The sequence below is a fragment of the Bactrocera oleae genome, chromosome 4 (genome assembly GCF_042242935.1).
Source record: "Bactrocera oleae isolate idBacOlea1 chromosome 4, idBacOlea1, whole genome shotgun sequence".
Classification (NCBI taxonomy): domain Eukaryota; kingdom Metazoa; phylum Arthropoda; class Insecta; order Diptera; family Tephritidae; genus Bactrocera; species Bactrocera oleae.
Window position 1 is genome coordinate 5,329,962 of NC_091538.1, and position 288,358 is coordinate 5,618,319.

General features: G+C 32.0%; 5 protein-coding genes, 3 long non-coding RNA genes and 6 other non-coding genes across 28 annotated transcripts; 4 read left to right on the forward strand and 10 right to left on the reverse strand.

The window, feature by feature from the left end:
- Positions 1-26,381: 26,381 nt before the first annotated feature.
- LOC118683154 (uncharacterized) lies at positions 26,382-26,757 on the reverse strand. Its single transcript, XR_011395935.1, has 2 exons — positions 26,636-26,757; positions 26,382-26,580 (listed from the first exon to the last, which is right to left on the reverse strand). It is a non-coding gene; the product is annotated as an uncharacterized lncRNA (long non-coding RNA).
- tapas lies at positions 26,523-37,683 on the forward strand. Its single transcript, XM_036374648.2, has 10 exons — positions 26,523-26,975; positions 28,509-29,822; positions 29,887-30,391; positions 31,224-31,960; positions 32,027-32,401; positions 32,477-32,592; positions 32,652-32,928; positions 32,986-33,134; positions 33,248-33,399; positions 35,495-37,683. The coding sequence occupies exons 1-10, from the start codon at positions 26,523-26,525 to the stop codon at positions 35,734-35,736; spliced, it is 4,320 nt and encodes a 1,439-aa protein (XP_036230541.2). The 3' UTR covers positions 35,737-37,683.
- Positions 37,684-38,506: 823 nt separating this feature from the next.
- Positions 38,507-59,055, forward strand: Shc (SHC-adaptor protein). 2 transcript variants are annotated; one of them, XM_036374652.2, is made up of 7 exons: positions 38,507-39,108; positions 52,252-52,488; positions 53,433-53,503; positions 54,871-55,102; positions 55,239-55,390; positions 55,533-55,906; positions 55,973-59,055. In XM_036374652.2, the coding sequence occupies exons 2-7, from the start codon at positions 52,387-52,389 to the stop codon at positions 56,422-56,424; spliced, it is 1,383 nt and encodes a 460-aa protein (XP_036230545.2). In that variant the 5' UTR covers positions 38,507-39,108; positions 52,252-52,386; the 3' UTR covers positions 56,425-59,055. The 2 variants fall into 2 exon arrangements, with proteins under 2 accessions (XP_036230545.2, XP_014102075.2); XM_014246600.3 differs by having other exon boundaries at positions 38,513-39,108; positions 55,530-55,906.
- A 4,781-nt stretch (positions 59,056-63,836) lies between these two features.
- LOC106626734 (uncharacterized) lies at positions 63,837-65,209 on the reverse strand. Its single transcript, XM_014246546.3, has 2 exons — positions 64,641-65,209; positions 63,837-64,569 (listed from the first exon to the last, which is right to left on the reverse strand). Exons 1-2 carry the CDS (start codon positions 65,170-65,172, stop codon positions 63,887-63,889), a joined length of 1,215 nt encoding a protein of 404 aa, XP_014102021.2. The 5' UTR covers positions 65,173-65,209; the 3' UTR covers positions 63,837-63,886.
- A 2,133-nt stretch (positions 65,210-67,342) lies between these two features.
- On the forward strand, positions 67,343-161,366 carry ATP8A (ATPase phospholipid transporting 8A1). Of its 11 annotated transcripts, none has more exons than XM_014246713.3 (15): positions 67,343-67,447; positions 68,028-68,168; positions 131,035-131,155; positions 131,857-132,040; positions 132,121-132,281; positions 132,647-132,844; positions 132,927-133,204; positions 133,777-133,889; positions 133,976-134,197; positions 134,267-135,028; positions 135,097-135,294; positions 135,383-135,988; positions 136,116-136,369; positions 136,440-136,538; positions 141,451-142,775. In XM_014246713.3, the coding sequence occupies exons 2-15, from the start codon at positions 68,048-68,050 to the stop codon at positions 141,731-141,733; spliced, it is 3,600 nt and encodes a 1,199-aa protein (XP_014102188.2). In that variant the 5' UTR covers positions 67,343-67,447; positions 68,028-68,047; the 3' UTR covers positions 141,734-142,775. The 11 variants fall into 11 exon arrangements, with proteins under 11 accessions (XP_014102188.2, XP_069964904.1, XP_036230550.2 ...); XM_036374657.2 differs by lacking the exons at positions 67,343-67,447; positions 68,028-68,168; positions 141,451-142,775 and adding exons at positions 85,724-86,648; positions 150,823-150,854; positions 157,138-161,366; XM_036374654.2 differs by lacking the exons at positions 67,343-67,447; positions 68,028-68,168; positions 141,451-142,775 and adding exons at positions 85,724-86,648; positions 153,905-153,987; positions 157,138-161,366.
- TRNAI-AAU (transfer RNA isoleucine (anticodon AAU)) lies at positions 70,118-70,191 on the reverse strand. Its single transcript has one exon. It is a non-coding gene; the product is annotated as a tRNA-Ile (tRNA).
- On the reverse strand, positions 70,569-70,641 carry TRNAK-CUU (transfer RNA lysine (anticodon CUU)). Its single transcript has one exon. It is a non-coding gene; the product is annotated as a tRNA-Lys (tRNA).
- Positions 71,381-71,453, reverse strand: TRNAK-CUU (transfer RNA lysine (anticodon CUU)). Its single transcript has one exon. It is a non-coding gene; the product is annotated as a tRNA-Lys (tRNA).
- Positions 71,701-71,774, reverse strand: TRNAN-GUU (transfer RNA asparagine (anticodon GUU)). The gene has a single exon. It is a non-coding gene; the product is annotated as a tRNA-Asn (tRNA).
- On the reverse strand, positions 72,833-72,906 carry TRNAI-AAU (transfer RNA isoleucine (anticodon AAU)). Its single transcript has one exon. It is a non-coding gene; the product is annotated as a tRNA-Ile (tRNA).
- On the reverse strand, positions 141,219-144,526 carry LOC118683155 (uncharacterized). Its single transcript, XR_011396128.1, has 2 exons — positions 144,315-144,526; positions 141,219-141,848 (listed from the first exon to the last, which is right to left on the reverse strand). It is a non-coding gene; the product is annotated as an uncharacterized lncRNA (long non-coding RNA).
- An 11,848-nt stretch (positions 161,367-173,214) lies between the features above and the next one.
- On the forward strand, positions 173,215-265,259 carry gol (goliath). 3 transcript variants are annotated; one of them, XM_014246775.3, is made up of 10 exons: positions 173,215-173,544; positions 175,930-176,255; positions 210,438-210,489; positions 246,268-247,195; positions 248,168-248,300; positions 257,599-257,716; positions 258,795-258,946; positions 259,044-259,140; positions 264,096-264,476; positions 264,538-265,259. In XM_014246775.3, the coding sequence occupies exons 4-10, from the start codon at positions 246,649-246,651 to the stop codon at positions 265,015-265,017; spliced, it is 1,908 nt and encodes a 635-aa protein (XP_014102250.2). In that variant the 5' UTR covers positions 173,215-173,544; positions 175,930-176,255; positions 210,438-210,489; positions 246,268-246,648; the 3' UTR covers positions 265,018-265,259. The 3 variants fall into 3 exon arrangements, with proteins under 3 accessions (XP_014102250.2, XP_069963733.1, XP_036230619.2); XM_070107632.1 differs by having other exon boundaries at positions 176,077-176,255; XM_036374726.2 differs by lacking the exon at positions 175,930-176,255.
- On the reverse strand, positions 194,798-195,777 carry LOC118683159 (uncharacterized). Of its 2 annotated transcripts, XR_004979031.2 has the most exons (3): positions 195,606-195,749; positions 195,143-195,530; positions 194,798-195,042 (listed from the first exon to the last, which is right to left on the reverse strand). It is a non-coding gene; the product is annotated as an uncharacterized lncRNA (long non-coding RNA). The 2 variants fall into 2 exon arrangements; XR_011395809.1 differs by having other exon boundaries at positions 195,143-195,777.
- Positions 230,977-231,048, reverse strand: TRNAD-GUC (transfer RNA aspartic acid (anticodon GUC)). The gene has a single exon. It is a non-coding gene; the product is annotated as a tRNA-Asp (tRNA).
- Positions 265,260-288,358: the final 23,099 nt, after the last annotated feature.

Genomic DNA, 288,358 nt, shown 5'->3' on the forward strand with positions numbered 1-288,358 from the left:
TATTTTTGGCTATTGTTCACTTTTTCAATAGCGCTTTTACGGTTTATTACCTGTTTTCACTATTTACTTTCTGTTTTTATCTTTAGAATTCGTTAGGAATGTTTGTGTTGACAAGTAGTTTCTTTTTCGAGATTGTATGTACTTTCGCGCTGTTTGGCGAATTTTTGATAGTTGTGAAATACTAACTTTTTGTTTATGTTTGTTACCAAGTATCTCGAAATTCGTTGTTGATTTTTATCTAGTTAATACATGAATATTTGAAATTATTGTTGTTGTTGGTAATTGGTTTTCTTATTAATATTATTTTTTTTTTTTGCAAAACTCAAAGAGTTTAAGGTTGAAAAATATTTTATTTCATTAAATTAAATTGCAAATTTTCGTTACTTTTTACACGTCGACAAATTGTCCGTCCAACGTCACTGCCGCGCACTGTAAAAAAAAATTAAAAATCACGTTATTCAAAAATATGAAAAAATTTGCACAGTTTTTAATAAGAAAACAAGAAAAAACGTTAACTTCGGCTGCACCGAAGCTATAATACCCTTCACAAATGCAAAGCTTATATGACAGCAATATGCTATAGTGATCACATCTGAACAATTTCTTTGCAGATTTCATAATTGCCTGAGATAATGATCCGTTCCAAATTTCGTGAAGATATCTCGTCAAATGAAAAAGTTTTCCATGCAAGCACTTGATTACGATCGTTCAGTTTGTTTGACAGCTATATGCTATAAAGGTGCGATATTGGCGGTTCCGACAAAATTTCAGATCGATAACTCAAAAACTGAGAGATTAGTTCGTGTATATACAGACAGACGGACAAAAAGACGGACCTGGCTATATCGACTCAGCTCGTCATGCTGATCATTTACATATATATTTTATAGGCTCTCCGATAATTGTTTCTGGGTGTTACAAACCTCATGACTTTGTAGAAAAACGTTTTTAATCATAATTTTATATTTCACAAATTATTTATGATGAAAGCATCGAATATATTGACGTACACCAGTTTTTACGCCTTATCAAAATAAATAAAAATCATAAATTTGTTACTGCTTATCCAAATAAATAAAAATCACCTAATTGACAAAAAATCAAAAGCTCAAGCCCCCACAGTAAATTTTAAACAAATTATATCTATAATGTTTGTTTAAATTAAGTGCGCAAATCACTATCTGTAAGGGCTCATTTCCGTTCGCACTTGCAGACAAACAAACAACTATCGCATAGCCGACAAAAATTAGAAGTGCAATAAGAGACATATCAACAAGGGCGGCTCTATGTAACTGTGAATTTATGTTAAGAAATATTTGAGTATTTCTTTTTAACTAGAAATTATTTTATTCTTTAGCAAGAAATCTATTATTAGCCTCACCTCAAAGAGTTTTATCTGGTTTCAAGTATATAGGAGCTTTTATAAAAAACCAAAAGTGCTCTTCGAAAAACTCAAAGTTACGAACTTAACGAGTTACTCTCGTGCCTTTATTTGTATGCAGATATTTATATATCATCCATTTTGTATTTGAAAATAAAGGGTGGACCAAACGTTCGTTCACATTTGAAACGGTAGCTGTTTTGAACAGGTGTTTATGATTCGTTCGTGCAAAAGTGTTAAGAAGTGTACTAGCAGCCAATGACAATTCACTGCCAAGGTCTTAAAAAAGTATTATCAGTATGTGAAACAGCTAAAAAGCTTTAACAGTTTAGATTAAACTGCAAGTGACTTTTTTTTGTGGGGATTTGATAAGTGTAAAGTTTTCAACAGTAAAGCAGTGCTTTTTAAAAAAATTTTGATATTTTTCTCGTGGAAATGCAAACTTTTTTTCGAAGCACTTATTCAGCTATTGAAAAAAAAACCTTTTCGCTTTAAGCCACATAATTTTTTTAATAAACAGTTTTCGTCTAATTTTTCTCAACGTTTGACACGTAAAAACCACTTAAGATCCACCCTATATATAGCACATATAAAGCTATTTTTGTATTTTCATAGGCCTACACTTTTGTTTATGCGAAAGTATCATTTATAAACAAATCGTGTTGTTGCAAAAATTCTTAACCACATTCTAGTTTAATTTTCATTTTTATGGGCGTTGTGGTGTTGTGGTGTTCTTAGTATGAATGGCGCAGCTTTTCAGTTGTAGCTTTCGTTGCCCTAGGCATTTTGACAACGCCAGCTGAATGTCATAGAAAAATCTTGAATTTTGATTTGGTATTCGCTTTTATTATTTTGCTCTTTCGTAATAATGTAGCACATAAAGGTAAACAAGTGTTGGCCATTTATGCTGAATGTACGTACATGTGTAATTAAAACTAAAATTCTTAAATTTGAACAGAGCAATTTTCAAGAAAGAGGAGGCTAGTGAGCTCTCTCTATACATATGTAGTATGTACAAAAAGGACTATAATGAAGAGTTTGACAAATATTATCCACATTTATACTCCTCTAATTTTTCGAAGAACTTTTTTATACTCTGAAAAGGGTTTAATAAGTTTGCCACCCAGAAGCAAACGTCGTACACCCTAAAAGTATATACTTGTATATAAATGAACAGCGGGACTAGTCTATTTAGCCAAGTCGGTCTGTCTTTCTATTTTAATATACGTTTGTATATATATATATGTATATATATATATATTTGAGATATCGGTCTGAAATTTTGTACACATTCTTTTCTCTCCAAGAAGCTGCTCAAATCAGATCGCCACCATACAAACTGAACGAACTGAATCAAGTGCTTGCATGGAAAACTTTTTCATTTGACGCAAATACTGAAATGTTTCGCAACTTAATTATTTATGTAATTATATATGTGGCATATAAAACAAATTGACGCATACATAACAAATTTCGCTTGCTATATTAAACTTAGAGCTCAATAATATGGAAAATATTGCGCACTCAACTATAATAACCATAACAATAATTTTAACGACTTTAGTAAAATTATTTGTACATTTATCAAGTTCTATGCATGCCTGTAAGCCAAGGACTATATGTCTAATGCATGCGACATTTGTGACAACGACCAACGACAAGTGCTTTAACATTGACATTAGCAATGTCATTCGCTTACAGCCAACAGTAAGCCTCCCACCACCTACTTTCAATTAACAACTGTTGTGGCCATTCACGCCCACGGCCGTAAAACAATTTGATTCCAATGAAATGTGTTTAAGGGTTTGGGTTACTAAACCAAAGTGCAGAGCCAAGCTGTAAGTAATTTAAGTAATTTCTATAATGAGTGCAACTAAGCGTACATACTTGGTACTTAGTAAGTGCATAGATTTTCTACAGCAACAACTTGAAAATTCTACACCGCAAACTTATAAAATGTCAATATTAAATAAACTTTACTGCCAGCATGAATATAATATAATGTAATCACATGTGCATATTATCACATTAAGTGTATTGCCTGTTATCATCATATTGACAGTCTGGACAGCAGTTTTTGGTGTTTTTGTAATGCAAAATTTTCCACTCAAATTAATTTAATTAACTGAAATTTTAATAGGTAAAACGCTTTTGACACACTGTCAGATAGTATGATATATTTAAGCATATAAATACATACATACAGACATATGTTCGATAAATATAATGCATACTGTAGATGCCTGCATTTTTATACTAAATGTGTGTATAACGTATGCCACTATTCTAACTATTATAACTGCTATGTAAATATATAGATATACCTTATCTCAGCTGGAAGTTAAGATTTTTTTTTGGAGTGTAACAGAGATAAAATTTAACGGTATTTTAAATTATAGAAAATGCACGAGTATGCATTTAGTGTACATTCATTTTTAGGTTATACAAACTATAAAATAATAATAGTTAAAATAATACTTGTAACTATTTAATGGGCATAACTTAAGTACGTAATTAGCAAATTTCGAAGGCAGTCATAATTCGACAGACATTATAAAATATTTGAGTGCTTACTTGAGACTTACTACAAAGTCATTGTTATGCATTATAATTGAACGCCTGAGAGAAATAATGCTACTAACAGACTGGCTGAAAAGTTCACGTCAACTTAGATGTCATCGATCTTGATCTCTTTGTGGATTTGACATCCTATTGCACGATAAAACTAGCCAGAACAGGCACCACCCTACAATTAGACGCCGGAAAAGAGAGAATTTATATGCTTCTGGAATATGGGTCGCACAGCCCGACTATTAAAATTTAAAACTCTACCTACCTACATATATGTAATCGAGTTAAACAGTTTATAACGAACTTTCAACTTTTCGATAAAATTTTTGTGGTACAATCGCTTTTTGTTTTTCAAAATAGGTCTAAATTCGGCAATTTGCTTTCAGTGATGATACTCTTAAGCTCTAGGTACAGGAAAAAGTGAGAATACGGGGGCTACGTAAATTATTTATATATAATTAGACCCTAGGTGCAGACTCTTTAGCACATTTACTCTTATTTTTTTTAAAAAACTACTGCTGGAGATAGAAAACTAAATCAAATAAAACTTTTCTATATTGGTAATATCAAATGTAAAAGTACTTCGCTCCAGCATCCAATGCTTCCTCGCATTATTCTATATGAGGAAAACATTAGCTCACATTTTTGTAATGAAACTTGAATGATACAGTTATCAAGAAAATAAAAATATATACCATACATATATTCATGTATATTTCTATGGAAAATTCCAAAGTTATAAGGTCTCCTCTAAATAAAAGTTTTATAAACAAATCTAAGTAAATTAAAAATATATATAATAAATAAATACAACGCAGTTAAGCGACTGATAAGAGATTTACAGTCGCTATATATATTTTAGTTTCGGTAACCTTAAAGCTAACTTATGCTTATCTAGAAATAGGGCGCTGTAATATACATTTCACTAGAATTTGCGCATTGAATTCCACGTGTTTTATGTAAATAAAAGGCTGTTTAAAAGGCTATTAAAAAGTTATCATATCCCTGTGAAAATAACTTAGACGAATTTAACATAAATATGAAATAGATAAAAGCGATAGCAAAATAAGAAATAACAAATATTTCATGGTTACTATTTTTTTGCGCATTTGACTTTCATCTTTTCATAATAACGAGCATACCTACAAATAAAATACAAATATATATGCGCATATGACACATTAACACTTAATAACAAAACAAATACCATAAATAATTATGGTGAAGGGTGAGGGTTACTCAGTTATTATGAATATTCAGTAGCTAAAAGTATCACACATACATAGTATATACTCGTATATCTATGGTAAACATACACCATATAATCATTGCTGTATCCTTGGTGACTTCCAGATAAATTATTGCGTTTATTGCGCACATTTTTTCGCACCAAAAACTAGTTTTATCACCAAAATATTTGACTTCTGCATATTTTTCAAACGTTTTATGTTTGTTTATAAACAAATAAAATAAGATAGTATAATGATTATGCTAATGGCTATACAAAACAATTAATATAAATACTAAATCCGCAGATATAATTAATTTGCGAACGGAAGTTAAGAGCTTAAAGTGCGTTGCGTTTTTCGCCCACACACGTTAGCTATTTCCAGATATTTCGCCAATATTTATGCCTGTTTCCATAATTGGCGATTATGTATTTGCATTGTATTGTAAATATATTTTTTATTTATGTGTGCGTAATGATGTTGCATCTTTTATTTTCAAAACAAAAGTTTGGTATTACACGCTATTAATATAGATTTTTTAGACCTTGTGCTAATACCATATTGTATTTTTGTATATTATTGTACAAATTAATTTTGAATTGTAGATATTATAATATATTAAATTTTTACTTAAGAAATATTTTGTTTCAAATATAGGCATATACAAGCCTACATACAGAGCGGCTATTAGAATTCTCTCAATGCTAGTGTAATTATTCGTTGTCACACAATTTTAGTCATTCTACAGCGCTACTGAAACGGTTGCAGAGATCTTCGACTTCCTTCCTTATTTGTGAACGCAAAGTATAGAAGTTCGCTTGGGAATTTAATAGTTTGTATTAACAAATATTTATAATATTAAAATTCTATTAACGCAAAATCATATGACAGTATATTGTACAAGGATTTTAATTTGATCCGGCAGTTTCTAAAACAGCTATATACAATAGTCGTCAGATGTCGGCGGTTCGGTATACACGTATACTTTATAGGGTCTTTGACTCTATTTTTGGCTGTTACAAACTTCAAGGCAAACTCAACAGGCTGTAATAAGAAATTATATGGCAACGTGATTAGATTAATTATTTTTCAATTGCTATTGTAGTCAAAAGTCAACCCTCAATGGACTTGAGGTCAAATTCCAATGAAATAGAAAAAACACGCAAATTATTAGGAAAAAATTCAGTAACACGAAACACAATAAGAGTTGCCAGCTGCCATTTTATATGACCATAAGCAGACAATATGCCAAGAGTGTTAAACGCTATTGAACAATGAATATTGGAATTCGGCACCTCTTGGGAGTCATTTGAGGCCAAATATCGCATGCACAATTGTACACTACACATAAATATAAACAAGTACATGTGCATATGTAGTAGTGGCAACCAATAGCGTGGGTGATGCTCGTTAGGGCACTCCAATTTGGCGCAAGCAGTGCCACTGACGTCCTTGCGATATAAATAGGAGTGAGTAGGTGGATAGGAGGCCACCAACTTATGTACGCCACGGGCAGAGGTAGATCTTGAGTAGGTGTTTACACATGCGTGAAAACGTGCCACAAAAGCAAAACATGGTTTCTTAGCTTTTTTTTTTGGTTGGTGTTTTTTTTATTTACATATATGTATGTATATGTACATAGACTATATGTTGAAATTTAACGATTTTGGTTAAAAATAACATGAATGGGATTGAGTGACAATACTGCCATAGCCATTAATATATATATTTGGTTTAATATAAGCTGTGTAGGTTGGTGGATTGAAAAATAAATGGACTTAAAGCTGCATACGTCAATGGCCAAATTTTAGAGACAATAACTTAAAGTGAAAATATAAGAGCGCAAGATAAATCTGATCGAGTTTGAGCCAAACTGGAAAATAATATTATTCAGCTTTTTTTCTCGACTTTCTTTAACATGTGGTGAGGTTATTAATTACATAACTTTTAAATACTTAAAGATAACATAAATTATTGGAAAAGGAACTAGATTAGGTCGAAACATGAAAGAAATTTTGTGCGTCGTTGTAGTCTTAGGTTAAGGTTACTACGCTCTAGCAGCTCTGAACCGCTTCTGGATCGACTCAATCAATATTTATTGATATTTTTGGTACGAAGAGACGCGCAGCTTTGGATACGATGTTGGCTCGATGTTTATCAAAAAATGTAGCATATCGTCGTCATTCGACTTTTATGCTCTAGAATAAGCTTGCAATGTCTTTTGGCAGTGCCGTAAACCTCCCGGGACCGATATGAAATCCCAATGACTAACTTGTTACATCATAGCTGCTTGTTGAAATTGAGCCAATTTATACCTAGGTACATATGTATATCAAAGCTCTCACATTTCTCCGAGTACGTGAAGCCCTAGTCGCAGTCTGAATTGAGTAAAATCATGTGACTATGAACAGCATACAGTAGTGACTGAGTACCATTACACTATAAAAAGTACAACAAAAGTCAAATTGCTTTTTGTTAGCAAACTCAACTCCGTTATAGTGGAATTAAATTGAAGCCGCATCTGGGAATCCTTGATGGTACAGTAGTGTGCAGCCATAACGCCAGAAAAAAAAGTGGATCATTGCCAAACAATAACTCACACACAAATACAATAACGGGTACAAGCAAGTCAAATAAAGGATACAATTTTACAAGTATAACGGCATAAATTCCTATAAATACCTACATATGTATATATATACATACAACACCTGCGCCGCGTGCCACGAATTGACGTCAGCAACTCAAATTAAGGCATAACGTTTAGCCATGGTTCCACCTTTAACACTGACTCACCTTAAAGAGAAGGAAATGAATTTCTTATAAAAACGGCATTCTTTGTAAATAACAATAGAAGCCTGCTATTGACAGCGCTAGAGCGAAAAAAAGTATTTGCTAACGAGGTTGGTTGGCATGGGTGAGTGACTTCTTCCAGCATTGTAAAATATTTTCTTGAAAAATTCATTTATAACATACATTTTCATATACATATTATATGAGTTTATTTTATTTACACTTGTGCTGAACTTCTTAACAAAATAAAAGTCTTTTATTTATGCCAAATGTTTTTTAAACATAAATCGAAATAAAAAAATCGAAAAATACACGCAAAATCAATGAACCTGAAATATGGCTAACGTTTCGAGGCAGGTGCCCGCAATAGTCAATCGCATTATTATAATGGAAATTTATTGCTTACATAAATGCCAAATGTATAGGTCTGAGCGCACTTCAAGTTCTCAATATCCGTCGACCACCTACAATCCACTTAAAAAGCACCTACAAACATAGCCACACACAAACATTTTACCCCACACACACGAGAAAAATCGTTATAAATATTGTTCGTGCTGCCTCTTCTTCTTTCACAATTTCGCTTGGCTATCACGTGGCAGCAATCGTAAATATTTTTGTAAACAAATAATACATCAGTTGTTGTTATTGCTACGGCAAGTGTTGCTGGTATTTTGTGGCTGCTATTTGGAATTCTTTCTTTCAGCAAAATTTACTATAAATCCTCTCACTGGAAAGCATGCGTAATATGCATTTTTTTCGCTTTACTGCTAGAGCAGGCGCATGCGCCTAATAGTATGCTACCAATGGAATTGTCGCTCTAAATATTATGATGAACACAATAACGCCCCTAATTTATTATAAAGCAATAAGTTTTGTGAAAAATTAGCTATTACAGTTATAGAACTTATAAAAATTAAGTAGTTTTTAAACTCAATTACTTATGGTATGCTGATCGGAAAAGTAATTGCATTGCATTACTGGCCACCCACTCATATTCTAACACAGTTGCCTTGGTAACGCGCTCATAGTTTTATATAAACAAAGTTTGGCAGAGAATGCCTGAATATTTACTCCGCAAAGTGATGGCTAATAATTTTGGGAAGCGTAGCAAAATACCAGGCTCTATATTATTTATAGACCAGCGCTGAAACTTTGCAAATGGTAAAAAGTGAAAAAATAATAGTAAAAGGAAATCCATTCCAAAAGGAAGAGCATATAACAAAAATTAAGGGAAAAGTAATTTACGGTGGATCTGAGGTCTGGAAGTGAAAGGGAGGGAAATGATTGAGTTTTTAAGGATAAACACGGTTTTCTTCGATTTCCGGAAAAATTAAAAGTTCTATGCAAAAAAGTTAAATGGCAAAGTTGTGTGTAATAAAAAGAGCTACAACTTTTGCGTAAATCCATTTTTTTACATAACCTCAAAATGTATGTGAAAATTTGAAATAACCAAGTTTTTGGATTTTATATTTTCACTTTTACAAACAATTTTATTTCATGAAATTTGGAGTTTTTAATCGTAGGAGGTTCAGAGAACTGTTCGCTTTCAGCAAGGTTCATCTTTCAATAATTGTAGGAGCTCTGGCTAAACAATGCATGCTCTGAATTTATGCAGTAAGATTGAATATCTTACCGTTTGCTAGCTGAAGAAAATGAGATAGAATCATCTCAACACTTCTTCCTTAAATGCCATGCTTTTAATATACTATTACTGAGGAATTATGCTCTAGTACAGCTTGACATTGATGCTCTTGAGTTCACACTTTGCTAATATGACACTTTTTTTTGAAACCACCAGTGTTGCGCGTGTACCATAACCCCAAATACACAATAAGTGGCTGCTTTGTTATATTGATATGCGAGTGTGGGTTTGTTATAATGGTTGTCTGACAAAACAAATGGTGTCTGCCAAAAAATCGATAAATCTCAAACAAAGAAACAAAGGGTCACACACGCGCAAGTATATAATTCGCATAAAATGGCTCAACCATTGCCTGCAAGCGTGTCATATACATAAAATATTGTTATTACTAATATAATAATTAAAAAAATTTTATTTTACATTTTTTTCTTTCTATTGCGATTTAGAACTTTTACAAACCTGCTACACTGGTGTCCTTCCTCTGCGGCTTTACTGCGTTCTTAGTTTAAAGTGCTATATGTTTTTTATTTGTTTAAACCTTTTTACTCCAATTATATGAACCGTTATAATAAAATAAAATCAGTATAAACATTTTATCGCACATATTTGGTATGAGGTGCATGGCAAAAGTTTCACCGTTACGTTGTTTGAGCATACAACTTTTGTTTATTTTTTTCAACCTTTTTAATTTCACTGCGCAAATTTCGTTTTTCGTTTTCACATTTAGTGGTTGTGATGCTTTTTATAACGTTTGCGTTTCAACATTTAAAATAAATTTATGCAATAACTTTTTATGATTTTTAATACATTTGGTTTAGCTGTTACGAAATAATTTAGTAAATTGCACAGAAAAGGTAAATAAGTATGCGAGTTGTATCCAAAAAAAATGTCACACTCGAGTCAAGAGTTGAAACTTTCCACTGACAACCGAAATACAAGTTGAACAAAAGTTTCCACAAAACTTAAAAACACCAAAAAGTTTTTAAATATTCACTGTCCTTCACAGTCTGCATGCACTTGGATTTCTGTTTTGGAAGTTAAATATTTTCCTTTCGATTTTGCGTTTTCACTGTGACATCGACTTTTCAAACGGTAAATTTGTAATGACACGACAAGACAGTGCCCCACTTGGTTTTATATATATATTTCTATTTGAGAATGTCTGTAACACGTCCGCCAGAGAGTGGCGTCCGGTGGTTGAAGGGAACTGCTGCTCGGTGTTGCGCTCCTATGTTTGGTGCTTTTTCCAGGTCGACCGTTCAATTCGGCGCTTGAAATGAAATTGTGAAATTATTTGCCATGGCAAAAGCCAAGTTGAAAATTTTTCTATGACAGGATAATGCACGAAAGTATTTTCTTCCAGTGCCTGTGTAGCCATATGTCTGTAATGATTGTGAAAAAATTATATAAATACAAATTGTTGTGGGTACGTGTAAGCTGACAACCTATTTTATTCATCAGCTTGTCATTAGAGCCTAATTAGTTGATTTATCTTGTTTTCGTAAGCGTTATGACACAGTTTAGTAATAATAATTATAATATACAAATCAATTTATAATATTTTTATACATATTACCCAAATATTAAGGGTCACACCTAGTGTAACAGCCTAAAAAATATTCTGTTAATTAAAAAAAAAACCGTGACTTCCGATCAGATCGTTGTATGGAGAACTATACACAGAACAGTTAGAAAAAATTTGATCGGATCATTTGTCTCCGCGTAATTACTTAAGCAAATTTGAAAAATTTGGTTTTAAAAAAACACGTTTAAAGATAAACTGATGGAACTAATAGAACTGAGCGACTACACATTTGTAGACTGTAACTCCAAAAATATGTGAGGTATCGATTTAAAATATTGGTTATTTTTAAAAGTATAACCTAGGGAAAAAAATTAATTTTCAATAAATTTCACACTAGGTGTGCCCTTAATATTAATACTTTTTATATACATATGAGCAAAATATTAAACTAAATTTTTTTTTTAAATTTCTATTAATTTAGTGGGTTTTAATTTGCAAGATGTCTATAATTAAAAAATTTATTAATTAATAAATATTAATAATTCCAAAAAATGTTCAAAACAACTTGAGAAAATCATTAAAATCATTTACTGTTTAACCGTTATTTTTTCAGCACTATATGATTTTTTAGTCTGGCAAGTCTTGCGCTTTCGCACATTTCCTCCTCCCTTCCAACACAATTTTCCAACAGTCTGCTTTTCCTGCACTTAAGCAACAATAAAGTACTTCATGACACATGTCATTTCTGGTATTTTCCAGTTGCAACAACAAAATGCACTTAATCGTTAAGAAACTTTGCAAGCACACGCTGTTTTACTTACATACACACATAAATACATACATGCATAAGCAATGAAAGTGTTAATATTAAAGCTTAATTACCACGTGGCGTGTTAGTAATGGGCCACTTCCCAATGGTCTTACCTTCATTACATTCACAAACACATACTCACACACATTCAAATACACATGTGTACTTTAGATACTGTGTAGGACATGTGCATAGAAGACATGTGGCAATTTTAAAATAGCTGGCCTATTTCCTTTATTGCGGTTACTAACTTAAGTGTGTTATTACTTTTGAGTATTTATAAACATATGTTCAAATGCACATTGATACCAAGAAACAAACAAAAGAATTGGGTTAACGGAAGGTATTAGCAAAGTATTAATTGTATTTAAAATTTTAAAACAGTTAACCGTTACAAGGCCTACATTTTGTGCTTTTTAAGTTAGTTGTACAATTTCCTTGCTATTTCATTCGTCTACCATACTAACGACTGAAATTCTCAGCAAGTTAATAAAATAACATTTTAAAGAACTACTAGTATTCTCCTAAATTCTATTTTACAACTCTTCTTTGTGCTCATGTTACACAGTTTTTTGTGAACAAGTATCGAGATCTCGTTACCACTCAGTATCCATAAAAATATCGAAAAGTTTTTCATGCCTGAAATACTCATATCAACTGTGACACGGACTGGCCAATTTAAACTTACAACCTTTATATGTTCGTGTGACGTTTGAGCTCCATATTTCAGTTAGTGTTCGTTTGGCAGCTGTTTGTTTTCGACGCGATTTTCACCATGTGAAAAAATTTAACAACAAATTTGCTAGAAATTTTGTTTTTCCCTTTGGAATCACGGCAGCGGAATCGTTCAAACAGAAAGGTTTTTGGGGAGTCTCCTTTACCACGAACACGAGTATCTAAGTGGAACAAAGCATTCAGTGAAGGTCGTGAAGTCATCGAAAGTTGCCTCATCCGGGGCGTTATTCACCTCGATTAAAGGGAGGATAGGGTTTTACAATTTTTTTTCCGATTTTTTAATTTTTATTTTGATTGAAGACATAACATCTCAAGAATGTTGTGTCTAAATTGCAAGTCAATCGGAGCAAAATTGACGAAGCTATGACTATTTTTATACTTGTTTTATGAACGTTTTACACCAGATTACAAAACTTTAAAGCGTTATCTGTACAACTCATGTTTTCAAAGTTGGTGCCCCTCATAACTTCCAAACTACTGCACCGATCGTTTTGAAATTTTCAACGCTATTTCTGTACATAATTTACAAGATACCAGCTGAAAAAATTTTATCTAACGAATGAACCGTGACTTTTTGATTTCGGATGATCCATTATGAGGGACACCGCATTCCAACTATTTTTCTGAGACTCTCCAGAATAAATGCCGACATTGTTGTATTTTTTAATATTTCTCCATAAAATTTTTACACAATATTCCTTAAATGTCATGCTATAATGTACCATGCGCTTTAAAAAATATATTTCAATTGTTTCATAAAAGTTTTTTTTTTCAAAAATGTGCCTTTTTTTACATGAATTAACTTTATTCCCTCCTTAATGACGATGATATCGAAAAAGTTAAAGAAACAGTGCTTGAAAATCAACGTATTGGCATCAGAGAGATCTTCTGCTATGATCTCTGCATCTCTTACGAATCGACTCAACAAACAAAACTTACAAGCAAAGAGATATATCGATAACTGTTTCTACCGCTTTTAATAAAAATCACTGCTTCAATATTTTTAATACTAACGGATATAAAGCTATATATTACGCAATATAGTTACAGATATTATAATATATTTTTATTGTAAATGCAAAATACAAAGATAAGGTATGAGTATCGAAAATAAATACGTTAGATCGCGCTACACCTAAAATATATAACAAATAACTATATAAAATATAAAACATAAATATTATTATAATATTAAAAACCCATGCCCTGCAACACGCTCAAGAGCGGCGGTAAAGCTCGATGTTTCTTCTCTTTATCGCTGCGACACTTCTTCTTGTTATCGTTGCGTTTACTATTATTTGAGCTATCATTAATATCGGTATCGGTATCGCTGCCGGCATCATTATTGTTATCGCCTTGCACTGCTTTCATGTCATCACCGGAGAGACTGGCTTTGTCGTTGCTTTTATCGTTTGTTAACGTGACTTTATTCAACGCAATTGGAGTGTCATTATTGATGTTGTTGTTGCTATTTTTGTTAGCAATTTTAGTTTCTTTCATATTGGCGCTACGGATAGGCGTGATCGATGCTGCTGCCGCCGGTGCCATATCATCCTCATGCATAACCTCTTCGGGCGTGGAAATGATTTTTATAATGTGCTGGACGCTGTTATTTGGATTGTCAGCACTTTCATTGGCTTCACGTTGCGTTGCACGAAGCATTGCTTCATCGAGCAGTCGCTTACATTCCTCGATTTGATTTTTCCAAGCGTGCACAGCATATTGCGCCTGTTCAATGAATTCATTTGGTGGCAAATCTGATATGTCGGCTTTGAGCGGCATTGCGAATTCGTTGACAAGTATGCGTGGCTTAGTGGGCGCACCTTTTGAATTCGGCTTTGTATTTGTATTCGTATTGACATTTTGAATGCCGCTGCCACCTTCATTGCCGTTATTACCGTTTTCATTGTGTTGTTCATTTAGAAAAGCAGGATTGTTAGAGTTATCACTTCCTTTTTGAATATTACTCGGCGGCCCCGCTACTCCGTAGATACGCTTGAAAGCGCCAATTCCATCGTTGTAGCTGCTGTTAGGCTCATCTTCTTCAGCAAAACCGTAACGCCCTTTACAATTGCCTCTACTAGGCGGTCTTTTCGGACATATTGGCTTCGGACGTTCATCTTGGCAAGCGCCTAGAAAATCTCCCTCCAGCTCATTAATCTCCTTAACAATGGACACCGCATGTTCCCGCATGCGCTTTATCAAACACGTCACATGCTCAATCGTATCCTTGGTGTCCTTTACGGCCGCATCTAAACACGCTTGCTGCTCTGGCGTTTGCGCATGACAAGTGTAGGAAGCTTTTTGTTCCTGTTCGTGACACTGTGAGTTATCGTTATCGCAAGCGTCGCGTTTCCGATTCAGAGACTCATTCTCCATCAAAAAAGGCGGTTCTCGTTTCATTTCACTAACTTCTTTATTTTCCAGCTCATCCTGTTCGCTGTCGTCGTCGATCTGATAACTATCAATTGGATGCTTATCTGAGTCAAGTTGTGATTTTCCATTTAAGCGTTGTTGTAAAAGCGCTTTATCGACATCAAAATTTATTGCATTAGCCAACGTATCATAATAATTGACATCTTGATAAAAAGTGTCTTCATTTGGGTCGTTTGTAGCCGCGGACCATTGCAACAATACGATGAGTAGCAAGAAGTATAGCAACGGCTGACGTCTGCTTATCGTCATTTTAAAGAAATATTTTTTACATACTCCTAAATAAATTATTTGAAAACAAAAAAAAGCTAAAAATGTTGTAAATGTCAAAAGATATTTAAAAAAGAATTCGGCAATAAGAATATAAGAAAATACATATGTACGTATTGTTACAGAGTGGCCTGAATTAATTATGTATATCTTTATTATTAGTTTTTTTTATCTCTTAGAGGGTGTATTTGGTTTGCACGAAGTTTGTAGCATCTATGAAAAAATGATCAGCCTGATGAAACGGTTTAGACTACTTCTACTACATTTTTTGAGTTATCGATCTGAATTTTTGCATACGTTTTTTTTTTCTCACCAAGAAGTTGTTAATTTTTTAGAACCACCGATATCTGTTTACTATGGAACATAGCTGCCATACAAACTGACCGAGCGAAATCAAGTTCTTGTATGAAAAAGTATTTTTTATTTAACAAGATATCTTCACGAAATTTGTCATAAATACGTTTGTCTTGTTGACTGGGTATATAATCAACGTTGCTTCCACTGAACATACACCCTGTGACACTTTATTGGTGTGAGAAGTTTCGCTACTTCCGCAATAATGCAATTCGTCAGTGGTGGTGTATACTTCCGCATAAGCAGAAGTAGCTGATTTTGCTGCCTGTAATAACTAATAGTTTAGCGACTAAAGAACGCTGCATACACACAAAGCAAAGTGCAGCTGAAAATTGCATGTAGAAGTGAATTTATTCCAATATTCAAGTGCTTAATCTACGCTAAATAAGCTGCATTGTTTAATAGTGCAAATACAAAAACATTGCCTACTTTTTGGAGCAACTAAAAAATTTTCTGAACTTGAATCGCTTTTAGAGCAAATGTGTACTCATTCTTACACATATTTATAAGCTGTGATTTGTACAGCTAGTGCACGCAGTCATGTACACGGCAACAGGCGCCTCGCTGGCGGTATGTATTTATTTCTTTTTATCGTTTGTGTTCGGCAACTGAATGCCATTCGCACAGAAACAGTGTTGCATGTGAAAGAATTTGTAAATTATTTTTCACAATTAATTTGTCGATTATTTTCAATGCAGTTAAGCTTACTTTAAGCGGTTTCGCTATGAAATTTGTATAAAAATCTGTTGTTATACAATTCATTTGTACGCAGGAAACCGTTCAGAAAATACACGAACTAAATTTACAACCCTGAAATTTTTATATATTCTTTCTGCACCGTTGGCATTTGATCAGGTGGCAGACGTTGACTTCGCTGTCGCTAGCAGGCAATCCAATTGGAACATACCGTAGATATTTCTGTTGACGCTTTCAATTGTTTGCGTTTTGCCTTTGCTTCGTTCGCTTGAATTCGCTCGTCAGTACGCGCGCGTATGTTATTATCGCATTTACTTATATATTAACTCGCAATTGAACGCCACAAAAAAGGCTGAGATATACTAGAAATACGTGGTTTTAATTGTTTACTGTGGGTGAAGTTACTGTAAAAGGTCACAATCGGAAGTTCAACTTTTGTGCCCCTCCCCATAAACGCGAACGCGTGTATGCATGTGCGAAAAATCAGGTTACGGGACTTTCTCGGCTTCCACTAAATTTGCGTTCGAATTGTTGTTGCTTTATACGATTTATTGACGTTTCTGCTCATGCGATCGCTCAAAGTGTATTTACATATATATATTTTTTGAATCGTGGAGAAAGTGATAATATACAAAAGTGCAAAATCGAAAACATAAAGAAAAATCTTCTATATATCCGCTTAAACCATCCAGTAAGTTAGTGTAAAAATGTAACAGGTATTCCAATTTAATTTTCCCATGCAATTTTAAATTTTGCAAATTATAACAATTTCTTTGAAAAATTGTGTCAAAAAAGCGCGCACATTAAGTAAGAAGTGAACGATTTGTCTGATTTCTTTACGTTTACGGTAAATAAATTGTTAAGTATTTGTGAACATCTAATAAGAAGCAACAATTGGTTGCGTGTTTAATTGTGAAAATGCACAAAAGGCAATGGAATGCAAATTTTAGTATACTTATGTGCAATAAGTTTGTAAATACATGAATTGTTATATTATTAATATAATTATATCACTGATAAGGAACCTGAAGGCTAAGGTATTTAAGTTCAGTGGTTGTTTAATGCTGTTTAGGATAAATTCCTATATTGGCACTACTATTTATTATTCAGTGTTTTAGCATTAAAAATCGTTTATAGATAGTATGATAATAGTGTGTGGTGTCTGCAAAAAAAATGCCATTAATAAAAACACATAATTATTAGCAAAGCTATTAAGCGTCAGTCTTGTGGGTAATGTTTACCCAGCTGCCATCACATTTCATCTCGCTTGCAACGTCATCACCAGTAGGTTGTATGCCCACGGATTTCACTACATTTCAAAGCAGCAATATTCATCAACACTCTAAGGCTGACGTCTTAAATCTGTAAATTGCATGATCAACGGTTTTAAGTGGTCTCTTTGTTTTCAGCGGCTGTACCATGTTATTTTGATTGCTTTGTTTTTCAGAGATCACTGAACGCTTCATTGCCTGTGTTTCCATTGTTAATAACGTAGACAATCAGTGCGCTGACTATACCTATTGTTGGTAGCCTAATGATTTGCGCAATGTAAATACATAAACGCCTTTCTCTTTTGCTTGAAATTTCCCTTTAAGCAATAATAAAAAATCTTTAAATATAGCAGTGTTAGCAAAATGTATAGATGTAGATATAAACGTGCATTACTTTAATTATTTTTGGTAAGACTTGATTATTGCCGCACGTGGAAAGCAGCAGAGTTTGAAATCATTATAAAGTCGCGCAAATTCGTAAACCGGTATAACAGTGCTAATGATGTGCCAGACAACGAAGAAGTGCCAAAGCATCACCAACTACTTGTTGCTTCACCGCTTCCAACTTTGGTTATTTTCAGGTTGTTTGCGCTTGTTTGGCTTTGTTGTGTAATTTTTAATTACATTTTCACGGTTTTGTAGATACATGTGTCAAATTCAGTAAGGGCCATTATTTCTTCGGTTTTTAATATTTAGTAGTTAAAGCTGAAATTAATTTAGTGTCGAAAGTTTTCAAACATAAATTTATTTACCGTTTATTTTTGAAGTTTTTTTTCTAAATCAAATAAATGCTTAGTGCCGTTTCAGACAGGGATTCAAAAGAGTCTGATGTTTTTCAAATTTTCTTTTGGTGTCGCTCTGGGCATTCACACGGTCAAAAAGAGTCCAGCAACTCGAGTCTAGTTTTTCTGCATTCCTTTTCACAAAATTTTCGTAAATATTTGTGCGGTTCGACTGCGCAACACCGCGCAACACTGCATGCTGCGTATTTCATTTGTATGTTGAGATGATGGTCACACATTTTGCTTGCAATGAATTACCATGAATATGGTAAAACAATATGCATAATACAAGTACCTACCCGCTAAATAGTTTCAAAGAAATACTAAAGACGGGAATTCCCTAATCCACAAGAATGTATTGAATATCCGCTACTAATATTTTCAAGGCCAAATTTATAATAGCAATTTCCTAATCTTTAAGTATTAAAAACTCATAATTTCTTTACTCCGTCTTAAAAATTCATAATTTCTTTACTCCATAATCTATATCTTAATTTTCTCCTTATTTACAATTTGTCATAATATTTCTATTATTCTATGCATACGTATTTGCATATTACATACAAAAATAGATAACAGAACTCAAATTTGCGATCGAATTCATTTGAAACCGAGCGCTCTTGCAACCATTCAAAGAATTTGAAAGTGAAAAGGAATGCTGAAAAGGGTAGCAGCGAGCTGTTACGAACAAGAACACAAAGCGTGCCACCCGAACACGAGTGGCACGGTCCCTTCGTCTTTCCTCGTCGTCCCCTCGCCCACAATAAACTGGTATGAGACTCTTTTGCGTCCCAATGTGAAACGGCACTTACACATTTATAATACATACATACAGATATCCACTTTCATCTCTTCCATTAACTATAACAACAATATAAACACAGCCGATTGCATGCGCTGTTTACTGCCTGTCAAAGTAAAATTCACTTTTTTTTCCACAGTTTCTAAAATTTGTTTATTTTCATTTTTGCTTTACTACAATTACCGTTACTGCCGCGCGACTGCATTTTTTTTATAACTCGTTGCTTCGTGTTGCACGTAAACATACCCCTGCTGCTTTACTGCACTTGAGGCAATAATTTTTTTAACGGCAACGCAAGGCTTCATGTTGCATGTAAACAAATGCTACGTTGCATATTAATGGGTGAATAATTTATTTTGTGAATCATATTCTGTATTTTTGGTTTTTATGAATCCCATACATACCATATTTTGATTTTATGGCTTTTTGTGGCGTGCATGTAATTTTTGTAGTTGTCTCATTAGTAAAAACTGAAAGTTCTTTAGGGTGTGGTAATAAAGCGCAGAAATTGAGCATTACAAAAGCTGTATCTAATTTTTTTTTAAAAATAACTAAAATATAGTATTTAGATTTACTACTTTTCTAGTTTCTTTTACGCATATTTCTCATTTGAGACGTTTATTTGACTGATCTGTTTCGTATTTTGATTACATGTGACCTCACTTCATTGATCTCTTTTTCAACTTTGTCTGAGATTTGTGTATACCATATTTTGATCTCATTGGAATTGATGTCGATTGAGTAGACATGATTTGATCATACAACATTTGATTTGATTTCATCACAAAATGATATCACTTCATAATCTGAATGTTAATTATTTTTGGTAGCACAGAATTTACTTATTAACCTAAGCAGTATTTATGATTTGAAAGCCGTAAACATTAGAAATTATAGATAATAATTAAAAAATTAGTTTAGTTATGATTCGGTTTTTAAATTCGCATAAGCATAAATATAATATACACAAAAAATTTCTGCTGACTTGTAAATGATTTCCATCTACGCATCACGCTTTTGATCGATTACAATTGGTTACGCTTCTGTTATTTATTTTATAAGAAAAATCAATTATAGCGCAATATTCAATTTGTTGATACTAGCAGCAACACTTGGTGCTATATATATGTATGTATGTGCATAAGAATATTATACTGAAAGCATTGCTCTCATTTGCTCACTGGCAAATGAAATCCACTTATGATTTTTATTTGCCACTGGAACAAATGCGATCATTGTTGATTATTTTTGCGCCAGTTTGTTTTGTTTTCCATTTCCCGTTTTTTAAATTTCATTATTTTACACCACTAATTACAGCTTTCGATAGTAATTGTACTCTGGATTTTTCATTCTTATTACGATCGCCGTTAAACGTGAACAAGCCAGTAAGCGACGACTGTGTAAACATAATTCGTTTTGCTGTTGTTGTTTGACCCAGAAACTCTGGAATTTCATAGTCCGTGCGAGTTCATCGCATTCAGTTGATTGACTGATTTTCAACGATTGACTCACTGCCGACGAGCATAAACGACAAATTGACTCATAACACGAGTACGTGGTGTATATTACTTCAAATATTTTATTAACTTATAATCTAGACTACATACTTTTCTAATCTATATAATGTATGTATGCCTATAAGTACATATCTTAACTTTCCCGCCAATGCCAATGAGTTATGCCAAAAAATTCTTCTATCATATCTTATATTTTTATTTTATCTTTTTTTTTGCATTTTCCGAGAAGTTTAACCATGGTAATGTATATTTTTTAATACCATCAGAACATAGAGATTTCAACAAACTTAAAGTCTACTCAGGTTTTAAAAAAATCTGAAAAATTTACGTGTGAATTTTTGACAGAAAATAAGGGTGTTTTTCGAATTTTAGTCGGTTTTATGGTTTCCTCCTCAATATTTTATATATAATATGTTTGGAACATAATAAGAAAGATTTACAGCAAATTTCTTGAAAAAAAAGTGTTTGTTTGTACAAGATAAAAATAAAAAATCCAAAATATAAAAAAAAATTTTCAGGTTATGTAAAACGATCTTTTCATTACATACAACTTTGCCATATAACTTTTTTCTATAGGACTGGCAGTTTTGTCGGAAATTGTGATTAAGCATTTTTAACCCTTAAAAATTCCTCTTCCCCGACCTCAAAACGCCCGTAAATAATTTTTTCTTTAATTTTTGTTACTTTCTCTTTCGTTTCCAATGAGTTTTAACCTACTATTATTTTTTTTGTTTCCAAAATTATCTACCCTGGTCTAACATGAGCGGATAGGTTGTCGATCACATTTGATTGATCGCAAACGAGAGCTAGGAAATGAAATGAGAATACAAATTAGTGACCCCCATTTGGAGCACGCGCTTGCCATAGATTCATATAAACACATACAGAAATACACACACACATATGAAAAAAGATAAATGCTTGAAATATAAATATTGTAAACAAAACGAAAAATACGAAAGGCAAAGGCAATTTCGAAACGCAAATTGCATTCAGCTGCGGTGTGTCTTTGTTGCCGTCATATTTATACGTGGAAATATTTCTTTGCATTTTCTCTTTGGTTGCTTATGGCTTTAGTGTGAATATTGTGCAATGCCCTCAGTACCATATACTTTGTATGGATTTTTTTTTTGTTGGTAAAATTTATATTAGGTTATGCTTTGCTAGTAGTTAATTGGATTTTATCTGCTAAGGCTTAAAACAGTCAATAATTTTGAGAAAACCTTCGACAATAAATTGCAAAAAAAACAAAAATGAATGAAAATTTGTGAGCTAAACTAACAATCAATTTAATCAAGTAAATGTTAGAATATGACTTTTTGTCAAGACAACAGAAACTTAATAACCGATTAATATCAGAAAATATTAGACTAACAAATTTTCCGCAATTCGCAGCACCTTTTGGGAAAGTAAACAAATGATTTAACATGAAAACTGTTTGTAAACATTAGAAATATACATATGTATGTTTATTTGCACCACATACTTTTTGAATGATACAATAAAGCACATAACTGCTAAAAAAATTTATCTCTTGACCTTGATCAATAAGGCGTTGCAAAAAATATATATGTACGTATGTATATGTAAAGCAAAGAAAACAAAAAACAACAAACATGTGAAAATTCAAAATGGGCATTAATTAAAGCATGAGTTCATGCGCTGAATGAATAGAAGAGAAAGGCGACCTCAAAACTAAATAAAACACTTTGAAGTATGCAAGAAGAGAATGTTTTTAAAAAATATATATTTAATACAGTTGTATATCGAAATGCACTTATGTACACTGAAGATCAAATTTGAACCGGACTGTATTTTGATTGATAGAACCTTTTCTTTTTAAGTGCGTTTGAAGTTTGATCTCCTTATGTCAATTGTGCGTGTTTGGCAGCTGTTTGTTTACGACGAAGAGTTGCTTGACAACGTAGCTGAGGATTTTACATTAATCAAAAGCATCTTTACTGGTGACAAAGCATTTGAATATGACGTCGAAACTGTCCAAAATTCTAGTTAGGTTAGGTTTAATGGCTGATCCAAAGATCGCACTTGAAGTACTTTGTGTTGCCACTAAAATAGAACTCCTGTAATTCGAACTTAGAAGTCAGCAATGTGCCTTTTGGCTAATAAAAACCATCACCAGATCGGTTGGACATTTTAAAGTGTGAGCTACCAAGTGTTTAAGCCTTAATCTCGCGTACGCGGGACAATCAAGACGGAAGTGCTGAGATGATTCCACCTCGTCTACTTCCATCAGCTTCTGCAGTTCCGACTAAAATAATCGAAGTATTTTGACTTTCTTATATTTAAATGTTTAGAAAATCTTCGCACACATGTCTTCGAAATTTCGATGACCTTTCGCTAGCAGAGAATTGTTTATAAGCTTCGATAACATTCACTTTGTAAGAGTGTGTTATCTAAAACTTGTTATCTACCAGCGGCGATGATGTGCATATATTAGCTTCATCCGCTTTGCCATTTATTTCCTCTCAACTGCATACATTTTATTTGCATATATTTTCTTCTGTACGCCTTATTTACGTTTGCTACACTTCATTTTGCCTTATTTACATATAAATGTATATATTTATGTGTATAAGAGTATATATTGCGTACTTTTGGTTTGCACGATCATGCTGCCACGATCATTGTGCCAATTTTTCGCTCTTCTATTTTTCAAATTTTCCTCCCATCTGTCTTTGTATTGTCATTCGGCCGCTTATTTCTTGCTACCGTTTGCGAATTTCGTAGGTTTTTATGTGTGCACCGACATCTGTACATAAGTATGTATGTACGCTTTTGCAAATTATTTGCAATCTCCTACATTCCATTTGCATTGGCGCATATTTATCAACCATATAAAGCGATAGCAGCGACAGCAAAAAAAAATAATAATTATAAATAAATGGAAAAAAAGCAGTTTGTACTACCTTCATTTAATCGGGCACGTAACGCCTTCATGCGACCATCTTGACGATTGTGCAAAGAATAAAACGTGAGCGGGTGGAGGGGGGGCGCGCGCAAGGTGTTGTGAATATTCACGCGTTCGACACGATTTGCGTAAGCGCGACAAGTGCGCTTCATGGCTCTATAACACATCAGCTAATAATTTGATATTTACACCGTGCATAATTCCAAGCAACACTTGCTTTGTCGTCGCTGGTTTTGGTCTCATTAACGTCACCTTAGCCACGTCATTCATTAGCGGTTTATTTAATAAACAGTAATATGTATACAAAAAATAGGCATTAACTCACTTTGCATTGTAAGTATGACATGACTAAGCGCTGCACCTAAAAAAGGGCCAAGTCCATTGCGCATACTACAAGTACGTACTCGTGCATACGCCTTGTTTCCGCAGCGTCAATCATTGGGCGGTGCCACTTCTGCAGTTGTCTAGCTGCAACTTTTGTTGTTTTTGCTTATTACATAAGCAATTTAATTATGATTTTTGTTTCTGTATGCTCTTTTCTCACGCTCTGTGAGCGCAAATTGCCCTTCCCTAGATTGTCATACTCTCCGTTCTGCCACTTACTCATCCAAACATGCTTACATTGCGAAAGGACAGCTCTTGGCCGTATAAAATTGCGCCAATTCCGGTAACGTAAAACCGGCTGTCGTGAGAATTGCTCGTATTTCATCCGTATTGCTCCTGAACAGCCGTTGTTATGAAAAATGAAATGAAATCTAATTTAGTTATAATATTTGTTTTTATTTTCTCCATCCCTTTTCTTCGCATATTTGTAACCATTAAGTGGTATTACTCGTTTTGCGAATATGGCTATTTCTAATCGTCAAGGCTGTTGAAAAGTGACGTATGCTCGTACAATTATGCACATTTGTGACTATAAATATAATCTATATTCTAAACAAACATACATACTTATCGCTGTGTAAACCGTTTTATAGTCAATATCGCTTATCTTCAGCTTATTCCGCGCTCTAAATTGTATTTTTATTTATATTGTACTTACACAAACAAATTCATATATAACTGTTCTTTGATAATATGCTATTTAAAATCTTTAATCACTTTCAATGTGAACGGTTTACAATCTACGAGTATAATGCATTTCCGGTTTTTAGTCGGACATTGTTAAGCAGATAACATTCATACCGGCTTTGTACATATGTATACATGAATGTATGTATGTATGTAATTTTGTATTTAGATTTATTTCGAATTTTAAATAAATCTTAACGGTGGTTTTTTAACAAAAGTTTTTGAGTTACATTCATTTAAAAGGTAGCCGCCCTAGGTGTGCCACTTAAAATTATCTCAAATCAAAAAACCAAAAAAAAAATTATTATTACTATATATTATCAATTTATTACTATATATATATATCGTGACAAATAAATCTAAAAAGATCGTGTGAAAATTTCTAGTCAAACGGTCAAACCATTTCGGAGATAGTTTTCTAACCGACTCTGAAAACAGCGTTTCAAGAAAAGCGCGTTCAAAGTTTTGGGTGCCGATTATACGATGTATTTTGAAAAATAATAATAATTCTAATTTTTGGAATACATTCTCAAATATGTACATAAATTCTAAATATTGTAGTATATGCAAATAAAAAAATAGATTTTTTGATATTCACAAATGTGTATAACCCCTTAATCAACAAAATAGGTCTATTAGTCTAAGCTTCAACTTAATTTAATTTTCGAATATTTAAATAATACACCGTTATGATTTTTAGTTTAATGATCCGAGTTTGGAGTCATAATTCTACCATTTTTCTTCTATATTCTACCATACTTATAATGAATACAGCATGTACTCTGTTTTTCTAGAATAGTCCCAACACCTCTTTCTCCCTACCTTTCCACAAACATCTTGGAAATAATTACGTTTGCATGTGTATTTATTGATTTTTGATTTGAAAGGTTAAGAAGAGCAGATCGATACCGACGCGTGGAAACAAACAAACCGTTACTAATTACATCGATTATTTGAGTGATACATTTTTTTCCTTAAATTTATGGCAGCAAGCATTAAAATGAACTAAATTGTAAATATTTCGGTTGTTTAAAAGAGTGAAATCGTTAGATGGCGCGCTAGTCGCTATGGTTGCGTCCATGGATTCGAACCTCAGTCGAATAGAAACGCAAAATAAAATCGTTTTCTAACAGTGGTTACCTAGTTAGACTTAATTTCGAAATAGGTGATATATATGAAAACATATGTACATATGTACATTAGGGTGGAGCGAAAAAATTTTGTTTTTCGAGTTAAAATTTTTTTGGACAAAAAAAGTTTTGTTGGTTTAAACTCTTCACATTTATATAAAAATTACCGAATTTGACGGTTTTTGACTCAAAATTTATTTTAACGCTTAAGAAAAGCATGTTGTCGCTTAAGACTTTTTTTTTAAACTCCAATAATGACCACAAAAAATTTTTTCAAGTTGATAACTTTTAATTGAGCAGAAAGAGGACTCTCTACGGCTTCTAGACCACTTATCAAAAAAATTTTACGAAATAAAAATTTTTTTCGCTCCACCCTAATGTTTATATCTCATATAATCAGCCCATTCCCGCAAATAAACCACAAATAAAACCACAATTAATATTAATTGAAATCAGACTTGGACGCATTTATTGCAAAAACATATTTTTTTTTTTTTTTTTATTAATTTCAGCATTTCTCGGCAGCATCCACCAGCGATTTTGAACTTATTGTGATTGAAAAACAAGAAACTCCAATATGTCCGCAGCAGTCGCGTCGGCACCGACAACAGCAACAACAACGACAGCAACCAAACCTGTAAACAAGGCAACATCGTCAAAAACCAATAATAACAATAACAACAATAATACAACTAAAACAGCAACAAAAGTTGCAAGTTCCAGCAGCGATACGACGAGCAAAACAAACAAAAACGTTGCCGCAAACAAAAGCAAAACTACAACCAGCAGCAACAGCGGCAACAATGATGACAACAATAACAATGGCAAGCAACAACGCCTAAAATACGTAGCGAATGTAGTGCGCGCTTTAGTGACATCACGCAAACCGCCGTGCAAATTACGCGAGGTACTCAACGAGTATCCAGAAATCGAGGGTGAACCATTGAATTTTCGCAAACTTGGCTATACATCAGCCAAAGATCTGTTGAAGGCGACAGGCGAATTTAGTTTTATGCAATATGGCGAAGAGGTGAGTGCGAGAATACATAACATACCTAGAAGTGTGAATACTCTATACATGAGCATTGCGAAAAGTATTTACAATTGCCGCAATCAACAAAATGTTTCAATATTTACTATTTAAATATGTATACTCTGAACAGGGCATAACAAGTTTGCTACACCCAGCAGGAAACGTCAGAGACCCTATAAAATTTATATATAAATGATCAGCATGACAAGCTGAGTCGATTTAGACAAATCCATATATAGCCGAACTAGTACTTTAGTTTCTGAGATATTGATCTTAAATTTTGCTCACGCGCTTTGCTCACCAAGGAGCTGCTCATTTGTCGGAACCGCCGCTATCGCACCACTACGGCATATAGCTGCCATACAAACTGAACAATCGGTTTCAAGTGCTTGCATGGAAAACTTTCTCGTTTGGCTAAATAGCTTCACAAAATTTAGCGTGTATTATTGTCTTAAGGCAATTATACAATCTCCGAATAAATTGTTTACAACGGACCATTATAACATATAGCTGCCATACAAGTTGACCGATCCAACTCAAGTTATTGTATGGATAACTGTTTTATTTGTCAAGATAACTACACAAAATTTGGCATAGATCATTGCAAAAGCCAGCGCTACAATCTCCGAACAAATTGTTCAGATCGGATCACTATAGCATTTAGCTACCGAAACTGACCGATCCAAATCAAGCAAAATACATTTTTATATTCTTTTATGCTTTAAGAAATGCACCTGTGAAGGGTGTTATATGCGGTATAGCAGAATTTAAGATTTTTAATTTTTTTTTGCTGTTCAAGGTTTAACTGCGTATATGTTTTATCACCCTGTTTTATGTGCATTGTGCTCATTTAAGTTGCCGAAATTTAGGACTCATTTGTCTCATTCACTTTTTTTATTTTGCTTGTCTGAATTTGCCCTCACACTTTGTGGCAGTGTATGCCGATGTTGCAGCCAGTATGTCTGCGTCGGTTTCTTCGAAAGTTTTCTAAAAATATACAGTTCTAGTGCAACGAACTTTAACCCCGAAAAATACAGCAAACTAGTGCGGTTTTTGTTTGCATAAATTTTAAATTTGAAGGGCTCACAAATCTAAAGAGAAACTATCATAAAATAGACAATTTTCACAGTACATCTGCAAATCTATTTGCTGTTTTTTCTATAAACAAAAGTGTTAAAAAGTGAGGCTAGAATAAAAAATAACACATGTAAGTCCAACCAGCTGTGTGTGCACCTATACATGCGTACATACATGTTTGTAAAGTTCAAAATCGTTGTAAATTATTCATTGAATCGAATCAAGAGCGCATTATTACTTAACTTGTAGTGAATGTAGCACTCTTTGTATACCAATATCTACGCTGGTGCTGCTCTCGATCACTTTCGATGATCACGTTTGTTTAGCGCTCTGAGTATCGCGGTGAATTTCCACTAAAATAGTTTTACCTCACCCTTATATGTTCACATATTCTAATTGCACATGCTTATTTGTATCTGACGTTCTCACTTATGCTCTCCCTCATTGCCGCAGACATACATAGATGCCGTACCTAGCCAGAAGTCGGCGCACATCTCGTCTATGGTGAGACAGCAAAAGTCAAGCAAAACGACACGCATCATAGCGGCACCACAAGTGAGACAACCGAAACGTTCCGATCAGAGTTGGAACAAGAGTAGCTATTCGTCAAACGTCTTCCAGCGTTTGCCGGCGACGGGTCAGCAGCAGCAACAACAGCAGCGTTGGCGTAGTAATGTGAACAGCACTGCAGCAGGGGCTGGTGATCGCAACAACAACAATAGCCAACAGCAAAACAATAACAATCGCAACAGCAGTGCGAGTGGGCAGCAGCAACAACAACAACAACAGAAAGATAAATCACAACAACAAAAACCAACACAGCCACAAGCGAAGACACAGACGCAACAGCAAAAGGCAACGAAGCCACAACAACAACAAGCGTCGAAAACTCAGCAGCAACCGCCTTTGCAGCGCCAAAAGTCGCTCGGCGCAACGACGACTAAGACCGCAGGCGGTGGCGAGAAGAAAGATCTACGCGAAATGTTAAACGCAAAGGCAGCACAACAGCAGCAATCCAATGGAGGTGCGGCCGCCAACAATGGCAACAAGGCGGCTGGCGAGACTGATTTACGCGAACGTTTGAATGCCAAGCGTCAACAACAGCAACAGCAACAACAAAAGCAGCAGCCAGCCGCTGAACAGCAAAAATCATCGCCGCGTCCCATTTTAGGGCAAAACAACAACTCGGCAATCGCAATTGCTTCGACATTGATATTGGCGCAGCGTGAGCAAAAAATGCAGGAGCAGCATCAGCAGCAGCGCGCTCAGCTGTTGGCCGCGCAACATTTACGTCAGCAGCAGCAGCAGCAACAACAACAACAGCTGATACAACAAAATCTGCTGCAGCAACAACAATTGCAGAAGCAGGCACAGCAACAGCAACAGCTGCAAGCGCAACCACAGCAACAGCAATCGCAGACGCGTCAATTGATGGCTGCTGGCGTTGCCAAACCAGGTGTTGGCATAGGTTCGGTGCAGGATCGCTTACGTATACGTATTAGCAATAATAATAATAATCAAAACGGTAACGGTTTTGGCGCGTCCACAAATGGCAGCAATACACCCGAAACGTCACCGGCGCTATCCTCCACAGGTTCTGACAAACTGCTAACGGCGACGAACTCATTTGTTGCCTCGGCAGCTATGCAGCAGCTGCAGCTGCAACAACAACCACAATTCCATAAACAGCGCTACATCGTCAAACAGCAGCAGCAGCAGCAGCTGCTGCAACAACAACAGCAACAGTTTGGCGAGGCTAATGGTCAGGTAAGTGTCAGAGCACGCTTAAATACAATAAAAACTTACTCATGTACGCTCACTCTCCTTGCAGCACGTCATACCGCCGCGCGTTTTCCAATTCAACCCCAAACTCGATCCAATCACATCGCTAACGCAATATTGTGTGGTGCGTCGTTATGCGCCGCCGGCTTTCAGCGCTATACGCTCGAAATTTACACGTCTCTATCAGTGCCGTGTCAATGTGAATGGCACCATCTTCTCCACATACCCCAATGAATATTTACACGAGCATGTTGCTCAAATCTCATGCGCTCAAAAGGCTATTGAACAATTGAAGCTGCAAGAGTCGCGACGTCCTCTACCCTTGTTTTCGGATGGCGATACCGATCTAATTGACAAACTATACAATGAATTGCAACAACATCCACATGGTATATTCGCCAAAAACATACCGGAGATATTCGAGGAAGCGTACAAACAGTCATTGCCGGAGCACTGGTGGACGTTGGTGCAAACGTCACCGAAATTCACCACCGAATCGGCGACCAATAATGCTGTGATTGTCTTTGCCAACGAAGAGGCGGATAAAGAGAAGCGTAAGAAATTAAGTAGAAACTGTTAAAATGCATGAAAAATTTGAGTTTGTGAAGTCGCGCATACAGCGGTCATTGTTAAAATTGTTATTTCGCGATTTGCCACGAAGTTTGTAACACCCAGAACGAAGCGTCGGAGACACTATAAAGTATACGATATATAATATATATAACGTATATCCGTTCCCACAACAGTCGGATCCAAGTAATCGGAGCGGATCCGGTTTTTTATCCGGCTAAGAACTGTCAACTCGGCAGCATTTCTCGAAATTACTGCTGGAATGTTTTCAGCCGCTACAACAACAACAACCCCATAAAGTATATATATCTATATACATGATCAGCGTGCCGATCTGTCTGTCTGAATATACGCTAACTAGTCCCTCAGCTTTTGAGATATTGATTTTAAATTTTGCACACGTTACTTGCTCCTCAAGAAGCTGCTCACATATTGAAACCGCTGCTATTGGACCAATGTAAGATATAGCTGCCATGCAAACTGATCGATCGAAATCAAATGCTTGTATGGAAAACTTTTTTTTTTGCCAAGATATCTTCACGAAATTTGTCAGTTGTTATTGTCCAAGGCAACGCTACAAGCTGTAAAAATATTGCTTAGATCAGATCACTATAGCATATACCTGTTATAAAAATTGACCGATCAAAATCAAGATATAGGTTTTCTTATACACTTATATGCTACAAGAAATGCAGCTGTGAAGGGTATTATAGCTTCGATGCCGCCGTAGCTAATGTTTTTTCTTTTTTTTTTTCGTACATATTTTCTTACCACTTAACTTAATTAACCACTTATTTACATATTTGTGTTATGTAGCTGGCAGCACCGGTACAATCATACAAATGGATGGCATTGCTCTACCGTGGAAGCAAAAATATTGGCAATTGTACATCACATATTGCGCCTCAACAATTGATGTGTGGGCACGCCTCTTCGGCAAGGAGTATAGCGAACGCTTTGATAGCGTTATGAGCGAAATCGATGTGCATATGTCAACGCAAAAGACACGTCCATTATCGCTGGCATGCAAAAATATCTATTTAGTGTGCATCAATGACTGCTGGCATCGTGTGCGCGTCGAAGAGCTGGACAAACCGAATGCAACGGCGCGTTGTTTCTTCATCGACTATGGAGATAGTGATTGGGTGGCTGTGAGTGAATTATATATATGTGAGGCACAATTCTTGCGTTTGCCAGCGCAAGCGGTGCCTTTGTCGCTGTTCGGTTTGGAAGATTTCGCTGGCAATCCGAATGCGCGGCGGCACTTGGATGCGATGTTGTCCAGCAAATCGGTGGTGAGTGAGATTTTGACAAAGGAGAGTGACTTCTACAACACGGAATCGAGCGCTTGTGGTAAAATACAAGTTGTATTGTATGATACCTCAACCGAGGAGGATGTGAATCTGAATCCATTGCTGTTGAGCAAGATTTGCGATGATACACCGCCGCCAGAAATCAAACACAAAGGCGCCACCAATGTGCTGGTCTCACATATAAGCGATGAGGGTGATCTATATTTGCAGATACTCAACACTGACTTTAAATATGTGCAGGTGTGTATTGAGGCAAATATTGAACTGCTATTGAATCAATATTCTTACATATTTAATTTGTTTTAGAAATTAATTCAACAACTCATCGAATCGAAATTCAAACGCGATCAACACAAGATCACTGCTAACGATCTGAAACGTTCTAATCTCTTCTTAATATGTGACGACACCAATGACGGCGAGACGCAGTGGTATCGTGGCGCACTCGCCGACATGCCGAACTATCGTGTCGAGGATGAAGAATTTGATATATTATATGTGGATTATGGCATAACACGTCGCACGCACATTTCGAACATTTTCCGTTTGGAATCGCTAAGTACAGCGTTGAGCAAATTCCCAAGGCAAGCGATACGCGCGCGTCTGCACAACATACCGCCAATCAACAAGAGCATTGTTGGGCGCATGCGCGCATTGCTGCCATCCAATTGTGCGGCTTTTGTGAGTAAACTTCTATTTACGCATTTTTTTTCTAAATTTCGTCGAACAAATTAAGTTGATTTTTAAATTTTATAGGTGAAAATGAATAAACCCGGCAAATTGCCATATGTCACCATCTATCGTCGTCATGAGAGTTCTGATATGCTGTGCAATATAAACGAGGATATACGCATGGAAGCCGAATTGGAATCGTGCGTGTGCTAAAATATATTGCAAAGTTTAGTTAATTTGTATTTGTCATACATTTCAGTTCTACGGCTTCGAATGGCGAGGACGATGATGTGTCCATTAATGGCAAACACTTTGGTCTGGCTAAAAATGGCAGTGCTGGTAGCTTGAATTCGCCAACGACACAACAAACCTTTGTAGAAATGACGCGTGGTCTAACCCTCACTTCTTCAGTGCCAAATTCACCACAAAAAGTAGCTGAGCTACCAAAACTACAAAATTACAATGCTATACCTAGTGATCCAAATGATTATCTGGAAGTGCGTGTCACTATGTCGGCGAATCCTTCCAATTTTACGGTACGTTCGATGGCTAAACATTAATAAAATAAATAATAATTTTTCAACTTGCCTTAGATCCAACCCTACAAAGACTATCCACGCCTTCGTGATCTCATGAAGGAACTGCAGGAGTACTGTGAAAATAATGATGAATTCATACCGGCTGATATGGTGGAAATAGGACAGGCCTATGCGGCCAAAAATCCGGATGGTTTCTATCATCGGTAAGTTGCTATATTTTAGTTAGAGCGGCACTATTAGAAAAACATATTGGATATTTTTGAAAAAATTTACAGTTTAATATGTAATTTATCTAATACATATTTTTCTTCTGCAGTGTTGTTGTAGTAAACACCTACAATGGTGATATGATACACGTTTGTTTCTGTGATTTCGGTGATATAGCAATTTTGCGCAGCGACCAATTGAAAATATTACCGGCGAAGTATCGTCAATTACCGAAAATGTCGATACAAGCTAAGTTGCATGGTGAGTAAGACTTTTTTTTAAATTGTTTTTATGATTATTGTTTTTTTAAAAATAATTTTAGTTTTAAATAATTTTTTTGATTGATAATTTGATTTAATAACTTTTTCAAATACTTTTTTTAAATTTTATTTAACATGTTCTTTTTTTAATTAAAAAAAAAAATTTTACATTACAATCAAATTTTTTTTAATATATTTTTTTCTATTAATTTTTGTTTTATATGTATGTATGTTTTATTTTTTTTTTTTTAATAATTTTTGTTTAATACTTCTTTTATATATAATTTTTATACTCTCGCAACCTGTTGCTACAGAGTATAATAGTTTTGTTCACCTAACGGTTGTTTGTATCACCTAAAACTAATCGAGTTAGATATAGGGTTATATATATATAAATGATCAGGATAAAGAGACGAGTTGAAATCCGGGTGACTGTCTGTCCGTCCGTCCGTCTGTCCGTCCGTCCGTCTGTCCGTCCGTCCGTCCGTGCAAGCTCTAACTTGAGTAAAAATTGAGATATCTTTATGAAACTTGGTAGACATGTTTCATGGTACCGTGAGACGGTTGGTATTGCAGATGGGCGTAATCGGATCACTGCCACGCCCACAAAACGCCATTAATCAAAAACAAATAACTTGCCATAACTAAGCTCCGCAATAAGATACAAGACTGTTATTTGGTACACAGGATCACATTAGGGAGGGGCATCTGCAGTTAAAATTATTTTTTAAAAAGTGGGCGTGGTCCCGCCTCTAATAGGTTTAATGTGCATATCTCCTAAACCGCTAATGCTATAATAAATTCAAAATTCACTGGAAGCAAATGTTTTTAGCACTTCTATTGACGGTGTGAAAATAGTTGAAATCGGGTGGCAACTCCGCCCACTCCCCATATAACGGTACTGTTAAAAACTACTAAAAGCGCGATAAATCAAGCACTAAACACGCCAGAGACATTAAATTTTATCTATGAGATGGTATAAGATGACTTTATAGGAACCGCGTTCAAAATTAGACAGTGGGCGTGGCACAGCCCACTTTTAGGTGAAAAGCCATATCTTGAGATCTGCTTAACCGATTTCAACCAAATTCGGTGCGTAACGTTCTTTTCATGTTTCTATGTCATAGTGCGAAAATGGGCGAAATTGGACTACAACCACGCCTATTTCCCATATAACACCTTTTTCAATTCCATCTGATTCTTTCACTTTCCACTATGCAAATCAGGTAACAATAATTATATCGGGGTAAAACTGTGCGTGAATAATGCAATTAAAGTATGCCACCTTGCGGCCAAAAATTGTCTAAGTCGAACCAAAACTGTTCAAACCCCTAAGTACTAAATATGTGGACCCCAGTGCCTATAGTTGACCTTCTACCATAAATATCAGTCAATCCACAAAGAAATCTAAAACGAGTATACCATTTGACTTTGCGAGAGTATAAAATGTTCGGTTACATCCGAACTTAGCCCTTCCTTACTTGTTTTATAATATTTTCATTTTTTTAAAATAATGTTTTAAATATAATTATTTTTTTAAATGTATTATTTAATTTTTTTAAATATATATATTTTGTTTAATAAATAAACAAATTTATTATTTTATTTTTTTAGATATATTTTTTTTAATATATTTATTTTTAATATTTATATTTTAGTATTTTATTAACAGGTTCTTGTGTTAATTTTAAAACAATTTTTTTTGATAAATTTTTTTTATTCATTTCATTTTCAATATTTTATTATTTTTTTTCTATAATTTTTTTTAAATATGTGAATATACATATATGTAGTTTTTTTTTTTTAATAATTTTTGTTCAATACTTAATTTCTTTATAATTTTTTTTTTAATTTCTTGTTTTAATTTAAAAAAAAAATTTTGTTTGAATTGAAACTAAATTTTGTTCGAATTTTTTATTTTAATTTATTTAAAAAAAAATTTTATTAATTTTTTAATATTTAATTTATTTAAAAAAAAATTTTATTAATTTTTTAATATTTTTTTTAATATATATATATTTTTTTTTTTTATATATTTATTTATTAATATTTGTATTTTAGTATTTATATTTTAATATTTATTTTTATTATCCTAGGCATAACGGCCACGCATGGCGACTGGAGTCTGGAAGATTGTCTACGCTTCCGTCAGCTAACAGTCGGCCAAAAGTTCGTAGCATCCATAAAACGTATTACATATGATAAGTTGGGTTCACCTGACACACCAATACTCGACTTGGAATTGATTGATGTGACTACAGATGAAGACGTCTATATACATGAAATTTTGTTGCAGGAGCAACGTGCTGTTGCAATCGACAAACCTGAGTCTAACTAAAAATGTCACGCAACTCAACACAAGAGAAAAACGAAAAAGAGAGTTCATATTTCTTAAATATAACGTAGTTTTTAGCGTAGGTTAGTGCAGAGTTTCTTTTCTTTTGAAGGCAAGCGTTGAAGCAATTCATTTAGGCTTTTTGGACTAACTTCAATGGTGGTTAGTGACAAAAATATTTTATGGCGTCGCTAATAATTGAAACTATAATCATATACATGATGCTCTTCGTTTCATTGGGTTTTATTTTTTGACTTGATCACTTAAACTCACTTAAAAAACATCAAATTCACGTTTATACTCATTAGAGCGCGAAAATCACATTCCGTGCATTTTTTTCACTCACTATTTTCACATCGCGTTGATATATACATAAAGCTAAGCGTTTTAGTCGTTTGCACTTCTCAAGCATTGAATGAAAGTTACTAACAAAATTATAATTTTCTATTTTATAAATTGAATTGATATTATTACTAAACGAAAGGTTAATTCTTCGGCATATATGCGTGATTTTTGTAAGCATATGAAGATATCACTTGGTAAAAATACTTATTATATAACATTATTATTTTATTTTTTATTTTAAATGTTTAAAACGAAATGTAGTTATATAAGTTATTTATGCTATTTTGTGTAATATTCGTATTACTAAAAGTTGAAAAATGAAATGATTAAAATGTGTAAAAAACGAGTAATTTTTAAAAAAGTTTTTAACATTTTAGAAATGAAAGCGTAGTTGGTGCAAAAAAATTATTGTTTAATACCAACTAACCCTACTATTGCCAAAATAATACTATGAAATTGCGATTTAGTAAATACTGTTATTTGATTTTTTATTGTTTCATGCAGACGAAACAGAAAATGTATGACAAAAGATACGATTTAGCTATAAACGGAGATAAAGAAATCGTTAACGAATAATAAGCATAACTTGATGTTTGAAAAAAATACGAAAAGCAAATAAAATGAAATGGAATTAACTTAAATTATTCCTAAATATGTAAAAAACATGAAAGAACTTTATTGAAAAAGAATTATCCAAATAATGATACCATATATTAATTAGACTGTTAATTTCTCGTTGACGGCAGCGAAGTTGAACAAAATGGTTTTGTTATTTTTATAACACTTTTAAATTTAAACTTTTTAATTTGTAATAATATCTTTTATTGTAATATTTTTTTATTTAATTTTTAAAAATGTTTGAAATTATAAAATTATAATTTTATTTATTTCATATTTTACAAGTTTTTATAATATTTTTTTTGGCTTTTTCTTTTTTTTTTGTTTTCTTTTAATTAAATTTTTTTTATATTTATTTTTAAATTTTTTTAAAGTTTTTTTTTAGTTTTAATTTTTAATTTTAATTTTATATATTCTTTTGTTATTTTTATTTTTAATTTTTTTACCTTTTTTTAATTCTTATAATTTTTTAAATTTTTTTTGATAACCTTACTGCAGTGAAATGAAAGTTATGTTAAAAAATAAGGTGTATTCCCTCCAAAAGGTTGTATTGAAGTTATGCACGCCTTCAAGCGATGCCTGCTGACAAAGCTAGCCAAAAACAATTATTAATTTCAATCAAATCTTATGAAAATCGTTTAAACTAGTTGACTTAATTTTTAATTTTCAGCCATTAATTTAATTTTATATGATTTATTATTAAATGTAAACTTTTTGTTCTGCTTCGCTCGCTTAATTCAAAACAAATATTTACATATGCGAAATATCCACATATTTGCTTAGTGTATAAGCTACGAAAACAATATACTTACATACTTACAACAAGCAAATTATTAACAGAAAAACTATAGATATATAACCAGATTAACATACATACATACATACATACATGTGTATGTGCGTATAAATATCTATGTATTCCGAAAGACACTCATACATACATATTCTATATATATGCAATAAATTGGATCAATGTGTAAAATGCAATTGCAGAGATGAAAGTTATCTTATTACTATTTTTTTCAAGTTAAAAAATCATATTTTAGGTAAGTGGAGACTTATTATTTTGGAGTTTTGCAAAAAAAGTTTACTTGTTGAGCAGAAAACATGTGAAATATTATTGGAGACATATTTTAGGACTTAGACAAGGAGTTATGAAGATAAAAACGTTTGCTCGCCTAAAAATATGCAACAGATATTTGATTCCAACGCTTGTAGCACTTATTAATTTTGTATAACAGCTTTCACGCGTAAGGAACTGTTGATTATGTAAGCAAATTTTTTTTAAAGCTAATAGAGAAAGCCATAAAAGATACATTTGACGTATAATTTAGTAATTATTGAGAATTCAACAATTATTTGTGGCGAATTCTGATCTGTATAATTTGTTAAAATGCTCAGGATATAGTAAACTGCTTTAGCCAGCATTGCATTACCCACAGCAACGAGTTTGCATACGCTAATAAATCATTAAATGGTGAGCGAACGAGTAGCATTAGTGAAATGCTAAGCAATACGAGTATTCGCTGTTGCTGTGCAAGCGGTGATAATTGCAAGTGTTCGTATATCAAATATAAACTAAAAATGCTTTCTTTATGCATAAAAATGTAACGTGTTTGCGTATCCGAATATATAGTAGCCAACAAAAACTTAAAATATCAATTGAATTTACAACTCAACGTATTTTGATATATGCTCAATATTTTACGTTTCAAATTTACTCGCTAAATTTAATAAACGAACTACTTAATGTACTCGTTGAAATGCCAGCGCTGACAGATGTTAAACGAGCAACCTGCCATTTGCCGTCTGTTTTTGACTTTTCCTGTCAGTTGATTAAAGTAACGCGATAATAACACACCACTAAATTCTAGTAGTGCATTGCTTGTGTGAACATTTTTTTTGTTGTAAAGCAATTTGAATTGAGCCATAATATTTAAACGCCATAAGACTAATAAAAAAATTGCTAATTGGTTAAAATATTCGCTTACTAAATCAAAGTTGTACCAGCGTTTACTAATAACAAATCAAACTAATTTCTCAAACGCGCAACACTTCTTGCTATTAGCCAGTACATATAGGAAGCAGGTATCGACACACACATTCGCTTGTTATGGCGTCCACTGGCAAATAATCGAAGCGAATTATTAAATAAAATGTGATATTAATGTGCAAGAAATTGGCAAAAAAAGAAAGGAATGAGTTGAGTGCTTGTGAAAATATTGTAAAAATTAAAAAATATATATGAAAAATTATTGTGACTTGTGTGTTGAGTTAATAGTTTTTCGCTTTGCTTTGTACAAGTGAAGGAATTTGGCGTCGGTGCCGATTATGCGGATCGTTGTGGTAAAGCAGGCATACAAGACAACAGATATAATATTTGGTAAACACCAACGCTGACCAATTGCAAGTGTAAGTAATTTATGGAATGTATTTAATAGTTATGCAAATGAAATTACAATTATTTGTTAGAATGTGGTGGCGTTAGAGTTAAATATACAAACAAGCATTAGAAAGTTTAATTTAATTATTATAAACTTACATATTGTATATTTATTCATATATATGTATGTTTATGTTATGCGTTATATATAATGGCAACAGTTGCTGCTATATTCGTGAATTTTAAACAAAACTACAGTTTTTACTAAATTTTAAAGTCATTTACTAAGCTATACAATTGTTTACCTTGGTTTTGCGCTGATTGTTGATAAAAATTACACTCATATTTTATTTGTTGTGTGTTAGGTGTATTTACTTACGTTCCTACAGCAGCAGCAAAAGCATCTCGCCCAGCAGCCGTAAACAATATTACTTTTGCTCAGTTTATTTATTGTTGCTCAGCTTGTTGGCTCTCTGTGCGTTATTGCACTGTATGTACAAATATGCATATGTTAATATGTCAAAAACTTGTATATATGTACATAAATACATACATACCTACATAATAAAATGAGTATAAATTATTTGCATCTTCATATGTATGCACATATTTATATATATTTGTATTTTGTAATTTTTCCGTTCTTTTCCTTTTGGTATTGTGCGCTATTATTTTTATTTTATGTGCTTAGAGCCAAGCTCAGTGCAAGTTCTTAAATATTTAACTAGAATAAAAATACACAAATTATAAATATTATTAGATTACAAAAAGTAATCTATAGTGGAACTTGAATTAATCAAATTATAAAATCAAAGCATAAACAGCTTGTCGAGCTCAGCCATGTCCGCCTGTCGGTACATCTGTACATACGCGAACTAGTACCGCACTTGTTGAGATATCGTTCTGTAATTACATGGGCTTCCTCAAACAAAAAACGACATATTTTCAATATTTTTTTTTTATAAAAAAAATGTAGTATTTTATTCAAACTTTTTATTATTCCAAAGATACATATTTTACAACGATTTTGTGAAATTTTCAAAGGCAAATATTCAAAACCCCGCCATTACGACGTCAGTTCCGGCAGATCCTCGGGAAAAAGGTGTCTCCGCGTTGACAGCAGAACTTCTCACAGCATCTTATGAGATAAAAAAATACGGGCTTTTATTAAGACCATAAATTGGGTATTGGACAAAAGAAAAAAAAGTGAAAATAGTCTGTCAAAAATCGTTTTTACAAAATAATGCAAATTTTGGTGAAAATTTCTCTATTTTTTTTTTATATTGTAATTGAAAAAACTTCTTTGTTCAAGGCTTTGTAAATTATATCTCGAAGACCTGTGTAAAATTTTATTAAAATCGTTTAAGTAGTTTAGTTCGCGAGAAATCTTAACAATCAACTTTGAAAACACAGTTTCGAGAAAAACGCTTTTAAAGTTTTAAGTGACTATATATTTAGCAGACCTCGAGCACTCAATTTTCTAAGCTATGTCTCCAAAACGATTACTCTGATCAACTTGAGCATTTAGGACAATATTCTAGAGATGTTATAAAATGAAATAAGGCAATAAAAAAGTCGACCCATGTAACGCTGCAAGTTTAAAAATCATTCACGGTTTCTAAAACATATGTATATGTATGTATTTATATAGAGAAGGCACTTGCGGATAACTGCATTAAATACTCACGTGAACTTGAAATGTGCGTAAAAAAATACTTAGAGTAAGTGTATTATATCATTATATGTATGTTATATTATTACACTGGCGAAATCAACTTTCTCACTCGCTCTCACTATCTCTCTCTACGATTGAAAATTTTTTCAAATTCTGTGTAAGAAAATTATTCGCACTGCTGAGAGTGCTGGTATTTATCAAAAAAACGCCGGAACAATTGACTTAATATAGATTCAATAAATTCTTCAAAATAATTTCTTTACAAAAAACAACAATTAAAGTTAATATTTATGAGATGCCTTGCAGATTCGCTCTACGTAAAATATACAATTTATTTTGCACTGTTCTTTTATAACTTTTAACATGCTGACTTTGAGCCACAACATTTTATCACGATTTATTTATTTACATACCCATACATATGTATGTATGTATGTACTAAGATATATGTATATCTGCATACCTTGGACATATAATATAAAGTGATTTTCTACCGCTACTACAAGTATTTTTGTTGCTATGCGTTGATTAACATGCAAGTTGAATATATTTATAATTGTACACACATAGGTATGTATATATTAATGTATGTGTATAGGTAGATTTATGTATGTAAACATACACTACATGAAAGTATGTAAAATCTTCAACTTTTGTTTTATAATATTTTATTTATATTTTTTTTTTCGTGGATGCGCGCTTATAATAATAACCGACTACAACGCTCGAACGGATATTGCCATTGCGCCAAAGGTAACCGCCAAATATACACATTTACATATGTATGTACTATGCTTGTTTGTATGCATGTATGTGCTTCTATGTAAATTAATGTTTTTAAGCAATATGTCAACGAACGCATTGGTTTGGCGATTGACCGGCTTTTTGTGTCCAAAGACACAACTTCGGCTTTTGCTTACTACATATGTACATACTTTCTAAGAATTCGGTTCGTTTTCCTTTGGTGTGCGAAAAGCTTTTTTGTCTTTATGTTGTGTGTCTTCAACTTAATTTGCATTAACAAATAGCTTTGCCTTTTATTTTGCAAATTTTTGTGCGATTGCACATTTCCGACGATTTCTATGAATCGAATTTTGGGAGTAGGCGTTTAAAAAAGTAAGAGTTATATAAGTTCTTATATTGAGTAACCAAATAAAAAGCAATAATATACAACAAATTGTCAAAATTTTGGTATATGATTTAAGTACATACATGTATCATCGTTATTTAAAGTTTCGACTACGAAGATATAGCTAAAAACAAAATATTCCGTCGAGTCTTGAATAAGTTGTTTAGAATAATCTAACTGCCACTCATATATTTGATACATTCCAACTTTTTTTATTTACACATACATACATATATATTTATTGATCATATATACTTATGTATGCATGTATCTAAAGCATATTTAATTTCTATGTTTTATTATTAATTTCCCGCCAAAAGAATTCTTAATGAATCGTTAATTAAATTAACTCAACAAAAAATGGCTAGAAAATTGCCATTAATTGCTTTCAAATGCATTCGGAGATGCCAATGCTTTCAATGATCGTTCTCGAGCGTCTATAATAGGCGTTAAAATTTAATTGAAAGTAATGGCATCTAAATTAAATTGAATATTATAGCAATACAATGAATAGGAAGGCTTTTCGTTTGCTTTTTTCAACTCAATTAGTATGAATAAAGAGAATTATGTAATCGAAACCTGTAAGAAAAAGTTGTAGCTAACCTTGAAAAATTATTATTAGCCTTCTTAAGCAGTTTCGTATAATTAGCTGATTGGTAGGATGTGGACTAAACTTTTGCATTTTTGAAATCCAACAAATCTTGCTAAAGAGGAGTTATTTTAAAAAGAATAGGTTATTTTAAAAAGTTTTACCTATCGATAAAAATCGATATTTTTTAAATCTTGCACTATGTGTGTTTTTTTCTCTCAGTTAAAAACAAAAAACCTCTGAGTTGCATTTAATATAATAGAAAGTCTTGTAATTTCGTAATTTCAGAGTCAATCATCAAATTGAACAAGAAAGAATTTGAACTCAACATTTTCTGCATAAAGTTGTAATATTTTAAAATAAAATATGTAAATAAACCTCAAAGTCTTTCTTTTGATAAAACGAAAATATCTCGTTATACGTACATAAAAAAGCTCAAAACATATTTTATAATAAAAAAAATTTAATTTTGTAGAAAACAAAAACACTTTAAGTGTCTCAGGGTCTCTTGGAACATAAAATATTCCCTTTCGCTGCCCAATTAGTCCGCTCCAAACGTCAAATGCCAAATGTCACACACTCATTGAAGCAATTGCTGCTGCGCGTGAGCTACTGATTGATTGTTGGTGTGTGTACGCTTTCAATATACAAAGATTTATATGTATGTATGTATTTATGTATATATTTATGCGCAAGTGATGGGCGGATGTGGTTCAGGGACGCTACGGTAACGCAAATCGATGACGATAATCAAACGACTGTTTACCGTTGCCAATCTAAAAAAGCTTTTCCGCTACGCTATAGTTTCGCTAATAAGTTTTTTTTTTTTGTATATAAGATATCGTGTTGTTTTGGTGCAATATTTTAAACGTTTCGCACTTGCGTTGTGAAAGCTAGCAATATTTGAGTTTTTTTATTGCTTCAGGTAACTAGAAAAAAAGTTATTTAATCAATGTTATTTATAAATTAAGTTACATTATTTTAAAAAAATTTAATTTTTTTTTAAATTTTAAAAAATTTTTTTTTAATTATTTAAATAGTTTTTTTAGTTTTTTAAATTTGGTTTTAATTTTTTTTTTATTTCTTTAAAAAATGTTTATTCTATATCCTCAGACCTCTCACACCTCATACAAATTGCGCACTACTAACCTCACACCCTATAAAAAACTAATTAATGCAACTACTTCACGCTTGCTTATCCTCAATACAAAGTATTTTTCAGCATTGCAGCTGTCAATTTTGTTTTGTGTCATATTATTCCGTAATTCGTGCCAATATTCAACTGGCATATATTTTCGCGACAAATTGACACTGATAAGCTCGGCGCGTTCAATATGGTTGTTTTCAATATGCGAGACAGCTATTCACTATGTCTTACCTATATACATATGTATGTATATACTTGTACTTCTATTATATAAATAAGTAGTATATGTATATGTGGGTAAGCAAGTCTGCATATTTAAGCTCGTGACTCAGTTCGCAGGAAGCACATATGGTAGATATGTATATATAAAATCGTAAATTTTGATCACTTCCTTCCGTTGTTGAGGCTTCAATGAAGAGATGTATCTAAAGAATATTTGCAACATAGTATTTTTCTATTTTATGATCAATAATACTAGGTGGCTATCAAAAGTCATAAAAGATAATTTAATGATCATATTTGAATGTGACGCAGGCAGCAGCGGAAGCCAGCAATGCATTTTTGAAGTAATTTGCATATGTGTGCGTGTATCAAGAAGTACTTGTATATGTAAATACAAAGTCGCTGACAGCAAATAATCGCATATTTATTGATAATTTAAATTCTCTGTGTTTCTTTCAATACTATTAACACCACATATTTATTATCAATACCTTTTATTGTATGCTAGAAATGTGGCGCTTACTCTAAACAGATGTGCCTTCATATTAAGAGGTGTGTAATTTTCAACTCAGACAGAATATAAACTAGAGAATAAACTATTTTGGCAGTCAAATTGCTTCTGTTTGTTATATAAGCTTATAAATTGATCTTATCGCCATTTTTTGTATTTTTATACCCTGAACAGGGTTATATATGATAACTTCGGTGTGGCGAAGTCAACGTTTTTTCTTGTTTTATTATAATTTTTACTAAACTCACTAAGTTTTATTATTAAAGTTAATTATACTTGTATAATGAAATTTGTAAACCGTATTTGCAAATTGTTCCTATCGCGTACAACAACATGCGCACTCGTTTGCGATAATTTGTTATTGCAATTGTGTTTTGCTCATTTTTTTTTACTCCTTTTTCACATCGCTGTTAGCTTGGGTTATTAGTTTTCTATTATTTATTTAGTGTCATTAAACTGACAAGACCTCCAGTCAAAACAGCACCAATACAAATGAACTTGCATACTTACATGTACCGTTATACATATATAGTGTATTTGCCATGTACTGAACTGTAAAATGTATGCTCTCCATTTGAAGTAGTAGTCTCTGGGAGCTTTTGAAGCAGAAAAAACAAGCCAGCCTTAATGGGGTTTGATTTTTGAAGTGTAGCCGCTTTTAGTTTTTAAACGCGAATTAAACCGCGTAGCATTGTTCCAAGGTAATCGAGGGAAAATTATTCTTCATTCTTCAATCGGCTATGCCGTGGATCAGTATTGTTTATCGGGTATAACTTACGGAACAATTAAACAACTTCGCCTCCGTTCGTTTCGATATGTCAAAAGAAACAAAATTATTAAAACTAAACTTGTATTTCTTCTTTACGAGAGTTCGGTCTGTGCTAGTCAACAAGCAATAATTGCGCGGCGGCCTCGGAGAACCGGGCGAATTGGCGAAAAGAAGCGCTATTTCAACTGTTGTTGTTCTTCAAATCCTACGGCAACCCACCGAGATGTCTTAAACCACAAGAAACCAGTGAAGGCTCTGTTTAAGCATTTTTGCCATATATAGAAAAAATCTGTGCAACACGGTCCTCAGTTAAATTTAAGAGTATGGTAATAAAGGTAAATTTTTCACGGCATGGTGTATTCAAAGTTAAAAACATATCCTTATTCTTTCTCATAAATCTTGTATCCAACGATGACTATATTACCTAACTTATATATGTAAGTCCATTTTGCTATACAGAACCTATTGTAGAGAGAGAAAGTGACATGACAGCCTTCTTTCCGATTGCGACCTTCATCTTCTCAACATTAATTGGCTCTGTGGCAATAGAATTGGAACTCCTACGGACAACTGCCAGTTGAGCAGAAGCAAGCACACACAAATGTGTTGTAATTTGTGCTTCTACTTGTAGCTGCAATGTTCTTGGTATTGGCGTGATAAAGCGTTTGTTTGTTGCTGTTATGTCAGCACTGATACTCGTATATTATATATCGCATGACTCATACCCCTGACATATCATACTGCATAGCGTATGTTGCTGGCAGTGAAGCGCCGCAGAAGTTCACATCATGAAGACGATATGCTGCGCGTATGTATGCATTATGAGAATGTGTGCATGAGCATAAGATTGTCTTTGGGCGATGACCGCTGCCTGTTGGTTGTGAAAGAAAGGTTGAGAAAATCTCCCTGACACGCCGGCTATTTATGATATTAATAAATATCTGTCGGTTACAAGCAGTGCCTTGTGGTGAACTAAATGCCCTCATAATTTAGCAATGATATGTTATGTTTAGGCGAAATTACGTGGGCGTTAAAATGAGTGAGTGAATGCTTGGGTTATGAAATAATACTCGCAAAAAAGTTATTGATTTGCTCTTTCCAAGTAATTTTTGTTGCTCACATGGCATTTATAGCTCACCTTTTGTTATTATATTGCGCTAAATTCATTTGTTGCCGCATAAATAATTTTTTATAACATCGCAGTCAAGCGAAAATTAATTGTAAAGCAATTATTGGCCAATTCAATTGTTTTTTGTGCTCAATTTTACAATGGAAGTTGCAATGGAAAGTAATTATAAGTTTGCGACTGCTACACTTCCTGAGCATCTCTTTATAATATATAATTTGCGATAGTATGATATATGTACATATATAATATTATTATTATTATACTGATAGTTTTTTTCTTAGTCTTTGTATGTTCTTTCAGTCAGTCAGCTATCTGTATTTTTATCTATTAAAACTACATTTTTATCGAAAGAAATATTTTCACTCATTGCTCACATCTCCACCGACAAGAGGAAGAAAAAATATGACCTCTTAAATTTCATAACAAACTACAACCCAAAGGTTATCAGCGAGGTGCTTAATGCTCTAGTATTTCAATTCGTTTGCTTCCGGTTTTAATATTTACAAAAAATCTAATTACTTGAGTCCATTTTCTGGCTTCACAAAGTACTGATAATAATCAGTCCAACTGCGATCCTGTTATGTGATCAGCCATATAACTAAACCTTATCTAACCTTACATTGTGCGTTGGACTTGACAGCATTATGACAATGTAGTTAAGCTACGAATGAATCGCCTTAAAAATTATCATATGCGGGTTTTGCATCAATTTTAATCATTGCAACAGATTTTGCATGTCGTATAAGTATATATGTACATATGTACATACATATGTATATACTAAATGTGAGCGAATTTTTAGCGCGTTCCTTGTAATGAATTTTGCAGAAACGTGATGAGCGAATCGTGCATTGACTCACAAAAGACCGGCAAGCCGATATTTTTAAAAATTTTGCAGTTGGACTGCTATGCAAAGTACTCGGGTGAATAATGACTTTTTTATTTGCTTAATATGATTAAGCTCGGCGTTCAATGTTGGAAAAGGTATACATATATACATACATATGTATATATTATAGAAAGTGCTGAGGGAAGCCCTTACCAATTCGTCATTACAATTCTGATTAATTAGTGACACAATAGTGCGAATTAAATTATTCCTTATGAGCTTAGTGCTGAGACACCTGCTTGAAAAATATATTTTTAGATTGAATTTTCAGTATGCAAGTATTTCCGGTCAAGGTTACCATTTCGGACAACAAGAAATGAGTTAAGAAAAAATAAATTACTTATATATACATATATACTATATACTATATACATATGGCTACTATATGATATATGGTATACGGCGTTTTACCTTAAATAATAAAAAAATAGTAAATTAAATGAGTAGGATGAGTAGATCATGAAAAAATCATTTTAAGCTCGATAACATATAATTTACACTCTGATTGTGTATACTAAGTTTGCCACGAAGTTTGTAACACCCAGAAGCAAATGTCAGAGTGCCTATTAATTATATGTAAATATATACTTGTATGTACATAGGTATTAATGATCAGCCTGACGAGTTGAGTCGATTCAGCAATGTCCGTCTGTATAGACGCGAACTAGTCCCTCATTCTTTGAACATCTCCATGAAATTTGGCTAAGATTAATACTCAAAGCAACGCTATAATCTCTAAATATATTATTTGGATCGCATCAATATCAAAATTAAGTTACAGCCCTCTTTATATCCTTATATGCTATAAGAACTGAATGAACTTAGCTTCGGTTGCTTTAAATATTTAATATTATTTTTTTTTTAACTCCAACAAAAATATCTTTTGTCGAGAAAAAACGTGCGTAAATCCAAATAAGCGTTCCTGACATTGTTTTCCAACTGTTCGGCGCACTTATCAAAATGACCTCGTACTTTGCTACATACGAACAACACACCATTTAATTGAGGGCGATTACGCAGAGCTTCACACACAAAAAACGATGCATCATTCTATCGGCACTTTGTTGTTGCAATGACATAAAAGTTGCTATAAAAAATAAAACTAATAAAATCAAGCACACATATGCCTACATACAAATATTCATGTATGTATGTACATAAGTAGGTACAATATATACACAAATATTGTATATAGTTGTATATGAGTCGCTGAGTGATGACACTGTACTGTGCCCCCACCCAAAAATATACAAAATTCTTATTGTTGTTGTTTTTTAATCATATGTACTATTGTATATGAGTGTTGCTCAATGAATGACCACGCCGGCGGCACAGATGATAACAAAAACAATACTGTTGACTTCAATTAAAGTTGAAAATGTGAAAATGAGGGTATATGTGTGTTTGTATGTGTGTATGAGTGTAAGTATCATACATTGCCACTTTTAGTTTTTGTTTTAAATTATTATTTTGTGGTTATATATGTAAACTGTTAATTGAGTAAAACCCGTTACTTTATAGTCGATAGTTAAAGTTGCATGGAATTCCCACCGGAGTAAAATCTAAAAAAAGGCGTTTCTATATTTTAGTAGGAAAGAATATCTGATGGAAAAAGTTCGGTCTTTTAAAGGTTTGATAGAGTTATGAGATTTTTTTTTTCATACTGCAATATCCTAAGGGATTTGAGATTTTTTATAAATGTTTTTCACTCTTCATCCTTACACAACTTCATATCCTTATATACGTAGAAACTTATAAGGTGGCACATTCTTTATTTTGTGATGTTCATACATATGTACATACATTTATACATACTCACATATACATTAAGATAAGTAAAAAAAAAAATTTATATCAAATTAATGGGTTAAAATGAACCTATCGACAAAAAAAATAATTCTTTGTTTTCGGAGCATTAACCACATTTTCACTTTAAAGCTTTCAATACTTTAAATATACGAATATTCGAATTAAAAAAAAATTTCCCATAGTTACACTTTTTTGAAAATTTCATCCTAAACGGTTCAAAATATTTTGAAAAAAATATTTTTTTTACGTGTTATTTATATATGTGGGAAATTTTTTTCTCGTCTGTTTTCGTAGTACTTATTAACCATCTTTTTCATTTTTCAAATCTATATATGACAAAAAAAACCTTTCTTCTCGTAGCTTTAACAATTTTTTAACTTCAAAGCTTTTAAAGCTTTGAAATATACGAATTTTTGATTCGAAAAAAAAAATTTCCCAGAGGTACATTTATTTGAAAAATTTATTTCTTACAAAATTTCGTGATTTTTTCCTAAACGGTTCAAAATTTTAAGAAAAACAAATTTTATTTACGTGTTATTTATGTGGGAAATTTTTTACTAGTCTGTTTTCGCAGTATTAACCTTTTTATTTTTAACTTTTAAGCTTTTAAATATACGAATTTTTGAATTGAAAAAATATCCCTGAGGTACATTTTTTAGGAAATTTTATGTTCCACAACTATACGGGATTTTTATTATCGTACACGCTTCAAAATTTGATGAAAAATGTTTATACTAGTTATCTACGTGAGTTTTATAAATACGATACGTTAGTTTTTTTGGCACACCCTAAAACCCATACATATTCAATTCTTTTCATGTTCAAGAATGATATTTCGTTACTACTACCAACAAACTAACAAATATATACATAAAGTCTTCAAAGCCGGCATTTCCGAGCTGCCTTTACATGGGTAAATATATAGGTATATACATTTACTTATATATTATATAAGTATGCGTATATATCCGTACATATTTATATATATTCACACAACTCGCAGCATTTCAACAGCACTGACTCAAAGATGAGTAATTGCCGAAGGCACTGTGCAAAATTAAAAATTTAAATCCTCAACCTTAATCGGGTGCTGTAATTAACGCGAAAGTTCTGCATTTTTGACTTTTGCTTTTAAACGCTGTTTTTGCATTGTTTATGCGCGCTGTCGAGAGTTGAGGGCGACTACTCTGTGAGGCCTAGTCAGCGCATTTAGCTATTGTACGGCTGGAGTCTTTGTTGTCTACATTGTTTTCATAATGTTCGGTGTTTGCTTTTCCGGCCTACAAATGTAGCTACCGCTGCACCAACTTCGACCATTGTTGACCGCTTTTGTAATGTCAAATACTATATACTTTATACAAACATATTTATATGACAGTATGGTAGTAGGAGTATTTGTTTGCTGTCGTCGTTTATTTATATTTAATTACTTAATTATACAGTAATTAATGTGAAAATGGTAAGTCAACTCTGTTTGTTATTTAGCTTTCTAATCCTTTACCTTTGGCTTGGATTTATTTACATTTGTTCACGCATACACGTGACGCACATAAACCACCCGATTGTCTGTTCATTTGTTTGCCAATGTCGGTTAGAGTTTCCAACTGACGGTCGGTTGACCAACCATAACCACCATTATAGTAATCAGTTGCCCTCACCCGTTCGCTGACAGCGCTCACTTTACAGTACACTTGTCGACGCTCTTTAAACCCATCAAAACACACCCATTCACTGAAATATACCAACTGTGCAAATAATTATAAAATAAATTATTATTCCGCGCGGATATTATTTTCCGAGTATTATGCAGAATTAACTATCATTGTTGCTATTTGAATTTTGCATTAGTAATTTGTATAATGAAAATTGTAGAAAATTGCTTTGGAAAATATTCTAATGCGTATTTAAAGCGGAAAATTGTTGTCAATAAATATATGGTACTATAAACTTATTATATTGTATATGTATATAAGGGAGATTTGAATATGTACATATACGACATTTAACATCTCTAACTCAATTTTGTACTAATTTCCACTCATAAATAAATTAAATAGAAAAAACTATCTGCGCAACAAAAGAAAAAAAAAAACAAGAAAAGACTTTAACTTCGGCAGCACCGCAGCTATACTACCCTTCGTAGGTGCATTTTTGTGGCATAAAAAGGCGTTTAACTTGGTTTTGATCGGTCAGTTTGAACACCAGCTATATGCTATAGTAGTTCGATTCGAAAAATATAATCGGATATTACCTTGAATAAAAATCTGTGCCAAATTTCGGAAATATATCTTGTCAACTAAAAAAGTTTTCCATACAAGAACTTTATTTGGAGCGTCCAGTTTGTATAGCAACTACATATATGCTATAGTAGTATGATATCGGCGATTATGACAACTCAGCAGCTTATTGGTGAGAGAAGAACGTGTTCAAACTTTCAGACCGATATCTCAAAATTTGAGGAACGAGTTCGCGTTCAAGTAAAGGTGCTTCAAAGTTGTATGAAGAGTGCTTATTTTCTAATTGTAACAAATTTTAAACAAGTGCTTAAGTTGAAAGAGAGATAAGGTTAATTTCATGGACGTGTATCGCCTGTCCAGAGACTTTAATCAAAACCATGTTACAAATAAACGTTCTATAAATAGAAGCATTTGGTTTCTCCTAATAGCAAACTGAGTAGCAGTGAATATATCCATTATCGAAAATAACAGCTTCTTTTCTTATACGAGACTTCTGCACGGAAGTTTATATATTTACCAGAGCGGTAACAAACTTTGGAGCCATCCCAAGACATGCTGTGTGATAAGAACTTCGTCTACTATGTAATCCAGAATCAGGTTTGAAAGACTAGGGTGCTTTTGCGATCCTGACTCGTCAGTAAATTTTTATATGGTAACATAGTATTGTCAAATTTCCCAAGAGTAATCCTCTTGGCCTTTAAACCTCTGTATATGTTATATGTCAGACGCTGATGAACCACATCAGTTAATTTTTCTGTAATATGTTCAAATTGAACAGAGTTCGAGTTGGAAATAATTCATGATGAACCAAACCGCGAATATCGAAAAAAAAGCAAAATCCGGAAGCTTTCTGGTCTTAATGTAGGTATATATCTAAATTGCTTCGCGAGTCGAATTCTGCTTCCAACACACTTTCAGCTTGCATCGTTATGCCAAAAAGAGTTCTTTAAAGCGCTTTTCGCCTTATCGTTGCCATAAAAGCAATTATGTATCAATATATAACCATTTCTTTAATTAATTAATTAGATGTTAATTGGCAACTTTTTCACATCTTTTTTCTTTGCAGATTGTATAGTCTATGCGAATACAATAACGTAAAGCGAATGCACATAGTAAATGTATGTAAATTGCTGCCGTAAAATCAACTGAATATTATAAATTCACGAAGGAGTCGACATTTATCACAGTAAAGTACGCCGAAATGCCACGAAATGGCTGTGAGGCCAATGGAGGCGTTGCAAACGATGGTTGCGCTTATCCCGATGAGCTGATCATGGAGCAGGGCGTCTCCTTTAATGTGCGGGTGAGTATTAAATTACACGTTGAACCATTGTACATTTGGGCTGTTGAAACTGCGCGACGCTGCCTCTTCCTGTCGCCATTGTGCTGAGCGCATAAACACAACAGTCAGCGTCATCCTGTCGACAAGCAACCTTTGGTAGAAGAACATGAATTGCAACGCATTGCGGCATTTGCTTTATGCATTTCCTGCTTCCTTTGCGACGCTGCGAGTGCTTTTGTGCGAGCGTTTTGAATTGTTTACTCAGAGTTCAATGCACGTTATTTGCCATCCATATGCTGAGGCTGCTGATGTTGCCGCTGCAGCGCTTGTTTGTATTTTCCGACCACAGCCATACTTTTTATATTTTCAAGAGTTACTTCCTTCTTTCACAGTACCACATTTGCTGCCTTACTTCCGCTGCTTCCGTTGGCTTCTTAACGCACACGCCTACTGTTTTACAGCTATACTGAACCACGCAGCTATGCTTCGTTTTGTTTTTGTTTTTTTTTGCTATTGGCATCCACCAGCGCGAATGCCAATGTCATCGTCGTACATTTCCTACGTGCGCCGCTGCCCTTTCGTCCACATATTCATTCAGCTTTGCGCTGAAGTGCTTACCCAACTACCTTCAATGCTGGCAGTGGTATTTTTTTTCTCTTTTTATTTAATTTCATTTTATGCGCGTAGTAAAATTTCTTTTGTTTTTCTTGCGTTGCATATTGACGCGTACTTGTTGCCCACCTGCTTCTCAAGCTCCAATTCATTCCCGCAGACATACTTGTACATATGTTCTACAGCGTGTGATTGCGTTCGCTGCACCACCTCACTGCCTTGCCACCTGGTTTTATCTTCTTTTGCTGTTTGTCTGACGCTATATTTGTAGTCGGCGTTCTAACCGCAATCCACTTGCAGAAGCACTCACTTTTTCACTATTTTCATTTTCGTTTTTTTTTCTTTCTTTTCAGTACACCGGCTGTGTGGAGGTGAAAACTTCAATGAAATTGTTGAACTTCGAAACGAGAACCAAAGTTGCGCGGTAAGTACACACTTACTTCTATTGGGTTGTATATGTAAATAGTTGTGCATCGGGCAGCCATATAAATTTGTGGTTACCGAAGAGTTTGTGTGTTTGCTTTAAGGTATAAGAGGGATTTAGTGGGCAAGGATTTGTATTTTATGGTCGCTGCACTTGACGAACTAAGCTAGTGTGGCGCTGGTGCATGATTCGCGGCAGCGTGGTAATGTAAAACGATATAGCAAGACGCATATTTCCGACGAAAACGGATATTACATAAAAGAAAAGGGAAATTGAGTCGGATAAGCAGCTTTTCCGACTACATTGAACTTGCTATGAGCTTGTGTAGCGAATCGGTCATTTATATCAAAGCATAGTTGTTAAAAACCAAAAGTGGAGTGAAATATATGAAAAAGTTTGTTGAATAAATATTTCGCTCAGCTCAAGTAGTAAGCTTCTAAGTAAATTCTTCTGCATTTTATTCACAAAATAATTACATAGTAAGGCAACTCCGTTTTATCGGTTTTGGCTAGTTTCGGAATTCATTTCCACAATGAGCGCTTACTTACCATCAAAAAAGAGCTGCTCAGCAAAACACAATCTCTCTACTTTTAAAAAATGGCATGTAAAACCTTCACTGATGCCTGCTGTTTGTTCATTGTATAATCCTATATATATATAATTGATAGAATGAGTTTGGCTAGTATATATATCGTCACTTGTCGTCGAAGTAGTCAACGATTTATAAAGCTGCAAATTCAGGCTTAAATCTAACTGTAATAAGAACGCTTTTTCAGATAACGCTCATGCGTATTTTTAACAACCCCTTCTCAACTGGAATGACATTCATATAACGCAGACGCATACTGAAAAATGAGGAAAAACTCAGACAAACTGATACCTATAGATAGTCTACAAATGGTAGGCCAAAGTTGTTTCTGTAATAGTTTAAATTCACCCTAAAGGTATACTACGATTTCTATCGGCATACTTGAATTTCGAAATTGAGCCGTTGAGTGATTATTTCTACCTGAGTTTCGTTGGCAACCATATTTGACCATCTTTTACATAAATCGTTAACTTAGGTTGCACCGAAGCTGTAATACGTTTCATAAATACAAAAGACTCCCTACAAGAAATTGATTTTGATTGCCAGTTTGTATGGCAGCTATATGTTATAGTGATCCGATATCAGCATATCTGAGAAAATAAACCCATAAACTGTGTTCGTAAGAGCCTACAAATTCTTTACAATATCTTCAGCAATAAAATTTAAGGAATCGCTTGAATTTTATAGTACATTTTCAAATTATTTTTAATGAAGCTTAAATATGTTAAACAAAAGGAACTCAAATAAATGTTTTCTATCTCCTTTACAAAAAACACAGTGAATGCATCAATCGTGTTTGTGAAGCGGCTGGCCTCAAATCGGCCGGCAAGCGGCGTGTAGACAAGAAGATACTGCACTATATCTCCGATCGGCCGCACATGCAGAATGCCGGCACAAACGTCATCATCAACGTGTCGAGTCGTGCGCTGGATTTGGTAAACGCTGAGACGGGCCAACGCATAGCCAGTCACAATATGCCACACATATCTTTTGCATCCGGCGGCGATTCGGTAAGCAATCGTTTACATAGCATACTTATTTGCACTTAATTTGAATGCTTGCAACGAGCACATACTGTAGTGGCCTGTGTGCAGACGCTGATTATTACTTTTGTTGTTAGATACTATATTTATTTGCTATTCACAGGACACTTTGGACTTTCTGGCGTACATCGCCAAGAATGAGGACGAGTGGCGTGCCTGCTACGTGCTCGAGTGCATCGGCGGACAGAGTGAAGACTTAATATTGACAATCGGCAAAGCGTTCATGTTGCGCTTTAATGCAATCAAACACTTGAAGTGAGTAGCAAGTACAGTTTAGCATAGCATAATAGTTTTATAAAAAAAATTTTTTTTTTTAAATTTCAAAAAAATTTTAAAAAAATTTAAAAAAATTTAAAAAAAAATTAAAAAAAAATATTATTAAAATAATTGACAGAAGCCAAGCTGTTTTGAACCTCAACACACCTGCGGAGAATAGCAAAGACTACTACAATGACTTGCCCGACAAATTACCGCCGGACTTGTTGAGCGAGAACGATCTGCCACCGGAATTGCAAAAGCAATTGCTGCTGCAGCATCAACAGCAACAACTACAACAGCAACAGCAGCAAACACAATTACCTCAACACAAAGTGGGACAGCTGAACTTGAAGAAACCACGCGATCGTCTTAGCAGTAATCTCATAGATCTAAATAGTCCACCGCCAGATCAGACTACCACCAAAATGAATCTCAGCAATTTCGACCCAATGGCCGATACAGAGGGCGCTTGTGCGCTACCACAAGCACCCGTGCGTGATGTGTTCGATATGCGTGAGTAAACCTTTGTAATAACTATACACCAATATATATTTATATACCGAAATTTCCTGCACATAGAACCTTTTTCGCTCTCCGCCGAAGTGCAGCGTTCACAACTTAACACCGAACTGTGGTTCCATGCGGGCATTAGTCGACAAATTGCCGAGGGTATGCTCAAAAATGACGGTGATTTTTTGGTACGCGAATCTCAGGGTAAACATGGTCAATACGTGCTTACCGGTTTGGAGGTGAAAACACCCAAACATTTGTTGCTAATCGATCCCGAGGGTGTGGTGCGTACTAAAGATCGCATTTTCGACAGTATCAGCCATTTGATAAACTATCATTGGGCTAATGCATTGCCGATTATTTCCGAAGATTCGGAATTAGTATTACGCAATCCCGTATTGCGGCAATCGGCCGCGCAACAACAACAACAACAAACAGCAATTGCAGCGCATCATCATCACCACACACAGCAACAACAACAGCAACATGCACATCATGCGCGTCCAGTTGTAAATTCTTGATGAGCCCCAACGTGAGCTTGGCTAAAATATTGAGATTCTTATTGATTTAGTACATACGTACATACACATATATATATATATAATAGTAGATAATAAGTAGTTAGTTTTAAGTTACACGCAACGTGGACAAAACGTGAAAAGTGTCTGTATCACAGTGTATTTTGTATGTGTAGTGGTATTTGCATAATTTAATGTTTTTACTAATTGCTTTCAGTTGTATTTTAGTTGCTGTTTTTATCATTTTACTTTCCATAAATTAAACGCACATTTGTTAGTATTTTATTTACAAAAAAATATATATATATTTTCTTTTTATTTTATAGTTAATGATGTTGTAATAAATTTTGTGTATTTATATTTATGTAAATTTTGCATTTTGAGTCGATTATGACTGTCTGTCGGTATATACGCGAATTAGTTCCTCAGTTTTTGAGATATCGATCCGAAACTTTGCACACATCCTTTTCTCCCCAAAAAGCAGCTCATTTGTCAGAACCGCTGATAACGGACCATTGTGGCATATAGCTGCCATACAAACTGAACTATCGGAAAAAAGTGCTTGTGTGGAAAGCTTTTTCATTTCACGAGATATCTCCAAAAAAATTTGCATGGGTTATTTTCTAAGGCAACAATGTAATCTACGAAAAAATTGTTCAAATCAGATCACTATAGCATATAGCTGCCATACAAACTGACCGACCCAAATCGAGGTAAAGATCATTTTATATCGTTTTATGCTATGAGAAATGCAGTTGTGAAAGGTATTATAGCCGAAGTTAACTTTTTTTTAAATATTTTATTTGCTTTGACTAACTAGTTTTTGATTTGCTATGTTATATGTATATGTATATTCTTTTCTTCTAACAACTTTATGTATTTTTTTTTGAAATTTATATACATAGCTTTTTCGATTAATACATGCATACATATTCCGCTTCAAAGCTCAAACAAACCGGAACTGACACAATCTTGAGCTTAAAAATAAGTATATATTTATTTTTACATATACATATATTTATATAGGTACATATTTTGTAAACTTAGCTGTATGTAGACTAACATAATTTAATACAAACATATTTACATAAAAACTGCATATTTAAAACTGAATGCATGGCAGTTTTTTTTTCATAAAAACGCATTGCGAAGGCTACAGGAATTCATAGTTTATAAATTCTATACATATAGACGTAGTTTATCACTGCAACACTTTTATTAACAATTTTATACCAACAGAAAATTAAAAATGTATACATAAATATTTGCAGGAGTATGTGCAGGGTTGCATTAAAAAATAATTGAATTACCAATTGAAATAATTTTTTTTATTTTTTTTGAAATCCCAAATACGGGATTAACATTTAAAAAAAAAAAACAAAAAATGTTTAACTTCGTAATAAAAAAAATTTGAATCCCAAAAACCGAATTAAAAATTTATTTTTGAATTTTTTATTTTTAATCCCAACTACCGGATTAAAAAATTAATAAGCAAAATTTTAATCTCAAGCATATAATTAAAAATTAAAAAAATAATTATTTTTAGAATAAAATTTTATTCAATTAAAAAAATAATATTTTCAGTTTGTCTCGCAACATCGGAATTAAAAAACGAAAATCAAATTTTTGATCCAAATATCGGTAATTAAAAATAAGAATTTAATTTTTAATCAAAAATTTTCTAATAAAAGAGATCTGCAACCCTGATGCACACATAAATATTTATGAACATTTGCATTTAAGGATATTCCGATATCAAATGCTTAAGAAAAAATCATAATATATAAATTTGTATACATTTAATATACATATATACATATATATGTATATATAAATACGAGTTTGCACACATTTAATAATAGATCTGTACATACTATTTTTGAATAAGAAAATTTAAGGAAAAAAAATTCTGCTTAAAAGCATATTCATATCAAATTATAAGTTATATACTATACATGCATTTGCGACGACGAATTACCCAAAAAACAAAAATAAAATTTAAATAATTGCATTAATCAAATACATATGTATATCTGCATAATTAGATGTATTTTCATAAAAACCATTTCCTAGCAATTATATATCAAACCTGCAGCTTCAAATTTTAAATTTTTTTTAAATTTTAAAAATTTGTTATTTTTCATATATGTGCATATATACACATGTTACCTATGTATATTTTAACAAATATAATGCTCCAATAATTTCTGAGCATTATACTTAATTCATTTGTCAATTGAATAGTTGTGTCATCTCCTTATATGCGTTTTTATGTTATATTATATAACCAACTCTCCAAATTGCCTTATTTACCCGGTAAATATGTTGATACCTCAAAAATGAACAGTTTTAATGAATTTACGCTAAAAAACTTAATTAAGCACATATTATGCGACTATATAAAATATATATATTTAATAAGCATTGTAGATGTATACACACATATGTACATACATAACATACATATTATTATTCATTAGTACATATTAATTATAACTATAAATATAATACTTCTAATATACTATACATCATATACAACACACATAAGTATGCCAGTTCATACAGCAATACATACATATGTAAGTAGAGAAAGAGGAAAGTAGAAAATAAAGAAATCAATTTTCAATCAAAGAATTAACCTCAAAAAATCATTCTCGAGTTTATTGCTTTCCTTACTTAACCTCGAAAACTTAATTGATAAATGGGCGCGGGATTTTGTATTTAATGTAGTACTTCCTTTATATTGTTAAAAATCTCATGAATTCAATGAGTTATGATCAATATTTCAAAGTATATTATTATTATTTTATTTTTATACCCTAAGCAGGGTATATTAAGTTTGCCACGAAAGTTGTAACACCTAGCAGGAAACGTCGCAGACTCTACAAAATATATGTACATATGTATATTCATACATATACATAAATATAAATGCTCAGAATGGCGAGCTGAGTCGATTTAGTCATGTCCGTCTGTCTGTATATATGCGAATTAGTTCCTCAGTTTTTGAGATATCGATCTGAAATTTTACACACGTCCTTTTCTCCCCAAACAGCAGCTCATTTTTCAGAACCGCTGATAACGGACCATTGTGGCATATAGCTGCCATACAAACTGAACGATCGGAATAAAGTGCTTGTATGAAAAACTGTTTTATTTGACGAGATATATTCAGGAATTTCGACATGAGTTACTGCGGAAAGCGAATGTGCAAGCTCCTAAAAAATTGTTCAGATCGGATGACTATAGCATATAGCTGTCATACAAAATGAACTATCGGAATAAAGTGCTTGTGTGAAAACTTTTTCGTTTGGCGAGATATCTTTAAGAAATTTGACATCTGTTATTGTTTAAGACAATGCTTGAATCTGCCAAGAAATTATTCAGATCGGATAACTGTAACATATAGCGGCGCTACAAACTGACCGATTAAAGTCAAGCGTTTGTAAGGAATATTTTATGTTTGTGAAGGCTATTATAGCGTCGGTGCAACCGAAGTTAACGTTTTTTCTTGTTTTTTATTATCATTTTTATTTCTTATATTATATATTTTATTATTTTAATTTAATTCTTTTTTTTTTTTTTGTTTTTAGTATTGAGAAATCCATCAAAACAAAAATTCATAACTCAAGCGTCAGTGTTGGCAGATTTTTTTTCTAAACCTGACCATATTGTTTTGTACTTATGTATGTACATACAGTGGATCACAGCTTATTTGATACAGCAGTCGATATAAATTTCGAATCCCAATATTTTCTAAACTGAAAGGAATTTTGAAAAAATTTAAACGCTATATTTTAGAGTAAAGAATTTCATATATATAATGTCCTTCATTTATTTAAAAAATATTTTATTTTCAAATATATGTATATAAAATTAAAATTACTGCTAAATTTCAGGTCACAGCTTATTTGATACAGTTCAATTCTTTCTAAAATAACAAAAACAAATCACTTTCAATCTTAAATTCTTAATATTTTGTGTGAAAGCCTTTCGCCTTAACAAGAGCCTGGATCCTGGTTGGCATTGAATGGACCAACTTTTGTGTGGTTTCTAGGGTAATTTTCTGCCATTCCTCTAGTAGCGCCCTTTTCAATTCCTCTTTGTTCGAAATTTTGTGGCTTCGAATGTTTTTGTCTAATAAAGCCCACAAATTTTCAATAACATTCATATCAGGTGACTGTGCCGGGGGTGTCATCAAATGGGGACAGTTCCATATGAGCCAGGATTGAACGACTGCTGCTTTGTGTTTTGGGTCGTTATCTTGATAAAAGCGGAATTTTTCTTTTATACCAAGATTCTCGGCACTTTGCAGCAAATTACTTCTCAGGATATTAAGGTACATATTTTTGTCCATTGTCCCTTCAATAAACTCCAAATTTCCTACACCGGCTGAGGACATACAACCCCAAACCATCACACTTCCACCGCCATGTTTCACTGTAGCTCTTAGGTTCTCCTTATTTAGCTCTCTATTCTTTTTTCGCCAAACGTAAGACATGCCGTCGGACCCAAAAATATTGAATTTCGACTCGTCTGAAAATATAACCGTGTTCCAAAAATCATGGGTCTTACAAACATGTTCCTGAGCGAACTTTAGTCGACATATTTGGTTTTTTTTACTAATAAATGGTTTCTTACGAGCAACTCGACCATTAAAATCATGTTCGCGGAGTACGCGGCGGATAGTTTCAGCACTACATGATTTTCCTAATTCCTGATGAACATCCACAACCAATTTTGGAGCTGATAGTTTGGGGTTTACCTTGATTTTTCGAACAATATAGCGCTCTTCGGAAGCACTAAAAATTTTGTTTGGCGCACTTCTGCCTTTACTTTCCACTCGATTTTCATGTAAATATCGCTCAATGATGTGCTGTACAGTGGAGGCACTAAGGTTCACAATTTCACCAATTTGTCGAACCGATTTACCGTTTTTAAATTTGTTTATGACCAGTTCACGCTGCTCAATTGTTGTACGACGACCCATTTTTATATAAACGCACTTGCTGTCTCCATGGTTTATTATAACACACTAAAAAATATTTAAAACTAATCATAAACGACGCCAATATGCATGGCAAAATAAAATACAGTTATGCGGTGCGACAAGCTGGCGCCTCGTGATGGAAAAATATCTGTATCAAATAAGCTGTGACCTGAAATTTAGCAGTAATTTTAATTTTATGTACATATAGTTGAAAATAAAATATTTTTTAAATAAATGAAGTACATTATATATATGAAATTCTTTACTCTAAAATATAGCGTTTAAATTTTTTCAATATTCCTTTCAGTTTAAAAAATATTGGGATTCGAAATTTATATCGACTGCTGTATCAAATAAGCTGTGATCCACTGTATATAAACGCAACATAAAATATATAAGTATATAACAGCCATTTTGAATTCAGCAATTCATGTTAAAATGCTGATTGCAGTTACAGTTGCCAGAGACAGGCCGCGGCGTTATTTACCAGATGTTAGACAGTGTGTCGTTAAAGAATTTCCATTTCGCAGTATGTATGGTGAAAACTGTAGTATATCGCACAATTACAATAGTAGTTAAATTGCCCACTCATATATACACATTTTTTTACAGTTGCAATAAATAAAGCAAGATTTTTATACTTTTGTCAAGCTATAAATATTAGAATAGTTGGTGGAAACTTATTTCTTAGCGTTTATAAATTTAATACGTTTCCTTTACAATGGCAGCTTTGAAAAATGTTATATAAACCTTCCACAAATAAGAACAAATATTGCGGCTACATACTAGGGTTTTCAAAACTCTTAGCTTTCAGCGCTTTATTCAGCAATAATTAACTTAAGCTGAATAAGCGCTGAAAGGAAAAGCAACTGAAAAGCCTCAGTTTAGTATATTTTACACTAAGTAGCAACAGAGAACGTATAATACATAACACATAATTTTCCAAACCAAAATGTACTTTTTCTACTACAATTGAAGGGCAAACCGTTACTGCAAGAATTTGAAAAAAAATCAAAGCAGTCTGCCTAAATTGTTTTTGTATATGATATTTGTAATGTTTGATTTTCTAATGAAATTGGCGTGCCATGGAAAAAAGGTATATAAGGATGCATGTTTCGAAAGTAAACTCATTGCCACTTTGGTTTACGGTAAGAAAATATGCTTTTTTTTAAATGCTAAATTAGTTTTCTTTTCACGGCGAGAAGACATATTTTTTATTATTATTATTATTTTTGTTTGATTACTTCTGCCTTCTTTTTCAATACCAAAAGAACATTTTTATTTTTTTCCTTAAATTAATACCGATACTATATACATTTTTCTCATGATTAAGTTTCTGACGGCAGTTAGTACATATGTTTATATAATCCTTGTTACGTCTCTTAACGTATTTCCTTTAAAACGATCTCTGACAAACAACCCATTCCTATTGATGGATGTATGTACTTCCAATTCATATTTTGACTTTTTAATTGGTTTCGTTTAATCCTCAATCCTTTTCCGAAATCTCAATATTTGTGTTCGTACTAGGCAAAGCTTCTGCCACAACTTCAAAATATTGGTTAATTCCTCATTAAGACCCTTCAATTTTCGTGACTTCCCTACTATTTTTTTATTCTGTAATTAACGCTTAAGTTTCTGTCGGAAATTATTACAATTAAATAGTTCTGTTGATTTGAACCAATTTTTATTCAGCTTTTTAGCAAACTTCCTTCATTATTTCATATACTTGGAGAGTTTCAATATCAAAATTTCTTGAAATTATCGAATTTCCAAACTCTCATAAAAAGGAGGTTATCGATCTATGCCGAAACATTCTTATTGGAATATCCGATATTTACTTTCTATTCAAATTTATGCTTTCGACAAGAATCCTCAAGCTTACTTCATTTGGTTACGTTTAATGCTCAATCCTTGTCAGAAATCAGTATATTTGTGTTCGTACTGAGCAAAGCTCCTTGCTAAGCTTAAAGCTTATTAAATTCACTATAAAAATTTAATTTTTATGACTGTTCCTTGCCAATGTTTTATTCGATAGTAAACGTTTAAGTTTCTGTCGTAAAGTATTACAATTATAAATACACAAGTATGTACTTTATACATATTTTTGGTAATTATAATCAATTATTTAAATAAGCTTTCTAACAATGCTTTCATAGCTTACTTGCTACATGCTTTCAAGCCTTATATCTTCAAACTGGCCAAAAAGCTTCTTAGACACTTTCCCTTAGTAAACTTGTTTAATTAAGTCTATTGAGCTTTGTATTGAGTTTGGCGGTGCCTTAAAAGCTACTGATTTAGGTTTGAGTTTTAACTGCTTTCGAAGCTTTACAGCTTTTTTAATTCAAATTTTTTATAAATATATATTTTTATAAATTATGTAGAACTCATTGTAGAACAACATACGAAAAAAACAAAAGATTACCTATTTTTTAAATTTATTTATTTAGTAATCAATTCCATAGCTTTAAATATTTAAAAAGGACTATTTTCTTCTGTTATGGCGGGCACTTCCTTCACAACTTTTCTAAATTCTGGCACACTACAACAGATAAGCCCACTATTTTTCAAAGCATCTGAAAGCCAAGTGATCTCACCACATTTGCTCTCACAAATTGGCGCATGCGACGTGGTCGATAGAATCCCTTGCACCGCATTCGCATTTGCATCGTTGTACACACCAAAAGCCGTTGCTTTATCTTCCTCCTTTACAACGATCCACAAAAGTTCTGGTACTGGGAATTTTCCATACTTGCCCGATTCTGGATGAAGATAGAGCTTCATTTGTTCACCATTAAGGCCATGTAACACCTGTATGCCATGACTCCCCACATAAATGTCCAGATCATCTTTAACGGCATTTCGATGTGCTAGTATGTTGCGCTTGAGTTCGGTCCAGGCTTCAAGATCATCATGTGCAACAAAATAATTCCAACTCAATTTCTTGACGGCTTGGAATTGCGGATTCGTTATGAAGAAATCGTCCACAAAGTTGGTTGTATGTAAGAAAGGAGCAGATTTCGTGTGCAAAGTTTGACGCACACGCTCGTAGATTTCATCGAAACTTAGACCGCGGAAAAGCTCACTTTTGTAACGTCCATCGGGATGGTGAAACTTTGTGAGAAAGTCTTTTGGCAGCCGTTGCAGGTATGAAGTATCTGTTTTTTAAAACAAAAAATTTCATTCAAAAATATTTGCATTTGACAATTAATGTCTGTGCTATACATACTGCTCAGCTTGATATGCGCGAATATGGTACGCCCCTCGTTCTCATCATAACACGCCTCGCCGATTATGTGTGTAAGATGATCGAATGGATTCACATATCCGAATGCAACCGGCGTCCAAGCCTGATTATTGCAGTCATTTACTGTGCTTAGCACTTCTTCGACGACACGCAAATCACAGCCATAATAACTGACTGGCTTTGCTTCATTTTGTATGTCAGCAGCCGAACTCAATGATTTCAACTTGCCGTCGCTTTCACATTTTACGCTCAACGTCTCTGCACGATTAAATTTTTTTAGATAATTTGGTCCACATGAGAGCAAGACTTCTTCGCCGACAGGTAAGTGTACACTTGCTGTCTGTTGCTCTGCGTCCAAATGTACTGGGTACAACTCGCCGCCGGGCTTATAAATCAGCGGCCATTGTATGTAAAGATGACGCCTTGAGGCGATCGGTACAACGCAATCATTCTGAGTTTCAGCTAAAGCTAGCGTAAGCGTAGTAAGCAAAAGTCCGTATTTGACTAAACCCATCTCGAGCTCGGAATACTTTAACTGGGTTGCTAAATGCAACTTGTAATTATATGGCATATGAGAAGCGCTTGAAATTTATTACAAAGCGTTGTCTTATCAGCTTTTGTGATACCCCAATTGCTCCTGTTCTTCTCATTCTTTGTTCTTCTGGTGATTTTTATACCCTCAACAGGGTATATCAAGTTACCGTGAAGCAAGGAAACGTGGGAGAACATTCTAAATAATATGTTATATATAAATGATCTGCGTGACGAGCTGGGTTCATTAAGGCAAGTTCGTCTGTATTTACTCGAACTAGTTGCTCAGTTTTTGAAATATCGATCTGAAATTTTACAAATGTTCTTTTCTCCCCAAGCTACATATTTGTCGAAACCGCCGATATCGAACCACTATAGAATATAGCTGCCAACCAAACTGAACGATTAAGCTCATACCCGTGTATGGAAACCTTTTCTATTTGACAAGACATCTTTCATTATTGATGATTTCACTGATCGATCAAAACCACGTCCTTGTATGAAAATTATTTTTGTTTGACTAGATATCTTCACGAAGTTTCGACACAGATTATAATCCAAGGCAAAGCTATAATCTGCTGCCGTACGAACTGACCAATCAAAATCAAGTTTTTGTATGGAAAACTTTTTTATTTGTGAAGGGTATTATAGTTTCGGTGCAGCCGAAGTTAACTTTTTTGTTTAAATATATATAATACATACACATGTACATATGTATTTTGACAACGGACAACTGATAATCCAAAGGTTATTAAAAATATGATCCTGCTTATAGTACATATGTACATATGTATGTACGTATGTTTATCAGGAAATACCAAGAGTTTGTTTATAATACTAAATTCCAGGAATGATAAAAATGTATTGAAAACGAAAGTTACCATAAAACGGAAAAAAATTGCAAGTGTTATCAAGAATCAAAAAATCAATTTTGATTTTCTATATACGTTCATACATATGTATCAGTTTGGCATAACTGCATAAATATTGTAAAGGGTGTCACAAAATTAACGCAAGATTGGAAGTTTAAAAAAAACACAGTTTTTAATCTTTCGATTGTAATTTTTTTTATTGAATCATAAAGTATATACTTATGGTCTTCACGGCTTTCCATTCATATACGCACTCGTTTGTCGAAATTTTCCATGACTATTCTGCATAAATGTGGTTGAATTTCATTAATGTAACGTTGAATCTCCTCCTTTAAAGCCTCCAGCTCAAAATCCAAACCAAACAGTGACACGTTGTGGATATATTTGCTTTTCGACAATCACATGTGGGTTTTCAAAACCTTAAAAGCGGCAATTTTGGCGATTAACAAACCCATCAAGGTGAAAATGTGCTTCATCGCTTAGGTTTAGCTTTTGATGATATACAATTTTCGAACTGCGGCCGCCAAGTTTTCATTATTTTTGAAATTTTTTTCAATCATGATGACACGTTGTTTTTCTTTTTAATAAGCCTAAACTATCAGCTGCTATTTGTTTTTTTGTTTTAAGCTTGTCGACACTTTAATACACAAATGAAGGTAAATTTAAATCCGGCGTTTATTTTGGGACACCCAGTACATATGTATATAACTACATATGTATACAATTTAAGAGCAGAGGGCTTAATTATGACTACCCTAATTTATATACATATATACATACATACATATAAATATATATTTACAAATAGATATAAACCTAAGTTCATATCATAACGCGGCTTTGTTTGTATACCGGTTCAGAAAGTTTCGCAAAAAACTCCATCAGCCTTACAGAAGGCGCTCAGAAACTAAGCACATAGAAATAAAAATCTAAATTAATGCTTTTTATAGGAAATATGTTGCATTTTTAACTGTTGCTCTCTGTTGTTATTGCTAAAGAAGGAAAATACTTTTGAAATATTCAAAATAACTGGCGACAAGCGTGTCCTCTATCGTTTCCATGCACTTATTTTGCAAAACAAAACAAATTTACAAGTGTTCAACACTTGAACAGCTGAACTGTAGGGGTGGCCACCTTTTTACAAGCATGTCATTCTTATCATCTGTTGTGGTTTGCGTTATATCAATTCTCTTTCTCTCTCTATCATTCGCTCATGCCCAAATGTAGATATGTAGCGCTCGGTTATCAATATTTCTATTGTTTATCTTTTACGCTGCTGTTTCTTGACTGTGCTTTTTGTGCTTTATTGCACTTTTGCTTTGGTCAGCTGAAAATAATTGCAGTTTGTTATTGCTCGGTGCATTAGATTTATTAGAATGGCGTAATGTACGTTGCAATAATATTGAAATAATGTGGCAAATAATTGTGCTAAATTCTGTGCTTAATCAGTAGTTAGAGTGTAATAAAATTAAATAGTATTGTGCTTAAGTATTCAAGAAGAGTGTAGCTTCTTTGTAGTGTGTAGTAGCTTTGTATGGGGGTCACACGCTTCTTTATCAACGATAAGATAATAGAGATAGTTATTTGTGGCAATGCGTAAATAGCGAAACTTATGACCAGCGCGTCACTTGTGGCTGCAATAAGAATTGTAAATACATACACACATATGCATTAATTAATAATAAAGCGCAAGTGTTTTTCTCGGTGCGATGTATTATTTTGCGTATTTAAAAAAGTAAAGTGCCAATTTGTATATGAGTTTTTGCAATACATTTAGAAAAATTTGTATCATTTCCGCCTTCGGTGCAACATTCGCGTTCGCTTGTTGCTGGCGAAGCCCCAGTAGTGCGCGCCTTAGCACGCCCCTTCTTTGTGGCGTTCATTTTATGTGATTCCTTAATGGTCTTACAGTTTTATATCATATTTCTAAATACTTTAACTACTTTTCAACTATTTGCTGACACAGTTTAATATCGGTTCGCGGTTATGTCTTTTTCATCCATTCGTTCACGTCTCTCCTCCTATCGTCGGCATAATGATGATGCGGAAGTTGCTATTGTTGGCCGCCAACATCGTCGGCGGGAGTATGAGGGCATCCGAGGTAGAGGTGAGTAAGTTGTTTGGTATGCAGTTCGCAGATACTATACATATTCATACATGTATACCCACTGTAAATATTTGTATTTTACTGATAAGAACATAATTTTATTTATATTTCTTAATAATTACTCTTAATTAGTAGTGGAATATTTAAGTCACAATTTTCTATAAAAGCTAAAGTATTAAAAAAAATTTTTTTTAGCTTGAAATAGAAAAAAGTTTAATGCAGCGTAAGCCAAATTCATGTTTATGAGACCCCTTTCTGTCATCATCGAGTAATATTCATCAAAAGTCAGTTAGTTGACTAAGCTCCTGATCCACGATCATTACATTTACAATGATCTCGAGATGTCCAAGGTAAACGGCTTTTGAAGTAAACACTAGCCTATAGCCGTTATGTTAGATGGCATCGATTACAATATTTTAAACTCATTTCTGAAATCTGAGGTTAATCATAACCTCATTAAAAACAATAAAAACAAGACAAATCTTAACTTTGGCTGCCCTTAAGCTGTAGTACCCTTCACAAGTACATTTTTTCTAGCATAAATAGTTATAAAAACATGTTTATATTTATCTTGATCAATCATTTGAATGACAGCTATATAGTGATTCGATTAGAAGTATTTGATTGGTTAATAATGTATGCCAAATTTCGTGAAGATATTTTGTTAAAAATGAAATCTGCTACTTCGGTATGGAGAAAGTTCTAATTTTTCACTTTAAGTTTATTTCAAAGCGTTCCTTAAAAATTCAAGAAATTCTAAGCTCAAATAAATAATAGATAGCTGTTTTTCATTTTGAGGATCTTTAAAGTTTTCCCACTTTAACTATTATACCATTAATTTTTATAAACTTCTGTGTTTTTGGAACCTCATTCTTCGTCGGAATATGTAATAAACTGCTATTTAGGTTGAACTCAAGCATACATACGTGCGCGTAAGTAATGAACACATGAATTGGCAAAGCGCCTATTTATATACTATGTTTATTTTTATTAACGCATTCATAGTAAGCCCATGCGTTAATGCGACGAGTGACGTTATCAACGGCGGAAAGGCCGGCAGTAAAACTTCTTCTAAAAACAATAGCTATTAGCTAAACACAATTTTAACAGTAATGACTCTTAAACATAAGAACAATGAACAATCATACAAGCAGCGAGCTGGCATGCACTCGCGCCTGAAACTATACAAGCGTTGTCATTAAAACTTACACATGACTTATAAAATAAAAAATAAAAACGAAAACAAAAGCGGTGATTTGTGATGGCACACCTTAGTGACAGTCGTCAAATCTAGCCCTTGCTCCAACTTGATTTCATTTCCCATGTGCATATTTTGTACACGACGGAATTACCTAATACATTCTATGCTTCTTGTGATTTCTGTGACCTGCATGTGACACTCCTTTGCTGTGAATTTGTTATTTTTCAACGCTTAATGAATGCATGTGAAGAAAGTAGATAAGCTGACGTTCGGATAAAAAATAAATAGCCACGTACTGCAAATCTAATCAAACAAAATTTAAACTGCGTTCATAAAATTTTAACTTTTTTGTGATTATCTTTTTTTTATCATCTGAGTCGCTGAGTGCCTCATACGGATATATTTAGGCTCTTCGTTAATGTGACTTTATGTGCCTTTTCATATGTAATTACTTTCAGTCACGAAATGTTCAAGTGAAGTAGACAATTTGTTAAAAAAAATTAATTTCATGAAAATTAACGTTAAATTACACACATTCTCATTAAATATATACAGTATGTAGTATGTATACTCATTCGCTTAGTTACTGGCACTGGGATGATTGACCTTAACCGAGTCATTTTAATTATATAGTGCACGCCTCACTTGCCGTTTGTCCTGTCTTGTCCCCAGTTAACCATTATCACGCACGAAATCTCCATGCTTTATGCGTTTAAAAACTAAAATAAAAATAACAAAATAATTGTATTGGCCCATGAGGGGATCGAACCCGCGACCTTCGCGTTATTAGCACGACGCTCTAACCAACTGAGCTAATGGGCCAGTACGATACTATCGTCAAATGCTTTTGATAAAACCAGGAGAAAAAATTCAGAGACAATTTTGAGAAAAAAAGTAGTATCATTTCCATATGGCAATGTTGGATAGAACTATTGCTCGTAAGTACGAATGCATGTGCATTATGATTTCAGACTACTTCATATTATGAACATATTAACATTATTATTTAATTAATAATTATATAAAATATCTAATAAACTAAATTAAATTTTGCGACATGCATCAAAGAATTCTTTCTCAAGCTCAAATTATTTCTTTAATATAATAAAGCAATAACTTAAAAAAATACATTTATTTAATATTTAATACAATAATGTAGCATTTACTTTGATAGAAACAAAAGAAAAAAAAGTAATCTGCGCCCAACGTGGGGCTCGAACCCACGACCCTGAGATTAAGAGTCTCATGCTCTACCGACTGAGCTAGCCGGGCATGTCGACGTGGCGGTTAAATAACTGTTAAATGCAATACAAAAACGATAGCATCTAAGGAAATTATGTTCAAATATGTATACTCGCTTAGCCGCCACTTAGAAAAGAGAGAATGTTGAGGAGTTTAATAATTACCTGTTTGAATATATAAAATAGATACTTTATCCATTTTACCTGCCATACAATAACTTCGTTTAATATAATTTTACAAAAAGCAGCTCAACACCATAATATAGCCGATACATATTGGTTAGAAGAACTTTTCATCTCTTTTGAGTTCACAATATGAGTTATCGAGCAAATCCAGTATTACCTAGTTGTAGTTAGTATAGTCAACCCGTCTGGTAATCTAATCTTCCTTTTTTGGATGAACAAAATGTAGCATGTGATCGAATTTTACTCGGACTGACAAAATTAAAAACAACATTTTCACGTACATATGCACATTGTATGTATGCTTCTACATATGTATATCTATTTTTTAGTCATATTTTTTACTGAAATCCTGCTTATACTATCTAATTGTCTTTCTATGGGCCTTTTCACGATTTCTTGTAAAAATTTGTTGGTTTTGTTATGTACAGGAAATTAATTTTAAGACACATGTCGTGTTACATAGCATTCTAAGCAACTCAATTGTGTTTATAATGATCAGAATGAAGGATGAGTTAAAGATGAGTTTAATTATTTTAACCTAAGTGAGAAAAGGGATAAATAATGAAAAAGAAAAATATTGAATGCGCCCAACGTGGGGCTCGAACCCACGACCCTGAGATTAAGAGTCTCATGCTCTACCGACTGAGCTAGCCGGGCTATTACGAATTTTGCGCAAAATAGCATACCTAACCTCTTGCAAAAAATTTGAAATAATAGAGAATTCCGAATCATATTCTCTTTATGCAATGAGTTTTTATTCAAATTTGCTCACTTTGTCGCAAAATTAAAGAACGATTAATGTAACATTGCTCAGTAATTGATTTCGTAATATGTATTATATGGTTATATGTAGCATAGAACCCTGCTTAAAAGAGCATTCTCAAAATTCTCGCAAAAATATATGCGCCCCCGGGTGGGCTCGAACCACCAACCTTTCGGTTAACAGCCGAACGCGCTAGCCAATTGCGCCACGGAGGCAGTTACTAATTAAATGTCCAAGTCACTTCTTCAATATCAGTTATAATTGCGATGCTTTAAGAAGCTTAGTAAAGCGTTAGTGACAGATTAATGTCTGAAGATGATGTAAAATATGCTACATATATTTACTTATGTAGATCATATACAAATTTAAAATGTTTAAATATAAAAGGTAACGATAATCAGCAAATTAACTCGACTGCTTCAATTCACAAAATATTTTGTACTGAAAGTAGAATGTTTTTTTTTAGAAGCATGATTAATACTATGAGAGGCTTCAAAATGTATTGGTAAAAGTATGATAGTCTTAAGTGATGATAACTAAAATTCATTAATATAAAATATCTTACGATTTATCAAATTGCATCTTAATAACTCCAAACCTTGGCAACTTTCTTTCAATAATTAATAGAATTTTCATTTATCAAATGGATGGAAATATGCCCACATAGTTTATACTTGTTCTGAACAAAAGAAGATTATGTGTTAACGCTTTACTTATCCGTTAAAAAGCTAAAAAATATAAGAATGTCGACTTTTAATACTAACCGGCATATAGGATGTTCCATTTCATGTTTTTTTTTATTTCTCCGATACTTTATTAGTCCATCGAAAAAAAAAACAATTGACATAATTTATGGAATTTTCGCTACTAAGCAACTTTTAGAAAATTTTGTATACAATTTTGACTCTATTTCACATATGCCTTGACACAAAATCCGGAACTCTTATTTTCTGTACGCAGTACATAGATTTTTCACGCATTCCAACAAATCAAAAATATAACTTGTCTTAAACTCAGCTCTAATTAGGCCGACTGGCAATGTGGAGACAGCAGATGATAATAGTTCTAAGGTTGCGGCATAGCGCATCTAGTAGAATCCTCCATTCCGTTGAAACCAAAAGTCATACACAACTATATTTTAAATTTGTTGCCAAAAAAATCATTTTTAGGGGCTCTACAATGCTCACGGTTTGAAAATTTTAACCTTCTATTAAGGTTTTTGAAAAAAGAAGATCCATATTTAATTATTGAAAAAAATAAAAAATATTTGATTTGGCCCATGAGGGGATCGAACCCGCGACCTTCGCGTTATTAGCACGACGCTCTAACCAACTGAGCTAATGGGCCATATATTAAATCTTTGTCAAAGCGTCATTATAAGAGCAAATGAACTCTCTACTAACTAAATGTGGTCGTTAGATAACACAGCAACGATTAAAGTAAAGGAATAAAAGTTAATGAAGGTCTGATTGACTGCTAATACCTTGACCGCGTAATAATCTTGCGTTGTTTAAGAGCCAAGAATATTATAGCTTATATTTTCAATAAATTTGGATTTAAATAGCAACTCAACGTAAGCGAATAATAAATAACAGCAACATAAATATATATGGTATACCGACTCACGCCAACAACAAGTTCTAAAATACTAAAGAGACAACGCAGAGCACTCATAAAAATAAATAAACGATACAGCTATAAATTCTCAAACCATTGCCATTGGACAATGTCTCTTTTGGGCCCAAGAGAATTGTATGTACTGGACGCTGTGTGTATATAGATATGTAGAGAAAGAAATATGCTAAAGCAGCGCTAATTAAAAAGCAAAATAAAATCTCGAACAAAGTGAGTCACAAAATATACATATATTTGTATACATACTCGCATGTATAACGTAGGTATATGAAACAAACAACGATAGCAATAGCGAAAAGTGTGCACAAAAGGTGAGTAAGAACACCAATAAAGCGAGCGTCTGACATAAAGAAAGAAATAGCGAGGCGCACACACTGATTAACAATAAGAAATTGAAACAACAACAAACCTTTCTATAATACCTATAGTGCCTTTTTGTGGGCAAACGCCGCCGCTGGCAAAGCGAACGAGTGCGCGCCATATCGCATGCCAAACAATCAAGAGCACGATACACAGCCATGTGACGATTGTGCTGCTGGTGCCGGCTGCTTGCCTGGTATTTTCGCTTAAACATTTCTTGCTCTTTTTTGTCAGCCAGCGCCGACATGAAAGCGTAGCAGCCACCAAAGTAGCAGGAAATAGGAGTTTAAGGGATATATTTTGCTTTCAGTGCGTCAACAGAGCAAAATTTCATGAAATAGTAATATAAAAGAGTAGTTGCGCTGATTATGTGCGGCCGTTTCGAAAATTAGTACGAAATATTTGGTGTAAAAACACTCTTCCGGTTAACCCAAACCGCATATTACATTTTCACAAAGAGTCCTACAATTTCGCTGACTACTATTGTGCGCCGGCGAACCCTCTATGAAAAAGTAGTTACTCGCGTTTTCAAACTCGCTTTTGTAGCAGCGTTTCATAATGTGTAGAAAGTTGGTTTGTAGCTTCCCTTAAACGGTTAGCTCACTAACATACACCAACACAATTGTTGTGGAAAAATATTAAGTTTGCTGAAAGCGCTCTTCTTTTATGTGCTTTAAATAGCAAATGCGCTTTTTTTTTATTGGTTTGTACTTTTGCGGAAGAGCAGCAAACGCAAAGAAAGTGCTTTATTTATATTATACCCTTTATCAGGGTCAAGCTGGCAAATAAGAGATTCTGTGCTTAAAATATCTGCTCTTAGAAATTAATAGATATTTAAGTAATACATTTGTTAGTGTATGTTATTGTTTATAAAATGAAAAAATTAAAATCAGCAAACTTGCTGTGTGAAAAATGCTCCTTAGTTTTCAGTTTTTAACAAATTGCCTTCGCTTCCTTTAAAAATTGCTCACCATTTTCTATTAAGTTACGTAGTGTTGTATTTTATCTATTATACATAAAAAAATTACAATTTTAAATCCAAAATTCTCGCATATTTTTGAGTGCTTTTTTCAGTCGGTTCAAAATAATATTTGGAAATTATTATAATTTTTCTTAATTTATTAGATAATGGTCGCTAAAGCCAGCTAATAGCTTTTGAACTGATTCTTAATCGTTTTTTTTGTCTTAAAAATTAATCTCTTTTAGGCTTCTTTGCCTAAATCTCCCACAATTTCTAATGTTTCAGCTATGATCTCTAATTAAGTACATTACTAATATTTCAGCTATAATCTCTAAGTAAATACATTAAGAATAATTTGAATTAAAGCGAGGCATAAGTTGAGCTCTATCTACATAATTTTAATTTTTTTTAGACAATGATTATTGGATATAATTTTAAAAATAATTTTTTTACTAAATAAAAATATATATAAAACTAAGATTTTTTTTTTACTTTTTACTAAATTAAAATTTTTAACTTTTATTCCGTTTATAAATTTTATATCGATTATCTGGCTTTTACTTTTCTAATTGTCGTCTATATATTATTTTTATTTATTTTTTAATGCAAAATTATTTGGGAAAATATAATACATACATTTTTTAAAGAAAATGGCGAATATATTTTTGATAACAAAAATTTCAGTAAAAAGTGTTTTATTTGCGCTAGTAATTTTTATCCAGAAATCATTTACATTTTTTACAATAAATTAAAAAAAAATTTACGTTGATTTTTCTTATCATATAATTCTTTATTTTATTTTATTTATTTATTTTTTTATATATTTTTTTCCAACTTTTTAAATTTTTTTAAATTAATTAATTTAATTTTTTTATTAAATAAATTTTCAAAAAAAGTTCGATTTTTTCTTTGTTCACCTTTCCTCATAATAATGTGGAATTTCATTACTTGTAATCAAATTTTTCTTAATTACCTTTTTTTTATTAGATGCTAATTTGCTAAATAGGTGACAGATTTAGACGCATTATATTTATTATATAATGTGTATACAACTTACGAATAATTATATATATAGTATTTATATTAAAATATTTATTGTTCCAAAGTCTAAAATATAGTAAATTCCTCGTTTAGTAAGTACTTAAGTATAGCAGTACTAAGTAATTTCTTCAATTCTGCTTTTAAGAGAAAATATTTTCCAAGCATATGTTTTTACTGTTTTTCACACAAAAATTGTATTAGGCGTGGTTGTCTACTCATTGCCTACGCTTACTTAAGAGCGTCCGCCATGTTTCTTTGCGTTAAAATATTTACTCTATCTGTGTTTTACATACTTTTTTCCCTTAAGTAGCTGCTAGCATAAAGAACCGACTTAATTTTTTTTTTATTATTATTGCCAGTGAAATCTCAATCGGATCTCTTTGATTTGCATGCAACTCTGCGTTTAGTGCTTCATTTGCGGTTTGCTATGTTGATGACTGAACCTCTTCGTTTCAAATGTACTGTCTCTTAATTAATAACACTTCGATTTGGTGCGCATTCATACAGTGCAATACAATCTTTATTGACTGCTCTATTTTATTTAAACTCTTAGTTTTAATTACTTAATATAATTTTTATTTGTCATAAATATTTCAGTCTATATGTTAAATTTCTCTTAAAAATGAGTGATTTGTTATCAAAAATATACCAATTATTGTAGTTAGAGTTCTTTTTCTAAGAGCATTCACCATCATCCCATAAATTAAAATACCGTTTGTAATGTCGAAAGAAAGAGTCCGTGACCGTTTTGATTGTTTGCGTGTTTCGCTTAACTTGCTGACAAACAAAATTTAAGCATTTTTACCAGGGCAACAGCAATTTTAATAAGAGTTGTATTGTACCTCTTAGTTGCAAATTTTAATATTAGGTACCTATGCAGCTACACATGCCTATATATATAATATATGTATATTGTGTAACTAATTAACTAGGGTTGAACTAAATTTTGACTATAAAAATGAATTATAGATTAATTAAAATTTTTTCTAATTTTTTTTTTTAATTTTTTACACAATTGCTGTACGAAGTTAATTTGTTAGTAAAATAAATAAATTTTGTTTTTTAATGTGTTTTTTTTATTAATTTTAAGATTACAGTTTCAACATCAACGTTGCACAAAATTAATTTACTAGTAAAATGAACCGCTCGTTTTATAGTGGTTTTGTCCTTACATACTTATTATTTATTGTGTAACTTCATTCCTATACCTAGGGATGCACTAAATTTTGGTTATACAATTTTATTTGCATGATTACATTTTTCATTTAAAATTTAACAAAATTTTTGTTTTAGTGTTGTTTTTTTTTAATATTTGTTGCTTTATTATACAATTAAAATAAGTTTTTTTGATATATCTTTTTTCTCCAAATTTTGTTTTTAATATTACAATTTTTTTATATATTTTAAAATATTTTCTTTTTTTAAAATATTTTTTTAAATTTATTTTGGTTTATTTATTTTAATTTTTTAAAATTAAAAATTTTTTTTTTTAATTTTGAAAAAATTTAAAAAAATTTTTTTTTGTTACAGTTTCAACACCATTAATGCAATTTCCTTTATATTTTCTACACATAAATTCTCTCAGGTATAATAATTTCAATATATCATAATTTGTAGCAACTAAATATGAGCAGAACCTAATGTGCTGACTTTACTGTTGAACAGCCATGCAAAACAGTTCACAGAGAAGCAAATAACCGATCAATTATAATTTTCCATTTAATAATGTTTGTTTGTGCCCACCGAATTAGTTGTTAGCATTAATGTTAGCGGATTTCACCAATTAATAATATGATTCTATACACAAATTAACCTTTGCCAATTAGTGATTTTTCGTGTTTAACGCTCATCGCAATCAACAACAATCTGTATGTCAAAATTTTGAATATATGTATGTAGGCAAGAGCACCGTGTTTTCCAACATCGCCTTAGCTTTTAGCGCTTTCTTCATATGTGTGTCTTTTTATTATTGTTGTTAACTTAGCATATTCACATTCAAAGCTTTTCACTAGTGAATATGATTTGTTGTCTGACATTTTGACTTGTTCTCGTTTGAACTTTGACAAGGCCACGAAGTAGGCAATATTGGCAGGCGCGCAATGAACAAGCCTTTTAATAGGTTTCTGCAAAAGAAATGACATATGTAGACAACCTATATGGATGCGCTTAGGAAAGTCTGTACATTCATGAGGGTGGTTGAAAAGTTTTTTGCTGTTTTTTTTAATAAATATTGTGAAATTTTCAAATGAATATACATACATATGTATATGTGAATGTTTGCAAAACGTAGAAATAAAAATATATAAAATAATTTTAAAAAATAATTTTGAAAATCAATAAATAATATAATTTTTTTTATTGCTCAGTTACCTAATTGTTACATAATTGTTAAAGAATCAAAAGTACTTTATAAAGAACTGTTTGGGATAAGCTCCATAGACAAGCTTCACTATTGATAGACAGTTCGAGATTTTGAGTTTAAACGTTTAACATCAACTTGTGATTCGAAAAAAAAAATTAATAATAATAATAACATATATTTGTACCACCCTGTAAATAACTGCCACTAACTACACACCCACAAGTCAACAACTTCGTGCTTACTTAACTTTTACGCACACCGCGCTCAACTCTTTTCGCGCATCGAACTCGTTTTTTATGTGGCGTGTCGCAGAGTACTTAACGTGCTGTTTTGCAATTTTTTAATTTTTGTGTAAAAAAAAATCAAACAAAAGCGTGAAAAGGTAGTAGCAGCGGGTAAGAGATGTTAAGAAATTAAAAATAGTGCAGCATTTAACACTTCTGGCACTCTCAGCTCTCACATGCCAGTTTGGTGTTAGAAGCATACAGTGAAAATTCGGTGCAATTTGTTTTAAGGGTGTGTTGGAAATGGCGTTGTTAACAAGCAAAACATTTAAAGCAAATAACAATAAAATATTACGAATGAATATACCATACATATCTATATGAATATTTATAATTTAGTATTTTTTATACAATATATATTTTTATTTCATATTTGTTTTATTGTTTTATTATTTCTTTTAAATTAAAACTTGTTTATTTATTAAAAGTTTTATTTAATTTTTAAAATTTTTTTTATTACTTTTTATTTTTTCTTATTTTTATATTTTTAAATACTTTTCTATTACTTAAACTTTTTTTCAATTTATATACATATTATATATGTATGTATATACGAGATGTGTACAAAGGAAAAGCTGAATTTCGATTTTTTGCGGGCTGTGTATATTCGATTATCGATATTTTGGTGTTGTTATAATCGGGCACATATGTTTAACATGTGCTTATGTTAGGAGCCAATTTCGATTAGTAGTTTGTTTTTGACAACAGAAAAGGTTAGTTACGTTTTTTTTTTTAATTTTATATATTTTAGTTTTTATTTATTTATTCTTTTAATTTTTAGTTTTAATTTGTTTTTATTAATTTTTTTTATTTTTTTTTTGTATAGTCGCACAGTGTTTATCATGCATGCCAGACCGAATTACAATGCCACCAATAAAAGTTGATTATTTATATCTCTACTAGACACATAACTGCACATATTCCAGCCATGAATTGCTTGAATAGCATAAGTTGCTTGAAGCTTGCTCTGCCGCACGCATATTAATAACACAGGAAAAAAAAAAAACACAGGAAAAAAAAAAATGTGCAAAAGCGTTTTTTCGTTGACAACTCATCAGCCGAAAGTCAGTAGCAAAATAATCTCTGCTTTCCACGCTTCCAAAAAAAAATCATAACAATAACAATAATATTAATAATAAAAGTAGCAAACATTGCGCGCCACCGTTATCTTTCCTCGAGTACCGTTAGTCACGCTTTGAGTTCGGCAAATCTGTTCGAACATCGCAGGCTCGACCATCGGTTGCTTGCCTGGTTCGTTGTCGTCTGCAATCGCTGTGTGATTCCTTGCTTCGTTCAAGTACCGTTGGCTGCTTGCCTGCTTGACGGTGTGGTTAGCTTTTGATTCGCTTCAAACCCGCTGGCACAGTTCGTTGTGCTCGCTTGCGTTGTTAGTCTGCTTTCAGGCGCGTAACAGTTACTTTTCGGCTTTCGTGCGGTGCAGACGACAATGTGAGAATGGCGCCAAAAATCAAACACTTTTCAAAAAGCATCTAACGGTCGCTGTCAACGATTACTTTTCAGGATTTTTGTGTGAAAATTTGTTGTAAATGTGTTGGAAACTTTTAATATAAAAATTTAATATTAGCGCGTGTTAAATTCGTATTAAATTGCGCAAAACATATAATTAAAATAAAGTGTTATTTCCGTGCAGGTTTTTTTATTAACCGCAATGAATGTTTAGCGCTTGAAAATAAAAAATTTCCTCGATCGCGTGTTTTAAAATTATTTGCCTCCGCTTTGTTTTAAATTTAGCACCTCAGCTGCGCTCCGTGCCATATTTATCCCTGCCTTCCACGTAGCAGCATTGGCTTTACGTGTCGTATACATTACATTTTATTGCTCGGATTTTTGTGGTGCGGCAAGATTTTGTTTATGCATTCTTCTGAAGCGCATTTCAATTTTGCATTGTGTGCGAATTTGTGCAAATCGTTGCCTTTTTTTCAACTCCACAAAATATTAAATATGCCGTTATAACAATGTTATTGTTGTAGCTGCTGCTTTCTGTGGCAATTGTTGTTGTAAGTGTCTACAACGGCTACCAAATTCAGTATTTTACCACGTCTACTACGCTCGCTGGCTTCAGGTGATTTGCTGTATGATTTATGTACGTTTTCGGAGTTTTGTAAGGCTGTAGGGGAATGCTAGCATACATTTAAGCGCCGCTGTTTTGAACTGTTTAAAAACTCATGAAGAGCTTAAGTACTAAAAATTATTACCAAAAGTTCAGGACACATGTTTTTGAGTTTTATTTTAAAGCAACATAATCAATAATTATTACAGCGAATATATAAATAGAAATAAGTCTTATCCGGTTTATCCGCCATAATTGTTTAATCTTTACAATTATTGTTTTTGCTTATATTTATAAGGAATGTTTAAATATGTATATTTTTGCTACTGCTAATAGACATTATAGACTTGTAGAGACATAGAAAACCCTTTGGTCTTTAATCTAATCTTTACCTTATAAAATATAAATTTTTTGACAAACTTTATACGTTTAACTTTTTTTCTTTAAAAAAGAATTGAGCTATCTAGTTCTAAGGCACACTTAAAAGCTGTTATGTGTTTATCCGTGCTTATCCAATGTTATTTATAACGTATTTTTAACATCTAAAGTAGTCAAAAGTCTTTTCCAAAATGTTGGAATTTAACAAATTATTGTTTATACGCATTATCCAAGCTTGATTGCAATGTTAGTTAAGCTTAAATTATTTTCTATAAAAAAATGTTAACTATTGTATATAAATGGTTTTAAACTTAAAAATATCACTTAAAAGTTGTTATCCATTTATCGGTGCTTATCCAATGCTATTTCCAGCGCATTTTTAGCTTTAACTCAGAAGAAGTACTCAGAAGCCTTATCCGAACTGTTGGAATTCAAAATTTGTTTGCTTAAACGCATTATCCCAGCTTAACTTGCTTGTTATTTAATTATTTTAAAATAAAAAAATTATTTAGGTTTCTTTTTAAGCAATACATATTATCCGTGTGATGTAAAGTGTATTGCAGACACTTTAAAATGCTTTTTGTAAGCTTACTTGTAACATACAATAAGAAAATTTATTATCCGGATTATCCAGTATGGTTTTTTATATGCTTACCTGTAAAATAAAATGTAAAGTTTTTTTATCCCTTATTCACTATTTTTTAAAGTGAAATATTTTTACAAAATCTACAATATATTTTATCCAATGAACGCGGATAAACTGCCGGCGCGGCTTTAATGTTTTGCATCTGAAATTAAAGTTGAAGATTCTGGCTTTACGAATATTTCAGCAATTTTGCTATGAATATTTTGTAGTCAACACATTATTTTCAATGTGACATTTCACTTATCAAGAGAGTACTAAATTGTTTCCATGAAATTATGCGAAAATTGCTTGCTTCTTCTAGTAGTTAGACTTATTGCTTTTGTACATTTGAATGAACTTAGTTTGTAGCGTTCTGAATTCCATACATACTAAGATGACGCTTTCGAAATACTTTGCATACTTGGCGGCTGCCCGCCGTGCTTTATACAGCTTTGGTGTTTTCGTGTGAAATTCATTTGTACAACTTCAGAGTGGTGCCGTAGGGGGTGATGCATTAATTAACTGCACTGCGGTAAATGATAAATTTTAAAATAGCACTTCAGTGGCGAATAATGAGAATAATAGTAGTTTATTTACCGCTGTTGGCTAACATGCTCATACAAGCATGTGCGCCTAAATGTATAGTAACAAGTTTTTAAATTTTGCGATAGCACACGCAGTTTGATGCAAATTGAGCTCGTGGTGTTCGTACAGAATATGTATTCATTTAAAAAAATTTGCATATTTACGAAAAATGTTAATTGTGGTTCAACAAGTTGACTAGAAATGCCTGCAAACAAAAGCGTTAATTTCTCGTGCTCGCATATTTTGCAAATACTTTGTTGTTAAAATTACAGCTAACACGCTTGTGTTAAATCACCATTAGGCCGCAAGATTACCTCACCTTCGAGTAGCTGCTTTGTGCGCGTTGACCTTTTACATAGAATAATTTATCTACGTGTCGATTTAACACTCCGCTAAACATGTTAATTGCTGAGCATTAACCGTGTTTTGTTATTATAAAATTCCTTTAAAGCAGCGCCGCTTCAATCAAAGCATGCCTCATACCACTGTCTCTGCTGAATATCAGCTCTACCGCCTAAAAGTATGCACTATGGCTGACTGCAAAGGTTCAAGTTGAGCTTCATGCTTTTCACTCGCTTTGCTCTATTCACTTCGTTGCTTTTGCGTATACAGCGACGACGACGACGACAAATTAATTAAAATTCATTTCAATTTCCTTTCAACGACTTTTTACTATGTTTACTACGTGAGTCCTCTTTGTGTGCTGCGCTAGTTGGGGGCAAACTTTCACGTACGCTGGCGTACTCACTTAACGTTGCGGCACTAACGGTTCTAGTTTTATATATATTCATATACACGTACATATGCAAATAGCAACGTGTTAAAATATATGTGACACATGTTTAGTTCCGCTACATGCCCTAGCTGGAAATCCCTTTTATGACCTCTCAATTGTCAGCTGTTTGAATTCTCATAATTTCGAACACTCAGCGTGAATTTTATGTGCACTTCAAATGAATAAACTTTTTAAACATTTTACGAAGTCCTATACTCGTATACTTGTATAATATAAGCCGTGGTGTTCTATTTTTGTTTTGCCTAGGCATTGCTATGGTTCATAGAAAGCTAGAAAACTTAAGAGAAATCTTACTCTGACTCGGTATTTACACTTTTGCTCAATGCAGTTCAAGGTTAGTCGACTACCGCACTATGAAATAAAGTTAAATACTAAATTAATAATTCCTGCTGTCAGTGCATTGCTTGCGTACAGGATATTAAATTTATTGATGGTACAATATTTATTGATTCCGGTTGTTGCTTCCTTTTATCGCTTAAATAAATAAAATATAATATAAAACTCTTATACCCATAATCAAGAAAATTAATTTTATTGCTAAACGGATTATATATTTAAAAATTGTGGCACAATAATTAGTAAACTTTTTATCCGAGAAGTGTTCGCACATTTTTTGGTTTATATTTTTATCTTAAAAGTGTGGAAACTTAAAAATTAATGCAAACAAGGTTTATCCCGGTTATCCGTATAACCCGGATAAGTTTTTTTCAGTAACTTTTTTATGATTACTTCCTGAAAAAGTAATAATAATTGCATATAATTAATACGAGTAACTAAAATCAAAGGCAGCGAATAAAGTGTGTATCTAAGTTACTGTATGGAACTAGTTCGGTAAAAACTTCTGAAGAAATATACCTATTGTTATATAATATTTGCTTATTTTTCGATTTAAGAAATGACAGGATTAGAAAATCTACATTTTATTTGTATTATAATTTTATGCAACAGAAAAGTTTTTTTTTTATCCGTTATCTGTAGTAATTTTAATACAATAAGTAGCTGTTATTAAAACTATGTAGATCTTAGAGTAATCTGATCGATTTTTGCTGCTTGGATAACACCGGTTCATGAGTATTTGTCATTTAGTAGTAGTACTTTGCATAGAGGATAAACAAATTTTGCATTGTATTCACGCGAATAATAAAAAGCAATTTTTTCATTTGTTTGCACGGATAACATTGGAACCGATTTTAATAAATTTTTATGAATTCTGAATGTGACTTTGTGTATGGAGTAGAATAATCATGCGCATAATTACTTTTTTCATAAATTTTTTCATACCTTTGCACGGTAAAAGCGTTTTTTGATTCACGGATAACATCGGATAATAAGTTTTTCAACATATATTTAAATTATTGATATTATTATTGTTTTACTAGTATTTAATTATTCACGCGGATAATTTTTTTGCACTGTCATGCGCGTTTTTATGAACGGATAACACTGGATAATAAGTTTTTGAACGTTTATTGAAATTAGTATTATTACTTCCCAGATGGCATAGACAAAAAATTAAATTATATTCACGCGGATAATTCCGGATAATATATAAGAAATTTTTTTCCAGTTGTTTGTACGATATAACCATTTTTTGTTGTTCAGATAACACCGCATAATTAAAAATATTTTTTTTTTTATTAATATTATTTCGATCATATGGACGACAAGTGATAAGTTATATAAAGACGGATAATTTCGGATAATATATACAGCCAATTTTTTCATTTGCTTTCACCAGTAAATCAAGTGAGAATGCGAAAATCTTGCTCAATCCATTCGTATTAACATGCTTACATATTTGTAGTCGAATTATTGATTGGCCACTTGGATGTACCTGCATATAGTACACACGTATATCCCCACATTTCCAATACTGATTGAACTTTTGTATAAATGTATTGGAAAATGTTAAATCAACTGTTGTACAAAAAGGAATAAAAGTTTATAAGTGCTACAAAAAGCAATTTCATTTCAGTACATTCGTATCACATGTAAACAAAAATAACTCGAAAGATGTAATGAGAGTGAGAGCGAAGTGTGGTCAAAGGGTAGCAAATTATTATATATAAAGACATCCTCGTATTTACTCTTATTTCGCATACTTTTGTCGGCAGCGAGCCAAAAAAATAATTCTCCTTTAAACGCAACTGACCTCTAGACAACAAAGTGAACATAGAGAGAGAGAAGTAAAAGTGTGCCGGGTTATTGAGATGCTGCGGAAAGTGTTCGCAACTTGAGCTGACAAGTCAGTGCACTCAATCGAACGTTGAAATTGTCGTTTGTCCAAATTTTGTCGATTAAGTGACAACAAGCCATAATAAAGCAGCACCAGCAGCAACAACAATAACACAACAAAAGTCGTTACGCCCAAAAGTATGCTTAGAATTTCGTACTGAACTGTAGTAAAAATTGCATATTTTTAGATTGCCTTGCCAGCTTCAAGCCACCCACACAGCCTTCTACCACTGTATTTAGTATATATGATATTGTATGCACCCTTAAATGGTAGTAGGAAACCGTAAATCCTACAATGTTAGCCAAAAATATATGTGGATGTTAAACTGTTTTATGCTTTTTGGCAGCAGGATTTACGAGCTAACAACAACGCGACAAATGAAGTAAATTGGAAAGTGCAGAGAACACACTGACAATGTGAAGAAAATTGCGCGCTGATTTTTATTGCCTAACTTGTGCCAGAAAATATATTAGTATAAAGATTAAAAAACAAAAAACAAAAAACCAAGAAACATTATATTTGACTTAAAATGTGCCTTCACTTGCTTTGCTGATATTAACACAAAACCATAAAAGTATTAAGTGATAAAAAAAATAAGTATAAATTCGAAGAAGTTTAAGTGTAAACGAGATTTTGAGGAGAACCACAAAAAGTGCCTTCTTGAAGTAACAGTTCTTAGTGAGATAGTGACATGGAAATCTTAAAAAAAAAATGCTTAAAAAAGTTCGAAATATTTCTTAAAAGAAAGTGCGAGAAGTGTTAAAACTAAAAAATTATCGCCAGCCAAACTGTTAGTTTAATATTTGATACTTCACTGCTGAAATCACGCTAGGCTGCATTTCGACATGTCGCGCGAGGTTAGCTTCAGTCGCCAATCCTTGGAGCTACGCAGTCAGGAATCCTCATTATTACCTGCCATCAGCGCTAATGCCGGCGCTGATGTGAGTGTCAGCAACACAGACACATTGGCCACAGCAGCCAGCTCCACCTCTGCCTCTGCTGTGGCGCCAGCCAATAATAACGCCGGTTTGGGCGTCTCACAGCGTCGCCGCCAGCGCAAAGGCATCACACAGCGACAGGATTCATGGTTTCGGCATTCAATGCCACCAGCTTTGACGCGCGATTTCGAGTCCATCGAGAATTTGGCGCCGAATACCACAAATGGTTTGGACGAACAGTTGGCCGCCTCACTTTCGGGGCGCTTTGGCGCATCCACGTCAGCGTCTTTGGCCGCTTCGACGGCGCACAGTGGCGGTAGCGGCAGTTTGACAGTGTGCGGCTTTGGCATTGGCGGTCTCGGTGGTTTCAGTGGCAGCGGTCAGAGTGGTAGTGGCGGTGGTGGTGCTGGTGCTAGTGGTATGGGCGGCAATCGTTTCGGCGGTGGCATCAATCTCAATAGTGCCAATAGTAATTTGGGTTTCATCGATTCGGACGAATCGAATTTACATACACCGATTACACCGCTCGCCTCGCATTCGGCATCCATTTATGGTGGTTTGCAGCAGCAGGGTTCAGTGTCGGCCGCCTCGGTGGCGGGTACACTGTCATCGTCAAATGCTATTGGTAATGGTGGTAGTGGTGCTGGCGGTGGTGTATGCCGTCGGCATAAATCGAAGCGACGCAAAGATTCGAGAGCGTCGGTGTTGTCAAAGCAAAGCGGTAATAGCGTGAGAAGTCGCGCTTCAGCATTGGCCGCACGAGCTGGTCTACATATGACGGCGTCTTTCTTGCGCAAAAAACGAAAGGAATATGAAGGTGAGTGGGTTGTGAAAGTGGTTTGGGTGCCAGCCAAATATCGAGGTGTAATTATATATTTTATTTTTGAAACTTATCATCTCAAGCTTTAACGATCTACTTAGTTTTTTTTTTAATGAATATCCAGTTTTGTGCATTTCAACGCAAAAATCAAATTATAATTTCCAATAAACGGTAAAAATTTAGAAACCCCCCTTTAGCACTTTAAGCGCATAAAATAATATTGAAATCGAGGTGGAAACTTTTCATTGGCGCCAGTTTGGGTACAAAGTAGGAAGTAGGAAAATAGGAAAAACAAGTATAAAACAAAATAATAAAAAATATAAAAAAAAGCCAAACAATAGCGTCAAAATCATAAAATCTTGCTAGCCAGGCCAAAAGCTTGGCGGAAGCGCTGTTGAATGGGGCGGAAATGCATAATGACAAATAAAAAAAAAAGTTAAAAATTCATATAAACACAAAACTAACTGGGTGTAGAATAAATAAACAAACTTCAGAGAAAATGAAAACACGAAATGGCTGAGAATTGATTGAAAATTTTAGCGGTTGTGTAGATGTAAGCGACTGGCGCAAAATTCGTGTAAGCCATTTTTATTTAAAGCTAAAAAATGGAGAAAAAAATATAAGGTTTTTGCCAAAGCGGCGAAGATTAAGATTAAAAAAATAGTTTGAATACATAAAACGGTGTTTTTTAACTATAAAATTAACCAAGAGGCCTAGAATAATTTTTTTATTTTTATAAAGCAAATATCTTTCATTATCTATTCCTTTTTAGAACTTTTTTTCTTAATAAAACAAATATTTGATATTTTATAAAATTCAGACTATATTTACAATAATCAATTAATACACGCTGGAAGAAAACAGTAGACACATTAATTAACTTAAATATAAAAGCTCATACAAATAGGTGCCTAAGTGTATGCTACATATGCAAAAAAATTGGATATCGCCATACCAATGTATTATATATTGTACAATTCGATTCTTCAATTAAAAATAAAATTTTGGAAGCACACTCCATCTCCACTTATGAATAACTTTTGGCATAAAACGCCTGAAAACCAAGTCTTCTTTATGCTTTGCATACTTATATGCGCCATTGCATACCACACAACTTTCCCAAATTTTACCACTAAAAACAAACACCATTATTGTAGTAAGCGAAAGGGTTTTACTCATCTTAATGCATCTTCAAACACTTGAGTCAAGTGGACGCATCCTCTATAGCACTTAAGGACTGTTGCTTCACCACTTCTTTTTTCTTGTTCAACACACTTTTCTATAGCATACTTTCCAGCGTATGTTTCCACTTTCCTAGCGCTTACGAGCAGCTAAAAGTGCCACATCGTAAAGTGTGACCGTGCTATGAGCAAAAAAAAAAAAGCAAAAAAAGCGTTGGCTGACAAATTAAGATATTTTGATATGTGCGACCACGCCGGACAGTGGCGCCAGAATGTATGCTGTGCAAAAGCAAAAAACGCGTCAGTTTGTTATGGCATACTTCTTGCGCACTTCGGAAAGTGCTGAAAAGCAGCAAGTAAACTGCTTGTAATGACAAAATGTATGTAAAAAGTAAATTTTGTGGAATGTGGTAAATAAAAGGAATTTTGGTCGTCAAATTATTACCGGTTATTTTTTCGATATTTTTTCACGTTTAAGCGTGAATTAAATTAGAACGTAGCTTATTTGTTTTGGCGCATTCTACGTAAGCATTTTGGTATTTGGAATGCTTCAAAAAATGTAGCTTTGGCAATTGAAAAGCTTACGAAGTTTGATAAACGAAGTTTCCAGTGTTTTGACTTTGTTATCAAGTTTCGAAGTAATCAAATTTATTTTGTCGAATTCCTTGCAAACATGTTCGTAACTCAAATTTTTGCGTTAAAAATTGAAGAAATTAAAGCTCTCGATTTTGATTTCTTATACTAAAAATTACAAAAGTTTAGCTTATGTAATTTTTTTCGACTTAAAATTAAAACTAAGAACCTAAACCTAAAAATTTCTGCGTGCTATAATAAAAGTTTCGAAATCGACATAAGCTTTAATTTGATTAAACTTTAAAAGCTTCTACAACTCATAATTAAAGTAAACATTTTTTTTATAATTCTTTTTTTTTAACTTCCGCACCTTTCCACTCTATTTCCTTTAAAATATGCGCTTATTACAATGTTTACATTACGTTGAAGTCATGTCCTCTAACAGCAACATAAACACGAACGCAGCTGGCAACAAGAAAAAAATAACGAGTAACTCATTAAAATGGTGATGACATGCAAATGGCACTTCGCACAATTGCTACATGTTGCAAATAATGCATTAACATATAAAAAACTCATTAGAGATTTGCTACAAAATTTAACGCATCGCCGGTAGGGACTGCAGGGGTAAAAATATACAAACTAGAAATGTCCATGATGACATGAGAGATATAGGTTAAAATACTCATTCAAATGCACTACATTATTTGTAATGCAAAAGCTGCAAAAGAAATATAAAAATAGACACGCGTTGAAGGAAAGCGCAGAAATGGCTGAGAAATGGCGTGGAGTCTTTAGTATACAAAAACCATATAAGCAGAGGTTGAGTAAATGTATCAACAACATGTTGTTGTCCTTTGGTAGATAACTACCAGATATAAGAATAAGTTTGAGCATAGTTTTTAAGGATATTGTGATTAAAAGTAGCAGGAAACGATAAGAAAAAACACAGTGTTGTATTTCATTTTAATCTTTATAACTCTCTGGGTACCTCTTATAATTGATGTTGCTCTATTTTGAATTTAAAACCAGACTTATGATTCTTTTTGATAAGGCCTAAGCTAAAAGAAAGTTCAGCTTTCATATGTCCGTCATTTGTGTTACTGCTGCCATTAGAGCTAGTTCCTCCTTGAGCGCATGAGAGCGAAAGTGTCAGCGTAAACTAAATTATTCTCAAGTTTCGCAACAATGCCAAATTATGCTGTATTCCAGCAACTGTGAAGCCCAGATGTCGCATTTTCTTGAACTTGAATTGCTGAGAGGATTTTCGCGTAGTTCCGCTTTGCTTTGAGTTAGACTTAAAATAAAATAATATGAGTAATAACTTTGTGTTTTGCAGAAATATAGTCGATGTTTTCAGTTTTCGAGCGCTGATTTTTAATTTTCTCATTTTAACTTGTTTTAGACTCGAAAAATTTCTTATAAGCTCAAAGCTTATGTTATCGACATGTAAGGGTCTTTTGATCCGGCGTTTTAGAAGTTTTTAGGTACCACAACGTACCGGCGTTTAAGCTGTCCCAGTACGATCCTTCTTAGGATCGACCTCCTAACCTAAACTAACCTAGACTCGAAAAACTCAAATATCTACTTAGCTAAGTATGCTCCACAGTTTCAGTAACAAGCTGCACCCTGTATCAAAATGTGAGAGCACGTACATATGTATGCAGCTACGATGGACAATCGGCCAAGACTTTTGGGTATATGTATTGGGTATATCAAAATATATGTTAGGATAAGCAGAAACTATAGTCGAGAATTAATTTGTGATGTACAATAATAAAGCTAATAATTAGTAAAACAACAATGCGCATAGCTAAGGCATTCATAAAAACCGCATGCCATAAAAAATTTGTCTCATAAAAAGCTATTTGACTTTTAAAGTGTAATAAAAACCATATCTAAAGCCACATATCCTTTTGCTAACTCATTAAAAACGTAAAAGGGCACACACACAGCTATGAGTTAAAAATTTTAATATTATAGGTATATGACAATTGTGGTTTCAGCGTGCATTTTAAGCAAAAAGAGTAATTGCTCATGCGTCTCCTGCCTCTTCTGCCGCAATATCGGCTTCATGCTCGCTGAATTTTGTCTCAAAGGCCTTGACATGTGGACGATTTGCAGTTGGCAGGCAAGCACACACATGCACACACACTGTACTTGCATACATACGAAAATATACGTACATACATATATATATATATATGTATATATATATATATTTTTTTTTATATAAATGCTGCATGTGGCATTGTTTGCAATGTAATGAGCGGCTCGTCATGCGCTAGCTGCAATTTGACCCTAGTTTTTAATAGTTTCCGGTACTGACTACCAGCAAAGAGCGCGCGTCCTTGCCCGAGGGTAGTGTGTTTTTCATCTGGTTGTATTGGCATGTCGATATTGACTTATGTGGTGCAGCAGTTGACAAGTATGTGGTGCAATAAAAATTCTAGAAAATATATATGTAAAATTGTAGTACCGTTAGAAAGTTCGTAGCACATAATTACCGGGTCTAGTGTAAAATCGTTCTTCTGCAACCCAAAAAATATATTTCTATTTAACATTTTTCGCTCAGTGCATCGCGCTCGCCACATATTACACGTACGCATACGCACACGTGCGTGATGAAATTGAAATTCCATTCGAAGCATTGATCCTTTTAAACTTACATTATCCTGCAAAGGCGTTTTGTCAACTGTGCTCTTGTTGTTGTTAGCTCATATTGTTATGCTGCTCAACTTTGTTGTGTTGATAAAAGTGCTTGTTGTTTTTCCATGCTTCTACGTATGAAATTGCCATTGTTGTGCAGTGTAGTTGTTGTAATATTTATCGACATTTTTGCTCACGCATAAATACACGTGCTGCAGCAATTGTTGTGTCTTTTGTTGCGCTTAATCGCATTAGCAAGGAGCAATTTGTGGCGGCGACGCAGCTGTTCGGAATGCCGCTGGTTAACCCTGAATTGTTGCATACTTTGAGGCGTGTATGCGTGAAGTTTGATAAAGTTGAGAAATGCTTTGTTATAAGCAATTAAATTCAAAGTCTGTTCGTATTTACAGTTACATGATCAGAATGTAGCAAAGAGCAGCACAGTCGGTAGCGGCATTCTGTGGCTTCAATGTGGTTTTGAAAAGTCGGCGTGGCTTCGCCATCTGAAAGATTTAATGGATATTTGTGTGTATCTCATAAACTACTAAAATAATATCTAGACTAGACTTTGTGGAAAGAGTCTTTTCAACATTTCTTGAACCACAGAAAGTGGGTGAATCGAATAATGACCACGCCCACTCCCCATAAAAAGGTTATGTTCAAAAGAACTAGAAAATAACTATCTGAAGATAAACGGCAGAGCTTAAAATTTTAGCATGAAGATTGTAAGGTAGGTCTACATCGTTATAAAAATTGAAAAATGGGCCTCGTACCATCCACTTTTGATAGTATTTTCATACCTCAATAACTCCTCGACCGATTGCAACTAAATTTGGTGCAGAACATTACCTTGACATTCTAATCTTATAGCTTGAAAATGGGCAAAATCGAACTACAACCATAATATTAATCCCATAAAGCATAATATTAGTCAAACCAATTTTTTTTGTTTTGTAACACATTAATCGAGCAATAATGAAGATATTGGAATAAAACTTACGAAAAATACTAATTAAGCTCTAAAAATAGTCAAAATGAGTTTACATATTTATAGGCCTCTAGATATCGAATATGAGAACTCGAGACATACAGTTGATTTTTCATCGATAATATCGTAAACTTGTAAGATAACTTATCGAAAAGGAATGCAATCGGTCTAGACCTTGTCCTAGCTCCGCATACTCATTATATTGAGTTTTATACTTCTGATTGATTGTAATCGATTCATATGCAAAATCTTTTAAAATAAAGTTTTATTAAAATCTGAAACTATTTCTCAGCCTGCTTTTATACGTTGGGAAGGGTATATTATGTTTGCCACGAAGTTTGTAACACCCAGAAGGAAACATTGGTGACTCTATAAAATATGCATATAAATGATAATCATATACGAAATATATATATTATATACGAACTAGTCCCTTTTTTAAATATTTAGCTTAAATTTTGCGCATCTTCTTTTCTCACCATGAACTTGCTTATATGTCGGAATAGTCAAAGTCGAACAACTGTAGCATATAGCTGCCATACAAATTGAACAATCGCAACCAAGTTCTTGTATGGAAAACTTTTTGTTTTGACTAAATATCTTTACGAAATTATGCATAGATTATTGTCGAAGGTAACGGTTTAATTTTCGAACAGATTTTTCAAAACGGACCACTACAGGATGTAGCTGCCATACAAACTGACAGATAAAAATCAAGATAAAGATCTTTTTATATCCTTTTATGTTATAAAAAATACAACTGTAAAGGCTAATATACTTTTGATGTAGCTAAAATAAAGTTTTTTATTGTTTTGGTTTACAATTTTTTAATAGAAAATTTTCTTATAGAAGTTTGCAAGTTTAAAATATTTTGTTATACTGGATTTAAATTTAAATTTTTCATCTTTTGAATTTTAATTAAATATTAAAAATTTTACACTGTATTCCAAAGTGCGCAATTAAGCATCCTGCCATATAATTTTCTCAGAAATTGTTTTACCTTTATCGAATACGTGTAGTTACTAATTAAATACAGCCATGCGGCGCAACGCAGTCATCAAAGTGTCATTAAGTCGCAGCTACTCCCAGCGGTAAGGAAAATAGATCACATTGTCATTGAGTAGAACTGATTAAATTCAAAGCAAATTACTAACGACTGGCGCTTAAGGGATTTAACGCAGCATAATGCATAGTTAAGTTATAAACACAGTATGAGTCATACTGCTATTTTATTTAGAAAAAGTTAAATTTAATTAAAAACATTGTAACATGACGCAGGCAAATTCAAAGCAGCTGCATGATTACTACAAGCCACTTTACTATAAAAAAGATTAGCAAACAGTTGCTACGCTATTTTACTACTTTTATGCTAATTGAAGCATACTTTAAGGCTTGGATGCTTGTAAGCGCCACACAATCCTTTTTCTGCTGTTCGCTGGATTGTGCAATCACCACCACCAATTACAGTCAATTTTCCAGCACAAGCGTTGGCATCCTGCCGTTCGTGGCGTTTTGCTTGCCGCAAATTCGCATATTATTGCCCGCGCCATTGCGGTTGCCGCTGTTTTTCCTATTGTTTTTGCAATTGTTGCGCTAGCATTTTGTTATGTCTGACTGACTGCAAACAAATTAATTCAATTTCGTATTTCACCGCCACGCACGCAAATCAAGGCAATCAGCAAGCTGGCGTTGCCTGCTAAACGTTAGCGCTGCGCTGGTAGAGTTGCGCGGCTGGGCAATCAGTCAGTCTGTCAGTCAGATAAGCGAAGCGCCAAATCAATGCATTCAATCACGACAATGTGACGTTATCAGAATTCGAAATGCCAAATCGCAGGAATTGAATTAATCAATACTGAATGGCAGTATATATATTTGTAGTAAATATTATCTCTCTCCCTGTATGTGTATGTGTGTGTGCTTGGCTTATGGTAAACATTGCGCATTTTCATTGTGACTTTGATTGAGCTAAATTTAATTGCAATTAATAAAATTTATTTAGTTATTGCAGTTAATTGCTTGCTCGTTGCGGAAGCTCGCTGGGTTAGTGGGGGCGTATACGCAACGCGTACTTCAACTTCATACAGAAATGTTTATTGTCAGCATATATATTATGCTAATTGCATTAAAGTGGTTGCTTGCATGTCGTAATTGAAAATGTGACATCAGCATACATATCAAAAAATAAAATTATGTTCATCCTTCTCCAAATTCTCGCACATCATCTAACGAATTTTCATATTTTTGCCAGCGTTTGGCCTTAAGCATTTTCAAAGCAGTGTAGCGCACGTGCTTGGTCTACAAAATGTTATGTATTCCGTGGCCATTTTACATTTGTAATTTAATTTTGCTAATTTGATGGGCAAATTGTCAACCAGCAATGCTCTTAAAAAGAAAACAGCAATACAAATTCAATTTTCCAATGAAAACTTATTTTACATGTGTGTTGGGTTTGGCTCAGCTCGTTGAATATATTTGGCATAATCTAACATGATTCTCACATCGTAGTTATGTGTAAAAGAACTATGAATTTGTTAGTAGAAATTAGTGAAGAAAGAGGCTTATGAGGGCGGTGTGATAAATATTGCGTCTCAACGACAGATGGCGCCGCTATCTATCACTATCGTGTAGCACATTCTCATAGACGGTTACAACCTGCTCTGAAGAAGGCGAACACTGTAATATCGGTTGAAAAGGAAGAAATAACCGCTTCTAAAATTCATAAGGTTTAAACTGGCGCCCTTTAAGCGCTAAACGCATCAGTTTTACTGACCTTATATGATCTTTCACTAAGCGTGGAACAATTTAATTTTCTTGGTAAGGTAAACGCTCTCCAATGAAAATAAATAAATAAGCTCTATCTTGTTAACTGCACAAAATAAACTGATTATCTGCCGACATGAAAGAAGAAATATGCCGCAGAAATTGAAAGAGAATGCAATAAAAGCTGCCTCGCATCGCAATTTCCGCCACAATCTAATTGGCTAACAGGCTGACACACACCAATCACACATTTTGTATGAACAACGGTGCCCAGGTACTAGCAGCTGCCAGCGTTGGAACTTTATTACCTTGAGAGGAAGCGTGCTGTTCGACGGTGTCTTGTGGTTGCGTCATATGGCTGGCGCGGAGATGAGAGAGCTGCAACATAACTACATCTGTATGTGTGTTGTTGTGGGGTCAATAAATTTCTTTTCACTACTTTTCACCTGCTGTCATGTGGCCATACTTTAGACTGCTAATGATGCTGATGTCAGACGTTGATGGCTCGTTGTGTGAATGATGTTCGGTTGAAAGGGCGTGACAATTTTTGGCATGTTGATAGCGATGTAATGGTGTATTGTAATGATGGTAGAGAGTATGAATAAGGAACATGTTTTAAAGCAGCTAAATGAAGTCAGCATTCGAGGACGAAATGGGTGCTTTGAAAGTTGCTTTCTGCTTAATGGTTAATACCTGCTACAGGGCTTGAAAGAGGTTCAAGAAAGCTTAAATAAAGCTTACTAGTGGAAAAACAATTTTTGGGAAGGATGGCCAGCTCTTTGAAAATTTTAAAAATATGTATACATGATAAGCAACACTATAATTTGCGTTTAAAACTATGGAAGCCTGCAGACAAAACAATTAAAATTTTTTTTGAAACGTTGCCACCTACTCTAAATTCTTATTTCAATCCTGATAATCTTGATAAATTAAATAAATTTGTACTACTAAAACTAAACTAAACGGTACTAAAACAAAAGTTGTTTAATGCCACTATTAAAGCAAATATTGCCACATATTAATTTTTAATTAAGTGTATGTTGCCATATAGGCATAAAATTTTGCAGATGTTGGAAATAATAAAAATAAAATAAAGAAATACAAAAATATGGCTATCAAACTGTTAAGGTGAGAAAAGGTCTGCAGTTGAAAATTGTTTGGGAGAGTTGCCACCTATTTTAAAATTAAAATTTAGTATTTTGCTTAAACAACTAAAACAATATTAAAAAGGTTTCCAATTCAACTATTCAAAAAAAAGATTGCCACTTACTTTTTTTTTAAATCAATTTGATAAAAGGATTTAAATAAAGTTGTATTAATTTAGGAAACAATCAAAATATGAAAAATAAGTTAAGGAAACACCATAATATCTTTATCAGACTTACAAATGTTTTGAGGAGCGTTGCCAACTGTGTAAAACTGCCATTAGTTTTAATAAGATAGATTAATTTTTGCAATTACAACTAATCTAACTAACATTAAAACAGTTTTTTGATAGTTTGACTATTTAAAGCAAAGGCTGCCACCATTCTTATTCAATTCATTCGAAGAAATAAATAAAAATTTACTATATTGGCAAAATATTACAGATTTAGCAAGTAGTTTTGTCGGAGAAAGTTCCATATACATATATATATATATTTTTTTTTCAATTTTACAATATTTAAGCAAATCTTATTTCTACCTTCTATTAAATGTGACAAGTGAAATCAATAAGTTCAAATTATATCCGTCATAGTTCAAATACATGCCATCAAGTTAATACACCGTTATTGATTTTTAATAAGAAAAAATAGCATTGGAAATTGTGTCAACGTCGCAATTGCAATATGCTCACTTTCTCATCGTTATTATTGAATTCATTACGACTTCGTTTACTTGCATTATTATAGTGGGCATTAGCACGCTCATGTACTTGCGTATAGTCTATCTATCAAGGAAGCAGTCATTATTGTTTACCTTTAACTCCTTCTAATGGTTGCCTGCAAACGCAGACCTATAGCGATAGTGAAAAGTATTAGAATGGAAACCCTTTGTAGCGGTTCAACATTTGCTTTGGCAGGTTACACATACCTCGACACATAAGTATAGCGCCCAACCACAGTTACCGTTTGCATTAACACAAAAGCATGTAATGCAATGAAAATAACAATAACAGTAATGTTTATTATATACGTACAGATGTATGATATATGCATATGATATACTGAATTTTACTTGTATGGCAACATTGCTTGCTGAAATAGTGTGTTGGGTGTGCATATAAAATCATTTTAGGTTGGGAATATCGTAATAGTGCAAGATACTACAGTTGGTTGTAAAAGTTGTCATATGATATTAAAATTTTTTTGTTTCTACGAAAAAAGGAGTGATTGTATTGATTAATAGTCATCAAAATAATACTAAAAAAACTATAAGAGAAATAAAATTTAAAAATTAGAAAAAAAAAAAAATATTAAAAATTAATTAAAAAATAAAAAGAAAGAAAATATGAAAAAAAGCCAATATAAGAAATATAAATAATTAAAAATAGAAACTAAAAAATATATAATAGAATATTAAAGAAAGAAAAAAATAAATAAATTTGAAAGCATATAACAAAGAAAAAAATATTGGGAAAACATATATAAAAATATTTAAAAAAATCAAAAAAACTTGGAATTGGAAAAAAATATAAAACTTCAAAAAAAAATTAAATTAAAAATAAAAAGAGTAAAAAAAAAAAATGTTTTTAAATAAAAAAAATTAAAAACAAATTTAAAAGAATATGAAAAATATAATACTCTTAATTAAATTTCAAAAAATAAATAAATTTGAAAAAAATATAAAAACATTAAAAAGAATTTTTTTTTAATAAAAAATAGAAAAAAAATTAACTATAAAAATAATAAAAAAGAAATTAAAAAATATTAAAAGATTTGTAAAAAAAACTTCTAAACAAATCGGGCAGGTTTGAGCAACGCACATTTCATTTTTCAGACCCCTAATTATAAAGGATAGGTCACGCGAAATATTTTTTATTTTTTGAACAAAACTTTTTGTTATTATTTTTTCATGAGGCAAGATTGAAAAATATGTAGTATGCTACATTTTCAAACTTATACGATTAACACCTGATTTTTAATCCTAATTTTTATACTATTCTGTTCCATCGACAGATCCACAAGATGGCAATCGAATATAATAATTATAGTATACTACTATAATTTTCATGTGTAGTTCAACTCGTATTCCTCTTTCAATTAATGATAAGGATAAGTGTCTTTGCTTTGTAGCAAAGTTTCAAACCAATATTCTTGAAAAATTTTTATTATGGGCTTAGGTGTATCAAATATGACCCAAGAATAGCCTCGGGTCCACCAACTGCTGACTGTTATATGCGTCTGTTTAGTATCTATAAAATAAGGCAATATTTATTGAATCTGATATCACATGAGAGCACCAAAAGGCTCAAAAAGCTTATAAGTATTCTTGAAATAAAATATATTGTTAAAGTAGACTTTCAAGTTCATTATTTTTAGTGTTAATAAAATTAAAATTAAATTTCTGTCGTTTTCTCCGTAAAACTTTCATGTGAAAATCCATATTTACAGTTTTTGTACTCTGTAATATGTTTATGCTTATAAAATCTGTTCAAAAAGTCAACCGAATGATATCCAATTTTTTTATTTCAAAATTTCTTTGCAGAATATTTTAGATTTCATTGCTTACTTTTGTGATGCACTGTATTATGTACATATATGTGTAGTTATGTGTTTTAATCAACCTAGAAATTGCAAAACAAGATAATTGGGACTCGTAAACTTACTTGAAAAATAAATAATAATCTTCTTTAAAAATTACTTTTCTTCAAGGATAACGAAAATTGTGTGCCAATAAAATCGGAATGTGATACGAGGTCGCATAATGCTCGAACATTTGTAAAAAGTTGTGTATCTTGAAAAAATAATTTATATTCGGAAAAAAAGAAGAACACCGGTTTAAAAAACAATAAATTTTTTTCGGTTAAATTCGTTAAATATATCGAAAATAATTGCAAATGGGGTGGGGTATCGCCCTATAAGCTCGTACTTTTCGATATCAATTTTATACTACGATTTCTGTTTGCTTTTAAAGTATGTCTTAATCTCGAATATTAATTCTGCTTTGTCGCTAAATTTCTTTTCAACGAGCGTTCACTTGAGGTCTGAGTACAAGAAAAATCGCCAGGACCAATGAGATTCGAATAGAACGGTACATACGAAAACAATGCGAAGCTCAACAGTATTTTAGTAGCGCCCTCTCATATACTTAGCATTACTTGTAGATACGTAGTCAAAATATTCAACTTCTTCAAACCATCTCAAAGTTGAGATCAATGGCAACTAATTGATAACATTCTACACTTGTGGTTCTGCGTACTTTTTTCTGTCAATTAAGTAATCCGAGTCAATTTCATCAAATTGTAAAATCCACCAAAATACCTTGTCCATCCAATGTGCTACATTGTACCACCATGTAAAATTTTTGGCATCTGTTGACACATCGAAATGACCTGTTCTACGACCATTACAACAACACTCTAACAACAACAACAACAACAAAAACATATTGACACATGTAGGGCCAAGCAAACAAAATAGTCGCAGCAAACAGACATGACAACCACAAAACAAACAACCGCAACATAGATCCACATATGTAGGACTACAGCACAGCCTCCAAAACTGTGAAATTGCTCATACACAAACAACAGACACATTGCTTAATTAGTAGTAGACATTCGTTGAGCCGATCGACATTACTTAGATGACCACGACACCGTAGTGGCAACACCAACTATTACGGTTGTATGTGTGTGCATGTGTGTAGAGGGCAAATTGTGTGTGCCAGGGGGCATGGGCTCACCATGTGCTTACAATATTGTGTGTTGGTGAAAATGCGCTTCTGTGTGCCTACACTTCATCAGTTAGTGGCTTTGACGTGTTACAAATTTGAATTTACAAGCAAATGCCTGTATGTTAACGGTGCTTTGCTGCCGCCTTTATTAAAGTCCTTGTGGCAAATAGACTATCGATTTGCTGTTTTTCATGCGTTTAATGAATTTTTAATGAAAAAATGCAGCCGCTGTGCTTTTAATGATTACATACCAATACATATGAGCTTTCCTGTGCACATGTGTGTGTGCTGCAGCTTGTGTTGCTACTTTGTTACGTCTGAGTGCATTTCGTTGTAATGTCACACTAGTGTACATTTGGCGCAATTTTTGTTTGAATTTTAGCGAATTCCTCATCTACTTTTACTCATAATGGGTTGCCAGTGTGCTGCTTCGTTTATTTATGGCTGAAGCATTCAAAATTCATGACAGCCTTATGTCACAGCTTTTGCCATTATTTGACGTTGAATACAGAGTTTATGATAAATCTGTTGTGAGTGGCATGATGAGCCGCATAAACTTTGAAATTTTCCGATTGACATATGTACATATCCACTTGCTAGTCAGAAAAAATGCGTTTTTTGGTGAATTTTTTTGAAGAGACATTTTATTTAAAAAATAAATAAAAATAATGTACATTTACCGAATTTAATTTACTTAAAAAAGCAATGATTCATTTAAAAAAAATTTTGGATTTCCTTGATTATGTAGCCTTTGAGAAAAGGTGTCTGGCGGTGAGAATGATTTTTCTGCTTAAATTTTCTCAAATCCAAAAATAAAAAGAATTATTATTATTATAATAAATATATTAAATAGTTGAATACAGGTAATAATTGAAGCACTAGTCAAAATTTTGATTATAGACAAATTGTGGCTTCCCAATGAAAAAAATCGTCATTTGTGAATAAATTATACTACTTCTTGATCCCAAAATTTTTTTGTTATTTTCAAAGATATTTTTAATTTTTTTATTATATTCAGATTTTGGTTTAAATTAACCACACTTTCACTTTTTTATATCATGCGATATTTGTATATCCTCTATAAACATTTAAAATGACATGCTATGAGACAGCGCACAGTCGTAAATAAAAGTCAACTACCAACGGAGAGTGTCTGCTCAGAAAAGCAAATGGCTGTAAAAGCATAATTTAGCATTTAGTTTAAAAAGCTTGAGTGCTCACTCAGTCACTTAGCAAGTAGTATTCTGCATAAATAAATAAAATGTAACTCTCAGCGACACAGACAGTGATTCTATAGAATTTGAGTGCCTCTTTTTGAAGGTGCTGAGCGCGCAGATTGTTAAAAATAACAAATAAAGAACAAAATTGAAAAATAAGTCAAAGAGTGGACAGCACAAATGCGCCAAAAACAACAAATGAACAAAATAAATTCAATTAAATCGCATGTGTGGGTCCAAATGCATAAGTGAGTCAATAGTGGGATTGTGAAAGGTCGCTTTGTTGACGCAAATGCAGCAAATAAAACAAACGAGTGACATACTGGTATACAATTGCCGCCTAAGGTTGAGCGCATAGTGGAGCGTATAGTCAAGAAATTATTTCAATAAAAAGAAAAGTTGTACAGTTCCACATATTTGCTCACATATGTTTGAATTTTTAGACTTTGAACAGGATATATTAAATTTGCCATTAAGTTTTGCAAGACGGAAATGTCGGAGATTCTATTAAATGTAACATATATAAATGATCAGCACGACAAGCTGAGTCAATTTAGCCATGTCCGTATGTTATATACACGAACTAGTCCATCAGTTTTTGAGATATTGATTCGAAATTTTACACATGCCTTTTTCTCCAGAAGGCACTGAACATTTGTCGAAATCGACGACATCAGAGCACTATGGCATATAGCTGCCATACAAACTGACCGATCAAAATCAAGATCTTGTATAGAAAACTTTTTTATTTGACAAGATATCTTTATAAAGTTTGGCACAGCTTATTGCCCAATGCAACGCTACAATCTCTGAACAAATTATTCAGGTCGGCCCACTATGGCATATAGTTGCCATACAAAGGGATCAATTGAAATCAAATTCTTTTTTTTATTTATGAAGGAGTTCTTTATTTTTTTTACTCCACTATGTACCCAGCCTTGGGTCAGTTGCCATGACATCGCGCTCGTTTACATTACTGCGCTATGTGCTTCATGAATGCTCGTGATTGTTTGCTTGGACCTCGCCTTACAATAAAGCGTTGCCGCGTACTTTTGCGTCGCACAAATAAACTTTTTGATAAAAACAAAAAATTAAATTGCTGTTCCCCTGCCTGTGTGTGCGATGAAAAGCGCAACATTGCGGCATATCTATCTACACACAGTGGGGATCAGTGACAGCTTAAATTGTTGATGGTGGCAAAAGCTTTTGATACCTCCTCGTTGAGCGCACTTTTCCTGCTTGCCATTTACTTATATTTGTTTTAACACTTACACATATATTTACATATATACTTACAGACATATGTATGTACGTACTTACAAATATATGCACATACTTAATAAAACATATCATTATTGGCGCACTGGAACTCATCGGCTTATTTACCCTTTGTTGGTAATGCTATTTATGTCGTTGTGATTTTCCTGTTATTTCGCCACAAGCGCTAGCCTGACGCTCCCCGGGCCTAAGTGAGCTGTGTTTACTTCGTTTTAAATTTATTTTTTAATTATTTAACGACTTATACGCCGAAGTCTCCGCTTACATGTTTCAATATTTGCTTTCGCCAGTTATTTTTAATTACAAGTAAATCCCCCTCGGTCGGTGGCGTGTTCATATATACCTATTTGCCTGAGCTCTGCGGTAGCTCTTCTCATATGCACTTATCTCATTAAGCGCGGCAATTTTTCGGGTTATCATGTGTCAATTTAATGCAATGCAGTCATGATGAGCAACAATGATGTATTACAACGATGTTTTATTGCCAACATATGTGTGACTGCAAATTATCTTTAATGCAAATTGCTTGATTAAAAAGCGTTGTGATTCAGCGATGTGAGAATTAAAGTGAGCCTTTTATACTCGGCACTTCATGATTGAATCGCAATTTGTAATCGGCGATACTTTTTTAGTCACGTCCAACAATTTGCTGATATGATATTGAAAAAAGCTTTACTTAATCTCAAAGCGTATCAATTTCCGATGTAATTGGCTTGCAATAGGACGTTATCGGTGAATTGTTGTTGAGTCAGTCAGACTATATAAACTCCAGGTTCATGAAAAATAAAATTTTACAGCGTTTAATTTAAGCGATAATAGTAATTTTATAGTGTTTTTTTTTTCTAGAGTTTGCTGTCTAAATAATCATGCCCTTTTTTCTTCTTTTTGCAGGTAAGCTCCATAAAAATGTACTTTTTCAATCGTGTGGTGAGTATAATTGATATTATACACAAATATTCATACAAAAAAAGAAAGAAAGAAAAAAAATAAATATATAAAATAATAATAAAAATACAAACTAATAATAATACTTAGAATTACCATATATAAATAAATTTAATTAAAAAAAAAACAGGAAAAAACGTTAGCTATAATACCCTTCATAAATACAAAAAATTCCTTGTATGGCAACTATATGTTGTAGTGACTCGATCTGAACAATTTCTTCGGAGATTGCCCTGTTGCCTTGGACAATAGCCCATGCCAAATTTAATCAAGATGTCTTGTCAAATGAAAAATTTTTCTATACAAGCACTTTAGTCCGATTGTTCAGTTTGTATGACAGCTATATACTGTCCGATATATATCAATCCCGACAAATAAGCAGCTTCTTGCTGAAAAGAGGACGTATGCAGACAGATAGAGGGAAAGACACGAAATTAGTTCTATTCAATAATAATCACTAATCAATCGCTTGGCATCAAATTTGCTTAAACTGGATAAATATTCCGGGCTTCATCTGACTCATTCTCAGCTTACTAAAAAAATATATTAGAAACCTGGGAATTCAACCTCAAAAAACATTATAGCACTTGATGGCTGTCGAAACTTAGCCAAGACAACAACCAACACCTAACAAAATTATCGCATGCTATAAAAAAGCAAATCACACTAGCCAATTGTTTCACTCTCTCGCGCAAAACTCTCAATTCTCAAAGAAATTTAGCATGCTTAGTGAGTAAAAACTAGCTAAACTAGTGCTAAAGGCTAACTGTTGTCAGTGCCAACCCCGCGTATAAACACTGAAAGCAAGAGCAACAAAAGACATTAAGCCTGTGAGCGAATAAGTGAGCGCGCACTAAAGTTTTCGAAGAGATTGCTTGTAAGCAACTAAATAACAATAAAATTTTCTTTTGAAGCACGTTCGATACCCAAATAGCCGGTTTAGCGTGACAACGCGAACGAGTGATTGGCTAGCGTGAGTTAGTTAGCTGCGTGCCGTGAACGTGTGGAGTGTTACTTGACGTTGACGTGTGACTAATATCAAGGCGCGACGCGGTCTCACTAGTAAAACAAAAAAGCACGCGTGGCAAAGTGCCTTAAATAAATTTTCCGTGCTAAATTTAAAGCGTTTTTTTTTGGTAAATAATATAAACACATGTGTTTTGTTTACATGTTTCAAATTTCAATGAAGAATGAAGTGATCTTGAAATAGTCAGCTGAAAGTCCATAAAATATGCCACGGAAAACGGTGAAAAGTAAATGCCGAAACGTCGAGCGAGTGACAGTCGCTTAATTAATGCAAATTTCATTTTGCTAGCGCCAAATTAAGTTCTCAATTGAGTTTTATTGGCGCATAGAGTCAAAAGTAATAAATAAATTCGTTGATTAAATTGTGAAAATAGGTAGACGCCTGCTTTGCAAAGTTTTGCACTGAGTGTAGTGTAGTAAAGATTTGTGTCGCAAAAAAAAACGAAATCTTATTAAATGACATTATATGCGAGACAGGTGCTCGGTTGCATCGTAAGTTACCTGTGCGGTGATTCATAAAAAGCGAAAAGTCGGCTTTAAAAATACAACTTTAATTTGCGCTGTTTCGCGTGTGTGAGTTTATCAAATTCTCAGAAGCAGGTTTCTCAGCTGTAAAAGTTTTGAAGTGAAATAAGACACAACAGTGATGAGCTACAGAAACCACAAAGGCATTAGCTGTAGTGCAGCTGAGCACATAATGCCATTCGAACTTTTTGCAGCAGTATATGGATATTTATAATAAGAAAATAAAGAGTTCTGCTTTTGTTAGGTAAATTTAGCGTACGAACTGGCGTTAAAATGTGTCAAACAAGTGTCTTTGTGCTGTAGTTGACGTAAAGCGGCAGCTCACGATCACTTTGCTTTGCGTACTGACTGCTTGGAGTCGTGCATACGTCACGTCAGTCGACTTATTGCTGCTTACCTAGATAAATACCTGCTATTGTTTGCTATGCTTTATGCGATTTCCGACTTTTTATTTATTTTTTTCTTACTCACCTTGCCTACTACTTTTCGTCTCTCTTTCTTGTAGCGCAACCGGCTTAAACCGGTCTTGTAACGATTGGTTAGTATATTTTGCCTTGATTACGTCACGTTGCGTTGGCTGACTAAAGTTATGTAGTAATTGTTTTGCAAAACTGTAAATATGTATTAAAATATTCAGTTGGAAAAAAAGCTATCTCTCACTAGTACTAAGCAGCGAAAACGTAGCTTGTTGCTGGTCGATCATTGCCCTTCCGTTTTTCTTACCTTTCTGTTCCACTTTTTCTAGCTACTTTTTTGGCAAACTTGTGCGGCAATTATAGCAAACTTTTAGAGCCATTTAAACCGCAATTTCATGCAAACATTATACGTTATCGTGGAGTTTATTGATTAAAATCCAGTTCGTTGAACTTGTGGAACACTTCTGAATTGAATACTTAAAGTCTTAATTATTTAGGTTATTTGTTTTTGTTATTTGCATAAAAGTATGACAATTGAGTAAATGTGTATCTGCAATTAGTACATCTCTGCTAAAGAAGTCATCATTAATACTTAATTAGCTTGGGGCTTTCAAGTCCGAAGTTGTCTTGCACAGATACTCGATAACTAATCCCACTTTGTGACTGTAATAAATAAATATAAAGACACGCTTCATTGCTGTCATCAATTGGAGCGCAAACGTTTATAACGTTGACATAGAAACTACTGGCACAATTATATAGAAACTTTCATTAACGATCAACAATGAATAAAAACTAGCAGACAATAAAATCGCAAATATAATTTTAAGCAGCTAAAATATACTTATAGAAGATATAGATTCAAACAGACACCAACGTTGATCGAAAAATGTGTACTTAGCATTATACGTATTTATTTGTCTTGAAATTTGTTAGAGGTAAAGAGAGACTGAGCGCTATATATACTAGAGAGCTGGTGTATTCTTGAAGTTATATATATTGTTATATATAAATGAGTGAGAGAAAACCGGTGTTCCGTATCAAAGTATGCAAATTAAGTATTGTTCAGCAATGAAACTAGTTACCTTTTTTGGTTTCCTTGGGCGTCTACTGCATGTAAATTGTTAATTAAAGAAATTTTTTAAGTTATTCAACACCATAAACAAATATTTACACATATTTTTGATTAAAATTCATAACTCAATGATATTAAAATTATTCAAATGCTACTTGCTTTTAATTTGAAACTGTTGAGAGAATATTCAAACTGTTTCCACTTGTTTCGAGTTAAAGGCGTTTCGATTTACAGTATCAAAACATATGAAAATATGCTAAGTATTCAAACGATTCTTTAGCTCGGAATCATCAAGCAACTGTCAGTTGAATAAAATTACGTTGATATTGCTACGAAAATGAGTGAACAATCAAGGCGTTGTACATATATTTATAAATATTATTTAACTATAATTGTGTATGTGTATAAATTTTATTTTGTGTAAAATAAAGTAACTAAAGCATGAAAACATATTTTTAAAGCTATTTCAAATTTTTGATAACTGTTTTTAGTTTTTGAAAAACTGTTCCCACATCAGTTCACACACTTTTTATTATAAAACCGTCTAAACATTACGTACGTATATTTTAAACATAAAAAGTAAATTTTAAATCTGTTCCCAATATCTGAAAACTGTTCCCACTCACTCTCATTGCATTTCTTTTTTAATAGCTATACGGAATCCAAAAACTATCAAAAATAAGTTATCCATTTCTTATCAAACTGACTTTTTTTAATATTGTGCTGTGAAACAATTCAAATGTTTGATTTTTTTAATAACTTAATTTCGTTAAACGGCTGTTTAAAAACATACCTCAACTGCTGTTGTGTAAAAAGCAATTGTAAAATTATTTAGCGGCATTGAAACGACTACACCAGCATTGCGCTAACATTCATTTGTGTTGCCACCAACGCGTTGTTTAAAAATTCTAAAATGTTATTTTATTTTATTTTTTTTTGTTTTTTTTTGTCATTCTAGTGAATAAGAGCTTGTATACAATTTGGTTGTAATTTATGTGCCACAATGTTTTTATTTACTAAATCTATAGATATTTCCGTCGTATTTATGTACCATATGTATTCTACACTGTCTGGCATTCCTATTTTTGTTACTTTCAAAAGCGAATTTCATTCGATAGTCGTTGACGTCACATTTTGGCGAAAATCGTGTACTTTTGAAAGTAATTTACCAGCACTGCGTTTGCTATTTCCACATGTGTGCTCAGCCACTAATAAAGTGTTTATAATGTACATAAATAAATCGTGGTTCGCCTTGCAAGCAATTTCCAAAATTATCGTCGCCTGCAAATTACAGCTTGGCGGTAATAAGATTTTTAATTGCTTTTGAAAATTAGCTTTTTTAATGTGTTTACTAGAAGTTTTAATTTATTTTTATACCCTCAACAGGGTATATTAAGTTTCTCGTGCAGTTTGTAATGCCTAGATCAAACGTCGGAAACCTTGTACAGTATATATGTATATGTTTATGAATGATCAGCGTGACGAGCTGAGTCGATTTGGACATTCTCGTCTGCCTGCCCGTTTGTATATATACGAACTAGCCCTCCAGTTTTTGCGATATCGTGCTGAAATTTTGCACATAACCTTTTCTCCTTAAAATGCTACTTATCTGTCGAAATCGCCGATATCCGACATCTATAGCATATAGCTGCCATACAAACTGAACGCTTTAAATCAAGTTCTTGTATGGAAAACTTTTTCTTTTGACAAGATATCTTCACAAAATTTGGCACAGATTATAAGCACAAGCAATGCTACAATCTCCGAATATATTGTTCAGATCGGACCACAATAACATAAAGCTGCCATACAAACTGACTAATGAAAATCAAGATAAAGTTCTTTTTATATCCTTTTATGCTATAAAATATGCAGCTGTGAAGGGCATTCTAGCTTCTGTGCGGCCGAAGTTAACGTTTTTTCTTGTTCTTCATTTATATTTTATTATGTCACGCTCTTGTTTATAGAACAGCCAAATGTGTATTAGTCATCGTTTGTAAAAATTATCTATGGCACCGACTTACTTGTTATCACAACATTACAACTTTACTCATCTATTATAATATATTTGGCATTGACTGTAAACAAATAACAATTCACAAGAATTTCCAAGTCATAAGCGCTTAATTAGCAAAGTCTCACATCGATCGTGCTCGCGCCCTATTGCTAGACTTCTTATTTACCGATGTATTGTCAATATTGCCAAAGTGTCGTGTAAATCGTGCATAATCTAAATAACAGCACTAAAATAGTCTGTTGTTGTCATCGATTGGCTTTTGTTGTTATTGTCAGCATTATCAGCTTCATTGTACCACACTTGTTTTCTTGAAATTATTTAGTATAGTTGAATTTCGCACTTTGGTTTTTGTCTGTGCTTTACATAGACGTTGGTTGATCGCGCATTCCGGCGCTATGCAATTGTTGCCACCCAAAAACAACAAGCTGCTTTGGATCGCTGGCAAAATTCTCAGACTTTCGGGCGGGCGTTGATTCCCATATTGCCACATGCTGTGTTGCATGTTGAAGCAATATCAACAGCAGCGTCATGGTTAAATGCTTTGTTGTTGTTTTACGCCGTAGCGTTTCGTTGTTGTTGTTGAAAAAAATGAGGGTTTTTTTGGCGCTTCTCACAATGGTGCAATCTGCTGCATATTGTTTCACTTGCATTATTCTTTTTGCTGTAAACCATTACAAATACACATATACATATAAACCTATATACATACTTGTATATATGTACAGTTTCTTATGGTTTTTGTCTGCCACCGCATTTTTCGGCTGTATGCAAGTCACAGCATTTATTTATATATTTATTTGCCTTTTACTACCACATTCATACGCGCATACATACATATGTATATATGTATATAATAATACAACAATAAAAATACACTGTCTCTGTTGCAGCTTGTGCGTCATTGTTTATTTATTTTATATTGTTCAATTGTTTCCATTGCATTTTATTTGCTCATTATTATGTTGTATAGAGCACTCGTAAATAAAGAATTTAACAATAATTGTTTAAGTGTTGTGAAAAAGTTGTCATGTGCAAATATTATTTTTGGTATTTATTATCGCAGGTCGTCTAGCCTACTCGCCAAACTATAATTAACATGTGCAACTATTTTTATTTATTTTCTTGATTTGTTTATGTGAAACTATTTTATTTAAAGTTGTTTGTGTCATGTGATTTTTAATTTATAATAAAAAAAATTAAATTTTACAAATAATATAAAACAAAAAAAAAAACACTTTACTGCGGTTGCACTGCAGCTATAATACCCTTCACAAATACAAAAGATGCCTTACAAGAACTTTGATTGGTCAGTTTGTATGACAGCTATATGTTATAGCGATCCGTTCTGAACAATTTTTGCGAAGATGGCAACTTTGACTTAGACAATAACCCTTGATAAATTTCTTGAAAATATCTTGTCAAATGAAAAAGTTTTCCATACAAACACTTTATTCCGATCGTTCAGTTTGTATGGCAGCTATATGCTGTAGTAGTTCAATATCAGCCGTTCCGATAAATAAGTAGCTTCTTGGTGAGAAAAGAACGAGTGCAAAATTTCAGAGCGATATCTCAAAAACTGTGGAACTAGTTCGCGTATCTACAGACAGACATGCCTAAATCGACACAACTCCTAGCGCTGATCATTTATATGGTACACACATATTTTTTTTTGAAACTCCGACGTTTCCTTCTGGTTGTTACAAACTTCATAAACCTAATGTAGCCTGTTCAGGATATAAGAACTTGTTTAACACTTTGCCGGACTATATATACAATATACTATACTATATTTAGTGAGTGTGCAATAGATTTCAATTGTTTATCATTTCTGATTTTGTACCAAAAATGGCTGATAGCGACCCATATCACACCCTAACCTATTCATTATATCACTGACATTTCTAAATATTTTACACCTTTTATTTCTACAAATTGTTAGACCATCTTAGGCTTGGTCATAACTTCTTTACTTATTGCGACCGCCTTGCTGTTATCGCCGTTTTGCTCACTTTGCTGTTTACGCTCCAATATTTACTTGATCTTAAATCACCACGTTCTAAATCTTATGGGGATTCGTGATTATTTGTAAATTTAAGTTTTAACTGTGTGACTCCGTTCACGGCAATTGATTTTACAAAACCAAAAAAAAAAAAAAAAAAAAAAAAAAAAAAAAAAAACATTTGTATAAGTGTGAACTCATTTTAACGGCAAATAGAATATTTAAGGTGAGAAAAGCTTTCTAAAAATATACTAGTGTACATCATTCGAACAAAGTATAAGGTAATAGTGAGTCTAAAATTATAGCGGTAACGATAATCGAAAATCCACTTAGATCGAACTTTTTACTCTTGAATCCTCAAAACTGTTTCTTTCTGGATTAGTGGATTTGTGCTCTTTATTTTTTTATATTTATGTGACGTTTTTTTACTATAACAATTGATTTCATAAGTTTTTTTAAATAATTTTTTTTAAGACTTGAACCAGAAAATACTCGATCTGAGTATAATTTATTCGTGTTAAGTACTTTTAGTAATAAATATAAATAGTGATACATTTCGTTTAACTAGTTTAACCACTCAGAAAATCGAAAAATATTTTTTTTCAAATTTTTATTTCTTTTAAACGAAATATTTTTTTTTAAATTTTTAGTCACAAAAATTTACACACTGTTTATAGCCTCAAATAATATATGAGTATATGAGACACAGTAAACTGCTTATATATAAATTATTGGCAACTCGTTAATGACGTCTTGAATTGCATTGGTCAATTGCCAATTGAACTAAATGAAAAAAGTTTGCGCTTGCCTCACTGCCGCTCGTTAGCTTGCCGATACTAATGCAAATATCCCACACAGGTATAAATCTCTTTGTCGATTATTTGTCGCTTTTATTGTCATTTTATTTCTTTTGTATGTTGCTGTCCTTTACTTGCAATTTGTATTTTGTGATTTTATTTTGTTTTTGTATTGATTCGGCTTTTTGGCCTTTCCGCAGTATATCAACATTTCACCTTCAATTATAATGTCACACGATTGTGTCAAAGATTTACGTCATTGCCATGACAAAATTCTCAAGAAAGTGCTTTGCTAAATTTATATTCTAAAACAAAATTAGCTTAGAGGCGCATAAGCGATGGCATATACATTATATATAAGTATATATACATATACATATTTGTCTCAGAATATTTCAATTTGCTTGCCTCTAGCTTTTTGCATTGAACCACTGTGAGTAAAAATAACATAATTGGGACAAACTTGAATGGTGAGAAGGTGAAGGTGGTTTTATGATGCGCAATTTGATCAAAAGTTGATAAGCGCAAGATTGACAGTTGATAGCTGACAGGTGATTTTCGGGGGACTCAGAATAATTAGATATTTTTGTAAGCAAATATTTTAAGCGTTTTATTTTGTCCAAAAATTCGAACACCAAGCGTGTTTGCTTAATGGAGTTATCATTAATTATTACTAATAGTGTAAACCCTTCCTTATTTAACCGTTAACGAAAACGAATTTGTCGATTAAAATGTAATTAGCAATGGTAGACACGTTATCAATAATATGTGGATATCAATATCAATTAGCATACTGCTAAGTGTACCCAATCATTGTACCACCTATGTATATTTACATTTCCGCACTTATTCCCAAATGTCTGTCTATTTTTATAAACAAATATTACAATTGCTGGTGTAATAGTAAGATTAAAAAAAAACTTTCAAAGTTCAACGCTGGAAATATCATCAATCAAAATAGCAGCAGTTATTTATGTAGTTTTTAATGGTGCGCAAGAACAATTAATCGATTCGTAAATCGATTATTCGTCATAAACTGTACTTTTTTAAAACATTTTATGCAGTATAATATTTTTCAATTATCATTACTTTGAGCTACAATTGCTAAAATAATTATTGTAATTATTATTATTATTGTATTATAATTATTATATTAAAATGATTAAAGTTTATCAAGAAAAGCTGTTTGGCAATTACATAATTTTTCCACCAAACTGCCAGTCATTATGCTAATATAATTTAGTTTTTATATAGCCCTAATAAAGGCAAATGTTCAAGCATTTTTTAAACTAACCAAACAAATATAAAGATTAGATTTATAATCTGAATTTGATACAAAGTTATAGATAAAGCATAGTTTGTTCATAGCGTTGATTATGATTAAATAGTAAACAAACAATTGAACAGAAAATATAAAGTTATAAAGCGCTTGATAATAAAAGTTTTTCTTTTTTCTATCAGACTTGCAACAACTGTACCATAATATTTATGAGAACGAAGCGAGGTCATAAAATTTAATAGCAACAAAGTTGTGCGCTACATTTCATTAATGAATATAGGATAACGTACTCAAAACGTGCTAAAATAAATTTTTTTTTACAGATTTGATAATTATTTTAGCGTCAAGCATATTTAAGTAACACGAAATGAAAAATATAAAAAAATAGAATTTCAGCAAATTTAAATTTATTCAAGCATGCTCAAGCATATACAAGCATACGAGTATTTAAGCGAGTTCAGGCATATTCAAGCATGTTTAAGTCTATTCAATCATTTTCAAGCTTATTCAAGCATTTTCAAGTTTATTCAAGCATATTCAAGCATGTTCAAACATATTCAGGCATGCTTTAATTTATTCATTTTGGTCCAATTTAAGCTGCTTTCTATTATGTCGCTTTAAAAAACTTAAAATTTCAAACATTTATAAGTCAATCATGTGCAAGCTAATGTCAATCATTTGAATTTAAAATATATTAGGTACAGTTAGTTCGTACATACGTTGTTTGAAGAGATAAGTGTTGGCTTGAATTATTTTTCAAGCATAAAATTATCGACTTTTGCTTAAAAGTAATAATATCCAATATTCGATATACAAATTGTTATAAAAGTTTTAGCGTCTATTTTCAAGCTAGTACACAAATATATGCAAACATATATTCCACGCGATTTAGCATATTATATTTCTGCACAATTCACCAAAAGTTTTTACTAATCCCTTAAGCGCTTTTGATAACTCTAAACAACTTTTACAAGCTTGAACTTTTGTAGCTCGAAATCCACTGGAGTAACGGTACTTACGTACTGTATAAGCATACGAAAGTGGACATTTCCTTTAAAAAATTTTAATATCATAATCTTGCTTCCAATATATAATTTTTTAATATTAAAAAAAAAAATTTTATTGTGTTTTCAAATTTTTTTCTTCTCAACAAACATCTCACTGAAGTGCTGTTAAATAAAATGTCATGTACTCGTATGAAAGTTGGGTGCCAGGGAAAAAAATATGCAGAAACGTGACCTTATTTAAATGTGTGTAAAAGTTTTCTTTGTGCTTGTTGTTATTGTTACCATTACGTGTATTTTTGTGTGCCTTTTTTCTGTGCAACACTCTTTGTTTTGCTGCAGCAAATCTCAAAGCAGAAAAGTTTAGAGAAAGCTCACGGTTGCATAAAAATGAAGTTGAAAACTTTTATACGCCTCAAAAACAACAATAACAGGAATGAAACAAAACAGTAGTGAAAATTAGTAGAAAGTGCATTAGGACGAAATTAAAAGAGAAGATGAATTTTAATGGAGGGTAAAAAAAAATATTCAAATTTTTTTTATTACTTTATATTTTTAATTTTTCAAGCATAACTTTTTCAATTTCTGTTCGAAAATTCCTACATTATTTTTATTTAGCACAGGCGGTTCTGCATATGCTCGGCATATGTATATATGTTTTGTTTTACTCCCTCTTTTGCCAGACAGCCACTAGAAACATAATCGCATTAATGAATAATGTTCATTAATTTAGATTTAAATGAAGTAATTTTATATTATGCCGCTTTTTCAAACTTCAAATTTGTAAAATGTTGGCTTCAATCATTTAATTTTTTGTATAATTTATTTTTATAATTTTAAAGAATTTTTTTGTTACTTTATATATGTAAAAAGTTATATTAAAAATACATACGAGTACATTGATGATTTTTATATGTGAGTTGCCCACTTCCATAGAAATATGAGAAATGCGATTAACACTTTATAAATTGCGAGTAAATATTGAATTTTTATATTTTTCTGAAATGATTAAGTTACTTTTATTTTCATTCCAAAAATTTGCATACAGTTATTTATTTATTAAATTATCATTTCGTTGACTTTTTAAATACAATTTTTTCATTTTTAATACACTGAAAATGCCATTTACCGACACTTAAATTTCATTTTGCAAGTCATTTGTAGAATTTGAAATTTGAAATTTTTATTGCGCCGTGCATTAATGGCTCAAGCAATTTACCGAAGTCAGATGCTAATTACGATATATGTGGACATTTGCTGGAATCATTTAAATTTTTTTTGTAAATAAACGCATGTATTTGAATAATGGCGCGACTAAAAAAAAAGCCCAAATGACAAATTAATGTAAATTGGCGATAATATCATTTATAAAAAAAATTTGCTGTCATATTTCAATGTTGCATTTTAGGTGGCTAAAAAAACAAACGATAAAATTAATACATTTTTGTAACACCTTGTAGCACAGTTAATTATTCATTTTTATAAATTTATATACAAAATATTTCTTATAACATTTATAAAGTGTTAATACTAAATATTTACTCACGCTTATGCATTCAATAAATAAAAAAATAAAATGGAAAGCAAATTGACAGTAAATCGATTTGTGTCGCTGCTCTAATAACAACAATAAGTATGCTTGTGACTGTCAATATATGTAGGCATATGAGTACTTAACCACCAATTAAATGTCATACTGACAAATTGTCATTGTAGAAATGGCTTGTTGGCATTTGTTTTAATGAAACCCCATACCATGCTAGATTACAAAAAAATTATTTAAATGAGACAGTATAAATTCCTATGAGACTAGAAAAAAATTGGCACAATTTAATTACATAGAAAGTGATTGTTTTACAAATTTTAACAATTTGTAAAATTGTTGTAGCATTTTTGCAAAAACAGTGTTATTAAGACAGTATAGAGATTAAAAAAAAAATACAATATATATTTAATAGCTACAATCTCCAAAGAAATTGTTCAGATCGGACCATTATATATTAATATTTATATTTTTTTTAAGGTTAATTTTTTTTGTATATTTCTTAGCAGTACACATTTTTATTTCTTGAAACAAAAAAAAAAAAAAAATTCACACTATTATGTAAATTTTTTCACACTGCGTTTTCATCTACTAATAACTCATTTTAATCAATCTCACGTTCAATAAATGCAATCAAGTCTTATCAGCGCGTTAATCTCATAATATAAATGCATACATATATGTGGAAAATAAATAGCGCCGCCTTAAAGCTTTTGTAAAGCCCCGCATCAAAACCGCGTCGCAGATAATAACGTCACCTTTTTCAGCGCAAATTGTACAGCGGCGGCTATGCGCGCGACGCAGCAACACCATTTTGTGCCGCACTCGCGAGCTTAATGCGCTTTCTGCTGCTTTCTAACGCTGCCGGCTGTGCATTTATCGAGGGGTGCATACAGTTTTTATTGTTGCTTTAGTTGCTGTGTTATGCGCTATTTTTATTATTGTTGTTGCTGGCATTTCCGTTGCCGCAACTGTAGTTGCCGTTACCATTACTTATACGCCGTGTTGACCCGGCAATGCCACGCGAAAATCGTCAAATTGTCCTTCACCGTTATTATTGGCCAGCTACTCACTGCTGCATGTGCATAGGTAATGCTCACACACACTCACACACATGTTTACTTGTATTCGCATGCACATGGGGTGTGTATATGCTGACCGCTGACTATTGTCAATGTTGGCGTAATTCGTCTCGGTTATTGATTTTTTCCTCTGGCTAATTTTCCACTTTTTTTTATATATTTCATATCATTGGCTTTGATGCGGTCAATTCGTACAGTGTTTGCCGCACAATCGTGTGTGCTGTTATGTAATTACATATATGCATATGTGTGTATATGTTAAGTGTTTATTTGTGTGCGTGTGTGTGTTAGCCTTGTTTACATTTACTTAAGCAGCACGTGCACTTCTTTTTTGCTTTACATTAGATTTTGCCCATTAGCGCTTTTATATATACTTGGTGCTTAGACCCTCAACTAATTACGCATAAATACAACATGCTTATAGTTTATATGGATTTGTGCGTATGTATGCGTTGCGCTGCCTCATTTTTCAATATTTTATTTCTTCTATCTCTCTCTTCCCTTTTCCATCATTGATCTTTTGCTCACTTGCTTATTCTGTTTTGATTTTTTTTGATAAAAGTTCAACGCGTGTCCACTATTTCCATTAGTCTCTTTCCACTACTGCTAGTTAATGGCGTCTGCGTTTAATTTGCTTGTTTCTTATTTCTGTCGTTAATGTTCCTAAAGGAGTTGTTTTTCGTGGGCGACAGTTTTCTTAGTTTATCATTAAAACATTTGTGAAAAGGGAGACGTTTTCATCATAGTCTTAGTACATGTGTCATAGAGTACATAATTTTGCTTACATAACGATTGCTCACAACTTCTAAAACTAATGCTGATAGATATAGATTTATATAAAGTTCATATAGATATAGATTTTGATATAGCTATAGATGTATTTTTATATATTTATATATTGATAAGACAACTCAAGATTTTATATCGCAGAAATTACTGCACCAAATTTGCTACTTAACGTACGCAGCCTTATGTTACAGTTTAAAAATCAGCGAAATCGGACCACGCCTGCTTTCCATATAACAGCTTTTTAAATTCCATTAGAAACTTTCACTTTATAATATATAGATGAATCAAGCATAAATGAAGATATTTTAGCTTTTTTCACGAACATCTAAGATGTGAAAGCTTCCCTTTTCAATTAATCACTCAGGCTTTTGAAACTTTCAGACAAGGTGTGAAAGCTCCCCTTTTCAATTGATCAAACAGGCTTTTGAAACTTTCAGACGCCTCAAATGAGGACCTCCAACAGATGAAATCCTATTTAACTTTTTTAAGCCTGCTTTTAACGTTTATAACGACAACGGCGTTTATGGCTGGTTTCTTTAGAAAATTTTATATACTTTAATAATATAATATATAAAACTTTAATGAAATGAAGTGGTCATATTTTTCGAATAATAATGTGGAGCTGGTGTTAAAATTAATAAAATTAGCGCCGTATTTCCTCAAGCCCTATTCTAATATAGGGATTTTTTGAACTTACTTTTGACTTTTTATTATTTATTATTATTACTTCCAAAATAGTCCGTCAATTTAATTTAATGTATATGAAGACTCAATATCTTAAAACATTTGTATAACCTTTTTTATACCCAGAACAGCACATATTAAGTTTGCCACGAAATGTGTCACACTTATCCGGAAACATTGTAGATCCTATAAAGTATATACCATATATAGATGATCGGGTGGCGTGCTAACATATATTGATTTAGCCATGTCGGTCTCTATATACGCGAACTAATCCCTCAGATTCCATCTGAAATTTTGCACATTCTTTTTCTCTTTAAGAAACTGCTTTTTTACCGAAACCGTCTATATCGGACCACTATAGTATATCGCTGCCATACAAACTCAGTAATCGGAATCAAGTTCTTGTATGGAAAACTTTTTTATTTGACAGATATCTTCACGAAATTTAGCATATATTATTGTACAAAGCAATGCTTTAATTTTCGAGTATATTGTTCAGTTCGGACAACTATAGCATATAGCTGCCATACAAACTGACCGCTCAAAAACAAGTTAAAGATCTTTTTAGGCCCTTTTATGACATAAAAAATGCACCTGTGAAGGGTATTATAGCTTCCTTAACGTTTTATCTTGCTTTTTTATAAAAGGCATGTGTATATTTTATAATAATATATTTACAGCAACAACAATATTTAACGTATTTCTTATGGTAGCTTATCAGCAATGCCAAATATAATATTTCATAATAAAAACCATGCTTAGGTCACTTGAAGTTGGGTAGGCTTCTAATACATTCACACTAGGGTGGAGCGAAAAAAAATTTTTTTCTTGCTTAGTCTGAGGGTAAAATATGTAGATTAGCAAAAAAGAAAATATTTGGAAATAAAAAAAATTTATTTTTTAACATGTAGAGGCGTTTTATTTATTTAAAATAAATTTTCGAGTTAAAATTTTTATTTCGTAAAAAAATTTTGATAAGTGTTCTAGAAGCTGTGGAGAGTCCTCTTTATGGCCAATTAAAAGTTATCAACTTAAAAAAAATTGTTTGTGGTCATTATTGGAGTTCTCAAAAAAAGTCTTTAACGGCAACATGCTTTCCTTAAACGTTAAATTAAATTTTGAGGCAAAAACCGTCAAATGCGATAATTTTTATACAAATGTGAAGAGTTTAAACCAAAAAAAAAACAAAAAAAAAATTTTTTTTTGCCAAAAAATATTTTAAATCAAAATTTACATTAAAAGTGAATGGACCGCCTCTAGATGTTAAAAAAAAAATTTTTTTGTTTCCAAAAATAAACCCTCAAGCTAAGCAAAAAAAATTTTGTTTTCGCTCCACCCTAATACATACACTTAAAATATATATTATGTACCTACATATGGCAAGTAAATTGCGATAGTATCGTTACAAAATTTTAGCGAAACAATTTTTGACATAAATACTTAAACAATTTGGAATGATAACAAGAAAACAACATTTTTTTTTGTTGATTTAATGGTTTCAAGCACATTGCTTGTATAAAACATAAGTAACTATCAAGAGCCAGATGTTGTTTTGCTAAAATAAAGGCGCTTTTAGTAGCGGTATTTAGTAGAAAGTTATGGTTTTTTGGATACATAATATATTTTGGATATATAATATATTACAGCGAATTCTCTTGAATTTAATTGAAATTTAATTTATCCTAAATAATTAAATATGGAAAAGCATGTGATACACTGCGCTACAGTAATTACATTTATTATAGTTTTCGTGTAATTGTATTTTATATTCATTACTGATGATAAATAATTCTCAAAAACATTTAAATATTATTTTATTTGCTTATTTCTCAATTTTTTCAGAATTTCCTACATTTTTTGTCATCAGAAAGTAAAAACACTTAATTAAGCGAAACGCACGCTTTTCACATGAAAACAATGCAAACAAGTAAGGGTGGGAAAGACTGAGCTCGAGCAGTGCGAACATTAGGTTTGTTGCTTATAAGACTAAAACTTTCGGCGCCTAATTAGCCTTTGCCAGACGAGTTTCGTTTAGCTTACTTGTTTATCAACCAAATAATTTTTTTCGTTTATAGGCAGTGGGTGGAAAAGTCAAATAGAGGGCAGTAATGAACATACAAGTATGCATTAAATATATACCGCTATGACTGTTTTTCGACTATATAATAAGCTAAGTTTCGCTATGTGAGTAGTCTAATGTAAATTCAAATAAGCTAACAGGATTCAAAGCTCACAGTCTTAAGCATTTTGAAGTGCCTAGAAAGCGTTATCGAATGTGATTTATTATAATGGGATTATAACACATCAAATGGGTTATGAAATAGTATTATTCTCCATATATACATATACTTTATAGATTTAATATATTGTCTTAGAACCGAACTTCCGTTTCTATTGCTAATTTGTTTAGAAATGTATCAATATTTTAATAGTTATATAACGTAACACGGAAGCTGGACGTGGCTATAATTTCGATTTCATTCAATTTGGGTAGCCAGCTTTAGGTTTATATACATGGCTGCCTTGCTTAAGGTGTTCCAAACAACGTTTAGACGAAAAAAACTACTGTACTCTTTGCAGCATGTTGCGTGTGTACAAATTCATGTAATACTATGCTTGTAGTTCGAACTTGCAGAATGTGAGCATATTTCTGTATATATATAATTTTTTTTTTTATCAAGCTTAAGCAAATATATGCATCTGTTATTCTTTAATTAAATTTCAATAACATTGAAGCTTTTTCGGTTCGTTTTGAGTTGAACTTATACATACATATGTACATATGTAAATATTTATATACTTTATACATATATCGCTACGGCACATATATTTTTACATATTTGATAATATTTAGTTTTTTTGTTAAAAGAAAATATGCAAATTATGACAAGCAGACATCAAGAGAAACCAAATGTGGAATAGAAGGCAGAGAATTTAACCATTATAAACAAACAATAAAAATAGTTTTCTATAACCTTTGTGAATTTACTACTTAAAAAGTTGCGATTATCTTTTCTAAACTTAGTTTTGTTTTGTTTATTAGATACGAAAATCGTACCTGACAATCGTAGTTGTGGTTATGTTTGTGTTGATTGAAAATTCTATCGAAAATTTGGGTCTAACAAAAATCGTAGTAGGTTGTGCTTAGTTCGGTTAAAAAAGCTACCACAATGATGGGGCACTGTCATCAACTTTTGAGCGTTAAACAAGAAAAAACATTAACTTCGGTTTTCATACAAGAACTTGTTTTTGATGGGTCGGTTTATATGGCAGCTATATGCTATAGTGGTCCATTATTGACAGTTCCAACAGATGACAAGCTTCTTGGAGAGAAAAGAATCTGTGCAAAATTTCTGAGCAAATTATTCTTGAGTTTACAACTCGTGCTTAAAGATACCTTAAATCCTTACTAGTTTTATCTTTCTGGGTGCCTAACTTATGTGAATATTGGGAAGTTGCTCAGAGTTCCTGAGTTACTAAAATTGTTAAGAAATATTTAAATTATTTAAACCAAATTCTTAACTTAAAAGTTGAATCCTTACGTTACTCATAATTTATGTAAATAATAAAATAATTTTAAACATGTGGCAGCACCTCTGTACATATTTGACTTACAAACTTCGAAAAGAAAACTGAAAACAAAAAGAAATAGTTTTACAAATGTTCTACAAAAGAAAAATAAACACGTTGACGGCTTCAAAAAATAATTGTGAGATTTTTTATTAAAGAGTTAAAAGAGATAAGAACAAATTTAAATTAGTTATAATACAAGACAGTGTTTTATTTTTAAAAAATGTCACAGAGTGACCAATTTCAAAGAACTTTCTGAAACCGTCAATTATTATTTATTATACACAAAAGTGCAGCTCAACACCACTAAAAATAATAACAAAAAATAAAAATAAATAAAAGTGATATTTTTGTGTAATAAAGACAATGGGAGATGACCCCGAAGGCAAACGCTCCACACAGCATAACAGTGCTGCAAATGGCACGTCCGGCAACATAAGTAGCAGCAGCAGAAACCCCAGCAGCATAAACGTGCCTCCTGAAACCGCAACGGACGACGATCGGGCCACAACAAGTCGCAATGCACAGCGAAATACAACACACGATAAACGGAACGAGCACAATATCAATCCGAATCGCATTTATAAATTCGGCAATCGTGTCCTGTATCGGGCCAATTCTATGGTCACAACCGCAACACAGTTGCCTAAAACATGTCTGCAAAAGTCCAACACCTGGTGTCTAGCACAGTGGTGTAAACTGAAACGTGCGGTGAACAAGAGACGACGTGTCGCCGATACACCCGAATCGCAGGTGATTTGTCAGCGTTGTCGCAAAACGTGTCGACGTCTTGACGAGGTGTTGCGAGTGCAAGAAACCTTGGCAGAGACAAAAATGGAGCTGCCGGTTGGTGCGCCGGTGGAGCAGGATACAACGGATTTTGTGCCAACGAAAAAGCGACCGGCCTTTCTATGCACCGCCTGCAAGCACAGTACAAACTGTCAAACTGAACGAAATGCGATATTCGTCTGTAAGTCTTAGCTCTAATTTTTATAATAACCTAATCTATATTACAACTTTGAGGTTATACCAGTTTAGGCAGTTGATCTTGGTCGGTCGGCCGGTCTCATCTACTTGTAAAAGAAGCGAAAAGCTGAAGTATAGAAAAATATTCAATCTTTTCCTGTGACCAATTAGTGCAGTCTCAAATCGCTTTGTCGTTATACGAGGGTCTTTTTGATACATTTTTAGCAGTAGTAGGGGCATCACAACGGACCGGCGTGCTTAGATGTTCAATTGGGACCATTGCGATTGTCCAATCTTTCAAAACATATTAAAAAATTGTGCTTTAAGCCACTTTTTAACCTGCACTAGGCATATCGAATACTCCGTAAAATTTTTGTTATTAAAAAGAGAGGAGGCTTGATGGTGTCAATACCTTTACATATTACAGTTTCAAAACTTTAAATTTTTTTTCTACATATAATTTTACAATTCTCTGTTTACAAAGCAAAGCGTATATTTAACTCAAAAGTAAACAAATTTCAAAGAGATAAAATTTTTGAAAGCACGCTCAGCTATATAAATACTCTTATACAAAATATACACTCATTTTTTAAATCGACTCTCTGCTCCGCAAACAAAATATAAATTTCTTTCGACTCGAAATAAATTTTTCTCTGCCTGGCAGTTTCTAAAAATGTGCTTGCGCTTGCTTAAGTGAGATAATTACATTTCTCTTCTCTCTTCTAATTTGTTTGTTTTGTTATTCTCTCTTTTCTTTCAATTTTTATCGACACTCATACGTATGAGTACTGACATTTCTCTCATACACTACCGTTAAGTAATCTTTCTCTTTCATTATTGTTAGATTTCTTAATTGTTTATTTTGTTGTGCTCTAGTTCTTCGCGTCCATGTGCTACCGCTGGTCAGCTCTTTTTCGTATTTTGTAGTAAATTTAGTTCCCACAATTACTACTAAGTTTTATTTTATTTAAGTGTCATTTGCTTTTATTATATTGATTTAGATTTTCTAATTTACTATTTTTGTTTTCTTTGCTTAATTTTTCTCTTTTGCTTGCGTGTTGATATTGAACTAAAGGCTAATGACTCACATGCTTTATGCATGTGCATTTATTATTCTATTTATTTTAAGACTTTTGCTATATGGATTTCAGTATTCATTATTTACTGAAAGAGCACTGAGTCGAGCGATGGTTAATATGTATCTGAAGTCCTCTTCATCGTTACTGTGTGTCCCAGAGATGCATTTGCTCTTTAGAAGCATATCTATAGGAGTTATTTTTGACTTAGAGACGGAAAATAGGTAAATAATTATGGATCAATTCCTCTGATGCCTATTTACAACATGTGTAGTGGTTTCGTCATTGATTCTAAAGTTTTAAGGAACACAATTTCCCTAAGCTGCCCTGGACCATTAAGCTCTTTTAAGGGTTGCATGAAGCAATGTGCCCTAGATGTACACCTCACGTCTTGGAATACTAGCAGCACAGGGCATACGTCAAAGGTACTTTGGGGTAGTGTTGGGTGATGGTGGAGAGATCAAATTGCTTCTAGTTTTAGGCGAGAGGGAACTTCTAAGATCCCATCTTCTGAAATTTGGTAAAGTGTTCCAAAGTTAGTGGTATTGGGTAACTGGTGTGAGAAAAACATGAGTTACTTTACCAAAAGTATTGAGTTGTTGAATAAAACTTAATTGGTTACTACGCGAAGGCATAATAGTCTTAATGATGGGCTAAGTACGGTCGCATGCGGTCTGGCGCTTCTGCGCGTCGCTTTTCAACCAACCAACCCATCTATAGACCTTTAACAATTATGTCGAACTTAATTTCTAGGAATACAGAACACAAGTCTGAGATTCAAGCGAACATAAACTGTCAATGATATTTTTCTTTGAGAGGTGGATTTATAGATTTAGGGATAGATAGAGACATATAAATAGGTCTGAGCTATAGACGTTGTGGGAATGCTCGGAGAATGAGATTGTTCGTAAACCACCGTTCGTTACAGATCCTAACTAAGTGTAAATTATTATTCCTTTTTTCTGCAAAAAATTTGGCTCAAAGCTAAGAAAGGCGTCTCATAGTCCCCTACAATTGTCGGATAACGTAAAATTGACAGGAAACAACAAGTGGCTTATAAAGCGGCAAAGAAAATAGATGACTAGTAAAGCAAACTAAGCACAAGTATTGAATTATTTTAAAAACTAGCAAATCTCCACAAAAAAAAAAAAAAATGCATGTACTTTCTTCTTGCTTCTAAGAATATCAAAATGGCCAAAGACATTGTGAATAGTAAATTTGTTATAAGAATGTATGAAGGAATGTAACTAAGAACAACATATTGAGAAACGCGTTGATTTAAAAAGGATATAATTCTCTTTCCTCAAAATTACAAAGAAAAAAATCTAAATTTCACAAAATACCGTTTTAGACATATTACCTGCACTCTCTGCATGCTACTTTCTCTGCGCGCCCATCAATAAAAGTCTGTTAGGTAAATTTGTACACAATATTTCATATTGACAGGACAATTACTATTTATTTACAACGAAAGAACGAACAAGGGCGCATAAATACAAAAAAAAAATTTTTTTCGGCGTATAACTACCTCTCGACACACACAAATACAGCGCGTGATTGTGATGGATATGCCTTTTGCCTTCCTTATGTCGCTGTGGAGAGAAAACACACAAACGCAGCTGAAGCGAAAGGAACAGGACCGCAGCAGGCACCAGCTGGCGAAGGTACGAAACGGAAAGGTACACGTACACACGCACTAAATTATGCTTACCTAAATGAGTGTGAGCATGTTGGTAAACAGCAGAATTGCGTCACACATACAAACAATAATAAATATTACGACATAATTTTACACAAAGGATATGCGAGTACTCGTGATTTTGCCGCGCTACTCGATGTTGTCTTGTTGTTTCAGTTGGCGCGTCGCTTTATTTGCGAAAGGACGCGTAAATGCCGTAACAAATACGTAATATCCGCGTGGGGCCAACACACGGCAAATGAACGTGCAGCAATTTGAATGTGCAGGATGTGTGGTGAGCGAGAGCGCGCGCGGTTTTGCGCAATAATAAGGATAACAACAAATACACAGTGTGTGTGTTTGTGCTTTATTTCGTGCCATAAACGGTGTGTGTATAACAGTGAGTGCCAAAGCGAAAGCTGGCTACGTTAAGCCACACAATACGCCAGTTTTCATTCCGTTGCAGTACCTTTTCGGTGTGTGTCCTGTGCGGTGGCTGTGTCGGACAGCAGCAGGATAATGTGAAAATGTTGAAAATTATGCTGAAATATTTGTAAAAATGCTTAGCAGTTTGTGATATGAATGCATTGCGGGTTATAACTGCTTAAATATATAATTAAGTGTTTTAATTGCAACACAATGGTGGTGTATTATCTGCTAAGAAAAATGTTTTAAGGTGTTAGCGATCAGGCTGCGACGCCAGGCCACTTACATACGCGTTGTCTGTGTGGTGATAAATCAATAGCAAGGCCAAGTATGTGACTTAGAAGCGATTATCCTTGCTGTGAGTTGCCAAATTGGCAAGTGGCTGTAATGCTGCAAACGTAAATATTTGCGAAAATCTCCACCAAAAAAAAAAAATAGTATGAAATGTGTCGAAAATTTCGTTGAAATTGCAGCTGTGTGAAACTTTAGTGTACATTTATTTGCTGTTTGTGCGCCGGGGCGTAGCCACCTGCTGAACGAGCGCCTACTTACAAGCAGCGTTACTACGCATTACATATAGCAGCTATATACAAGTATATGAATATGTAAAAATAAATTGTATTTGTGTGTTTTAGTGTAATATTCTATTTTAATTTCTATTTACTGTTCAAATATGGTCGAAAATGTGCACAGCTGTATGTTGCTGCGGCGCGCAAGTGTTACGAAAATAGTATGTGGCCTTCCACAACAGGATATGTGTGGCTAATTGGCGTTCTTCAGTGGCGTAAATTATTTATCAAGTGGTCATACTGAGGCAGTTTGCTCTGTTATATGAGCTAAAAATAGTTAAATGTATTAAAAAGTGGAAAGTGGCAAAAAAACCTGCGTTGTGCGTAAAATATATTGAATTGCGTGGGTAAAATGATAAAATAAATAAGAAATATTAAAAAGCGTTAAACAATTAAAACAAAACTAAACTATATGATATTGAAAATGTGTTAAAATACCGAAAATGCGTTTTTCTGCTTTGCTTCTTCTTCCTTTTTTACCTATCTTTGCTATTAGTTTAAAAAAAAAACTTTTTTGAAAAGTCGCACTTTTTCTTACCACATAAAATAATGGTTTTTTGTCTCAAAGTATTTTTCTGCTTACGAAATAACTATGATACTCCAAATCAATGCTATGCGCTTTACATACCCGGTACCTAATATATTAGTGAGCCTAGTTATTGCATTTTGAAATTTTGATTGTCTTAAGAAATGAAAGATACAAGTATTTCCATTTTTACTTAAAATGCACTGCTCAACCATTATTACATATAATCCACTAGCTCACTAATGCGTTCTTATACTTTGGTCGATAACTTCCTTGAATGTTTTGTGTACTCATGTTAGTTTGTAATATTGCTAGTAAAATTGTAAGTAGTTCTCGAAGAGTGCTAATTTAGTTACTAGAAATCTGCTACCGTCATTTCCAACCGAAGCGATCTTTTGAGTATCATATTTTTTATATATTTTTTACTTGAAAAATACTTAATATACTTTGATAGTTAATGCTTAGGCTAGCTTTAAGACCTCGCTCTCTATTTAAGCTGAACTTGTTAATGGCTTCTAGGAACTGCTTTTATCTAGCAAAAGATATTTTTGCATCTAGATTTTAGGCACTTTTTGGTCTATATAAAGAATAAAGACGAAAAAATGTGTTTTCCAGATCCACGTTGAGTGAAAAAGATGAAGTACGCGGTTCTTAAAATATCGTGGATGCTAACAAAAAGTAATAAGAGGCGAATTAGTTGATTCTTAGCTACTTTTAAATATATAAGAAAATCAGGTAAAATTTTGTCTTCATTTATCAGTTTCTGATATCAAGAAAAATAACGTTCCCTTTTCACTAGTGAAGAGAACGCGTGCCTGTTTTAATTTTTTTTATATCTTGGTTTTTAGTGGCGATCTAATTCAACACTTACGAGTGTGTAGACAATATTATGGGCGAATTCTATGTTTCTTAGTAACAATATGTCCGTCGAGACTGCAATAATAACACCGTAATGATTACTAATAATGATTATACATAATAATTACATATAATGATTACATATATAGATAACTTGTAATGATTACTTATAATGATTACTTGTAATGAGTACTTATAATGATTACTTGTAATGATTACTTATAATGATTACTTGTGATTGCTTGTAATTATTACTTATAATGATTACCTATCAAAAGGACACTTGTAATGATTACTTATAATACGACTAAAGATAATTTCCTAAAAGCAGTAAATAAATATAAAAAAGTCTCAATATATATAATTTCAAAAAGAGTGAAGCAAAGAAAACTAGTGTGCACGAAAAAAAAACGAAAAGAGTATTATCATCCATCCGTCCTGAATGAAATGTCAAAGGTCATGCGCTACTACACCAATCAGGTTTTAGAGCGAAAAAGAGAAGAAAGTGAACGTATAACAGAGAGTAAGAGAGTAAAAACTCGGAAATGAAAAAAGCAAGCAAGTGAAAAGAAGAGCGCGCTTAAAAACAAAATACAGTGAAGCAACAATTGTTCGGAAAACAAGGAAGAAAAGTAAACGAATAAATTCAGAGAACAAATCGAAGAAGAGAAAACTATAATAGAAGTAACAAAGAGTGCGAGAGCAAGGACTTTTACTTGTTTATAAAGCAAAACAATAAACAAAATAATCAGTATTTACTACAAAATAAGCTCTTACGCATACTGTTTGTATACAGTGTATGTATACATATACTGCGCGCGAAAACATAATACAACACAAACAAATACGCAACTCGCCAGCATATTAGTAACAGCACTCTTTTTCACAAACACTACCGTATATCACCCACAAGTTCGCATACAATCATTCAGCCTGGGTTTCGTTAAACGTAAAAGTTCCTCTGCGGAGAGTATCGCCTTTGCGTCGGTCGGTGAGTGCAACTACGGTGGGGCTGAAGGTGCTGCGGCTGCTGGTCCCTCGACATCAGCGTCGTGCTACGGAACGGGCCGGCGGAAAAGTAGCATTAGCGTTGTTGAGGAGGAGGCAACACGCCGTCAAAATCGTATACGCGAACGTGAACGTCAGGCGGAGGCGCGTCGTCGTCGACGCGACACAATGTCCTTTCGCAATGTGTATCGTGCGCTGCGTATGCGTTTAAGCAGTAAGCGAATTCCAATTTTCTTACAAACGCTAATAACATATATATATATTTTATGTTGTCATTTTGAATGGAATCCTTATCGCTAGCCCTCTTTGGGATTTGTTGTGTGCATTTATTGTATCAAGTTTCGTTTCAGATTGTTTTTTTTGATTTGGATTGGGGTTTTATATTTTCGTGTTTGTTTTGGTTCGCTCTGAGTTGTGTCTTAGTTAAGTAAGTTTTATCATAATTTTACGTGATCATTGCGACTGGGAAGAGGTTGCGATTGAAAAAACTCAACACTTCTGTCCCGCCTTTGTCGGATCAAGACTAAAATACCCCGTATCTCACACTTTAAGACATTTTGGTGAAATAGCGGAAATAGAAATAAGGTATCTAAGCGGTTTTGTGGTAGGCTTACGCCGCTTTGTCGAGAGCTAATATCAAACTCCTCAGATCTTATATCTGGTTTCACAAAGAACTCTGTTTAGTAGTCTAAGTGCGAACCCCCGCCATCTTGGCGGATCAGGCATCTAACCAAGCCTAACTTAACTTAAGACCTCATTATAATGTTCTTACGAAAATATTCATCGGCTTCGACGAGTGTTTGTAAAATCTAGTGTTTCTATTTGATGTTTCCACTTTGTCTATTTTCTAAGAAAATATTTAGATGTCTCTTGAGTTGATAAATTTAAAGCTCACATATGAAAGAGTAAAATTCATATTCTTCCAAACGGAATTTTTTGTGTAAATCCTTTTATTTTAACCCTTTCATAATGATGAGTTTGCGTTCTTCTCACTCATTTACCACAAATTGCATTTCCATTTGCTGAAGGTGATTTGCGACCGCATGCGTTAGAAAAGTAGCAAATTGGAATAATAGTAAAAACGGAATTTTTAAATCTTGCAAAAAGATATTAAAAGGTCATTATTGTAAGGATAACAAACGAAGCATAACCGCCAACGCTGCAAGGCAAGCCTTTAATGGACTTCCTGCGGACAAACGCTATGAAGGACATGCGATGAATAACTAGAACTGCAGCTAACTGTAATTTGTACTATTCTTAAACACGAAATGAATGAGAATGACGATGATAAGTGCACAAAAGCTCATAGTGTTTTGTTGTTGTAAAGTTAATGCAACATGGAATGCTTAAAGTGTACGTTGAGCCGGGTGAGAGAGAGAGGTGGTGAATTTGCGGGTAGTGCACTCACTCAACGCTTGAGGTTATGTCAGACAGTTGAGACATTTTGTGGGTTCGGATTTTTTTGTTAAGGCTATGTACGCGTGATGTATAATTTTTTGGTCATATTTTATTTTAGCTATAAATTTAACGTTACTGTAGAAGTCCGAAAGCGTACATTTATTTGATATGATCAAACATTTAATAATAAATTGTTAATCCAATGGCAAACACACACACATTTAGTGTTGAATGTACAGCTGGTTGCAGTAAAATCAGAAAATAAAAATAATAAACTTGTCTATATGTGCGAGAAACTGAAATTTATATTGAGTTAATCACATAACCTTAAAATTTCCACTACGTTACGTTACGCGTTCATTGTAGATTGAGTTTATATTTGAATATATGAAATTGCTGCGGTTTGTTGCATGTATAAATTTAGTTGAGACTTTAATAAACACATGCAGACACCTATATTTGTATATTCCTTGGTTGTATGTATATACGTGTATATTTTCCAATCATAAATCTTGTCGGGCAATAAAACATTTAGAAAAATATACAACCGCTGTGTATAAATTTTGTTTAGTTGGCATTGTGTGCTCAACATATGTCTAGTAGAAGTTCATAAATTTCGCATTTGTAAGGCTGACCGGATTTCGGCACACCTTCTGCCTGAAAGTCTGCAGACGCAACGGCAATGGCTTTATAGAAAAAAAATATATATAAGTACATATGCTTGCCATTTGTTTTGTTTAATATTATAATGAAATAAAGTCAGCATTATTAAAAAACTAGGTCATTCTATATGTGAAGCAAGATGAGAGCGAAACATTCGCATTTTATACCAATTTATACCAGTTGAGCGAATTTTTTGACTACAAAACTAGAAAAAGAAATATCCTTCGTAAGGTACTCAGACATTTGACAATTTCATTTTATTCAAGTATTTTTTATATACTCATGCCAATCTAATATTAGCTTTTTTCGGCACGCCAAGCGTTAGTGAGTAGTAAATCGAACACATAATACGAGTTACTCCGACATATTGGCAACACTTGTGTTTGCATATAGTAGCTGTCTTCGATATGCCAAGCGTAACTCTCCAGCGAATCGAACAAATTATACCAGATGCTAAAGTGGGCAGCAGTTGTGGTGTAACCCTGCGCTAACAAAACAAAACTTGGCAGCACTGCAGATAACGGCTATACCATTTTAATCCGGTATCCGCATTTTCGTCCCCACGAATTCAACTCGATAACTTTGTTGTCGCTTTTAACAGTAAGAATATTTCGACAAGAGAGCAACCAGCGAAAATAGCGAGTAGAGATATGGCGAATCGATAACGGCTAATCGACATTTATTTTGTATACATGACTCTCAATTAAAAATAATGCTCGCATACTGCCTCCTTGTCTCTTTCTTGTTAGTTGTAAAAGTGGTTTTTCAAATGCAGGTTCATTTACCTAGATTTATTTTGTTCTTATAAATTTTATTAAAATTGCTTTCTTATGTTTTAATATTTATTTATTTTTTTTGAAATCTATTATATTTTCTTAGCATATTTTCATAAATTCTAACAATTTATTTGACCAATTATTCTTATATTTCTTCGTAGACGATGAAGACCTCACTTCAACAGCGGCTGCGGCCGATGATACGGATAGACGAATAATATTTTTGAATCGACCGCAAATACAGAAGTTTTGCAACAATCACATATCAACTGCGAAATATAGGTGAGTTTTAAAATCGGTAATGATTCGAAATAATGCATTTTTATTAAAAAAAAAAATTAAAAAAAAAACGCCAAACTCAAGTTTGAGGAAAATAGAACTATAACTAGAAACTCTCTATTTTAAACATGACATGAAAGGAAGTGGCGTGTAGAAAGCGTCTACTACTATATTTATAGTGTTTGACCACCACATGCCACTACTCTAAGCCAATTAGCTAATGATAATTACTTAGTTAACAGTTCAATAATTCTAAAAATAAATAATTTTCATAAATTTACAAGTTAGCTGTTGAAAAACACAATGAATAAATAGTACAAATAGACAAAAGATAAAAACTCATATCAACTGCGTTTGCGTTGACGACACATAACGCATCTAACTTCTGGTTTTAAATCTCATTGTTGATGAGCTCAGCAGCTACTTCCCATATTTTAAATAATTTATTAATAACCAACAATGAACTCGTATGAACTCTTCGTGCATTTATTGATTTAGATTATTTTCTGTTACGCATTATTGGTGCGCCATGGCGTATGAGTAACTAATCAACTTTTTTTTAGCGCAAAAGCACAGCAAAGCTTTGGCTGTGTTTATGTTATATTATATATATAATTTATTAGTAATAGTTATCTATTAACCTCAAATATATATTTTTATTAATTTTTAATAATTTCTCTTCGCTTTCCTCTCTTTCTCTGCAGTTTTATAAGCTTTTTACCATCGTTCCTTTTTGAACAATTTAGACGTTATTCGAATTGTTTTTTCCTATTAATTGCATTATTACAACAAATTCCTGATGTCTCACCGACGGGTCGCTACACAACACTGGTACCGTTAATATTTATTTTATCTGTGAGCGGCATTAAGGAGATCGTCGAAGACATTGTGCGTAAATTTGTTAAAAAAATTTTAATGTTATGTTATAACAATTACTATGTGTTGTTGTTTTTTTTCTGGAAATGTAGAAACGGCATCGTGCGGATAATGAAATCAATCATCGTATGGTGGAGGTGTTACGAGATGGCGCTTGGACTTCGGTGCGATGGCGTGATATCGGTGTGGGAGATATTGTAAAAATACCCAATAATATATTCTTTCCCGCTGATATACTGTTGTTGTCGTCGAGGTGAGTAATCGATGTATTGTATTCAAATATTAGGTAGGGTATTATTGGCAGTCTAAACTTTATGAAGCTTTAAGCTCTGTCTGTATATAATTGAACTAGTCCCATAGTTTTTGAGATATCGGTCGAAATATTTTCACACATCCTCCACTCGCCAAGAAGCTGCTCATTTGTCGGCACCAGCGATATCGCAGCACTATAGCATATAGCTGCCATACAAACTGAGCGATCGGAATAAAGTGCTTGTATGAAAAGCTTTGTCATTTGACGAGCTATCATATTGTAGCTTCGGTGTAATGGACTCTTCCGACTTCTCTAATCTTCTACTTACCAATGTCTCATATTTTCATTACTATCTTTTAACACAGTGAACCGCAAGCGATGTGCTTCATCGAAACAGCAAATTTAGATGGTGAAACCAATCTAAAGATACGTCAGGGTGTGCCAGCAACTGCGAAATGTCTGGAAACTAAAGATCTGCTGCAGCTGGACGGCACCGTCGAATGCGAGCTGCCAAATCGACATTTGTACGAATTCAATGGCGTACTCAAGGATAATACTAAGCCGTAAGTTTTTACTAAAAAGTATTTGATGTTATAAATGCATAAATGTTTCTATTTCTCACTCTCTTTCTCTTAATCTCTGTAGCACCGTTGCTCTCGGCCCCGATCAGATATTGCAACGCGGCGCCGTTTTACGCAACACCGCCTGGATATTCGGCGTTGTCGTCTACACCGGACACGATACGAAACTTATGAAAAACTCTACCTCAGCGCCATTAAAACGCTCAACCGTCGACACAGTAACGAATACACAGATATTAATGCTCTTCGTTATATTGGTGGTTTTATCGTTGACCAGTGCGATATTGAACTTTTTCTGGACGCGCGATTATGCGAAAATTTTTTGGTATTTGGGCATAAGTGGTGAGTGTGAGAGAATTATTTTTAAGTGTTTTGGTTAGTGTAGAGTCCTTGAAAGAGGCTTAGCAGTGACAATTTATTTTGTAGGAAAGAAAAAATTTATCGAAATTCTCTCTTTATATCAAAAATTTGAATTGACATTTTGTTACAAAATGGCGGCTTTCCGGTCAATTTTCGGTATCAAAATTAAAAAAAAAGGTTAAATTTTCGACCAAAAATCTGAAGCGGAAATTTTGGAACATACATTACTAGATAATCTTACTGCTAGCTGCAGCTACAGTCAAATTTTTTATTGAATACGAGCGACAGTCTTCGAGTACCATCGTCACCTGATTTTAAAAATACAGTTTCGAGCAAAGCGTAATAAAAATTTTTTGTGCTTCGGCGGACAGCTCCAAACGTTTTTGAACTCAATATTTCATAATTTGAATAATGTTTTTTCTAGGCTAAAGTGTAGACTGGGCTAACCACTGAAATAATATAAATGTACATGAATATAAGCATTATATAATTTTATTAATTTTTAACAAATTGCAAATTTAAAAAAAAATTATAAATACTTTTTATAATTTCAGAGGACATCAAAAGTAAAAACGTTGGCTATAATTTATTGACATTCTTTATTCTCTACAATAATCTTATACCGATATCTTTACAAGTGACTTTGGAGTTAGTACGTTTTCTACAGGTAAGTTTCTTTACTTTAAATATCTGAATATTTTTGTTGTCAATTTTTTTCTCTAACCTTTTTTTTCCTACTATGTCTTATTCAAGGCCATCTTCATAAATTTTGACATACATATGTACTATGCGGAAACCGATACGCCGGCAATGGCGCGCACTTCGAATCTCAATGAGGAACTGGGCATGGTGAAGTATATATTCTCCGATAAGACCGGCACACTGACGCGCAATGTTATGGTGTTCAAAAAGTGTTCGGTGGCGCGTTATATGTACGAACCAGCCACTTCACCCGAGGACTCGACGATTGTGCAGGCAAGTCTTACAACCCACTTGTCATTTTATTGTAAAAAAGTATTCTGATAATAAAATTCTCAACCACAGAATTTACTCGGCCATCACAACACCGCGCCCATTATCAAAGAATTCCTCACATTACTCGCCGTTTGCCACACAGTAATACCGGAAAAATTCGAAGACGGTTCTATTATCTATCACGCCGCCAGTCCCGATGAGCGCGCCATTATCGAGGGTGCGCGCATGTTCGGCTACATCTTCGAATCACGCACACCACAATATGTAGAGATTAATGCACTCGGCACAATCGAACGCTACGAAATACTCAATGTACTCGAATTCACTTCGACGCGCAAGCGCATGTCGGTGATTGTGCGTGCGCCAACCGGTGAAATTAAACTCTATTGCAAAGGTGCCGATTCGGTGATTTATGAGCGTCTCTCACCCGATGGTCAAATGTATCGTGATGCCACTTTGCATCATTTGGAAGAGTTCGCTTCGGAGGGTTTGCGTACCTTGTGCTGTGCCGTTTCGGTGATACCCGAGGATGTATATAATGAGTGGAAGGAAACGTATCACAAGGCTTCGACGGCACTGCAGTATCGTGAGCGCAAAGTGGAGGATGCCTCCAATTTGATTGAGAACAATCTGATATTACTGGGTGCGACAGCAATTGAAGATAAACTGCAGGAGGGTGTACCAGAAACGATAGCCTCACTGCTGGAGGCGGGCATTTATATTTGGGTGTTGACGGGTGATAAGCAGGAGACAGCGATCAATATCGGCTACTCGTGCAAACTCATTTCACACTCAATGGATATAATTATACTCAATGAGGGTAGTTTAGATGTAAGTTGGTGGCTGGTGTTGCTTTATTATTTGTATAAGACTATAAAAATTTGTATATACCTTTACAGGCCACACGTGATATTATCCACCGACACGTGGACGAGCTGAAGAGCACTGATATGAAGGAGTGCAATGTGGCGCTGGTGATCGATGGACAAACGTTGAAGTATGCTTTAAGCTGTGATCTGAAGCAGGAATTTTTAGAACTCTGCTTGGTGTGTCGTGTGGTGATCTGTTGTCGCGTCTCACCAATGCAAAAGGCGGAGGTAAGTTGTCAAACATTCAACGACATACATACATTTCAAGCGTCATATTCTGCATATTCCTAATCGCTCTTACACACCTTTGCTATAGATCGTCGAATCCGTAACACAAGCCACTGGTGCCGTAACACTCGCCATCGGTGATGGCGCCAACGATGTGGCCATGATACAGAAATCTCATGTCGGTGTTGGTATTTCGGGCGTGGAAGGGCTGCAGGCAGCTTGCGCTTCCGACTATTCGATTGCACAATTTTGTTATTTGAAACGTTTGTTATTGGTGCATGGCGCCTGGAATTATAGTCGCATTACCAAATTGATACTATACAGTTTCTACAAGAATGTCTGCTTGTATGTGATTGAGCTGTGGTTCGCCATCTATTCGGGTTGGTCGGGTCAAATTCTCTTCGAGCGTTGGACTATCGGTTTATATAATGTTATGTTTACCGCTTTGCCGCCATTCGCATTGGGTCTCTTCGATAAAGTTTGTTCAGCGGAAACGATGTTGAAATATCCGCAATTGTATAAACCATCACAGGATGCGAAACTCTTCAACGTCAAAGTGTTTTGGGTGTGGATATTCAATGCGCTTTCGCATTCGGTATCGCTCTTCTGGCTGCCGATGTTGATGACGACGATGTCCGTGTGGCCTGACGGCAAAACAAGTGATTACCTCTTTTTGGGCAATATTGTGTACACGGTAAGTGTTGAAGCGAATGTCATGTTGCTTTAATGTTTTCTGTTTTTATATTTTGTTGTGTTTTTATATAGTTTAGTTAGTTTTACCTAAACTTTATATATATTTATGTTATTGCTCTCTTCACTAGTATGTCGTCGTAACAGTTTGTCTAAAAGCTGGCCTTATCACCAACTCATGGACCTGGATGACACACGCCTCCATTTGGGGCTCAATTGCTATGTGGTTCTTGTTCATGGTAATCTATAGTAACTTCTGGCCGACCATAATGCTGGCACCAATCTTTTTGGGCATGGATCGTATGGTGTTTTCAACGATCGTTTTCTGGCTAGGTCTCTTGCTCATACCTATAACGACGCTTTTGCCGGATATTCTATTTACAATGTAAGTTATATACTTAATTGTATTTTTATTTGTAATTTTCTAATAAATTTTCTTATTTTTCTTGCTACAGCGTGCATAATACGGTATTCAAGTCACTCACGGAGGCCGTACGTGAATCCGAGATACGGCGTTATGATCCTGAAAATGTGATACGAGAATCGAAAACATCGTAAGTAGCGAATAAAAACATATAGTTTTGATTTGATATATAAAATTGATTGATATAAATCCCTGTTTTGGATATATAAATGTGTGGCTTGTGAGCGGTTGAGTTTTCTTTTATTATTGTAAATATTTTAAAAAAACTTTTGTATTACAAAAAAAAAAAAAAATCTGAAACGTTCGTTGAACACTTTTTATTTTTCAAAAATAATTTATTTGCGAGAATATAAACTATTTGACAATAATGTACTCGTACAAAAACATTAAAATTATTTCTTAAAATAAATGTAATGATTTATTCTTTTATACCTATGCTTCAAAACAAAAAAAAAAAAAAAATTAAATATAAACATATATGCATTGTCGTTCTTTTTTTATTATTACTGAGCCAATTTCTTACTCATAAGCCACACATTTCGTTCCTTCGGCATTTACCGTTTCAGTAAACTGTCGTACAGTGTTTTTTGCTTTTTGTTGGGTTTACTCTGAAGCCTCACAAAAAATTTAATTTTGAATTGTTATGTAGTATACTAGTTAACACAATTATATATTATTTGAAAAAAGTTAGTCTCAATATTTAAAAAATATTAATATTCAAATACGTAGTCGCAAAAGTAGTGTCACTTTTTTACTACGCAAATATTTAAGGCGTAAATATTTTTGAAACAAAATATATATATATAAATTTTTTATTACACTTTGCAATTCGGTTTAGTAAAATTTTTTATGTTTCAAAAACAATTTCTGTAGGACTACAATTATTATACAATATTTTTCCAACTCACCCAGCGTTTAGTTTGTATTAGTATTTGAAAACTGTACATATGTAGCATTTATTTAATTTTCATGAACGTTCGTGTTTCGTTACAATTATTTTGTGATGTATTTTGTACGTGTACATTTTTTCTATTAAAAAAAAGAAATCCCCTAACGAAATTGTGTTTGTTATATTTTTGGTGTATGACCCTTGTTTGTTGGTCTACTATTTTTTTTGTTTGGTTTGAAATCGTTTCGAGCAAATTGCTTTATGAGCTTTGTTAAGATTTTGTTATGTGTACATATAATGATTGAAACTACTGTTATTGCACTTTTCTGAACACCTGTTTGTTTTTGCACTGTTTTACACGCTTTTTTATTTTTTGCTTCAAAACTAAAAAAAAAAAAATTATTTTGTTTTTTTCAACAATTGTGGTATAAAAATTGAAAATATTTTTATTGAGACAGAGTTGTTCGGGTGAAAGGGAGGAATGCAAAATAAAAATAAAAAAACAAAAATAAAAAATTAAATAAAAAATATAACGGAATAATACAATAGTTCAAAATTATAACAAAAAAAAAAAAAATGAAACCTAAAATAATATAAAGTAAATAATATCATAAAAATGGTTAAAAATGATAGGAAAATATAAAAAAGAGAATGTGAATATTTTAAATTGTAACTAATAATTAAATAAATAATAAATTATAAAAGAAAAAGTAATTATTAAAAAAAAAATTAAACTAAAAACTGTATAATTTCAAGATAACGTTACTTTTTTTTTACATATTTTCTAAGTTATATAAATATAAATAAATAAAAGAAATATGAATAATAAAAAATATGCTTTAATAATAATGTCAGCTAAACTCGATTTTAAGAATTTGTAAAGACATCACTTACAACATTTGGTGCTAGTACCTAAATCATGCTTAGCATTTCATCTTCGTTAAGCTGATATACTGAAATGTCATTAACTCAACATATTGCTTTAAAAAACACACACATGTCATACAAAAATATTTACACAAAATTTTTACAAAAAATATTAATAACTTCATTATTAAGATATTGCATGTAATAAAAGTTTAACTAAACCGAAAAGTTTTATCTAAGAGTTGTTGGGCTGACATCCTTTGGTTGAAGAAAACTATTAAATTATAGAAAAAACTAATTCGACAGGAAATTTCGTAACGCTGTGCGTAAACGTGCTGTACAAAAGCTTCGAAAAAGCTTTCGTAAGCTCTTTGGAGTTGGCTTAAGGCTTGTAGGACGCTTCAATTGCTGGAAAACGCTAAGAAACACAACACATATAAAACGAGAAGCTCGGCAAAATATCTAAAAAATTATACACAAATATTTTTATTGTAATTTTAAATATAATTAAGCATTTATTTTTGGTACTTGTTAAATTGTATGTAATTAGTACTAGAGTAGAGCTTAGGAATACATAAATATAGTTATAATTTATAAATATATAAATAGTTTTAGTATATAAAACAAAAATAGTGGAAGCTAATTTTCGTTTAAAATAAAATTATATATTCAAGAAAATAAAATTTCCATTAAAAATTTGTAAATAAATTAGCCTTTGCAAAATACACTACTTAAGATTATTATTATTTTTTTATAACTTAAAACTACGATTGAAATTGTATTAAAATAATTTATTTATTTTACTATCAAAGAACTAGTTATCGAAGCATGTACTTTCCGAAACAGTCGCGTCTCGAATCGTTCCAACGTTTGCAAGTTCGTATATAATTGAAAGTCCCCAAAAGAAAAGAAAACAACAACAAATTAATCGAAATTACAGCACCGAACTAAGATAAAAAAGGAAAAAGAAAGGAAATTGAAAATTAATTGTTTGAACTATTGAACGGCGTTTTGCTCGATTTTTAGACGATCTTTAATATCTCGAATTAAGCGACGATACTTGCCTTAAGCAAAATTTGTTTTTATTGCCTTTGTTACAGTTTGAAAATATTACTTAGCAAATTGATTTGTAAATTATGCTATTTATTTATTAATTTTTCATTTTATAATTTATTTAAGAAAAATGTATGATGTGCTTTTTATTGAAAAAAAAACTTAAACTCTTGTTTATAAAAGAAAAAAGTGAAGATTTGTCTGCATATGGAAAACAGCGTTGCATTTTCGAATAATGATTTTTGTAACTGTATTCAAATGTATAATGTATTACTTTTGCTGCTTAAGAGGCACAGCTAGTGTGAAAGCTTAAAAAAGCGATTTTTCGGAGTTCAAAAAACAACAAAAAAAAAACAAAAAAACTACTGAATCATTTATTTCAAAACTTTAACGGTATATTTAAACATTAAGTACGTAAGAATACACAGTAAAATTTTTGTGGCAAAATATTTTAATATTTTTCGAGTTACACGCAATCTTTGACGGCGTTAAAAACGTTCTCTAATACCTTGGTGATTTCGTCTATCTCCGTAAAAAACTCTATTAGGTTATTGTATGAAGAATTTGTTAGTGATCGTATCTGATTGGTTTGGCTCTGAGTAACCACTGCAGCATTTTCGAAAAATGCTGTTAAACGCGTTTAAAAATAAACTGATGACGCTGATTGAACTGAGCGGTTGCACTTTAGAAGGCAGTAAAGCAAAAACTATTTGAGATATCGATTTAAAATTTTATTATGTTATTTTTAAAGGCATAACCTACCAAAATATAAAACATATGATTTTTTTTTTAAATTTCACACTGGGTGTGCTACTTAAAGCTGGGGTTTATTGTTCCTTAAGCCTATAAAAATATGAACTTATCAGGTTTTAGCGGGCAATAATAACAAAAAATTGAAATTCCATCCACTCATATTGCTAATGATAAGAAAAAACTGCTTTTTTTAAATTTATTTATATATATATTTTTTGATTTAAAATTATGCACATTAGTAAATGCTTAGCTCAAAAAAGGCATTGGGTTTTAATAAAGTTTTATCTATATACTAAAAATAATATTATTTTGTATAATTTTTTTTAATATATTTTTAAAGAAACTCTTAATTTACACTTTTTTTTTTAATATATTTTTAAAGAAATTCTTAATTTATACTATAAACTTTATTGCATTAAAATGTAAAAATTTTTTTTTTTAAATTTAATTTTTTTGATACAATAGTTATTGCTCACTTTTTAGTGGGAACATAATTTAATAATATCTATATATATACCTAAACTAATTATAATAGTAATTTCCTATACTTGTTTTATTTAAACATAATTTTTTAAGCAAAACAATTTAAAAAATATTTAATTTATTTCCTAAAAAAAATTGCAATAGCTATTTATCACTTTTTAACGGCAGGAATTAATTAATAATTTATGTATTATTAAGTGTTTTTGTTGTAAAAAATTTTCTGAAAAAACTGTGCGCGGTATTGCGCACCAGAACAACTTACTTTGCAGCCTTTTTAATTTTAATTAAAAGTTTATATAAAAGCAATTATTTGTATTTGACATATTAGTAATTAAATGAAAGCGAAATAAAACAAACACAATTTTGTTAAAAATTACGATTAGCGTTAAAAAATTATAGAAAAAAAAATTAAATATATATATACCTCACTATAAAACTTGGTGTGTTAGTTTAAAAAAAAAAGTAGTCATTGTTTGTATGCATTAATTTCACGAAATAAATGTAAATATGATTTTTGTAAAACTAAATTAATTAACTTAAAAATACTATATACTGCCTTGACATGTGCTCTTGTCTGACCAACTAATGCCTGCTCCCCTTTCAACTAGTGTAATTATTATATATTTTCCGGTTATTAGTTTACATAGAAGTCTTATATAAGAAGTATATACATATGTATGTATGTACATGAAAATTGTTGTACATTTATTTGTCATTCACATTTTTCTTTTCTTTTATTTCCCCACTTTTGTGCGCTTTCCCTCCCCGCAACGCGTTTGTTTGTGTGTGTGTGTGTTCACCACGTTTTACGAAATGCTAACACAAAAAAAATGCAATTTAAATTTGAAATAATAAAAATTTGAAATAACAAAATGCGTGGCAAAATTGTGCATAAACAACAACAACAAATGCCAAACATTTTAAAATGAATACGCACAAAATCAAAATAAAACTGCTACAACGGTAAACCAATACGTTATATAACGCCACCACATAGCTTGGCGATCACCGGCACCTCTTGGCGACGCTTAAGCTCCGTCGAGGCATTTCGTCGCCGTCCAAATCATGAATTGACACAAGAGCAACAGCAACAACAAACTGCTGAACCGTTGCAGGTGCATAACTATCAAAAGAAAAATGGCAATGCCAACAACAAAGCGGTCGGGAATCGTAGCTCCATAATTACAGTGGAAAACTTGGAAACCGACGATGAGCAGCAATGGAAGCGCGGTGATGCGCCGTTATCCGCAACGACAACAATGACCACACTACACATTTGAGAAGGCGAGTCTCAGTAGGTTGTACAAATACTTTGACACAAGTGAAGCAAAGCAAGCCAACAGTGAATTCAACAACGAACCAAATATATATGCATACTTATAGCAAAAGACATACCTGAAAAAGAGTATTAAAATAAATTTTTATACTTTTTTGTATTTTATCTTACTAAAAAGTTGAAGCTTACAGCAATTACTTACCAAATAGTCGAGAAAAGTGAAATGTTGCCAATATATGCAAATGTTTTTAGCGTGGAATTTTTACTGTGTGTGATTAGTTAAATGTATACCAAATAGTTGTAGGTAATTATAACCAAAACATATATGTAAAAGTTGTGTAGCATTGTAAATGTACTTAACAAATGTTTAACTGTTATAAATTGCTAACCAAAAAACAAAAAACAGAAGTAACTGTATAGGCCATATTAAGTTTGACATTTAAACAAATATCGCTATACGTAAATGACTTTATTAATATTTTAAAGTAAACTTTTTTATGTACAACACATACATTAACAAACACATATGTACCTATAAAAACAACAACATTATTTCGAGGTTGAAAACTAATGGCAGCCACTGTACGTTGATTTTGAATTCTTTTCGCTTAAAATAAACAAAATTGTAAAAAAGTTCGCTTAAAAATTGGCTTTTTTTGTTTTATAACCAATTTGTATACCTTATTACATAATACTACAGTTCTCATACAAAAAATAAATTTTGACACGCAATCAAAATACAGTTGCCTGAACAAAACTGCTCTGATGCCGTCCTAACACAAATAAACTTGCGCAGATAAAAAAAAAACTTTTTAAATAATCATTTAAAATATAATCTCGTTGATTTTCGTAATTAATTTCCTATAGAATTTCGATTTATAAAAACAAATGTTTTTTGTTAACCAAAACAATCGGTTTTAAACCGAAAATTTTCTAAAAAAATGTATTAAAAAAATTGTTTTTTGTTATAATTCTGACTTATGTTAAATTTGTGTAGTGAACTCGAATGAAATGAATATATAAATTTCTTAAGAAATATTATAAAACTCCTGGTCATTATTATTTTTAATATGGAAGTAGATTTAAATAAATTTTTAATTCAATTTTTTATTTCAAATCAATGCGAAAATAAAATTTTTTAACATTAGTTTTCAACCGAAAATTTTCAAAAACAACTGTTTTTTAAATATCAGAATACTGATAAATTCTAACAACTAACTAAATTTTAATATTGAAATCGGTCATAAATCTTTTAAGAGTAAAATCTTGTAAAATAAAAAATTATGTTACTCAAATAGTTATTCATGTCATAAGTTGAAGTACTTTACTTTTTCTAGTTCGTATAATTTTTCATTATTTATATAATTTTTAAATTTTTTTAAGTGAAAAAATTTTTTTTTTTAATTTTCGTTTTTTATATAATACATAATAATTATTTACATAATTAAAAAAATTTTTTTAAGTGTTTTAGGATGAAATAAAGAATTTTTTTCATAAAATTTTTAAATATTCTTTTAAGTCAAAATTTTTTTTTATATTTTCGTCTTTTATATAATTTTTAAACATTTTATTTTAAGTTTTGTTAATAAAAAGAATTGAAAATTCTTCCATTATTCACATATATACAATAATTTTTAAAAACCTTTTTAAGTCTTTTAGAAATAAAATTTAAAATATTTCCATAATTTATATAGTTTTTGAATATTTTTTTAGCATTTTTTAATAACTCTTTTGATTATTTACATAATTTTTAAATATTTTTATATGTTTTTTAAAAACATATTAATAATTTTGTTATACACATCATTTTTAAATGATTTTTTTTAAGGCCCTTTGACATAAAATTAATATTTTTTTCATTATTTATATAAATTTTAAATATATATTTTTTTTAAGTTTTTTAGAAATAGTAAAGAAATAAAAAATAACAATTTTTTTATTGCTTATATAATTTTTCAAAATTTCCTTTTTAAGTTTTTTAGAAATAAAAATTGAAATTTTTTTATTCCATAAAATTTTTAAATATTTTTTTTTAAGTTTTCTAGAAATAAAATAAATAATTTTTAAATATTTTTTCTAAGATTTTTAGTATTAAAATTTAAAATATCTTTTTTTATATAATTTTTAAATTTATTTTTTTTAGAAATAGAAACAATAATTTTTTTATTATTTATATGTATAAATATTAATTATTTTCATTATTTATATAATTTCTAAATATTTGTTTTAAGTTTTCTAGAAATAAAAATAATTTTTAATTTATCATTCCTTATATTATATAATTTTTAATTCTTTTTTTTAAGTTTTTTAGAAATAAAATTTAAACTATTTTTATTATATACTCAAAATTACTGTTATATAAATTCTTAAACACACGCCATATGAAACGCAGTACATTGTACGCAAATACTTTGCAAGTAAAAGCAATAACAAATATATACAATATAAAAATATTTTAAAAATAAAAAAATATATAAAAAATGTGTATTAAAAATTCTATACTATCAGCGATATATCATTTTTAATATAGACATATACTTACTTGTGGGTAAAAAAATACTACATATAAACACGTACATACTTACATATTACAACATACACCAGTAGTTACCATCTAAACATAACTGTGATAGTTTAATATTATATTGTAGCAGGACTCATTACAGCAACAAATCTGAAAATTTGCATAGTAATACAAAAATATTCGGAATAAATGTAGAAATTGCCGTTAAGGCAGATTTACTTCATTATAAATATATACTATATACATATATGTATATAGATACCATATACGTACTTATATCACTTAGTTTTGGTATGACTAGATTCTCTTTGTTAGTAATCTCCTTATGTAAGCGATATTTTGGTTTAGATATTGTAAAAAATAATGCAAAAATCTATAAAATTTTAAAATTGTTCTTACCTGTCTTCATTTTGTTTTTTCAAAAACAAATTATAATAAGTACAATTGCGGTAAAATTCAATAAATTTTAATTTTTTTTTTCAAAAATTTTGTCTTTGCGATTCAACCTACTTTCACACAAGAATATATTTACAATTGGGCGCATTTTTATAGTAATATCTTAAATTAATAATAAGTTGACTTATGTTAATCGAGCTAATTTGACATGTTCGAAGCAATTGTTTCGAGACTCGAAACTTTATTTAAATAATACCTTTAATTTGAAGTTTTAATTTACCATAAAGTAGAGTTTAAGCAACTAAACAGAATGGTTGCAGTAATTTGAATACCTATTTTTGCTTAAGTCGAGTTAGGCTGTTTTAACATATTTTTCTTTATTTTATTTATAATTTTACAAATAATACCAGCGCAGCAACTTACTCGCACATTGCTGCGCTCAATCTGTAAAAATATCATTAAACCTTAAAAGATATTCAATAATAAAATAATATATTTACATATATATTAGGGTGGGTAAAAAAAAACGAATATTTTTTGGTTCGCTTGGTACTCTAAAAAGTACTCTGAGAAATAGGTTCTTAGACTCCACTAAGAAAGTCTCTTCAAGTATGAGCTCTTAATTGCAACGGAAAGGCTCTCCGCCTTACATTTTCCTATTTTTTCTTGTTATCAAATAGAAATTTCATATTTGGTTTTAACTACTTAAAACAATATCTCCTTGCATAGATTTTGGAAAAAATTGAATGATTTGCAAAAGTTCGCTTACAAAATTTTCGTAAACCTTACCGTTTAACAGATATTAGTGGTTGAATTTTCTAACTCAATGAAAAAAAATATCATTTTAAATTGCAAAACTTATAATTTTGTAGGAAATTTACTACACTACAAATTAGTCAAAAAAAAAAATTAACAAAAAAATATTCGTTTTTTGACTCACCCTTATATATATATACATATAGAGGTACTAGGACTGTACATTTAACAAATACAAAAAATATACAATAAAATCATAGGGTTGTGCAGAATAGCAAAACTAATGAAAAATTTATACAAACATATTGCAGTTTGTGTATATATAAATGTTAAGTGTTAAAAAAAATTAATTATGCAATTATTAAAAGTTTTATAAGCAGAAAAAATGTGAAACTTTTTACTTTGAGGTATATAATTGCCTTAATAAATAATTAATGACTCCATTTAAACCAGTGAAATATTATGTAGTTTAAAACCAACAAAACATACGTAATGGAACTAAAAAATTTATAACAGTTACTCGCAACGAAATCGAATCCTTAAATGAAAAATAAAAAAGAAATATATACATTATTATTATATAAATTAATATTAATATTTTCTTTTATCGCTGAGCAAGTATTTTTTAACTGTACAAGTATATCCATGGCAAAATATAAAATAGCATAAGTCGACTTAAAACAACTAATTTTCGTTAATGACAACTATTCATGTTATTTCGAACACATTATGCGAGACTCAACGTTTAATTATCACGCTCAAGTAAGAACTTAAAATAAACTGTTTTTAAAGTTGATAAAATAGCGCTTAAGAATACAGCGTGCTTTGAACTGTGAAACAAAACATCTACCGTAGCTGAAGTCGACTTAAGCTATTTTAAAGTATTACCAAATATATTCACATATTTACATACATACATATATACACACAGCGTGTTCTGTCTTCGATACATGTATGGTTTTTCAATTCGTCCTCTTCAAACATTTATAAAATATTTGAATAAATTTACACATAAACATACATACTTGTACATATGAGTACACGCATTTTGCATGACCTATGCGAGCGGCCACTTGCATATTTACAATGCTTCTAATTAAAGGCAATCAATTCTAATCAAGTCTTCTCAGCTGATGTCAGCTGCATATACACCTACATACAAATATACATATTATATTACTAACATTTAACTTTTGCTCATAAAATACCATATATACAAATGTTGTATGCACTCTCTAAAATATACAAATATAGCTTCCTACATATACATAGTGAGTAATTTGTGTCATGAAGTTATGATTACATATACATTACAACTAGCATTAAGCACTACTTATTCCATTTACTTACTACTGACATATATACAAAGAAATACTATATATTTTATACGAATCTATTGCTTAAGCTGTCTCATGTATTCCGTTTTTTACTAAAGTCGTAGGCTAAGTAAAATAATGAGTTTCTCTAGTTTCAAGGTAAATGTACTTCAGTAAAAGGCAACTGTGCTTAAAATGCATTAATGTACCTAATTGAATTTTTTATATGAAAGATAGACGGATGTATGTATGTGTTTACAGACACATATTATATAATATATTTGTTTTAATTGCGCTAAGTTCTTAATTAATGTATCGAAATATGTACCTCACTACTTTATGAACTAACAATAATTTTATAAGCATATCTACTTTTTTTTATTAAAATAAATGTTAATCATTTTATTCTTTAATTATATTTAAGATTGTTTAAATGTTAATAAATTGATTTCGCTATCGATTGTGTGAACACAAATACATGTGTGTGTATTTTTTAAGAAATTTTAAGGCGACAGGCGTAAAAAAATTAAATTATAAAGTTTTTAAATAAAAAAATTAAAATTATTCTAAAAAAATTGACCGATTAAAAATTGCTAAAAAATATGATTTTAAATTAAAAAATATATAAAAAATATAACAAAAATTAAATAAATTAACAAAAAATAAAAGTATAAAATTAAAAAGTTTTAAATGAAAATATACAAACTCTATGAGAATTAAAGAAAAATAATAATTTTGAAAAAAATTGTTAATACATAATATTATTTTAAATAAAAAAAAATTATATAAAATCATCGAAAATTAAAAATCAATTAAATAAGAAATTGCTCATAAAATAGTTCTTAATGTAAATTAAAAAAAAAAAAACACTTAAAAATACATTAAAAATAATAAAATATAATATAATTGTAAATGAAAAATTTAAAAAAATTATATAAATTTTTTGAAAATTAAAAAATAATTAAATAAAACATTGTTCATATATTAATTTTAAATGAAAAGCAAATATAAAAAACACATATGAAAAAAAAATATATATACATATATAAATTTTAAATGAAAATCATAAAAAAAGTATATAAAATTTTTGAAAATTCAAAAAAAACCTAAATAAAAATGCTTCATATTACTATTTTAAATGAAAAAAAAATTGAATAAAAATTGCTATGATATAGTTTTAAATGTAAATTAAAAAAAAAAACACATGAAATCATTAAAAACAAAACAAAAAAAAACAATAGATAAAACAAAAAAAAATTTTAATAGAAAAACATAAAAAAATTATATTTATTAAAGTTAGAAAAAAAATTTACTAAACAAAGTATAAAAGTATTTAAAAAAATATTTATAATAGAAAAAATTTATATAAATACCAAACAGTGCCAAATTAAATAATAAAATATATTATTAATTATAAAAATTCTGTACAAACATAATAATATTTAACAACTAAAAAAATATATATATAGGTATATATAAAAAAAATTTAAAAGAACAACATAAAAAGTTATATTTATTAAAATTAAAAAAAAAAAATTTTAGTAAGCAAAGTATAAAAGTATATAAAAAAATATTTATAATAGAAAAAATTTATATAAATACCAAACAGTGCCAAATTAAGTAATAAAAACCATATTAGTTATAAAAATTCGATACAAACATAATCAAATTTAACAACAAACAAAAATATATATATAAAAATATATTTAATCGAAAATAAAAATGTTACTAAATTTATTAATTACATAATCTATAACTAGAAGACAATATATTGCTAATTTAAACATAAAAAATCAATTTTATTAAAAGGAATCTAAAAAAAAAGTTAAAAATACATTAAAATTTAAAACAATATTAATTAGCAACAAAAATAAATTCAAAAATATAAATACATTGAATATATAAATAATTTAAATAGAAAAAAAGTATAAAAATATGCAGTTTGGGTTTGTCTTCAAAACTAATGCAGTACTACGCAATATAGCAAATATTAGTATGGTATATCGTTAAGTGTAAATTTTTCTATAATATTATAAAAATAATTTTCATATAAATTTTTTTAATAAAAATAAGTAAATTTTTCATAATATGTTTTTTTAATTTTACTCTTTTAAAATAAAAAAACAAATAATTTTTACTACTCAACTGCTTTAGTGACAACATTGATTTGCACAAAGAGCAATTTGTTTCTTTGTTTTATCGCACATTAAATGTTATTTTGATTTGTATTTCTACTGCACCAAATGCTTTGCATTCGATTGCTTAGTATACGAATATTACAAATACTTCTTTTCCTTCGTGATGCATGTTTTTTTGCTTAAATATTTACCAATCTAGCGCAATATTGTTCTTTAAACAGTTTTTTTCAATTTTTCTAACCAGTTTTTATTATATAAAAATATATTTGCAATGACTGTTACAATTTAAGCATGCGAAAATTTAGAAATTTTTTTTGCGTAAAATAAAAATTAGCCACTACAAATTTTTCCAAGATAAGAAAATACAAAAAACTAATTTTTATTATTATTTGGTATACTTTTTTTTTGTTTTTATACAAAAAAACTTTTTCACAATAAAAATATTTTGTTTAAAAATTTTTTTCACTAATATTTTATGTTAAAAATTTTTCACTTTTAACCTATTTAAATTTTTTTACCAATATTTTATTTGAAAAAAATTTCATAATAAAAAATATTTAGTTTAAAAATTTTTTTCACAAACATTTTTAATAAAAATGTTGACGCTATAAAAAATATAATTTTTTTTTTAAATTTTCAAATATTTTTTCAATAACAAGGTCCTGAAATAGTATCCTGTTATTATTAAAAAAATAATACTTGCTAAATTTTTTATTGTTTTTTTGTCACTTTTTATTGAGTAAATATTTGTAAATATTTTATTAAAAGTATATTAATTTTTATAAATATTTTAAAATTTCTATGCAAGCATGTTCTGTGTTGAAATATTTGAAAAATTGTGTTTTTGAATGTTTTCGATATATTTCATAAATGTTCAGGTTATTTTGGCATGTTTTGAATTAAAATTTTTGTTTGCATGCTTTAATTTTTTAATTGTTTTTCTTGTTGTAGCTACTATTTATGTGTTAAAAAAAAAATATATTTTATATTTTCAAATCTCCACCAACAAAAAAACAAATAACACTTAAATAAACAACACAATCACAGTAAACGCCGAATTTTATGCAAAAAATACGAATATGAAAAAGAAAACAATTAATATATGAAGAATTCTTAAAACAGACAAAAAAAATTTTTTTAAACAACTTTTAAGTTTTATAACGAGTAAAAAAAATTTTAAGAATTTTTAGAAATTATTTATTTTCATAATCTTTAACTAAGCGCACAGTAAAGTTTCGGCTTAGCTACCAAAAAACAACAAATAAAATATTATTAGTATGGTAACATATGCTGAATTAATAATCATAAAACAAATTTTTGAGCCTAATCTTTACAGTAATTCAACAATTTGCACTATAAACTGTGCAGCAATTCAACAACTTTATCAAAATTTTATATGAAAAAATTTACGCAAAATTTTAACAACCAATTTTTTGTGAAAAAAATTAATTAATTTATTTAATTTTTATACTTGATACAAAATAAAAAGTAATTAATTAAAAATAGAAAGAAAATTTTTTTATCAAAATTAAAAAAAAAAAAATTAATGCACAAATTTTATTTATTAAAAATGAACGCAAAAACTTTAATTAAAAGTAAAATTTATTTTAATACTAAATACAAAACAAAATATGTAATTAAAATTGATATAACATTTTTTTATCAAAATTGTTTATAAAAATAATTAATGCAAAAATTTTATTTATCAAAAATTTAAAAAAAAATTAATTATAAATTTTTAATTAAAATTAAATTTTTAATTTATTACGAACTGCAAAACAAAAAATTTAATAAAATTGAATTAAATTTTTTATTAAAATTAAATTTCTTCGAAAAAATTTCACATGTTTAAGCCAATATATTTAGTTTACTAAATTACAATTCTCAAAAAGAAGCAAAATAACAAAAACAATATTAATAATTACATTAAAATGATTTTCAATTATTTTGTGCATCATTGCAGCACAATGTATGCACTGGGATCAATAGTTCGGTGTAAGTAAATGACTAAAGTAAAGAAAGTAGCAAACTAGACACACAAATTTAAAATTTTTAACACACATTTCACTGCAACGATGCTCATAACTCACAAATCACTCAATTACTTTAAAAAAAAATTTCAAAAAACCGCGTTGAACACACAAAAACCACACAAGGAAACACTGCGCAGTCAAATGCGCGAAAAATCAGAAAATATAAATCGCGCACCATTCAGCATAGCCAACAAACACATCAAAAATTTAACAGTTGAATATTTAGTCGCGCGGAAAATTACGCAAATTGTTCAATTTTCAAATTAAACGCAAATGGAACGCACCACCTCGCCGTAGAATGAGCGAAAATCACTGACTTATTTGACGTGCTGACCATGAAAAGAGTGGCCCACAAGGGCAAATGCAGCGCGCTGTTGATTGTGAGCAAGTGATTTGAATTTGAAAATGTCACTGTCGAAGTCAATTAGATGAAAGCGCAAATAAAACGCACCAACATTAGTGACAAGACATCGCCACACATACAAACTATGCACAAAGCAGGCTCGCAGTGCTGCTCTAGTGTGTGTGTGTGTAGGACTCGTGCTGCCCTTTGCTGTGTTGAGATTGACATCTGCATTTATACATTCAAATAATAAACGAGTGCATTGCAATGGCAGCAATTTATCGCACAGCCAATCACAGTGGCCATAAATCAATACACACACACACACCCGCATGTGTATACATGCACACATACATACAAATACATCTGCATTCACACTGGTACAGAGGAATGAATACCTCTCACCTTACATTTAGTAAACAAGGAAATTTAACGGACCCTCACACACACACACACATACACACATGCAGTATAGTAGCTGTGCCTAACTTACCATAAACAATGTAATTTAAAAACAAATTAGTGCAGTTGGTTCTCTAGAGATTCAATTTTCGAACTTGCCTCTCGCTCTATGTAGTACAGTAATGTAATTATACTAGTAATTTGAAGTTGTGCGTTGATAATCATTTATCCATTGGGAATTTGTTTATGCGTTGCAATATATATTATATATATTAGCGTTATATTCTTCAAAAAAGCAAAATCGTCAACTTCGGCTGCACCGAAGCTATAAAACCCTACATAGGTACATTTTTTATGGCGTAAAAGCGTGTAAGAAGGGCTTGATCACGATTTTGATGGTTCAATTTGTATGGCAGCTACATCCTATAATGATCCGATCTAAACAATTTCTACGGAGATTGTGGTGCTTCTTTGGAGAATAATTCATACGAAATTTTGTAAAGATATTTTGTCAAATAAAAAAGTTTTTGCTACAAGAACTTGGTTTCCTTAATACTACATTTAAAAAAATTTAAAAAAAATATTAAACAACATTTTTAAAAAAATATTAAACAACATTTTTAAAAAAATTAAAAAAATTTTTTTTTTTTAAATTTAAAAAAATTAACAAAAATTTAAAAAAAATTAAAAAAAAATAATTTAATTTAAAAAAATTTAAAAAAATGTATATTTTTTAAAAACATCTGAGTGTGAACATAATTGCTACTTCATGTTTTTACTGTCCTTAATTAGAATTCCTTCTGTGCACTTTTGTCCCAATCCATAATCAATGAAAAACCACATATAGTATCAATTTCATAAAACTCTTAATAATCAACAGCAAAATTTAAACATTTTCCCTTGATTGTGATTTCCTTAAGAAATGCATGTTTAAACTTAATCAATTTAAAAAAAAATTATTAAAAAAATAATTGCATGCCTAGCTGCTTAAAATACATTTTTTTTAATTACATACCTACATAAATAATTCGTGACCCCATATTTTTACTTATTGTTTCTACTGTCGCAACATTTATGTAAAATTTAAAATTGTTTTAGTCAAGTGGTGGTTTATTTTTTATAAATATGATAAAATGCGAAATATAGCTTTAATAAATTTTTATTTGTTTTTATAATTAAAAAAAAATTTAATCAGTGACAATAATTAATAAATTCTCTTATTATATTATATAATGTTGTTTTGACCAATTTCCATAACATATACATATGTATATGTATGTATTTTGTTTTTTTTTAATTTTTTCTAAAATATTTTAAAATTAAAAACATTAAAAAAATTTAATAATTTAAGAAAATAAAAAACATATTGTATTTAACTTTTGAAAATTTGTTAATTTTAATTTACATTTTTTGGTCCAAAGAATTTTAGAAAACTTCAATCATTAAAAAAAAATATTTAAAAAAATCCAAAGAGTTTTAGAAAACTTCAATCATTAAAAAAAATTTTTTAAAAATTTCAATTTAAAATTTTTTTAATTATTAAAATTTATTAATTTTTTTAGAACCAAAAAATAAAAAAATTATTTTAGTTTTAATTTTATTTATTTATTTTTAACATTTTTAGTTTTTGAAAATTTTAGAAAAATTAGTTAACAAATATAATAAAAATTAGTAAAAAAGTTAATACAATTTAAAAAAATTTTTGTTTGTTAAAAAAATTTATTATATTTTTTTTTATATTTTTGATTTTAAAATATTTTAGTAAAAAAAAAAAATCAAATGTGTTAGAAAATTCAACTGTTCGTTTCATATTTAAAGAAATTGTGCTAGCTCACTCTTAAAATTATAGTCATACATATATTTATATATTAATAATTATACTTTAATTACATTAGTAGTTTAGTAAGAAATTTTTTTTAAACATAGTAATCATTCCTTTCCTTGGCGTAGACACTTCAAAGCAGTATTTTTATTTTAACAACTCCTTATCCACTTCTACTGACAATTCAAAATTAAATTGGCGCGACCTTTTTACAGAAAAAAAATCAACCAATATCAGTATGAGATAAAAAAAGCTCCTCTCTTACTAATAATCCTTGTTTAAACGCATACATTTTTGCCATCGCCTGTTTATTTACCTTCTTTTCGCATATAAACAACAACAACAATCAACCGCTCGCTTGATTTCACAACGATGATTTCTTAAAAAAAATTAAACAAATATTCGGTATCTCAAAAAAATATAAAAAAAAATGAAAAAACGACAGACTCAGTGAAACAGCGAGGCTGCTGCGTAGCGTTTTTACGCGTCGTGCCAATACCAGAGTCGAAACGGAACTAGAACTGTCGCGTGAGTACAAATACATAAAAACCTATGAAAAAGTTAACAACATTTATGGCATATAATATAAAACAGTGTCTCTACGATGGGTTTCCCTTGTAGTTGAGTGAAGTTTGTATGTTTTACGTTAGCCACCCTTATACCTTACCTCATAAAGATTTCTAGATATTTAGGTAGGCATATAAATGCTAGCAGTAGGAAAACTTTTAATCAGTGACGAAATTGCTTCGAAATGGTAAAAATATAAAGTTACTAAAATAATGAACAATTTGCTTTAAGAGTGTGGAAGTAAAAGCAATATTTAATATGCTTAGCAAAAAACAACAACAAATGAAATGGAAAAAATCAGAAAAATGCAATAAATGTATATTCAATTAAAGTATTGACCAGTCAGCGTGATTCTATAAATTTACTTCATCACTGGTAAACACCACCCAGTAAGCAAAAATGTGAGCAAATCTCAGCAATACTAAACCTTTGTTAAAAAATGTTGAAATGAAGTGAAATTCATGATGAATAGGAGGTAACCGGCGCTAAATTTTAAAAACGATATCGCAAACGTTCCGCTGGAAAATAATTTTCTCTATATAATTGTCTCAATTCTCACGGCAAGTCTTCTCAAGTGCTCGAGAGAATATTGTTCTCGAATGAAATGGCGAATTTTTTATCAAAGATCTCAAAGTGGAATCGAATTTGTTAATTCTCAGAGAGTATAAAGTATGAATTTCAAGAATTTTTAGAAATTTTCTTTTTCTTTTTATGAGCTAATTTTTAATTGCCAGTAACAGTTTCTATTATTAGAGATATATAATACATTCCTTCGGCGATAACTTATAACACTTAGTATTTGTGTTTTACAAAAAATAGTTTTAGGATTGGAAGTGATGAAAATTAATTTTTAACATCCGTGAAAGTTCCCTGTGCAGCTTTTTGGCTTAAGTTATATGAATAATGCTTTGCTCCCAAAATTTTTTGTGAAAACTTTGACTATATCAAATACTTTTGCCTCTCTGATATTTTGTAAAAAAATACGAAATGACTTTATGCTTCGCAATAAAAATTTTATTCACGAAAGTACTCTTAAGAAGCCTATGGAAGCAGAAAAGAGAGGTTCTCGTCTAATTTAAAACTTCATAAAACGAAAATCGTGAATCGCCATTAATTAAGCTTTGTGAGAACAAGCTTTTACATTTTTTTAGATGCTTAAAATTTTTCCATAATCGGCAATAATGTTTTCTGGGTAACTATCTGTTATGAAACTTCATTGTCGACACAGCAGGTGCCTTAATAGATTATATCGCAAAGGTTTGTGTATGTTATTGAAAGATTGATAGCTCAATAATTACCTGACTGAATAGTTAAGTTGTTATTTTTGATGTATATACTTGAATATATATATATATATTTTTTTTTTAATTCAATAAAGCTTGTCATTAGTTCGTGGTGTTGCTAGAGTAAAAAAGCGCCGTGATATGTTTCCCCACTCGGTCTCTCCAGCTATCACTAATGACTATTTGCCATGACTCTTGAGCGAGCCCTTAATTTTCTACAGCTGTGAACCTAAAGCATTATACAATAGATTTCCGGATATTTTCTTATCAGTTAAACACTTATTAATTTAAAAATCTATGCTTAGGTCGCTGACCCAAGTTCACTCTGCAATTCATTTGTTGTTGCTGAAGTAAGTTTTTTGTTTTATTTCTATTACTCTTGCTGTTTAACATGTTTTCACATAATATAATACCATGTTAGAAAAAACTTTCAAAAGGTGTTGACGCTTTCAGTAAAGCGCTGTTATTGCAAGTAACATTTGTGAGCTTTCACTCGTCTCATTGCTCGGTCGTTAAGCTTTTGACGCTTTCAGTAAAGCGCTGTTGTCGCAAGTAACATTTGTGAGCTTTCACTCGTCCTATTGCTCGGTCATTATACATATAAAAGCACCCTCAAAATATTGAGCTTTCACGTATTTTTTAATTTTTGAAAATTTTTAAGTAGGTTGAAAACTTATCTCAGTATTTGGTTTAAGATTTGGGTACCCTCAGGTAACACTGCAAAAATTTATAAAGAATTCAAACCTTGATTCATTTTTATTAAAAAGCATAATAAATTTAGCACCAACGTTCAACACAATTTGTATAATATATATAGAAATACATATGTAAACTAATAATATACTTAACATTCATGTATTTATTGAAAACATTTTCATCAACAACTAACAGTCAACCAAAATCTTACTCAGGCGTCGAAAGCACAACACAACTCACTCAAATATTAGATATACATATTCTAAGATTTTTAGTAAAGATTCCAAAGAAATTTTTATTTTATAAAACTTTCGGAGCTTATTTTACATTTAAAAGCTCTCATCAATAAATATAGAAGCTTTACTCCACTAAAAGCTATAAGTGGTAGCAATCTTGTGAAAGCTAAAAGAATAGGCTGAATTTCAAGCCAGTTGAGCTAGAAATAGATGAAAGCTTTACAGAAAAATGTTAGGAATAAGAAAAAAATTAATTTTTAATTAAAAATCTGTATACTTAATAATCGTACACCCTAGTAGGTGGCCTGTAGATTTGTGGAAAATATTTTTATTTTTTTTTTTACCAAACGATATACATAGAAAACAGAGAAGAAATAAACATAGCACAAATAAAAGCTTTGATAATATAAGTAAGCTTATGAAAAGAAGCTTTCACTTAGCGAAATTGCTAAAAATATATCTTTATCAAACGATATACATAGAAAATAGCGAAGAAATAAATTGAGCTCAATAAAAGGCTTGGATGATATAAGGAGTTTACGAAAAAAAGCTTTCACTTAGTGAAAGCTTACTGTATGCAGTTATTAGGTTAGAAACTAATAATTATGTTTAATAATATTTGAAGAGAAATATTTTATTTATATAAAAGTCAGATTGTCAGCATTAGAATAGAAATTCTATTAGAAAGATGCTGGGTAATTAATCCGGTGAATTATAATTTGTTTGCTAGGAAAATGTGACGTTAACAGAATTCAGCTCAAAGTTTCAAAATATCTGAGTTTTAAAATTACTTTAAAGGATCTTAGATTTAAAATTTCTTTGGAATCTCTTACGAACTTCAAACTTTGTATGCAAACAATATTAATCATATTTATTTTCTTCAACTTATAATATAGACGGTTACGCTTTCTCCCAAGAGGAAGGTGGTGCAGTGCCACAATCCGTCGTTATACGCGCGTACGACACGAATTTGCCTAAACCGGAAGGCAACTAAGCGCATGAAGCTTCATAAAGGCTGGTAATTGGTTATGGAGGCGAAAATCAACTTTCGATTGAATAAACTGAAGAAGGACAGAGGACGAAAATTTGTCGAGCAAAGTGAATGCGCTGGAAACCGACACGCAAGGGATTGTGGTGATCTACAACTCAAAAATATTTATGTACGATCAAGTACTGGGGCGTTACATAGTTATTCGAAATATATAAGTAAACTTACAGTCATTCGAAAAATATCATACAAATTACTAGCTAATTTTTAAAAAATAATTGCAAAAAAAGCAACTGCGGTGTATTTAAAAAAATTTGTTTTCAAATCCAAAAATAGTCAAAAACAAAAACAACCAGCACCTGCTTGACAGCTAACGCAACTGTCAAAAATGTCATTTTATATGTGTGGATTTGTAAAGCACCAGTCATAATCTAAATGTATTAAAAAAGAAATTATGCGAAATATTATAGCAAACTAACTGTGAAATGTTACAATTTTATTGAGAACCAGAAGCTTAACAAAATCACACATTTTTAGCATTCTAAGTTCAAATGTAGAATATTAAGAACAAACTTTAATCTATTCATATAATAATAGCCTAAGCCAAAGAGGAAAAGCGAAAATTCATAATGAACAAAGTGAAAAGTGGAAACATTATAAAGTGTAAAAGCCATTTGGGGCATGAACAGTGGCATTATAATTATAATTATTATTGTGTGCATTACTAAACCTATAACTGACATATGACTTTAATTATTAACCGTAATACTTAACTAGTTAAATGTTTTTCTTAATTTGTGTATAATAAATATTCTTGTAAAATAACTAAAATAATAAGTAAGACATACTGTATAAAATAAATTAATTAACACAAATTAAAAAGTGTAAAATAAAAAAAAAATGTGGATGAAAGTTGAAAATAAACAGAAATGCTATAATTGAGCAGGAACATAAAACAAACAAAAAAAAAAAAACTAATAAGCAGTTTAGATTAATTTACAAAAAAGCAAAGAAAATAACGTTGAAATATTTTCGTAAGTGTGCTTAATAATATGGTTTATATTTTTTATAACGTTAAAATATATGATTTTTATGATTACTCGAACTTATGGTATACAAGTTCAGTATGTTTGAAAAATAGTTTAAAGCCGTAATTATATCATCGAATATCAAATTTAGTCAAATTCTGTTGTAGAAAATTTGAAACTGTTAAAAAGACCTTAACTTATTACACAATAGCCTCAAAATATACCGGCGCTTAGGTGATCACTGATGCCAATTTTTTAAATATTATATAATAAATGTAATTAAAGCCATTTCAACAAAAAAACAAGCATATTCTATTGCTAATCCATCGTTATGACAATAAGCTTGCATTAAAATTTTTGAGCTGGGTAAACATATCTGAGAACTTAAAAGAAATAAATAAAAATTTTAATTTTTACCTAGTTTTATCGGAGAGCTGAAAAAAAATTAGTTTTAATTTTACTTCCGCTGGTTTTAACCTACACGCTCCATTGCGCTCAGAGCGGAGATGAATATTTGATTTTTGCAAATGGCAGCAGAAGCCACGCGACATTTCTTTATTAAAATTTTTGACCGTGTTCTATTCATGGACGTAAAATAGTAAACTTTTGCGTGTAGTTCGGTGGGCTCTTTGGGGTTTCATTCGAAAAATGTTTGGTAGTTTGAAATGGTAATATCTTGGTTAGTTCATAGCCTGCTGCATCGCTTTGACAACAACCTCGCATTAAAAATTTTGAGCTGCTTCTAACTGAGAATTATATAAAATAAATTAATTTAAATTTTTTCTCCGCTAATATTGTAAAATACACGCTCAGCTGAGTACAAAGCGGAAACGGTTACGACATATTTTGTATTTGGCGGAAGATGCCCCTTAAAATAGGCAACATTTTTAGCAAAAAGTCGTGTCACCCACAACTATCTGGCTGCTTAGAAAAAATCAAAATATGTCGGCAATTTCGAAAGTTCTCCCAGACGCCCAGAAGCAAGCCGCTGCCGAAAAGATTTTTTGAAATATCTCGAAAATCACTTAAGTAATATTTTTAAACTGGTTCTAACTGGGTCCAAGAAATAAATAACTTCTTCGTCGAATTCGTTGGGCTCTTTAAGGTGTTGCATAAATTTATTGACAGGCGGAAATATTTTATTGATAATTTTGTAGCTTGCTCCATCGTTTGGGCCACATTACCACAAAATTTGATCTGCTCCTCTCCGTGATCTCAAAATAATTAAGTCGAAATTTTGTCGAATTCGGTGGATTCTGTGAGATTTCATTGAAATTTTTTAGCAAGCGAAAGTGAAAATATTTTTTTAAAATTTCATAGCTCCAACCCAACGCTTGGGCATTAGAATTTTTTATCGTTTCATTATTTTTCGTGGTGATTAAGCATATATTATTAGAAATGTGTAACTACTATGTATTTTTGCTCTAATCTCGCAGTCCTTCTTTAAAGAAAATTACTGTTCAAACTGGAAATTTTGTAATAATCATTTACAAAGTAATTTTTATTAGACTACTTATGTAAAAATATTTATATATGTGCTTAGTGATACTAATACTATTATAGCGAAATAAAAATAACACATTGGTACCTTATAATTAATTGAGTGCAGCTTAAAGAAAAAAAAAGCTAAAATTGAAGAAATATTTTATAATAATTATAGGCAATCTTGCAAGTACGTATTCATTACATTTGACTATGACATAACATTATACATAAATATTTGGAACATTTACACTACTTTAGATACATTGGCACCATATTGAAAATTATTAATTATGAAAAAATGTCGAATTAGAAATTTGCATAGATTTTGAGTGGCAAAAAGTATTTAATATTAAAGTAATTTCGATATAAATTCAAAAATCTAGATATGAAGACAGCCTGCTGCTTGTTAAAACTGTAAATAATTGCATAAGCAGCCTTTATACTAATTAAACACTAAAGAGTATGTGTATTTGCGTCGATGCTTTTTTTAATTAATGTTGTAAGCTTTATATATTTTTAGACCTCAAAATTATAAAAAAAATTTGATAAGCCTTAAAGAAACAAATGTTATAAATTCATATTTTTCATGCATATTTTTAATACCTTATTCTTTAATATTTCGAATTTTTTTTTATAATTCAACTAATTTTTAAGAAAGCTTTACACTAAAAAAATTTAGTTAAAGTTATTTAAAATTTTGTAACACAGTTTAATATATTATATATTAGCGTGGATAAAAAAGAATCTAATACTTTTTTTCGCTTGGTAATCTGTAAAGAGTAAGAGAGCATTTTTTTGGCGCAGTAAATTTCATATAAAGCCATAAGCTTTGCAGTTTTAAATTATTATTTTTTCATTGAGTTATAAAACTCATTAGAAAAAAAATTGTTTTAAAATCATTAAATTTCAAATGGTTATATCTTTTAAATGGTTAAGTTTACGAAAAAATCGCAAGAGATTTTTTGTAGAGCACACAATTTTCAACAAAACTTATAAAACTAGATATTTTGCAAGTAGTTGTAAGCTTGATTTGAATTTTTCTATCTGGTACAGAGCAAAAACAGAGAAAACTGTAAGGCGGAGGAGCTTTCCGTTACAATTAAGAGCTCATACTTGGAGAGACATTCTTAGTGGAGTCTAAGAAACTGCAATATTTTTTAGAGTACTTTTCAGAGTACCAAGCTAAAAAAATATTCGTTTTTTTTACCCACCTTATTATAGATATGTACATATATTTGCATACAATATTACTTGATTAAAACTCATTTTCAATGCCTAAAGCAGTTAAGATATATATATTTCGTGTGACCTTCACTAAACGTCCTGTAACTAGACTATCATTTTCCTAACGGCACCTTAAAGCAAATAAATAATTTTTAAATATTAACCAAGTATTTTAAGGTGTCACTTTATTCTTGTTATGTAATACTCATAATGATGTATATACGAAAGTAAGCAGTCACGCACATTTTCGGTAAAATTTAAACAAAAATTCAAGCAAATTATTTTTGTGGTGTGTTAACTCTAATTAAAGCCTTCTTACATACATACAAACATGCATAATAGAAATAATTCAAAATGAATTTCTATTCAAAAATAAAGTATAAATTTATATGTATCATAATTGACTATAAAAGTGTTTTATTTACGCGTATGTCTGCTTTTGCGGTGGTAAGTAATAGTTTTGTATAATTACAATCAAGTATTATATAATATTTATAATTATTTAAAATTATTATTTAAATTTATTATGAATATTTTTTTGTTTCAAATAACATACATATCTAGCTGTGAATTTTCATTTTATGTTCATGCAATGTAAATACTTTACATCACAGTAATGTTACGTTAATTTGTAGTAATGGTTACGAAAATCCACAGGAATTAGCGAACATTTAAAAAAAAAAAAATTTTTTGTAACGAAATTTAAATTTAAAGTAAACTAATAATTATTTCTTTATATTTTCGTTTATTGTTACGTTAAGGCAATTATTTTAAGAAATCGCTGCGATATTCACTAACTTGGAGACCCTTTACATAAAAATAGTCTTAGTGAAATGAAATAATAATAGCATTATATAGAAAAATATTTCATGTATCTGATATATCATTTATTTTTACTATTTGCAACGCTGTTTTCAAATATGATTCTGCTTACTATAAAAAATATGTGGTTTGTTCAGAAAATAATAGTAATCACAAAGTTTCGCGTGCTTTGCGGATTCAAATTGTTAAAAGTTGTATAAGTCCGTTATATTTTCCATATATTACTAAAATATTGATTTCTTGGTTTATGTCTGCAATTTCTTCATGAGCGCCATCTGGTGTAAAATTCGCAAAAAGCATTAGCAGAGTTCTCTACCTTGGTTAGATGTCTTAAAATCGCATTCAAATAAAATGTGTTAAGCTTGACAAGTTATTCTAACTAGTCACTCATATTTTGAGCTATCATTCTGAAATTTTGCACACAGTCTTTTCTCCACGGGAAGCTGCTTATTTGTCGGAATAGTCGATATTGCACAACTATAGCATATAGCTGCCATACAAGCTTAACGTTCAAATTCAAGTTTTTGTATGGAAAACTCTTTTATTTGACTAGATGTCATAACGAAATTTGGCAGAGCTTATTACCCAAAACAGCGCAATAATCTCACAATATATTGTTCAGATCGGACGATTATAGCATATAGCTGCCATACAAACTGAGCGTTCAAAGTCACGATAAAAATATTTTAATACAATTTTATGTTATAAGAAATGCACCTGCGTAATGTACTATTGCTGCAGGTGTGGCAGAATTTAGTGTTTTTAATTTTATTTGTTTTCAACAAATCTTGACTACAGAAACAATGCATCAGGTTGAAGCTTGCCTGATACCAAGGATTGCTTAGCTATCCTGCTACTGTTCTCCGTATACACTCATCTTCCACCTTTATGTTGCTGTGTGCAAACCAGTTAAAATCTTATTTTTCTTTCACTTCTAAGTTATGCTGTTGAATATGAGCTTATTTACTGCAATAAATGGTAATATTTTTGATAACTTAATCAAAATATACACTAAATTTAAAGAACTACACATGCGAACGCGCCAGCTTGTGTTAATAAAAAATAAATAAATTGAGAGTCAAGCAGACAACATCAAACGATGAACCCACTGAGTGGGGTAAAACAAATCCTGCAAGCACTCATAATAAATACGCGCATATGTAAGTACACACACACAAACACATACAAAGACACACATATTCCAATAAATAAATAAAAAATATAGAAAGCATGAAATCAAATCACAGCGTGTGTCCCGCTGCTGCCAAATCCAACTACATTACAATAAAAGACAATAATAATATAAAAAAAAATACATACAAACATATATGTGCCTGTTTACTTATATGTATGTATGTATGCTTGTGTGCGGTATAACAGCAACAGATACACTTATTGCACTCAAAAGCGACATAAACGCCACAGAAGCATCAACAAGATTCAACTACAGGGAGAATCCTAAATGGAAAACGGCGCATACCCACAACTGCGTACATATATAGAACTTCACACAAACACACACACACATAGTTGCATATTTTTCAGCAAATGCGTGATTTGGGAGTGCAAAGTCACAGCGCTGCCGGTGCTCAGTCAGTGTGTTTAAGCAGCTGCTGATCCTCAACACCAAACACACAAATATATGCATATATAAATATATTGCTTTATATGTATGGTGTATATCTGTATGCACTTGCTTCAACATAGCGGGTATGCAGCGTCTTGAACGTCAGTTGTGTTTAGTATAAGAGCAGTAGAAGTGACAGCGTCGGAACCAGCAACAGCCTTCGTCTAATGTCATTCGTTCCGGTGTATGGTGTATAAAATATAGTTGACGCTGTTGCGCTTTGATGCAAATGTGCATGCCTTTAAAGCGGTGTGGGTGTATAGATTGTTCAACTGTGGGGCTTAAATGAATCGTTGCACATTTTGACTAGTTATTATTAAACCAATTGCTGAACTAGTTGCTGCAATAAACGCTGTGAGAGTGTTTTTAATTACTAATAAAAAAGTCGTTGTATATTTTTACCTACTAATCTAACCAAAGCAACTTATTAAAAACTGAAGATTTTTTTGATTTTAATTTAAAATATAAATATGTAAATATTGTATTATATATAATTATATGTTTTATATTGTATATGTATATGTAAATATTTACTCATAATAAGCACTTTCTTTGAGATTTGGTTACTTTTACATATGAAAATTTTGGATAAGCTTTAGTGAAACCTATACTTAATGAAACCTATACACAAGACTATACTTAAATATTTATATTTATATATTAAAAGGTCACACATTTACCAACTCAGTATCAGACTAAAAAAGTTTACCATTTCTGACTGCATTTTATATAGTTTCTGCATTCTCACATTATTTAATTTTATTTTAGACAAATTGTAAAGTCACGGGGTTCTCCGCAGTTAGTTGGTTTTTTTTGATTTATGGTTTGAATTTAGCCATTAGCAGGTACATTTCTTATAGCAAAAATAGCAGAAAACCTTTTTGTCAGCACCTACTAAGGAGAATTGTGGTTTGGTCCTTAACGAACTAGTTCAAAAGTGCTATATTTGTAACTAGGTCGATAAAATTAAAATTAATTTCAAATTCCCGTCAAAATAACTTGGTGTTGCTAAATTTAGCTAAAATGTTAGTTTAAAAGAGAGTATTATTTTCTCCAAACATTATTTTCTATAAATTTCACTGCTCAATAAGATTTCAGTTATATAATATATATATAATTAATACTTTCAACTAAACTGCACCGTCCTACAAATTATGACCAGTTCACTTCACGAAAACTATAAAAAATATTGTACTGCCGCATTTTGCTGCTGGGTTATAATCTATTCCTGCAAAATTGTCAAGCATCGTTGATGTCGGCAGCAGCGCAAACAAGATTTCTAAATTTCTTCAACTACAACGTCGTTTACATAATGATAATCAACAGCAACAACATCATCATCGTGCTTACCATCGTCACCAAGAAGAAGACACTCAAAATCATGCAGATGAGCTGTAACATTAAAGGCAGCGCACTTTCGCTAAGGATGCGGCATTAGCGCGCATCATTGGAGCGCTCGCAATATACATACATACAACTATGTGTATGTGCGCATCTGCAGCGCTCCACTTAACGGCACGCACTTGTGGGCTGGACCCCCAAAAAAGCATTTAAAGGTGTTTGGTAATATTTATGCAGACGCTTCATATTTAAGATTTAAAATAAATTGCTTGACAGCAAACGCTGCGACGTGATGTGCCCCACGCCAACGAAACTGAAAAGTTTGTACATATGCAAGCACATACATAAGTACATAAATACATATACACATAATTTGTCTCCTGGGCTGTGCGCTGCCGTCACTTAGAATACTTAGAAGCATGCTCGGCCTTCTCCCCTCACTTTTTTGTTTTATGGTTATGTGTTTGTCTGCTGGAGATTCGAGATTTATTTATAGCTTGGGTGCCAAGTGTGAACTCAATAACTATTAATTTAATTATGTGCATAAAGCTGTGTATATATTATATAAATATATGTATGTGTGCTTATTTGTAGGTATGCAAAATGCTTTAAGGGTTTATATTCACTTGCAAGTAAAAAAATTTTATTATATTATTTTATTTTTTTGAAAAGGCATTTCATTAAAAAAGAAATTTAATTACTGTTAATTTACACAATTTAATGTACTTTAATGATCGGCGATTTATTTTGAAAACTTTTGTGTTCCCTTGATGCCGTAGCCGATCTTCAGGGGTACGTCCGAAAAAAGGTGTCTGGCGGTAAAAGCGATTTTTATGCTTAAAATTATGTCAGAAAAACCAAAAAAAAAAATGATTATTATAGATGAATGCAGACACTGATCGAAGGACTACTCAAAGTTTTGCAAAATTTATACTTTAGAGTGTTTAAAAAAATCGAAGTTATTATCAAAGTTGCTATCCCCGCAACTATTTGCCGCATCCACTTAAAATTTTCGGAAAATATTCTCAAATATATGTATGTATGTACATACGATATACGAGTATATGCAAAAAAAATTTTTTTTTGGTATTCACTAGTGAATAAAACCTCTTCTGTCGAAACCTCCAACGATGCTTCACGCTTTGTAGTAAACATAATATTATATTATTACACACACACTGTGATATATACATATATAACTATATTCTGTGTATATAGCAAGTCACTGACCATGTGCATTTAGTTTATTTACTTAATAGCTTTAATTATAACGTCAAGCATCTTAAGGCGCTGGTTAATACTAGATATAGATAAGCAGCTAGGCGGTCATTACACTGCCTGCTATTTGTACTGGTTTAAACCGTATCAGAAGTTCATGAAAGCGAATTTAATGCAGGCAAACAGGCAAACACTACCGGCATTCGCACAACTATAAATTACTAACTTGATCGACGCACATATAAGTCCTGTCACCCGCACACGCTTAACGGCACTCTTTAATTAGTGGTTAAATGAACGAAAGTGCCTTTAAATAATTAATTGAAATGTGCGAAATTTTTCGCAAAGTCGAAAATAACCAGCGAAACCCAGTTGATACCAACAAGCCACAAGCCAAGAGGCACGAGTCAAGCAGCTACCCGTACTTTTGCCGCCTGACAAGATAGTACAATGAACCGAATCACGTCAAAAAAAAAAAAAAACAACTTCGGTTGTAAGTATATCGTATATGTCGGCGAAGCAGAACATTTTTTGTTTATCACTAGGAAAGTTTCGTAATTAGTGTGAGTGTAGTAAAGTGCTGTGGTTGATAGCCATCAGTCTGTGTATACCTAGACAAAAATATAAAAATACACTAAAAAATACTGTTATAGCTGGTATACGGTAAATTAATCACAGCGGATTGAATGCGCTTATACCATAGTTAGTCTCTAGTACATACCTTTTAAACATACATATATAAAGCTTCGTTAAATTATTTAAGGCCAGTGACATAGTGTAATATAGTAACTTTAGCGGTGTGAATAGGTAACAAAGTAGTTTTAACTTAAACAAAAAAATCGTATATACTGCAAATGCTAGTAGTAGTAAGAACTCAAACAAAATTTCTTACAAAGTCTGAAGAAAATTCCGTTAAATTTAAAACTTACAAAACATTTTAAAAAATTCCTGAATAAAGACTCACTGAAAATCGTCGCAGCAAAATTTACTGAGAACCATATTCATTTCTAGTAACTGAGCAGGGTTGTACATGAAGTCTGAGTTTATATCTTGGCTTCTACTGCTATATTCGCACATAACCAGAGGAATTGTCTGTTACTAGTACTATTATATTTTATAAGTACTAAAATTATTTAAAATTATATTACCTTAAATTAAATAAATAAATACTTATACGTAACCATATTTCTTATATTTGTCTTGCGTGAATTTTAAATAATCTTTTGTTTTGGATATTTAACGAATGTATGTTGCATACTATATTTGAAAATATTTTTCGAAAAGTGGATACAGCAAATATTTTTGGATATATGCGTGTATTTGTAAAAAATGTTTAGCTAAGAGTAATCGCCTGTCAAAACTTTAAATCGCGAAACGCTGTTTTCAGAGTCGTTGAGAAAAGTTTCTCCGTAACAGCTGAACCGATCGACTTGAAATGTTTACACGACCTCCTTTGATATATTATACATATTAGCCAATTATTGAACGAAAAAAAAAGATTTTGACAATTTAGACTTTTAAGCCACTCAGAATGGAGTACGGAATTAAATATATAATATATATGTATATATAAATAATATTAAAAGTTTGATGCTGACAAAAACTCAGCGTCTAAATGAAGCCGTCTTTTCCCAAGTGGAATGACAAATAGAGTGATCTGATAGCATTTACTAAAATGACGTTTTTTCAGAATTTCAAGTGGATAAGTATTAGAGTTATAATATATTATACTCTAGTGACAAGGAAAAAAACGATGTGTGAGAAGAAGTTTGCAAGATCCATCTTATAGGTGCAACACGGAATTTAAAACCGTTTAAGAACTTATGCTGTTCAAAAAGAATAAGTAAGAAAAGCGTTATATGAACAAAGTCTATTGGACAAGTGCATATATTTTTGTATCTAAGAACAAGAAAAAACGTTAACTTCGGTTGCAATGAAGCTATACAAGTAATAGCCTTCACAAATACAAAAGTTCCTTACAAGCACTTGAATCTGCTTGTTCAGTTTGTATGGCAGCTATATGCTATAGTGGTCCGATCTAAACATTTTTTTCGGATATTACATTGTTGCCTTAGAAAATAACTCATTCCGAATTTCGTAAAGATATTACATCAAATAAAAAAGTTTTCCATAAAAGTACTTGATTACGCTTGATCAGTTTATATGGCAGCTAAATGCTATAGTGGTCCGATATCGGCCGTTCTGGCAAATAAGCAGCTTCTTAGTGAGCAAAGAAGAGGTGCAAAATGTCAGATCGATCGAAAAACTGAGGGACTAGTTTGTATATATACAAATAGACGGACAGACAGACGGACATGGTTAAATCAACTCAGCGCAGCATGCTGATCATTTATGTATATATTTTGTAGAGTCTCCGACGTTTCCTGCTGGGTGTTACAAACTTCGTGGCAAACTTAATATACCCTGTTCAGGATATAAAATATGCAATAAGTATGGAAGGAAGTAGTTGCTGATAAGCTAGTCAGGTATTTCAATAAAATATGCTCGCTTTGCAGTAGAGAAAACTGTGAGTCATTTGTATAAAACTATTTTCTTTAATTATTCTAATACTTTGTTTCCAATTTTTTTGTTTTGTATGCATTTGCAGCTTAATTGATTGACAGAGAATAAATGTGACGGCTAATTATAGCACAATAAAATTACTTTTGAAATATTTTCCCCACACATATGCATGCTACATACATATGTAAGTATGTGTGTAAATGTAACTAGATCTACACTTGACTTACTTACTCAGCGCTTAGTTATCGAGTGCAAAGAGCAATAAATTATCTTTGAGTGCAAGCAATAAAATCAAAACACTTTATAGAAATTTAAATTGAATTTGCCAGCGTAGCGAAGATCCAGCTACAGCGGAATGCTAAAAAACAAAGCCAGCAATAACAATAACAATAACAATAACCACAACAAATAACAACAAACAGGCAAACATTGAAGAAATGGCAAAGACTTTGATAAAAGTGTAACGCAATTAGTTGCATGTTGTGGATGTTGTTGTTGCTGTTCTTATTGCTGTCGACTGAAGATGTGGCCGACATGCACGTAAACTCGCACGGGCAGATAAAGATAGAATGGCGACAGGCAACGCGTGACAAAGTCATTGCAAGCAGCTGTACACACACGCACACACACAAACAAACACAAATACAAACACACACTCGTACATATGTAGATGCACATAAATACACTTAGTTACATATAAATAAATGATTGCTGCCGCCTGAGTCAGCGCATCAGGCAATCAGTCAGCCAGTCGGCAAGTCAATGAGGCAACTAAGTAATAACAGCAGCCAAGCGACAGACGGACAGACAGACAGGCGGGTAAGCGCTGTCAGCCAGCAGGTAGATAACGATAACCACTGCTGATGAAAGGCTGCTAACGTTGCATGCGTTGTTGTTGTTATTGTTGCTTTGGCGTGTTGCAGCAGCATGCAGCATGCGACGCTTTGCGCTGGCGGCTAAAAAATTGATATCGAGCGTGTTAGAAAAACAACAAAAAAAAACTAGAAAATGGGAACAACTGCAACGGCATTAGCTGTGAGACGCTGCTGTAATTGCTGGTGAGGGGGCATGCGGGTAGTGGGTCGAGGTCGCGCCACCGAACATAACAAACAAACAAGCCAAGTGAGCAAACCAAATTAGTTATTGATTTAATTTTTATTTGCTGCACGCTGATAGTGACTTTCTTGTTTTTGGTTTTTGCTTTTTTACATATTTTGCTTTACTCGCTATTTCACTTTGTCGCTCGGTAATGAAGTTATTGATACTGATAGCATTGCCATTAAATGTCAATGCAGCGTATTACAAAGGTGACTGCTGTGGTTTGTTGTTCTTGTTTTTGCCTGCGTTTTTGTCATTGAGATAAGCGAGGAGCAGAGCTAGTAAGTGACCTTGGCGCATTATTTCTGGAATTTTTTTTATTTTTATTTTTCAGTGACAAGTCGCAATTAGTGTCAGCAAATGAAGTTTTCATTGAGTAATACACGGATGATTTACATATACATACATATATATACATATACATATATATTATATATATGCCTATACTCGCATATGTGCTGAATTGTATAATACCTGCTATTAGGTTGTAATTGGCTTACATATATTATAATAAAAAAGGCGGATATTGAAAAAATATATATAATTTACAATTTTTAATGATTTTTTTTAACTGCTCTCTTAAGAAGCCCTCTTTAGAAGCCCTCTAAGAAATGTTCAGTAGCAGTTTAGTTCAGAAGATGACGTAACTGCTACCAAATGGTTTAAATCACACGGTCGAATGTTTTTAAAAATATTAGTTAGGTCTACCGTCTGACCAAATTTGACCCGTACTAACAAAAAAATTGTATTTTAATACAAATCTTTATTATCGAAATCAAAATAGGCTCATTTCGAGCGCATACAAGCATAGCTATGTTTAATTCAATTTTCTATACACTTGTCATAAGTATCGGCTGTGTTGGCCTTTGGTGCCTTCAGCGACTTTTGATTATTTCGGTTTCGGCTCGGCTTCGGTATTTAGAGCGCCATTTTATAGATTGTTCGACAGTTTCGACGTCATATGCATAAAACCATGTGTTTGATGAATGTAGGGTCCTCAGGTACTTACGTTGTCAAGCATCTCTTTTGCGGACTTCTACTCAACGTTGTTAAGGTCTTTTGGTACGAGTCTAGCATTGACACGCTTCATACCCAAAACATTAACTGAAATGTGTTCAAGTCGATCCATAAGATATGTTGAAGTCCTCTACTATCTCTTTGGTGCCAACACGACGACTACTACAATCACTATTTCTTTAACATTTTTGTCATTAACTGAGTCTTCACTGAATGCTTTGTGCCACACAAATAAAGTTGACTGCCAAAAACACTTCTTCAACATTTTCAATGATTCTGTAGCCGTGATTTCAAAAAAACTTGACGTAAAGAAACAGCTGCTAAACAGACACTATATTTGGCATGTGGAGATCAAACGTCACACGAACTCTAAAACGGCTCTGCCAATTTAGCAAGGTTTGTTAAAAGGCTCTTTATTTGGTGGCAACAAAAGCACCTGATATATTATGAGCTTCTGAAGCCGGTTGAAACCATTAATGACGAACGCTATCGAATACAATTCATTAAATTGAAGTGAGCGACTGCCGAAAAACGCTCGGATTTCGCGACAAGATACGAGGCAATAATTTTCTCGTAAAGAAAATTTTTCTAATTTTAACGAATTAACGATCTATAGATGAAGTTCAACAATTCTCAGACCTCATTAGAATCTCATGCAAAAAGGCACAGAAATGTAGCTACAAAAAGATTACCTCTCAAAGCTCTCTATTACTATGAGTAACAGTTCCATTGTTGGCTAGTTACGTGATAGAATACCTATTACCTCAAATATTTGCTACCGAGATGTCAAACCTTGGTTGGAGAAAAATTCGTTCCAGTTACGTCTTTATATAGATCCGACTTTTGAGGGCATAGCTTACATAAGCGCATTGCCGCTTTGAATGCTTTAAAATCCCACAGTCGTGCTTTCTGCATAATCAAATGATACGTATTCTCTTCATTCCACAATTTCAGCAAACCAAAATACTTTATCGGATAATTATATATTGTATTTATATATTTCACATAACATACTTTTGCGCAGACCAATGTTATGTCAGCCGCCATTCAAAGTTAAAAATATGCTTAAAAATATAAATACATTTTCAAAACAGGAAGCAAAATATAAATCGTTATCGGCCACTACAGAAACGGACACTTAAATATTGATCCTTAAGTATACGCGTACTCAGTACTGAAGTAGGTTTACTATTGTATAGTATTGTATATAAGTATGTATTGTATATTAAATATGCCTGTGTACTTCAATACAAATACTGTTTTCAAGTATCAACTACATTTTCGTATTATTTTTCATATAAAAATTAATTGAAATTTGAAAATTATTTTAAATTATTCAAGTATTTAACAAGGAAGCTTAAATACTAAATGAGTACGTTGCTTGTTGTCGGGCGAAAGGACGCGGACATTGAGTGCTCTTAAAACTGATAGCATTATCAAAATGGAGTGCAACAGTAATTGCGACAGTGATGCTGATGGTGTTGATGATTCCTACAATATAATGTTTGTCAAACACCTACACACCAGTGCGGTAATTGCACACAACAACATAGAGCAACCATAATAGACATTACAGCGCTTTCCTAGTGGCAAACAGGGCGAATAACGATGGTGTTAGAAGCATTCGCGTGCTAACAAGGAGGGAGCGATAATATCTCAGACACAGGTAAATGTAATGCTAAGGCATATTAGTTACGAACATCCTGCTGATTTTTAAAGCGTTAATAAAAGGCGAAAAGGAAGTAAAGTAGTCGAGAGTAACAGAATGTAGTGAACTATTATGCTGCATCGATTGGATCAATAAGATATTTTTGTGAAGAACCGGCAGCACAGTACTGTGTAAAATAACTAGTATCTTACTTACTGCAGTTAAATGAGAAAAGTGATAAAATCGAATTACTACAGCTCGCATATACTAAATATTTACATATAATGAATTTCCTTATTATACAAGAGATGACTGTTTGCCAAATATATCGGAAGATGTGTGAGTTATCTCAATAAAATGACAAAAGTAAATTAGCTCAGTCTAGACCTTCTACTAGACCCAAAATACCCGATATATCAATTTTCGAACTTCTAGCTAAAGTAATATTCCATTTTTTGTACCAGAAATTTTACAAATTCAATTCGTAAATTTTCTTAGCCAATTGGGCCATTCATCAGCACACTGTGCACTGACTGCACCCCAAAAAACATAAACAACGAGCGCAGCATATCAATTGGGGCCAACGCGTTGGGAAGCAGTTTCAACAATACACCAACAGCATATTGGCACCGGCGACAGCGACAGCGACAGCGATCTCGGCAGAAGCAGTGAGAGTGACGCCGCTGCCGCTGCCGCCCGCTACATTCAAACACAGCGCCATGCAATTGTGCGCTGCTCATAATATACGCTAGCCCCACGCTGTGTGTAGTTGGGGAACGCTCAGCGCGCGCAGCGCTACGCGTTGTTGTTACTTGGCACTTCGGTTGTTCGGTCTGTTCGGTCGCTGCGAAATGCAAATACTACATTCACCAACGAGTGTTGATTTTTCTGCTTCGCTGTTGAGTTGTTGAGAGTACAAACGCTCGTGCGAATGAATGAATATACGGTTGAAGACCGTCAGTTAGCCAACTAGCCAGACAGTGAAGTAGCGCCGAGCCAGGCACCAAGTCACTACAATCAGTTGCTTTTCGTATCTATAACGAGTTGGTGGTTCACATTTAACGTGGTCGCGGACGATTTCACATAAAAAATTTGTGTATTGTAATTTATTGTGTATATTTGTTGTGATTCTAATTGGATGTGCCCGCGCGTGTGTGTGTGTATGTGAGGCACTTAGCACATTAGAATACAAATTAAATAAATACGAAAACGAGCAAAAATAAAACAATTCGTAATTTAAAAAAAAGTTTATTAATTTGGTTTGGGCGAAGTGCGATTGAAAAGGTAAAGCAAAATAGTGCGCAATTTTTCTAAAATTTGAATAAAAACAAAACTAAAAAGTTAATCTAGTTTTAATGAATTAAATTGCCAAATGCAAATTATGCCATAAACGCATCGTGTGCATTTGAAGAGGCATTAATTAAGTTTTAATAATATTTGTAAACAAGAAAACACAAACAAAAAAAATGTTGCGTTTTGTGTGCCAAAAAGTGTTGTTGGTGTTCATTAAAATTATAATAAATTGCAAAAATTGTATTTTTAGTTGTTTGCTGCTTCGAAAATCATTTATTTTTGTTATATGGAATTTTTGATAATATGAATAAAACAAAAATATTTAAAATTTAAATTTTCAATTAAAACATTTTATACAAAAATATTTAAAATTTCAATTTAGAACTAAAAAATATCTAAAATTCGAATTTTCAATTTAAAAATATTTTAAATTTAAATTTAAATTTTCTATTTAAAAAATGTAAAAAATAATATTTGAAATTTCAATTTCCAACTAAAAAATATCTAAAATTCGAATTTTCAATTAAAAAATATTTAAAATTTAAATTTTAAATTAAAAAATGTATAAAAGAATATTTAGAATTTCAATTTCCAACTAAAAATATCTAAAATTCGAATTTTCAAATAAAAAATATTTTAAATTTAAATTTTCAGTTTAAAAAATGTAAAAAATAATATTTAGAATTTTAATTTCCAACTAAAAAATATCTAAAATTCATATTTTCAATTAAAAAATATTCAAAATTTAAATTTTAAATTAAAAAATGTTTAAAATATAAATTTCCAATTAACAAATATTTAAAATTCGAATTTTCAAATAAAAAATATGATATTTAAAATTTAAATTTTCTTTAAAAAAATATATATGATAATTTAACATTTAAAATTTAAATTTATTTATCAATCAAAAAAATATTTAAACTATTAATTTTAATTTGAAAACTATTAAGATTTTAAAATTGTATAATAATATATGAAGATATGTTTACAATTTAAAATTAAACGAGAAGAAAAAATTTTTTGGGGATAAAAAAATTAATTTTTAACTTTTTTCATTAATAAAGCAATGGCAATAAAAAAATAACTACATTATCACTTTTTGGGTGACTAAAATTTACTTGTTGAAATAAAAACAAAATTAAAAAATATTAAATTAAATTAGTTAATAAATAAATTAAGAAAAAGAAAAATATAAGTTTTTTTTCCAAAATTTTAAAGATTAAATGTGATGAAAAAACTATACAATTAATAACCTACATTAAAGGCAATTTTTCTTATTTTGGAAAATTGAGAATTTAATGTAAAGAAAAGAGTCAGAAAATATTAGCAAAAATTAAGTGCTGAAAAGTTTCTTTCGAAAATATAGCTTGGCTGTCAATTTTATGTGTAATGAAGTAAAAACAACAACAAACCATTACTTCGTCTGCACCAAATCTATAATACGCTTCACACGTGCGTTTCTGTATTTTGTATGGCGGTTATATGCTATAGGTGCCTCATCTGAACGATTTCTTCGAAGATTACAGCGTTGCTTTGTAGAATAGTCCTTGTCAAATTTCGTGAAGTTATCTTTTCAAATAAAAAATTTTTCAATACAAGCACGTGATTTCGATCGTTTAGTTTGTATGACAGCTATATGCCATAATGGTCCGATATCGGTGATTTCGACAAATGAGAAGTTTCTTGTGGAGAAAAGGGCGTACGCGAAATTTCAGATCGCTATCTCAAATACTGAGCATCCAGTTTGCGTATATACAGACGGACATGCCTAAGTCGACTCAGCTCGTCACGTTGAGCATTTATATACTAATATAATCTTTGTAGGGTCTCCGACGTTTCCTGCTAAATGTCGTCAAAAACTTCATGGCAAATTTAATATACTCTGTGCAGTTTATAAAAATTATCAGCCAATGAAAATGCATTCACAGAACAAAAACATTCCATTTGCTTAAGCAATTTTTTTCTATCGCCAAAAACCAATTAAATTCACTTGAGCAAAAAGATAAACTTTTCGCTTAACTCTGCTAAAACAGGTCAAATAAATAAGACTAAAATTGGCAAACTGGAAATTTTATTTAATTTTATTTTAATTTTTTTTTCTTGTACTGTTTTATAAAACAACGACAAAAAAGCGAAAAAGCTGCAATAAATAGCTTGTCAATTGTGTTGTACAAGTACCTAACAGATAATAAATAAACATCGCCATATCACTTGATTACGCAGCTGTTACAGGCGAAACAGTGGCAAATAAATATCAAAAAATATTACAAAAAAAAACGCAAAAACAAACTACAACACTTGAAACAAGTGCAAAAGCAAAAACATAACAAAATTGCCAAAAGAAAGAATATAATCACTTTTTATTGTTTTTTGTAGTGCGAAGTAGCAACTGCGAGCGCTAAAACGAAAAACACACACTGTGCCACTTAAAACCTGCTAAATAAAATTTATTTTATTGCTTTTGGAAAAATCAATAATAACAAGATACAACCAATTAAATCAATTCTACCAATTCAATACAAGCTGTGTGCAGTCGACAGAGGAAGCAACAAAAAAAAAATTGTAAAAAAGGCAAAAAAATAAAACATCAAAAAATTTTAAATAAAAAAAAAGTTCCATAAAAAACTAAAATAAAAAAAAAATATAATTACAGATAAGAACAACTGTAAATGGTCTAACAGCTTACAGCTGCTGTATTCAAGGTGAGTTACTGAGCAATGCTAAAAAATACAAAAACAAAAACAAAAAATAATCATCGAAGAGCAAATCAAATGATTTTGTAATATTTAGAAGGTGAGAGCAAAGTGAAAGGTGCATAAATATGTCTGTATGTATGTATGTATGTTTGTATGTATGTTTGTATGTATTGAGTTAGAACAGGAAGTTGTGAGCGTGCAATTCCTTGACACCAATGCTATGTATGCACGTAAGTGTGCCTCTAACGCTTGCCGAGTAATAACATGCACGATTATCATAGCAAAAACAACAGCAACAAGAACAAGTTCGCACACAAAATCAACAACAATTCACAATTCGACACAATCAATGAAACATTTGTATGTATGTTTGGCATTTATGTACATATATGTGCATGTATGTGAAGGCGCTATGTTGTTGTTGTCTGCCTGCTGCTCACTAACCATTATCCTCAACATTGCTCAATTTCGTTCTCTTCCTTTACGCTTTCCTTTCCTGTTTTCATTTGCTTGCATGATGGCCTGCTCTTACAAGATTTTCCCCAATGCAATTTTTTGGCCTCAACAAGAAATAAGTGCTCGACAACAACAAATATGTTGCAACAATAGCAGTAGTGTTGATGCCATTTGGCCATATGATTTATGTATGCGTGTGCGTATGTATGTGTAACTGTATTTGCATATAATGTCCAAGTCAGCGCTTGCTTGAACGCTCACGTGCCTCTCGCGTGCCAACACATGCATACATACATACATATGTTCATATGTGTACCTGTGTATATATGTTTAAGCTAGACGTTCGCTTGCTCCCAAAATTAATTTCGATTACATGATTAGCATGCTCGCTACTTTTTCTACTGCTCTCTATTCATTTTACTCTCAGCTTTGCTATTAAATGGCTTGCTCTACTTACCGTTTCTTGAATGTTGGTTTTGTGGTTTGGCGCATGCGTTGCATTTGCGGGTGTTTATTGGTGATTTTTTCTTAACAGTGTTGCCATTTGTTCGAAAATTATATTCTAATGAGATGAGAACGATTGAAATTTACTGTGAAACAATTTTACTTTGGAACAATTTTTGTATGATTACTTGTGATTACTTTTAGATTACGCACCGATTCATCATGTACGAAAGTATGAGTACAGCTAGTGGGAAGCCTTCTTCTGCCTTAAAACAATTACTTTACAAGTATTTCTCTAAAGAATTTTTGTTTGCAAAATCTCTGTTATTTTTATTCTGCAAATTTTTTAAGTAAAATCATATTACATCTTTGTTAAGGTGTTATAAATCAAATTTTTGACTAGTTCTGCGATCATTACCTTTGTATATTCATCTACAGTAGATACAATTTTTGTTTTGTTTTTGGATTTGCGATAATTTTTGGCAGCAAAACCGTTCTCACCGCTAGACATGTATGCATTTTCGGAGGTCTCTCGCTGATCGACTATGTAATCAAGAGAATCCAAAATGTTTCAAAATGGTTCGCTGAGTATTAAAATCTATAAAATTTACACTTTTTAATTAATTTCTTAAATTAAATGACTCTGCAAGAAAAATAAAATTCACAACAAATGTTTTTTTTTACTTGCAAATACAACACCTTAAGCTGGAAATAGTAATTCTTCGATTACCAAAAAAAATATTGAAGTTGTTCAGATTTTAATATTACACATAAAAATTCTGCTGCTTTTATTACTATAAATAAAATACTTGGCAACACTTCATTTTACTGCTTGCTCTATTATCCCATTTTGAGTTTTTGATTATGAGGCATTATTTTCGACATTTTATAATTGAAATTGTTTCAAAACAATATTAAAATAATTTTTTATTTTTTTATTTATTATTTTTTCTAAAAATATGTAGATTTATTTATCGTAATTACCCAACATACAAGAAGAGAGTCATCAGAAACCGCTCTCAACAATGCGCTGACGCGCTCTTCCGCCAAATACCTAAAAGTTCTCATCGGTTTTCCAACAAACAAATTCGCTACATTATGTTTAAGTATTGATAATATTTTGAAAACTCATTGAACAAAGTACATTGTGACGTTAATGAAATAAGAAAATATACAGAATGAAGTAATAAATGTGATTTTAAGCAATAAACGATGTGGCCGCTGGTGAAACGCCGAAAAGTGGGCTAAGGCAATAAACAAATCGGCTGTGTTTATATATTTACATAGTTATGTGCGTAAGTGGATACAAGCTGTGACTATATTATTTATAAACAGATGTACACAAACTGACGTTTTAAATTTCGCGATTGTTGTTGCAAATATTGTTAGTGTAAACAACGTGTCAAATTTAGTGCAGTGCGACTTTTAGTCTTCATTTATTTATGTGAAGTTAGATAAATATATATATATATGTATATAAACATATTTGTATTTGTAATTATGTATAGAGAACACACTATTGCACATAGGAACTTGTCATGCGACTATTGTTTACATACCTATCCTGTAGGAAAAATTATCTGACCGAAAGAAATTCTACTAATAAGATTTTTAGCGACGCGCTGAGCTAATGGATTTGAAATTTTGTATACTTTACAAGATATGTTCACAAATTTTGGCACAGATTACTTTTCAAGGTTGCGCAATAATCTCCAAACATAGTTTTTGGTTTAGACCGCTATAGCATATAGCTGTCATATAAACTGTATGGAAAACTTTTTTATTTGACAAGTTATCTCCACGAAATTCGGCAGGAATTATTTTCGAATGTGATGCTTCAATCTCCGTACATGTTGTTTAGATCGAACCACTATAGCATATAGCTGCCATGCAAACTGAGCGATCAAAATCAAAATAAAGATGCTTTTATACCCGGCTATGCTGTAAGAAGTGCACCTGTCAAAGGTATCATAACTTTTGTGCAGCCAAAGTAACGTTTTTTCTTGTTTCTATATGGTATTTGTATGTATGTATGCATACTTATACGCTTCTATCTGTGCGAGTGCATTGAACCATCTGTCAGCTAGAATATTTAGTCGGCATGCGATATTTAATGTTTCCAAGCAGCTACTGCTATATTTCGCCAACCATTTATAAGCATGCAATCAACTATAAAACATTTACATATCTAGTACATATGTATGTACATACGTGCAAACACGCCAAGCCAAATTATGACAACAACCAGCGGGTTGGCAACTAACAAAGTGAAGCGAAATGTAAATGTGCAAATGGCTGGTATTTGCTAAGCATTTATCTTACATAAATATTTAATGCAAAAATGCTTTGCGCCTACAGCCAGACACACACACACACACATCCACCAGACAACCAAACTAAACCCATTGCGCTGCCTAGAAGCGACGTGCGACCGTCATCGTGCCGCAAATAACTCAGCAGCAAGTTTGTTTTTGCAAGGAGTGTTACTTGCCTAGACACAGATATTTGTTCGTTAGTTTATAGACTATATATATACATATGTATGTTGGCATTTGTGTGTAATAATAATGTATAATTTCTGCTCATCAGCTTATCATTGCTCAGTGTTGCGCAGCTTTAAATTTATTTGTGCTCGTAATGACATTTTCTGCTTGAGCTGGTCGTCAAACGTAAAAACCTGCTTTAATTTGCTTTTAATTACCGTTGGCGTTTGCTTTGATTATTTTGTGTTTTACTTTTCACACCGTTGTGAGTGCTTAATTTTCTACAACATTTACTACTTGTTGCTATTTTTGTGCATACCATGTTATGTGGGTGGAAAAGCACCTTGGAGACAAAAATGCGTGTAGTTGGAAGGTTCTTTAGTAACGCAGAATAAAGAAAATTCTTGGTGGTTTTGAAAATAGTTTGCAATTATATGAAATTTACTAAGTATTTAAGTTTGCCAAAAATTTAGAATTCAAACAAATAAAAAATAATTAAAGTAAAAAATAAATAAATTTAAAAACAATAAAAATATCATATGTAATATAAATTTTTCATAAAAAAATGAATAAAAAAATAAAAACTTAAAAACAATTAAAATATCATTAATAAATTTTTCAAAAAACAAAAACAAAAAAAAATAATAATACTAAAATAAATAAATTGAAAAAACCAATTAATTAATTTAAAATAAAATCAAAAAAATATATATATAAAGCTTCAAAAAAAAAAATTAAATATAATAATTAAATAAAAAATAAAAATAAGACAATTAATTAATTATATATAAACTAAAAACAACCTACATGTATATAAAAATTTTCCAAAAAAAAAAAAATAATAATAATAATATGCTAAATAATAAATAAAATAAAAAAAAATTATATATAAATCTTCCAAAAAAAAAGTAATAATAATAAAATATAATTAATTAATTAAAAATTAAAAAAAAAAATAATTAAATATTAAATAAAAAGATAATATTTTACATATGCATGTATATAATTAATAAAAAAATCCATTAATTAATTAAAAATAAAATATATTATTTATATAATTTTTTTTTTAATTATTCTGCTTCTTTCAATAAATGTCGCCAAACATGGCAAAGAGTATTCACAATAAATCCCTGATTATAGATATCGCTGAGAAACTTTGTTTTCTTGCTATACAATGCTCTCACTAAGAACCATAGAGGATAGTTTGTTTTGCAGACCTCAATTATATATTCGAAGAGACATCAATAACATTTCACTAAGAGAGATTCCTCATTGCGATACAATTCAAAAATATTTTTTTAGTTAAAATACAATATGATAGAAAATTTTGACAGATCAATTGTATGTCTCTGCTGAAAATTATGTTCTACAAACTCTAAACCATCATATCACCAACACATTTTGATATATTCATTCAATATTTACTACCATAAACATTAACAGGCACAGAGTTAACAAGAATCATAAGATAATACAGAAGTTTATTTTTTTAAAATTTTTTTCTGTTGGATAACATTAAAAATATATATAAAATATTTGTTAAGTTGTTTTGTTATCATATTTATCTAACATGCGCTTCCTCCTATATATAAAATCAAATAACAAGTCATTTATAACATTCGTTAGCTACTAGATAAATTAGCACACGCAATTTGAAATTAATTAAAAATTTACTATTTTCCCCGCACTAAACAAAGCTTTGACTTGACACCCATAAATATACGTATAAATATATAGATATAAAAGTATACGTGTATATACTATGTACCTACTATTAATGCAAAATTTAATCTCAAAAAGTCACAAGCACTTCAATTAGTCACATTTATGCAAACAAATCATGAAAAATTAATTAGCAAATTAATAATAATCAAATTATATGAACGACACTTTGACACTATTTTAAACATCGTCATGCATCAATAATAAACACGCACGCATACATCGGCAAGTGCGAGTGAAAACAAGCAATTTACAGCAATAAAAAATATAAATAAACAAATTTTCGCGTATTTATTTCAAATCAGCAAAAGCTAGTCTACTGATAAGTCTACAATTTACGTCAAGCTGCTAATAGACCCGCATAGAGTTACTGAATGGGCTTTAGAATATGAGCTGCTATGGCTTTACAGACATATAGGTATATCATCTGAACAAATATGACCCGGACTGAGAAAAAAATCTAGCAACTTAGGTCCTTGTATGGAAAACCTTTTTAGTTGAGAAGTTGTCGTCATAAATTATTACCCAAGGCATCGCTACAATATTCGAACATATTGTTCAGATCGCAGTACTATAGCATATAGCTGCTATCAAACTGACCGATCAAAATCGAGTTAAGTAACTTTTCATATTTTTCTTTTATGTTATTATATGTTAAAAACTGCTCCTCAGAAGGGTATTATAGCTTCAGTGCAGGCGAAGTTATCGTTTTTCTTGTTTTTATAACAGTGTATGTGCTTGAGCTGCGCTTCTGCTATTGACAGATCTACTTACATACGCATGTGTAGTAATTGCCAGTCCAGCCATACGTTACAGCGTATTCGATGCTCTCTGTGGCGTTATCAATTGATTCGCCGGGCCAGGCCGGTCAATCACCAACAAGCTAGTCAGCTAGAAAGTCAATAAACTGGTCAGTACCAGCCGAATTGTCTGTGTGACGGTTGTCAATAGACAAATGTGTATGTGTGTATGCAAGTATATATATTGCTTTGCATGCATGCGTTTGTGTATATACTCGTACAAGTATAACATATGTGTAAGGCAAATACATATTCACGCTTTGACAAATGACCAGTCAGTCAGTGCTGATTTTAGCAAGTGATTACACGCAGAAAATCAACACAAATCAAATTTGTAATTTAAAAAAAAAAAAAATATTATTGTAACCGGTTTGCTCTTAAAATAGCAAATATATATTTGTATTTAGCTGCGATTGCGGCGTTTAATCAATTAATTGAGAGAAAATCTGTGTCGCTTGCAAAAATAGGCATCGCATCACTTGTCAAAGCGTGCAAATAAAATAACATAATAAAGTGTTTAATTAACAATAAATGGCTATAAATAGCTACACTCAGATCAGCGAGTGCCTTGTTTACATAGTTTCACGTGCGAACTTTTCGCTTACAAATAAGATAGTCTTTAATAATAATAATCTTTATATGTAAAATTTTCATATTTCACAGAATAAATTTTCACTACAATTTATGCTAATTTGAATCATGTTTTCCAGTCGTTTATAATTAATAGCTCATATGAATTTGTATATATACGAGTATTGTATCAAGTTTAGTTTTATAACCTGAACAGATGCCACAATGTTTGTAAACAAACAGCAGGATGAGAGAGCCTATATATACAGCCTATCTATCTGTATACATATGTATATGAGAGCTAGTCCCTCAGTTTTTGAGATATCGTTATAAAATTTTGTACACGTTTTTTTCTTCGCAAAAAACTGCTAATTTGTCGGAACTGCCGATATCGTACTACTATAGCATATAGCTGCCATACAAACTAAACGCTCAAAATTAAGTCTTTGTATGGAAAACTCTTTCATTTGACCAGATAGCTTCAAGAAATTTGGCATTACTTATTGTCTAAAGAAACGCTATAATCTCTGAGCATATTGTTCGGATCAGAGCACTATTGCATATAGCTGTCCTACAAACAAACCAAACAAAATCAAATTATTTTATGAAAGTTTTTTTTTTATTTGTGAAGTGTATTATTTTTAATTATATTTTCAGTCAGATAACAAGCTCTGCTACACAATAACGGCATAGTTACTATTAATTTTTTCTATTTTCATATGCAGGTACATACATACATTATCTACCTACATATTGTATATGTCATGTAAATACTCCCAGCTCGCACAAAGAGTCATTAACTCGTTATCTAATCGCTGCTACTCAAATATGTAAATTGAGTAATTGCATTTGGATTATTTAAATTCTAAAACTTTGTAGAATCGCAGAGTCGCATAACTCGCGCAATTTTATTGCTTAGATGATATAAGAAGTGTATGGAAAGCCCAGTCAGTCTATGTACTGACTAGTGTATAAGAAATAGTTAGAGCTAGGTATTAAGTCATGTTTGTGAAGAAATGTGCAATTTTAGCTAGAATATCTGCAATTATAGCGCTATTGAGTAATGGCATTTGAAGCTTACATAGGCGTACTAGAGATTGCGTGACTTGGCACAGGCAAACAAACGATAACTAAGCAACAGATTAATTTTATATAAGAGTAGTAGCAGATAATTAATAAAAAATTATTTTTTATAGCGAAATTATTAAACTAAAACTGCGCTAATTTGACGTCCAGCGCGGCGATGTTGGGATTAAAATTAAAGTCTAATTTCTTAATCTCGATGTTGGGATTAAAAATTTGATTTTCATTTTTGCCAAGCAAAAACCGCACAAAAATTTTATAATAACTAAATAATAACTCTATATATAATATTATATATTGTTTATTATAAAGTTCTGCCACTTCAAAGTAAAAATAAATTTTAATAAAATAGGCCATCTATTACTTGAGATTACACAATTACACAGAATGGGCAATGAGGCAATCAATGAGTATGAAAGCAATTAATTAGTTATGTGGTCTTATAATTTTATTCTTTTTATTATTTACCTTGAACTTATGGAGTCAATCTTCCTGTATTATAAAAAGCTATTGGTACTTGACAACATAATATTTCAACGAAGAGCATACAATGTAAATGTTATAGTATTTAGTTGACCAAGTGATAAGATAAAACTCACAAGTATTGTCAATTGTAATCAATAACAGTATTTAGTTAATATTGCATTACAAAACTTATAACTGAAGTGTAATGAAGCGTAATGAAGCGTAATAAATTTCAAGCTGACGCAAGCGCAGAAATTGAATTAGTACGCCCAATTAGTTATAGATATATGCACATATATAATAATAGTAATAAAATGAAGTTTAAGGCAGACAAAAGTAGTGTTAAAATCGCAACTAGTGATCTCGCTTTGACTTTGAACTGCTTTAGTAGGCGTTTACTAGTAAATGTTTCTGGTTTTTAGACACGCATTGTTTATTCGCCACAGCGATATTCTGATTACTTGCTTTAAGCAAGCTTAAAGTTTTTGATTTTTGTGTATTTTTTTCGATTTTTGGAAATTATAATACCCGCTCTAACTATGTGTCTTTTGCACTACCCTTACATGACAAGAGCTTTATGATCTCAACGTTATCAAAAACTATATTAAGAAGATGAGCAATTTGCCGTCAAGTTTAAATTTGTTCATGAATGTTCCATTTATAATATATATATAACAAATTTAAAATTTTTCTGAATTTTTTTCGATTTACGGACATTTTCAGTGCTTTTTGCTTTTGCACTAGCCTGTTGCAATGAAAGATCTTAACGATCCAAAAAGTTATTTTAAGACCTTCAAGAATCTACCATACCTATATGATATGTAAGCCTGTTAAACTGGAAAATGCTTAAAAATGACTTAGGGCTTTTGGAATTTTATTTTGGATATTAAAAAAGTTGAAAAAAGTTTGCAGTTCAAGGAGCTGTGTGTATTAGATAAACTTACCTTTAAATAAAAATATCTAACAATTTTCGGATAAATTATATTTTTTAATTTTTGTTATTGTTTTAAAAATATTAGAAATGAAAACGAGCATATTTTTTATATTCAACCATTCTTTAATACAATTTTTTTAGAAACGGAATTTCTTTTTTGTTTGATTTTTTGTTTTAATTTTTAAACCGCTCTCTGTTAAAATCTTCATCGGAACATCTTCTATTCCAGCCTAAGCATTTACCTATATATATTTTTTATCATCTATTTTCGAAAGCTTAAAAGTTATCCATCACTTGGATCATTAACGTTCAAAGTCGTTTAATTCCACATAACAAAAACACAGACTTAATAATGGCGTTTGAGTCGAAAGACATAAGTAATTAGTAATGCAAAAGTAATGGTCACAAAAAAGTTAGGTCAATTAACCTATTTGTGTTTGATGTGATATACTAAACCCATTTAGATTTATTGCTCACCTAATTTCGTGTGTCCAAGAGTAATAAAGCAGTAAATGAGCAAAAAATATTGCAGTCGCAGAGCGTGACCAACCGTTACGTGCAGGCGGAGCGTTATAACTCACACCTACAAAAATATATACAAAAGTATACCAATAAGTTACGCTCCAACACTGTGTAAATAAATAACTAAAAAGTGGCAAAAGTGAAATAAAAGAAAATATATAATTATTATGCAAACATATTACAGAAATTTAAAAAGCGAGAACAGTGCTAACAAATCTGAAAGCAAATCAAACAATTTTTAAACGAGCGTAAAAGACGCACTCATTATGTAAGTGTGGATTTTTCGTAAATGAATTTCAAGCTGTTTTCGATCGTTGCCGCTGACATTTAAGGCATTTGGACATATTCTCGGCAATTTAGATGTCGCCGCCGTGGAAATGTCAAAGTGCTGCCGTGTCTGACGCGACAGTGGCGGCCGCTGAGTGAGTTGTAACCCTATGACGCATCATCGACTCTGTTAATCCGATTGGAGTGAGTCATGAAGAAGCTGCAGTATGGTATTTACATGCTTAGCTACTTGGGTGTTAGGGTGAGAAAAAGAGGAATGAAATGTAAAAAAACCAAATTTAATGCTATCATGGTTGAAATTTTATTAAAAATTGGGAGTATTTTCCTTAAAAATAAAATAGTTAGTTATAAAAAATCAAAGCTATTATTATACCATTACAGGTAAAATTCTTCAGGCATAAATTGGTATAAAATGATTTATATTTTGAATTTGATTGTCTAATTTGTATGGCAGCTATATCTGTAATGGTCCGATTTCAACAAAATTATCGGATATTGTAGCCTTGCCTTGGAAAATAATTTATGCCAAATTTCGTGAAGATATCTTGTCAAATAAAAAAGTTTCGCAAACAAAAACTTAATTTAAAGTGATCTGTTGGTATGGCAGCTATATGCTATAGTAGTCCGATATCGGCGGTTCGGACATATGAGCAGCTTCTTGGCGATAAAAAGACGGATGCTAAATTTCCGATCGATATTTCTAAAACAGAGCGAATAAAAATCCATCAAACAACAAAGAAATAAATAAAACTATTTTTTTAAATTTAATTGAAAGATAAAAAGGTAAATCGAAAATGATAAACCAAGCTCCTAATTTCTATAAGGAACTAAGAAAACTAGAAAATTATACCAAGCCAAACTTTTTCTCAACATTAGCCACTAAATTTTTCAGTGCAAAAAATGCGCCCACCCTAATACAAATCTATGTGCGCGCAAATACGAGTAAGCTAACTTGTTTACGTGTAAAAATGCTTTGCGTAGGTTCTAGCATTACATTGTATTACAAGTACACATAGTAGGACTGTAGGCGTTCTTCAAATACATTCCTACATAAATGATCAAACTAATTTGTGACCAAAATTGCTCATTAGTGACGGTTCGCTGTCAATATGTTGCCTGTTATCGATTTACATTTCGGAGCTGTCGCAACATTGTAACCGAGTCTTTTCCATAATGAATTGGTATGGAAAAATTTTGTTGGCGACAGTAGGCCGCATTATAGAGACGACTGCTTGGTGACATTGATTGGCATTTAGTAGTACACATCGACTTATATACATTTGTTGCCAATGAGAACCCTTTGACTGTGGATGGTTATATATAAATCTACATAACTTTGTATGTGTGGCATGGAAAAGTACACTTTTTTTTTTGGCTATTTGCGAAGGTTAGGTTGCATTTGTATGTACATATATATACCTAGTAAGATAATGCACATCGAAAGGACGTACTCATCTTTTTTACGCTCTCAGACTTTTATTTGTATTCGGAGCTGTTTCAAACGCGCAGTTTACACAGTCGCTTTCTATGTCTTTTTATGTACTGCATAAGACTGAAATGAATGAAATGAATGATTTCAGTCGAAAACCGAATATGAATATGTGTTAAAAAATAGCGTTATCTCTCACGGTTATCCCACATGTGGATTAATTTACTTTAGATAACCACACTTTCAGTTACTGGCCGATTTTTTGTGGTTAAGTAGGGATTGCTAGTACTTTTTTTACGTCTAAATATGCGAGCCAGCGACCTCGAGTGGCTGAAAATATTACCCATTTAAGTTATAAAACTTTCCTCATATTTTTGGCTAATATGAGATAATGGCTAACTTCGGTTTTTGTTTTTGTCCATTTAATGTTCATTTACCTATATTGTTACTGTTTGTTTGACTGAGCTTGATAAAAAAAATCTCCGAACCATTTTTTGAAGATCCATATCAACCACTGGATAAAAGTGCCAAACCGTTTCAGTTCAATAAAATCGCCTTCCGTGAAAATTTTGGGTTGCTGCATTACATGATCATCTACTAATCACTGTTAGGTAATGTAGATCGGATTCTTGTGAGGATTTTGGTTTGCAGTATACCTTGTTCGTCTGCAAAGCAGCGTTCGGCTACAAAAATGACTTAAACTTGTCTAAGCTAAAGCCCCAAAAACAAAAAAAAAAACACTTTATCAACTTTGACTCGAACGAAAAGCGTTTTTGAACTGACGTGAACCTTTCAGCTTAGTTACTCTTCCATCGCTTGCGAATCCTTGGAACGCTGGCAACGTCGAATAGTGTTGAACTCTTAGCAGTCATTGAACTTTGTCAGTATTAATTGACATAATATAAATAATATAATATAATACTATTACCAATAGCTTTTCAAAACATTTCGACTTGTGCTGACATAGCGGTCTATTGGGATCAACCCCGATGGGCGTAGTGGCAAAAAAAAAGAAAAAAAAACTTAGAATGAGACTAAATAAATATTTGTGAATGGTCCGTAACGAACACATGCTGCCTGTTGGCAATCTACACATATGAAGGTACTTGCACCATAGAAGAAGCACATACATAACTAAATGTTTATGTAAGTGTAAGTGAGTGCATGTGTGGCAAACTCATGGCTGAAGCTTTACAACGCCGCATAGCGGCAGCAGATAGTAGAGAATTCAAGTGAAATGTCAATTTCCAAAGCCACACACATTTTATATTTACATTTCTTGTTCTACATAACAAACACAGCTACATAAGTACATATGTAAGCACGCCATATATACACACACACACACACACACATGTACACGTGTACGTAAGAATAGAGAAGTCTGTATTTACACATGCAAATGAAGACGGCGCCGGTGCCACAGAGCCACTAAAAGCACTTCTTGCTACATACACTTTAAAGGCAGCCAGGCGGCAGGACGACGAAAGGAGTAAGGAAGCAGTAGGTTGGCAATCAGTGGATTGCTCAAAGCTCGCTCGCTCACTTAGCAACGTAAAAAGTCATTATCTTCATAACAATAGTTACGAAAATATTAAATTAAACTTTAAGCGTTGTATTGTCAACAAGTATTATGAGAACACGAACAGCAAGATTGGCATAGCAGCAATAGCATATTCCAGCCAATTCAGACTTCGTATTTTTTTTTATACCCTAAACAAGGTATATAAAGTTGGTGATAGTGAGAAGTAAACTTTAGTGAAATATATGTGTATATGTAACTGTATTTTTCTCCCTAATAAGCTGCCTATCTGTCGTAATCGCCGATATTGGACCACTATAGCATATAGCTGCCATAGAAACTGAACGATCTAAATAAAGTTCTTGTATGGAAAACTTATTTATTTGTCAAGGTATCTTCATGAAATTTGCCATAGTTTAATTCTCAAGACATTGCTTTAATTTCTGTACATATTATTTAGATCGAGCCACTATAGCTTATAGCTGCCATACAAACTGGTCGATCAAAAGCAGAATAAAGATTTTTTTATACCTTTCTTTATTATTAAAAACCGTCTTGTGAAGGGTATTAAAGCTTTGAAATATTTTCTGGTCTTTTGTTGTTATTGTTATCATTATTATTATTACTTTTGCTTGCTTCCTGTGAAATGTTCATTAATTGTAGATAATTGCAAAATGCAGCACTTTGCTTTGAGCCTTTAAAGTTCATTTAATATAGTTAATATTTTACAATATTAAACACTTTATGCACACATTTTTTGTTGTCTGACAGCTGCAGATTTATTTATTTGTCATACATATCTACGTGGATATATATAGCAGATGCAATAAGCGATATCCATAGCGTTCAACGACACGCGCGTGCAATGACATTGTCATTGAAATCAATAGCAACAAAGCTTGAAACGAATGAACTACGACGGAGGTAAATACTTATTGTATATGCCTGAAAAAATATTTATACCTTTGTATGCCTTGCACAGTAGGCCATGCTTTTTGATGCGTTTTGTGGCATGCCACTTAATGTTATGCCTCAAAAAGTGTGAACTACAATTTTTAAATCGCCAGCAAACAGCTGTTGGATTTTCATGAGCAAAAATATGCTCCCGAATAAAAATTATTTATCGTTTGAACTTTTATCTTATCAAAAATATTCTCCGAACTAGCCGAGTAAATCCGAATGATGTTTGAAAAATGTTTAACTAAAATCTACCACTTTATTGACACCAGTGTGTGAACCTATGACCCATCAACTGTCAGTCACGCGCTCATCTCACTCGGCTACACTAGTTACTGTACGTAGAGTTACAAAAACGATTAAAAGCTGAGAGCTACTGCGTATGTTTGTATATATGTATTTGAATATCGTTCGTAATGCATTTTAATAGCATAAATTTTGTGCGTTGCCTACCAATTTGCTTCGGATCGTATCACAATCATGGCTATTGGCACTACAAATACATACCCGTGCATATGACAGAGCTTTACTTGCATTGTTGTTAGCCAGCAAATATGGTGATCTATTACACAGTGATACAGTGGGTCATAATAGGAATAATCGCGATGGCTGCGGTGCAGATTTATAGGATTTTAAGTTGTAAATTTTATTGGAAATTAACGAAGCTCTTGTCGTTTTTGACTCTTTGCTACCCATACAGCCGTATGAAAGAGTATGTAACTATTTATGATCAAAATTAGAAAGAGCTCATAAAAATATATGTTTTGATATTTTATTGCTGTTTTCAAAAAAAGAATCAAGTGACTGGCAAAAATCACTATAGTACTATAAAATAGCTCGAAGAGACGGAATGTGTATAGCAAATGACTTATTTTGGCATGTCTTATGCTATTATCGAACTTTGGTTTGTGTTGGTAATGATTAGAAAGCAGTAATTGACTTTTTGAAAAGGTTAACAAACCAGTAGTTTCATATGTAGTAAAAGTGAAGTTAATCAATATGAAGACAAAGCAAGAAAAAAAATGTTGATAAATAAAATATGAAAATTTTTTTAATTAAAAATTTTTTTAAATAAATATTAAAATAGGTAAAAATAAAAATATGTAAAAAAAATTAAAGTATATATAAAAAAAAATAAAATTAATTTAAGTAAATATAAATTCTAAATAAAACTTAAAATATATATAAAAATGCGAAAATAAATTAACAATTAAAGGAATACGTAAAAAAATTAAATTAATAAATAATGAAAAAAATTAAATAAACATAAGGATGTTTTAAAAATAATTAAGGAAATACATATAAAATTATTTATAAAAACAAATTTAAATAAATATAAAATTTAAAAGAATTAAAAAAAATTAAAATAATATCTAATAAAAATTTAATTATACAATATATAAGTTGAAAAAAAATTTAAATGAACAGTAGAATTAAAAAAAAACATTGTGTAAATACATATAAAATAATTTATAGAAAAGTAATTACATATGAAGTTCAACTGAAGTTAATTGATATGAAGACAAGGAGGAAAAAACAAATGCTGGTTAAAGAAAATATCAAAATTTTTTTAATAATAAAATATTAATATTAAAAAAATTTATATTAATTAAAAACAATATATATAAAAGTAAATAAACAGTTTTAAAAAATGTAAATATATATAAATTGTAAAAAAAGTTTAAAAATCTCAAAAAAAATTCAAAAAAATATTTTAGTAAATATTAATTAAGTGAAAAAAAACAAATTTATGTAAACAAAATTTGAAAAATATATAAAAAGAATTATAGAAATATATGTATTATAAACATATATAGACATTTAAATAAATAAAAGAATTTAAAAGACTTGAGAAAGTACATATAAAATGATTTATAAAATATTTTTAATAAATATAAATTGTAAAAGAATTAAAAAAAAATACAAATTATAATGATAATTAAAGTAATATATATAAAAAAATTTAAGTAAATATAAGTTTAAAAATATAAAAAAGTAAAATAAAATTTTGATGTCAACTAATGTACATGTTTTCGCAAAATTTGTATATTTTTTTAAACGAGAAAAAATATTCTAATTAATGTATATAAATTAAAAAGTTTTACAAAAAAAAAAAAATTCAAAACTAAAAATAAAAAAAAAATAAAGTACACTTTATATTCCAAAAATACAAGTAATTAATAAAAAAAGTACTAAGTACTATAAATTTGGATAAGCTGCTTGAACATACAAAACAAATAAAAAATGTCTCCATCTTTACATATAAATACATACTTGTATATGTACATTCCAAACACAACCAAGACGCTGCAAATGTTCTTGTCCAGCAACGTCACTCAAATCCAATATGCAATTCATTCATTTCAACTGACAGTGTCATTTCCTTCTCTCCAATAAATGACTGCGACAAACACAATGGAGGCACTCACACTTCTTTACCTCTTCTTTTTTTCGCATGTTCTTCCGCAATAGCTATTTGGCATTCTCCTCAAACAGAATTTAATCAATTTTTCATTATGCCGTCTATTTATCCATTGAAGTTATTTGTTTTCGACTTATTTACTTGCCACTTCACAAGAAACAGCCAAGTGCCAAGTCTTGCTGCTCAACGAGCAGTGAGATGGATTTTCGGTTTATACCGGCCCGGTCTGATTAGAAGACGTTTGTGGCAGCATTAACTGGTATTTGCCACAATCGCTGTGTACGCTTTGGTTAGCGTCGAAAAAACTTTTAGCTAACTGTATAATATGGAATTACATTTGTAGTTCGCAACAAATTTACATATGCATAATTATATTTGTAAATAGTTAGATATGAATAATCAATTACTTAGCTATTAACGTGTTTGCTAGTGTTGGTTTTTTTAATGTGTGTAGTGTGTGTGTTCTTTTCGCACCTTCAATTATTTAGTCTTGAGTGCTAACCAACTTTTGATTGAGTGTAAATGTAAATAAAAGTATAGCCGGTGAAATAAAGGGAAGGGAACTGTTAGGTCTGGTTTGATTATTTGACTAAAAATCTGCATAAACTCATAACTTTAACATAAATTGATTAGTGCTAGTTTAATTGACTTTCGATTAACTAATTTCTCAAAATGTATGGTTCAATATGTGAGGTTTTGATTTAATTATTATTTTTTGGTTGGTTACGTTAGTTATATTTTTTTTATAAATATTTTAGTGATTTAGTAGTATATATTAATAAAATAAAATTTTAGAAATGCAGTGATGTGAAGTCTCTATATTGTTTGTTCTATAACAATTTTATGAAACAGTTAAACCCCGAAGTGTTAACTGATGTTCTCACAAAAATATAGACTTAATAGACAACATCTAGTTTAGAATAAACAGTATATATTACTGCCGGTAGTTTGCTGAATATTATTAGAGGCAAATTTTATGAAATAAGTAATCCCATTATGTGATAGCTAGAACAGTAACGAAGATTGATTCCTACAATTCCAACTAAAACGAACCATTGTTGCTGCTCAACGTTTGAAACAACTTACATTGTTCTAAATTCAGGTCTTGAATTCGCTTAAACCTAATTTTCTCGAAACCGGTTCCAAGTCTGATGAAACTCAGTACAAATGAATTGCCCGGAGCTTTCAGCATGCTTAGCATTACAGACCTTAGGTCTTGATGTATATGAGTATAATTGATAAATTTGTTCGCTTTGCGCGATTAAGTTCTCAATTGAATACAATTAAAGATTTTAATTGCGAAATAAAAGAAGCTAAACTTACTTATAAGTATTTCCTTACAAGCCTGTTGTATATGCTTAATATGTTCAAATAAATATTCTAGATAAAAATTAAAAATGTAAAAAAGTAATGATTACTCGGTTTAAAATTTAATTAAATAAATTAAAAGGAATGTTTGATATACTTGTAATATTTGAAAGTTAAATACCTGACATATTGCCAAATTTATGCTAAGCCTCAACTGAGAAGATAACTGCAAATTTTTGAACACTCGATTTAAAATTTAATTGAGTAAATCTTAGAAATGTTTTAGAGTTATAAAAGAGTCCCATTGACGAAAGTACTTGTATGGTTAAAAGTAAGTTTGAAGTGAGAATGATATCTAAATTTTTATACACTCGATTAAAAAACTTATTTGAGTCTGTTAAAAGTTGTTTGAGAGTTGTGTAAGAGCTTCTTAGACGAAAGTATGGTGAAAAGTAAGGCTGAACTAAAAAAGATATTAGCTGACAATTCCTTTACACTTGATTTTAAATTTAATTCAATCAATTATAAGAAATGTTTGAAATTTGTATAGGAGTCTCCTGAGCAAATGTAAGTCTGGCCAGAGAAAAATATCTGAATATGTTTAAGCATTTGTTTAAAAATTTAATTGAGTCAATTAAAAAATTCTTGAGCGTATATATAAAAGTCTCCTTGACGAAAGTATGGTCAAAAGTAAGTCTGCACTAAGATATTTTAAAATTTTTAAATACTCGATTTAAAATTTAATTGAGTCACGTAAAAAAAATATTTTTTAGAATTGTAAAAGAGTCTCATTGGCGAAAGTATGGTCGAAAATTAGTTGTTTTTAAATGTAATTGAGGCAATTAAAGGAAATCTTTGAAATTTGTATAGAAGTCCGTCCATTTATTTTAAAATTTAATTGAGTCAATTAAAACAAAGTGTTTTAGAGTTGTATAAAAGTCTTTTTGTTAAAAGTGTGGACAAAAGTAAGTCTGCACTAAGAAAAATATCATCTAAAAAATTTTAAAATTTCTCTTTAACAATTAGACTCTTAGTCTTAGTTCAATTAGTAATACTTAAGCTCAGAGCCTTCCAATATACATACATATGTATGTGGCAAAGTTCACTCTGTATTTAAGAATTATTAATTTTCCAATTTGCATATTTTCTTTACATTTAATTTCATTTATTTGCTTTTAATTTTTTGCTCCAATTGTTGAAATTACCGGAATGGAAATTTCTCTCTTTAAATATTTAATTTCTTGGCAATATTTAATTAAACAATTCATGGCTCATTGACTCATTGACATTTATGACAACAATTGGCACAATAACAGTATCGCCGAAGTTGTTAACTGACAGCATTCAACTGTACACACGCACACGTGACATACCGCATATCGGTTCATCTGTAATTGAGTAAATGAACATAACACTACAATTTTCATTTTCGCATGTAAAATACCAATATTTGCTGCCTGCTGTGTAATGAAGTAATTAACAACTTACCGTGCAAACAACAGTTACATACGAGCTGTTTTATTGCTATTGTTGTCGGATGGCAGAAGTCAGCTTTCTATCCGCCTACGCGATCTTTAACACGGTGGTGGCGGTCGAAAATATTTTTGATTGCGTGTTGTAGACTTTTATCTGCATAAATATGTTTTGTGTGTATGACGCAATACCATATTTACAAATGAATTATAGCAAATATTAGTTTTGCCAAATTATCTGAAGTTTTTCCGGGACGCACGAATTTTGTCACAACAGAAAATGTCATAAAGAATATATCTCTTTTACTTTGTTTATTACGAAATACGTTTTTATAAATATTTGTATAAAAGCTCACGTCACAAAAAACTTTGAGAAACTTCTTGGGCTGTTGTTGTAATTGTTTCTAGAATTTTTTGTAGAAATATGTATTTATTTCTAGTAATAAAATATAAGCAGTTATTTCAAACGTGCCACTCACGTCGTTGATAAATGTTGTGTTTGTAATTACACATTTCTCAAAATCAATTACGATACGACAAAATTCAACAACTTTATAGATCTTATCTTCGATAGAAAAATTGCCTAGGTGACTGTTATTGTGACGTTGAAAGATAATGAAATAGAAAAATTAAAAATAAAATTGTTGAAGTTTGAAAGATAAATGTGCAGCTGTAAAGTTTGAGAGAGTGAAAAATTGACATAGAGAGCGAGAATGAAGTGTGGGAAAAGGACGGATATACACATATAGTTTGAGAGAGAGGAAAATACAGACAGAGTAAGTGAAAGAGAAGATCGAGCAGTAAGTACAAAATATAGGTGAATACAAAAGTAAAGATAGAAGATTCGAAAACAAATACAGCCCAGTGGTTAGGTTAGGTTAGGTTAAAAAATTAATTTATTAGGTCTTATGGGTAATTTCCAGTGATCCCTAGAAGTTGGACAATTTACGAAAATTTCTGAGTAATTCAGTATTATTGCTATAAATACTGAAGTAAATTTTGGATAGTAAAAGTCTTGCTACTGATTTGAATTATATAATAGTTGTGAATCGGAGTTAATCGGAAATAAACTGCAGTTTTTTCAGTTGCATACAACGGTAAGTAGCGAGAAAAATTAAAAACTAACAAGATTTGAGGTGTTATTTATCTAGCCTAGCATATGAGTGGTAGTGGATGTATTTATCCTCAATTTATTTAAGTAGAAATTGAACTTAACAGATCCATTAAGTAAACAAAGCGAGATAATTTCTGATTAAACTTAGTTTATGGTATGCTGCAAAACGGGATTCTTATAGTTTGATATTGTCACAGCACCGAGTTGAGTATTTTTATGTCAAAAGGGGGCGAATTGTGCAAAAAACTGTCGGGTACCAAAATTATAGCTTTATTTTCTACTTTATAAAGCTTTAAAGGCTACTAAATCTTGTACAAGGTTGACACTAGCTGTATTTGGGAATAATAATTTAAGGGAGAGAGAGAAAGAGAGAGAGAGAGAGATAGAAATAGAGAGAGAGGGAGAGAGTGAGTGGCGAGTGAGTGAGTATGTATCTCTATTAGTTCAATATCAATTGCCTTCTAGATGCAAGTCTAAATTTATGTTAGTTGATTTTTTTCTAATTTTAACTTACTAAATACATAGGTTTTCAAAGTTTTTTTTGCATCAAAATTATTAAACTTTCATTCATATATAACAGTTATTTTTCGTTTGCTCTTGTTCTTCTATTACTTTCACTGCAGTCCTCTTACTACCAACGCATAATTTAAAATTATTATTATTTTCCAATAACTACTTCAAAAGCTGTGCGCCCGAAGCTTTAGCGCTTGAAAAATAAAAGTGTACACAAGCATCCAAGCACAAGCCGCAACTATTAATTGCAATATTAATTCCATATTAAACTTTCGCAGCAAAATAAATGTTTGTGTTGCATTTAATTAGACACTGAAATTGAGGCAAACCGGAATTACGAGTATGGAAAAGTACGAAAAAAATGCGAAGAGTTACCCTTTCAAATAAATTTCAATTTAAACAAGCGTAATAAAACTATAAAATTCATATAATGATAGCGGCACACAAACGCAGCCACAAATATACAAACACACAGACACACAGCAATCGATAGGAAACTCATGCAGCAGCAGCCAGCAACAACAGCCACCGACAGCAATTGCCACGCAACACACCGACACATATGAGCTTTTATACTTACCGCGCGGCTCCTTCGACTGCGCGCCGCTCCTTCCTGTGATCCTGGCGCTGGGCAAAAGCAAAAGTTTCGACTGCAGCCGAGCGCAATGCGTCATTTGACCTACAAACATAAAGTTTTCATTCTATCATTGCGCTCTGTGGCAAATGCGAATTGTATAGTTGTTTTTGCTGCTGGTATATTGCGAAAATCAAAATTTATTTGCAGCATGATTTTTATGAAATTATTGTACTTATACACACACATGTGTGCATGTTATTTTAATATTTTTATTCTTTCTTTTTGCTGTATTCGTAGTCAAACCCTTTGGCACTCACACATATTATGTATACACACACCCACCCACACACAAGCAAATACATATGCATAAATATAATAGAGCCGTTGGAGCGCATTGTTGGGCTTGGCTTCGCAAAAACGTTGCTCTGCGGCATGAAATGCAAAAAAATTAAATAGAAAATGTGAAAATAAAGTATTTTAACTGAAAATCGAGAGAGAAAATATAAAATTACTAATTCTATGGATATTCGCCGCAAGCGCTGTAAGTGATACAATAATGCATTTTCCTCTGTGTTTGCACCGTCAGCAGGAGTTGTGTGGCAAAAACGAAACGAAATGAACAAAAAGCCAAAAACAAAAGCAATAAAAATGAGTAAAAACGTTAACTTCGGTTGCTCCGAAGTTATAATACCCTTTACAAATAAAAAAAGTTTTTCTTACAAGAACTAGATTTTGATCGATCAGTTTGCATGGCAGCTATATGTTATAGTGGCCCGATTTGAAAAATTTCTTTGGATATTATACCGTTATCTTGGAGATTAGTCTGTAACAAATTTCGTAAAGGTACCTCGTCAAATCAAAAAGTTGTTGTTAGAAGAACTTGATTTTAATCGGTCAGTTTGCATGGCAGCTATATGCTATAATGATCCGATCTGAACAATTTAATCAAAGATAATAGCGCTGACTTAAAAAATTATCCATGCCAAATTTCGTGAAGATACTTTGTCAAACAAAAAAGTTTTCCATAAAAGGACTTGATTTTAATCGGTCAGTTTGTATGACAGCTATATGCTAAAGTGGTCCGATAGCGATGCTTTCGAGAAATGAGCAGCCTCTTGATAATGAAAGGACGTGTGTTAAATCAATAGCTCAAAATCTGAGGGACTAGTTCTCGTATATACCGACAGACGGCCAGACAGACTGACATGACAAAGTCGACTCAGCGCATCATGCTTATCATTTATATATTATTATTATTTACATTACTTTGTGGCAAACGTCATATATAGCCTGTGCAGGGTATAAAAACAAAAAAAGAATAATAAAAAATAAAAAATGAATTATGTAAACGTTTGCGTTTGGCAAATAGAGAGTTTCTTTGAAAGTGGGTCGTAGATGGCGCACCAGGCTAAACCGGTTCAACCATTTCGTTTGCCAGCTTTATCTTCAATATTGCAACATGTTTGTGCTTTCTTTGGCTGCTGATTCAGCAATCGTATTGCGCCGTAATGCTTGTTTTTCTGCGCTGCAGGGGTGGATAGTCACAAAGGTAATGACTTGACTTGTGGGAAGATAAAGCATACAAATTTCTAATACCAAAGGAAAGCGTCCTCAGGCATTTGACTGAATCTGTACAAATAGGAGTGCATTTTTTGAGTAATTCTACTGCATGCTGACTAATTCTTACAATTAAATGAGGATAGATTTCGTAAAAACTCTACACTTTTTTTCTCATCTATTGAAAATGGGTGGACGCAAGTCATTGTTAGACTCATTATGCTCCCAGTCGAAACTAAAATAAGTACCAATTAGCAAATTCGTGGATTTGTTCAAATTCCTAAGTCTTATCCCACTCTAGCTATTCTGAAGTTTCCCTTTCTTGCTTCAAGCGACCAATGAATTAGACTCTATTTATTCAAATTGTAAGAGATCATATAAGTTTGTAGGCATCTACAAAGCGCTGCTGAATTTGTGCGAAATTCAGGATACTGAGATTGAATCCGGGACTGTTACTAATAACCTACTGACACTTGAGTGAGCTTTTGGGCCAACAACGTAAGTTTCTATAAAAGCCGATTTTTTTTTGCCCTCAACGTCGACTGTTTCATACATTTATAGTATGTTATTTTCAGAGATTAATTAAAATTATATTTCTAAATTTCGCCAGATGCCAACGAATGCGTCGACTCTCTCACTTTTCGCGCTGAATGACCTTCAAACCGGCAGCTTATGCTGTTAGTATTACTTTCGTAGGAAATATGTTTGTTGGTGTTATAGCGTCTATCTAAACCAGGGGTGATCAAAAAATTTAGCTCCGGAGCCACAAAAACAAAAAAATATTCAGTGTTTGTTGTAAGTGATGTTGTTGTGAGCGAAACGTAGACAACTAAACTACAGCGTGCCTGTTGGTTGGTCTCAAGTGGGCACTCTTTGCGTGAAGGTCATCAGATGGAAAAGTCTTATCTTAGAACTTTATCTAAAATTCTACTTTGGTCCGTCGTATATGAGAGATAGTATTGCCTAATTTTTTTAAATTTGTTCAGTACTACAACTGATTATAATTATTGCTATCAAAGTGGTTTTAAGATACTAGTGGCAGTGGCTTTAAGGTCTACTAAATATATAAATACTTGTAGTTTCCACTTATCGGACAAGATCTTCAAGAGCTTCATTTAAAAATTATTTGAAGTGCCAAATAACTAAATTAGACCTTCAAAATTCACTTATCGTTAAAAATTCTCTATAAAATAACTCCAAACTGTACGGGCACCCAATTTCCTCACTAACGAAAACTAAGTTTAGTATACAGCCTGTGATATGTATTATGTTGTTGACACAACAAAAAAGTGAAAAATATTAAATTTATTGTAGCTGCGGTTGTTGTTGTGGGCACTAAATAAAACTGTTGTTGTCTCAGCGGTTACTTCAGCGCCTAGCTAGTTGCGGTGTTATCATTGTTGACAGCAAACTGCTGCTGGTGATGCTGTTACTATAGCAGGCGCTTTTTCAAAACGAGATTTGTCCCAAAAAGATAGCAAAAGAGACTTCACCGGCAGCTGCGGCGGCATCGTTGCTTTTCGTGACATAATTGTAAACGCTGTTTGGTTGGGATTACCTATCGCCGAGTTGGGCACAACGTTGGACACTTGATCCACTTGCCGGCAAAGCGTGGTTTGGTAGTTTGCGCTGCTAGCTGTTGTTGCTGCCGGCTGTTGATGTTAGTGCTGGTGTTGGCGTTACTATTACCGCTATCTTCACTAACCGGCTGCGATCTGCTGCTGAAGTTGAGTGATGGCATAATAATTCCATGAGATATCCAACGTTGCGACGTGTTTTACTTCAAAATCACACCAAGCAATCAATCACTATTGTTGCTGTGGCTCGTGTTGTTGTTGTGGTTGTGTGGGTGTTGCGACTATCGGATAGTGGCTATGCGTGTGGCAGCTATTGATGAAGCCGCGTGGGATGCGTTGAAAGTGAAACTGTATTTTCTTGTTTGGAAGTGGGTTTAACGGTAAATTGCACGAAATTGGCTGAGCCGTTATGTAGTAGAGGAAACATAAGTGCAACAAAAATATAAAATGGTTTGTAAAGAGTTTTCGTGCATAATTGCGAAAGTAGTCGTTAAAATTTTGAAGCAAAACTATTTTTTGCCAGCGTGGGTAAATACAAAATAACTGTTTGTTTACGCATTTTGCACAAAGTGAAAGTGAAATTGCATAATTTAACGAGCAGAGTTTTGATGTTTTTGAAAAGTGATTACTAGTTTTGATTACTAGTGAAAATTGCTTGAAAAAAAAATTGCGTGAAAAAATGCTAGAAAAGCTACTTTGTATGCAAGTTATTAAAATATGGTTGCTACTGCGCTTTTGAGGCTTAATATGGGGTTTGTAACAGCATTCTGAGCTTTAAGCTTTCTTGAGTTGAGAATTGAGTTTGCAGTTCCTAACAGCTTTTGTTGTAGAAAGTTTCTTAAAATTCAATCCAAATTTATAAAATGCAACAAACATTAAAATAACTTTCTTGTGTGTCAAAATTTATTTAAAGTGTCATCAGTTTATGAAAAAAAATTATTTCTGCCGAAAACTACCTAACTTATATCTGTTTATATGCGCGCTACTCCACGAGTTTTTGAGATATCGATCTGAAATTTCGCACATATACTTTTCTCCCCAAGCAATTTCTCATTGTTTGGAATGGCCGACATCGAACCACTATAGCATATAGCTGCTATACAAACTGACTGATCAAAATCAAGTACTTATATGGAAAGCTTTTGTATTTGACGAGTTATCTTTATGAAATTTGGCATATGTAATTAACCAAAGCAATGCTATAATCTCTGATTAAATAGTTGAGATCGAACCATTATACCAGCCGTCATATAACTGATCGACTAAATTCAATATAAAGATTTTTTTATATCCTTTTATGCTATAAAAAAGCAACTGTAGGGGTATTGTAGCTTCAGTGCAGCCGTTGTTAACGTTTTTCTTCTTGTTTTTCATTTCACTGACAATAAAAAATACATGTTACATAAATTAAATCATTATTCATTTATTTTGATTTTTATTATTTACTTATTTGCATTGCGCTGTTGTCCTTTTCAATTAATTATGAAGCTTTACTTAAGCTTTTCATGTAATTTGTGTTTTTGCTAAACTCATTTTAAACTTTTGCATACCAAAAAAACGCAAATTAATTCAATTTGCAACAACGTTTAGCGCCAGCTGTTGGCAAAAAGCCAAATAACACAAAAAAAAACCAATAAAAAAATTTTTAAATAATAGCACTAATTTAATAAATGTTTACTAAACCATCATTTATCAAACCGCAAAAGCCACAATTATTTTCCAACATTATTTTGCATAATTGCTGCACAATCAGTGCGAAATGCACGCATCGATGACTCGCCTTAAAAAACTTGCAAACAAATTCACATAAGCAAAAAACAAAAATTGTAATAATAATAAGTAAATCAGGAAAGCATATTAATAACAATCGCGCTTAATAAAATCTACACTCATACGTACATATGTATGTACATGCATAAGTCATTTCGCTGAGCCTTTGCACTCAAGCAAATACAATAATCGTGTTTTGATAAAATTAAAATGCCCACCATTTGTTTGCCACCGCAATCATTCCGCTCATTTATTTATAGCCGCACTTTGCTGCATGTACATATGTTTGCAAATGTGTATATGATAATATAATCTCTGCATGTGTGTGCGCTTGCATTTATAGCACGCTGATAATAAACTATAAAAAATATGAACTTTGATACTTAAATGAATTGTACTATTTGCATTTGCATTTGCACATCTTGTTGGCAAAAGCACTTTGTATTATGGCATTAACTCGATGAATTTATTTACTAATCATCAATAATGTTTACTTAGTTGGTAATTATGTGGAAACGTATATGCACAACTATAAAGGGTTGTGACCCGCATGCCTTTTTTAATTTGCTAATTTGCTGGAGCTGCGTGGGATCCATATTTTTGTGTCAGAATATTTTTAATAAATTATAAATTTGAAAATTTGGGAAAAAAAATTTTAAAATTTTGAAAAAAATATTTATAATCGAAAACTGGGGGAAAATAATTATAACAATTTGAAAAAAAAAATCTAAAATTTTAGAAAAAGTTATTAAAATTAGAAAAATAATCTAAAACTTTGAAAAATATCTAAGATTTTGAAAAAAAATTTTAAATTTTAAGAATAAATATTAAATTTAAAAAAAAAATTATTATAGTCACGTCATCAAAATTTGTCTAAATGTTTAATACATATAATTTTTATTTTATTTGGGAAGTTTTCTTGCCAATTTGAAAAGGTATTTATTTAGGCCATATTAAAGTTAATTAAAAAAATTACAAACAAAATGCTTGTGTTTAGAAAGTAAATTTTGTTTTTTTTGCAAAACAATAAACTTTTATTCATTATTATTTTCAAATATATTTTCTTTTTAAAAATATTATAAAAAACTTAAAAATTTTTTCAAAAATTCTACAAATTTCTTCAAAATATTTCGAAGTTTTCTTCAAAAAATTTAGAAATTTTTTTAATGAAAATTTTTTCAAAATATTTGGAATATTTTTAAGAAATATTTATCGAATTGTTTTGAAAATTTTGCAGAATTTTTTTTTTCAAAATAGTATTTAGAACATTTTTTAATGAAATTTTGAAAAATTGGTATGTACATGCATACATACACAATATTTATGTATATGGTATATTGCACAAAATATTTGAAAACAAATGAAATGCTTTTGTTTTTCAAAAAATTTGAAATATATTTTTTTAGGATAATTTCTTCAAAAAATTTAGATTTTTTAATAAAAATTTTTTCAAAATATTTTTTCAAAATATTTTCTCAAATACTATTTTGCAAATTTTTGAGTTTATTTTTTCAATATATTTTGAACATTTTACAATGAAATGGTGAAAGTTTCTTCAAAAATTTCTTTTAAGATTTTTTCAAAAAATATTAAAATTTTTCTTATATTTATGAAATTTTTTAAATGATTCTTTGCGTATATATTTTAACTTTGCATTTCAGGGTGATTTTTAGCAAAATTTTGACTGATTATATGAAAATGCGATTTTGGAAAAATCAAAACCAATCAAAAAAAACATTTTTATTTCTGCTTCTCTAATAATTTTTTAGATACCTGCCTACATTTGTTAGATAATATCAAGAAGAGCAGATATACAAATTATCCTTCATTCCAGTCGTTCAATATTCCAAATTTTTTCGCAACTTTCTCAGACATTAACTGAAGCATGTTTTGCCTTAATCGTTTTAGCTGTCATATTAAACTGTCATTCTTGCGCTTTTCAATATTCTGAAGCATCACAACTGTTTTCAAAGTATCTCGGCATTAATTAAAATTGTTGTAATTATATACCCTCCTCAATATTTACCCAGAAAAAAGAAAATGTTAAATAACAACAAGATATTATATAGAAAAATGCGCGACAGAGCTGCCATAGTATTTTACTGCTATCATGCGAAATATTGTTTCAGTTAAGATATGCCAAAGCGCACAACATTGATTTTCTATTCTGGTTAAATTGCCAGATGTCGTAAAAATAAATTAAAGCATAGCAAAACGTTGGACGAATCCAATTAGTGGCAGTTGAAAGTGTCGCAGCGAATATGGTTGCGTGCCACCGGCCACTGTGGCCACTGATTTCGCATGCAACACACAAACACACTTATGCACCGCCCGCGCTCAGCATGTCGCTCGGTCTGTCAGCAATTAAATCCAGTTTGTTGTGTGACATAATATGACACTGTTGCTGCGGCGGCTACTGGCAACTGCCCACCGCCAAATCAACTTAGTTGCGCATTATTGCCACTTACTACATACTTATATATACATGTAGGTATACAATGGTGGCGATGTGGGCTCACCAGCGCATAGGCGTTTTACAGCTAATTGCTTTTTGCAATATTTGGTATTCGCTTAGAAGAGTATTGGTTATTTCTATTTGATTTGCAAATTGCAATGCTATTTTCGCAACGAAAACCAACGGGTTTTAGTTCTCAGCCCTTTTTTTATACCCTGAACGGTGTATATTAAGTTTTCTACGAAGTTTGTAACGCCGAAGGTAACGTCGGAGATATACATATTTATACATATATACATGATCAGCGTGACGAGTCGAGTCGATTAAGTCACATCCATCTGTCCATCCGTCTATCAGTATACAAGCGAACTAGTCAATATATTGTTTAGACCGAACCACTATAGCAAATAGCTGTCGTACAAACTGACCAATCAAATTCAAAATAAAAATTTTTTACAACTCTTTATGCCATAAAAAATGCACTCGAAGAGGGTATTATATTTTCGGTGCAGCCGAAGTTAACGTTTTTTGTATTTTTTTAGTTCTATTTTTGTTTTTTTGCGCAAACAAACAAGGTTGAAACTTGATTGATTTGGCGTTTATCAGGTCTGCGTACGCATTGTGCAACGTGATTTCTAGATTAGCATAAAGTGGGCAAGCGCATATGTATGTATGTAGTTATGTATATATATATGGCTTCTAGCATACAAAATTTTAGAATTAAGCGTTCGATACTCAGCAACACCTATTATGCTGTTAATTTCAACGCCACTTTGCGCTCTCTTTATTATTGTGAGTGTATATGCATATGTACATACATATGTTTGTATATAATTTTACTAGCTTTCTCGTTTTAATCCGGCATTTCGCTGTGCTGAATATTAAATACTACCGGCAGCAGGTTTTCAGTCATTGTTATTGTTGTTGTTGTTGTGTTTATTTTATTTTTTACAAACTTACGGAACAATATTTGCTTAATTCATGCGCCGTTTATTTGTTGGATTAATTCAGCGTTTGCTAATCATTATGTAGATTTGCGCAGTACGGCAACGCCAAATGACAAATAGAAAATGTTTTTTTTTTTGAAAAGTTGGCGTTGTTTTTCTTTAATTTTTATTAAATCTTCAAAAAAAAAAAGTGTAATCTAATAGTTTGTGTTGTTGTTGTTATTGTAAAAAGCTTTACTTCCTTGTAATGTCTTAAGTTAATGAGTTGAGACTGATGTCTAGCTGAATGAGGCACTTAAGTACATACAAACATATATTTTTTATATTTATATACAGAATGAATACACAAATATTTTTGTATGTATGTATGTATGTGTGTCTATGTTATTCAGTTGTCTTATTACTCAAGCGATTTAACAACGTTTCCGTGTTCATAAATAACAATAAAAAATTATATTCACGTTTTGTATTTGCTCTTACCATACGCATACATATATATACATATAGGTATGCATGTGTGTGTGTGTCTGTTCGCATATACCTATAAGTGAAAAAGCGTAAAGTTACGCAATAAGTTTGTCTGCTTATCCCACATTACATATGCATTAAAATACTTGTACTCAGCATGCAAAGTGATAAGCGTAATGTGGGTAGTTATGTGTGTGTGTGTGTGCGGCGCCGAAAAACGTTTCTTTGACTTGTTTTCGTGCATATTTTTGCATTTAATACATTTCAATCGCATTAGTTCTGGTAAAACTTTGCAAGTATTTGCTATTTATGCGCTTTTAAGCTTTGTAAGAAGAGCAAAAGAAAAAAAAATTATTTAGACGTTAAGTGAAAATCTTAAAATAGTAAAAGAGAGCCTGGTAAATTTATGTAAATCTGTTCCAAAGAGTGCTAAAATTTCTGGAGAAAACGTGATTATTTCGTTGAAGCATATTTAACTTAAAATTTCAAAAACAAAAATGTTCCAAAAATTTAAAATTGTTCCAAAATATTAAAATTGTCACAAAAAATAAAAAGATAAATATTTTAAGTGAAAATCTTAAGATTTGCTTATCTTATTTAGGACTTTTTTTTAAATTTGTCCCAAAATTTTAAATTTTTTTTCAAAAATGTGATCACTTGATTCAAAAATATTTTTTATGCTTGAAATTTCCAAAATAAATTTGTCCCAAAAAATTTAAACTGTCCCAAATTATAAAAAAATACACCAAAAAAATGCGCTATATTTTTATAATCAAAAACAAGTCATATCAGAATACATTTAGTTCAAAACATTTGTATGTGTTTTTGCATTTTTCCCTTAAAAAGCAAAAATCGGCGACAAATATTTTTATAATTGAGATGGCATTGAAAATTTAGCTGCCTAAATTTTTATGAAATTTTGATAAATAGTTATAAATTTGTTTCAAAATTTTAATTTGTCCCAAAAGTGTAGAATTTATTAATAACGCTGAATAATTTATTGTAGATGTTAGATTTGAGATTCAGAAAAAATGTTGTAACAAATTGTCCCAAATTTGGTAAATTGTACCAAAAAATTAAAATTATCCCAAAAAATTTTAATTGTCTCAAAAATTCTTCATTATTTTGGAATAACAACACTGGATATTATGAAGCAAAAATGCTAAAAATTGTTTCAAAAATATTTTGTCCCAAAAAAAAAAAATACCAGAAAATTGAAGTTGTCCTAAAATATAAAATTTTCCATAAAATATTTTATAATTTTTGTTTTTATAAAAGCGCTTGAACTGGAGTGTTTGAAATGTTGTAAAAGAAAATTGTATCAGAAAATATTTTGTCCTAATACATGATTTTTTTTTAATAATTTCTTTTGAGAAGCAAATACCAGCATCAAATATTTTTATAATTCGGTTGTTAAAAATTGTGCCAAAAATATTTTTATTTAAAACTTATATACATATTTTTGTATATATTCTTTTAAGAGCTAACCAAATACTCTCAATAAGTCGGTGACTTAGTTAAAGATTTAGGTACATATATCCGAAAAGATCTATGATGAAATTTAGACGGCGTAGATACAAAATATGTATAAACTGGTTCTAAAATATCACTATTCCATATTAAAATAAAAATGCAAAATTAGCTTAAGGCTAAGAACATAGTGAAAGCTGAGGGTGCAAATCAAAAGTATATAAATTAATCAAAAACTTATAATTAACAGAGTAATCAATGTCAATGGCCGCATTCACATTATTTGATTTATTATGTAATTTGCTGCTGAAAGTCTGCTTTAAAAAATTCCGTTATATTAACAATAAATCATTTACAGCAGTAGTAGCTTATCAATAAAATAACTTATAAACATGCTTTATTGTTTAATTGTCAAATGGGTTAAGCAATATAAAAATTTATAAGCATGACCGATCTTGTGCACATGACATATAACAATAAGTGTATATATGTATATTAACAGATAGTTTGTTATTTATTCAAAATATATATATGTGGAGAAGCAATAAACAATAAATCGTTGTTATTAAAAATTTACGAGCAAAACTGGCCATTTATGGGAGATAAAAGCGATTAATAATTTTTACTGCGCCGCCTCATTGGCAGAACAGAGCAAAAATAGAGATGAAAGGCCAAACATAATGAGCACTTAATTATTTAAATTCATTTTATTTAAATATTGTGCTCAAATGATCATACATTAATTAATTACTCAAAGCAAAATGATTGATGATTTTAATTGAGTGTTTTAATTTGCAAAAATAATAATTAAAATGCGACAAATGAATGCGAATTATTTCGGAGAAAACTATGTATGTATAAGCTGAAAGCCGAAGCAGAAGAAAATTCATTAATGAAATGAGTTGGCGATAATTTCAGGCGTTTGCAGAATTTATGTCATTTTCACTTGATTTGTTTGCATAGCACGAGTAATCGGTTTCAATATGGATATAAAAACTAAGAAAATAAAGAAAATGATTTTAATTCAAAAATTAATAAACATATTTTCTAACATCAATATGTTTGCGATTTTAAGAAATATTTTTATTCATATCAAAAATTATTAAACGTTTTTTAAGTTTTTTAATCGAAAGAGAGTGAAAAAAGTTTTTGACAAATGCAAATTAAGCCACAACTATCACTCTTCATTTTACTACTCAAAGTGTTGAGTGAAATATAATACTTAAAAATTATTTGCTTTCTCATTATAATTGGCTTATTAGTGACAACACTTTGTCGAAAGAATGTTGCTGTTTAATATTTGTAGAACTATTGTAATAGCACCAATTATAATAAAAATAAATATAGTATAGCAATCTTTCAGCGAACTCAATACAACAAAAAATTGAGTGGTACAGAACTTCATGCATAAAAAGTGAAGTTGAGCGCACACTCAGTTTCTGCGGCGATAAACGCGTGCGAATAAAAGAGAGAAGATATATTGATAGCAAAATTTGGTTCAATTTTAAATTTGAGTTTTTAAGCAAATTTAGTAAATAACGTCGATTAAAAAAGTTTGCACATACTCTACTTAGAAAATTCGTACTACACGATTATTGATGTGCAAAGAACCACTCACTCACTTGAAGTAATTTCTTTTTTATATTGAGACACAATTCAAAACTTAAGTTTTATAAAGATATTTGGCTTATGGGCTACTAAACTAAACTTAAATTTAATAAGTTCTTATGTCACTCAAATTCTTGATTGTTATATTTTGAAAAAAGAGAAAATAAACTCAATGAAAATACTTACTAAAGAGTAAAACTTCGAAAGCGGTTTTGTATTACTACAATTACCAGCGTTGCTCTCAAAATTGCGTGAAAATATTATTTCAGTTTTTCTTTTATAAATTTTAGTGTGCTTTGAGTCAGTTTCATTTACTCTCACTTTTTACCCAATATTTAAATATTTTTTGCTACACAGTGTTACCACATCGCGTTTTAAAAACTGAATGCTGTAGCTGACCTTCTTAATTTTCTGAAATAATTACTGGCTAAATTATAGCCCTAAGCTAATTGAGGGGCAAGCGTACAATTATTAACCGTGCAGCTTACCAAACCAGCGCTTGAGGCAACAAAGCAGAATTAAGAAAATATATTTTAAGTAAATAAAAGAGCATGCAAATACTAAAATATTTAAATGTATTTTGCAAGCTGCTCAACCTGCGCGTTTAATGATTACTTGAGCAACGTCGCGCTTTATTACAGTATATAAAGTATATAATTGCTTGTTGTTTAAAAATCTCAAGTGTTCACTGTAAAAATCTTAGCAAAATTAACAAAATTAAAATTACATTAAAATATATATTTAGCAAGAAAAAAAAGAAGTATATTTATGCTGAAAAGATATGCAATAAAATTGAAGTTTAAGGCCACGATTGCGTTGCTGAGTAATTAAAAATAATTACAATTATTTCAGATATGTTATGCTTATATTTTTATTATTTCTTGTTATATTATTTATTTCTATCAAAATTTTTTTTAATTTTTTTAATTAAACTTTTTTTAAATCATATTATAGTTATATATTATCTTTACATAGTTTTTAAATTTTTTTCTTAGTAATTAGCTTGCACACGCTAAACCTCACAAACTTCTGTTAATTACAAAAGCCAAATGTGAGCGCGTAAACTTTGTGAGGGATAAAGTAATTTTCACATAAAGAATCATTAGAGGCACTTGTTTTAGGCATAATTAATTGCACTAATTAAGTGTGTAAGGCTGTTACTTGCTATATATACATACATTTATTAGAGTCTTTTATTGGCAGAGACAAACTGTTTAAACTTTGTTGTAAAAGCTTTTATTTGCTCTCTTTTCAGGTGCTAATTTTTCACTTCGCCACTACGTTATTGGAAACTTACATAGTTCGAGGTAAGTTTTCGAATTTATTTTTCTTAATTTTTAGAAATTTTTTTGTTGGATTTCCAATTGAATTGAACAAAATATATATATTTTTTAATTTTTCAAATAATTTATATGGAGAAAATGTTTATGAAATTTATTTATAATAATTTGTAGTAATTTTTTTTTTAATTTATGCTAATGAGATAAATGTTCTAAAATTTATTCCAAATAATTTTTAATTAATATTTTTTTATAATATTTTTTTGTAATAAATTTTAAATAGATTAAATGTTTTTAAATTTATTTTGAACATTTTTTAATAAACAAAACTTAAATATTTTTGAAATTTATTTTAAATAATTTTCCTTTTCTTTCTTAATTTATGAATAAAATTTTTTTTTTTCTATAAATTTTAAATAAATTGAGCCTTTTTTTAATAAAAAATTCTTTTAACATGTTTTCAAATATTTTTTGATTTAACATATTAACATTTTTTAAACTTTTATCTATAAAATGATAATTAATCTATAATTTCCATGAAAAATGTTTTTGAAATTCATTTCGAATATTTTTAATAATTTTTTTAATATTAATTAAAACATTTTTCAAATTCTATTTGGTGGAAAGAGTTTTTGAAATTTGTTTCGAAAAATGTTTAAAAATTTGTTTTTAATTTTTTCGACTAGTTATTATATTTGTTTATTATATATGAATGTTTTCAAAAGAAAACTTTTGTTTGAGATTTTTTATTCTTAATTTTTTTTATAAAAGCATTTGTTTTAAGATGTTTAAAAAAAAATGATAGCGATTTGTTTCTACTAAATATTACTTATTTTTTAAAATTTAAAACAAAAAAAATTTTTTCTGATTTATTTGGAAAAAAAAATTTTTGAAATAATTTTTTATTAAAAATATTTTTGAAATTTATTTCGAATCTTTTTTATTAATTTGTTTATATTTTTTCGAATAATTATTATATTTTGAATAAGTGTTTTCTTAGGAAAAATTTTAAAATGTAATTTTTTTAATAAAATTTTGTTTCAAAGAAGTTTTAATAAAAAATGCTTGCAATCAATTTTGAGCAAATATTAATATTTTTTTATATTTTAAATATAATTATTGTTTTGTTTTGTATCTATTTCGAAAAACAGTTAATCAAATAATTTTTCATAAAAAAATATTTTTGAAATTTATTTCGAATAAATTTTAATAATTTGTTTGCTTCGAAAAAAAATAACTTTTGTGTAAAAGAGAGATTGTTGTACTAATTTCGCTATTTAAGCTTTACAAAATGCGCATATGTATACATACATACATATGTATGTAGTATATTATAAGCATAAAAAAAGCAATTTCTTTATATGTTATGCATTTTTGCGTTCCTATTGTGCCAATTGCAGCGACTATTATTTTTAGAAAAAAGTAGAGCTCAGTTGCATATAAACTGCTTGCGCATTTGTATGTACTTAAATTGTAAGAGTAGCTAAAACGCTCTATAAATATAGCAGCGAGTGTAAATAATTGTAGGCGCTTAAAAATGTGTGCTATTTAACGTGGAATTACGGTTAAAAATAACAAATAAGAGCTGTTACATACATGCACACATATGTATATGTATATGCAATTGTATGTTTAGGAATACACCTGCAGCTAATGGGAACGAGGGCATGAAACCACTTTCTTGCCTACGTCATTATCAGCATTTCTATTTTGTTTCCTTACTCATTGCACATTATAGACATTTGCTGTCTATTCCACACGTACACACACAAAATTGTTTGTGCTGCGCTTATTTTTAGTTACTCATACGACATGCGCACCCTCCAAGGCAAATATCCACATATAAAATATAAATGAATGTACCGCAATTGACAACGCAATGAACTCATGCAACTGTTTAAATATTTAGCGAATTCTAATGTGTTGTTTTTGTTTACATATTGCAGTGTTTGTAGATATGTTTATGTGTATATATATACAAATATATATGTGTAATTAGGTAGGCAATTGTCAATCATTAGCCTGTAAATCGCTCAAATGTCAAAAACACGTGCCAACTGCACGTTGCCTATTTGAAATTTACAACAGCAAAAAAAAATCACATTACCTTGCATATAATATGCATACACTTGTTTGTTGCAATTATTTGTTGCTGACTTGAAAGTGGTTTTATTGTTTCGCCATGTGGCTTGTGGGCTTGTGGGTGTGTGCGTGTGTGTTATTTTCGAATTTCACTCTTCACGTGCGGTGATTAATGAATATAATCTATATATGTATATATATATATATATACGACATGCTTACCTCTATATAAATATTTTATTAACGAAAATTTGCCTTGCTTCATATATTATTTGGTCATTATCACAAAGTTGTCAATTGCTTTTAAGCATACTGTCACAGCTGTCATTCATGACTGTCAGCTACTGTCAAGCTGCTAGCTGCTGACTTTTATGTATCCAAAGCGGCCGTAAGAAATCTATGCAGACAGGTATAACGGTATAAAAAGCTGTATCCTGCTGTTATATACAATTTGTATCAAACGCCTGCCGCTAAGTGGGCGTTAGCGCATGCATGATATATTACCGCATTTAATATGCAACAATATGCTAACGCTTGACTTACTTCAATTTTAGCTTTGTACTTAAGGCATATGGTGTATATGTTTGTTTAGCAATTCTGTAAATAATTAATCACTCGCAGAGCTGAGTTCGGCTTCGTTGTGGCATGGCAGTTGAAGCAAACTCAAGGTTGAAAATTTATTTATAACTCTCATTGAATTTGATCCACCAAAGCAACCTTAGAGAGTGGAAAGCATCATGTATCTTTCTTAGTAGCTACTCAAGGCATCAACTGCTATCTTTATTCTGGCAAAGTCACCAGTAAAAAGCTGTGTTCAGGCCAAATAACCCCCGCTACAGAATGTACTTTTGTTATATCAATTCATAATTCGACTAGTTTTGGTCCAAAGTTTAGGCTGAACTATAATGAGACACTATCAAGTGATTTTATATGGGTACAGAGAGCATAATACCTCGAACTATCCTAAAAATATACTCATTAAACCGTTATTTTACGATTGGGTAAAGGTCCCGTTTAATTTGGTGAAGTTCTGTTCTCATAATTTTTGGTTGAGTTGTAAGAATGGAATATCTTTGAAGTGATGGGAACTAATCTAACATTCTTCAGGTTCGCGAAGCGTTTTCTCTACAGACCAGTTGATTTGACAACATTTCACGAAGAAATACGAAAGCCAACAAAATTCACTTTCTTACACTCGAATCTCTCTGTCTCTCTCTTATCCGTTCAACTCTCTGAGCTCAATATAGCTGTACTGCCGTGTTTGTTCTCAAAATAGAACTTTATTTCACTAAATTTTTTTGAGGAGTCTTCTTCTTAATTCTCGGACAATTTCTCATAGTTATCATCCGATGAAATTTAGGTATCAATAGAAAAATATCGAAACTAAAAAAAGTAAAATGGATACTTATAGGTACTAATAAGTAGGTGAGTAGGAATATCGACTATAGTAGTAGGAGAAGAAAGAGTAGCAATATCGACTATATTGGAGAGTGGAAGTGAAAAAGAGAGTACGAATATCGACTATATTGAGAAGTAGTGGAGGCGTAGGAAGGAACGAGAGAGTAGAAAAATCGACTTTTTTGGAGAGTGGTAGTGAAAAAGAGAGTAGGAATATCGACTTAATTGGATAGTACATAGCAGAGAAGTACAAATGAAAAAAATAGTACTCTATAGGTAGCCATGTGTCTTCTTATTTCAAATGGTATATGAGAATTTCAAATTTAAGTTTACGAGTTTCCTTTTTTGTAGGGTCTAGTGCAACATAAGAGCAACATCATTGTACTTTTGCTTTGCTGGGTAACTTAAGCTTAGCTCAGCTAAACAAAAAATTTTGTGTAGCCTAATGCTTTACATACAAACATAAGCATTTGTATGTAAGTTTGTGTGTACAAGATTAAGTTTATCTAGGTTATATTAACTAAAATGAACTTATACAGTTGCATTAGGGTGGTTATTAAGTTATTTCTAAATTTTGTAATAAAATAATCGTCATCGAAACTTAAAGTTGATAGCTTCAACTTAGGCAGTGGCATTTAACAAAAACCGTTAAATGGGAATTTTTAAGTAGCACCCTTATGTTCAGAGTGGTTACAAAGTTATCTTTGTTGCGTTTATTGCAGCTATCGCAATTTACGCTTGAATGATATTTCAGTTGACATTAACGCGCTTTGTGTTTGGCGCATGTTCAATCTGCCACCGCTGCAGCCACAAGCCCCGACAGCTAACATGCCATACATGCATGCATACATACGTAGCTAGTAGAGTAAGTGCTCAAAATCGTGTGTGGACCTTTGCACCGATCGGTCTGCACAGCAGGTAACCGCAATTTCCGGGCGCTTGCTATGCATGAATTAACACACACACGCGCAGTCTACAATGCTCATCTACTTAAGTGTGTACCCACGCATGCATACACACATATAAGCCGCAAAGTGTTAGGAGACTTAGTGAAAGCATTTAGGCATTTATAGTCATTGTTGGTGACTGCAAAAAATGCGTTTGTCGAAAGCAATTATCGTCAGCGGATATGCGTTATTTAATGTTATTTTATTCAGTGAATTAGCTGCAATTTTTATGTTATATGTATGTGTTTGTGTTGACCAATAAATATACAAGTATGTATGGTATACTATGTAAGTACAGTATGGTATGTAATGCTTGAGCTTGTTTTTCGCTGGACTCCGCGCTATTCAGTGCGTGCCATAATAATTTTCATTTCATAATTACTTTATCTTGTTAATTTTTATAAAAAAAAAGCTCGCCAACAATGCGGTAGTGTAATTTCTCACGCACACAACTGCATTTGTGAGTGCTTTATATTGAAAGTGCACTAAGTGCGTATAACCTATCTGATCTGGCGAGTTTTCAAACTTCAACAATGATGCACAGCTGTTAAATAATAATAAAAACTACAAAGAAAGGCTGCACCAAAGCTTTAATACCCTTCACAAATACAAAAAAGAACTTGACTTTGATCGGTTAGTTTATATGGCATAGTAGACCGATCATGAAAATTTTTTCACATATTGTAGCGTTACTTTAAGCAATAATCCATAGCAAATTTCTTGTAGATATATTCTCAAATAAACAAGTTTTCCTTACAAGCACTTGACTTTTATGGGTCAGTTAGTATAGCAATTATATGATATAGTGGTCCGATTTGAACTATTTGATTGGAGATTATAGCGTTGCCTTAGAAAATAATCTGTGTCGAATTTCATGAAGATATCTTGTCAAGTAAAAAAGTTTTTCATACAAACACTTATTTTTGATACTTCATTTTGTATGACAGCTATACGCTATAGTAGTCGTATATCGGTGATTCCGACAAATAAGCAGTTTTTTGGGTAGAAAAAACTCTGTACAAAATTTCAATTCAATATCTCCAAAAACTGACGGACTAGTTGCAGTTTATACAGCCGAATGAACACACGGACAAACGTGGGTCTCCGACGTTTCCCTCTGGCTGTTAGAAACTACGTAGCTAAACTCAAAACTTGCACAGGTTATAAAAAAGTAACACGTGTGCTATTTTTTTATAAAATAAATATATATTTTTTACAACTATTTCAGCTACTTTTATCATAGAAATAAATCTGACTTAGTTTAAAAATTAGAACGCACGTGTTTGCTAATAAATATGTGTTGGCAACACTTACCGCTGATTATACATCGTCGTTAGCGACACAAATAACAACAGTAAACTATAATAATTACACTTATTATATAAACAATGTCACAGAGATTGCTCTCGTTTATCCACAGATAAATACATGTGTAATGCTTGTAATCACTCTTTGTTTTTTGTTTTTAATAAAAAATAAAAAATAAATAAATAAAATTGCGTCAATTGTGTGCTTGGTGCTTTTTTGTTCATTTTGTGTGCTGAATTTATTTAGTTGTAAAACAAGTGTTATGTAAATATTATGATAAAAGTGTATTGTGGAAATACGTGTGAATAGATTAAGGCGCACATTTTGGGTGAAAAAACAAAATAAAATTTTATAAACACTTTAAAACCAAAGAAACATAATGTTTATAAAGTACATATGTACATACGTATGTACTTACTTTTTTATTATTATACAAAAAAACAAAAAAAAATACATGTACATATATTTGTGTTTATATATGTACTTATGTATGTACACTTTACAGTAAGTGTAAAAACTCCCAAGAAAAAGTTCCCTTTCTAAAAAGCTTCAAGTTGAAGCCAGTCTCAGTTCAGTCTCCTCACAACAATTAAAGAGCATTCCAAAAATAGCAACTAATTAAAATACTCGCATGCAAGGACTACTTCTTGCGCTCAGTCACTCTTCCATAGCTAATGCTAAATTGCAATTATTGTCAATAATAAATAAACAGAAGAGCGAACAGTGACAGCAACAGCGACAGCACAACAGCGGCCAACACCAATGGTTTCTCACCAGCAATTAACTTTTTTTATTAGAAACAACAGCTGTATTACAACAACACACTTACTGTAATTAAGTGAAAATATGATAAATGTAAATGGCAGTTGTTGTAGTTGTCATAAAGTGGCGATATCATTGCAACCACAAGCTGCGTGCCGCCACACACCGAAACACAATGAAAGTTCACTGCAACACGCAATAAATACATATTAATGTGCATATGTATGTGCATGTTTTTTTATATACATACATATATGTGTGTGCGTGTGTGTGCATTTGTGGCACACAATTCAATTAAACTGCAATTACAAGAGTTTTAGAGTGAAAAATGACGCGCAATGTCATCTCTTACGGCGACTTGTATGTCTGCAGACACACGCATACACATGCAGACATACAATAGATAAACTGGCAGACTGACGACGGCTGAAGAAGCAAACAGAGTATAAATTGCGAGAGTTGAAAAATTCACACCAAACGGCAATATTTCCACTGTCGGCACTTCACCACTTCACATGTCATCAGCGAGCGATTTGTTTATAAATGCTGATATGCGCATATATAATATATATGTATGCGTGTGTGTGTGTGTATTGAACTTCAGCATACATTAAAGCTGCGAGACTGGAGTGTTTATTTGGTTGCTACATTGTTATTGCACTGGCAATTGTAACCGTTGTGATATCTCCACATAATTTACACCCATGAGAGACATAACCGTTATAAATACAAAAACAACAATTATGTGCATACATATATATGTACTCATTTGATATCACAAAACTGATTGCCTGCCTGCCGCTGTCTATCGAACTGCTTGACTGACTGACTGGCTGCATAACGGATGTTGCGGCAACATCATTATCGCCGCATGGCAACGCCCAGTGGACTACTCCACTAAGCATGAACGGCAGCAGCAGTGGCAGCAACAGAAGCTCAGCGTCACCGACATAATTAAAGTGTCATCAATTTGTAAGCGTCAATATGTATTTGATTGCAACTGCCACTCGACGTTTGTGTGCACATATATTTACACAAATACATATGTATAAGTATGTGTTTATTTGATTTATGTACGCCAGTGTGGCCACATATTGGTAGTGCTTTTGAAGTGCACAATGAGCGTTGTAATATTTTTGTTACAAATATCTAGCTACAAGAGGTTTTCGTAATGTTTAATTGATTAGAGTTGCCAACTGTTTTTGCAAAAAATATAGTAAAATAATATTTCAAAATTTTTGTTGCCGAATAAAGCTTAATTTTATGTGTGTTAATGCTAGATGTGTTTTTAATGTTAATATAATTTTTAAGATTAGAGTTGCCAATTATTTTAACAAAAAAATAATAAAATAATTTTTCAAGTTCTATTCTGTTGAGTAATACTTTAGTTTATCTGTGTTAGTATTAAAAATGTTTTTAATAATAAAAATAATAAAAAATAATTAAGAATTAGGGTTGCCAATTGTTTTAACAAAAAAAATTTTTAATAATATTTCAAAATCTTTTTGTTGAATAAAATTTTAGTTTATGTGTGGTAATATTAAAATTTGGTTTTTAATGTCAAATATTTAAGATTAGGGTTGCCAAGTGTTTTAACAAAAAAAATTAACATACTATTTTAAAATTTATTCTGTTGAGCAAAGACTTTAAGTTAAACATATTTTGAAATACTGAACATGTTTTCAATAATAAATTTATTATTTTGTATTAGAGTTGCCAACTGATTTAACAAAAAATATATATTAAAAGCATATTTCAAAAACTATTATGTTCAATAAAAACTTTAGGTTATATGCGGCAATACAAAAATAAAAAATAATAAATGGTTTAATGGTAAATATTTAAAATTAGGGTTGCCAACTGTTTTAACAAATAACAAATTATTACAAGCGTTATTAAAAATATATTTAAGACTTAAAATATAGTAAAAACTTGCACAGCATTATGAAATTTCGGCTGCAACCAAAATAATAGATCCGAACTCAACCACGCCCACCGCTCATATAACAGTATTTCTCAAATCTACACAAAAATTTACAATTTCAATCAAATAAAACTACAGCTTTTAGGGAAAGAGGATATAAAGCAGAAGAATAATGTAAAGGGCTTGGCCACGCCCACTTTGAGAAAAATATCTATATCATTCAAGCCACTCGGCTAAATTCAGTTAAATTTGGTGGATCCGTATGAAGATCACAATTTCTTCTAATATATAACGGTTCTTTGAGTTGCCTCGCCTGGTTGGAATGTAGCAGCTACTACTAAAAATGTTTCTCTCATAAAATAACAAAGTCGATCCATACTAAAAACCTGTTGAAATTGCTACATAATATTGCCTACAAAGAGCTTCGGAACCTTACATTTTAATGCCTTAAATTTAAAATTTTTGTTTTTGCAGACATCGCAAACAAATCCCACTACTTAAACCTCTTAAAATCTGTAAGTCATTTTGTTCGAATTTTCCACTTCCTCTCTTGATTTTTACAATTTTCCACAAAGAATTATGCAAATTTCCCCAAAAATGGCCGCTTAGTAAAAACAAAATAAAATTATAATGTAAAGTATGAATGGAAATGTGCAAGAATAAAAATTATCAAAAGTCGTCATTCGCTTATGTAATAATATAGTATATTTCGTAATTTCCATTTCATTACAATAATCAAGCAGCACACCCCAAAACTCATAGCCGCTGGACAGCTTAAAGAAATGAAAATAAAAAATACGAAAAAATACTGTTAAAGCAAATTAAATAAAGCAGCAAAATAATAAAAAACAAAAAATATAATTTCAAAGCAATATTCGCCTTGGCGTGCCAGCTACCACTTGGCCAGCAACTGTTTGCCATTGCTGGCTCTACAAATTTTATGCTGCTCGTATTGTTTTTGTTGTTTTTGCTGTTGTTATCTTTAGGCACTTTGGTACTTGTTTATTATGGACGCAAGATGTTCTGTGTGTAATTATTCTTTTCGAGCTATTCGTTAGACGCTTATGTTGTTTTTGCTTATGTCGTTCTGAGTTTTTACTAAAACTCAACTGTCAGAAGAGACTCTTTTTCACACTTCAACACTTTTTTGATCACTTGAGACGGCTTACGAGTTTTCGTTTATTTTTATTTGCATGTCGTTTTGTTTCTATTTTTCTTCGATTTTTTTTGATTTTTTGTTTTGCTATTGATTTCTTTTGTTTCTCCGTTTGCCTTCAGTTTTTTGCACCAAATGCTGCCAGCTGTTTAATTTGCCTCGTCTTTTGTAGTGCACTGTAATTTCAAGTGGCTGTTACTTCCGATTTCCATGACCACTTCGCATAATTGGCCCTAATTAATGTCCTTTTGCTTCAACATGTTCGTTCTTATATTTCTAGTTGTGTTTTTTCGAAGCTTTGTTGGTTAATGCCCGGTGACCGATTTTTCGTATCGTATGTATGTATTCACTAAATATGTAGATCTTTGGTTGCTTCATTGCTTTAGAAATGTTTTTTATGATTTTCATTACTTTTTCCACACGGACAGCTTTTGTTCGCATAATGGACATGATAGTATTTCCAAATTAGGCTAAGTCATATTGGACCTTTTTAATGACTTCTTCAAAAAAGTTTTGTAAATTAGTGTATATTAGACACAAGATTAAACTGTGATTTCTTCTGCCACTTCACATAGCACTTCTAAGACAAATATCCAAAAAAGACTGTGGTTCTAGATGCTTTAACCTTAAAGGTTCATTTATCTACTTTCAAGTAAAAATAAACGCGTTTTGTTGTGCGCATTTAATTAACTACAATCGGCTACACTGTTGCTTATGAAATGCGAAATTAACAGTAATTATTCATACATTTGACAGCTGTATTTGACACTTTACCCCTTCTTGAGTGATATATATGGTGTGCTGTCAGCTCGCATATATATTTCTGGATCATAAAGATAGCAATAAATTTCTACGATTACGGGTTTATTATGCTTGTAGCAATCAATTATTATCGGTAGTCAGAAAAAAAAATTATTGCGTTGTCACTTTGTATACTAGGGTGAACCAGTTATGTATAAATGTTCGTTCCAAAAATGACAATTAATTCGATTCCACTTCCTATCACATGAAATAGAGAAAAGTTTTTTTAACATCTGCTTCACTCTATTAAAAAAATCATTTATATTTTGACATATTGACGCGTAGGACCCAACAACAAACCACCACAAACTCTTATGTATTCACTTGGGGGTATTTAAGAAGCTCCGAGTTTAACTTAAAATTTTTTATATAAGTATACAAGAGTCAAATTTTAAAAGGTCAACGAAAAGTTTTCTATGACAAACTCAGTGTTTGTAATGCTTAACTGATTAATAAACCCGACTTTGTGGCTGAAAGCAAAATAATACTTTTTCGACCTATCTTTAAATTCATCGGCTTTTTTTATCACTACACTGACGCCTAGGGCTCAACAGTACCCTTAAACTTCCACTAACTCTCAAGTATTTTTCTTGAGTTGTTTGATAAACTCTGAGTTTAATTTGAAATTTTTTATACTATATACAACGGTGAATTTCTAAAATGTAAGTTCTGTAAAAAAAACTAAACTCTGTATTTAAGAGTAGTGCTTAATGCTAAACTGATTAATAAACTCGAGTTTATGGCTCAAAGTGTGGTACGTCAAGTAAGACTAACTAATATTGTTATATATCATGATTCTGGTAGAAAATAGTCATACATACTTATATGTACTTACTTATATATTTAACTTATCAGCTATCAGTTTCAATACTATGGAGATGGCGTAATTTTCTGTAGAACTTATGTACTTATGTATATAAATCATTGTGTCATAAACAACCAAAATTTCAGCTGAAAAATGATTGATAGTTATTTTAAAAGACTTAAACAATAACCAATCATTTGAAAATTATGGTGAGACTTCAGATCGCTTGTGGCAGAGAGAAGTTTTCTTTAAGAATAATAATCTGTTGAAGGCTCTACTGCACCGTTTACCGACGCCTCCGTATCTTCAAAGACATAATGTGTTTGATTGAATTTGTTATGACGTGAGGCTTTCTCACTTTATTTTTTGGCTTTTCAAACGAGTTTAAGCATGCCAATCACAGTGTAGACATTTTTACGATTATTATATTACTTTTGTGATTGAGACATTATTTCTGTGATTGAGACATTATTTCTGCGATTGGAGTCATTATCTTGATTTGTGAAATCCACCACATGTGGCGTTAATTTGTGAATCCACATACATTTGCAGACAACAGGAATTTACATAATACATGTATCTAAATAATTCATTAATAAGAGTAACGCTTGTTTATATTGATTTCCTCTTACCATGAGCCACTCAAGTTTGAGTTAAGCAGCAGGAAGTCAGTTGATTGCACTTGAGTAATCAAAGCATACGCAATTAAATACCGAAAATACTCGGAAAACAATTACTCAGTAGGTTTAATTACAGGCACAACAAACAACTCGTGCTGCATGAACCACCAAATATTATATTAATGTATTTTGTATTTGTTTATTTAAATAAGTCGAAGAATGCTCTAACCGGAAAAACAAACAAACAGCGGCCCGAGAATTACATTGGCTGCTTGAAATTTTGTGAAAACGAAAACAAATTTCAAAATTTTAATGCTTCATTACTTGCTTACATACATACAACATATGTATGTTTGTATGTAAACGTTTTTACCGTGGCGCAAGTATGTGAGTTTATTTGAAAAACGCTTATAATTCTATTCACACTTGCTCAAACTTTTATTGAGTTAGGCGTGCTCTTAACGCAAGCATGTAAGTCATTGCTTATGCAAACAAATTACAGCATTTAAATTGCTTAATAATTCCCTAAAATTCAAATGAAATTGTTGAAAACTTTTCGAAATGCCATTGATGGCGCGCAAAAATAATTTTTTATTGCTTGCGAAATAATATTTTTATGCGAATAAAAATAGAGGTTGGTTCTTAAGAGCTATTCCAAAAAATTGCAAAATTACTAAAATATTGTGATTAATATGCGACATTATTGGAGGTATAATATAGGCATAAAATAGTTATAATATTTACGTCAAAACTCGAGTTTAAGATGTTTTGTTTTTAAAGATCTGTCAAGTCTACATGTTAGGTCTTTAGTGAGTTCTGGGTTTAATTTTATAACTCGAGTTGAAGGTTTTGTGTTTATAAATAGTGTACATATAGCGGTGTTTAAGGAATTCTGTGTTTAAAATAGTGCCATTTCGTGTTGAGGAAACTCTGAGTTTATTTTATAACTCGAGTTTAAGGTTTTGAAGTTTTTAAGACTGTTTCTTCAAATTTCTAAACAAAAAAGTGCTTGAGAGTAGTTAAGAAAAGTTTATTGTTTGATTAAACTATTTATGCTTAGTGTTTAATGCTAAACTCGAGTTCGTAATAATAGTTGCAACAAAGTGTATTTTTTCTCAGTGCATACTTACTACACTGCCAACTAATGCATAATTTTACGTGTGCACTTACCATGCCAGACTTGTTATTTACATTTACTTCCGCCAGAGCAGCTGCGAAATTATGTACGCCAAACGCTTAACCAGGTGCTTGGTCAAAAAGTAATGGTATTTTAAAGCCAAACATTTTGCTAAAAAGAAAGGAAAATGCAAAAGGAAAAAACGTTTAAGTGGAAAGTGCAGTGAAGAGGCGCACGAACGACTGAGGAAAAATCAATGGCGAACTTTTGTTTTCACTGACTTTTGTTTACATGTTTTGCCCTTTAGCCATACTTTTCGCGACTGGTTTCGTGAACATTTTATTTTATGCGGTTTTTTTTCATTCGTTTTCAATTTTATTTGCTCAAAAGAGGTTTTGTATTTTGCTGCGGCTTTATCAGCATTTGGCTGAAGGCCAACAATTACCAATGCAGCTAGTAAAAGTCGGCAATATAAATAATAGCATACAGTAGTAGGTCTTTATATGTATTTTTAGCAAACAATGTGGCGAAGGAGTAATACGTGCATAAAAGCAAAATTGAAACAATAACATTAAGAAAATAAAATTGATAAAAAAATATAGTAAAGTAAAATATGCAAAAGATTGTAAGAAAATTAAAAAAAGACTTGTAAATTAAATAAAAAAAATTAAAAAAAAAAATAACAATATTAGATATAAAATAATTAAAATTAAAAATTAAAAAAATATTAGATATAAAATAATTATTATTTTTAGTTAAGAAATAATAAAATGCAGAAATTTATAAAGTAAAAAATATCAAAATAAAATAAAAAAATTGAACTGCCCATAAAATGTGTATTTATAAAAAAAAGAAATAGAAAATACTTTAAAACAAATTTAAAATATAAACAAATATAAAATTAAAATAAATATTGAAGAAAAGGTCACGAAAAAAATTAAAATTAATAAAAAATATAGACAAAAAAATTTATATAAAAAAATTTTCAAATTAAAAATAAATAAATATATAAATTTAAAAAATGTATATGGTTAACTTTTTATATTTTTAAATTCTTTTTCAAGTAAGCCTCAAAGCAATAACAACAAAAGTAAGCATAATAATGAAGCGCAAGAAAGCGAAATTGATCAACAAAAACACAAATCATAAGAAAAAAAATATTAAAATTAGAAAATGTACTAAAATAAGAAACACAATTAAAATAAAATAAAATTTAAAAATCAAAAAAATATAATATAAAAAAAAAAAAAAAATTATGAATAAAAATAAATTTGAAAACCAGACATTGTTAAACGGAAATAAATAGAAGCATTGCGCCTCATAGCAACAACAACAAAATTAAGCATAATAAATCCACATCGATTTTAATATATCAAGTTGCAATGACAGCGGCTTTGGTGCTTTAGCAGCGGCGATAATCACAAGCTGTATGTACTTTAACTTTTTATACAACAACACTCTTTGTTGCCATATATTTTGCGCTATCTGGTGCCTTAGCGCCTACAATGCCGCTGCTCTAACCATTATGCCACATTAAGCAATAGTATTGTTGTACGAAAAACCAAAAATAAAAGACAAAAAAATTGAAAAGAAAAAAATAGAAAAATTAATAAAAAAGCACACTTCAAGTTTAATCGCTAGCTGTTCTTGCTGTTGTTCGCTTTTTCGTGTGGATTGTGCAACATGTTTTATCACTTCCTTTCGGTGGCTCTGTCACACAGCTTCAATTTTATTTGGGCTAGTTACACGCTTTATCTTTTTAAACATATCATTTTTCATGTCGTTTTTGTTCTTGTCTCTGTTGTTGCTATTTTTCCGCCACACTTAGTCTGGATGACAATAAATCATTGCGGTATTTTGGCTCGTTGCCAAATGTTACAGCATTCCCGGTCGCAGCTGTCGCATAAAGGGCAACCATAAAGTACATATGTACATACCCTTATGTACACTGCTGTATATGAACATATTTTTATCAGAATATGAGTTTTGTAAGTAGGAAATGGTTTAGTGCCAGACTTTTTCCAGCACCACTGCAATAACCCAGTTTTATTGCATAGTGAAAGCCCCATTTAACTTGAGCACCCTTTTTTTCGAACGGCTGATAACCTTAACCTCTCTTCACGGTTAGGAGAACACTCACTGAACGAAATCTTTGATAAGATATGAAAAACAAGAAAAAAAAAACTTTAACTTCGGTTGCAACGAAGCTATAATATTCTTCACAAATACAAAAGAATTTTTACAAGAACTTGATTTTGATCGGTCATTTCGTAGGGCAGCTATATGCTATAGTGGCTCGATCGGAACAATTTCTTTAGAGATTGCACCATTGCTATATATAATAACCCATGCTAAGTTTCACCTTCTCAAATAAAAGGGCTTTCCATACAAGCATTTTATTCCGAAAATTCAGTTTGTATGGCAGCTATATGCTATAGGGATGCGATAAAGGCGGTTCCGACAAATGAGCAGCTTCTTGGGAAGAATAAGACATGGGAAAATTTTCAGCACGATACATCAAAAACTGTAAGACCAAATTTACTCAGCTCGTCACGCTCATCATTTATATATATATTTTATAGTACTTATAGTTTCCGACAAGTGACTTTTCTTTTTCAACAGTAGCGAGCTTGCATTTTATCAGCAGTTGGTCTTAACCCAACTCATTACTGAGTAACTAATTAAAAAAACTACCTTTGATGAAATGGAACCCTTATACTACTTATAAAAAACTTCTTGAAATTTTTAAAGCCGTAACAGTTGATTTCTGTTTTCAAAACTATTTAATATATCGAGGTATTTTGCGAACGGTAAAACTTTCTACAGAACTGTAATACTTTATGATACTTCTTTCATGGAATCCCTGACGCTCCGAACGTAATATAGTTTCACAGAGAGCTTACTGAACTTCATCTATCTATCAAGAAAAAGGAAGAGGACAATCGCTTTATCTTATTCAGCAGTAGTTTGAAGGTTTTCTATGATAGCTTCGAAGAGTTACGGCTAGAGCTTCTAAGACTGTTAGTGTAATAAGTTTTTGGGGAGTTTTTTCTTTACTTAGATGGTCTATAGTTTTGACAAATACTTTGTATCTACCTGGGTGAGAAATTTTTTTTCTCCAAATACGAGCAACATTTACAGGATATACATTTTAAAAATATTGGCGAGATTTCCAGAGAGGCTTCCAAAATGCAAAATTGCAAACAAATAATGATATTTTTGCGATATGTTATATGCTAATTTCTCGCAGTGTATCTATATTTTAGCATCAAAATTGCGCAATGGACTTGTAAAGTCATTTCCACCTAAATGAAATTTTTCATCCGCTCTTTAAAGAGCTTTTTTACAGATTTCGCTTCAGTGTGCTATTCACAGTCTATAGTCTATACTTATGCCCATACTTAACCATATTATTAGTGTACATTTCCCTGCTTATCGTCTATTCATCTCTTGGCGATTATATGGAGATGAAGCAGAACTTTGGAGTCAAAAGCTCGAAAGCGCAAACGCTGCTTGCAACCACAAGTAACTACAAGTATGTACGAGTATTTAGGTTACTGCGGAGCATTAGTGCCGCTCCCCGGCAACCGAAGTAGTGAAAATCAATTTCATTTCATTGCTGGCAATGTGGCAACGCGGTGGCTTGTGGCCAAAAGCGGGCGAAATGGCAACAAAGAATCGTGTAAGCCACAGCGCCTACCAAGCTGCTGGCGAGCATTCAAGCGTCGTAGCTACCCGGCAACAGTTCGTGTGCCAGCAAAGTTGGCGAGAAGCCATTTAAGTAAAGTCATTTTTACACTTTCCGTTGTTAATGAAATACATATGGATGGCGGGGGGTACACTCCCACCATAAGCGCACTTGCTAAATGCCTTAAAGCGAAAAGAGCAGAAAAGAAAAGTTGAAAGGAAAAACTTTAAAGTAGAAGGCAGTATATGGGCTTCTGTGCTTTTGGCTTGCTTGGCTGCCTCCGCGACCGGCACCGCTGGGACGTGCCTCTAACAACAAATCCGGTTGGCTCCACTCGGGCCGTCATGTGCATACGAGTACGTTGCTGTGTTGCACACATATAAGGAAGGATTTTTCGCAATTTTCGCACCGACTTCGCTACGATCGCGTCCAAACCGCTGCGACCGCTGTTGCTGCTACTGACGAAGATGGTGATGATGTAGTAGCCACTGTCGGCTTGAATGGTTGAATAGTTTGAGTGGCATGTGGGAGTCGGTTGTGTCCGGATGAGTGAGCATGACTTGCCGCTGTCGAGTGACTTAGCAACTTGACGACTTATAAGTTTGTAGTTTAAATCACACGCCGGACCACTTGGTAAACACAAGAGCTAAAAACTAACAAATGAGCTGCTCGTGTGTAATGACTGAATGGGTGCGTCAGGCGGACGCGGTGTAGTGCAGCCTTGACGGAAGTCACGTTTTTTGCTAGCAGCAATGCACCACACGCACACAACGACCGGATGACAAGCACACGAGCGGACTAACTGACGAGCATAAAGGTATGCCAAGTGTCAGTATGTGTCGTAGAGATGAAAGTCTCAGTTTGTGGATGACTTGTGTTGTTGCAGGAAGCTTTATGAAAGCGGTAGTATGCACCTTCATTATAGGTTGCAAATATTATTGAATCCGTATACTAGTTCATGAATTCGTTGACGAGTGAGTGAAGTGGAAGCAGTTATCTAATCTGCGTAGTGACGAAGCGATCCAGCTTCGAGCTCCAGACTAAAAGCACGTGTTTGGCAGAGAAGTTTGCAAATACAAAAATATGAAAGGTTACAATGGAGCTCTGGAGAGATTTGAGGTTATGTATTCGGCACGATTGGGCTCCAAAAACTCATATGGAAAAGAAGTGGTTGTTTCGAGCACCAGCAACTATCCAATAAAATCGATTTACTAATTTGGTATTTGCAAGGGGACAATATTAGAAATTCCAGTGCATTACCTCGAGCTGATCTTCAAAGTGTAATCTTTCTGCGACGTTAGTAAATATAGAGAATATGCTCTGATCTCTTATCGCCTTTGCGCAAAAATTCGCAATCCTTTTCAGAAGACAAAAATAGTCTTATCAAAAGAGGTAAAATTTTCCAGATAACTTCATTTTATTCTGCCTCAGGCTTTGTAGCTTCAGTGTTAGAATGATAGTTTCCGTTGCAGCCGCAGACATTACGTTCTTACTTGCATTTCCTGCATTTATTTTTCACCAACTTCACTTCGGTACAACCGAAACCGCTGTAACGGAAGTTTGGCGCTGCATTACTGGCCAGAAAACTTCCCGTCTACGTCGTCTCCAACGCCTTCCGTCAGCGTCGTCGCCTACAGCGTTGTGCTTGTACCAGTCCGTCTAACTTTTAATTCCTTTCCGCTTTATGCTTTATTACATTATTTGCTGCTTCGGATATTTTTCAAAGTTTTTCTTCACAACGCCGTCAGCTCACACCACACTCCGCGCTCCGTTCCCCAATGCAATTTATTTGCTGTCTCACTTTCCTGCACACTACTTACATGAGCTATTTTGTAAACTCACAAGTTTTCCCCCTTTTTTTCCGGGTAAATAAAACATATGTTTGCTTGGGGGATCGGGGTGAAGCGCACACCGAACACACAACTTATAAATGCAGCACTCGTTGCGTTGTGTTGCTGCCGGCAACTCCGTGCGTTCGCCTGTCCATCCATCCATCGTTGTCGACGTCGTCCGGTTGTTTTGTTATTGGACGCCTAGACGGTCGTTTCGTGTGCCGGCGTGCGTGTTGTTGTGGTTTTGAAACGTGCGCATTTTCGTACGTGATTTATGGTGAATTTTGAATTTTGTAATTTTTCTACGATTTAATGTTGCAACTGCAACACCGGCAGGCGTGTTCGGGTGGTTACATCAAAAGTTGTTACCGCCACTGGGCGCAATCGTTCAAGCGCTCGAGGCAATCGATAGAGAGATTGACTATTAACCTGTGGGCCGAGAGAGGTGTGTCGCGGTGTGGTGCGCGGCATGTATGAGGTGAACTTAATAAATTTGTGTTGGTATGTGTGTGGTGGTAATTTATTTTTGTAGCGAAGTAACTAATGGAAATATTGTGTAAGTGTTGAACATGTGTGGTTTTCGTGTGAAAAATTAAAAAGCAAATAAATAAAATTTGGAAAGTTTAAGAATATTAAAAAAATTATTTGAAACGATATTTCAGTAAGTTTTTTTTGGGATTTTTTTGTGAAAAAATAAACAACATTTAATAAATGCACCTGTGTTTGCTTGAACAAAGTGCTGACCCAAAAACATTTACACAACTTAAAAAATAAATTCAAAACCAAAAACAAAGTAGTTTGGAAGACATTAAAAATTGAATGGAAAATTTCTTTCCGCTGTTTCGAAACAGAAGTCGACACACATCATGCCGACAAATAGTAAATATCAAATCGAAATTTGCACAATTCGTTAGCGACGTTAAATAAAAAAAGTTTAAAAAATCATAAAAATAAATGAAAATAAAATTTTTTTAAAATCAACAGATAATTGCAATTACATCAATTTTCAATTATAGAAAAATATTTTAATTTTCTTCTTTCAATCTTAGGCCCCTAGCACCCAAGAAAGCTAACACCTGTCGATTTTTCTGGCACACGCCAAGTCATTCAACCGTTTTTAAGTGAAAAATACCGTCAAATCTTAAATATTTCCTCTCCGCCCATAAACTCGCATATTTTCTTATTAATGTATGTGCAAATGTTTGTGTTTGTTTATGTGCGAATTGTCTAAATAGCATTTTCAGTTATTTTTAAATTTACAGCTCGTTGACATTTTGCTATGGAATTCCCGTTATACAAGTATGTACGTACTTTGTCTTCATTGGCATAGTTGCCGTACGAAAATAGCGTTGATGTGTTGAGATATCTGCCACAGTCACTATATTTTGAAAGTGTTTTACTTGGACGCGGTCCAAAAGCAATCTAACGTGCGATATGCACAAGTGCAGTGCTGGTCATGGAAATAGAAATGCAATAAGATTTAAGTACAAATTCATTTAATGTCAATAAATATTTCTGAATTCGTAATCAAGAATTCTTCATAACTTTCAAAAATGTGTAGTTTTTGGTAAAATGTCTTGGGGATACGATTATAATCTTTCTCACATATAATCTTAAATTTAAGGTTTAGCAGGTAGAAGCTATTAAAAAATGCAAATATATTTTCAAATTCAAATTTAAACTTTTTTCTATTACTAATTAATTACTTTTTTATAATTTATTACTTTAATTATAATTAATTAATATTATTAATTAATAATTTATTACTCTTATTATAATTAAATATTAATTAATTAATTTGATTACTTTCATTATAATTATTTACTATTATTAATTATAAATTAGTGACTTTTATTATAATCAAAAAATAATTAATTTTATAATTATAATTAATTAATAATATATATGTATTACTTTTAGTTTAATTAAATTATAATTAATTAATTTAGTTAAATTAATATCTTAATTAATTAATAATTAACTACTTTTATTACAATTACATGGTATGTGCAAGAGAAAATTGTTTAAAAAAAAATTATTTACAATTATTAAAAATAATCACATTTAATATTTACTCCCCGACGGGGAATTGAACCCCGGTCTCCCGCGTGACAGGCGGGGATACTGACCACTATACTATCGAGGACTGATAATCAAACACTTTCACCTTACGTCCAATTACCAAAAAGTGGAATATTTGTTAGCAACGAAATTTATATTTGTATATTTAGGTAAATTTTTTTAAGAAATTGATTGGTTATATTAATAATTTTTTAATTTTAATTTTATATATTTTTTCATTATTTTATATATTTATATATTTTTTTTTATATTTAAACGCTATTATGGTGCTTTCCTGCTTAATCACTTACTGATTAAAACAAAAGAAGTCTATCTTTCATACGTGGTTTTCGATGCTTTCACGACAATACATTAGGTCAACAAATAAAACAGTTCTAGATGCATAAAAAGTAAAAAATATTGAAAAAGCTTCGATTCATCGATATTTGCTTGGTATATTATCAGACATTTTTTGAACGAAGTTGAGAACGCAACAGATATTTGTATTTACCGAAGCGGTTAGGACATATTTATAGCAAGAGCGAGTGAGCGCGAGAAAGAAAGAGTAAGAGAGAGTGGATTCGGAACTGTGTAACCGTGATGAAGCGAAGTAGGTATCAGTCTATAACTTTTTTTCTATATGGCCTACTATTTTTTTCAAAAAATTCAATATTATCACAAAATGTCTCTGACGGGTATCTAAGATCTATGCAGGCAATCCTCAATATTTTTATCGTTCAAAGAAAAATATTATACCAGAATTGTAGTATAATCGTATATTATTCATCAAAAAACATTTATATATACATATGTACATATAGTTTATGCATTTGGCCAACACCTTTCTAAATAAATTTCCGCAATACTTTGTAAACAAATTTTTGTCCTAAAAATGAAAAAAAACGAACCAAAAAATACAAAAAGGAAATATTAAATAAATTAAAACAGTTCTCAATTGCTTTTTATGTTATTTACTTTATTTGCTTTTACTCAATTTTAGAATTGTTTATCACTAGTCTAATCTATTTTTTGGCACACAGTATTTGGTTGATTTTGTTTTTATAAAAACTTGAGCATATGGTAGACGCTTCTAGGTTTAAAAAATAATGCTTATAAATTAAATCAAAAAAACAAAAAACTCAAAAAGTAGACTAGACTCATTCAAAAATATTTACACAAACATACATACATAATACTATATACCTTTCTAACACGGCGTCTTTTTTATTTGTGCACTCAATTTGCATATTTAACTCGAAGTCATTGCTTTAAGCTCTCTCCTAGCGCGCACGCTAATGTCACAGCAAGAGCAAAAGCAAAAAAATATTTTAAAAAATTATATATATAAGAAAGCAATGAACTTATTTGAATGAAATTTGATAATTTCTTTTATTTTTATTGTTTGGAAAAACAAATTTGTCACAGACAAGTGACCTTCGAAGAACTTGAACTTGAGTTTGACGCTAATATAGATGCTTTCGTGCTTTAAATGGCATTAAGCGAAAATAAATATTTCATTTAAAAATTAGGGCTAAATATTGCAGCATATACAAAAATAGCTGGACAGTATATTTAGCAATTTTGGCAGCAGCTTTCTAGCTTAAGAAGAAAGCAATTTTCAACAATTTTGCGTGCATTGAACCTTAAAAAGGTGTTTTTGCATTTGAAAATTAATTAAAGATAAGATAACAAAATATAAAAAAAATATATTTTAAAGGAATTTTTAACGAGAGAAAATATTTTTTTATTTAAGTAGTTTTAGTATTGTCCCTTGCAAGCTTGGAAGTTCAAAAGCGCCATTTATTAAAATTTTGCTGAATTTATTTTAAATTTTGAGTTACCAAAGGCACTTAGTAATTATATTTAACAGCAAAAAATTGATAAAATAAAATTTCTTCATTCGCCAAATTCTATTGTTAGTTAAATGTATTAACTTAATAACAAATTTGAAGCTTTTATCAGTAAAAGCTTTTTTACACTCTAACAAAACACAGCAACCTACATTTAAACTCACATATCCGCATATTGAATTAAAGTGTACTGTATAAGTTTTTGTTGTCACTCTTTTGAACGTGTTGGGGGCGTAAAGGTTCAAACTTTGGAGTATAATTACAAAAGTTTATAATAAAGTTTTCGCTTTTGCCTGTAGCTATGCGAAAAGGGTCTCTATTCCTAAGCTGCGTTACAATTATCTTACTTAGCCTTTGGCATTGATTATCATAGTAAATTACCTAGCTGTGCATTGCTTGGGAATTAATTCTCAATTAACTGTTAATGATATTCGGTGAGATAATCAGTGAGAGCATTCGCCCAAAGGCAGCTTCTAGCGGCTATTTAGTTACTTATATACATGTATATCCAAAACATTATATAAAGTTAATTTACAGTGCGCTAACGAGCAAATAGCACAAGTCAAAATTGAGTAATTTCAAAATATATATAAATTTGCCTTAGAGCAGAGTGCTGCCAATAAAGACAGAGCTTGCTTTTAATGGCCACATGACAGTTAAAAAAAAATTAAATAAAAATTTATTATAAAATATTTTTATATAAATTAAAAAAAAAATTTATACAAATTTATTATACATTTTTTTTATATAAATTTGTATTTAATTTTTTTTTTAACAATTGCTATTTTTCTAAAATAAAATTTAGAAAACAAGCTGAAACCTTTCACTCACAGTTAAACCTATTTTGTAATAACATTTTTTTTTTGACTACAAAATGCAAAATGACATAACTCAGCTTACTATTTTTTACCGAAAACTAGAAAAATTACATTTTTTGAATAAAAAAGAAACTAGTTAATATGCTAAAGGACATAGCTCAACTTACTATTTTTTTTTAGCAAAAAACACAAGTGGCAAATTGTAGAAAACATTTTTGGACTTACATTTTATTGAATAAAAAAATATTTATGTGAGAAATGACATAACTCAGCTAATATGTTTTAACAAAAACTTAAAAAAAAACATGAAATTATGTGAATAAATTTTTGATTTATATTGTATTGAACAAAAAAATAATTTAATGTGCAAAATGGCATAAGTCGGCTTACTTTTTTGTTACCAAAAACTTATAAAAAATTAAATCAACCGAAGCCTTTTTTGAATATACTACATTTTCAGGAATAAAAAAACTATTTGATATGTAAAATAACATAACTCAGCTTACTATTTTTTTATCAAAAAACAATTATTAAATTGTAGGAAAAACTTTTTGATATATTTTTTGAATAAAAAAATTTTTATATGAAAAATGGCATAACTCAGCTTAATATTTTTTAGCAAAAACTTAAAAAAACATTGAATTGTGTGAAAGATTTTTTGATTGACAATTTATTGAACCAAAAACTTGAAAGAAATTAAATCATTCGAAGCATGTTTTGAAATAACTATATTTTCAAGAATAAATTCATTCAGCGTAAGCTTTAAATAAAATCTTTGAAAAAAAATAATTTTATATATTTACTAGTATTACAAAATATAAAGAGTATATAAATATAACAATTTTTCGCATGTAGCGTGATCTGTATATAAACATAACTAAGTATATGCCGTGTGCTGCGTTTGTGTGCTTTTACCCTTTTGTCATTTGGCGCACAAAAGTTTTCATTTAATTACTTTTGACGTTGTGCTGTGCCTGGAAGCAGTTTATGCGAATTGACACAACAGCGTTTGCGCGCCCAAAAGTGCGCTACATAGTTACTATTTATATGCTTATACCATGTGAGCATAAGCGCGTTTTGCGGCGCTTATCGATTTTCCCAGACCCACATTAATTTCGCAGAATTTCATTGTAGCACGCGCTTTGTCTGCAGACATAAGTGCTTAAAGTGAAATTGAACAAATTGCTGTTGGCACTATGCTACATGCGAAACTATGTGTACTATATATGTATGTATAGCTAGTGTATACTTTTACATATGTATGTATATAAATTATTTTCTTTGTGAAGTTTTTGTTTTCACTCAGTGATTGTCTTTGGCTTAAATATTTAATGCAGTTTTGCGGAGAATCCTTGAATATGGAAAACTTAAGCAGCGTGTTTATATGCAACTTATTTTTCCAGATTTGCCAACTGTTTATTTGTGATACAAAAAATTTCGGTAAAATAAATAAAATCATTTGACTCTTTAAGCGCAAAACTGTGTTAACACAATTTTTAGCAAAATTTGTATGCATAGAGTTGCCATACGCATTTTTTAAGTTTAATAATATCGATAATTTTTTATTTTTATATATAATAAAATATAAATATATTATAATTTTATTTCCGGAGTACATTTTGATCATTGTAAGCTCTGAAAAAAAATTGAATTTTTTTGAATTACATATAGAGTTGCCAACGGTTTTTTCATATGAATTTTTAACGCTCAGAGCCGTGTTTACAATTTTTTAGCTTAAATTTATTTCATAGGGTTGCCAAACATATTTTTAAAATTCAATAATGAATATAAGTAAGCTCTCTAATGAAATTTTACTCTTATAAATCGTATGTATATAGAGTTGCCAACTGTTTTTACTCATAATAAATTATTTTCGGCAAAATAAATAAAATGATTTGACTTGGTAAACGCAAAACTGTCTTTACAATTATTAAGTTAAAATTTATTATGTACATAGGGTTGCCAATTATATTTTTTAAATGTAATGATTTCAATAAATTAAAATTTTATTTCCGCAGAATATTTCAAATATTGTAATCACTGAATGAAATTCTATTATTCTGAATTATACTTAGAGTTGCCAACGATTTTTTGTATTATAAAAAATGGGTTTACTCTAAATAAATAAAAGCATTTGTTTTTTAAAAAGATTTTAGGACAAAATAATACGACTACATGGGTGGCCAAACATATTTTTAGAACTCAGTAATTTTTGATTATACTGTACTTACATAGGGTTGCCATTAATTGAAATTTATTTATGAAAATGAAATTATTTCAATAATTTATTATTCTATTTTCACAGATTTCTTAAATATGGCAAGCTCTGAATATTAATAGATTTTTCTGAATTATATTTAGAGTTGCCATAGGTTTTTTTTCATGGTTTGTTTTTTTAATAAATGAATAAATAAATTTCACTTTTTAAGTGCATACTCTAATAAAAATATGGAAAATCAAAATTAAAAAAGTTTTATTTAAAAAAGATTTGAGTTGTCATATGTTTTTTTGTTAGTTTTTTTTTGAGATTTTTGAAGAGTTTTAACTTCGTGCATACTCAAATAAAACTATGGAAAATTAAAGGTAAAACAATATATTTCTTTTTAATGATATTCATTTAAATTTGTTTTGCAAATGTTTTCAAATAATTCATTTTCCACATATTTTTTAAAATAAAAACCCGATTTTGATAAATAATATCAGCGTCTCAAAAACATGTATGCATTAGTTTACGAATCTGCTGAAACTGGTTTAAACAAATGTTTAGACGTTGTCGACGAGAAGCGCTTGAAATGAAGAGAGAAGTTTATTCAACTATCGCTATAAATTTGCATTTTAATATTTCTGCTTACGGTATTGTGTTTCCACAAATTACACTTAATTCAGAAATTTTACTAAACTGGTAAGATTAGTTCAAAGCGCACATTCAGCTGCATTTAGTTTAAATCTAAAAAAATTATAAATAATCTAGAATTTATTTGCGCTGCCGCAAGTTAAATTGGATTAAAATTTTTCGCATAGCCTCTCGAAAGATCATTACGGCATTTTCTCTCACAAACGTTTAGGCAATAAATGGAATTTAAATTCTGTTGCGAATGAAATGCAGAGAACTTGAATGTAAACTAAAATATTTTACACTGAATAAATCCAAATGTGTATATAAGAGTAGAAAATATACTATACTTAATGTGGGAACACAGAGATAAGAAATATAAAAAGTTTTCAAAAAAGACTAGTTACAGAGTAGATACTTTAAAGCAGTTTGTGGATCAGTTCATTAGATTGAAAAACCGAATATATTTAAGAATATTTAGAAGTTAAAAAATTCAGCACAAACGTTGATCAGTTAATTTAAATGAAAATAAATTCGAGAAGCAAAGGGCGGTGTTAAAAAATACAATGTTTTGGTTAGCTGACGTATACCATAAAGTATTTAGGACATCTAATTGAATAGTTAGCAGACCAGAAAATAAATATATTTAAGAACATTTAGAAGTTAAAAAAGTCAGCACAAACGTTGATCAGTTAATTTAAATGAAAATAAATTCGAGAAGCAAAGGGCGGTGTTAAAAAATACAATGTTTCGGTTAGCTGACGTATACCATAAAGTATTTAGGACATCTAATTGAATAGTTAGCAGACCAGAAAATAAATATCGCTGGCTGAAGCTGCTTATAGAGACAAAAATAACTTGGAAGAATTATCAAAACGTGTGAAAACAAAGGAACGTTGCTTAAGTATATAGGATATTGGTTGACAACGTAAAAGTCAGGAAATGTGTAACCCATCAATTTTTCAAATATACCTAGGAATACAGGAAAATAATATATGAATCCCCAAAACTATAAGCTCTAAGAAACAAATAACGCCAAAAAAACTACTACAGGTTACGAAAGCGCTTAATCAGAACCAGTCTAGACCAGTTACCGTTTGGTATTTACAAATGCGCGCATATAGCTATATATTTATACCTCTCGTTCTGCTATGAGCAATCAGGGTCATTACACTATTACGGCAACGCGCTAGTTCTGTTTGCATATGTGCACCGCGAACTCAATGAACTCTGCCAGGCGGACCCACCTACAATTTACGAGTATGTGGCTGATGAGTCGGCACATGCAGTATACCATAAGAAAACACAATAATACCGGATCAGTTAGTTGAGGGCACAGTCAATTCTAAAGCGGACAGACTAAGTAGTTGCCGGTACGTCCGGCTAGTGGGAGCGAAGGGCTTTGCCGTTGATGCCGGTGACGATGGCTTTATGCGGCCAAATACCGTCAGCCAAATGCAAAACTACATAGTTGTTGTGCACAAGCAAGCAGCCTAAGGAGCGTACTTAGTCAGTCAGCCAAGCTGTGAGTCAAACAACAGAGTCAACAACAATGGCAGGGCAATACGCCAATTGGCTTGGTCGTGTGCTGATGGCGACGGCAGCGTGTTAATCGGGCGTGCCACTCACGGCTAACAGCTGCTTAACGCACAACCAAACGTACAGCGTGCTGCGCCTCGCGCGACGCAATCCGCAGTAGCGCTGCGCTTGCGGTCTACCCAACTAACCACGTCGCGCGTCACCTTTGTTATGAAGCATTTCATTTAAAGTAAACCGCAGTTTTTCTCAATTCTAATGCCTCCTGGCAGTCGCGGTACGTGCCGCGTCACGTTAACCGGTGTGAGTTGGAGCGCGCCAACAGCGCCGCCCGGCGTAGGCAGCGCGCTTGTGGGAGCGGTGTGCGGCGCGTATGCCTTCACAAAAGTTTCATGGATGATATACCAAAATGTTGACAGCTCAATGCGATTACAAAGCGAATATTAAATGTAATAATTTCAATTTTATGTGCACTTTTCCCATTCTTTATTTCTCATTTTTTACATGAAACTGTGTGTTTTTGTGTGTGTGTGTGTGTGTAAGAAGGTTAAAACACGCGCCAACGCTCGCGAGTGTGAGCCATAAATTTATGATGACTGCATGCGGCATACGTTTATCCTTTCTTTTTCATTTTCATTTGCATTGTTATTTAAGTTAACTTTAAATGCTTTTTATAGTATTTAAATGCATGCGCATATACAGGCATGGTTTTTGTATATGCGCGTGTGTGCGTGTGCGTGCGCCGTGGACACTTATTGAATTATGAGGCTGCTTAAATTGCCCAGCAGGCGACTTGTGGTGGGTCAGCCAGCGCGCCAACGCACCTAGTGACGTAAATACACAAATCTACTGACAAACACACATATACGTTGTACATATATACATGCTATGTACATATACAAATTTAAACATTCATTGCCTTGTGGCCGGTAAGCTTTACTTTAGTATTATAAAAATTATTTTTATTTGCACTTTTATATTCATTTCATTATTTCTGCGGCATTGTGATTGTTCATGCTGTTTCTTGTAGTTTGGTTTCTTATTTTTATACCCTTTACAGGGTACCTTAAGTTTGCCATGAAGTTTATAACACAGAACGAAAAGTCGAGAGACCTTACATATACAAGTATATGTATATATCTGCCTGTATATACACGGAGATATCGCTCCGAAATTTTTCACACCACGTTTTCCCTCAAAGAAGCTGCTCATTTGTCGGAACCGTCGATAAAGGATCACTGTAGCATATAGCTGCATCACAAACTGATCGTTCAAAACCAAGCTTTTGTATTGGAAACATTTTTTATTTGACAAGATATCGTCATGAAATTTGGCGCATATTATTCTCCAAGGCAACGTTTTAATCTCCGAAGGGATTGTACAGATCGGAGCACTATAACATATAGCTGCCATACAAACTGACCGATCAAAATCAAGAAAGAGATCCTTTTGTACCCTTATATGCTATAAGAAATGCAACTGTGAAGGTTATTATAGCTTCACATTTATTTTTGTTTTTTATTTTTATATTTTTTTTTTGTTGCAGCTGGACAATAGGCGCATTAAAAATGTATTCGATGCGACAAGGCTGCGCCAATGCGCGTAGTTTATGGTGTGCGTGTAAATATAATATTATGTTGTATTTGCAATTTTATACATATGTACATACATACATATGTTTGTGTGTGCATATATTTTTCTATTTTGACGCCATTATGTAGGCCGTACGGCCATTTAAGCGCACTTTTGTTGTTTCTTTTGCCGCATTTTCAATGTCAAATGTCACAGCGAGATAATGAATGCGTGTTATTTGTTGTAAAATATTAATTTGTTTATTGGAAAAGTATGCAATAAACTCGCCATTTCATTATGCAGTGGTGCTGTTCAAAAGCTGAAGCAATTAAATGGTGTATTTATATAGATATGTAGCGAAGAAACGAAAATTACATATTTTACATGGAATTGAGTGCCACAAAAATTAAAAAAAAAATTTAAAAAGTTCTGCATACAAGATTTTTTAAACTCCATTAATTACCTAGACGCCTAACTTCATTACAGTTTCACGATAATTGCCAAGAAACTAATTTTTGAACTATCGCTCTTATGTCGATATTTTTAATAAATAATATATTTAATAAATAATAATACTTTTTTGGTTTGGCATTACGGATTATATTTGATCGGAGAGTATATTTTTTTTATTCAAAAACTGATTCGATTTCGAAAAGTGTTGGAAAAACTTTTTAACATTATTGCTATTTTTTAAATGCATTCAAAAACAATAGTAGTAATTAAATTTCAATTTTTTTCTAATACTTGTCTGTATTGTTTCCATAAAAAACTTAGGCTTCAAACTCATAAGCTGTATAAGTGCTAAAAGCCGGAAGGCAAATGCGGATGTTATTTCAAAAAAACAAAACACATATAAAAATTGATTAAAATCTCGTTCCCACACACAGTTAACGGATTTTAATTTGTATTGTATTTATTAGTTTCAACAGTTATAAAAAGTCTTATTTTGGCAATATTTATGGGCTACTTTCGTATTTCGCATTTGCCTTATCGATATGTTATTTTTATATATTATACACTTTGCATCAACAATTTTATATAGGAAACCGTTATCAAATTTTTGCGCATAATTTTCAAATAAAAATTTTAAAAATAGTATTTTATGTTTTTCAAATTGTCAAAGTAATGAAATAGAAAAATGCTTCCGCAAAATGCTTACATACATGCTCAAAAATACATGCATATATGACAGCTAGCGTAAAAGTTGAAACTTTCAAAACTCAAATAACAGTAAATATGGCTTAAGACAGTTAGAATTTTCAGAGCGCTTTTATTTAAACACTTGGGTCTTTAGGTAGCAAATAAACTCCGCTGCAGCTTTTTTATAATTTTTTATTTTATTTCTTGTTACTTTTCTTACGCCTCAAACCATCAAACGTCGCCAACGCCAACCGATTAGCCTTCTTCGATAAATCTATACAAATGCATATAGGCTATCATAAATTTGTTAGACTGTTTGAGCTGCGGCTTTATCATATAAATATAAACATAATCCATGTATCAGATTTCTCCCAACCACACATACCATATACATACATACATACATACATACATAGTTTATATGTACATATGTCTAAGGCTAAGCACACATCTGTATGCATATATTTGTTCGCGTGTTTGTGGCTGCCGCCCAAAAGAAATCTTCCCATATAAGGTGTTAATGTCTGTTTAGCATTTGAATCACGTTTTCCATAATTTACATTCACGTTTTAGTTGTTCATACATATTTAGTGCCGTCATTTAGTTGGCTTTGTTCGTTCGTTTCGATTTGTTTCTGTTTATTTTCCTTTTGGGTTTTGGTTTAAGCATATAATTAAATACTAGCATGCATACAAAGAAACATAATACATATCTATAACTATATATGCTTTGCAGTACTATACTACTACTGGCAAGTTAATATTGTTATGCCTTTTTTAAATTTTTTATCCGCTTACTTTTAAATAAAATTTAAAAAAAAACTTTACAATTTTTTAAAAAAATGTATGAATTATATATGGTTTTATAAAATAATTGCATTTCCAAAATAAACCAATTTAAAAAAAATGACAATTAAAAATTTGAATTAAAAAAAATTTTAAACCAATTTTATCCTTTTTTTTTTACTATATTAGTACCATCAAATTTCTTAAATGTTTTAGTTTCATAAAATATTTTTGTGTAATTTAAAAAAATATTTTTTGAAATTTAAAAAATTTTCGGTTTTCAGAATATTTTCTTAATTATCTTTTTTTTGTTTTTTGAATATACAAAATTTTAATTTTAAAATATGCCATTATTAAAAATTGAATATTTTTTTGTAATATTTTATATTTTAATATTGAAGTAATTTTATTGGGTCGTCTAAAAGTACTTCTCTATAAATAAAATCAGAATTTAAAATTATTGTCCTAAAAATTATAAGATATAAAATTAAAAACTTATTTCAGACTTAAAACAAAAACTAAATATATATTTGAAACTTTTCAGAGTTTGAAATTTAAAAAAATTTCGCTTTTCCAACCATTTTTTTAATTTGTTAGTTTTGCATATTCCAATGACAATTAAAAATTTGAAAAATGTTCTCTAATATTTTTTTAGTTATAGAAGTTCTATTCTAAAAATTATAATCGATCAAATTAAACATTTTTTTAGACTCTTGAGAAGAACTGAAAAAAGTTATTTGAAATTTTGTAAGAAATTAAATTTTTTAGTTTTCAAAATATCTTTTAATTTTTTTTGTTTTGAATATTCAAAATTTAAATTTAAAGATTCTTCCAAAATTAAAAATGTATATTTAAAAGTATTATTTTCAAAATTTTTCGAAATAAAATTTAATTAGTATTTGAACTTTTTGGTAAATAACTAAAAAGAAATATTTGAGACTTTCAAAATTTTAAAAAAAAAATTTGGCTTTCAGAAGTTTTTTGAAATTGTTTGTTTTGAATATTAAAAATTTAAATTAAAAAAATTATATAATTAAAAATTTGAATTTAAAATTATGATTTTAAGAATTGTTTGATACATATAAAATTAAATGTTTCTTTGAAACTCTTTGAAAAATATTAAAAATACTATTTCAGACTTTTTAAAATTTTAGGTTTTCAAAATATTTTCTAATTTGTTTATTTTTTTTGTTTTTTGAATAGACAAAATTTAAATTTCACTATATGCTATTACATAAAATTATTATTCCAAAAAGTATAAGAAAAACAATTTAATATTTATTACTCTTGCCAAAAATTTACTTTTATATAAGTTTGGGGTTTTTTTTCAATATTTTATTATTTAAAGTAACCAATTTCATAGTTTTTAGCTTAGTTAGTATTTAGATTTTTTGTACATTTTTATTAATAAAAAAAAACATTTTTTTTAAACAAAACAATTTTTATATTTTGTATTAAACGAATTTAAATATTTAAGTATAATCCTCATGTACACATGTTACCAAGTACAAACTACATACGTACATACGCATGTACTACTTATGACCACGTGCCCGAGAAATATAAAACGGCTTACACGGAATTTAGATTTTTCATTTTGTATATGGAAACAAGCCTCCACTCTTGTTTTCGGGCTTCATTTTATGTATGCTGTTGTGTGTTATATTCTTTTCAACTGGATTCAGGCATTCTATGCCTATATTAGTAGAAGTCTTAAAATTTCTACGCAAACAAAGCGCGTGCGGCAGGCACATGCTTCGCAGGCATAATGAGCAGACGCGAGCCAACGCCGCACATACATACAAGTATGAGGCTAATATGTATGTCTAGATATATATTTTTTATTAACTCATATAAAATATGTATTTGTATGTGATGTGTGCTCGGCGCGTTCATCAAGGAGTTGTCAAGCTTATGCATACTGCCTTTTGTTATGCTAAACCAGCCAGCTCAGCCTTTTGGCGCCAAATTGCGACTGAGCAATTTTTATCGCTTTCGTTGCGCAAATGAACAACAATTTTTTGCGCTGACGCACAAATTATAATTATTCGAAATTCTTTTTATGTTTACTTTGTTTTGTGGAAAATTATATTTTTTATATTAAATTTATTACAACTGCCCACACCTTGCCTTTCAACCGGGTGGGACGTCAATCATGCTAAATGTCAAAATGGCACTTCCTGCGTGGCAACGCACGGATATTTGTTGCATGGCAGCAGCAATTGATAGGCGTGTGTACCCACACAGAGGTGCGATAAAGAGCGAACGGTGACTATTGGAGACCCGCATATTGAATTGGCAGAGGTTCAGGTGTGAATGGCTTTTGTGAATGTTTCAACGAATTTTTTTCTTGTTTTTGACGTCAACACATGCTTATAACAATTTTTCTTTCATATATGAATATGTACATCTATATTTTAATACAATTGGATTATTACATATACTTATCCTTAAATGCAACATATAATGCCTAATTTTTCGGAATTTCACATCTCATTTGAAATCAGCGTCAAATTGTACCATTTTCTGCCAGCATTTATGCATTTTTGTCTATGACAATAACTCATTTTCGGCCTCATTTGTATATATGTATATATGTATATCGGACACAATGAACCCCTATTAGCTTATTGCAACGTGCCTAAGCGTAGATAAATATGTGTATCCATATAGCCACCTAAAGAGATATCATTTTCCTTTCTAAAAGTACTACCACAAAATACAATACATCAGCCAAAGCCATTGTCACCACTGGCTGTAAATATATATATATTATATATATGTATGTAAGTATATTTGTTCGCCTTCATTCATGTGTTATTATGTCAAGAGCCTTGAAAACGTCAATAGCATTTAGGAGCACAATGACTTCTATTCGTCACAAAAGCTCATGCTCATGCATTTTGCTCTCGGAAGATTGACAAGCCTTGAGATTTCGGATTAAAATGTTTTCATATTTATCATACATATAATATTTTGATGGATATATGTATCACTTTCAAAATCAAATGCATAGGATTTTTTTTTTGCTTTAGATCAGTGGTGGAACCATGGGATACTTCTGGGTGTCAAACCCACCTAAAATGGGAGATTTTAATTAAAATTCAGCAGAATTTACAAAGTAACATCAATATAACAAAATGTTGGAAGGAAACTCCCCCCCCCCCAGCAAATAAATTCTACATTCGCCACTGGTTCAGACTTATTATATACGTTAAATGCGGGGTTATCAAATAATACGAAATATGTACGCCAGTGTTGCTAATTTGATTGCAATATGTATTCTGCCGAATTGCTTTCAAAATTTGTTAAATTCATTTAAAATATATATATATATATATCTTTGAGAATAAATCTCGTGCTCTTAACAAACTATACGAAAACACTGATATGAAAAGTTTGCTGTGGAATTGAACAGTCTTAACTGACCCACATCGAAGAAACCCCAATTTATAAAGGAAGTAGAAGCACATAGAAATGATTCTGCGTTGAGTTTTTCCTACAGATAAAAGACTAGTATATTGTGCTCTCTATGAAAAAAGTCCGAATTATGACTCATTTGATTGTACCATATTATGAAATAATCACACCAGAGATTATACTTTTTTTACCTTTATCAACTTATGAATTCCCAAGGAGATGCTAATTTGTCGGAAACGCAGATATGGGACAACTATGACACATTGCTGTCATATAAACTGAACAATCAAACTCAAGTACCTGTATGAGAGTCGATTTAGTCAGTGTATGCATACGCGAGCTACTAACACAGTTTTTGAGTTATTAATATGAAACTTTGTAAATGTAATTTTCTCCCTAAAAAACTGCTCATATGTCCAAAGCAGCGCCACAATCTACTAATATATTTTTTAGATCGGACTGATATAGCATATAGCTGCCTTACAAACTGACCGAACAAATTCAAGTTAAGGATCTTTCTCGGTTTTACTTTTTGTTGTAATTATTTGGCAGAATATTCTCGATTTTATCAAAACGTGTGCAATATCATTCTGAAAATATACTCATAAATGAGGCATGCAAACCATTTACGCAAGTCATATGAACATATTTATATAGGTATATATATACATCTATGTATGTTTGTTTGTGTGTAAAATTAGCTCATTCAAAATCGATGCAAATCGCGCAATAACGTATTAACGCAATATTGAGTGAATAAATGAAGTAGCTGATATTTTAAGGATTGATAAGAGAATTGCTGACGTTCAGAGAGAGAAAAACATACAAACACCGATTCAAGTAAATATAATAATTGGTTCCTTAAAAGCAAGTGCAATATTCTCTCAGGCCGCACTTGACTACTGTTTTTGAGTACTCATTTTGATTATTCTTATTTTGTCGCTTAAAAAATTACGCATTCACTAGATTTTATTTAAAACCCAAAATTCCCGCAAATTTAATATCATAAATACATTTATAATTAATATAATCAATACGAACAACTTAGCTTACACTCTCTCTTCCACTACATTACGCTCGCATTGTTTTCACAGCTCAATCAACAAAAACACTTATGTACGAATCAATCGAGATACCCAACCGAACCGAATATAGCGAATTTCAAATCTTATCAGCGCGCTTTGCACACGAACGGTTCGAAACATTGCCATAACAATAAACAAAGTTTAATGATAAAACGACAAATTAACAAACAAAAAAATAAAAAAAAGAAGAAAAAATTATTTAACAACATCAAACAATATACGTGTTCAACCCAAATTAAAATTGTGTCTAAATTTTTCTTTGCAGTACACTTGCAACACTCGATGACGAGAGGTGGGTCGAAGCCGTCGGTCCCAGCACTCAAGCAGAAAACGTTCGGAACGCCAGCGACAAGCGCGACGTGTCTGCTTAAATATCAAAAGTGATTTCAAATATCAAATGTGCAAAAGAAAAGTAGCAACGTGCGAGAGCAGAGCGAAGCGTCTGGTAGCGTAGCAAAAATAACCAAAAAAAAGTTATAAGAAAAATTGCCCAAAAATTGAAAAAAAAGTGTTTCAAAAGTGAACGTGCACATAACATATAACATACATACCAACACACCCATATACATACATATAATCGCTTCGTGTAAATAGGAGCTTCGTGACGCTCCACCCAAACTAAGCAATCATAGCAACTCAACTGAAAATGTGTTCCAAGGAGTTGCTGCTCTTAGCATGCCTCTTCCTGCTCGGCGGTCTGCGTTTGACCTCGACAACGACAACCACCACATTTGTGGCGGCCATGTCTATTGCCAATCAGGATCTCGATCGTTATTTTCGCACAGCGAACGCCACGCAAATGCTCGCCAATGAAGAGCGTATTATCATAGATGTCTATAATTATGCCTATTTGAATTTCACCTACTTGAATGAGTTTGGTGAAATACGTAAATTGGTGTATAGCGAGGAGAAGGCACGTTACGGTGAGGGTAAAGTGGATAGTAGAGAGGGTAAACTCATACACGTAAGCACGATTGGTAATATAACGGACGATACGGCTTGCACGTCCAAAATCGCGGGCACTAATGGTGAGAGCTTACCATCCAAGGGCTGGATTGCGCTGGTGAAGCGCGGCTTTTGCACATTCGAGGAAAAGGTGAAACATGTTTACGATCGTGGTGCGATCGGTGTGATCATATACAATGATAAATCAGTCAATAATCTGGAGAAAATGCAGATTAGAGATCAACTTCGTAAGTATGCAAAGTAATTTTAGTTGTTTAAGCGTTCATATTGCAGTATAAGTCTTCTGACTTCTGACTAATTAAAAACTAAGAAAGTAATGATGACAAGCATTTAATTATAAAATCGTTTTAAGTGAAATTGATTACGTATTATTGTTGGCTTGTAGATTTTTGATATATTTAAAAAGCTTATGTTTGTAATCCAAAGAAAATAATTTAATACTTTACTCAATACAATATCTGACGATTTCAAATTAAAAAGATTTAAGTACTGTTGTTATGAGATTCTGATTACTGTTTTGTAATCAAAATAATGATTACATCTACTTCAATATCTTAAGATTTCAAAGTAAAAAAATAAGAGTACAGTTGTTATGAATTTCTGTTTACTAATATATTGACAATTTTTTATTAATTACCATTAAATTCATTCTGTGGGAAATTAAATTGATTAATCATTTCATAACCAATGCAATTAAAGATTCAATATTTTGTATAAAAATGCTAGTATGAAATGAGTATTTTGTAAGTATTTCTATACAAATACCGTCAATGGTAATTATTATTGTATAAATACAATTTCAAAGGTTCGTTTCATTTACTAAAATTCCATATTTTAAGATAATTAACTATAAATGAATGTAATGTAAAATGTAATCATTACATTGTTAAGTACATACAATTACGTATACTACACATTTCTTTAAATTCTCAATATTATATTAATCTAAATCGAATTAATTTTTTTTAAATTATTAATTACTCTATTTAAGTATTTGTATAGTATTTTGTAATAGTAATCATATAGCTGTATAAAGTAATTTAAAAAAATTTGGGGTCACACTAAGAATACAAATTTTGAAAGTTTTGATTACCATTACAACACAAATGTGTCAATAACAAAGATTTTTCAATAAATGTAATTGTTTTTAATATTTTCAATAAAATTTCTTCACTTCATTACTTTCTTTTGCATTTTAGGCGATATAACAGCTGTGATAACTTATCTTGAAATTGGTTTGGAAATTGCGCGAATCGTTGATAAAGAATTGCAAATGGATGCCGCCATCTTAAAGGGCCGATCCGGTAGCCGACCATTAAATACGCTAAACAAGTACGTGTGAATATTTTATGATTCCCCTTCTCTTAAGTATTTATTGCACTTATTGATAATGCCGTGCAATATGGCTACCAAAAGCGGAAATGGTGGGTGCTAGTAAATTCACACATACAGACGTATAGGTATAAATATTTAACAACAACAAGAATGCATGTGTTTACTGAATGTAGAACATATCGGACCACTTTAGCTTATATCTGTCATACGAGCTGACATATTCAAATCGAGAAAAATATTTAAAATGGCGCTTGAAGTCTGACTTCATGCTGAAGTAAAAAATGCTCTTAAAAATCTCTTAAACTATAACTACTAAGGGACTTTTCTACAATATTTTAGGCGAAAAGTGAGTGAGATTATCTTAAATGAGACATACGATTTCAAAGCTCGTGTCAAATGACGAGTTACATGATAAGGGTTTTTGAATTAAAAATATGCATTCATCAGATTAACAGGTTATTCTTAATATAACACCAAGCTTCATTACATACTTGCCTTGATTAAAATACGAATTCAGCAAAAGAAAGCAAAAAAAGCGAGTCAAGTAAAATATATGTACGTACACCTCGATTTGTAAGAGAAGAAAGGTAGAGATGTCGTCAGAAATTTAAAAGTGTGCGCTTTGAAAACTCAAGGTTCAAGTATTCCGCTGATAACACAACAAAACATAATAAATGAAGTACAAATCTAAACATTTTTAAATAATTTTTCAAAAAAGTTTTAATTAATTTCTTTGAAAATAATGTTCGAATATTTTGTTGTTTAATTTTTTTTGAATACCTTTAAAAATTTGGCTTAAAATTTTTATAAATTTGTTTAAATAATTTAAAATTTTTTTATAGTAATTTTAAAAAAAAAATAATATACCAAATACAAATCTAAACATTTTTATGTAAATTTTCAAAACATTTTTCAATTAATTTTTTTTTAAATAATTTTTTTTTAAATAATTTTTTTTGATAATTTTTTTGAACAATTTTTAAACATTTTAAAACAATGTGAAAAATTTTTTGATTAATTTAAAAAAAAAAAAATCAAATACATATAAATCTAAACATTTTTATGTAAATTTTCAATTAATATTTATTTTGCTAATTTTTTATTTTTTATTTAATTTTTGTCTTTAATACTTTTTAAAAAAATGTGTAATTTTGTGTACATTTTTTTGATTATTTCTTTTTTAAATATTTTTAAAATTATGTGTAATAATCTTCTAATTTTTCTTAAAATAATTTTTTTTTTTAATTTTTATATATTTCTTTTAAAATTTTTTTAACAGATTTTTTAAAATAATTTTCAAACAAATTTTGAATAATTTTCAAAATATTAAGAAAAAAATAATAATAAATCAAATATAAATCTAAACATCGTTATGTAAATTTTCAATAAACTTTTTTTTTTATAAGTTTAAACAATTTTTTCCCTTAATACTTTTTAAAATTATGTGTAATACTATTCTAATTTTTTTAAAATAAATTTTTTTAAAAATAGTTTCAACAGGTCTTTAAAAATAATTTTTTAAAAATAGATTTCCTTTATATGTTGTGATAAAAAAATAAGCATATACAAGTATGTATGTACATACATACATACATTCGAGTTCAGCGAACTTTACTGCAGATTACTGAAATTAATGCAGAAACACCGCAACGGCGGTTGGTGAACTTATAAACAATATTTGCATTGGCAAATACATATACATATATATGTATATCTATACATACATATACTAAATATTAATACACACGCCATTGACGACATGCACTCGCATAATATATTCATATTTATTAGACTTGCAAGAATTTGCCAAATTTTGAAATGCCAATGCACTTGAGCGACACACTTAATCGCCTTGCCGACTGTCTGCTATTTAGACTTAAGTGAACCCATACTTATGCAAAGCACTGACTGACTGTTTCTTTATACATCTATTAAATATTATGTACTAGACTGTAATTTGGTGAATGAAGTCAAAAATTAAATAATAAAGTTAAACAAATAGTCGCTCGCCATGAAGCACGTGAGACACATACACACTCACAGGCTTAGCGCTTAGCGCTTGGATTTCACGTTCTCGATTAATAAACAGCTAAGTAATAGTCGCCCGGGGCGAACATTCCAATAATAACACAGCGAGTAATGAGCTTGATGCTGGCGGTGCGTTGGCATACATTGCGGTCATATAAACTCGCATATATGTATGCATGTGTTTATACATTTATTTATATATTCACATATAATAACTGCGTGGTTTAAAAAACAAGAGCATCTCACAAAAATATAAACAAAATGCGCAAATTTGAATGTACCTATATTCAGGCAATCAAATTTGCTTTGTAAAAATAAATATGCATTCCTCAGCGGGGCCAGTGAACTGTATGTATGTATGTGTAGGTATGTGTAACTAAAATAAGCAACCAAATTTTCTCGAATACTTCTCAGCGCCTTGAGCTTTGGTAATGGATAGGCAAAGCAAAGTATTAGCGCTTGTTAACTGATAGCTGAGCTGGATTTGCTTGTATCCAAGAGATCAATATATAATATTTACTTATGACCCGAGGAAAATTAGAATTGTAGTGCATATTTCAAGTTGAGCTTTGTTTTGAAATGAGAGCTTTTAAAGTTAGTGAGGAGTGTAAGCACTTTATTATTTTTTTGGGCATCGTATTTGCTTTGGACACTGTTTTCCACAACAGAGACCAATCGTCAAACTTTTTTAATAAATATGTCTTCTCTGCGTAAAAAAAATCTTAAGTAAAGTGATTTGAAAATCTAAAAAATCAGTGAGCACAATAAAAGAAATTAATTGGTATGCGACTTGGCTAAATAAATATAAAATAACCCTAAATGTAAGCAGCGTTTTTAATTACTTTAGTGTTAGTTTGAATTTCTTACTAAAAAAACTGCATAACTTTAGGGTTTTTTATTTATTTTTATCGTAAAGGAAAAACTTTGCAAACCCTGCGTGATGGAATGGCTTTAAATATCTTTTAGAAGAACATTTAAAATTCCAAAAGTTCTAAAAAATTTTTAAAAATCTTTGAATGTTTACCTGATGCTCTAAAATAGGCCTAGATTTCGAAAATAGTTTTTGACTAAACAAATCTTGAGTAAATGATTTTAGAATATAAAAAATCAGTCTTTTTATTAAAAAAAGTAATTTGGTATGGGACTTAGCTACAGAAATATAAAATAACCCTAAATGTAGGAAGTGTTTTTTCACTATTAACGTTTTAAAATAGGCAAAAACATGAAAAAATTAATATCATCAAACATGTTGAGGTTTTTACTTCATTTGGTTTTTTAATCGGTCGTTCCAATATTATATACATATAAGTACCATATTATAATATATTTGTTACTTATCGTACTTAATTATCATTTAATCTACTAAAGGTACGTGAAATATAGACTTTGCATTTAAAAATGTGGTTCAATCATTATCACGTAAAATTTTAATAGGCACATTTGAAACAATACTGGTAAAAATTATTTCTGTCTTAAAATAGATTATTCCTTAACTATTTATGATGCATTGTAAAATAAAAAGTAATAAATTAATTTTATGATAACCGAACATAAATCCACTTAAGAGGTGACCATATAAGTAGGCTACCAAATCTGGGTTAATCCACAGCATATACTAAATTATATGATTAATTCATTATCCAACAGCAAAATCTAGCGATTGTGTTTTATTAATTGGTATTAAAATATTAGTACTAGAACATAGACAAAAAGTTGTTTACGTTGCATCACAAACTCGAGTTTATTGGTTATTTTAGTAGTTGCAATAAACTCTTTTCACAAACACTGAGTTTACCATGAATCATCAATTTTTTTTGTGTTAAGAATGTAAATTGAAGTAAATATTTCCTAATACTCCAATAAACACTAACTACACAGTATAAACTCGCTATCTTAAACTCGAGTTTGTGGTGGAACGTAAACCTTTTAAAAAGAAACTTTCTCCTTTTATAGCAACTCAAGCATTAAAAACATCGATAATTAACACCACATATGTACTATAAACTCAATATCTTAAACTCGAGTTTGTGGGGAAATTTGAACCTTTTAAAATAGTATATATCGTTTTATGAAAATTCAAGCATTTAAAATTCGACAATAAACACTATCTATGCACTATACTCGCAAACTTAATATCTTAAAGTCGAGTTGCTGTGGAACTTTGAATCTTTTAAAAACTCTTCGTTTTTCTTTCTCGTTTTCTAAAAATTAAATTATTTAAAAATCAGCAATCCAGCAGTTCAAAAAGTAGAGTTTTAGAAAAATCTAAAGTGTCGGAAACTACCCAAATTATATCGTGAACCTATGAGTACCAACATATTTCTATTACAATATGTTAAGTTGTAATAAGTGATCTATTTCTACTTTCTGTGAAATGCTAGATTCTTTGTAAAATATTTTGTTTGAAGCAAAGTTCTAGTCATGTTTTAAAAAATATGTCTTCAGAACATTTTCACTCTCTAATGGTCTCGCAAAGTCTTTTTGTTCTGAATCCTGTAAAAGGTGGTTAAAAAAATGCTTTGCTGAGCAAGTTAAGGGTTAAGTTGTGCTATAGAAATATTTGCCATTAGAATTTACTTAGTGGACTTGAAGCAGTTTATCGGTGAAATATGAACTTAAATCTTTTCTGCCCACTTAATGATTATTCAAAGAACAGTTTCAAAATTTAGGTCAGCCCCAAAATCTAGAACTTAATATTCTCATAAAACATGTCAAAGAATTTGATGGATTTATTATACAGTCTAAAGTCTCATACAGAGCTCAGATCACGTCATCTCCAAAAAGTTGTGTTAACTGCATTAACTCGGTGGTTTTATTCCCCTAAAATGTGTGTCATCATATATTCCTTTTTTATTTTTTATGTTTTATGTTATTTTTTTTTATTCCCTGCGTGCTATCAATTTCCTTCAGTGTTTACTACGTGCGAAATTGTCTCGAGGTTGATTGTGCTTGTTACTATTATTGTTGTTGTTGCTGTGTTGATAAGAGCCATGTCGCAGCGTGTATACAACATAAACAAATTGAATTTTTACTGCTCCATAATAAAGATTAAGTTTAGACTTAATATTGAGTCGTTTTGTATTAAGGAGAGGTTGGAGATCAGGCATATTTTGCACACACACACATACATAAATACATGTTGCCTGTGTGAAAAAAGACATGACTAAATCTAAATTGCGCCCGTAAAGGTTTTTATGGACATTAAGCTTAGTGTTGGCACACCTGTCGCGCATATACATATACATACACACAAACAAAAAACTTCTATGTAGATATGTGTATGTGTATATGTACATGTGAGCGTGCCACGGCGTAGTTGTAGCCATTCGCTTAGCGCGCTGAACACATTTGTATGCATAACAGTTGAAGAATGCGCAAAATTCTCGTTGGACTTTGTTTTTTATTGTCTATTTTTCTCTGTGGTCTAGGCTTGTCCATTTATTTTTTGTGCATTGTTGTTGGAAAATATTTTTATACCCTAAAGAGGGTATATTTAGTTTGGCACGAAGCTTATAACACCCAGAATGAAACGTATAGTGTCTATTTTACAATATATACATATATATGATCAGATGAGTCGATATAGCCAAGTGCGAGAGTGTGTCTGTTTGTCTGCCTGTATAAACGCTAATTACTCGCTCAGTTTTTGAGATATCGAGCTGAAAATTTGCACCCATCCTTTCCCCATCAGAAAAATGCTCATTTGTCGGAACGGCTGATATCGGACTACTATAGCATACAGCTGCCATACAAACTGAGCGGTCGGAATCAAGTGCTTGCATGGAAAACTTTTTCATTTGACGAGATATCTTCACGAAATTTGGTATAGAGTATTATCCAAGGCAGCGCTATAATCTTCGAACAAATTGTTTAGATCGGACCACTACAGCATACAGCTGCCATACAAACTGAACGTTCAGCATCAAGAGCTGGTGCGGAAAATTTTTTCATTTAACGAGATATCTTCACGAAATTTGGCACACATTATTCTCTAAGACATTGGTGCAATCTGTGAAGAAATCCGCATATAGCTGCAATACAAACTGACCGCTCAAAATGAAGTTCTCGTAAGGAAGATTTTGTGTATGTGAGGGGTATTCTAGCTTCGGTGCAACCGAAGTTAGCGTTTTTTCTTGTTTTATCTTTTGTATTTATTTTGTTGTCCGTCATTTTTAAATACTCTGCACGTGCGTCAGAAATATTTGCCGCCTCATTGCGGTGGAAGGTTACCGTTGGCAATGAATAAAACATAGCTCCACCCACCCCTTGCGGCATGTGTGTTGCATATCAAGCAACAATAAAAAATTATAATTAAAACAAAAACAGTAGCTAAGTCTATCGCATAAATTTCGCATGTCTAAGTTTATTATAATTATTTATTGTTTTTTTCATGATATTGCGCCAAAAATGGAAGTTTCTTGAACTAAACAAGCGCTGCCACTAAATTATTAGTTCAATCACGACTCTGAATTGCCCGGTTACCTACATACATATTTAATGTGTGTAGTTATGTATGTGTAGATGTGCTTGATGCCTTTGCACATTTCCACGTAAAACTTTACAAGACAATTACAAGTTGTTTGCTTAGATAAATTTGCATTAAAGCTCCTTAGTGACACCGTGTTGTACTATAAATATGCATACTTGTATGCGATTGTTAGCTCGTTGTTGGGTTGTTGTTGTAGTTGTGATATGTAGACACATGTGCACAAAATTATATTCCAATATAATTACATATATATTTCATGACAATAATTAAAATAATAATTGAGTTAATCACTGTAGTAGAGCGGTTTAAGTGGTTGATTGGCAGGCGGTGGGTTGTAGGTTCGAAACACAAGCGTTACTGACATTTTAGACCTACAATGTGTTTGGCAAAACATTCGAGAATGGAATTTGCGGAACTAAGCCTCTAGTTACTCGTCGGATGTGTTTTTTTTTTAACCTTTTCTTAGAAGGTTGTATAAATATCACACAAAAAAGCCCTATAACTTGGTAAAATATATAACGAAAAATATTTTTTTCTGAGTCTAGGAACGAGTTCTCTCAAGAGAGTAAATTTTCTGCTACTCGTTTTTGAAGTTTATCTTACTCCAAGTTTATCTTACTCCGAAGTTTATCTTATCTTAAAAAAGTTATGACGGACTTCTTATATACTCATACATATGTCATTAATTTTTGATTTTTTAAACCGTTATACCGATAGTCATTTATCTAAAAGAGCTTGAAAAGTAACTAATTTTAAGTATAACATTAATTCGTGGATTTTAGAACTTCTATCTCTAATTCTAATTGAACACTATGCATCTAATAAATTACAAAAATATAACATTTAACTGTATGTATATATTTGAATTTTCCTTACGCTATTTTTAGATACTACAAGAAAATCGTACAGGGTAGCCGACTACATTTTGGATGAAATTCGGATATGTTGTAGATCATAAAAAAGTAAGTGCGTAGTATTGTTCACGTTTGTTGAGTTGCAAAAAGTTTACAAATTTACATACAAGTACATACATACTCGTAAATACAAAAACAACGTATTAGTTATGTAGTAGTGCGATGCGATTATACAGTTCTACAACATATCCGAGTTCATGCATTGTTTGAGCAAAATTAAAATCAGTATTGTGTAAAAAAACAAATAAACAGATATAAAAAAAAAATAGATAAATTAAAAAATCAAAAATAATATTTAAAAAAAAAAATGAAGAAAAAAATTTTATACAAAAGATAATAAAACTTAAAAAATAATTTAAAAATTTACATAAAAGAAATTTAAATGTTAAAAAAAAAATAAGAAAATATATATCTAAACAAATAAATCGATACATTTTAAAAAAATTAATAAAAATAAATCTAAATTCAATTGATAAAAAAAGTAAAGAAAAATTAAATTTAAAAGATAAAAAAATTAAAAAGAGATTAAAAAAAAATTAAAATATAAGAAAAAAAAATTAAATAAAAAAAAAATTAGAACAAATTTAAATATATTAAAAAAATGGGATTAATATAGAAATTATGTCAGCATTTTGTTTTTTTATAAAAAAATAACTAAATGAAAATTTAGAAAAAAAATAAATGAAGAATAACAATAACAAAAATACAAAAAATTAAATTTTTAGAATTAATCAAAAGCAATTTTAAAAAAGTGTACACTAAATAATATAAAAAATAAAATTAAATTAAAAAAATAAGTTAAAAAAAAATATTTATATATATTAAAAAATTGGATTAATATAGAAATTAGGTCAGCATTTTGTTTTTTTTTTATAAAGTAAAATAAATAAATCTAATTTAACAAAAAAAATATGAAAAATAAAACTAAAACATAATAATTAGAAAATAATAACAAACAATTAATTGCAAAAAAGAAAGAAAAAATTTAAATACTTGAAAAAAATATAATAAAAAAATTTAAATACAAAAAATAAAAAATATAAATTTTTAAAAACATTAGGATTATTATAGAAATTAGGTAAAAATTTAAAAAAAGACAAAAGATAAATATTAGCAAGCACATTTTCTTAGTGACTTAAAATTTGTTGTGGATATGTTAACAAGCATTTTGGTGTAATCGTTGCCATATATTTTGAATAAAATTTAAAAAAAAATTCCAAGTTGAATTTTCATTAAAAATTACTATAGATATGTGCTCACATACATGTGGAGACTTACAAATTTTCTGTTTAACAATCTAAACTTAAAAAAGTTCATATTTTTCAATTTTATATATTTATTGGTTTAACAGTTATGAGCAATTTAAAAAAATTAAATTATTTGTTCAGTTCAATCAACCACACCTACAAATTTTAATTATAACATATATATAACAAAAACCATAATCTTAAATATTAAAATACTCAAGTATTTATTTTATTGTAAAATATATGATTTATGACTTTAGTTTACATATAAACACAGTTTTAAGCTTTGAATGTTATTTATATTTTGAAAATGAAAATATACTAAATATATATTAATGTATCTAAATATATATAAATACTTAAAACTATATTATATATTTTAAACATAAGTATTCTTTGTCGCTCGATTATTATTTTATACTAACGATATATACTTCGTTTAATTTTTTCGTTTGAATAACTGTAAATATGTTACCTTTCTATTTTTTTATCTCTCTATCTCTCTCTCAATTTCCTTTAAATAAATATTCTTTAATATTGTAAAATTATTTTTAAAATATTTTTACTTAAAAAAAATCGATTATTTTATTACGCTCTACTCTCTTACATATTCGTAGAACATCTGTGCTGTTCGTGTCCGTTTCCTTCATCGTGCTAATGGTGATATCGCTGGTGTGGTTGCTGTTCTACTACATACAACGCTTTAGATATTTGCAGACTAAGGATCAGCAATCGGTAAGGGCGCAAAGTTGGCTTTTTAATTATATTAAATTCATATTAAAAATGAGCAATGAAAATGATAAGAAACAAGTAATAAAGCACTAACAGCGAGCGGTGTCGAAGATTAAAGATTAAATACTCCCGCATAAGCAGTCGATAAGTATCGATAGTTATGTTGAGCGCAGTTTTAGAACGATTTTCTCTTTTTTGCTACCAAGTTAACACGGTATATTTATATACATCAAACTGTTCATTTTCAAACAGAATTATTAATATTATATTAAAAGCTAACGCTCTCGCTTAATTGTAGCAAAATAATGTGCAATATTGATCGATATACATACCTATATCAGAAGTATGAACATCAATTTGGTATATTGGGTGTACGAAAGCTATATTAAGATATGGATCGATTTCATATATATTTGCTCCAAATATTTAATATAATTCTAACCTAATTAGTTCTGTAGATATTCGCTGAAATTCTCATCTAATTTCTGTTAGATATCTCACAAATTAAACGATATGTATCGGAGTGGCGGAAATAAACGTTTTTGATATATTAGGACTAGGAGCAGATATAGAGCGATTTCATATATTTTTGCCACAAATTTTCATTATATAATAGAAAAACCCACTTAACTAATTGGGTCTAAGGCTTTTAGGTAGGGTTTTTTTATGGGCATATGATGTACGGAAATCAGCGCTTGTGGTATTTTAGGGTTGGGGAAAATCACGATCCATTTTTTAACCTACTTTTTGGCCTGATTTTGAAGAATTCTTTTACATATTAGGGGTATACTTGTTGGCTAGTTACATTACAATATATTTTTCATTTCTTTACTCATATTTTTAAGGCCAGATAAGAAGTTATGTGAAAAGTAGGCGTGGTTATGACCCGATTTCGGCTATTTAGAAACCATAATAAGCCTGTAACATAGAAAAAAATGCACGGCGATGTCAAACCTAATTGAGAATTTTTGAACTGTCGCAAATTTTCTGTACAAAAATTAATAATAAAGGAGGGCTATATTTTCGATAATTTTTTTATAGTATCAGATATTAACTTTCCGTCTTCTCCTCTTCCTCACAGCGCCAACTGTGTTCGGTGACCAAGAAGGCCATCATGAAAATACCCACAAAGACGGGCAAGAGCAGCGATGACAAGGATATGGACAGCGATTGTTGCGCCATCTGCATTGAGGCCTACAAACCATCCGACTGCATACGCGTATTACCCTGCAAGTGAGTAGTAGAAATCTTTATAGAAATGCAATGCGAGAATGCGCTTTGAGAATTTTCTAATATTTACACCGCAACACCGCACTTATCTTCCACTCAGGCATGAATTTCACAAGAACTGCATCGATCCATGGCTAATTGAGCACCGCACCTGTCCCATGTGCAAGCTGGACGTGCTGAAATTCTACGGTTTTGTGGTGGGTGATCAAATACACACGACACCGAGTCCACAACACGTGCCGCGACCCGTACAAACAATGGGCGGTGACAATGATGTGGAGGTCATTGTAGTTGCGCTAGCGCCGCCATTTTCCGCAGCACAGCAGACATCACAAACACAACATCAACAACAACAACCACATCAATCGCATTCACAACCAACACCGGCGAGTGCGGCTGATGCAACGCAGACACAGTTGCCAGCAAGCGCAGTGACGCATGCGCAAGCACACGCACATAACTGTAATTGTGCTAGCAGCAGCATTAGTAGTTGCGGTAGTAGTAGTAGTGGTAGTGGTAGTAGTGGTAATCATAGTCATTGCAATTGTTGCAACAACACGCCAAGTGATAGCTCGTGTTGTCAACAGCGCAGCATCAGCAGCAGCGGTGGCAACAACAACAGCAACTGCTGTCAGCACAGCTGCGCTTATGCGCATACTAGTGGCGCGGCCAACAACAGCAACAACAACAACAACACGGCCAGCACACACATTATGCGCCGCAACTCGGCGCCTTTGGTGTTGCAAGTATCCACCGCCAGTCACCAAGTGACCGACGTTTAAGCGTACTGCAACAATAACAACAATTACAACACTAAACGCCAAATAGCAGCGCGGCACAGTCGTGTGAATGCGAAAAATTGGTGCATTCGCAATTTCTTAGGCGCCACGCTGCAATGCAACTCATCAAAACACATACACACACATGCCTAAACACATACATGCACTTATGCTACTCACATCACTATAAGTATACATACTGTAAATAATTTTTGCTATTTTTGTGCAAAAGAAAAATTTATTTTTGTGAATTTTTTTTCCAATTATTTTTAAGCTTTAGTTTTGTTTGTATTTTTGTGTTGTCTTTACTATGCTAAGCGCTAAACGATATCGTCTGTATGATAGGGTGAGTAGTTTGTAGGGAACGCAAGTAATTTTTAAGTGTATAAGCGAGAAAAACATTTTGAGACTTTTTAAGACTTAACGATTACGATTAATGATTATATGTAAAATATATATACATACATATATACATATATATATATGTATATACATATGTGTATGTGTGTAGACATTTGCAGGTTGAAGAACAATATTTTTTTCTATGCAAACTTTATCGCGGAAATTTTTTTGTGAAAATCCAGTGAACAAGAAGGTTTGGCTTACGTTATTTTATTATAATTTTGTAAAGATTTTTTTTCTGTAAAATTATAAAAATATTCTAAAATTTTTTTCTAAAAATTCTTTAAAGTTTTTTTTTTTAATCATAAAAATATGTTAAGCTGACAGTGAAAAAAAACCGAAATAAAAGCATAAAATTAATTTTTTTTTTGAAAAATTAAATAAAAATGCAGCAAATTTATTTCGTATTCTTTGTTGTGAAGGCCTGCTGTATTTTTTTAAACAAAAAAAAGTTTTTAGAGTTTTACAAAAAAAAAAAAAATTCGCAAATGAAACAATTGTAATTTTATGCTATTTCTCGTTTTCTTTTTGTGAAGATAGAATATGTTTTATAAACCAGATAAAAAAATAATATTTTCTGCTTTTATGTCGGTTCTTTTTTGCTGTGGAGGCTTAACATATTTTTAGGGAAAAAATATTTTTTAGCAATCATTTTTTCTTAATTTTTCAAAAATTAAAATTTTGTACAAAAAAATTCTAAAAAATCCAACCCACATAAAAAATTAAAAAAAAAATACACACACATACTACATACACACTTAAAAAATACTAAAAATAGTTATTTAATTATTTTAGTGTTTAATAAATAACGGTTAATTCTTAGTCTTAAATATATGAGCAATCAGGTGTTCCGATACACACAACGCTAAAGTCGTGGTGACTATTGACTAGTCATTTAATAATTAAATATTAATGAAAATATATACATATATATACAATATATACATTACGCGAGTATATGGTATGATATCTAAATAAAATATAGAACAGCAGATATGTGTTACTTAACATGCAGTTAAAACGTAGAAATTAAGTCAGAGAAAAAAGTATGCGCAAAACAATAAAATGCAGTTCTGAAATTTTTTTCTTCAAATATACATACATACAAAGAAATTTATGTAGTAGTGTAAGCGTAGTTTACAAAATATTTGATTGATTAAATATAAACAAATAATTTTCATAAAACCGAAAACAGCACTTTTTATTTTATTTAATAAAAAATTATAATATTTACTCTTTAAATTTGTTGTTCATGTTATATACTTGTACATATGTGTTTTGGTTTGTTTGAATGTTGTAATTTTATTTTCGTAATAGCTTACTTGCAACATTATGGAAGTATGCTATTGTGTAGCTAAGAAATCTTTTTTACTTTTTTTTTAATTAAAAAATTTGCTCAATGATACTCATTCCTCAACAAAGAAACTTATTATGGAATTATGTAGTTGCCTACTTCAAGACCCCCGTATCTTTATCATATCGCGAAGCTAATCGAAATAGCTATAATTTAATAAAACTTAATAAGTGCGAAATGTCTTTCTGTTTATAAATGTATATTGAACGTACTCTTATTGGCCCCTAAGGGTATGCTGTGATTTTATAGCAGCTATTAATCAATAAAACAATTCCAATTTTGTCAATTGTCAATTTGGTTCACATTACATCAAAAGCGTATAAAAGCAGATTAATCGAAAGTATTTCTTTAATTATATTATTTACATTCTTTAAAGATTCTTTTATAACGTTTTCAATAATTTTATTTTAATAAGTATAATAATAATTTTATAATTTTAATAGTTTTAGTTTAATAATTTTTTTTATGAATTTTTTTTTTTGCAATTTTTCCATAAAACATGTGGAAGAGTCTTACATTTAAAAATAAAGCATCAAAATTTAACAAATGCGTGAATTATTTACCTTTTCATACATATATTAAATAGCACTCACATTTCCTATAATACTTGTAGTCATAATAGCCCCTATGTGTATGCTACGAAATTTTATTCGTCATATTCTCATATAATATGCCGAATTATAATTTTATTGCTTCAAATAAATTGTTTTACAATATGTTTTTTTTTGTAAATTTCATAATTTTTTTGTTAAAATTCGTTATGAAATGTATAAATATTTGGTTTTTCAGGCTTGTATCTTTTAATATTCAAAATGCCGTGGAAATTATATTGAGTGCATGTTTCTCTACGTTCGTCTAAAACCAAAATTGTATAATTATTTAAATTTTATTAAATTTTTTCTATTATAATTAAATTTATTTTAATTTTATTATTTTTTTATTTCAGATAAATTTTTTTTAATTTTTAATTTAATTTAATTTTTTTTTAATGTAATTACATTTTATTAATTAATTTTTCAGTTTAATTTAATTTTAATATCAAATATTAACTGAAAAAAGAGTATTTTTTTTTAAAAGTATTGAATATTGTATTGTTTTTATGTAAAATATAGACTCGAAAAAACAAATAATTTTTTGATAAAAAATAATGAAAATTCTTTTTATCAAATAAAAAATTAATAATCAAAAAAAAAAAACTAAATTAAATTAAAAATATTGTGTATCAAGTGAAAAAATTTTCATTATTTTTTAACAAAAAATTATTTTTTTTTCAATTGCATTTAATTTTGTTTAATGTAATCAAATGTTTTTTTTTTAATTTTTTTATTTTTATTTTAGATAATTTTTTTAATTAAATTTAGTAATTTTTTTTTAATTTATTAATTTTTTTAAAATATTTTATTTAATTTTACTTGTTTAAATTAAATTAAATATTTTTTGTTTTATTTAATTTTATCCTAATTTAATTTAATTTTTTTTTAAATATTGCAATTCTTTTAATTTTAAATTAATTTAATTTTTTATAATTTTTGGTCAAACAAATTTAATATATACCCCAAATTGCTTTGGATTTCAATTGTTTTTTAATAAAAAAATTTAATAATAACAAATAAAAAAAGAATAAATAAAACTTAACAAAATTTTAAGTGTTTAGCTTAAAGTGTAGCTTAAAAATTAATTAGTAACTTAAATACATATATCTACAATATATTAAGTGAGTATACCTTGAAAGCCTTTAAAATTACATATTATATATACAAAATGTATAAAACTTCAATTTAAATATACATAAATACATACATATCCTTTTGTTTAGATTTATTTTTCACCTTTCAACCTGGTTTTTTTTTTACTTTATTTCTCCGCTTCAAACGCTATAATTAATATATTAAATTAAAAATTGTTGAAATATTCAATATTAATATATTTTGCCAAATGAAAAAAAAATCTCGAATTTCGAAGGAGTTTATCAATTTGTAAAAAACACCTATAACTAAAAGCAATTTTGTATATACATGCATACATACTATATACATACATACATACATACCGAATTATATGTATATGTAGTAACTTCAGTTAGTTAAGTGCGCTATTTGAAAGTTACGGAAAATAGTTAATAAAAATCGCTAAAATTTATGAAATAAACGAAAATATGAAGGAGAATTCTAAAAACGCTGCCCAACTTTTATTACTTCTACTATGCTTGAGAACGCTTGAAAATGCTTGCTGCGGACTTTTGCTGGGTGTTTTCACAGTGCTAGTGTCTAGAACGCTTTTAAAGTTTGCAAAAATGAGAGTTCGATGTAAATTATTAATCAAAAATTGCATTGATACTCATTTACATATACATAAAATTTTGAAAAACCAGTTTTTGAAATATAGTTTTGCAATACAGCTACTAGATGTGCCTCAACTTTTCACCAAATAAATTATCATAAAGGAAAATGCTTGAAAAACCAAAGTAAAGCTACGCTTACGGTAAATCGATTGCCATTCCATATAACAGTTAACACATATCATGCCAACACAGCCACAATTTCATGGCGCTTATCTCTTAGAACTTATGTATACGCCTTGACCGATTATGTATGTACATGCTTCTATATTCCATCAGTTTCTTGGCAGCGAGGAAAGCATTCTGGAGTATGAACCCGATCGCCCACCGGCGGCTGCCACAAATGCTGTAGGTGCTGCAGCAGTTAACGGAAATCCCAGCGCTACAGTGCCAGCCGGCGCACAACGCAACGGGACGCTTGATGAACTGATGCGCAGCCGTGATTTTGTCATTGACTTTCCGCGCATTTTCGTGCTTGAAGCTGGCGCTGTCACCGGCACACACGAGTCCTTATTTCCCACACGTTTGCCGGAGCGTTCACAGTCTTCGCTGTCGCTGGCGAATGCAAAGGATTGGATGTCCGCGATGACTAACAAACTGGACGAACAGCATGGGCTGCGACGCTTGCGTCGCGGTGTGACGCGCGACGGCATGAATGAGGTTTGCGCTTGAGCTTAAGTATTATGAATTTAATTTTATGAAAATATTGAAATATTTTCAGAATCTTTTGACGGTCTGCGCGGAGGCGGTTAAGAAGCGTCGTTCACGCTCCGCCGATGGCCGTTACTCGAGCAGCTTTTATGCGCGTCAGCAAGCCATGCAATTGCAGAGCGAACTAGAATGCGGTTATGGTGACGGCGAGGAAGCAGCAGCGTGCGGTAGGCCAGATGCAGTTGCTAAGTTGCACCCAAATGCTACGATTGTGGACCTAACCGATGCTGTGTATGCGCAATCGCGCCAGCGCCAACAGCAAGTGGACAATTTTGCGCTGCCACACGCTGAGCAGGAGTATGTCACGTCAAATGCGCGTCGCCGTTCGTTAAGACGCAGCAGCGAAACGGCCATACAGTTGCATGAGCTGCCATATCGTTCTCCGGTGACTAGCCATGCTGGCAGTCCAGCGCGTAGTCGTGAGTCGACGCCGCCACTCGATGTGTCTATTACGATTCAAGTGAACGGCGAAGGTATCGATGTGGAGTAGAAACGAAAAGACTGTAACTAGCGAGGTGGCTAAGAAAATTTCTTAACAATACTTTTAATTTTGCTTAAACGCGTATTTGCATTACTTCAGAGCGCTCACGATTATCTAACCTTTAACTCATACACACTGCTTACACTTAAAAAAAAAATAAAGCAAAAAGTAAGTAAATGGTGAATTGATTGTCAAGAAATGAGGTAATGGAACTGTTATTTTAAAATAAAGAATGTAAATTGACGAAGAAATACTAGGGTTTGATAATATTTGCTCAAGGAACCGCTTTTTCGCTTTAAAAATTTCGGCTTAGTACACTTACTGGAACCTCTGATATTCTCGCAACTTGTTTATCGCTTAGGATTGTTGTTGCTGTAATATTACTAAACTTCTAACGCATTAGTGAGACTTCGTAGACGGATGCACGCTTTCGGATGTTCGAGATACGTCTGTGTACCGACCACGCACCCAACACACTATTTGAACCATAGTTTCTATATTCTTATGAATATGCAAAAGTTGGCAACACTGTTAGCTTAAAAATTACACTTAAACTTAATTAAGTTTACTATGCGTATTATTTAAATTAAATATTTAATATGCGGAAACACATATTTCAAAAACTATTTAAACCGCTGAATTGGACAGCTCCGAGCCAATAGTGTTGCCAATCAAAAGTATTAGTGCGACATCTACTGGTCAAATATTAGACAAATGTAAAATTTCTACACTATGACGACATCTATGGGTCATTGGATGTACTACTGCAGGACCGAAGGCATTCAAACATGTGATAGTGCAAACCTTTGGAGGCCACTGTAGGTCTCAGTTTTGCTGCCAAGGAATATTTTGTAAAAGTTGTTTTTCAAAACTGCATGTTGTGAGTTTAAAGGTAAAGTCTGCTGCTATACCTTGTTGTTAATTTTTGGTAGGTATATCACAATTTTTCATCTGCCACTTGTTGCTGCAACCCAACAAAATCGATCCATTTCTGTAGCTTCAGCGAGATCTACTGAAAATGGTCGTGGTCGAATCGCGGTAGGCGGACGCAAACGATGGTCCGTGCCCATAACAGTCGGGTCTACGTAACCGGAATGGAGTCCAGGTTACTTCAGGGATGTTTTCTGTCGCTACAACAACTACAACATGAACAGAGAACGTAAAATATTTAAATGCTTGTATGTGCTCTGACGCAGCCAAGCCAAGATTGACGTTCAAAAAGATTTTGCTATATGTTTGGTGTGATTTATAGGGAATTATCTACTTTGCGTTTTTCCCCGGCCAAGCTTTTAATTTGGATCTGTACCACACTATAAAAAATTGGACCATCTGAAGGAAGTTATCGCTCTGAAGCGGCCAGCTTTTGCCAATAAAAGAGGAATTCTGTTCCATCAGGACATTGCCTGGCCACACATATCGGTAGAGGCTAGCCAGAAATTGCGGGAGTTCAGTTGGAAAGTTCTCATGCAGCTATCTTATATTCCGGAATTTGAAATAAGTGTTCCCGAAGACCTGTTCCCGTCTATGGCGAATAATTTGACTACTTGAAATTTTATCTCAAGAAAAACTTGTGAAAAGCGACTGCGTCGGTTTTTCCCCAATAGGGATGATGGTTTCAACGACCAACGGAGAAAACTGAAAAAAAAACTGAAAGAGAATGACACATATTTCTGAGCGATCTTTCATTGTTATTGACCCCAAAATTTATCTCAGAAGTGTCTTTCATGGTCAGAAAATGAGAAATTTGAGTTAGCGCTTTTGTTATATTTTCTATAAGTGGGTTTCCTGTTGCAGTAGGATTAGAAGGCAGTGTCAAGGGTAATTGATTAGACACCGAGTTCGCATAATGTATCTAAAGCGCTCATTAAAGCATTCTCTTTCTAAAAACTGCACGCTGATATTTGTTGAGGTCAGATTTCGGCTTGAGTCACGAAAAAACTTTGAGTTCAAGTTTCACTCAGTCGATACTGAGGTGTTTCTAGTAAGTATGATAAATTATTGGATTATATCAGAAGCTGCGGACCTTCAGTTTATTAATTTATAAGAAATACTAAGAAAATTCGTACATTCTGTCAATCACTAACAATTTTAAAAATATTTGTAGAGGTCGCTACCATAAAGCAGATTGAAATGAGCTCAACTCTGTCTTCAAACAGACTACTGTGTATATGTGTGTTTCCTTTCAAAACACGTTTAGAATTTTAGTACAAAAATGTCTGAGTGCCAAAATTTAACATTTCAACAACAACATTTTTGCAAGAAAACCTACTGCACTCTAGGTCTCTGAGCTGAAAGTAATATCGAAACGAAATAATTATAATAATTTGCTTTATGCCTTAACTACGAACTTCCGTATAAACATCGCTTATACAGCAATTTTGAACAAACACATTCGAGGCAGCAATAAATTTTGGTCATCAATTAAACATTTCGACACCATTTCGCGTGCGGGGATTCCAAGCAAAGGAGAATACAACAAAAAATAAAAAATAAACTAGCATAAGAAAAGCTGAATTGGCAGAGACACACACACATACACATATTTGGTCAGAGAGTTTGAGGACAACAAAGGATGTACGCGAAGTGGCCAATATATCCGCTTGATCTTCACCGCTTGGCGGACAGCTGGGCCGAACCAAAAATAATTATGAAATGAAACAAAAATCAGATACGCAACGCAGACGCAGTGCAGTGAGACAGAGCAACAAAAAAAAATTAAAAATAACAACAACTACAAAAAAAGTTAAAGCAACAACAATAGAACGTTACTCACAAATTGACTCCTGCAGTTGCGCACTCTGCGCAGTTCCGTGCGAAATATATATCAATGTGTAGGCTTCGGCTTGAGCACGGATGCGCGCACAGGCGCTGCAGTCAAGTTGTTGCTGCGCACAACCGATGTTTATAAACTTAAAGGCTGTAATCACATTAGCATCAGAGCCTTTAGTTATCACCTGTGATGCCGCATGTGGCAGCAAGTTCACGCAGCTATATATGTATGTCTATAAATATAAATATATATATTTTTTTATATGCTTGCAGTTATGCCGCTTTAAATGTGCGGCAGCAACAAAAAATTATATCCCACGATCGGCGGCAACACGTACGCGTGCGACTTGCAACACATATTCCGACAAACAGACAACAAACTTAAGTATATATATATATATGTATATATAAGCGCGCTGATGTATTCTTCGCGTAGCGACAACAACAACGCCGCTGGGGCTGCCCACGGCAACTGAAACTGACGCGCCTGCGCAAAAGCTACATGCTGCGCCAGTGTTCATTTGAATCATTTAAAGAATGTTTCTACCTTTTGCTGCCACAAAATGATTGCCAACAAATTCTGCAACAACGTTTGTGTGTCACACATTTTGCTTGTATGCATGTGTGTAGGTATATCGACTTTTGTGCAAAACAAAAAAGTGTTTTGGGGCGCGTCGTTGTGCTGAAATCAATGGGCGTTACACTTACTGGCTCACGGTGCGGGAGCCTTAAACTACAATAATAACAACAACAACAAGCACAACATGAAGGCAACTATCTTAAAAGTGGAGCAAGGAATGTGGCAAATAAGAGTATCTTTTACGAACGTGTTGATGTCTATTAAGGCGAATAAATATTTTTCAAACAAATTGAGGCAGACAGCCGCGATTTGGTTAGCGCTTTGTGGCCAAGTGGCGACAAGTTGCGCAGGCAGTCGGCCGGGACATAAGTTAGTAAGGCGGTAGGCACTAAATAAGCGCGGTTATAGTTAATGATTCAAGAAGCTATTGTATATGGCAGGCGAATTCATTATTATTGCGGAAGGGTGGAGAGAGTGTAAATATATGAGAGAAATATGGATGGCGCTATCTAGCGATCAAGAAGAAGGTTATAATAGAAAAATATGAAACTAATAGATATACCTAATAGAACTTCATTTATCGATGAACAAATAGTATACTATACATTATTTTCCTATAGCGACCATACCAACGGTATTTAAAAGCTTATACCTTGCAGCTGCCTGTAACTACCCAAAACTGTACTCGCTTCGTAGCATTGGTCATCTAATTGAATTTGAAAGAGAGAAATTCGACTAAAATTGGTTTGCATAATAATTTATAACAAATTTCGGGTAGATAACTTGAAAATATAACAGTTTTTCATTTAAGCACTTGATTTTATGCGGCCAGTTTGCATGTCATATCCAACTGAATAATTTCTTCAGAATTTACAGCCTTGTCTCGGACAGAAATCTATGCACAATTTCTTGTACAAATTAAAAGGACTAAAATGCATTTTAGTTGCAAAAATATTAAGTATGTGGAATGCGAGTAATCTAGTATGACAATGACTGCTCAGTGCACCAATACATTCAAATGTTAAGCTCCGCAATTTTGTCGAAGTAAAAAAGTCGTACTCTACTGAAAAGTCATCCTGTCCTGCGCGCTTAAGGGCTTGCGCTTGATTTAGACATACGTATAAGCTAACTGACCGACTAACTGATGCACGCAGCATCAATTGCGGCTGCAAGGCAGACAGCGCAACACCCACCGACTGCGCACTGTGACCAAGCTTTGCATATAGCGAGCCAGCAAGCCAGCAACACCGCCAGCTTGTCTAGCTTACGAGCAAAGGCGGCGGTGCAGGCGTTCCGCTGGTTGTCTGCACATGCTAATCGCAGCAGAAATCTACGTGCTGACCTGCCTCAGTTCGATTACTATCAGGCAGCGCAATAGTTTAAAAGGCTGTAATGTCTAAATGCCGCTGCAGCGCAACAGCTCTGGCAGCAAGTTCGTTGCTTAAGTCTTTTGTGCTGTGGTATGGTAAATGGGCAAGGCATACTTGTATTGCACTTGGTTATTTATAGTTGTATTGGTGTAGTGGTATATTATTTTTTTATTTTGAAATTTGTTGCTTTTTCTGCGTTTTGTGGTTAAATGTGGCGCGCGGTGTGCGCGGCGCAAATTGCTTTGGGCGACATGGCAGTCAGCACTCAATACTTCATCAATCGTTTTGCGTTTTGCGTTTTGCGATCGTTTGATCTTTTGGCTGATTCATTCAGCGGCACACATACACACACATATTAATAAACATACATATATACATATTTATGCAAATTTTCTTTGTTCTATGCTCATATACACACATGCATACATGTGTTTATAGCGTGCTTGCGCTTGAAAAAATTTCATTGCCATTTTTTTTTTGTTTGTGTTTGTGTTGCTGTTATATAGCGAGTACACAATTCAATCACTGTGCGGCGGCATAACTACAAAGAATTACTATCGGCATATCGGTTCTATATTGTTAATAAAAAATAATGAAAATGCCTTGGTCAACAACAACAACGTACCACCTGAAGTTGGCAAGCAGCAGTGAGTAGTAAAATGAGTTGAAGGCATTATTGCAATTTAAAGAGCCATAAAATCTTTGCCGATTTGAAGAGGCAGCGCGCTGTTATTACAAAGCAAAGCATCTTTTCTATAACTAAGTAAGAATTTATAATATTAAAGCAGGCTGCATAATTTAATGAGTAATATAACTCCAAATAGAAGTACAGCAGACTCAGAAAAAATATGTTAAAATAATTACAAGCATACTAAGATATGTATTTTGAATTGTAGAAGCATATACTGGCTGAGTAATTTCTTCCAGCATACTTATAAATTGAAAGTAATATTAATATATTCTTAGTTGAAAAAATCCATTTCACCCTATATAGCGCTATTTCGCGAATCTCGGCATGGCTAAAGGAATATAAAGCTCACAATGTGCAATAAAAGATGCGTTCAATAAAAAAAAAAATTCTTACTTGGAAATTAATTTTTTAACACTTGTGTATAAAATACTCAATGAATTATGCACGCATGTGCAGCCACATTCCAGCCAACATTCTTGAATGAAACTGTCGAATAGTGCAAACTATTTCGTAGACTCATCAGCGCAGTGGCATTGTCGCATGTCACATTGATGCTGTTAAATGACATTGATTGTGCTTAAAACCCATAACGAAATAAAACTGCAAGCCGCGCAGAAGCATGGAAATTATGCACACACATAAATAAGTATGTATTTATGTATGTGTGTCAGTATGCATGAGTAAAAATATAGGCATAAGTAGGCTTTGTGAGACAAAAGAGCTGCTGGCACATGTGAATAAGTGCATATTTCTATGATTTTTTCTATGATTAACATAGTTGGTTTGAATGTGTGTGTGAGCTGGCGTGTATGTGAAAGAATTTGATGGACCAAAGTAACCTTAAAATTCCTGACGACTGTGTAATGCCACAATGAGACGCAGTAACGTTGCCACATGAGTAAACACAAATGCATGTACGTATATAACTAAGCATGTATATATATATATATATACAAGTATATTTACTACTGCGCAATTGTTGCATGTTGCTGGCGCAGCAAATCGATCAGCAACAAGCCGTAAGCAGCTGCCAGTTGATCGTAATGCAACAACAATAACACTTAAACAGCGAACGATCAACGGCATTGCATAAATACGAAACGGCTCGTGTAACGTGGGCAAGCAACAACACACACATACACGCATACATACATACTATAAAACATAAGTGTAAAGAATATGCGATCATAAGCAATCTTATGCATACGTGTGTATGGGTGCGAAGAATGGCGCAGCGAATCGCCACAGCTCAGCCAATAATGCCAGTGCCACCAACACAAATACCACAAAGGCGCACGAGCGCATAAGCGACGGCGTAAGGACTCGTTAATATTGAATATTGTAGATACATACATATGTACATGTGTATTGTGTAACATTACATCCAAAAAACAGTGAAAAGGATCGTCTAACAGCCGAGCGCACTCAATATCGAATGCCGAGCATTTGCCACCCAATCGGAACGAATTGCCGAAACAAAAAAAAAAAAGAAAAAACCAAGGTCCGAAAGTCTATTAGTAGTGTGAAAGGAAATCCAATCATGAGCCGCAAATGTGCAATGTGTTCAATTGTTTGGAGCTCGGCGAGCAGCGATCGTGCTGACGAAGGCATATGCTTTACTCTTACGCATGCTCGGCTGCAAAATATGGCTTTAATTGTTTGAAAAATAAACCAAAAAATAAAAAATTGCTCTTATATGTAATTTCTATGCGTGTTTAAGCATTTTGTAAAAAAAATGTTGGCGTAAGTCAAAATAGGAACGGAAGTTTTTACTCATTTAGGACATTTAGAAACAATTATTATGAGATACGGAATTGTCTGGCCCCGAAACATTTCCTTCGCCGAGCAAAGCGAAAAAAGCTATTTCCCCAAATTAAATTTATGCCACGTAAAGAGAAGTAAACTTGCGTCGAAATTACAATGAAAAGAGAGTTTACTGTTAACTCATGTATAAACTCGTATTTTGACTAAATAAATCAAAAGTATCTAGTACCTGTATCAAAGTATCTAATTTTTTAAATACTTCGATATATAACCTTAGATATTATATTACTCGAAAAAATGGAGTTAACCACTTGAAAAGAGTCTTAACTCTCCTTAATTTTTTTTTTGCTATTGATTATAACCTTAAACACTACTTGAAAAAATGGAGTTAACCAAATACTACATTATCTTAAACTCTGCTTAAACTTTTTTAGTTGCTATGAGTGTATAAGCTTGACAACTACTCACAAATGTAGAGTTAGTTAAGAAAAGATTTCTCTTAACTCGCCTTAAACACCACACTCTATAGTTGTAATTGTTTAATCGTAAACACTACTTTTACAAAGTAAGCCTTGCAAGGAAAGTTTTTTAACTCGTTTTAAACACTACTTTTTTGTAGAGTTTATGAAAAAACGTAAGTCAAATTTTTTCTACTTTTAACTCGCCTTAAACACCACTTTTTGTTTTTGTGGGCTATAACCTTAACAATCTTAAATTATTTCAGGTCGCCTTAAACACCAATCTTTAGTGTTGTTGGTGTTTAATCTTAAACACTACACACACAAACAGAGTTAAACTTGCAAAGAAAAGTTTTTAACTCCTCTTAAACACCACTTTTTTTTGGCGTTTTTTATTAAAAAATCACCGATGAACCAGAAAATATTAAAATCATCTGAAATTTCTATAGAGAAAAGTAAAACAGCCTACTTCCCTGCATTGACTTTGCAGGCTTCTCGCTGTTGTTCAAAATATATAATAACGAACACTTTAGCTACGATTACATATAGATATACACTAATCCACCATCGAAAAGTGAAATAAAATTTACGATTATTGAAAATAGTCGAATTTAGTGCTTTTGTGGCAAAGCGTGGGTATTTTCGCTTCTGCGAGTCCACACGATTGATTTCAATTACAACCTTTGCAAATTTTCACTTAAATAAAATCATCAAAGGACAACAACATACACTCGGGCAAACATATTTATTTGTGTGTGAAAAATGCATTTTCGTAAGCGCAGAGCATGGCGAGACACCAAGCAATCAGAGTGAATTCGAAGTGAGAAATTAGCATTGCTGTTCTGCACCTTAAACTATGAAATCAATATGTCCTTTAAAAACAACAACACATTGGACACATTACACAAGCAGCTAATGTCAAGCCAAAATCCAAAAATCAAAAAAAAAAAAAAACCAAAAAGAAAAAAAGACTCGAAAAAGACTCCAGACTCACTAGTAATTAGGAAGTCAACGCAAATTTTCCACCTTTTTAACGAAATGCGGCGGTAGGTAGCTCGGAGGCAAGGAAATACAGAGGAACCACATAAAGAATATAGGGAGTGCACTGCTTAGACCATAAATGAATAGTGCAAGTAATATTTATGTTTGTTTGTGTATAAATAATTATTTAACAAAGTCTAAGCGCGCATCTCCGTCCTCGAAAAGCTAACGAAGGTAGCGCGCTAGCTGCAGTTCAATGTCTTCTGCTGGCCGGAGACGCCTATTAGTAATGGTCGCCGCAGTTTTTTGTTTTTTGTGAGTTTCGAGTCCAAAAACGCTGCAGATATCGTAATGCTAGAAAAAGTATCCCGAATCCATGCCTAGAAACAGAGTGGATAAGTGATTGTGTTGAATACAAAAATAACTTTAAAAATCTCTCAATAGTTTGAATACTTTTTCAACTTGGGATTACAGATAGTTCGAATATTTTAATTTTGAATATCATTTAGTCCTAAATATCCTGAAACAGTCTCCATATTCTTGAGCTTAAAGTCCTGAAGAAGACTCCATCTTTTTCTTGTGGATGGTTGTTTTAACTCCGAATACCTTTTAGCCCTTAGTGTCCTAATGCAGCCTCCAGCTTTTTGATATGTTGGTCTTTAAGTCTTGAAACAGCCTCCATATCTTGGACAATGGTGGGAAGCTTAAGCTCCGAAAATCTATCTTTTGGACATGACGATGGTGGTTTTAGCTCCGAACCTTATTTTGGTCCCTAAGCCCTGAAACAGTCTCCATATTTTGGACATGTGGATGCTGGTTTAAGTTCCGAACGTCAATCTTTGAGGATGGAGGTTTTAGTACCAAAAATCGATTTGTTTTTAAAGTCCTGAAGCAGACTCTGTCGTTTTGATATGTCTTCTTTATGATAACTATTACAGCGGAAGCTGGATACATAATATTATTATAGCATACTATCAGGAGACTAAACGGTCTACTATCGAGAGATGTTATTGAGTCTAGACTTGCTGAAGGTTTTCATGAACTTACTGATGTCTGATATTCCCATAAACGAAAAAAGTAATATCAGATTTTATATATAATGACATTGAAGTGTTTGATAGCTCATAGCATAGCTCGTCCAGCTTTTCTTTGCTCGAACTGAGCTTATGGCTAAAGTTTGTTCATTCCACAGCTCATTATGTGTCCGTCGCTATAGTTTGAGGTGGCCTACTCTTTAACTTTGTAAACTTCCTAGAAAACGACAATGTAAAAGGTTTGGCAGCAGTTAGGAAAACCCAAGACTCAGTGATGATTTCGAACGTTAGAAGCTTATTATAAAAGCTCAAAATCGTAATCACAATTTGTGACGTCGTAAAAAATATTTTAACTGAAATCTCAAATGAAAATAGATTAATTTTTTTATATCCCGAATCACCATTATCTTTCGGCTCTAGCTCCAACTCCAGTAGGCGTGACAATTTCGAATAATCTAATATCCAAAATCAAATTATGAGCCACACACTTGTCCGGTTGGTTGACTAAACAGTTTATAGTTTTCATCTTCGCCTATTTGAACATTCGGTAATTTGGCTGACGAGTTTCCTACACAACGAACGCTCGTAAAAGGCTTTCGTTTTCATTTCGATTTACAGCCACTCAGTCACACGCTATGACACTAACTCACTCACGAGCAGCTAAGCGTGAAAACAAGACAACGAAGCAGACGAGCAAGCAAGCAAACAACCGAAAGGGCTAAGCAACGAACCGACGAACCCGGTGGAACCCAAACCTTGGCATCTTTTATGGCCACTTATGGTAGAAAACTATTATTTAAATTTCATTTAGTATGAACATGCACTAACAAATAGTTGCATATGCAACATACAACCACAAAGCAACTGCCACAACGAATCTGTGTTGTTTGCAGTCGATTCCTTGCGCGCTAAGCAGAGAGTGGTTAGGGAGGAAGGAGCAGCGCAAAAAATAGTCGTAAAACTCAGCGACACAGTCACCACAAGAACAACAGCAATGACAACAACAAAAAGAGAACAACAACAGCAGTGGCAAGAACAACAAAAGTACAAGCAAAACAGTGAACATAAAAAATGCTTTGGTGATGAAAAATCAGCAGCAAAAATTAAACACCAAAACAACAACAATAACATCAGCAAACACCAGCAATAAGTCAACGAACCAACAAAATTTTATGTAAACGAAAATGAAAAGCGCAAATTTCATTAAACTTATTGCCATTTTGTAATTAGCGACCATGAGTAGTGAAACAACAACAACAACAACAAACAATAAATAAGCAACAGCGCCATGGCAATGGCAAACACCAGCGGCAACAGTGACTAAATGGCGTTGACAAAATTTCTGTCAGCACATTGCTCACTCTCCCCCTTGGCGAGCGATGAACGCCTGAACGGACATCCAAATAAATACATAGATGAGCCTGCAAACAGCTCGAGGCGGCGCAAAGAGATAGACAAGCAAACAGCCAGCCAGCGAGGCAATGAAGCGTTCGTTTGCAGCGCACCGGGCGAGAACAAATCAGCGACAGCGACGACACACCATTGCGGCGAGTAGGCAAGCAAATAGCCAGAACATTAAAATTTTGCAGATGTAAAAGAATGAAAACAATTTTTTATTTATGTACCGGAACCAAATTGTAAATAATGAAGAGACGATTTTACGAGTGTGACGTTCGTAGACGAGTGCTGTTGCTATTGCGCATGCGCGCATATCATGTACAGTAAGCAGAAATGTGCTCAAATTGAAGACGCCGGCAGGCAGCGTCCAAGCTAACAGGCAGAGACGCTGTTAGCCAAAGCGCTGGGGAAGCACGCTGACCATGGGCTGTCAGAGCCTGCATGTCTCCAAAGATCGCATCACCAAAAGTCACATGTAAACAGATTTAGTAGAGAAGACATAACGACAAACATTCTTCTATATATGTAGATTATTCTGCTAATATAGTATGCTAGCAAATATGCAGTTTTTCTTCGTGTGGAACCAAAAATTTGCGCTCTAAAATGTCTGACTGCAAATTAAATTCGTGGAAAATTGTTTTAGACTTTCGATTTCATTTTCATTGGCATTAGCAATAAGGTATTAAAAATAAATGTATTATAATGAAATTTTAAAATATGAAAGACCTCTTAAGCTTTTTTTTGTTTGCAAGCAGAGCATTCGAATCGATTCTTGTTTTTGGCAGGAAAATTGCACAGTGAAATCAAAGACGCTCTAAACGGTGGCTCGACGGCGAATGCCAGAAATTTTTTTAACGTGTTTGGACGTGGTCGCATCAATCGTCGATTGAAGTTGCGCGAGTTTTTATATTGGTTTTCTACCAATAAATTATTATTTCGAACAGCTATTGTATGAGCTTAGAAGTTTATTTATTTATTTATGAGTAGTGTGTAAGACCAAACACTCAAATTATCAATAAACTCGAGTTTATGAAGTGAGAAAGTGATGCATGTTTTATATTTTTTTCTGCCCAAAGATAATTCTTTCGAAATACTACTGTAAGATTTTTTATGATTTTTTGATGAATTTTAAAAAATTTTTATCTTTTTTTGAGTTTAGTTGAAATATTAATATAATACAATATATAAGAAATCTCTTCCTGGAAAATAGCTAAAAACGAATGCAATTGTAGAACACAGTTCGTGGTGCAAACGCCTGCTGAGTTATTAACTACCGAAACTTATTATGCATGTGAATTGGGAATATATATATATTGGTACATATATATATGGTTATATCCAAATTGTGTATAGTTATGTGCTCGGCTTAGCTGCACTGTTTGCTCACTCCGCCACAAAGTTAATCTACAAATCCAATAAAACCAACTAAATATTGCCAAACTGTAACGCGCTGATCCTTTTGTCTGCGCGAGGATCAGACAAGATCAGTGCGAGTTGTCAGCAAAGCAAGCAACATACAAGTATAATAAACTCCATATATGTATGTGTGTATGTATATTTCTATTTAGAGATTTTGTATGTTTTCGTAGAAATCAAAAAGTCACATTTTTGCAAAAACACCAAGCCAAATACAGACAAACAAACCAAAAAATAAAAAAAAGATGTTGGCATAAAGAAAATTGTGTCAAAAATGCATTGAAATTGAATTGAAGTAAACCGAGCAGAACTGCTGAGCTTCAAAGGATGCACACTGGCAGTTTATGGACAAATCCGCGTGGCAACATGACTGGCAGGCAATGTCGTCATTTCAATTTTTGTCTTTTTGCTTGTGTTATTTGTGTTTTTTTTTTTGGATTGTGCTGCCACCTTCTTTATTGTATTGTTGTATTTTTCGCACTGTAGGCGTTAACTCGACTTACCAACGGCTTTTGCATGTAAGCCAAATTAAATCGGATCACAAGCGAACAAGTAGTAAGCAACAAAAACCAGGCATACAGCAACAAAAACACGGCATACAATAACAAAGACAAGACAAACAACAACAACAAATAGGCTAGTCAGCTGACAGCGTCGAGTCAACATGACACTTACGCACACATACATACATGCCACACATGATCGGCCACAAGTGACGCACTTGAGCCCGACTTGTGCAATATGCTACGGCCAGCGATGTCAGTGATGAGTTCATTTTCTTGTTGTTGCGCGCACGATCCCTGGCAAACGCTCCTGTTGCGCCACGCTAAACCTGACTTTTGTGCACTGACCGCAAGGCAAACGGCCAGCGCACACGCACACTCAAACAACAAGTGCCTTTAGCTCGCTCTATATGTATAATATAATATGTTTGTTGTTGTTGTTGTGCTGCTGTGCAGCTAATCCACTTGTCGCTGTTTGATGCCAAAGTGTGCTTATGCTTGATGTGTAATCGGCTTGTTGCACGTTCACAATGCAAGCCAGTTCTCGCCGCAGCCTCTCCCACATGCACATCCTCATTTGCTCTACATATTCGCACAGGCGAATCCTTGTGTTGCGCCGCAGACGTAAGTTGTGTAAATAAATAAATTATTATTTTGGTGTGTGTAATTTTGCAACAAAATTGAGCCACGCCTACTTGTCGACTTGTGCTTGCCGCAATACAAATACGTTAGCCGATTACTAACTTGCCACAACGCTCAGCTTATATAATTACATACAAATACATATGTATGTATGGTTTGCCGGTTCCTTGTGTCATACGTGTATCTGCCACTACGATCTTCGCATCTTCGCTGGTGTCGTCTCCGCTGTGCTGATCGCAGCTCGGCGCTGATCTCATTTCAACTACTCACTAATCTTTGACATTTTTCGTTGTTGTTATGGCCTTCAGTAGTTTTTGCTATCAATTTACTTTGCTGTTGTTGTTGTTCAGCGTTGATGACTTGTTTTTGTTTTGTTGTCAGTCGACATTTTCTTATTTGACTTGCGTCGTCTTAAAGCATTGTGAGCGTTTGCGAAAATGAGTGCATAGTGGGACTAACAAGTTGAGAATTCTTAAAATATTTTGATTCCTTTTGATTTTTGTGACAATTTAAAAATAAGCGTTGCGATTTTGCACAACTTAGTTGGGGGCTTATTTCGTTAGCGGGAGGATTTCCATAAATCTGAAGAAATCTATCCTTAACTCAAACGTATTTGTTACTATATTCGCTGGTATCGGAAAGAGTTAACTCAAAAACTTTTAGTGCCTTCAACTTCCGATATAAACTCGAGTTTAGTTATCAATTTTGGCGTCATGCACTAAACACTACCCACAAATACAAGAAACCCGCTAATGCCTTAAACTCGAGTTTATTATCCATTTTGGTGTTTAACACTCGCAGAAATGGAGTAAAGAACACAAAAAGCGTCCTTTAATGACCATTAAAAATACGGTTTAAACTTGTGTTTAATTGTCAATTTTGGTGTTTATCGTTAAACATCACATGCAAAAAAAAAAAACCTATTCAGTGGCACATTATCTATTTTAAATCTTTATTATAAATAAAATATTCAATATTAAAAATTTTAAACTCGAGTTTATTGTTGTTTGTTGCATAACAATCGCACGAATGGAGTAAATTTATTAAACATTTCAATACAACTTATCTTAAACACTTGCTGTAATAAGCTTTAAAATTATGGCATAAACTCGAGTTTATTATAAATTTACGAGTTTACCAATAAACACCACGCAAAAACACAGAGTTTAGACACAGTTAGTTACAAAAAAATATTTATTTCACTAAGCTTAAACAATCTGGTTTTGGGTTTACAGAGGCGCCTTGCTTTGAGTCCTCGTAACTCGATTCTGTGTAACCGCAATGTACGCTGATTTATATCTGACCAAAGGTCTTCACTACTACCACATTTCCCAAAACTGTTTTCGGCAACTTTTATACTTCATAACAACAACAAAAGCAATAGAAGACTTTTGAAAGGCACGTGCTTAGGTTCTAGGTTTTTCCTATAAGATTTATAGACGTCGCTAATTAGCTGCGGAGAATACCGCAAAAATCATTTTGATGCCTTGCATTAATTATGAGAAGTTCTCTCATCCGTTCAATGATATAAAGGCTTCAATTCGGACTTTGTGATGTAGTGTAAGAAGGGAAAAGGTTTGAAAATCAGTTAAGTGTTTCGCAGTAGTACTAAATTGGAAAAAGAGAATTGCGCTCGACTTCAAAGACACTTTTAGACTAGAGATTAGGTTAGCTTAGGTCGTAGCGCTGATCCTCGCACCCTTTGTTGGTGATTCCACTTGGATAGCTGTGAACGCCTCTACTTTATGATTCCTCAAAACCTCTAGATATGGATCACCGGACCCTTATAGATGAAATCATGTCGGTGCACAAAGCGCGTTGTTTAAAATTTCTGATTGACTTCGTTGGAGTTAAGCAAAATTTGAGCTCGCTCTATGTTGTGAAACCTCAGATGCGTTAATTGGATCTACCGCTTCTTCAAAAGCTTCGCGAAAATTCATTTATAGTAAAATATTAAACAAAAAAGAGAAATATGTTTAATCAGCAATTACAATAAATATAAATTTGAGTTCGCGAATACGGAAGCCATGTTGTGCGCGTTGTCTACTGCCGCCATAATGGCTGTCGGAGTGCAACCCCTCCTCGCAGCAAATCAATGCCATTTATACAAACAAAGTGAACGTGCACGCGTTTCGGATTCTGTGCATGTGTGTGCGAGCGTGTAAGTACACCATGCATGCGTGCAGACACATTTTCACTTATAGTTTAGCCACACCAAGCGTTTATAACTGTCCAAAGCAAATACATCCACCCAGCAAATCAAAATAACCGTGACATCCCATTCAACCCCGGCGCGCGGACGCGTTGCCATCTGCTCGCATGCACACACACACACACACAACTCTAACTGATGTATGTGTGAGTATAAGTGTATGTGTGTTCGTACATTCACTGAGCCATCCATCTTCAACTTAAGCGGGTTGCATTGAGTTCGATTTTAAACAAGCTTCAGCCGAGTGAACGGCGCTCGCACTAGCGTCGAGCGGACGACGTTTGCTACCCCAGCAGCACACACACATACATATATATCACATATAAATATGTTTCTGTATGTGTGTGCGCGCTGCTTGCAGCTGCAAATCCAACTAAAAAGTGTCAAAAAATTGTTTTATTTTCATTATGCGATCGCAATGTCGGGAAAGTGACGCTGCAACCAAGCAGCCAACCCAACAAGCAAGTCACTGTTGAGCGTGCAACCACCACCAACCACCAACAAGCAACGGACGCTCATAGCCACCCAACGGCTATGCGTACGCATGTAAGCGTTTTTGTTATTTTTGTGAGCGATTCGAAGATTTTGGCACGCTTCACGCTAATTTACGCGCTTATCAACGAGAACAACGCGCGCGCAGCAGAAGGGGAAAGAGACAAATAAAAGCAAAAAAAAAAACAAAACATGGAAAATTAAGGACACAGCCTGGCAGAAGGCAAGAAGTCCTGACGCAGTTTACTGGCGAAATTTGTAGCAGAGTCAGGCACAGCGGACTCAAAGAACAAGCTGCTTGCGCTATATACATATACTTATATATATATATACAAACATATATTCAGCGTAGTGCGTTAAAGAGCACGGTACTAGCTATGCCATGTAGGAATGGAAGTTTATGGGAGTTTGCTGGCAGCTCTCAATTAAAGCAACAACGTGATGTGCAGTTACTTTACTACGAAGTTTCATTTCCACTAATTCACTGCCTGACGCACTGACTTACTGTGATTTCCGTTTCCGCACGCACACCGCCGCATACGTCGTTGATGCGTTGATGCGCTGCATTTTTCATGGCTGCCATTTCGTTTCGTTTAATGTAAATGACATTTCGAAAATGCTTTTGAATGTACTTTACGCGTTTACATGCTCTATTATAGCTACTGAATTGTTGTTGTTGTTATTATTGATTTTTCTATTATTCCCTTTTGCTTGTTTTGTTGTTGTTTTATGTTTTGTCTATAGCCGTGGAAATCTATTTTCATAGCAGTTCTCAGGCCAACAAATTTTCGCAAGCAACACTTTTGCATACACACACATACATACATGTACTTGAATATACTTGAATATAGTCGCTCAATATTAATCGATTTTTGCAATTGATTGAATTTTAGAATGAATAAATATAATTAGCGTGACGGCATGGATGCATAAATACTGAAGCATTTCGCTGCTTATTTACATGCAGCATACTTGCCAAGGTTAGTTTAAATTGTTGTGCCGGCAATATATCCTAGATCAAGCAGTTGGTTAAACTTTTCTTATTTACCATAATTATGAATTAATTATGAAGTATGAAAAAACGCGCCAGCTTGCAAAATGTACGAAACTCATACCAAACTCAGATCGAAGGATCAAGCGGATATGGCGACACAAGCAATCTCCAACTGGCGCCGTCTTGAACAAAGCAGAGACGACAGGCGAAGGCTTATCGACGCCGCCAAGACCGACGGATTGTAGTTCCAACCTGATAATGCTGATAAGCACTTACAACTCGATAGCTTTCTACAAAAAGATTGGATATATATTTCATCTCGCTACAGTAACAACAACATTAATATTGAATACTAAGCTCGAATTTTTGCGTAATTTTGGTGTTTCTTGCAGAACACGGAGTTAAGCGTATGAAAAATAACACTTTAAGGTATTTTAAATGCTATTTGGTATTAATAGAAGAACATTCCTTTAAAACATATCAAAATTGTCGGTTCTTTGTGACCGGAAATGATTTAATTTCTGCCAAGCACTATAACACATTTCCTAAAACTGCTTGCAGAATCCTTAATGCATAACTTAAAATATTATTTTAATATAAAATATTGAATGAAAAAACTTTAGCTAATAAGAGCCTAGTTGAATTACAAACAAACAATATGTTTAGAGAAATTTTTAAAAGTAAATATTTTTATAAATAAAATCATTTATATTTCCTTATTGCATTGTAAAGTGTCTGTGATGTAACCGCCAGTTTTAGCGACGCAGTTGTCATTATGACTACTTTTTAGAGACCTAAAACTTGTATTTTTTAAAAAGGAAAGCTGTTTGAGCATCTAAAAGGCAACTGGGGTTTCTTTATCTTTCTCTCGCACTCTTTGGAATATAAGAGTAATTAGGTACATGCACAAGAAAGGCAATGATCGAAGTATAATTAAAATTTTTAATCTATTTTTAATCAAATGATAAGTTTTGAAGGAAAACAAACAACAATAAGCTTAGACCATGGTATTATATTGTTAATAGAAAGTTGGTAGACACAAGTTCCCACGGAACTTGAATAGAGAATGGATGCATATACGAGTATAAGTAATTCAGCTCAAAGTAAGCTTGTGGCAGCTGTTTTGAAGCAAAATTCTCATATATGTAGAGGATATTTAATTGTTGCCTTCAGGCATTTAGGAAACTCTTTTATGAATGTAACTTGCCATAATCTTTTATCAATTTTCATAAATGCTGCATAAAACGAGAATAGTTGGGTCTTTGCAGTCAAGCTAACTAAACTAGATTTATAACGAGACAAAGATTCACAATGCCGTAGCTCTCCGCAGATAATATGTTTTATATATTTAAGACGCAAAAACAACAACAAATTGGTTTAACAACTTAAATTTCATTATTCAAAAATAAAAATAAAAAATAGTTCTAAGCATTTTGCGCAAATTACAAAAATGAAAATTTACCGAAAAAATCTCAATAAAGCGAAAATACTTATATTTTTTATTATTATTTTTTTATGTATTTCTGCACGCAATTGTAGACATTTTCTTTGTATTTCTCAAAGCCAATTTGTGTAATTTTTCAGATATAAAACTTTAAAGCTCAACTTGCATAATTATTCCTGCGAAAAATGTTGCAACAATTAAAGTGTAAACAAATAAAAAATCAACAAAAATTCCTATAAAATATCAAATCAAACTTTAATGGCCAATAGCACAATAAAACTTGAAGCTTTGGCAATCAAACGCAAAGCCGAGCTTGCATTTGCAGCAACAATTGCCAGCATTGTTATTAATTTATTGTTATTATTGTTGTTATTTTTGTATTGTTAAGCGAAGATGAAAAATATTTCACAATTACAAATATAATAATATAAATAAAATGAGCAATGACAAGAAAAATGAAAATTAAACTAAGAAAAATAAATAAAAAAAATTCAAAATAAAAATAAATTATTATTTAATGAAAAAGATAAAACAAAAAACATAAATTAAATAAAAGGCGCAATGAAATGAAATTACAATGTCAGCGGCGGCAATTGTTGTGCGGCGAAGATCAAACGGCTTGTAAGTAGCGCAAACGCACCACAAAGCCACACAACAACACTACAACAAAAACATACAGCCATAAAAGTCTACTCGTGGTGTGTAAAAATGGCGAAGTGGCAACAGTGCGCGTCAACAAAAAAGCCCATTCAAGGCAACAATGCAAAACAGAGTCATTTAGAAAGAGACGCACTGTGTTGGCACTCTACGGCAGCGCAGCAGTGTTGAGCAAGCGCGCGCAATTACAAGTACAATGGTGCAAAACTGTGAGACAAGCTTGAAAGCGTATTGTTGACACGCATGCGCAAATCGTCAAGGTTGTGTGGCAATCCTATAAGTAGAGTCAATGGAGAATTTAGTTTTGATGATATGCGAAATTGAAAAATATTTGATTTTGGTTTTGTGTAATTCGCGTTATTTACATGCAAGAAATCAACAGAAAGGTTAGAGAGTAGAGACTCGCGTGCAGACTCTCGAGTGCCGTACTCAGAGTAAGTAAAGTTTTTAGTTTTTATAAGGAACTTATTATATATATAGTTATTAATAATACTGAAGAGAGTTAGATAGATTAACGCGTAGGTGTCAAGTCAAAGTCAGTTTGGAAAATTTGCGTCGCCGCTGCATTGATTGGCATTTGAACTTAGAGTTATTTATGTTGGACTTTTTGACACAACCTAACACTGGATTTGTCTAAAAATTTCAATGGGTTCTGTCAGCGCCATCGATTTCCAATAAGACCTCAAAAACCCAGGTAACTTGCAGTCAGCAACAACATCGAATTATGTGAGAGGGTTCTAGGTTTCGAGCGACATGCTAAGCCAGAAAGCTATAATATATTATAAACTTAATTTTCGGAAGATAATGCTCAACGAACGAGAACGGTTGGGTCAAACATGAAAAATAGTACCGAGCAGAGTAAATAGTTTGCGTGGGTTTGGTAAATCCAAAAAAAAGGTTAGCTTAACAATATCAGAAAAATATTTATGATTCTAAAAACATGGGAAAATTTCTAATATATAATATGAGAGAAAAGCTGCTTTTCATGGAAGTCGCCGGCAGTCAACGTTATCAGTATATTCCAAAAATTAATGTTAAAAACTCCTGTACACCAACGCCAAATCTTTGTACTTTTTTGGAATAGCTAACTCTTACCTAATACAGCCTAGAGTAGATCTTACAGTCTTTAGCACTAAAATGAGTTTCTATCGATGAAATTCTAAAAGAAGCTTCCGCGAAATGGAGCAAGTATTGGTCTTTTGATGTGAGCACGAAAAAACTCAAAAACTTTGGTTACCGAGCTTAAGCGATGGTGGTAAGAAAGCCTATTTATGGAAAGGAATGTTGAAGTTCGGCAGGATCCGTTCGCATATATACTAACATAGGTATAACTGGTATAACATTGGTTTTGCTTATAGAAAAGGTGCTGCAAGCCACTGTTCAGCTATGCTAGTTTCTTTAAAAGTCACGCCACAACGCTAATGCAACTGTTATATAAGTCAAAGCGGTTATTTATATATTGCAAAAAAATGTTGCAAAAATGTAACAAATAATTATGCATAATTTTTAATTAAAAAAATGAATAAATTAGTGCCACGTACAAATAAATACAAAAAAAAATCGAGAAAAATTATAAAAATTTACATACACATGCTTGTAAATGTGAGTGTGTGAGTATGCAGGTGGCTCAACATGCACGTACATTGCGCGCTGAACATAAGCGGCCACACAGCGACAACAACAACATGAAAATAGAAAAAATCTAACTAAATAATGTGAAATTAAATTAAAACAATACTAACACTTATTAGCTACATACATACATACACACATTCGTTGCTACAACATACAAACACACAATATAAATCATGCTGTGGCAACCAGTTAATGTTGCAATCGGCAAGAACAAGTGCCACAAACCAAGCGTAAAATGATCAAAGAATCTTCGCGCGGTATAGCAGCCTATGCGCATGCTCATGCAGCGCGACCAAGCGGCTGCCGCCAAGCTAAGCAATCAAGCGAATGGGTGAGCAGCAAGTGAACCTTGCAAATTATACGCCACAATCCGCAAACCGCCCGTCAGCCAGTGAGACGAGGCGCGCGGCAGTGCACATCTCCCCCAACACCAGCGGTGCAAGCGTGTTGCCAAGCGCTGCTGCTGCTGACATGGTGGCATTGCATTCAATTGCAACAGCTGGGGAAGCCTTTCCGTCGAACGCGTAACTTTGTGTGCTCAGCTCGCGTACGTTTGTTCGTTGCGCATGCGCGGCATCATCACAGCCACAACGGCCAGCCGCACAGTCTGCCTTGCAGCAGCATTTGTGGACACCGCGCGCCTCCTTTAGCTGCATGCAGAACGGGCCTTCGTGTCAGTGCGCCAGCAAGCTGTGCCCAGCGGAGCATTGCGCGGCAATGCACTTAGTCATGATGCCGAGCGCTGTGGCAGCCACAGCCTGACGGTCTGCCAGCCAAGCTGTCTACGTGTGCAGTTTGCAAAATAACAATCAATTTGTGATCCCTGATCAAGCAATTTCATCATATTTCAATATAATATAATCACAGTTGTAATCGTAATCGTAATCGGAATCACAATGGCAATGCCACTCAGCGGTAATGGCGCAACGGTGCCATGTGGGCAGCGGTGTAGCGCAGCATTGCCAATCGCCGCAAGTGTCTGTGTCTGTCCAAATCAACTATTTGCTCGTTGTTGTCCTGCCATTAGTGCGCTTATTCCATTTATACACGTATTTATGGTAAATAATAAACTAAGGAATTGTAATACGAGTAATAATACCGACTTTTTTCCGCTCTCTTAGAATTCTTGCCGCATTTTAAAAGATTGCCAGCGCCACAGCGCCCATACTGCGGCATTCCATTGAACGCTTTGATGATGTTGATGTTGTTATTGTTGATTGGCCCGTCATTGGGTGATCTCCGCAGCTTTGGCGGCATGACATGACTGCGCTTACCTACAGTTGCCACGTACGAGCGCGTTCTCGGCAATAATTGTACGTGGACCAGGCAATTGTTGGCGTACGTTGATGACAGTTATTGGTTAGTTGGTCAGTTTCTTCTATTTCATGTTGGAACTGCAGGCAATTGGTTCTGCTATCTTTTGTATTGGCTTATGGTATATATGCATGTGTCTACGAAATTAACTCGTTATATGAGAAATGTATGGTTAAGTGAATATTAGATGCGCTGAGTGCTTTTCAATTAAACAAATTTACTTTGTGATATCTGTTGTTAATTCATATTGTGTGTTCTTTTGACTTTGCTGAGGTTGTAAGGGTTGTAAAAGAGGTTTGTTGTTAAAAACCGGTCTTTAGAATCAATAACGAGTTGAAAAACTTATGCTGTCATGCATCCGACTTCATCTGTCAACTTAGATTTAGCTTTTTTCTGGCCTATCTCCACGGCAGTGAGTTCTGAACAGCCACAGCTAGAGTTAGTCGGTCTCCTGGCGAATAGCAATTATGTCTCGCGTTTTTGACGACCTAGTCTTTTGCGTCTTTGATGTTTTTACTATTCCTAAAAATAATGTCCATGAAGAAAGTGCGTCAGAAGTTGACTCTCGACATTATTTAACTTTCTCTCTTCTCTCTCTCTTTAAATCTGTTGTTTGATTACGAATATGTGACATATCAATGGTTGAATCCAAATAATAACGTGAACAGTGAGCTTTTTTTATCTTCCCTTAATTAAGTACTCAGACTGAAGAAGACGCGCAAGCACGATGCTTATTCCGCGTTCGTTCTCTCTAAGAGGTTCCTGTGCTAACAGTTTTTGATTTGCCAACGTAACGGCTCTGAATAAATTTTTAGAAATTTGCCTGAATTTTGGAAACATTGAAATTATTGCTTGAGATTATTACATTGCCTAACAGATCAGACTACCTGTGACAAACCCTTCGCATATGGTATAAGACTCAAAGTACGACTTATATTTAAAAACGGGCTTCTTCTGTGTCCCTAAGTTTTAGTAGATGATTTGAACAATTAGACA

Bases quoted from the DNA above. Each gene is read 5' to 3' on its own strand.
- tapas (XM_036374648.2), top strand. From the start codon at position 26,523: ATGTCCGCAGCAGTCGCGTCGGCACCGACAACAGCAACAACAACGACA. The intron at 29,823-29,886 runs GTAAGTGTCAGA...CTCTCCTTGCAG, and splicing joins TTGGCGAGGCTAATGGTCAG to CACGTCATACCGCCGCGCGT. The intron at 33,400-35,494 runs GTGAGTAAGACT...TTATTATCCTAG, and splicing joins GATACAAGCTAAGTTGCATG to GCATAACGGCCACGCATGGC.
- Shc (XM_014246600.3), top strand. From the start codon at position 52,387: ATGCCACGAAATGGCTGTGAGGCCAATGGAGGCGTTGCAAACGATGGT. The intron at 52,489-53,432 runs GTGAGTATTAAA...CTTTCTTTTCAG, and splicing joins GCGTCTCCTTTAATGTGCGG to TACACCGGCTGTGTGGAGGT. The intron at 55,103-55,238 runs GTAAGCAATCGT...TGCTATTCACAG, and splicing joins TTGCATCCGGCGGCGATTCG to GACACTTTGGACTTTCTGGC.
- LOC106626734 (XM_014246546.3), bottom strand. From the start codon at position 65,172: ATGGGTTTAGTCAAATACGGACTTTTGCTTACTACGCTTACGCTAGCT. The intron at 64,570-64,640 runs GTATGTATAGCA...TTTAAAAAACAG, and splicing joins CGCGCATATCAAGCTGAGCA to ATACTTCATACCTGCAACGG.
- ATP8A (XM_036374653.2), top strand. From the start codon at position 85,739: ATGTCGCGCGAGGTTAGCTTCAGTCGCCAATCCTTGGAGCTACGCAGT. The intron at 131,156-131,856 runs GTGAGTTTTAAA...CTTTCTCTGCAG, and splicing joins ATATCAACTGCGAAATATAG to TTTTATAAGCTTTTTACCAT. The intron at 133,205-133,776 runs GTGAGTGTGAGA...TTATAATTTCAG, and splicing joins TTGGTATTTGGGCATAAGTG to AGGACATCAAAAGTAAAAAC.
- gol (XM_014246775.3), top strand. From the start codon at position 246,649: ATGTGTTCCAAGGAGTTGCTGCTCTTAGCATGCCTCTTCCTGCTCGGC. The intron at 258,947-259,043 runs GTGAGTAGTAGA...TCTTCCACTCAG, and splicing joins ATACGCGTATTACCCTGCAA to GCATGAATTTCACAAGAACT. The intron at 259,141-264,095 runs GTGGGTGATCAA...ATATTCCATCAG, and splicing joins TGAAATTCTACGGTTTTGTG to TTTCTTGGCAGCGAGGAAAG.